Source organism: Equus asinus, chromosome 5, assembly GCF_041296235.1.
Source record: "Equus asinus isolate D_3611 breed Donkey chromosome 5, EquAss-T2T_v2, whole genome shotgun sequence".
NCBI lineage: Eukaryota > Metazoa > Chordata > Mammalia > Perissodactyla > Equidae > Equus > Equus asinus.
Genome location: NC_091794.1, coordinates 14,183,320 through 14,457,740, shown reverse-complemented (window position 1 = coordinate 14,457,740; position 274,421 = coordinate 14,183,320). Strand labels below are relative to the sequence as shown.

The following is a 274,421-nucleotide window of genomic DNA, read 5'->3' as shown; positions in this document are numbered from 1 at the left end:
TATTTTTTAAGTGAATAAAATATATCACTGCCCTTAAAAAGCTCTCAGTAGAGGAGGTAGGCATGCAAACTACTGATTACAACATCATGTAATAAGTGCTATCAAAGAGGTGTCCAGAAAATGCCACAGAATCATACAGGAGGCTGATATTAACAGCCCTCCCTTCCAAATCTTCTGCCCTGGGTCCACATTACATTATTCAAGTTCTAACCACTTTCAACACCCTACTTGCAGCTGTCCTGCAAGCTTTGCCACCCTCAGGATTCTCTTCTTTCCCCTAACTCAGAAGCTTCATTGTACATACCAGTACTTGAGAATTAAATAATATTATAATAATTCATCAGACACTACTTTGTGGCATCTCTCATGTTGTCTTCTTGGTTATTTAGCTTGTCATATGTACATCCTATCTCCAAGCTCCTTGAAGACGAGATTCTTGTATTAACCTCTTTGATGTAATAGCCTTGGGGGCTGGAGGAAATAGCATCTTCAGGAATTAGTTGGGTCTAGGATTTTGTTTCACCTTATTTACAAGCTAATAAGTTAGCCTGTTACTATTTCACGGATGGTGGCAAATGACATGAGATCATGGCTCAGCAAGCAGCCTGAGTATCAGCATGTTTGCATCGGTTCCCTTTTCCCTTAAGTCTCAAAGGGATGACTCAATATTGGTTCAGATGAATGCCATGGGTTCACGTCACAGCTGAGGAACGCCGAGCTTGGGGAACACACCACTTTTATATCAAGCAATAAGCAAGCCTGCCCATTGTCCAAGATGGACATTACCTCATCCTTCAAGGTTGCTCCCTGGAAACCCACCCCAAGAAATGGCCAAGATAGAGAGCAGTCAAGACATTGCATCCTTGGCATACACGGTATATTTGTTTCCTGGGGCTGCCATAACAAAATACCACAAACAGAGGGGCTTAAAATAACAGAAATTTATTATTTCACAGTTCTGGAGGCTAGAAGTCCAAAATCAAGGTGTCGGCAGGGCCATGCTCCCTCTGAAATTCGTAGGGTAGAATCTTTCCTTGCCTCTTCCTAGCTTCTGCTGGGGGCTGGCTCTCCTTGGCACTCCTTAGCTTTCAGCTGCAGTGCTTCAGTTTCTGCCGCCTTGTCATGTGGGACTCTCCCCTCATGTGTCTCTGTGTCTCTTCTCTTCTTATAAGGACAGCAGCCATATTGGATTAAAGGCCCATCCTATTCCAGTATGACCTCATGTTGATGCAGGGTCGGTGAGCCGAGGAGCTGAAAGAAAGATTTCTTGGACTCTCAAGATCTGGCAGTAGTGCTCTTTTATTTAGAGAATAGTGTAGCATGGGGACAGGACCCATGGGCAGTCAGAGCTTCTGCTGCTGCCCCCGCTGGCATGGGGACAGGGCCGGTGGGCAGGCAGAGCCGCTGCTGCTGCCCCCGCTGGCATGGGGACAGGACCCACGGGCAGTCAGAGCTCCTGCTGCTGCCCTGAGTTGAGGGTTAGGGCTAAATTTAAGGTATAGGTATGTGAGTCATCTCTTTATGAAGACAAAGGAAAGAACATGAAAAAAAGTTAAAATGGTATCAGTGCGGGTGGGGTCTGGTCGTTGGGTGATCCCATGACTTTTAGACAAGAATCAAATCAGATCAAGTAAAGGTCAGAAGCCACCACCCTAAATCAGTTACATGAGATTGCCAGACAGCAACCAACTTAAGTTCTTGCCTTCCCCATCAAGAGTTTCTAGGGACAAGGTCATCTCTCTTCTTCTTCCTGGTACAGAGAGGGAGGCACCTTTTACAGATAGAGATTTACCTTACAAATGTAAATGTGTCCCAACAAGGGCAAGTTCCATTCCCCAAAGCCTCCTTCCCTGTCCCAGTTTATCGAAAGCAATCAGCCCCAAACAATCCCGATGCCAAAGAGACATATCTTGGGGTGGCCAATTTCAGGTCCCTACAAGGTCATCCCCCTTCCTTCACAAATGCAAATGTCTCTCAAAAGGGCAAGCAAAATTCCAGTCCTCGGAGCCTGCTTCTCATGTGCAGTTTTAAAAGTAACCAGCCTAAAATCCTCATCAATATTAAATAACTACATCTGAAATGACTCTATTTCCAGATAAGGTCACATTCTGAGGTAGTGGGAGTTAGGATTTCCACAAATTTTGGGGGGGACTCAATTAAGCCCATAACAACTCACAAGGTCTGTGGGAGTGGGAGAGGCTATTGGAGGATTGTCACTCTCAACAGAGTAAACTTGCTTCCAACAGACAGCACTGTAAAATGTCTAGAGCCTGGTCAGAGTCTGGGGCAGCTACAGGTGGCCCTCTAATCATATGCTCTAGATGTTATCCTGAGCCCCCTCCCCATGCTCATCCAGCTCTCCATCCCTCTGAGGTCGGGGCAGGGAGGACGGTGCAGTATGACGAGTCACAGTCTAGGAGGAGCCATTAGTACGTCATCCATGCGCAGCCATATCAATATAAGGGGAGAATGTTCTGAGGATATTTTCCTGTATTAGGCCAGAAATGGGAGATTAAGGGGCTGGATAGCTAATGCCTCTTTTCCTTCTGGTTCAGTGGACCCATTCAAAAGGCCTTCTTTCCCTTTTTAAGTTCCTGATAGAAGGAGTGCTCAATTCAGTATAAGTGTGTGGTTGGGCTAAGGGGCCCTTGGGTGAACTTGTCTAGAAGCCATCCTACATCTATAACCAGATAGACACTAGAGGGCCAGCCTGGCCTAAAGTGGACATCGACCCTCTCACGGAAAGCTATCAACGTACTGAGCTGGCAAAGCATCTGACTCCCCGGAGGACCTGAATCAGCTTGATGCTTGATGAAGGAACGAATCTGCTATACGAAAACGGATTGACTTTGGAATTATGCAGAGGTCATTAGATTACAAAGAAATATTCTTTTGAAACCAACTTTAAAAATCAAATTAATCAGCTTGAAAGAATAGGATTGGGAAATAACAGAACGATGAAAAATGAGAATAATTATGATCAAATGAAATAAAACAGATGAATCAAAATAACCTTGGCACAGAGAGGTTTGCAGAAAAAGGAGGAATAAAAACAAGAGGAGGAGAAAGCAAAGGAAGAGGAGCAATTAAATCATTTTAAATCAGTATCCCATGGCTTAAAGGGGCCTGGAGAGCATCTCACGTCCTAGCAGAGTCAAGTCCTGCCCAGCTCCGCAGAGCTGGCTTCCCCACCAACTGCATCTCTGTTATGTGTTCGATGCTCTGATCTACTTTAAGTTTAGCGCCTTGTCACACCGACTTCCTCACAGGCTTTGTGCATATTCTGGAATCTGAAATAAATACCATTCAACTATTTGCTCATTATCCTAAGTCATTCCCAATGAGAGGTCCCAATAGCCTTCATGTAATTTATAAACGGCAAACAAGAAAGGTGTTAGTCTGCATTCTGGTCATTTGTGTCAAAGATCAGATGCTTGGAAGCACAGCTAAAATCCCAATAAAAACATCAGTGACGCGGTAAGACAAAATCCTACCCTCCCCAAACCCTTCACCCTCCAGAAGAGAGAAATAGTTCAGAATTGAATTAGACCCTTTCTGCTAAAAATGGTGGAGCTCTCCATTTCCTGCCCTCATTGAGGGAACTTATAGAGTGCTGAAGCAGGAATTTTTTCCTTTTTTTTCCATTACTAACCAACTGTAGGTTCAGGTTTTGTTCCAGGCAACACATACAATGTCTCTGTGGTTTCTAGAGCATTAACTGCTAAATTATTTTTCATTCATTTCCACCAGCATATTTATTTGATTAAGGCCTACCCCAGGGTATCTGAGATAGGTGTTTATTTGCCAGGAGGTCTCCTGACTGTCACAATGTTATTGATCTCATTTGAGAATTTTGAAGTATGCCTGGGAATGTTTACGGGCCTGGCATCAGGATTCAGGAGCCTCCAGCAGAATTCTATCGCCTTTCCCCAACAGGCTAAGTGCATCTGACTTATTGAGGGTGTCGCTGCCATCCTCTCCCTTTCTCATCAAGCATAAAGGGCATATGAGTGGATGCCTCTGCTAAGTAATCATTCAGTGCACCAATTTGCTCCAATGGACCAGAAAGAGTTTATCTTAATGGTATTTTTGCACTTCTTTCGCAAGTTAAATGTCACTAGAAGTCCTTGATAGTGCTGATTGACAGAGACCCACAGCTACCAAATCCCTGTTTTCAAGAGTTAGACTCTTCAGCCTCACTAATAAAATGCCTTAGTGTCTGAGCAAACCAGCGAAGGATGGAATCAGCCCACTGGGCTGGCATCAGACAGTGAGAGCCGTTGTTCTCCACAGCCATGCAGAGCCAGGAGGAAGGATTGCACAGGCCAGGGGCTCCTTCCTTTGGAGTAGCCACATCAGCTGAGGGAGTCTGTTCCTTACGAATCCCTGACTTATAGCAGGTACTCAGTAAATCTGGGATAACATATTCATTAAATATTAATGAATAACATCTACTAATTACTATGAATTAATGACTACAACATTGCCGAGGACTTGGTTCCTCCATCAGTCTTCCTTTTACCACAGAGGTAAATATTTAGACTGGTTTGCTTCTCACAATTAAATTCTGTGTCCAAGGAGAGGGCCTCTCTCTCCTTACCCTAATCCTGGCCCTAATCAAAAAATTCTAACCAAAAAGATTTACATAACATTTATCAGCTTTGCAGGAATAATTCTGCTCAAGAATCACAGGTTAAAGCTTCTGATGTAAAACAAGCTACCTTAAGTATCGGTTACTTACAAACATAAGGGTGCTCTGAACTCAGGAAGGAATCCAACGCATCCTTTGAGGTGGGTCGAGAAAATCATACATATCTGCGTTCTCCTGAATGATAGGTAGGTGACCTCTTCCCTGTGCGCTCCTATGGGGGAAAGATGAAGTGAGAGCTGAGTGCAGGGACCACGTCTTCACCTGTGTATCTCCCGGAGCCTCGCACTATGTCTGGGACGCAGAAGGCAGTGTTGCGTAATGGAATTCATGAAACTTTGGAATCATAATGTTCAGAATTCAATTCCAGTTCGTCTTCTTACTAACTATGAGACATTGGGCAATGGTTTAACCTCCCTAATCCTCACTTTCCTTCTCTGGAAAATTATGTAAATCCTCACCTTGCAGGACTGTTACAAGCAGTAGAGGAGATGGCTTATGTAGGGTGCCTGACACTTAAGAGGTGCTCAGTGAATGTCTTTCGAGGGAAACTTCCTTAGGTCCTTAGTTTTCCCTTCAACTGTTCTGCAACAGGATTTCTTCTCAGGTAGAGTTGCTCATTTCGCAATCTCCATGAGCCAAGCTCCTCCCATCATAAGACTGATGCAGTGCTCTCCCAAGGAATTATTGATCCAAGAACATGGATCCAGAATGGATCTTTAACTTTATCCAACAGAAAGCCATTCAACATCCGTTTCATTAAAATAAAGGTCAGCCGGGCAATATTCGCCCTAAACCCACTTGAACCATAGTGAGATTTATCCTCGTCCTCAAAGTAGGTCTGCATTCTCAGCTTAGGGCCATTCAAAGTTGACATATTTATTTTGAGAATATGTAATAGGCTCATAGCCACATCAGATCTTCAGTTTCGCTGAGTGACAAATCAATTAACCACATTTTCCTTTAGTTCTCTTGCCAAGACGTTCAAGTTGAATTCTCAAAATGATAATTTCTGTTCCGGTCCCACACTTGGCAATAGTTTTTTACCAGTTGACCCTTCTGTCTGTACCAACGCTGAGTACTTCAGAGTTGTTAACAAGCAACAGTTCATGGATTTAATGTGTTCTTTGGCAGAGATGAAAAATGCTGGGATTTGAGGCAAGGACCCAGCAATCATAACATCCTTTTGCAGCTGCCCAGGAAGAACACCAAGTTCCACCAACATCCTCGTATGCAGACTGTGTCTTCCAAAATATTCACAAATATATTTTTAAGTGATAATGCTGATGAGAGTGTAGAGAAATGACCACACTTACACTTTGCAAGTGAGATGGTAAACTGGTAGTATGGATGGTAATTTGACCATATGAATCAACAATGTGTATTTAGCTTCTAGGAAATTATCCTAAGGAAATTATTATAAAGATATATCTATAAGGATGTTTTATAGCGTTAATTTTAATGGTGAAATTTGGAAACATTCTAAAATTCAACAATGAAGGATTAGCTAAATGACATGTGATACATTCATTCAATGAATTCGCAATGAAAATTTATTCAGTTATTTCCATGTAGAATGGACCAGCTTCCTCTTCCTATCTTGTGGGACATCCCCCTGAGTCACATCCTTGTATTTCCTGAGACAATATCTGCCCTCCTCCTTTCTATGAAGCTTTAATGGTAGACAGGTTGTAGCTAAGAGAAATTAGTTTACTGCCAAGAGACAATAGAGATGGACACATTCTAAAAATGTTATGCTGGTTATATATATATTTTAATATTATATGATCAGGTGCACTAAATTGTGGGCCGTGGTTATCCCGGATAATAGGATGAATAAGGGTCTTTCAAGTTCCCCAAATTGTTTGAATATTTTACAAAGTTTTATCAAGGGGCAAAAAAAAAATCTATTTTGAAATATACAAAGGAGAAATATACAAAGGAGAAATTTGGCCCAAGGCACAAATACCTCGAAGCTAGAGTGAAAGTCAATAAATTAAGCATGCTAAATATTAAGATCTGTGTTATTAATAAAGCAATAGCAAGATAATAAAATAGCTACAAACTAACATCTGGAATCACTGTGGGCTTCCAAGGAGAATTGTCTGAGAGACTCATCTATTATGGATTATGTCACAATCACTTCTTACAATACAAGGTAATTTTGACTTAATCATATATTGCAGAAAGGATTATATTAGAAAATATTCAATTATCTTTGTTTTGTTTGTCGGATACACCTGATGGCAAAGGACTGTTTTGATGGTAAATTCCCATTTCTACAATTTACATCATGCCAACATCACATGGAGAAAATCTAAGCCCCAGAGGCCTAGATAAAAACTATTCAGTTGGCCCCCTAGCTAGTGGCTGTAATAGCACAGCGGTGTCCTTGAGGATTCACAGAGTTTGCATAATGACTATTTAGAGATTACTCTGCCTCAGTCACCACTGCTAGTAATTAGATAGACTACATGGCATGCTAAGTAGGTCTGTAATTTGAGAGAGGAGAAAGGTTGTTCTCTAAAAAAAATGGACTTGACTGTACTCTGGATCCAATCAAACCATTAGATTGTCTTATGGAGCTGAAATGGGTAAATAGACTATCGAGAATTGGCACCTACCATTTGAAGAGGTGCTTAAACAGTGCTTGGGAGCAGAGAGTCTTATCTCACTCAGGGGATGGAGTGGCCTTCAACATTCATCGTCTGCACAACATGAGGGCATTACCAAAGCCCAGAGAAAGATGTCCTTGGATTTACCTCATTCAAGAAGCTGCCCATGGCCTGTTTACATGGGGAAATTTAGCCTTCAAAACATGCAAGGGAAGTAGGCATACAAAACAACTTGCAAGAACGATCTACTCATTTCTGCCAGTAATACTCCCATAATTTAAACATGTTGTCTTTGTGCTTTACAGTTACCATAGTGATGAAAGAGTCAAAGTCAACAGGATTATTTCCACTTCAATGATTGATGAAATCAACAGTTTTGCTAATTTGAAATAAGAGATCTCTCTATGACTTTAGAAGAGGAAAAGGCAAGGAATGGAAATTACGTTCAAGTTTCACTCCTGGCTAGCTCTATGAGAAAGTGGGTTCCCAAGAGGCCATCCAGTTAAAAGAAAAAAAAGAATTCTCTCAAACAGAAAAAGTGGGTCATTCTAACAGATGTTTAAAATACATCGTTGGGATTGGTTAGATATTATTTTATTGGGAATTTTTCACATCTATGTTCTCAAGTGAAATCATCTATAATTTTCTCTTCTTACCCTCATTGGGTTTTGGATGTTAAATTAGCTTCATGAGTGAGTTGGGTTCAATGTTTGTTTTTTCCTAACAATTTCTTAAACTTATCAATATCTCTGTACTTCCTCCAAACAGGACATTTTCCTTAGCACATTCTCACCTATCCCTCTTTTCTGTGCTTCTCTACTCAGGCCACACATGCCATATTGATGCAGTCATTCCTCCGTTGCCGCGGAGGAGTGGTTCCAGGACCCCCTCGGATACCAAAATCAGTGGATGCTTCAGTCCCTTATATAAAATGGTGTAGTATTTGCATACAATCTACACACATCCTCCCATATACTTTAAATCATCTCTAGATTACTTATAATACCTAACACAATGTAAATGTTGTGTAAATAGCTGTTATACTGTATTGTTAACAGAAAAAATAGTCTGTTCATGTTCAGTACAGACACAGCCATTGTAGGTCTCCTGATCCATGCTTGGTTGAATCTTTGAATGCAGAACCCATGGATATGGAGGGCCGACTGTGTTGTCTAGAGTTTTAGTTTTGAACTGTTATAATTTTTCTCTATTTTTCAGTCCTTGTTTATTTAAACAAGAATGAAATTTTCTAACTTATCCTCATTGCCCATATCAAGTAGCATTTTTCTGCTCATCGATTTTTCTTACTGGGATACTTAATCTAATTGTACTTTCAAGAGGGTCTTGATGAGTATTTCTGCTTCACTTTTAACTAAAAAATTAGTTAGCTGTATGAAAAATTGTGTGTTCAATTTGTTTTTTCCTTCAGCATCTTGAAAATATTACTTTATGCATCCAAGGTTCCTGCTGACAAGTCCAATCTTAATCTGATTCTTTTTTCTTATGTGTAATGAGCTTGTACTCTTTAAAGCCTTTGAGAGTTTTCTGTTTATTTTCAGTGGGCATACATTTCCCTATAAAGCTTTCCATTAAGAGCTCTTATCATTTCTTTTTTAGCACCTTATAAGTCTTTAAAAATTCAGTTCTTGGGTCTTTTATTTAATTCTGGGAAATTCTAAAAATTATTTCTTCAAATTTTTCCTCCCCTACATTGATGTTTTTCCTTTCCTTCTGAGATTTCAATTGTATGACTTTTGACCCATATCACTTAACATTTTTTTCATATTTACCATCTATTTGTGCCTATCCTTTTTGCAGAGTGCCTTGTGTTGCTATTCCAATTTATAAATTTGTTCTTTTTATCCACTTTACTACCAGTCTTTATTTCATTTATGTTTTTCATGTTCCATATCTCCAGCTGATTTTTTCTTCATAATGGATTATTGCTTTATGTTTCTAAAATTTTCCCTTATCATTTTTAATATATTTGTTAGACTAATTTTAAATGATTCTCCTGTCTGCCTCCATGAATTCTGCTTCGTCTAGTAAGGATGGCCCAGTGCATCTTGTGGTGACAGCGGTACTGACACTCCTCAGGAGTCTTCCAGTTGCTGCCTGAGCTTACATGTCCCTGAGGTTATCTGCAACTGTGGATGCAAATGCAAAGCGGAGAAATGGGGAAGATCTCAGGCCCTAGCTTGGATCGCTTCTGGTGAGTTTTGAAAGCTGGAAATATATTGAGGCATAGAGTCTTTGGAATTACAAACTGGGCTCTCCCATTCTGTCGCCTCCTACCTCAATCCTGTCTACTCCAGGTAAATATCTGTCCCGGGGCCTCCAATTTTTCAACAACCTCATCTCCAGGTGGCCATCATCTGATGCGACTGAGGGCATGGGAGCCTGAGGGGGTGGGTGGGAAAATGTTGGGAGGAGGAAGTGCCCAGGTGCTGGCACGTGCACCAGTGTTCTTATGCCCTGCTCCTCACTGCAGCTGGCCCCTAGCGCTGGTCTAGGTTTGGCAGGCAACTTCCTTCTGACTCTGAGCTGTTTTTGTCTGTTTTTCTGCATCTTAGCATCTGGCACAGCAGTGGTAGAGCCAGGGCAACGTGGGAACAGAACGGGCGTAGCCTGAAAGTTCTCTCCCAAAACTCTCCACTCGCTGATGGAGGCCATTTCCCACGCTTTCCACTCCTAATCGCAAACAGGGACTAACCACCTCCGAGCTCTCTCCAGGAATTTCCTCCCAGTTTTATTTCACTTGTTGGGATCTGCCAACCTCCATCTCTTGCTTTCATGGCAGCTCCAAGGTAAGGTTTGAGGAAGGAATTCAGCTGCCATGTTCATGTGCCGTCTTTCCAGGACTGGATCAGTCACCAGTGGTTGTCAGAGGTTTCACTAGGACTCCTGGAGGATACATTAGGTCCTTTAGATGATGCACAGGCTAATTTCCTTTAGTGTAATTCTTTTTTCCTGTGGGTTTTTTTTTTTTTAAATATTAAAAGTCTTTTAAATCTTATGCTGAATCCTGTGTAGATAATACATAAGATGAGTGACACTCTGGTTGAAAGCAGGAGTGAGGAGCCAGGATTCTGCCCCCTCAGCGGCCCTGCCCCTCCCCGCCCTCCATGGGGATCCTAGAACTGCAAAGAACAGTCTGATAAACCACCACCCAAACATTCGCAGTGTGGCAAAGTCTATAGTAGTTTCATTCATTTTACCTTTTCTTGTTAATTAACAACTCATTACATGGATAACAGACCTTATTTCTTTTCTTACTAAAAGCATCATTTTTCTGTTGTTCTTTCTACTGGTAGAAAAGAATAAGACGAATTGTGGTCCCCAGGCTTATTTGCCTTCTTAATTTTTCTATGGATGAGAAAATCTTTTATCCCATCTTACCCAGATCTCAGTCTTAGCTGGTCTCCAAGAGTTTTAGGGGTTTAAGCCCTATAAATGACTAAGAGAGCAATCTACATTGCTTATAACTCCTGGCCGATGAAGAAACTGTATAAATGTCCGCATGAGACCCAGGGCCTGGCCTGGAGGGGGAAGATTATGGCTAGAGAAGTGAAAACTGCTCTTTCCCTCAACAATTCATCCCCATCCATTTGATAAAACCCCCCATCCATCAGACACTGCCTGGCCATCCAGATGAGAGTGCCTTAAGAAGTGGCTTTGGCTTGCTCCTTCCTGTGTCCCCTAGAGAGTAGACCTTGTTCTTGACTTCATGGCGTTAGGCTGTCAGAATGGGCAAAACTATTCCTAAACTTTCTACTGCATTGTCAATATAAGGGTTTCCTTGCAAGGGTTTCCTGAAAGCTAACCTACATTTCTACAGTTACAGCTTACGCTTAATCCCATCTTGCTGGCCTCTCAAATGAAATGAAAACCAGCCCTGCCTGCAAAGACCCTGAGACAAAGAATGAACTGTATACTTTAAGACACAAGACTAATTTGTTTATTAGGTGCGTTCTATAAGTTGAGGAGGGACATTTGTGGCAAATAAATAAATAAATAATCCGACCAACAGAGACTCTAGGGCACAGAAGGAGCTCTGGGAGAGGAAGGAAGCGGAGTCTTTGCATAGTTCTACATGAACAGAAGGTGGCAGCAGGAGGCAACGTGGATTCTCGACAGAAATGCAGCACTTGCAACAACCAGGGACGGGAGGCTTTGAGAAAGAGGAGAAGGTCAGAAGGTGACTACTTATTTCTTTATCATCGAGACCGTGGTGTGAACAGCTGTCTTCTCGACTAGGGGGCAGGATGCGGCGTCCTACATGATCTGCCTGGGCATCCCGTATCCCGTCATGCCTGCCTGGGACGCTCCCTTGTTGCTGCCCATCTGCAGGCCTATGACGTTCTGTCCCTGGCGAAGCTGCTCCTCTGAAAATCCTCTCCGATTCTGCTGGGCTTTCCTGGGCAGAGGGAGTGAGATGGAATAATGTCATTCTGACAGTTATCAAACCCTTCCCAAGATACACAGTTAGAGAGGCTCTATTAGAGGACACCAAATAGAAGAGCAGCCCTATACTGAACTAGAGTCCTGCTATGAACCTGGCCTGAGCTATGGCCCTACTCTGAGCTATGGGCCTACCCTGGGCTATGGCCCTACCCTGAGCTATGGTCCTACCCTGGCTATGGCCCTACCCTGAGCTATGGGCCTACTTTGGGCTGTGGTGCTACCCTGGGCTGTGGTCCCACCCTGAGCTATGGCCCTACCCTGGGGTATGGCCCTACCCTGAGCTATGGCCCTACCCTGGGGTATGGCCCTACCCTGAGCTATGGTCCTACCCTGGCTATGGCCCTACCCTGAGCTATGGGCCTACTTTGGGCTGTGGTGCTACCCTGGGCTGTGGTCCCACCCTGAGCTATGGCCCTACCCTGGGGTATGGCCCTACCCTGAGCTATGGCCCTACCCTGGGGTATGGCCCTACCCTGGGTTACGGTCCTACCCTGGGCTATGGCCCTATCCTGAGCTCTAGTCCTACCCTGAGCTACAGCCCTACCACAAACAGGCCCTACTGAGATACATGAGCTCTCTACTCCTTAGAAGCCCAGATGGTTTTCTAGGATTTCCAGCAAAGAATCAGTGGCTGCCTCTCTGGGGACTTCACTCTCAGACAGCTTTCCTGTCACCCTCTCTCTCACAGCTACCTCAAGCCCTTGTGAAATTAAAATCAGAACTTCTTACAAAGCATGTCGTTAATCCCATTCCATTCTTCCCTGTAGAGGGCCAAGGATTAATGCTCCATTTTAGAGCTGAGGGACCTAGGAGTTAAGGAAGGGACAATTCTAATTTGGTTGTGGGCCAAATAGATCATGGTAGGTCACTAATAATTCTGGGACTAAACTGGCCAATATCTAGGAGGTTTTCAGACCAGGTTCATTTAAAATGACAGAAGCTGGTAGATTTTTATAACTGTCAAGTAGAGGGAAAGAGATTAGGGACATGAAGAGTCAAGTATCCGCTACATATGCTCTTCTTTCTTCTCGCCCTGAGCTACTGGGTGGAGCGTAAGCACCCTTGCTGCCCCCACCCCGGGGAAGAAACAACAGCACACATCTCTTTAGGAAAGGCCCTTCACTGACATGACCATATATACTTTATTATCCAGACCAGACCACTTCTGCGAGTGAAAGGCAGTGCTATTAATACATACGCTGGGACAGCAGGCATTAACCAGGACTGTTGCAGGCAAATAGGACATACTTTCCTTTCATTAAGAGCAAAAATAAACGAATAAATAAGCAGATTCAAGGCTACTTGGATCATAAAAAAACCAAGTTCAGACATTCAGCCACCTCTGAGAAAAGCCACTCAGTCCGGTTCAGTCTCAGGAGAAACAGAATCGGGCAACAGAGCTGGAGGACCCAGGAATCTAGCAGGAAAGGCCCAAGTGTTTCTGCCGTGGGTGGGATGTTGACCTGAACAGCAGGCAGCCTCGGTCTTTCCTTGCTCTGGGGGACTGAATGTGGGGCCAGGAGTGCTTGCTCTGAGCGGCTGTGTGTGGAAATAGCCTCTGGGGAGCTACAAGGCTTCAGGTGCTCCCTCCTGTTATATTCATCCTGCTCCAGGGGGCCAGAAGGGCTTTTTACCTGTGAAACCAGGAGGGCTCTCCCCGGTAGCAGCCATCATCCTTGGTGACAGCGACACTGCCTAGAGCCATCAGGGTCCTCTGCACAGCTGCCATGTCTTTCCCTGGAAGCCAAGTAAGAGACAAAAGCAAAGCTTGCATCAGGACCAAGGAATCTGCAAGAATGGGGCTGGACCTTTGGGAAGGAAGTTCTAATGGGGGCTGTAGGAGATCACATTCAAGGGAGAGGATATCAAATACTTCTGAAAGTGGCCTGAAGATAACCACGGCCAAAAGACCGAGAAAGGAACAAAGAATCACCCGGCTATTTCTTCTCTATGTGGTACACACCAGAGATACCCAGTCTCTCATCCATTCCCAGCAGCCGTCTGAATAAAACATTCCAACACTTAGCAGCTCCGACCTACGTAGGTCCCTGCTCTGAGCAGAGGCCTGGCCTCGGGGGTTCTAGAGGCTGTGGTCAGGGGAGGCCCTGAAGGGGCACTGGCTTAGCGGTCTGCAGAGGAGGAATTCCCACAGGACGGGAAAGAGAAAAGGAAACTGGAGAGAAGCTGGCTGGATGCATTAACTGTGCCAAACCCCAGCTGGCATCTTTCTCATACTTTCTCCGGGTTAGAAGGGTCTAAAATCACCCACGTGCATCAAATTGAGTATTCACTTGGCTATTTGGGCTGGAGGCCTGGCAAATGAAGAAAAGTAAATCAACGCAGAAAGTACTCGATGTGACACAAATGGTGGGTCCCTTATTTTGTGCTGCTTGAAAGGAGCTAAATGGAGACAATAAATAACTGGCTTGCGTGTGAGAAAGAGGAGGGGGACAGAGGTGTGTGGTGCCCCTCACACACTGGGAGGGGGAGTTACCTGAGGAGCCTGGGGACCCTTAACCATGGAGAAGGCAAGTGGCCCCCACAAGCCAGCCTGCTCCTTCCAGCCTTCCTCCTGTCCTCCCTCCAGCTGGCTGAACTGTCCTGCACGGGGAAAGACCTACCAAGTGGTTAGGCCTGCAATTCAGAACCGATCGCAGGTCCAGGCAAGGCCCGAGTGTGGAGTGCAAAAGCTAAGGGCTCAGGGTTAGAAAGGAGGGCCTCATTCAGCCTAGGGGAGCTGCAACAGTTAAGGGCAAATATTAAAAGGCCATCTTCAGACTGAGTGAAGCATCTGTGGTCTCTCCAGCCTGGCTGCCGCAGCTCAGTCACTGAGGAATACAGAATTCCAGGGGGAAGACGGACACTAAATGAGAATGGAGCATGACTCTAACAACGTCAACAATTAAGGCCCACAGAGGAAGCCCAGTTCAGGTTGTCCATTTATTCAGAGAGAGAGAGAGAGACAGCAGAGCCTTCTTCCTTCACCTCTCTCCTCCACTCCATTAACCACAGGGTGATTTCCTGGATGCTGAGGCTCTGTGGGTTTGGCTGATGGATACAGGGATGAAATGCTCTCAGTGGAGAGCCCCCGAGACTCAAGAGACAGCTGGCGTGTCAATGGAGTGCCCCCCAGACTCAAGAGACAGCTGGCGTGGTGCAGAATGGAGTATCGGGGCAGCATATGGAAGGGGGCGGGCACAAGGCATACTGAGAATTAAGAGAGAGGAAGCAGAGGTGGTTGTTAGAAGGACTCTTCCCTTCCACTGGTGAGAGGCATTTCTGCAAATGTCACTCTCTAATGGGATCCTTCTCTTTTTTAATAGAACAGTAGTGATGACATTCTGAATGCTCACTCTGGAAGAGACAGGGAGAGGGTTTGCTCTTAAGCAGTGAGTCATTAGAGAGAGCCTGGAGAAATGATCAAGCACACGAGGGCTTAAGAGGTTAGGGTATATCACTCATCTCTACTCTGTACAAAGAGCACACAGGAAATCTGTTTCTAGTGGTCAGAAAGAGCAGGTCTGGTCTGTCCAGGATCTGGGGAAATCTGGAGGCTGGCACACGTGGAGTTCAGCCCCAGAAGCTACACTAGAGCCGTGGGCGCGGAAGCAGTGCTGTTAAACCATATGCGCAGCCTCCTTCCCAAGTAGCTGGCTCATGTATACACCACATGAACCCAGAAAGGATGGAGGGAACTACGTCGGGGGCAAAGGAAGATATCCAGGAATGGAGAACTATAAATACTACTTGCCCTCATCCCAGACAGAGTAAAAGGAAGCGATTACATAATTGGAGCAAAAGAAGCTGGGAAAGGAGGCACTTTTTCCCAGGAACAAATTTTTTGTTTTGACAAAATGAAAGTTTTCCTTGAGAAAGGTCCCAAGACAAGAGATTTGATACAAATTAGAGGCTAGTCACTTTATTATACATGATATCAACTCCATAAAATTAATATTATTCCTCCCAATGTATGGATGGGAAGACTAATTCAAGAAGATTAATTAATGTGCCCTAGTCACACAACGAGTAAACCAGAGTCTGGCTCTAGCCCAAATGTCTGAACACAAAGCTGGCAGAGTCCACCAGGCCACCTGCCATCTCCCATGGGTCCCCATCGCAGGTTGGTTGGGGAGGTACATTCCTCAGTGATCAGGGATGACCCAAAGCGATGGTGATGGCTGCTTTGGTGCTAGGCCAGAGGGAATCCACTAGGCAGATAAAACTGGGGCACAATTCTTGGGGCCCACAAGGTCAAGGGCACCAACCCCAAATGGCTGTAAGTCTTTGAGTGTTTTTGTCTGGAATAATTTCTCCAGGTCTCAACCCAAATAAGATTAAAGCAAGAGGGTTGGCCCACTGGTGTAGCAGTTAAGTTTGCACACTCCACTTTGGTGGCCTGGGGTTTGCAGGTTCAGATCCCAGTTGTGGACCTAGCACTGCTCGTCAAGCCAAGCCATGGTGACATGCCACATATAGTCATGGAAGATTGGCACAGACGTTAGCTCAGCAGCACTCTTCCTCAAGTAAAAAGAGGAAGATTGGCAACAGATGTTAGCTCAGTGACACTCTTCCTCAAGTAAAAAGAGGAAGATTGGCAACAGATGTTAGCTCAGGGCCAATCTTCCTCACCAAAAAAGAGAAGAAAAAAGATTAAAGCAAGAAAAAGCAGTTGGGGCCTAGAGTCCCCCATTGATGTGCAGATCATGTTAATTATCATCAAGACTCTAAACATTTTGAACAGAAATCTGTCTCTGGAGCCAGTTCACTTTTGTGGAGGCTGATTCCTGTAACTGGGGGTCAAAAATTTAAACGTCTGGAGGAGCAGTGAGGGTAAGGAAGATCTGTGAAGTGTGTCAGCTTAACACAACTTAAGTTAAACTGCTGGTATCCCACCCAAGTGTACCATCTGCCTAGAACACAGGCTGCTTCGGAGCAGGGTTTCCCAGGCTTCTTGGACTATTTATGAGATGGGGTGGGGTGTCTCTTCAAAAATATAAATTTTGAGGTCATTCTCCTGAGAGACTGATTCGGCAGGCCTGAATCAGTTTATATTGGGGCCTAGGAGTTTATATTTTTAATAGGCTCCCCAGGTGATTTATGCCACCAGGCAAGTTTGAGAAACATGGGTTTCACCTGGTGACTCCCAAACCAGACTGATCATCAGAATTACCTGAGAATCTTAAAAATTCAGATTCTGGAGCAATCTCCCGACATGAGTCTGATACAGCCGGATGGGTGGTCAAGCACTGCCCTAATACTTTGGATTTCAGTTTTTAAAAACTTCAATGTCTGGCCCCTGGAAGTACTAAATGATATGTGTTAAGCAATAACTCCTTTCTTCAGAGAGCTCTGCCACAAAGTCGATAGCAAAATCAATCATTAGAAGGGCTCCGATCCAAGTTGGGAGCCAGATCAGAGCCCTGGCAACTTGGAATCTCTTTGCTCCCTGAAAGCTACCCCTAGATGCTTTGGCAAGACAGCCTGAAAACCAGTGCTCAGGGCTGTTCTTCCAAGAAAAAAAAGAACGGTCCTAAAAGAAGTACCAACTAAATGCTGAGAAGTTTCCAGATGCCGGGAGAGCAGAAACGAGACTCAGTCCTGGTGGCAATCTAGAAACGGGACCACCGGCTATAAGAAGGGAAATGACACATGAAAGAGGAGAAGCCAGATTCACACTAACAGCTGAGAATTTCAATCCAGCTACCTGGACTCTTCCAGGCCCCTATCATGAGAGGAGGCTAATATTAGACTGGAAGTTGTAAAAAGAGGCGATGGCTCAGGAGCTGTCCTTGTCTTGCCTGGCAAAGGTTTCAGAGAGCGTCTCAGAGAGCAACTGACACTTCTGCTTGACAATACAGCATGCCCTGTTTCCTGCATTATCACGAAGTGATGTTTTCCCCAGCGTGATCTTACACTCCAAACTACTCAATGATCATCTCTGGGGAGTGGGACCAAGGGGGGCCATTGTAAGGAGCCCCTGCCCCAACCCAGAGATTCTCAATGACATAAAGTTTGAGCATCGTTCCCATAAAGATACTTGAACTGGGATATTGTTCTCTTAAATTTTTTATACTTTCGTGAGATCTTATGCACATCTTTGGGAAGAAAAAATAAAGAGAAGGATAAAGAGAAAGAAAAAAGAGCAGAGAGATGTCATCTAGGGGGGTAAAGTCAGGTTGGACTCTACTTTCAATATTAAAGATTTAGTATTTAGTTTTGACAGCCTTACAGTCAAAACTCTGTTTCAGAGCTACTTCCATTTTCTATCAGTTTTGACTCATGCTTGTAACTCTTGGAATACTGGCTTTTTCAACTTTCTGGGACTTACGGAGAAAGCAATCAGTGGATGAAGAAACCATTTCTTATTTCCCTGAGTGATATCTTAGTCATAGCTCCCAATTCTCCACTTAACGTAGAGAAAATATTGCTATAATCAAGGGAGAAATGTCAGAGGGTGGGTTGGGCTTGCTCTGTGGGTTTATGAATTTTCGTTGCTTTCCTCTCGGGATAAACTCTCCAAGGAAGTGGTTCTCAAAGTGGGGTTCCCAGACCAGCAGAAGCAGGCGATGCAAATTCCTAGGCCCTGCCTCAGACTTAACACCTCAGAAACACTGGGACTGGAGTCCGGCAATCTGTGTTCTAACAAGCCTTCCCGGTGATTCTGAGGCACACTGGTGTTTGAGAACACGGCGGAAGGAAGAAACTTCCTTCCTACTGTGAGAAGCACTTGGCGTAAAGGCTGGGAAGGCTGTTCCGACAGAAAAGGAGGCTTCAAGCGGCCGGCATTTGTGACATCTCAAGTCACTACAGTACCTCACAATATCCCAAAACGTCTCTCCACTTGGGTGAAACGTCTCTTCCTCTTGCTGTTGAGGAATGACACATACAGTGACACCTCTCCAGAGAATATGTTTGGACCTTCCAGGCACTCCAGCCCCGATGGTTTATATCTCTAACGGGTTTACCTCTCTAACTCCCAGTCATCAACGAGGGGGAACAGGGAGGCAAGACAAAACCAGGTGTCCAGGATCCTTGTCGGTAGGACTACTGAGAAGAGTAGTCAGATGTGATTGATCTTTGAGTCCGGCCTGTTCTGAGATTCTAGAATTCTACATGTCTATGCTGGCCACGTGGTCATGCAAAGGAACCAAAAGGGTTAGTTGCGGATGAGCACATATGTAACATTGATATTATGTATATAACAATATGTATAGTATTTAGGAGGGGGAAATAAGCCAACATTTATTAGGTGTCTATCTGCCAGGAATTGAGCCAGGCATTTTACATGTCTAATCCTTACAAGAACCCTCCGAGGGAGGTGCTAGACTGGTTGACAGAGAAGGGAACTGAGGCTCTGAGAAGCTAAGCAGCTTAACCAAGGTCACACAGCTAGGATGTCCTAGGGAAGAGTGTCAGCCCATCTACCTGACTCCAAAACTCATCCTCTTTCTGCTTTTCCCAGATCTTCTGAGTCTGGAATTGGCAAAGCAATATACGATGGAAAGACATCAAGAGTAATGATCACGAGGTGGAAAAAAGTCAGTAAGGTGACCCACAAAGCCAGCCCTCCGTATGGGAGAATGGCCGATGAGGTGAAGGGATCCCAGATGACAGAGAGGGCAGAGGTCATCCAGGCAACCCTATCGGCTTCTGTCCATTTGTTCCAAGACAGAATAAGTGCCTTTCCAGCCTTGCTCCTGCTGTCCTCATTTTCTATTAGTTTTAAAAAAGACAGGCCAATGACTACAGTACTTGTTACACTGCCAGCATTTATTATGCTCCACCATTGCCAGGCAGTAGGCTCAGCACTTTTAATGCATTATCTCATTGACTTCCCATATCTACCCTGTGAAATAGGTACTATTATCCCCATTTGACAGCTGAGAAAATCACAGCTTAGAAAAGCTAACTGCTAAGTGGTGGCACAGAGGTGTGACCGGGCAGTCGAATTTCTGACTCCAGAGCCCACGCTCTACTGCCTTCCAGGTTGAGCTTTCTCTGCAGTCTTTCTGACCAGCACACACAGAGGCTCTCGCGTGTTCTCTCTCTCTTACACACACTTGCACACACCCCTCCTTTTCTGGCCCTTCCTTTTCTATCCTTCCCTTTCCCTCCACAGAAATGATGCTGAAGTGTCCTCCAGCATCTCTCCTCTGAGTCACAGAGAGCTGAGATGGCCCCACCCCAGCCCTTTGCCTGCACCCATGGCAAATCCAAAAGCAACCTGCCAGGCATTCACCTTCTCTCATCCAAGAGCAAGACTTCCCCCATCGTCTTCCATCGCTGGAAGCAGCACTCACTTCTTCCCCATCACTGAAAGGACTGGTCCCTCCCAGTTTCTCTCAGGGGAACTTCAGTAGCTTTGTCTACACTGTCCCTGTGGTAGGGTTGTTTTCTGGACCGTTCAGCCCTGGGTTCCTTTTTAAACCCCTGAATCTTTTATTCTGGATGCTCCTGAGTCTACTCCAAATATTTACCTTGCATCTAAAAGGGGTTTCAGGATAGTGGGTACTTCTGAGCCTCTGCCTGTCTAACTGATTAAGGCCTAAAAGAGAAGGTGTTTTGAGAGCCAGGGATCCCTCAGCTTGATTTATCTGCGACGTAAGAGCAGCATGGAGTCACTGGGCAGCCGTGGGCAAGCAGAGCCCTACTTGGGAAGATGCCGAGCAGGAAGACAGGGGACTGAGAGCTGCCGAGCATAGAATGCCTGCAGAGGAGGAAGAGAAGCAAGGAGGGCTGGACCCACAGCAGCCACAGCCACCACAACCTCGGTGCACGGAATCGGAAATGAATGTGAGTGAATGGAAAACCGCAGTCAGGGGGTGGAACAGTAGGGAGAAGGCGGGGCTAAGCCAAGCAAATGGCTAGTCCAAAAGCTGTGTGCACAAACGTACATCCTCCCCTGCGCACAGACACACGCCAACCCCACCCTGCAGCATCCCTCTAATTGCAGCTTACTCATGCCCAAACTCAGGGGCGACAACCAGCTCTGCAGAAAGGACCCAGCCTCGCTCACTCAGTCCATGCTGCTGTTCCCAGGGTCTCACTGCTGGACTTACTCAAGGCCACCCCCCTTCCCTTTTCTCTGCTCAAAGCAACCCACCTTCCCACCTCCTGCTCCACTATATTGTAACCTGCTCTGGCCTGAGCCTCAGACAGTGATCCTGGGAGATGACAAGCATTCTCTCCAACGCTTGGAATGAATCTCCCTGAACCTCAGTCCTCAGATGCTACTCCATGGATGAGACCACCAGGCCCTGGGGCCCCTAGAGGCCATTTGGACACTCCCAAGCATCTGCTTTCCTATTGCCGGCTATCCCCACCTACTGCATGCCCTACCTATAGCAGGTCAGTCCAGCACCCTTGGAGTGAGTCTCCTTTCTTATTTCCTTTAAAGCCCCATCCTTCTTGCCCTGGGGATGAGAGCCCTCAGTGTCTGCCTTGTTCCCTTCTTTCAGGAGCATTATCCCGCCCTGGAGCCCATCTGTCCGCCACCCTCTCTCAGGCTAACACAGTCACACACATGTCCCTCAACCTCCCACTTCCCTAACAGGTGACTAACACCCAGGGCTGGGCAGGTGGTGTAGACCTCCTCCTGCTCTATCAGGGGCCATTGCTCCCTACACCCCTCCCCCCTCACTGCCAGCAGCTTCTGGGTGGAATGTTCACCTGCGTGGTCTTTGGAAAAAGGGGAAAGGCAAGTAAAACATCCTCAATAACGTAAAGACAGGAAAGCACCCTCGGGATCCCCACCTCCCACCCACCTCCAGTTCCTTCCTCCTACACACTTCCTGTACTTGAGGGGTCTCATGGGGCCCCTTCCATTCACACAAACTCCTAGTGCAGGGGCTCTAGCCCTGAGTCCTCCTCTTCCTGCCCTCCATCCTCATCAGTCACCGTTATGACTCAACAGCACATGCACCATGCAGGGGAAGGATGCAGCCTCCTGGCCAAAGCATGGATGGCAGACTAGGTGAGGCCCTTTCCTTTGGCATCAGAGAGCCTGGGTTTGAGGTTTAGCTCTGCTAATTACTGGACAGCCGTATCAGGTACACGAGTAATCACAGGCGCGCTTCACTTTCATCATCTATGAAATGGGGAAATTAAAAACACTCACCTCATAGGATTGTTAGGAGCATTGATTGGCATTATGCAGTAAAGCGCTTGTACCATGCCTAGCGTACGGGAAAATATCAATAAGCAGTAGCTGTCTTTATTAGCTGGGGAAAATCATCACAGTTTTGATCTAAAAGCAGGGAGCAAGTCTCAGCTGTGACAAGACGTGGGGATTTGGAGGTAAGTGTCCATGAAGTCCAACGGCCCAGCCTGAGGCTTTGGCTATCTGAGTTTCTAAGTAATGGCAAACACAAGGTAAACTGACTGGCATCTCAGCATTGTAACCACTCATCGGTGAACAGGAAAGGCCAGCTCTCTGCCTGCCACAGGGTAGTGGGAGGATTAAGGAGGCAACTGTTTCTCTATAAATTGTTTAGTAGAATGGTCATCTGCTAGAAATCTATTTCAGCTACCATCTGAATACCTCTTAAAATACCATTGTCTCTTGATCACAGGAAAGCTACCCCATTCCCACGGTCAGCAGAGTCATTTGGGTCACTGCCCCTAAGGGCTGGGCCACTGATGACAGCCAGTGACAATGAGCACGAGAGAGCAGACTCAACCTGGCAGTCCTGCGAGGACTGGTCTGCATCTCCCGGTGCCCAGGCAGGCTGAGTGTGGAGCAGCTGCAAGGATGGGCACGCATTTGGGCTCAGGGGTATGCTAAGTCCCAAATTCTCTGGCAGTGTCTCCGTTCACGTACTTTTCCCCAATAATAGTGGATTGTTAAATACATCCAGAAAGGTGACTTGATTATTTCGCTTTGTAAGATTTCTTAATCAAGTCAATTCATAAATGTGAACAAAAAAACAAACAAAAAAATCATTTGTCACATTCCCTGAGCAGAATACCTTTCTGGAAGGCATGGTCACCAAGCTCTCAGATAATACTTTAATAAAAGGTTGGGGTGCTATTTATTTCTCAGACTGAATGACAAAATCATACCAGGTGGTTTTGTCTATAAGCCCCACGGCTGGTGAGTCAGAAGCACACTTGCCCCCCTTCCCCCATCTTCCAGTAGCTGTCATTTGTTCCTGTGGGAGGGGTAACAGGAATGAAAGGCATCCGTGTAACCATTTTAGCTTCCTCTCCGTGGGGGCTTCTGTTTATGTGTTAGTTGGCTGAGGTCTCCACTGTGTCCCAGGGTGTGAGTACCCTTAGAGGAGGGTACTCACAGAGAGGGAGGCTAACAGTGCCCCTGGGGTGACAGCTGATGCTCCCCTGCCCCCACCACACACACACACACACACACACACACACAGAGGCACAGGGAAGGGCACTGTGAGCAGGTTTCACAAAGAGATGGGTGAAGGGGAGGGAAGAGGGGAGAACAATCGCAAAGGCACGAGCACTGTTTACCTTCCCAGAGATCCACCGTCTGAAAAATATCAGTGGTCCTGACGCCGTAGATCTCCGCAGCTTTCAGAAACTGGGAGATTTGCTCCATCTGCTTAAAAGCCATCTTTGACTCTGAGATCTTGGGAATGGGCTCTTGTCCTGGTGGGTATAAACTGTTTATCAGCTTGCACAGGACCTGAAGGGAGACAGGGGAGACAAAATCAGTGTTTCCATTTGTCTTTACCCATCACTAATGCAAAGGGAATCCTGGCTCTCAGGGGACACAGCTCACCGGTTTGGGCGTAGGAAGGCATGGGCTCAGGGCTGGGGGGCCGAGTTCCCATACTGAGCCCAAAAGACCCAGGCGACCCCATTCCCGGAGCTGCTCCTGGACCCAGTGAGTCCAGTAGCTTGAGAATGCCCTTCCCTCCTTGCTCCTCCCTTCCTTTCTCTGCGGGAAGGAAAGACGTGACAGCTAGGGAAGGATGTGTGTTTGGGAGGCCATGACTGCAGACTTCCAATGGACGCAGGAGTTAGTGGCTCTCGGAAAGGTCAAATGATAGAGTCTAATGTTATGTCTTCTATCAAAAGGCAGATCAGAATCAGGCTTCAATAACTCATCCTATATGTGCTAATAACATGTAAAAGAACAGAACTGGGTACCCTCCTCCCAGATCCCTATAACCCAAGCCCTGGGCAACCCCACAAAAGTAGGGAATAGCAGTTACGTAACAGAAAATCACAGCCTGCGGGAAAAGACCGGCTTGTTTGAATCGGCAGGGCCATCCCCAGCTCCCCAAACCACAGGACCATCTGGTCAGAAAAGCAGGTATCAAATAAGGATTCTCTTCAGTTTCATGAGAACCCATCCATCCAACAGACGCTGAGCACCCCCAGGGAGTGTGGCTCCGGGAAGGATGGAAGGTGGTTAGTTCCTTCCCCACCTCTTTCTTTGTTTTACTATGTAGTCAAACTATTCCCCTGGGCGGGGAATGGCCCCAGACAAGCTGGTGCACCAAGAGGGCTGGAGAGATCTCAAGGAAATACTTATCTTTATTCTCACTAGAAAGAGCAAAAGGGCTTCGGATTTGTCAACAACTCATTAGGAAGCGGCGATGTCTCGGATGGGTGGAGAATCCTCTAAGCTAGTTAGGCAATTGTGCGGGGAGCCCAGGTCTCCCGACTCCAAGGAAATAAGGCTTTCCCGTTCCTTCCCCGTGAGACACGGGGCTTGGCAGCAGCATCTCCTCCCGCAGCCTCACGTCCCCAGGAAAGCCCCGGAGGGCTTCCAGCCCGCCGACCCCAACGGAGACCGCTGCTGGCCTTACCGTCCCGTCCATTAACCATTTCTGAAAATGGGCCCTGCCGGGAGGAGGGTGCTCAATGTCCTCGGCGCACTGTAGGATGATCCAGTCCACCAGCTTGTTCTCCAGGTCCGCGTCGTACTTCTGCTCGATCTTCTCCTGCACCTCTCGGCTTAAGCCGTAGCTCGGGCCCCGGTTAGCCATCTCTGCAAGAGAAGAGAGGACACGCGCGGCATCCACACAATAGCGCAGCAGCGCCGGCTCCCTGCGAACGCGGCTGGGATGTGGCTGGGCCGCCTGGCCCAGCAGCGGCAAAGCGGGCAGAAAGCCGGGCGTGGTTTAAATCAAGGAGCCAATGAAGCCACTGGGGGTTCACCTACAAACGGGAAAGAAAAGCGCAGACACGCGCCGGTGACTCTAGAATAAAGCCCCTGCCGGTCCCGGGGGGCTGGAACCCCCGTCTCGGTCCCGCTTATCAATGAGACGAGATGATGTACAGGACTCACAATCAAGGCTGAACCCCCAGGCCGCAGGGGAGCTGGGTGATGGTCGTTTCTTCCCTCCTGTAGTAGCACTTTGCAAGGGCAGGACCCTTGAGATGGGAAAGAGCAGGTAATTAACAGGCAGGGAGGAAGGCCGCCTTGACGTTCAGTCGCTGATGCTGCATGGCGCCTGGGAGAAGGGTACACTGATTCGATTTTCTCCCGGCTGAGGAGGGTCAAATCAGGGCCGTTGCTAAGAGCCGTCCAAAAAGCCAGCCCTCTGGGGTGTCAGTCAAGCCCGCCCACCTCCCTCCCGCTGAGAGCCTCTTTTTCAGCTGCACAATTCTTTCCCCTCCTCTGGGGGAGACGGCCGATTGTATGCAGGGCCAGCACACAGCTGCAGGGGGGATGGGGCCTGAGGAGGGTCCATTCTGTCAGCTGTCCATCTGTCGGGAGTTGCCAAACCACTTTCCCCCTGCCCGGAGGTAACAGTTGTTTGGCGAGGCGGGAGGGGAGGGGCTGAGAGCTGCAACCATTAACTTGTTCAGCTGCCAGCCGGGTTTGTTCCGGAAACTTCCATCCTGGTGGGAAACTGTTGTGCCTCAGTTTGACCTATTCAAGGAATGTAGCTTTTTAATGCTATTTTTAATCAACAGACACTAAGATCAAGTTTCATAAATTGAACAGCTCAATGTGCTAAGAACTCTTGGAGTGAAAGGTTTTGAAAGAGTGTAAAGATTTCATCAGTTTATAATTAAGGACCACAGAGTCACGACTGACATGCTGTCAGTGGTTAACTGAAGATTTAGTATCAGCGAACTAGACCTCAGGAGAAGCCACTGGACCTAGGTCGCTCTGAAATTTTTATAAATCCCGAAGGGCTTGGCAGTGTGTCCTCCTAGCTGTTAAGCCACTTAGGGGTAAAGAGTGAGTCTCATTGGTGTTGTGTCCAACTCTTGATACTTTTCATGACACAAATACCCCAAAATTTGTCCTTTGCTTCAATCACAAGTATTTTTTGAGTGCTTAATTGTGCGAACCACTCACTGTGCTGGAGAGGAATAAAATATAATTCTTGTCCCTGGAGCGGATTGGTCAATTGATTCAGGCACGTTAGATAAAGCAATTCCAGTACGTGAGATGGTGATCTTTCTCCCAGTGGGAAACTGATTACAAGTTATGCAGGAAATGATTCCTGAAATAATACATGCATTGAGAAAAATCTCCTGCTGGCTGGGGCCTGGACTAGTGAAAATTTAATTACTTAGCAGATGTATGGGTGGTTTGCCTGAGGGAAGACTTAGTGGTCAGTAGTTGAAGGCCTAGGAAAGAGAACTCGGTGAAAAACAAAGGGTGTGAGAGAATCAGAGCCTTTGGGAGAGAGCAGTAGGTTTAGAAACCACAGGCAAAGGGCTGACTAATGCAGGTCTCCATGCTGCGTGGAATCGTCCATTGAAGAAGCTCTAAAGACAGCAGAACTGTCTCCAGAGACCTGCAGCTTAGGGGAAGAGTTTGGAGCCGGGATATTGTCAGCAGAATTTTGGAAGTCACTGAGTCGCATCTTGGGTGGTAGCAATAAGGTCAGTTCCAACGTGGGACGAAGAAAATGGAGACCCACACAGGAAGCATGTTACTTTCTCCAGGCCTGGAACGGCTCTATGGAAGGTATTGATTTGTTAGATAAAGCCAGAAACAATTCTTAAAGATGTACATTTGCATTTCTGTTTGTTTTTTTTTTTCCGTAGACTGTGTTTTGCAAATCTTTTATACCCAAAGATTTCCTTCCATTGTAATCAAACAGCTGGGGTGCTTTTAGTGAATGACTGAGTTCCCGGTTCTGGAGAGGATACTGTGGCAGAGCAGGGGCCACAGCAAGGCATAGCTCAAAGCTCTTTTCCGCCCCTCCTCCACACAGACCTTTCCATTGGCCACTCAGAGAACAGCATACTGTTTAGATTTGTGTCTGGAAATGTCTCTAAGCTCAGTAGATGCAGCAAAAGCAAACACAGAATGTGGCCTCACTGAGCCTTCCTTTCCGTTGGCATTCCCTCGTTCCTTTCCATTGCGCTGGCTGAGATTGTTTAGAGGGGGTCGTGCTGCTTTTTAAAAGAAAGCAGGAGTTCCAGAGGATAAGGCACTCAGGGGCTGCTGGCTGTCCAAGGGTTTTCCATGTCACTGAATACACGGCATGGAGTGGTTTTAGAAAAAAAGAGCTTTAGGGGAAAATAGAAAAGAACACTAAAATAACTAATGTACTAGAATATACTAAATCTCACTGATTCTAACATTTGGAATTTGTGATGTTACCCCCTGCAGAGCTAGATTAAATTTTAAAACAGCTTTTCCTGTCTTTAGATAGAGAAGTTGCCTCCTCTGCGGCTTTTTCTAACCATTGAACATTTGAAAGGATATCCCACAAGGGATCCTGAGGTTAGGAAGGTCCGACCCAGCTCAGCGTTAGAAGCCAGACCCACTTCCTTGCCTCCACTTTCCTTCCTGAACCTCCATGAATTGATTGACCATCAGTTTCTCACTGGACTGTGTGCTCTGTGCATAACAAAAATAAAAGCCAAAAGACAGTGACTCCCATGTGTCATTGTTCCAGACTCGTTGTGCTTACTTGACCCTTATGATCAACTAGGTTTATGTTATGACATTTTACAGATGAGGAAAACTCAAGGAGGTGAAGTAAATTGCTCAGTCACAAGGCTAGTAAATGGCAAGCCAGGATTTAAACACAAGCTCGAGTCTCTGTCCCCAAGCACTGTACTACAGTGCCTCTACAGGTATGCTATGAACCTCTAATGATATTTATGACATTTTATTGTAATTATGGCCAACCTTAGAAAACTCTCATGGGCAGGGGCCCTTTCCTCTTCATCTTTCTAAAGGTCATGCCTGGCAGCGTCTGGGCAGAGACTGGCCACCCTGCCATCCTCTAACAACCCTGTCTGGCACCAGGCGCCATGGTACACACAGATGATTCACATATTTTTGATCTGTGCCTTTTGTTTGGTATAAAAGGTAACTCAGAGATTGTACTTTTATTGCCCTGTATACTAACCTGTTTTATATGTCAGGGACCACTCCCAGGTTTGATGATTTGTCAGGAGGACTCACAGGACTCAGCACATAGTTCCACTCACAGCAATGATTTATTAGTGAAAGGATACAAAGCAAAATCGCAAAGGAAAATGGCCTGTGGGGTGAAGTCCGGGAAACCCAGGCACAAGCTTCCAAGATTCTCGCCCAGTGGAGTGGCATGGGTTGAGCTTGACTCCCGTGTGAGCTGTGACAGCACATGTGAAATGCTGTCCACCAAGGAGGCTTTGGGAGACTCAGCGCCCAGTTTGTACTGGGAGCTGGTCACTGAGGCAGGCCCTGCCTGGCACCTACCCAAATCCAGACTCCCAGGAGAACAGGTGTGTGGCACTGACGACACTGTTTGTACAGACAGTTGAGACAGAGTGAGCCACTTTTACTGGTTCTGGGAATGGTGGAATGCTCCTAAAATCCAAGTTTGCAGACACCAGCCAAGGGCTAACCTTGTCAGCAGGCCTCTCTGAGGATAAGCAGTCGGGCCTCCCATGCTAGCTCTTCTCAGCACAGGAATCTCATCCCAACACTCTTTCTTCGATACCTACGTTTCTTGAATTGTCCTCTGACTCAGGTTTACCATCTGTCGATTCCCTAAGAAGTTTAATAAATCTTTGACATATGTTCATTATAGATATAGATATATACATATATACGTATGTCATGTTGTCAACTTAAAGAAGTTTTACTTTGACAGACATAACTTAAGTGGGCTAAAGAAAGTTCAGCCAAAATGACAAGTTAGAAAACACCAACTCAATACTGATTATCAAGACTGATTACTGCACAGGTTCAGTTATTTAAAACCTTTATATTTGCATCTCATCTTTTCTTACTATCTCTGCACTGTAGAAAGTTCTCTGACTTGGGTGGGTAAACACTTGACTATTTGTACTGAAGGCACATATTAATAAAAAAGGAACACTTCTGCAGGTAGCTAATAATGGAGAAAGATGAATTTCCTCTATGAAATATGAAAATACCTCATTGTTTAAGAGGAAATTCCATTTAAATATATGACATATGAGCCAAAAGTTAAAAATGATACGGCTCCTTTATATCACTGTAAAGTTTGGAGCCTTTAAAAAAGGATAACCTTAATTTTAAGCTCAAATATAACATGTAGGATATAATATATAAAGTAATATCCTTATTTTCTGAACTTTATTATGCTTCAGACATTTCTCAAGTCATTTCAGATTTCAATAAACATTTTCCTATATTTTGTAAACTGCATTTTAAAATCAGAATTTTACAAATCTCCATATACAGTGATACCAAGCAAAACCCAAAAAATTCAAGCTTTATTAACAATTCTAAGTAGAAGAGAACACAAGAGCTGGCATGGTTAACATAAGCATTAGAAGGTAAACATCTTCTTAATAAAAAAATAGGAAATATTTTCATGAAAAAAAAAAATCAAGGATTGCAGGAAGGAGAAAATTTTCCTAACAGCAGCTGATACTTCCTTCACAATTTGTATCACTTGTGCAAATACATTATTAAATAAATAGGTGATATTTACCAAACAGAGAGAAGAGGAAAAAACCTTTTAAGTATCAGGGTCTTTCATTTGTTATCCTCTTGCAATCTTCTGGATCCATTAGTCTACATACCAACTAAAGATGTGCTTCTAGTTAACCACAGTTGAGAGTTTATCAATTAAGTCATCAATAGTGTAAACAAGAAGTTGAATGTCTGCTTTTTCCTTCATTCGGTGATCACTATGTTTTCGGAGGATGACATCCACGTCTGTGCTGACTACTCGGTCAGCAACCTGCAGGGACGTATGCCAGGGGACGATGTCGTCCTTCATGCCATGGAGCAATCGGATAGGGCAGTTCACAGGAATGGGGCTGTGTAACAAGCAGTGGTGCTCAGCTTCTTTAATGAAACTGTACCGAATGTGATACACTCCTTCTTCACTGTATTTTGATGGCATGGCCCACACGCCTTTCATCTCTATTTCCTTTTTTACCTATTGGGAAAAGTGAGGAAAATAAGTTTTAATGCAACATAAACACATGGAATAGTCTTAAGTGAAGGAAAACAATCCTTGAGGAAAAGAGACAACAAAAATGTAATAACAATAATTATCCATAATTAAATACTGTGTGCAAGGTACTGTGACAAGTATTTTACACGTATTATCTCATAAGATCCTGATAATAATTCTGTTATTATATCATTTTTACAAAAGAGAATATCAAAGTTGAGAGAAGGTAAGTAACATGTTCAAAGGTGAAAGGTAGTAACTGTTGTGGCTAGGATTCAAACTTAGATTGACTGAACTTTACCAGGTAACATCTTAAATCAGATGTTGCTTCATCCCAACAGAAAGGAAAAATGAAGGGAGACAAATAAATAAGGCCTTAGAATCAAGCCAGGTATCATTTTTATTATATGAAATTAAATCTTAGAAGTAAAAACTGTTTAGGTTTTAAAGTCATAAAACTAAAAGCACCTACATAAGAAGTTACTGAAGAGGATGGGGCAGGAGGAAAAGGAGAAGAGTCAAGCACAGAACTAAACATGCAAAATAAGCCAGTGGTGACTCTGGGACAATCAAACACATGCAAGTTCAGGCTCAACGCAAAAAATGTGTAGTTTGTGCCTTCCAGAATCCTATGGAATGAGAAAAAAAATGTGCTTGTTGTTTTGGATGATAAATACTTCCTGTAAACCGAACAATGTTATGTCTACTTATTTCCTTAAAATTAAACATTGGGTATCTTTTGCTTCTTGAAGAATTTTTTTTTTATGTAGATTAGAATTTATCTTAAACAATTTTTCTAATTAAAGTAACATACTCATTATAGAAAATAAGGGAGATATAAAAAGTATAAAAAGAAATAGATCACCCATAATCCTACCTCGTGGATATAACAACCATTAATATTCTGGCTTATTTTCTTCCAGTATTTTTCTATTATGTATTTGGTTTATATATACGTGTGTGTATATATATTTTATATATATAAAATATATATAAAATATTTAAAATACATATCTTTTACACATTTACCTGTCATTTCCTATGCCATGTTACTCATTTAATACACATACTTCTGGGTTTTAAAAAGTTCTATGAGAAGTTTTTAAAGGCTGCATAATAGTCCACTGTAATTGACCTAAGATAACTAACTTGACTATTCCTGCACTGCTAGATATGTCCATGAACCCCTCGGAGCATAAAGGTTTATCTGTATTTAATAAATTCTTTGGAAAGATTATCAGAACTTAAACTAATAAACCAAGATGTAAATAGTTTTAAGACTCCTGAAACCATATAACATGAAGGGCATTTCTGACTAGAAAAACAGGCGGACATCTTACCAAAAACAAAAGAAAAAAAGTCACACATAACAAGGGCTGGCCCAGTGGCACAGGGCTTAAGTTCATGGCTCTGCTTCGGCAGCCTGGGGTTCAAAGGCTGGGATCCCGAGCGCGGACCCAGCACCACTTGTCGAGTCATGCTACGGCAGTGTCCCACATAAAAAATAGGAAGACCGGCACAGATGTTAGCTCACACACACGCACCACAGATAACAGATTTGAAAATTGTGTATTTAAATTTTCAATAAAGATATTATGATTTTTTCCATGTTTAAAATTGTAATATATTGCAAATAGGAAAAGGCAAACAGAATTTAAACAGTAAAATAGCACACTATAATCTATATATATTTAGACATTTTAATGCATTTTTTAAAATTCCAAAAAGATTTACTGATTCAGTGAAAAAGCTGTATGTCTCAAAGCTATACTCCTAAATATGTCTCCAAATGATTTGAAATTAATGAAATTCTAAAAAACTAGAAAATTTATGAAATCTTAACATAGGGTTCTCTGCATTAAAACAACATGTGAACCAAATATTTAAAGCAAAAATGATATTCAGATATCCTCAAACTACTCAGGACTGCTCTTGAATTTGTAATTTCAGTAATTAAAACTTAGTTTCACTGGTTATTAGATGAAGTGGGAACTATGCTAATTACTTGGACCCAGTTCATAATTGTTGCATTTTATGCCTCCTCGCCCCCCAGGTAGCTCTGTTATCTGCCACTGAATTGAATGAATATTGTCCATTTGGAGAAAAAATTTAACTTTAAAAAATGTTATATGCCCCAAACCCTCAAAAACAAAAAGTTCATAAACAGCAAAAAAAAAAGCATTAACCAAAGAAAATATACATAAGTTCTACACTAAGAAGAACTGTATCAAGGTAACATTGTTGAAAAGCTTGGATTCCAAACAGCTGCGCATCCTGTCTGACGCCCTCTAGTGACCAAAGGAGACAATGATCAGAGTCAGGTTAGTCGAGTTCCTGCACAATGATAAATGCTGGGTCTTAACATTCCCAGGGCTAAAGAAGGCAGTAAAAAATCTCCATTTCTGCTCACTTGACACCGTCAGGGCTATCTGTCTCTGTGGAGAAGAAGAGATAGTGGTCTGAGTGTCCCTCTTTTCTTACACATGCTTTTAAGTTAACAAGGACTCAACATGTTTCTTTTAACAACCATTTGCTGGTCTGATTTAGGAATAGCAAAGATATGCCCTGATTTGCAGGCTACAGATCTTCTCAGTCACTTAGCGGGTATTTAGTGGGTATCTCCCACATCCTCCCTCTGAGTGATGTGGATACACGCACATAAAAGAAATGTTCATAGATCTTGTCATTTCCCATAACCGAAAAAAAAATTGTTTAATCAATTCCTTTCCAATCTGCCATATGTTCTTCAAATAATTTCCTACCATGAGAAGCACCTGAGTTAGAGGATGGAGCAAGGGGTCCAAGGTTTAGAGGCAGAAAGAGTCAGTGGCAGAAAAATTTAGCAGCATGAGGACACTGAGCAACTACGTATGAGAAACAAGTGAGAAAGTGAAACAAAATCAGAAATAGGAGATAAGTGCAAGGAAGACTAGCTTTGTAATTTTAGCCCTGAGAGGAAATCATATGAAGAACGTGACTATGCAGACAACGTCACTGCTGAAGGAGCCAGCAAGAAGGTGAACTAAGAATAAACATAGCACAGATACAATATATGGCACTGGTCAATGCAGAACTCGAGGCAAAAGGCAATGACATTCGGGGCTGGCCCCGTGGCCGAGTGGTTAAGTTCGCGCGCTCCGGTGCAGGCGGCCCAGTGTTTCGTCAGTTCGAATCCTGGGCGCGGACGTGACACTGCTCATCAAACCACGCTGAGGCAGCGTCCCACATGCCACAACTAGAAGGACCCACAACGAAGAATATACAACTGTGTACCTGGGGGCTTTGGGGAGAAAAAGGAAAAAATAAAATCTTTAAAAAAAAAAAAAAGGCAATGACATTCTACTATTCAACACTACACACACACTCTTCCTTCTGTTTATTGCTTTTCCTCCTCCTCCTGCTCGCCTACTCTGGAGCAGTGGTTCTCACACTTCACCTGAGGGGCTTGTTAAAACAGACTGCTGGGCCACAGTCCCAGTCTCTGAGTCAAGAATACGCATTTCAGGGGCTGGCTACGTGGCCAAGTGGTTTAAGTTCGCGTGCTCCGCTGCGGCGGCCCAGGGTTCGGATCCCGGGCACAGACATGGCACTGCTCGTCAGGCCACGTTGAGGCAGCGTCCCACATCCCACAACTAGAAGGACCTGCAACTAAGATATACAACTATGTACGGGGGGTTTGGGAAGATAAAGCAGAAAAAAAAAAAAAAAAAAAAAGAAGACTGCCAACAGTTGTTAGCTCAGGTGCCAATCTTTAAAAAAAAAAAAAAAGAATACGCATTTCGAACAAGTTCTCAGGTGATGCTGCTGCTGCCGCCTGTGAACTACACTTTTTGAACCACTGCTCTAGACTGTTTCTTTCTTTAATTTTCTGGGTCTCAGGCTTTTCAGGATCTAGTTCCACAGGTGAAATTTAGATACCTAGAAAAAGTATGCCCAAGGAGAACTCAACAGATTGCAAAACACAAAAAATAACATATACAACAATAAACAGCTATTCCTTTATGCTTTCAGACAACTGAAGTGCTTAAACATATGTCCAATAGTAAAGTATAATAAACTAATTACCTTCACAGTTATTTCAGAAACCTCATTTCCACCATGATTTGCTGAAGAACATGCTAATAATGAAAAGCACTTTTTCTTTTTTTAAAGGTTAGAATAGAAGTAGGAAAAGTGTGCCAACTAAGTGTGTGAGCCAGGAATGGCAAATCTCACCTCCTGTGTGCTAATTCTGGCTGACTGAGTGTGGGCTTGGAGGGCTTGGCTCAGGGAGGCTCTGAGGCTTTCAGACTAAAAAAAAGTTTCATAATTGCTTAGCTCAGTCTAACATGGTCCTAAGAATAGGTACTATTTCCAACATGCCACCAAATAAGAATAAGAGGTACAAAAAGAGATCATGATGTATGATCCAAATAAGGAAATGTGATCAATAAAGAAAATTTTGCTAAAAAAAGGAGACAAAGTGTGATTTCATCAATGTGGCTCAAATATTTGGCAGAATGATTTGAAGGGACTGTGAAAAAAAGGAAACCTTAAACAAGAGACCAAATAGTTAAGGCAAAGAGGTACATACGATAGTTACAAGATAGAAATAGTTACAAAAAGACACAGTTACAAAAAGGCAGCTGACGCGGAAGATGGGCCAGTATTAAGTCAAAGGGCAGATGACAAATGAACAAATGTTCAAAGAAAGGAGGAGCAGAAGACTGATAGGAGGTACACACTGAGGCTGCCTGTGACTTACCTCAACAGGAAGCTGATTAAACTGTGTCACCAGGCCATCTACAGCTGTAGCTACACCAATAAGGGCAACTACCTTCTGCGGCCGTGCAATCGCAGCATGAAGCATAAGCCATCCACCGAGGCTAGATCCAACTAGTATCTAAAAATAAAAATATGGATAGTTTTAAAGAGGAATTTCTTTTTTTTTCTCTAAGGGGAGTGAGTAATTTAATAGACTGTATGTACTTTTTTTCTTTTATACCATTGGCTCCCAGATTTTTAACATTCTGCACAAAGTGGAGTTAAAATTATGATTACTTTTTGCTAATTAGGTTTACAATAAAGAATTATAAAAATAAAATTTGTAAAATGAAAAGTAAAATGGTACATTTTATGAGAAAGTGAAAATGATAGAATAAGTTTAAATCAAATATCAAAATTGTTAAATTTAAAATATTAAATAAACTTTTGTATCCAAAGAAACAGCTCAAATATCAAGAGATTAGTCAACAATTATCATATTTAACAAAAATAGTCACCTGTGGTCCTACAGCTAAGTCATCAATTATAGAAAGAACATCTTTTCTCCATCTTCCCACTGTGCATTCTTCTAAGTTACCATCTGAATTTCCAACTCCTGAGTAATCAAACCTGGAAAAACGGAAAACACAGACCTGTATTAGGTATCTACCCATATGTTTGTTTCTCCGATTTTGAAGGAAGGTAGCACATTAATTATTACAATGCCTAAAACATATTAAAATAAAACACTGAAGTCAACATATATTTCAGCAAATCCTACTGGCTTAAGCTTCAAACATTTCCTAGAACCACTCACTTTCTCACCTCCTCCACTGCTGCCAGCCTGGTCCAAGTCACTGTCCTCTCTTGACTGCACTAATGCAACAGTCTCCTAACGGGTCTCTCTGTTTCCCCCCATAGTAGTCAGGGATCCTTTGACAACAAAAATCATGTCTTGCCACAAACCCTCCAAAGGCTTTCTGAAATCTTGAAGTAAAATCCAAAGCCCTTACCATACGCTGGCCCCTGACTACCTCTCTGACCTCATTTCTTACTGCTCTCTCTCTCCCTCCCAACTGTATCCTCACTTTCCTTCTTGAATTTACTAGAATACACCCCCCATGTTCCTGCCCCAGGAGTTTTACATCAGCTTTTCCCCCTACACAGAATACGCTACCTCCAGATATCCACTTAGATGGCTCCTCTCTTCATTCAGGCCTTCGGCTCAAATGTTACCTCCCCAGAGAAGCTTGCTCTGACCACTCAACCTAAAACTGTGCTTCTTTCATCATTCTCTATTTCCTACCCTGTTTTATTTTCTTCACAGCAAATGTTGAACTTGACGTTATATATATTAGATTATTCATTTGTGGTCTGTCTCCCACACTAGAATGGAAGCTCCATATTCACACAGACTTCGTTTTGTTTACCACTGTTTTCCCAGTGCCCAGGTCAGTACCTTGCAAATTTAACAGAAGGGAAAGAGACCAGAATCAAATCCATCATCACCAGCCCATCCACTTAAGTTTGCTTCTCCTTCCAACTTCCTAGTTCTCTATGCTCACAATCTGTCTCATCTATGAGTTTTACTTCTCCTTCAAGACTCAACTCAACAAACCATGAAGCATCATACCAGTCCTGCAGATTACCCTAAACCCCAGTCACAGGGAACTACTTCCAACTCCTGGACAAGCCCTGTCACAACTTTGAGCCTCTGCATGCCACTCCACTGCCTAGAAAACCTTCCTTCCCCACCCAAACTCCTAGTCATCCCTGAAGCCACGCCACCTCGTCTGAGTACTTGGACATAGATGCCTGTTTAGTAGCAGTCAGTCACTTTCTTTTGTATGTACTCAATTAACACTTTTCATATCGTGTATTGTAATCCAGTTTTAAATATCTGTCTCCCTCTGACTAGAAAGTCAGTTCTTCAAGGGCAGACTGTTTCATTCAAGTTTTTTCTCTAGGGTATAGCACACTGCCTGCCCTGTACCATCCTCACTCGCTCTCATTTCTTCTCATGTTCACCCCTTTCTCTTCAATTTGGTTAAGACCAGTATCTCTGTCATCTGAAACCCAGCCTATCTCCTAACCGTGTCGCCAAGACTCTGTTTTTTCTCCAAATGGGTCCACTTTATACCTGTCAGGTTTTTTCTGAAACATTATATTGATATGGCATTATGTTCAATGGCTCCCTGTGACATACAACACAAAAGTTTAGTGCTTTAGCCTGTCTTTTTACACCATTGTATTCTGGTCGTCTCACTGACCTTTTATCACTTCATCAGAGGAAACTATTGCTTTTGCCAAATTGATCAACTTGTTCCTAAAACAGGCTCTATGTTTTCTATCTCTGTTTCACACCTCATCTAATTCCTTCACCTGGAATACCTTCTCTCCTCACCTACATTTCTAATATCCTCTTTCTAGAGCTTAGTCCAAATGAACCTTTTCTTGCTGGAAAGGCTTCCCAGACAGATTGAAAAAATAAATCTCTACTTAATGAAATATCTATAGAATTCATTTTTATCAGTCACAATTAATTTATTATATCCTGCTCTCTAAGAGTCATGTGTATACATGTGTCTCATCATTCCTATGAGACTGTAAGACTCTGGAGGGGAATCTTATTGTCTTATTCTTGTGTTATTTTGTCCTTGCCTTCTTCATAGTGGCTAGGCATGTAAACCGCACACACTATTATAATACATACTAAATGCACAGAAGTGGAAAGTAAAAGTAAAAAGAATTACTTTATTCAAGTTTAAAGCTTTCATGTTTTTCTGATTCTTAAACCTGGTAAAAGCTATAAATTCCATGTTTTTCGCATAGATATGCGAAGACATATGTGATATATAGTGTATACATATTTTCTTAGAGATACGAAGTGAAATGATTTTGGATCCTTGGGAAACAGTGTAACAAGGCAGCTGCTGAAGTCTAACCCAGTTATCGTTTCTCCTCAACACAGGGATGTAGGATAGAAGATGGACTGGGGAGAAGAAGGGAGAAAGGCCCGGCTAACTCTCTTTTCCTCCCCTTTAGTGGGCAAATGGGCATCTCTACTTGCTGCATCCTTTACATTTGCCTTCCAAATACACGGTGAAGACGTAAAACACAGGTAAAGCCCCTTCAAAAAGAAAATATAAACACTCAGTGATACTAATAGGCTACAAGTAAAAAATATAGTTCATTCTTGTTGAACCCTAACCAAGAGACAAAGACAATTCAAACACATTCAGCAGTTCAGGACCTTTAAATACAGTAACACAACTCTATCCTAGCAGCCTCAATACTCTGGGATATATTCCCAAATCTAGAATTTAAAATTCTATTAGAAATAATTATGAGAGAATAGCAGCCCTAAAGCCATGTGCCATATTCCCGAGCTCTGACTCAATCTTATTTCAGGCATGGTGACAGAACATTAGGAGACCATTTTCATATAGCCATATGTACTATTTCTTGTATACAAAATTAACCATTTCCTCATTCAAGATCTAAATTTTATAGCCAAAATCACAACAAAAGTAAACTGAGAAATTGGAGTATAAACAGAAGATAAAATCTCTTATAACAAGTGAAAATGCAATCAATAGTTAATAGTGATTAGATTGCAATGAAGTTTGATAAAAGCAAATAAAGAGGAACTTGACCAAATTAAAAATTTGCAGTGAAGGGCTTTATTTTATAAGGATTTACAAGATTGACTTAGGCTACATTTTAATACAGCACTACTTAATAGTCTGTGCCTATTATAATTTCATCACGATTATTAAATACACCTTTAAAAAGAAAATGAATTTTCATATGTATCCAAGATGCAAAAAACCCATAGGTGTCTTATAGGGGGACAGGAACTGGTTATAGTTCTCATAGTCTCAATTCAAATTCAAGACCTGGTAAAACGGCAATTTCTTGAAATTCAAATTCTTTTGGGGACAAAAAAGGAGAATGCTGGCAATTTTTCTGATATTATCATGTTTTGCTCAGGCTAGTTCCCCTTCCTGGATAGCTCCTCCTTCTTAGCCAAATCCTAACTATTCTTCAGTGTTCCTTTATAAGTCTTTTCTATCCACTTCGACCCCCGGTTTTCTCTCACCATCTACAAATAAGCACACTTCTCTTTTGACACAGTCCCATTCTGATGAGTATCTTGGCCTAATTTCCCATACATATTTTATCTTGTGTTTTCCCACCCTGATTAAAAGACCCTTAAGGGCAATGACCATGTTTTATAATTCTTTGTATATTTCACAGCACCCAGTATACTGCTAGAAAGTCTACTTGCAAAAGATACCCCAGTCTTTACTGTAACGGCTCAAAACAGATTTTTAAGAGTTCTAGGCATGAAAATGAAATAATTCAGTTAATTTGAAAAAAGATATGACTAGATCCATATACGTGACATAATTTCTTCTAATATATTGAACAAATAAAGTCTAAAAGTTATTTTATTTTCACTTATATTTATTTATTATTTTATTTCTAAAGTTGTATTTTCTAGACCTAATGAGTGAATATTAGTGAAACTCCTAACAACTTAGATGAACAGACTTTCAGGCTGTTAGTGCTAGAAAAGAATTCAGATTATCTTTAGTCCCACCTCCTCCTTTTTTACGATGAAGAAAATAGGTCCAGGGTTTATTAACAGATTCATCTTGTCACAGTTATTGCCAGAATTAATTCTAGAACACATCTTTCTTGGATTCTAAGCCAGTGCTCTTTCTACTAAACCATACTATCTCTTCTGGCAAATTAAGCACTAAATAAGTGATTGTTACATGTAAACAAACCTAATAACAACAACGTAAACACGTCATTTTACTAAAATAATTTTCAACACAAAATATCAGGAATTGTGAAGTCAAATTTTAGTTAAACAACACATATCCCTATTTATGCTTATACATATTCAGATTACAGGAGTGAGAAAGAGAAAACTCAGTAGAAATGTGAATTATACAATACTGATTTTATAATACTTTTAAATACATATATTATCTTAAACTATGTATCTTAAAACTAAGAAAATAGTCAAATAAAAATCCTAAGTCCCCAATGGAAAACCACAAAACAATTACAAGAAAGCCAACTACTATATTGGTTTATTGTCATTTTAAAGAACCTTACTTATTATTTACAAGAACCTTAAATCACAAGATGAAAATTTACAAAACATTAAAATATATCAATCTATGAAAATGTTGGCATTTGCTTCAATTGGTTAGAGCAGAAGTCTTTGATATTGCCACGCTAAATGGCAGTAATATTTTCTGTGAAATGTGTTGTTCCTACCTTATATAGGCGTGACCAAGAGATTTGCAAAACTCCTCAATTGCCAATGCTTTTGTACCATTCATATTAGAAATATAGCCAGGGATGAAGATAACTCCCGGACTTTTGCCTTTTAGCCTCTTATAAGCCAGGTTTGGAAGGTCTGGTCGACTAAGGAAAGAGATTGATGTCTTTTGTCTGCAAGCTAAACAAAGTACACAAAAAATAAACTAGTTTGCAAATACGGGTTTTGGAAAACCATATATATTTTCAATCTTAACTTTCTTAACTCATCAAATTGATGTCAAATACTATTTCCATTTCATAGGAAAAACAAAAACAGATGAAGCATTAAACTTAAGTCTGTGCATGATTATCTTTTAAAATCTTGGTAAAATCTGTACCTTTTTTGAGCAAGGTCCAATCTTGATTCTTCCAAAATACACAATGAGGTGGAAGTTTCAAGGTAACAGAAGACAGAGACTTGTCACGAATGTTTTCCTGTTGCTGCTAAATCATCTGCCCTAAATAGTATCAATCAACATTCAGATTCACCTACATTAGTTTCAGCTTTCTCTTGTGAGATTTTTGTCTTGTTTTTAATTTTTTTAATGTTTGAGGAGTTTCACATCTTCTACTTTTTGGCGGGGAGGGGGAGAAACAAGTTTGATCTGCCCTTGGGAAATTGTTTCAAAGGGGGATGTGCTGTGACCCTTTTATTACTGACTCCCTCTCCACCCACAAAATCATGGCCCGTGGTAATAGCCAATCATGATTCTGTATCAGCTGAGGTGGGTTCAGTGCGCAGTTTCTTCAAAAGTAACCTTGTATAGATATATGATAGTATCATTTTTGGAAAAAGATTTCTCATAGGACTCTGCAATCACTGCGTTTTATTTGTTGGTTTGGCTTTTTGTGAATGGTACACACAAATCTCAGTACAATTTAAGTACAACAGCACAACCGGTAAACCTTAAAAGGTTACTCCATTTCATTGTTTCTAAAGTTCCTTCCCTACCATAAAATCAATACTTGCTCCTAAAAAAAGCAGAAAAATATTTTAAAAACAGTCATTTCTACTCCCACCTCCTCCTTCCAAAGAAATTAGTTTGTGTATTTCCTTACAGTCTTTTTCTGGACCACCAAAATCTCTTCTTTTATTTACAGGAAACCTCCTTCCACTTTACTGTGGCTAATGAAGGCTCCTCAGACTCCTCCATTTGAGCTGCTGAAGTTTTCCTCATTTTGGATTTGAGAAGTTGATTTTTGAAAAACTGAATTGAAGGCCTTACATCTATCCCTTTTACATGTAAGCTTGTTTCAAAGTTTCAATATATAGTGAAATATGCCATATTTAAAAACTTTCAGTGAAAAACAGGGTCAGCAGGAGCCAGTTATGTTGGTTGGCAGATTGTATCAGCAAAAATGTCCACTCCCTGTATCTTAGCTCAGCACTCAAAAAATCCTTCCTATCCTCTTCTCGATACTACTTGCAGCGCAGGAATTTCTCCCTGAGTCAATTACAATTTATTTAATTTTGGTGAGTTATAAGCGGTCAGGTTCTAAACATTATATCCATAAATGATTGTTTGTGTTATAAAGATTAGTTCAAAGCCTGGGCCATTACGTGCTTAATGAATGTTTGCTAAACAGATGAAGGAGTATTATACTCTAGTTAATGAATTGACACACTATACTTTGCCAGAGGAACATATATATAACACGCCTTTTGGTTGTGTACAATTAAACGTAAGTTAAACTGATTACATACGTTTACAATTTTTAACACAAAACAAAGGGTATCTGCAATGACAATTTCCATTCTATGCATCTGACAACCGTGTGGCAAGGGTGTGAACACAACAAAATCCCAAAATACAAGGAGGTAATTCAGAAATACTATATATATGGGAGGGTGAAGGTGGGTAGGGTGGGACGGGGAAGAATCAAACACAAGATAGAGAAAATATTCAGGTGCTCTGACATGGGGTTCAAATTCTCATTTCCTTTGTAGAGTAATGATTAACGTTTTCACTGGACCGGGAGCATCGAGAAGACAAAACTAGGCTTTAGGCTTAATGACGGCGTCTACACTTTTACAAAGAAAATGTTCATATTGTAAATTCCCTCAAGTTAAGGGAGGGTAGGTCTAAGCACCTTCACACAGAGTCACAATCTGTAAACCCCTGAGAACCCGCAGAGAAAGGAAAGCAAGAGCAACTGATAATCAACGTTGGCGCCCACTGCAGGGGCGGCGGGCAGAGCAGGCTGCTCCGGCTGCTGAGCCGAAAGCGCCGGCGGGGCGCGCCGTCCAGGACGCCCGGGCCCGCGGCACAGCCCCCCTCACCGTCCGCGCCAGAACCGCCGAGAGAGCACAGAACCGGGGTCCCGAGAAGGGGGCAGCGCATTTCTGAATGGGGCGCCAGAAACCCTAGACAGGGACGGACGGAACCCGGGGTGTTCCAAAGAACGCGTCCTACTCCCGCCTTTCGGACACTGACCTGGGAGCCCCCGTGGCGCCCACTCGGGGTTCTGGGCAAGTAACGCGCTGACACCACGGTGAAAGCCGAAGGAGATGGGCGCCCGGCCCCACCTGCAACGAGGCAGCCGAGCGGCCACAGTCGCCATGCCCACCCCCGCCATCTTCCCAGGGCTCCCCGCGCTCCACGCCGACCTACAGAGACGCGCAGAGCCTACGGGAACCGGGGCTGCGCATGCGCCGCCGCCTGGACAACGGAACTTGCTAAACAGCGCTCGGGGCGATTGGCAACACCCGCAGAGCGCGCATGCGCAAAGCGTCGTCGCGCTTGCTGGTTTTTTGCCGTGGGGCGGTTCTCGTCGCCGGAGTGTTTGCCTGTGACAGTTTGGAATGTTAAGTGGCCTGAGTACGCTACTTTCTCAGTGGGCTGGTAGATATTTCAGGGCTGGAGGCGCGGAGAGGCACTGTATCCAGCGTTCCTAGACAGGAAACCATCTGATCATCCCGAGGACATTAGGGAGCGGAAGCATAAAATACTAGACTTGCTGCCTGACTAGTCGCTCTCACCCGCTGACACTTTAAACCTGTACCGGAAATGCTTCCAAGATCTGACCTTAATCCTGCTTGTATAAATACCTGGAGTAGAGTCGAGCATTCACCGCTGCTTCGCCCCCTCTCAGTTTGCTTTTGTTCTAGCTCTTTGTATGCCTCACTATTGAATAATTGAATTATTCTGACTCCTGCCTCATGCTCTATGCAAAAATAAATCCCAGTCGATAAACGATCTCAACGGAAGAATAAAACAGAGGATTAAATACACTTGAGGAGAATATTTTATAGTCTGGGGGTAGAAGGGACTTTCTCAAGCAAGATTTGAAATCTCAAAACCGTAAAGAATAAAAATGTTTGTATCCGAATTTAAACGTTTTGAATGGCAAAAGTCACCTCGAATCAAATGAGAGTCTAGAAAAATTGATTTTACAGCATCGATAAAAGAACATTAATATTTCTATTCAGCCTGCTCCTAGAAATAAGAAAAAATATATAATTCCGATAAAATTGGCCAACAGCTGTGAAGAGGCGGTTCATATTTGTAAACATGACGTTCAACCTCACTCATTGAAAAATGGGAATTAAAAAAATAGCATGCCTTTTTCCCCACCCATCAGATTGGCAAAAATTAAAAAGAGCGACCATTGGTGAGGATGCTGGGAGATCTACCCTCAGGTAAGGTTGGCTGGAGGGTGGACTGCTAAACTCTTTTGTCTAGTAATCTCACCACAACTATTACAATTTAAAATATGCATCATTTTCAATGCCCTTTGACCCAGTGCCCCAGTTTGTGGCTATCCTATAGAAAACAATACAAGTTCATAAGGATGCATATTATCTACTACCACTTTTACAGGCAAACAGAAGGAAAAAAAATGGAATGGCCAATAATAGAGAAATGGTTGAATAAATAATAGAAAAATGGTTGAATAAAGGTACAAGGGTTTCTGGATTCCAGCTCTGACACCCTTCGAATTAATTCCTGGGGGCCTCATGCATTGACAAGTAAGGCCTTATCTAGTTTGTTTTCTACATAAAAGTTATTGTGGCCGGTATACTACTTTGAGTCAAGCCACTTCACTATCTTGGTCCATAAATTTTGGAGCAGTGATTGGTGTTGGGGTTAAAGGCAAAGGTTGGATACAGTGAATCCAGCCCATCTTTGGAGTCTTGAGAACCTGTTCTATTGCAACACACTGGAAAAGCTGGATGAATAGAAACTGAAGCGATGTCTTTCTTGAGGGGTATAATGCCAGAAACAGATAGCAAGGATGGCTGCTGGCTTTCAGGACACACTCCAGAAGATGCTGAGCTATTTGCCAGTTCTCCATTCAGCCTGTGGTAGGCTCCACAGGGACTAAATGGCTGTGATGCCGTCACTTCACCATCCCTTCTGTCTTAGCAATAAACACTTCTCCCTATGGTTTTTGGACAGTTGCAAATATTTTCAGTCATTCCCATCCCAATTCTCTCCGTTTATTTTTGCAGATCTTCTTGCATTTTATATGCAGCAAAATGAAAAAATCTGACTTGTCCTCATAGCGGGAAAAGCACTACACAAAAAGCTGGAAAACCCATGGATCGTTCTCTCTATCCACCCTTCCCAGTCTAAGAAATCAGGAAAAACTATGGCTTGTGTCACATGAGGATGTTTTTACTGATAGTGAGGGGCTTGCAGTAGACAAATTTGTGTCCATTGACCTGACATTGCTTTCATTAATAGGGGTGAAAGGATGTATTGTTGAGGGCCATTTCTCTCTCTGAAATCTGCACTAAGGTTCAGGGAGACAAATGAGGTCCCCACCAACTAAAGCCCTAGAGTGATACTTCACACCTGAGTGATGTTTTTCCCTATCAGATAGAAGGATAAGCAAACCCGGTCCTTGTAGTCCCCGGTAATATTTGTCTCTGTGCAAAAAGAGAATAAGAAGTCAGGCTTCTCAGGGGTAATTTCATTTTGTAAGCAACAGAAATGTGACCAGAGAGACTTCTAATTACTTCAGTTTATGAACTACAAATCATAATGTTAGCACACAACAACCTTTATGTAGATTCTCCTATCAAATTTTTGCTGATTAATGCATCCCGTGTCATGTTACCAACAGGTAACTTCCTAATGAGAGATGAATTTATTTTCAAATGTGAAATCTGTCAACATTTTAATCCAAACTCAACATTTTAACATACATATTTAAAAGGTTTACTACATCATGCAAGATATAAAGTTGATTAGAATATCTATAATCCTATGAAGAAAGTAAAGTTCAGTACAGAAAAGTTATATCTTTACATTAACCAACAAAATTTTAGCAATTGCATCTCTCGCTCTTAAGTCATTACAGGGTTTAGGGGTCATCTCTGAAAAAACAGATTATAAAAATGTCTTCTGCCATCATGATTTTGTCCTTCACTGTTCAAGTAAAATCATGTGTCATCCAGTTGCAAAATCTTATTCTTGGCAACACGCATACATGTATACAAACCACACTGCAAATTAAAAAAACAACTGTACCCGGTCAGGCCTGACAAAGATTTTCTAGACTCTTCTAATCTAATCATTTCACCTTGTACTAGTAAGTTACGTCATTATTTTCTACTTCTATTCATTTGCCAAGTTTTAGGAAAGAGTTCATTCATATTTACAAACACACACAATGTGACAAACCAGGATAAATGGTATTTGAAAAACCGTTATAAAAGAGACTTGCCTGAAGTCATTTCATTCAACAAAAAATTAATTTAACTCTTAAAAAAACAAAGGCTAGTTGTAAAGAAATACATAATACAATAGTACATTACAGAGAACATTAAGTTGAACTTCATTTGCCTTTTATGGAACTACACCACTTCTGTAAATAAGCATTTTAATTGGTCTGTTCTTTGGTGAAAACAGAGCTCCGACTTCAGTTATGTCATGTGAGGCTGCAACGGACAGGTGTGCTCCACCACCACGAGAAAGCAGAGAAACTAAAGGAAATCCACCACTAGATGCCTTTACTCTCAGCACTGGGAATGGAGAAATCTTCCGCAAAACAAGCTCCTAACACTAACTATTCTCTTTATTTAAAATTGCCCAAGGTGACAGAATGTCTTTCCAAGACTGCTTCTTTCTAAGACGCACAGCTTTTTGTTCTTTCTTCTTTTACAAAAAGTGGTTTGCTATATATGTACGTAGCTTATGCTGGTGGTGACTCTTCAAAGTCAACTTCCTGGGCACTTGATGGCATCAGAATATTATTTTAAAATGCAGAGTAACATTAACTGCAGTTCATCACTTGAAACTACTGTTAAACAGAAGTCATGTCAAGTCTTTGGTTTTGGTGCAGTATTTAAAAATTTAGGCAAAACTCCTCCTAAAATATACTCCCCTCCAAGCCCTTATTTGCTTATATTTATAAAATAACCTTCAGTAAAATGCCCCTTTTTAAAACAGGCAGTTGATTACCAATAATGTCAATGCCAATGATTCGGGTGCTAAAATAATTTCATATTTTCCAAGTACATATACAGACATTTTGTAAACTGTCTAGTTTATTTCACCAAAATCAACAATTGATAAAAAATAGATTATAAGAAATGTCCCTATAAGTGACGCTATTTACCAAAATAGTGGGATTTTTTCCTCATAGGTGCATCAATTCTTTTGCTATTTATGATCAAGTTTTGAATTACTTCTGGTCAAGCTTTGACTTAAAACGCCTTCTTCTTCTGTTACAAATGACTTCCGTTAACGTGAAAGGAGTTCTGAGTATATACACTTAAAAGAACGGCTCTGCTGGGCCTTTCCACCTGGGATTGCATATGGCTTCATTCTTGTAAGAGATTATTGCAGTCTGCCCTGAAGTGGACTGTTGTGCCAGTTCACTACAACAAGAAGTGAGTGTAACCTTCGGCCCCAGTAACTATCACATCCATCCAGATCCGCATGGCTTCCGGCGATGGGGCCACCATATAGTAGATTCTGTCGTGAGTCTTGACACTAAAGGTGAGTAATGGATTGGGACTCTAAAAATCAAAAAAGGAAAAGAATGTAAAACAAATATCTTGAAATTATAACATTAAATAACACAGAGGGCTTCTTCATCCTTAAAAGGAAATTTTTCTTCCAATTTATAGAAATCTATGCAGGCATTACTTTTGCTCTAGTGTAAACTGTACCCCTGCACCCAACACCTTTCTCAAGATTGACTGTCCTTCTGGCCTTGCTGCCCAAGAGACCTCACAGAGAGCTCGTCAGTCCTCTTGGCAGCTACTCTGTAAGGCTCTAGCAGGGTACCTGGCTGATTGCGGGTGCTCAATAAATAGTAGCTGTGATTCCCAGCCCTGCCAAGATCCTTCCTCATGATCCTCCTCAGAACTAGGCAGTAACTCCTTCTTAGAACCCTAGCAAAGAGTCCTGCAGGATCTCCCCAAACAATATGTCCAGAATATTTCCTCACTTCAATGTGGCTCTTTTTTCACAAAAAGATCAGTGGCACTAATTACTTCTACATTTACTTTTCCAACACCATTCGAATCATATCCATCTGTATGTCAGAACAACAAATCTACATCGCTTTGAATTCAAAAAACATCTTTTCTCCAACTTAATTATGCATTCAAATCGTAGGAATCTGAAAATCAGTGTTTACCTTGTTAGCATTCTTGAGGTGATCATAATATACTTCTTCAATGGCTTGAAAGTATATTACTCCTTTTAATTTAGCTTCATGCTTGTCTGCAATGACAGAATAGTGTTAAAATGAATACTTTATCACTACTGATGGACAGGAAAAATTACAATTTCATTGTAATTATCATCATTAAAATATTTAGTATTTAAATTATCTACAATTAGTTCAGGTAATCCAGATTAGTGCCTTAGCCTCATTCTCTATTGGAAAAAGAAAAAAAAGTTGGAATTATCAGCCCCAAACCAAAGGGACTAAATGACTTTGCCCAAGGCTCTTCAGCAAATTAGCAGTCAAAAGATAACCCAGAACTTCTGCCAGGTTAGCACACACAATATAAACACCACTGACACTGATACAAATTATTGCCCCACATCCTCCAAGGCAGTCATTGTCATGGAAATATTAATATGCAGACCTGTTGTAATGAAATTTGTAGCAAGTGTGTTTTTTGATTTATAATTTAAAATAGTATTCTATTTATATTTCTTTCCTATCAAATTTCGTCTAGTATGCTTGATTTTTTATCTTGTTCTCAGCAAGCTTCATGTCAATAATTTAATGTTCTTTCAATGCTGCATTTTCCAAACTGTTTCCAAAGATTTCATCAAAACAAAAGCAACCAACCAAACCATCAACCAAATAAACAGTATCACTCAGTGATTGAATAAGTTCTTGAACTATTTTGTAACAAACTCTGCAGGGATCATGAGGCATGTGAGTATATTAAAGAATTTCCAGAGCACGGATGAGGATGCAGAGAAAGAGACTCTCTCATCCCCTGTTGGTGGAAGTGCAAAGCTCTTTTGGAAGGCAATTTAGTAAAACAAACACAATTAAAAATGCAAAAATCCTCTTACTCAGCAAGTCCACTTCTAGAACCGTATTGTAGAAGAGCTATTCATGCATGTTGTGCACGTGGATTTGTGTTGGTTACAGCACAAGGCTGCAAAAGATGTGCTTGAGTTTTAACAGGGAACTGATTCAACCCTCCCCCAGCCATACAATGGACCCCACACAGCCACTGCAAAGACTGAGGGAGATCTGCATGTGCTCATTAGAGAAAAACGCTGAAATATTGTTAGGTGAAGAAAGGTACGAACAGAGTGAATATTTGGTCCCTACTGAGACATACTGAAACATACATAAAAATGAATAGAGAAAATCTGAAAGGATATTTCAGGCTTCACAGTGTTGGAGAAGGCCAGAACTTTTGTGATGGGTAAGAGACTTACTTTCATTCTAGACACTTGTATTTTGAATTTTTTCCTAAGTGAATGTCTCTTTTTTTCCATAACAAGAAAAAGCTAGTCTGAAAAATAATGGCCCTGAGAAGTTCAGCAGGAAATAAACCTGTTTAATTGCACTGAACCTAGCATTTCCCTAACTTATTTGACTGTGGACCATATTTGTGTTTGTTTTTGCTCTTCCTTGGGAAACACTGTTTTAACTAATATCATGTTCAGTGGGTTTTCACCACTTTCTGTGAACGAGAAGGTCAGTATCTCTCTCAAAAATTCGCTGGTAGGACCAGCCCGGTGGTGCAGTATTTAAGTTCACAGGTTCTGCCTCAGCAGCCCCGGGTTCACCCATTTGGATCCTGGGTGTGGACCTACACACTACTTATCAAGCCATGCTGTGGCAGGCGTCCCACATATAAAGTAGAGGAAGATGGACATGGATGTTACCTCAGGGCCAGTCTTCCTCAGCAAAAAAAGGAGGACTGGCAGCAAATGTTAGCTCAGGGCTGCTCTTCCTCAAAAAAAAAAAAAAAAAATTGCTGGAAAGGATTCTGTGATATTCATGGGACTACAATAATACTTTGTTTTCTGAAAAGAGATGTTAAATAAAATCTAGAGATAAAAGTAAATCTTGTCAGTGTTTCCAGCAGGCAGAAAATGGGAGAATGAATTTTGTTTGTAGGATACTTCATATATGAGCAAGAACTATGAAAACTATAGGCCTCACAAGGACATTGTGAACTAAGAGAATGAATAATGTGATTGTAAACTGACCAGATGATGCTATTCATTCTGTCTCAATAGCCTTATCCCATCAATTTACATATTTTCTGCCCCTCAGTTTTCTTTAGAGACTCTTCTAAGGTTCCCCAGTTAATATGTAGGAGGCCAAGTAAAGAGGGCAGGGTCGTGACCAACATAGAGACCTGAGAGCAGCTTTCAGCGCTGACGTTCACAGCTCCTTCATACATACCATGGCCTTTTACCTCACAGATAAGCTGAAGAGGGGTGGCGCCCATGGGATCAGGTCCAGCCTGGACTGCAGTCCTGCCTGACTGCCTGTGGGCTGATCCACTCCTGCACTTGGTGGTGTTTTGGGAAAGGGGGGGGGTGGTGGGAGCAACAAAGCTGATGATAGCTGTAAACAGAGCCGAATGGGCAGCGTTTGTCAACCTAGGTCTCACCGGTCAGTTATATAATATGTAAGTATTAAAAAGATGAATTAAATATAACCTTTGTCTGTTTTATGTATTAGGGTTCTGGGTAATTGTTCATATATCAGAAAGGTTTTGGTATTTAAACAAACATTGAAAACCGATCACCAAGAAGTTGAATTTGGAAGAAAGCATTTACATGGTCAGAAGGGGTGTTGGTTCTGACTGGGTCAGGAGGAAGGGGCAGTGGACCACTCGCCCGGCAGGCAGATGAAAGAAAGAAAGAAGGCTCCTGGAGAAGAGGAGCAGAGAAGAGGAGGGAAGCTCTTTTGTCTGAAGTTATGTTAAAATTTTATTTTTGGAAAATTCTGGGTGAGGTTGTCTGTGGAGACTAGCACACAGCAAACTTTGTTTATGGATTTTGCAGACACTAAATTGCCGTTTCTCATTAAACAGGCATCTTTTCTGTTGTACTAACTGAAGAGAATGTCTCTGGATTCTTATAAAACCCATGGTCAAAAGCCCTAGAGAGGGAAGCAGGGACCTGAGGCGGTTAGGCCATCCGCTTCAGGCCACTGGCCACTGCAGTAACTGGAGCCCCACTTTCCATGCACCCCACCCTCTCCTCACCTCAATTCTGCCACTTCATGGCCAGTGATCCTTTCTCCCACACGCTTCCTGGTTCCTCAGACCTCTCTTCATAAACATATCCTGACCTCCCACTATAGATTCAATGACTGGACTGTTACTTTTATTTATTACGTTGACACACTTTATGACAATTCCTGACAATGCTCACAAATGCTCCCACAGTCACCCCAAAGCAGTGTCTCTTCATAACCTCTGCTATAATACTACGCTTCTTCAGCAGTTGAAAAGAGGGCAGGGCTATCCTCATGCTGATAATGGACACAGTTCACATGTGATCTAAGAGTAAATAAGAGGCTTCTTAATAAGTACATCATTTATACGAATATTCTTGTATTTATATAAGATTTGGTAGGGTATGTTTCTCATAATCCATCATTTAAAGAATCCAAAAATATTTCAGTCACTTAATAAATACTTATTCACTAGTTCACCAATGAGCTTTACTCTCTGTGCTTAAATAACCATTCTAGTCTATAAACTATAGTTGAATGACTGTCAGCCAAGCCTGCCTAATTGTGTTTGACTTAACTAGGGCACATATCCCATTATAAATAAATAAATAGAAACCTTTTTTCTGGCCTTGTGGTTTAAAAGACAATATTTTGGTCTAAAAATAAATTCCATTTAGTATTTATTTGGACTTGAGCTTACTTCAGAAGTAGAATAGACTAATTAACATAGTTTTAAATAGACTAACATAATTTTTAAATAACATAATTTTTATGATTTCTAGAGAGGAAATTCATATCATGTGGTTTTATAATCTGAATATAAAGTAATATTCATCTACAAAGCTAATATTGCCATTAATTCTATTACTTCCCAATCTACCTATTTACACTGAATTTTACTGCCTTGCTCTATAACAGAGGGTTCCCAATTTGAATACACCACTTAGATTTTTTTATCACCCACCTGCATAATAAGAGAAGGTGCGCTTGTTCCGATCAAAAACAAACCAACGTTTTTTCCAAGTTTTAATTTTTCCACCCATTTTGATGAGGAATCCTCGGCAGGTCTTCTCTGTGATCGATACATGATAACAAGTATCAATATTGTGGCCAGCAGTCTCTACGTGGCTCCGCAAATCAAAGTCTTCCTTCCGGACAGGCAGATAGCGTGTCAGAGGTCGAGCCTGGAAAAGTGCAAACCCATCTCATCTATAGCTAGTTATGTGTTTCATTTTAGGTCACAGATGTTTAGGAGTAGAAATGAACTGAAGGCCTAGGTGTTAAAATGCCCATGTGATTATGAGCACCCAAGATAAACAGTATCATTTAGAGTCTAAAAAGTGGACAGTATTTTCAGACAAATGCCACTAATAGGGAGGAAGAAGGAGATAAACTCAGGCCAATAGATTCTATTCCTTGAAACAGGCAGATGAAAACATGGAAAAATGTCATTTATCTTGACTTGAAAGAGGCGCTTGCACTTAAAAACACAGGGAAATGAGGCATGAACTTATCTGGGCTGCTTCCTACAGATGAGGACTCCTCCACTGCAAAGTTTCCAGGAGTTCCCTCTGCCAGAGAACTTAACAATAGTTTTCCTTAAATAATCTCAGACCTGACGTGATTGATTGAACGTTACTTAGTAAGTCCAACCCTCACAAGATCCCCAAAGCTGTTCCCGCCGGCTTGCACACACTCTCTGATAAAAACTGAAGGCAGAGGTGTAAGTTTTCAAAAGCGAAGCTGAAATAAGGTAAGACGGGGAATCAAAGCTGTACCCAATGAACTGTCCAGGACAGACACTGAAGGGATGTTCAGACGTCTTCTATCTTACTATGGCTGGAGTAGAGGTTCATCTAATCTAGGGAGGGCAGACCACCATGGGTAACATCTCTAAAATGGTGTTTTATTTTATTCTGTTAAATTACCCTACCCCTTTGCCCTGGGGAAAATGACCTAATCATATACTTGGAGGCAAAACTTATACTTAGGATTAAAATAGAATTGTGCTTTTGGTTTTGGCTTCAGATACCAAACAGCCTGGATGACCTTCACCATGAATCAACATTTGGCAGGGGTTTGGCATAAGGAAATAAAATGAACATATTTTACTTTGTATTTTTCCTTCAGTGTTTTGCCTGATTCTGTGGTACTTTGTAGATGTCACAGACTTACTGAAACCTCAAAGCACAGAAAGTCTCAAAGACAGTCTCTCACTGCTATTCTATCAAACTGCCAGCAACTATCAAGAATAAGAGAAATAGTACCTTTTACCTTTAACTCTATTTGGTAAAACTGATTTGAAATTTAAATTACATGGTATTTAAACGAAATTTTATTTTAGTTCCTTAGAAAACATACATTATGCAAACAGCTCTAGTGATAAAAACAGCGATTCAAAGTCTTAAGATGACCAAGATAGGTAATTAAACAATATGGGTGGTTGTCTCGAGTTTTGCTTGAGTTCAGTAATCTTGTGCACAGGTGTGTGAACTGGTGTAGCAAAGGGGACATGTGTGACAACACAGTGGTTAGAAAAAAAATTTTTAAACTCTAATATGACCACCAAGAAATTGGGCTGGAGTGTTTGCTTCCAAAAGATGGCTCAATAGGACCTCTTCTCTTCCTCAACCAAAGGTTTTAGTTTGGGTGTTGTATTTGTTTTCAGTAGCGAATCCCACTGCATCTTTTGAAGCTGCTCAAAAAAGCACTCCCCTTTTCAATATACTCCAAACATGGCTAGAAGAAAAAGTGCTTCTCCTATCAAAATGTTCCAAGCATGACTAGAGAAAAGTGTCATTGGTTAGTAGGTCCCCAATGAATGTCTTTATTTTGAAATAAACATACATTTTTGGCCTACTAATGCACATCTTTCTCTTAGCCATGTCTGTCAAGGGCTAGCGCACAGAGCAGGGAAGACACCCACAGACACAGTGTGACCATCTTCTATAGAGTGACCACCAGGGGGCAGCCTACTCCAATCCATCCGGATCGACCACCAACCTGTGCTCTTTGTTTCTCCCTTATTTTTACTTCCTTTTCAATTAACTTCTGCCTCTGGCTAGTTTCTTCCTGCAATCGTTTCTCCAGGAGTTCTCGGCGTCGTTTTTCTTCTTCCAGGGCTCGTTTTTTGGCTTCCATTTCCCGTTCCTAAATTATCATTATGCAGAACAAGTTGTAAGACATATTGGTGATACTCAAATGATTCCAACTAATATCAAAAAGAAAATTCTCACTGGCTAATCCTTGGTTTTAGAGCCTAGGCTGTTACAATATATAGCCTGGACTAAAACACCTGTAATCACCACCCACGTAGCTTTCAAAATCATCCTAGGCAGAAACGCAGCCACTACATTTAATTAACAATTGCATATTAAGTGAAAATCCAGCTTGTGACTAGATCCAGTCATTTCATACTGATGACCACAACTCTCTCATTTTTAATAAAAAGCCTCACAAATTGTCACCCAGCACCAGTCATATGACATTTAGTCCTTCTTTCGATGGCCGTCCACTAACTGAAGGCCATCGGTCCTTCCAATTCCTGTTGTTGCTCTGTGGCTTCCTGGCCGAAGGTTACAGAGGAAGCACACGGGGAAGTTACAAGAGGAAAGGAGGTGCCCTTACAGCAGGATGCAAAGGCATTTTGGGGGATTCCTAAGGAAGTTCAGATTCCGGCTTGACATACAGTCACAATAATGTGGGACTTTTAATATTACAATAGTGCAGTTAACACAAGCTGGCAAGGAAGGGAGCATGCATAGAGACATGACATTCCTCCTTGTTCCTTGGCAGGCAAACAAAGCAGTCATCAAAGGGAAAATATAATGCAAAGCATTCGTTTTAGTCTATGTCAACACTATCTATATTTTAAATTACAAAAAACCGTAGTGCAGTAAAGAGCCTTAGAAACATCTCTCCTACATCCTTACTTTTCAGATAAGAAAATGAGGCCCAGAAAGGTTGAGCGATTACTCCAAGATCACATGCTTATTGAGGCCTGAGGACAGTTTCCTGACGTCAAGGACAGGGCATCTTCAACTGACACATCACTGACCTCTGGCATAAAGATATTAAGCCTACCCTGGATTCAAGCAGCCGTGTCTTCTCTGCATGAGCCTGCTTCAAAAGTCTCTCCATTTCTTCTATTCTGGCAATATTTGAAGTGCTGGCACTGAAGGAAACACAAAAGCCTTTCAAGAATATTGTTTCAGATTGATGTTTCTTCAAATACACACACACACACACACACACACACACACACACGTAAAGTGCTTTACTCATAAATAAATAAACCAAAACCAAATCTTACAAAATGCGTTCTCAAAATGCTTCCTCCAAAGTCTAAAAATTACAGCCTGTGGGAGAACTTCCTGTTAGTTTAATTATTCAGAGATGCCAGACCAACAAGACTATCACCAAAGTTCTATGTAGATGACACCTAAGGTTTGAAGTCATTTTATTGGGTTTGAGAATATGTGTCACCAGCTGCTTTTTTCTTGTGCCTTTATACATGTGGGCATTTTATTTTTTTAATGATGATGGCAATTAAAAAATGACTTCTCTCATAGGTGCAATAGAAAGGTGGTGGCCAGTTCTGTCAATAATACCATACCATACCAATATGCACCATACCAGTGAGGAAACTGCACGAAGGGATTCAAGAGTTTCAAAGGAAACACATTCTGAGAAAGACAAGTGAAGGGAAAAACCAAAGGGAGTGAAAGCTGTAAGAACAGTTAGAACAACTACAAGAGAAACGGAAGAACATGAATAAGTTGAACACTAAACAAAACATTTTATTTTTCTACATTTTATTTGACTATTATGGAAAAAAGGGACCATGGTTTATATCAAAACTTATTTACTCTGATGTTCCCGCCATGGAGAACCACTGTTATTTCCTATGCATGTATACTTGAATAGTGATTTAAATACATGTCATCTTTTCTATGCTCTCTTGGGGACAAAGAAGCTTTTGTGCCTGTATCCTCCATAGCATAGAGATGGGCACACAGTAGGGATTCATGTTTGTTAGACATATTCCTACAAAAGTGAATTCATATAAAAATGAATAAGATAATGGTTAGCACAGATTCCCAAAACTGTATTGTTGATCTCAAACCTAGGATGTTTCAAACATAAGGCTAAGCATTCTTTGGAAGAGAGAAATGACTGCAGTAACACAGGACATATTTATCTTAAGATCAGTGCCATGCACACAGATGTTTGTAGGAGCTTTATTAACAAGTGCCAAAACTTGGAAGCAACTAAGATATCTTTCGGCACATAAATGAATAAACTGTGGTGCATCCAGACAACTGAATGCTATTCAGCACTGAAAAGAAATAGGCTATGAAGCCATGAAAAGACACAGAGGAATCTTAAATGCATATTACTAAGTGAAAGAAGCCAATCTGAAAAGCCTAAATATTGTATGACTCCAATTATATGACATTCTGGAAAAGGCAAAACAATGGAGACAGCAAAAAGATTAGTGGTTGTCGGTGGTTTGAAGTGGGAGGTGGGGAGGGAGGAAGGGATGGAGAGGCGGAGCCCAGAGGATTTTTAGGACAATGAAAATACTCTGTGTACTATAGTGGTGGATACATGACACTATACACTTGTCCAAACCCATAGACCGTACCACATCAAGAGTGAACCCTAATGTAAACTATGGAGTTTAGGGGATAACGCTGTGTCAATGTAGGTTCAATAGCTCTAACAAATGTACCACTCTGGTGGGGAATGTTGATAATAGGAGAGGCTGTGCATGTGTGGGGGCAAGACGTATATGAGAACTCTATATCGTCCTCTGAATTTTGCTGTGAACCTAAAGCTGCTCCAAAAAAAATAACAATAGGCTGTACTTTGCATGGTTACCTTCGGCCGGTCGGCCGGTTTTCAGCCAGGTGTTTTCTCCCGAGAAAGACAAGAACATAGCAATTTCTTCTCATTATTTCCATGAACTGCTGGGGGAGGTACAAAAGGGTAAGGTCTGTTCTCTTCAACCAGCAAGAATGAAAGAAAAAACTCTTTAATTTTTGTGCAGGAATTTGTATTCCTCTTTATTGAGAATACCTGACTTCATGGATAGAAAAGGGGCAGATTTCATCAGCTCAGCTGAGAAATCCTAAGACAATCACACAGGCCATATAATAGCACAAAACTGTGTATATTCTACCGTGTCCTGTGACATCAGATATATATGTCTTATGTCTCCAATTAAATTGAAAATAAATAATTTGAGTTTTGTTAAGTCTCGAGTCTTAAAAACTCAACAATTTAAAAAAAAACCACTCCCCAATAGCATAACCCCCATCTGTCCCTTATCCTTGCTCCGGCATCTCCATTTTGCATCCAGCTTGCACTGGAACATTGTTAGTTACAGGAAACTCCCTGTGTCCATTCCTTCATTGTTTGGACAGCATTGTTAGAATGCTGATATTTACGCTGAATCCAAATCTTTCTTCCTAGAGCTGCCATTCACTGGCCTAAGTCTGACCCTGAAGCCTCATGAAGCCTATCCAGATGAATTGGGTGGAACTAGCTTGGGGAGAAGCAAATATTTTCTGTCCATGGTTTTTCATATATTTGTAATTTGTGCACATCCTGGGGGCAAGTTTTCACACATTTATCCATCTTTAAATATTTCTGCTCATTTTTAAAGAACTTTTCAGGGTATTTTCTATTTATTTTGTCATATTTCTAATTAATTTTATGCCAGTTACACTCAATCTGCTCATTTGGCAGTGTTTCCATAAATGTCTTAATTTTTCCTCCAAATGAACTGAATTTTCTGAAAACGTTTGATAGAAAGTACCTGTTAACATTTACCACTTCATATCTTCATCACTTTTAGGTATGAAAGTCACCTATTTTTCAAACTATACTTTATATACTTTAAAAGCTACTTTCGTTATTCTGTTTAAAAAATTAATTTTTATCCACAGACACCTACTTGTTCTCTATAGCCACACTTTTGCTATTGTTAATTTTAATATTTCTTTGATGTGTAAACCACTTTTATTCAGCAAAATTTTTGCTGCTCTATGATACTATGTTGCCACCATTTAATACTTTCTTGTCCTATCAGAACTGCACCTACAGTGAAAAACAAATGCAAACTGCAATGGGAATTCAGGCAGAAGTCTAGGCTTGTCAATATCACCGCATGTGAAAATGTCAACAAATAAAACGCCCTTTGGCCTAGCACCCCCCATGCAAAGGGAGAGTCTGAAGTCACTGCAGATAAGCTTTACAATGCATTACCTGTAGCACAAGACACTCATCATTGCTTTCTCAAGGCCACCCAGATTACTAGAGGAGTAATGCTTCCTTCCATTGCTCCAACCCCAACCTTCTTGGAAGGCAGGCACAAAATTCTGATCTTGTATGTGATTGCTCTAAGATTGCTGATGATACTGAGTCATTGGGCCATAAATGCTACAAGGATGACAAGTTTTGCTACTTTCCCTACTTAGTCATGTTCTGCTATTTTATCAACTGAAGATTGCTTTTGTATCTGACCAACTTTGGTAAAAACCACATCATGAAGAAAAACAAAACTTCCATCGAAGTTAAAGGAATCTAAATAGCAGATTTGAGGTTTTCTGTGCTGAATAACATTACCTTTCGGCAAAATTTGAACTTCTTTTTAGAATATTCACTTTAGAGGCAAAAGCAAAAAGAGAAAAAGGAAGAAAGAACAGCAAACAAGAACACTGTCATACAAGAAATATGCAAAAAACAAAACATGGAGCAAAGCAAAATTCTCTATAAAGACACATAAATTTTTCCAGACTGCCTTCAGTGCACCAAAATTGCCACTAAATGAAGAGCTAGTGTCTCAGAATATTTATTTTCAATTAATCTTCTCAAATATATTCTCAGCTTAAGCAAAATATTGCTATTTATAAAATGTCTAATCTTTCTCTATTCAGTAGTTCCTTGAGTATTAGAAGAACCAGCGCTCTCTTCTCTAATATTCTGCAATCATTTATCACCTGGTCTGACATATCTGGTCCCTTTGACAGTTGACTGCCCCTCTGAAATCACTCCAGCTTTCGATATCTCTTCTGAGAGAACTCTCTAGAATAAAATGCATACACTGGGTGTTGACCATCTAGGGTAGAAAGCAAAATACAAACCTTTGCCTAAAATGAAAGGGTTAGAAGCATCTGAAATTCTGGTCAAAGAATCTTTTAAAACTATGTTCAACCATGGATTGTCCTCAACTCCACACCCAGTCTTGTTCCCCCTCCGCAAACACATGGTTGGTAGTTAAGCTATCATGAGAAATCAACTCCCTCAACATTTTCTCAAAGTACGAGCACAAAGTGAGGGCTTAGTAAATTAATAATAGCAATAGTCATAATAAAGTATCCTTGTAGGTGGTATTCAGAACACTACCTTCTACAAGACAGTTCAGTAACTTTAGCAGAATAGAGATTTTATGCAGAATTGACTTTCAGTTGCTCTTTTCTAAGACCCAAGGCCTATTTTCTAACAGTGTGAGTTTTGATGCTGAAAAAGCAGAAACATTGTCTGACTCAAGTAACTTTCTGGTAGACACAAAAATGATGTCTCAACAAAAAGTGAAGGGCAAATGTACCCACAACTCTGAGTAATTCTGTAATTCTACAAAATTCTACTTTTTGTGACATAATAAACCACAAGACTAAGTTTATGTTGCTAGAATTTCAGCATGGAATTACCTCTTTAATATACACATAATTTCAGGGTACTTTAATACATAATCTTTAAAAACTCTTAAAAAGAAAAAAATTTTTAGTCTTTTTATTTCTCTATCTTCAAAAAGTTCCCATTAAGGATGTGTTGTCCTAATAAACATTCCAAAAATTAGTTCCTTATTATCTGCTTTCCTGATGTTTTCCATATTATTTTCCATCAAAATAATGGGTACAAACTTATTATAGGGTAGCATGGATTTTTTTAAGGTAGATGGTGGCACAGAAGAGAAAGGCTTGTTTTTCTCTTTCTCCCTATAAAAGGAGAGACCCATGCTAGACCTTTTACAGGTATCTTCCACTTTGGCTTCAACTTTTTGACATTCAGAGGATCTGACAGTACAATGAAATAAATACTACCAGTAACTCTGACCATGGTGATTGGTTACCTACAATTGCTAGCACCGCTGGATCAGATCTGTATTAAGTAACTATGGAAAATGATCATGGCCATGTATTACTAACTGCAGGAATGATCATCTTGCAATAATGATGTCCTCTTAATATGGCACATTCAGTGGAACTAGTCTCATTTTCTACCTTTGGAAATCATTCTATGAAAAAGTGTAGGGGCCGGCTCCGTGGCCAAGTGGTTAAGTTCGCGTGCTCCGCTGTGGCGGCCCAGGGTTTGGATCCTGGGCGCGGACATGGCATCGCTCATCAGGCCACGTTGAGGCGGCGTCCCACATCCCACAACTAGAAGGACCTGCAACTAAGATATACAACTATGTACAGGGTGGGGGTTTGGGGAGATAAAGCAGGAAAAAAAAAAAAAGATTGGCAGCAGTTGTTAGCCCAGGTGCCAATCTTTAAAAAAAAAAAAGAAAAAGAAAAAGTGTAGGGCTGGCCTGGTGGCATAATGATTAAGTTCAGGTGCCCCGTTTTGGCAGCCCAGGGTTCGCCAGTTCAGATCCTGGGCGTGGACCTACACACCGCTCATCGAGCCATGCTGTGGCGGCATCCCACATACAAAATAGAGGAAGATTGGCAGAGATGTTAGCTCAGGGCCAATCTTCCTCACAAAAAAACAAAAGAAAAAAGGAAAAAGTGACTAGGTGAGCAAATGAAAATAAATGAAGTTTTTGGGGTCACTGTGCTTAAGTGTTCAGATCTGAAATGCTTGGTAAACATAAAGTGGTCCCTTTTTAGGTAATTTCTTCTGCTCACTGCTGGACTGCTGCTGTGTACCACCATTAGACATGAGAGATGGAGTTTGGGGAGTGATAATTTGGAGGGACGCATATTTACTTTTAATTTTTGGAGGGGAAGAAGAAGCAGGGAGCAGAAAATTGAGGAAGAAAAAGACCAAGATAGGAAACCCTTAGAGGGTATTTATTTATTAAAGATAGCTCAAAAATAGAAAAAAAAAAACAGTCAAGCGGTCAAAGGAATACTGGTATAAAATGTTCACAACTCTTGGGGAAGAGGGGAGAGTAGTTGGATGTTTTCAAAACAACTAAGTACAGAGCACCAAAGAAACATGGGCAGTCCCTGTGAGATCACTACACTGTGAAACCAAACGGCTGCCTTGTATGCCCATTTAACATCATCTTTTATTCTTCTGATCATCATTACATAATAGTCACTGAGTTGCTGACTTTTCTTTGTGTCCTGTTACTGAAAAGGACCACATTCACTTCGTCAGTTTACTGGCATTTATGAATAATTATTCAAAGTTCTCGGCTTTCTGTCCTGAGAACACCAGCTCCCAGCACCCGCCGGCACTGCTCTGACCACCCCTCAGAGCGGTGGGTAGCAGCAGAGAACCCTCAGTGTGCGAGGTGGTGTGACGCCCAAGCGTTCCAAACACTCAACCGTCTTCCCCCAAATAGTCATATTACGTTTTTAGAAAGCGAGATATTTCATCTTCTAATATTGAATAAAGTGAAATACTAACCCTTCTAACATCAAATAATAATGGCAGCAAAAAAAAAATCATCTTTATTATCACCATAATTCCCTCCTAAATTTAGGTTATTCTCATGTGACAAGCAGCAATACAATTCTCATGGTTCCTTTATTGCTTTCCCTCAGGAATTTCTTTCCTTCTCTGATAGGCTCTATCTAGTAATATTAATATTTCACCCATTGATGCCAGGACTAAAATACACTCTATTTACCACAGAATGTAGCATCTATCCTTTTCTTCTTTCTCCCCACCCCCAAAATTCCCTGGCTATAATGTCTGGTTATATTTGGGTCTCTCGTATTCTTTTCCTTTGTGAAACACTAACTAACCCAAAGCTAATTATACCTTACTGATACTACTTTCCCTCTGTCTCTGTCACTCTGTTCTTTTTAGTGGAGAAGGGCAAATTAGCCAAAACTTTGTAAGAAGGAAATTATGTTTACATGATGGTAATTTTCCATCAAAATGTTTTAAAATCCATCATCTACTTTTGTTCAAGAAATATTCCCTCCATTTGACAGAACAGCAAATCAGGACCAAGACACTTCTGTGACCGGCTTCAAGCGGCACCAGCAGTTGTCAGGTCAAGCCCAAAAAGGACAAGTCTTCCTGCTCCCAGCCTGTGGCTTCATTCCCATATAGGGAAGTATGTTTGATGGCAATTATCCAATTAGAATTTTCATTTGAGACACACAAGTGCTCAATTAACATTTATTGAATATCGGATGTTTCTTGGGTTGAAAGCATAATGGTTCTCAGCTAGTTGAAACAGATGAAATGCAGAAAAATATCAAAATTGAAAATATGTCTATTTCACTATACCCTGAGGTATTTATTCAGCCAGCACTTAATGAGTACCTACTATATGCCAAGATCTCTGCTGGGTGTAGAAACCAAAAGATAATTAGACATCCTCCTTAACATAGAAACATTCACCAACTAATTATTGAAGAAGAAATTCTGTGCTGCAATGTGATCAGTGATATAATAGAAAAAAGTATTAAGTGACATGGAAACAGAAGAAAAATGCCCTAAAGGGAGAAATTTTCATGAGTTTCCAACTGAAGTTTGAGTTTGAAGGATGAGGAGAATTTCTCCAGACTCAGATGTGGGGGAGACGGGAGATGGTAAAGATGTTTTGCAATGCCAGACACTTCAGCGCTCAGTAAGCATAGGTTGAGTAAATTAGAAAAAGGAAAGGATGAATCGACTGTAGACAGCGACGTGCTGCTAAACCAGCTCTCTGGAGGAGAACAAAAACTCTGATAGGTAGCAAATGTTGATCTATGTGGCATAAATACTCCCATCATGGCCAGTTTCAAGCTACCAACACGACATCACCGATCACAGGGTTAGGAGGAGATGTACAGCTTGGCACTTTGCAGTAAGTATGAGCCAACTCCAGCCCATGGTTGACTGTCGAGCACTCTATAAGTATTTGTGGAGTGAACGAACCTCTACATGAATGAATGAACAAACTGCATGATTCCAGGACTAGGACCAGGATGGTCAAAGGCACAGAGATCAGAGAATTCATTACCCTCTCAATTAAATAAAAGCTCTGTGGGGTGTATTAAGAGGAGAGAATGACTAAGGAACTGGGCTGGATCTAGAATGCCAGAGTCTGGGGTCTGACTTTATTCACAAAGTGGTTGAGCATCATCCAAGCTTTGGAAGAGGAAGAGGACCATAACTAGATGGGTATTGTAGACGTGCCTTTAGCTATAATTCCATAAGACTACATATGCTTGCCTTAAAGGATGAACACAAATGTGAATGGTTAAATCCTTACAAAAATTTTAATATGTGGAACAGCTAAAGCCTTCCTTCTAACGAAACATAAGGCCAAGACATCATTCAAAGTTCTTACTCTATAGTTGGAAATTATTTCTTGATTTAATCAAAGGCAGTCCTAATGAACTTTGGAGTCAACCAACAGAGGCAAATCAATTTTGAAGCACAGTATACATGTGAACTCAAATGAAAAGAAATAGAATAAAGGAGAAAAATGGGTTATAGGGTGTCTGACTGACTAAGTCACATAGGATACTAAGAAATTACTTGCGAAGTCCGCCATGACACCCAACTCTCTTCTGCATTATAGACTCTTTAAGTCTCAAAAATTGGGACTTGTACATATACATTGCCCTAAATTGCTGGCTTTACTTTTTGAAAGCAGTAACCAACCACCTTGTCCAAACCAGAAACCTTCCCCACAAATAAATCCTACCTAGAGATGTTATCAGGTGAGCAAGCAGAGATGCTGGTCTCCATGCTATCAGAGCTGTCTAGGCTCAAAGTATCAAAGGCCTGGTCCTTGTAGCTGTGGTCTGGGTAGTGGAAACTGTTCAAGTAGACATTTGATTCAGACGCTGTGCGGTTGTAAAATTCTGACGATTTCTGCCTTTGTCCTTCACTCATCTGTTGGTGATTATACCCTAAGAAAAGAACCATAAATTTGTTAGTATGCCTCATTTTTCAGTCTTAGATCTTAACAGACTCAAACCAGCAACCCAAAACATCTACGTATGAAACTTGGGCCTTGGTTTAATTTGTTTTGAAGCCAAGATCAAAGAAACAGCATCATGCTCAGCGCACGCGAGAGTTTCAAAGTGGTCTTGGGAGTGACCTTTTTTGTCAGGGGATCACTTGACACTTTGCGATGCCATTCCTACATCTCAGCACACCTGATAATACATCAGCACACACACACACACACACACAAAACAGAAACACGTTTAAAAGCTCTGAACCCTCTCAAACTAGTTGTGTTCAAGTGAAGCAAGATGACTCCTAGAGATAAGCAACCCCAGGGTCTTAGGGCAGTCACTTCTTCAGTGGTATTCAAATGTAAGGAGTACTTGCCGTGGTCATGAAACAGCAAGTGGCTCATCAAGGGGCAGGATTTGAGAAACCTGTATCTCACTCATACTGTCACCAACACTTCGAATCTGGTTAAGACCCAAAGTGCACATTTTTCTCATGCTTTTTTTCAATTTCCATTGTCTGCCAATTACTTATTTAAAACATTCATGGTCAAAAATCCTCCCAATGGTTGTACTCTTAATTACTACATATATAGCTCTCCTTTTTTCCACCTTGGCTGTCAGCCTTCAGCTACTCGGTAATATCAACTGTATGAAAATGTAGGACTCGCATTAATAGGAGCAAAAGTGCCACTAATAAGAGGTGTTTCCTGACCCTGGTCCTTGGTCAGCTCGTGGTGAGGTACTGGCTTTCCTCCGTGTTATTGCTATGGCTGCTCTCTGGGGGCTGATTCAGGGGCATCACAAATTGAACTATTCTTCCTTTCAATTCTCTATTTACTATATACTCAGGAAGCAAGGATCACACTGATAAACACGTCTCTCAAGTCACTAAAAAGCCGTTTCTCTAGCCGGTACTGTAGTTTACAATCTCTTTCTTCCTGAGTAAATTTACTACCAGATCTATTAAGAGTTTACGATTGGAAACTCTTTTCTTTCCTTTGAACTTCCCCTCTTCCCTTGTGCTCTACCGACCTTTCAAATGAGGCTTTTAATTGATAATGAAATGGCCAAAAAGCAGGCCAGAGGGCAAAGAAGGCAATGATTGCAAACAGCTTCCTCATCTGCGGATTAAACATTCCCATTTAAAAACAGAAGCCACATCCATGATGCTTTAACAAAGCATCATACACCAACAGTTTATGTAAAATGATTTTAGGTCCATGAGAAGTTTGCATGCCATTAGTACTTGGAGCAGTTTTGGATATCTAAGTGAAAATATGTTGGTTTAGATTAAGGCATTTCTGGGAAGATAAGTTTTCCTTATATAAGCTGTAATTATAAATTATAAACACTCACACACACGTATGTCAAAACTATGTATCACTTGGCTAAGAGAAGATGCAAAACATAGCAGCACATCGTGAGCTTTTAGATAGAATATCATTCATTGTAATGGTCGATGCATAAAGCATGACATGAAGCCAGCACATTCATAAGCATAGAGGTTGTGCCTTTTTTTTTCTTAAGAAGGCAAAATAATTCATTACTCAAACATTTACCTTTGATACTCGAACTTTTGGAATTACTAATTGCTCCTTTTAAATTGTTTCCAATTATTCATTAGGAAAAGGAGGGGGACAAAAAAAAAAAGAACACCAGAGATTATTTGAAAAGGTCACACATGTATCTTTCCTTATGCTTTCAAAAAAGGCTTATTGGCAAAGAAAACTTCCACATTGGCACCAACTCCATGGAAGACACTTTCTTGTTTTAGTATGAAAAACAAATCCCTAAAAAACAGCCATGAAATTTAAAACATATAAGAACTGCCTCCTTGGCAATGACATGTACCACAACCTCCCCCACCCTTCAGAAAAGTCAGTCCCCACAATGCAATTAACACTTTGTCGGTAAAGCAGAAAAGAGGGTGAAGCGTATTTCTTCTTAAAACAACTGTATGCCCTGCTCCTCAGATCTTCCAGGAGTTTTTTTTTTTTTCAAAAGTATCATAGAATAAGAAAATGAACTTACCATCTTCAGGTGAGGTAGACAGTAAACTAAAATGACTCAAACTTTTCAGCTGCGGGCATGAGAAACAGCTGCATGACAACGTGTACTGGGCTAAGAATTGTGAATGTAAATCCCCAGATCACCTCACTATTTGTTGAGGTTTGGCTCTATGCCTGAGGGAACCTTCCATCATTCAGGTGGTAGGATAAGCACCTTAAATTTTCATGGCAACTGAAACGAAAAAGACTGCTCCTAATGAGCATATATTTCCCAATGCAGGATCTTCATTTCCTGGGGAGCTATTGTGAGTGGAAATGTTCTCCCTTATGGAGCTGCTCATTTCTCCCAACTGGCAATATTTTACCCATCACAATGAACTCAACTGTCACCTGGCTTAGCCTCCTCTCTCCTGAATAATTTCAAAAAAAAAACCAAGTTGCTCCTGCAATTACAAATAAGGGCATTCAGCTCTCCCCTGTGACCCTCCAAAGGGTTTGGTATTCAGGCTCTGGTCTGGCCATCCAAAGGTAAAGGTACTTTGATAGAGCAAACAGCAAAGGAGAGCAGGGTAGCGAAGGAGGGTGTCCTGGCAGGAGGCCCAGGAAGAAGTGCTGGTGCAGTGAAGGAGCACCCAAACAGGTGTAAGCTTGACCAGGGAGGGGGACCTGTATGTCCTGTTCACCACAGTATACCCACTTATTTAGCATATGGATGTCACAAAATAGTCACTGAATGGATTCATTTTCTCATCTATAAGTTCCAACTGAATTAGTGGCTAAATAAGGAGATGGAATGCATCTACTGTGTGGGGCGGGGCCAAGCACCCGGATTGGGAAAAATGAGACTTTCCCAACCTCAGAGACTACTTAGTTTTCGTTTTTAAATTAGCAGCAAGAAGAACATTGGGTGAGCAAGTAAAAAGGGCCTTGTAAAGCTCTAGATCCTTCCTATCCAGCCACAAACAGCTGTTTGAAGGGGTAGTTTATAAAGTGATAATATGTGAGGCTCATCACTAAGCACAGCACATACTAGGAACCCCAACCAACTCAACTCTCTTCACTGCCCGGGAGACCCAACAGATTGGATGTACAAGCCCATTTATTATGATTACTTTTTAATGCCAGTCTCTATAAATTCTGGCTAATTGGACCTGGAAAGTTCTTCATGAGTTACCCATTGAGGGATAAGTAGTCTTGCCAATATCTCCCAAATGTGTGTTATATACTTTAAAATGGTTATCTAGGCCTTAATATAGAAAATGAGATGACTTAAAATTATAACCTGGCTTTCAGAGGATAAAATTAATCAGTATTTCTGACAGTTCAGTCTTTCATAGCCCACCTGCTGAGAAATTCATTCTTCCTAACCATCACAGTCCACGGCCGGAAGATGAAGGTACGGGACAAGTCAGGAGTGAAGGAGGAGAATGATGGAGAAAGGGAAAAAGATACAAGATCAAAAAGGATAACAAGGGGACAGGAAAAACATACAGCACTTGCAACATGCAATCATTGATGGTGTGAGTAACAATACCAGGTTAACAAGGTCAGATGTTCATACTTTTAGATTCAATCTGAGTTCACAGAGAAGAACTCAAGAAGTTTAAAAATAATAAGCCTATGAAACATGCATACAGTTGAATAATTATATGCAGTTAGAATACAGGGAGAATAAAAGCAAGATTATAGCTTAAAAAACCTCTTTTTTCCAAGCAGACAGTAACAAATAGTTTTTAAGAGCTAAGGTTTGTAAAATGCCATTCAATTATTTGAAGCACCATTCATCAAACTTTATAACAAGCCATTCGGCTAACACCTTACATCTCTACCATCTAGCCACAGTAATAAGTGCCTTATTTATTCAAGCCAGTCATTTAAACTGTTCTTTACTCTCCACGAAGAATGTCTTATAAAATAGGCTCAAATGGAATAAATAAGTAGGAGCCTCCCAAATCCTTCCATCCTCCCCTGCCTTATTTTATACCTGGCCTTTATAAAGGAGAAACATCATATTTTACCCTTAGCCTATATACATCACAATGCCCACTCTTTTCTTTATCTAGATCCCCAGTCTTACAAAACAATGGTTCCAAAGCACTCATATTTCCTGCATGGTCTGACCTTGTAATAAAAAGCCAAAACAAAGAGGGTCATGCAGCTGCCTGTGAATGAACAGCAGCTGCACCCAGCATTGCATTTCTAGCAAATGTACAACAATTTCTCTCTATTGTGTAAAAGGACTAATCATTAGACTGAAAATCCATCATTGTACAGTTTTAAATCTGATCGTTTCTTATAGATGACTTGACAATGACCTTTCACTATTTGCAGAAAAACAAAAACACCACACAAGAAGGCTGTCATACCTTTCTTGGACTTCCCTGCATTTAAGAGAAGACAAAAGGACAAAGATTTCATTCATTCTAAAGCTTACAGAGGAATAGTTCACAGGTTGTACAAAAGCCAATAACCATTACAACTTTAAGAGTTGAGCTCCTGGGCTCTTTGCTTTAAACTCTGCTCTCAAAGAGCTTTGTTTGCACAATCCACGTTGTCAGTTCCATTAAGACAGTGCTGATTGAAGGAAGGCTTATACTTACACCATTGTCCTTGAGGTGTCCATTATGAATAAGCAGCAAAAAAAGAGTTCATTTAAGTTAATTGTGTAAGTCAAAAGAATTGATAAGATCTATTAAATTTGAGTTAATGAAAATGTGGAAGGTCTAATTTTTTTCAAAACCATGTAAGTTTATTGCTATTTGCTATTTTAATGAAGCCAACAAGAGCTAGTGAAACAATTCTAAATGAAATTACGATTCATCCTTCCTGGTCTTTTTGTAGGCCACCTGTACAAGCTTAGTAGAAAGTCCTGCCAATTTTATGATCTGTTGTGTCCCCAGTCCCTCCTCCCCTGGGTCAAGGAGCCAAAGGTGGCAGGCTGGCCTCACAACACACACATCAGATCTATGTGGATCAACACACACATGACGGTTCTCTATTTCCTCAGAAGCTGTCTCATCAGCACCACATGAAACTCTTTAAGAGGAACACCTCTTTAGAGCGACAGTCTTCTTGGGTGTACAAGAGACCTACCACCGAAGAAGAGCACAAAAGATAGGTCAAAGACAATAGATTTTGCAGAGGGTACGTTCCTAAGGTGACCTAAGGGAATTTGCTCAGTTTTCCTCTATGAATCTAGCATGGGGATTCCCATTATTTGAGGGGAAAACAGAAATTAAAGAAATAGACATCAAACATCTTTTCAGTTTCATCATATTCTCCCAAAAATCCTCTTACACAATAACATTAATAGCTCTTGATTTTTACAAATCTATCTGTTTAACATAAAGCTCTAGTTTTTTCTTACTCTCTATTTTAAGAAAATACTTTCAACATAAAGTGTGCTGGTGTGGCCAATTTGACCTTTGATATCTTCAGTCAATGGGAAAAATACATTTATATATCACAGAAAAATGCTTCAACAGAAAATAGACTTTGATCCACAAGCGAACAGTGGTAAATGACAGCCAAAATATAAAGACTTATTTATGAGTGTTATTTATAAATCATAAGAGATATTTTTTATCTTACTGAAATTATGGTAAAGAAAATAAAGGGGAAATTCAATCAAGTGTATTCGATTCAAACATTAACACTGTAAACCCCTCATACATTATAAACGTCTCCTATGTATACTACAGCCTCTATGAACTCTTCTTTTTTTTAATTGAGGTATAAGTGACATATTTCCTAACTCTTAAATCACTTCTAGTAATGATTTGAAAACTTCATTCAAGTGATATATATATGTCTATCACTTATACACACAAATATACACATTATATATACATACATATATATATATATATATATATATATATATATGTTTTTCTTTTTTTCTGATGGGAAACCAGTGATTATCCATTAGTAGAGAGGCTGAGCAGTCAGAATTAAACCCCAGTCTACTTGGAGACGTGGGTTTCAATCCCACTAATGCCTTAATGCATTGAGAAGCCAAATATCCACCATTCCATCAGCATCCCCATTTACATCCCGGACATACCTCCGTCACTGCATTTACCACATCTTATTGAAGTCATTTGCTACGTGTCTTTCTTCCTCACTGGACTATAAACATTTCAAGGGCAAAGATCATCTCATTCGTTTGCATTCTTGATATCTAGCACCATGACTGCTCAAAATTTAGGGCTAATATAAGTTGTTGACCTGAATTATCATGTTAGCACAATAAATCTGAGCCTCTCAATGAGAAGCTCACCTCTGGAACTGCATTATAGTAACTTCTTATAGCCCTACCAAAGACTTTTTAAGAAGTCCATTATAGAGTTTGGATGATGGTGGCATGGGAGGACTCTGAACTCTCTCCTCCCACAGACACAATAAATCTGCAACTCCCTGTGGAACAATTTCCTCTGAGAGAGATCTGGAAACTGGATAGAAAGAACCCCCACAACAAGGAACAACACTGACACAAGTGGAAGAGGTGGAAATACAGCCCTGCTGAGGAAAAAACCACATTCCACATCCTAGCCATGGCGCTTCATGGCTGGGAGCAATCTCAACAGTATGGAGCTTTTTCCAGAGGAGCAGGGCATCTGAGCTCCACGGTGGGCATCGCAGCCCTTGGATACAGCACAACCGAGGTGAGATCCCATACTCCCTGGCTTTGCTGGTTTTGAAATCCAACAAGGAATACCCTCAGAAAAACTACCGAACTTTAGAGAAAGAAAAACCTCCTCTTAAAGGGCCCACACAGATATTCACCCTTCAAGATACCAACACAAACACACCAGATAGAAAAGTGCATCGTCCATTGGTAAAAGAGTCTCACTTACTAAGCTCAGAGCACGTCTTGGAGAGGCAGGAGGCAGCTGGGCCCACACGCCCAGGGACTGAGACACTGGTGGCAGCCATTATTGTGACCTAGTTCAGTTGTGCTGACACACACACTAGCAGCCGCCATTCGATTCCTTCCTCTAGCTTGTTAGTGCAAAGAGGGATTTGTCCCACCCCTAGAGCACCCTAGCTAATCCAGTGCAGCTGGGGCAGACCCGCCCCAGGGGCTGGCTCCACCTACCAGCAAGCCCACAGCCAACTTGTGGACCTATGTGGGCAGGGAGAGTGGGTCCACCTCAGTGGGGGTTGGTGTGCACAAAGGCCTGTGTTGGCAGGGCTTGTGGGCCCTCAGGCAGTGGGGTGTGTTGGCTACAGCAGACTTGTGCTGTTGGCCATCTGAAACAGCCACAGAAGGGATCTGCTCTGACTTCCAACACCTGAAACGATTGTGCACTGCTGCACCTGGGCCTGGCCCCACCCATCTGCACTCCTGAGAGAGCTGACAACAGCAGTTGGCTGTAGGGAGCCACACTGGTGGCCTGCAACACTTGTGAGGCCCTGAGCCTAGTAAACAGTCAGACTGGGGGTCTGACTTGCTTAATAGCAAAATAGCAGTAGTTGTGTGCTATTAGACTTCACAGCCAGCCATGTCAGGGTATGTTCTGTTCAATAAAGTGACTGCAGACAGCCAGACACAGCTGAGTCTTACAGTTAGCTGGCCCGGGGGCCAGCCTAGCCTAGCTGTGCACCTGCAGCAAGAGCAACCCTGCCACAAAAGAAAGGTACACATAGCCCAGACAGGGGACACTCCTGGGACATCTGGGGTGGGTGACAAGAGGGGATCACATTGCTGTGCTCCATAATGCATCTCTTACATAAGGCCACACTTCCAAGACCAGAAGACATAGGTGATCTATCTAAGATAGATAAAAGCACAGAGAAGTAGGCAAAATAAGGAGACAAGGGAATATGTTCTAAATAAGGGAACAGAACGAACCCTCAGAAAAAGAACTAAATGAAACAGAGATAAATAAACTACCTGACAAAGAGTACAAACTAATAGTCACAAGGATGCTCATTGATCTTGGGAGAAGAAAAGATGAACACTGTGAGAACTCCAACAAAGAACTGGAAAATATAAAAAAGAACCAATCAGAACTGAAGAATACAATAAAGGAAATGTAAAATTCACTAGAAGGAATCACCAGCAGAGTAGATGACACAAAAAAACGGATCAGAGAGCTGGAAGAAAGAGTAGAGGAAACCACCTAAGTAGGACAGAAAATAGAAAAGAGAATTAAGAAGAATGAGGACAGTCTAAGGGACCTCTGGGACAACATCGAGCACACTAACATCTCTATTATAGGTGTCCTAGAAAGAGAAGAGAGAGACAAAGGGGCAGAGAATCCATTTGGAGAAATAACAGCTGAAAACTTCCCTAACCTGAGGAAGGAAACAGACATCCAGGTACAGGAAGCACAGAGAGCACCAAACAAGATAAACCCAAAGAGGCCCCACCAAGACACATTGTAATTAAAATGTCAAGAATTAAAGATAAAGAGAGAATCCTAAAAGCTGCAAGAAAAAACCAATAAGTTACATACAAAGGAAACCTCATAAAGCTATCAGCTGACTTCTCAGCAGAAACCTTTCAGGCTAGAAGGGAGTGGCACAATATATTCAAAGTGCTGATAGGAAAAAACCTGCAGCCAAGACTACTCTACCTAGCAAGGTTGTTATTCAGAATGGAAGGAGAGAGAAAGAGTCTTCCAGACAAGCAAAAAGTAAAGGAGTTTATCATCAATAAACCAGCCTTACAAGAGATGTTAAAGGAACTTGTATAAGTGGAAAGGAAAAGACCATAAATGGGAATAAGAAAATTATTAAAGAAAAAATATCACTGGTAAAGGCAAATATACAGTAAAGGTAGCCTCTACCACCTATAAAGCTAGTATGAAGGTCAAAAGACAAAAGTACTAAAATTATCTATATCAATAACAGGAGGTTAAAGGATACACAAAAATAAAAGAGGTAAAATATGATATAAAAAACATAACATGTAGCGGGAAGTAACAAGTGTAGGGCTTTTAGTAAGAGCTCAAACTTAAGAGACCATCAACTTAATATAGATTTCCATTTACATAGGTTATTACATATGAACCTCAGGACAATCACAAACCAAAACCCTATAATAAATACACAAAAAATTAAGAGAAAGGAACCCAAATATAATATAAAAAAAGCCATCAAATCACAAGGGAAGAGAGCAAGAGAAAAAGAAAGGAACAGAGAAGAACTACAAAAATATCCAGAAAAAAGTAACAAAAGCAATAGTACAATAAGTACATACTTATCAATGGTTACTTTAAATGTCAATAGGTTAAATGCTCCAATCAAAAGACACAGGGTGGCTGAATGGATAAAAAAATAAGACCCATATATATGCTGCATACAAGAGAGATTTCAGACCTAAAGATACTCATAAATTGAAACTAAAGGGATGCAAAAAGATACTCCATGCAAATGGAAATGAAAAGAAAGCTTGGGTAACAATACTTATTTCAGACAAAATAGATTTTAAAACAAAAACTGTAACAAGAGACAAAGAAATGCACTACATAATGATAAAGGGAACAATCCAACAAGAGGACATATCACTTGTAAATATCTATGCACCCAACATAGGAGCACCTAAATACACGAAGCAATGATTAACAGACATAAAAAGAGAAATTGCCAGTACCCCTATAATAGTAGGGATTTTAACACTCCACCTACATCAATGGATACATCATCCAAACAGAAGATCAATAAGGAAACATTGGCCTTAAGTGACACATTAGACCAGATGGACTTAGTAGATATACAAAACATACCAGCCCAAAACTGCAGAATACACATTCTTTTTCAAATGCACAAGAAATATGTTCCAGGATAGATCACATATTAGCCCACAAAACAAGTCTCAATAAATTTAAGAAGACTGAAACAATACCAAGCATCTTTAAGAAGACTGAAACAATACCAAGCATCTTGTTGTAAAACTAGAAATCAACTACAAGAAGAAAACTGGAAAAGCCACAAATATGTGGAGATTAAACAAAATGCTACTCAACAACTATTGGGTCAATGAAGAAATCAAAGCAGAAATCAAAAAATACCTGGAGACAAATGAAAATGAAAATAGGACATACCAAAAATTTATGGGATACAGCAAAAGTGGTACTAAGAGGGAAGTTTATAGTAATACAGGCTTACCTGAAGAAACAAGAAAATTCTCAAATAAATAATCTTATAATACACCTAAAGGAACTGGAAAAAGAGAACAAACAAAGCCCCAAATCAGTAGACAGAAGGAAATAATAAAAATCAATGCAGAAATAAATGAAATAGAGACTAAAGAAAAATAGAAAAAAAATCAATGAAACTAAGAGCTGGTTCTTTGAAAAGAAACAAAATTGACAAACTTTTAGCTAGACTCACTGAGAAAAAGAGAAGGCTCGAATATATAAAATCAGAAATGAAAGAGGAGAAATTAAAATGAACACCACAGGAATACAAAGGACTATAAGAGAATACCACAGAAAGCTATAGGCCAACAAATTGGATAATCTAGAGAAATGTATAAATTCTTAGAATCATACAACCTTCAAAACTGAATCAAGAGGAAATAGAGAATCTGAATAGATCAATCACTAGTAAGGAGATCAAAACAGTTACCAAAAAACAAAAGTCCAGGACCAGACAGCTACCCTGCTGAATTCTATCAAACATTCAAAGAAGACTTAATACCTATCCTTCTCAAATTATTCCAAAAATTTGAAGAGAAGGGGTACTTCCTAACCCATCCTATGAAGCCAACATTACCCTGATACCAAAACCAGAGAAGGACAACACAAAAAAAGAAAATTACAGGCCAATATCACTGATGAACACAGAGGCAAAAATCCTCAACAAAATACCAGCAAATAGAAAACAATACATCAAAAGGATCATACACCATGGTCAAGTGGGATTTATTCCAAGGATGCAAGGATGGTTCAACATCTGCAAATCAATCAACGTGATACACCACATTAACAAAATGAAGAAGACAAATCACATGATCCTCTCAACAGATACAGAAAAAGCACTAGACAAAATACAACACCCACTGATGATAAAAACTCTGCATAAAATGGGTATGGAAGGAAAGTACATCAACATAATAAAGGCCATATATGACAAACCCACAGCTAACATCGTACTCAATGGTGAAAATCTGAAAGTTATCCCTCTAAGAACAGGAACCAGACAAGGATGCCCACTTACATCACTCTTATTTAACATAGTATTGGAAGTCCTGGCCGGAACAGTCAGGGAAGAAAAAGAAATAAAAGGGATCCAAATTAGAAGCGAAGAAGTGAAACTGTCACTATTTGCAGATGGCATGATTTTATATACAGAAAACCCTAAAGAATCCACCAAAAAACATTTAGAAATAATAAACGAATACAGTAAAGTTGTAGGATACAAAATCAACATACAAAAATCAGTTGTGTTTCTATACACTAACAATGAAGTAGCAGAATAGAAATTAAGAATACAACTCCATATATAATTGCAACAGAAAGAATAAAACACCTAGGAATAAATTTAACCAAAGAAATGAAAGAGCTGTACTCTAAAAATTATAAGACATTGTTGAGAGAAATCGAAGACACAAAGAAATGGAAAGATATCCCATGCTCATGGATCGGAAGAATTAACACATTTAAAATGTCCAGGGGCTGGCCCGGTGGCGCAGTGGTTAAGTTCGCACCTTCCGCTTCGGCAGCCCAGGGTTCACCAGTTCAGATCCCGGGTGTGGACATGGCACTGCTTGACAAGCCATGCTGTGGCAGGTGTCCCACATATAAAGTAGAGGAAGATGGGCATGGATGTTAACTCAGGGCCAGCCTTCCTCAGCAAAAAGAGGAGGATTGGCAGCAGATGTTAGTTCAGGCCTAATCTTCCTCAAAAACATAAAATAAAATAAAAATAAAAAATAAAATGTCCATACTTCCTAAAGCAATCTACAAATTCAGTGCAATCCCTATCAAAGTTCCAATGACATTTTTCACAGAAATAGAACACCAAGTCCTAAAATTTACACAGAACAACAAAAAATGCTGAATAGCCAAAGGAATCCCAAGAAAAAAGAACAAAGCTGGAGGTGTCAGACTCCCTGATTTAAAAATATACTACAAAGCTATAGTAATCAAAACAGCATGGTACTGACACAAAAACAGACAAACAGCTCAATGGAACAGAATTGAGAGCCCAGAAATAAACCCACACATCTATGGACAGCTAATTTTCAACAAGGGAGCCAAGAACATACAACGAAGAAAGGAAAGTCTTTTCAGTAAATGGTGTTGAGGAAACTGGACAGCCACATGCAAAACAAAGAAACTGGACCATTATCTTACACCATTCAAAAAAATTAACTCAAAATGGATTAAAGACTTGAATGTAAGACCTGAAACCATAAAACTCCTAGAAGAAAACATAGGGAGCATGCTCTTGGACATCAGTCTTAGCAGTATCTTTTCAAATATCATATTTCCTCAGGCAAGGGAAACAACAGAAAAAATAAACAAATGGGACTACATCAAACTAAAAAGCTTCTGTACAGCAAAGAAAACCATCAACAAAATGAAAAAGCAACCTAACAATTGGGAAAAGACATTTGCAAATCATATATCCGATAAGGGGTTAATATCCAAACATATAAAGTCATACAGCTCAATAACAAAAAAACAAACAATCCAATTAAAAAATGGACAGAGGATCTGAACAGACATTTTTCTAAAGAAGATATATAGATGGCCAACAGGCACACAGAAAGATGTTCAACATCACTAATTATTAGGGAAATACAAATCAAAACTACAATAAGATATCACTTCATACCCAACAGAATGGCTATTATTAAAAAGACAAGAAATAAGTGTTGGAGAGGATGTGGATAAAAGGGAACCCTCATACACTGCTGGTGGGAATGTAAACTGGTGCAGACACCATGTAAAACGGTATGGAGATTTCTCAAAAAGTAAAGAATAGAACTACCATATGGTCCAGCTATTCCACTGCTGGGTATTTATCCAAAGAACATGAAAACACTAAGTCAAAAAGATACTTGCACCTCTATGTTCATTGCAGCATTATTCACAACAGCCAAGACTTGGAAACAACCAAGTGCCCACCAAGCAATGAATGGATAAAGAAGATATGGTATATATACACAAGGGAATACTACTCAGGCATAAAAAAGATGAAATCTTGCCATTTGCAATGACAAAGATGGACTTTCAGGGTATTATGCTAAGTGAAATAAGTCAGACGGAGAAACTCAAATACCGTATGATTTCACTCATAAGTGGAAGAGAAAAACAACAACAACAACAAACACTTGGACATAGAGAATAGACTGGTGGTTACCAGAGGGGAAGATGGAAGGGAGGAGGGTGAAGGGGGTAATAGGGCACATGTGTATGGTGATGGATGGTAATTAGTCTTTGGGTGGTGAACATGCTGTAATCTACACAGAAATCAAATATAATGATATACACCTGAAACTTATATAATGTTATAAACCAATGTTACCTCAATAAAAAAAGATAAAAGAACTCCATTATAAATGCAACATATTTTCACAAAAATTGAAATATGCTGAGAGTCAAAGTTTACCTGCAACCTAAAAACCACATAGAATAAAGGCTCCAACCACATTAAAAGGCCTGTGGGAATTCTGTCCTGGCCACTGGTGCTTCATTTACCACGTCAGCTCCAGGAGTCTTTGGCACACGGTTCAAGAACGGCTCAGCCACAAACTAGGTGAGTGACTTAGTTAAGTGCCCTGGTAATCTCTCTGGATCTCAGTGGTCTCTCTTTTCTTTCTACCAATCAAATGGGAAAGTTAATAATTTTCTAGGTGCCTTTCTGGTTTGAGAGATCTGTTGAATTTATAAAGTACAATGGGTATGTTTGAAGTGCACCAGCCATCTGTGCATATAGGAAAAATTACATTAGTACAACAATGAGGAGATAGATTTCCCTCCCCAAACAGGGCACATTAAGAGTAAAGTTGACAACTTTGGTTGATCCTCTAACCGTCTAAGCATCCCCAACCCTGTTCTGACCCTCTTACCCCTAGGAATTCCAAAGCTTAACAGAAGACATGACATTTGATTTCAAAGGTCCATACCTCTGAGCATCCTCCGAGATTCTGAGTCTTTGGTCATGGTTGCCAGCGAGTGGGGGAGCACGCTGCCACAGCTGTTGCTCTGTCCCAGGGGCAGATGAGCCTGTGAGAATCAGGAAGAAACACTCAGGCAAACGGCAGGCCCAGTGGTCCTTCAGGACACAGCCACATCCCTGTTTCCAAAGCTCCTATCTAAGCACGGAGGGCAGGGAAGGTAGGTCTTTGCATCCTGTTTATTGATGCTAAATGGTAAAGGCCAGTCACTGTCCCTCCCAAAGAGCTCCAAGGCAGTCTCAACTTCACAGCAATTCCTCCAGTGGCAGCAACTCCAAAACTGAAGACAGACAGGGCAAAGTGTCCGAAAGCACCTCAGAGAACAGCTCAAAGTTCTTCATGCACAAGGAGCAGAGGGCAGACGCAGGGACGAGAACGCATGCACATCATGCACAGGGACAGAGAAGAGCTACGCTTGTCACAAGGGCACCAGTTCCATCCACCCCTAGTTATCCAGTAGGCTGAGACTGGAGAAACCTATTACCTCCCCAGGGGTTTTAGCACTCTTTTAAAATAGCAAAATCCTTAGTGTAAAATATACTTGGAACGCCAGTTTATAAATAGATTAAAACAAAGTTATTCTGATTAGGGGCAAGGGAAGGGCCCAAAAGTCTGTCCCACTCAGAACCTCCTTCTCACTTCCCTCTCCCCCTCTTCCTGCAGTGACCCCTCAGGCATGTCAGCAGAACAGGAGTGAGGACTCAGGTGTCAGACCACACGGGTTCATATTCCAGCTTCACTGCTGACCAGCTGAGGGCACTTGAGCTAGTCACTTAGCTTCTTTACACCTCAGTTTATCGATATGTACACTGGGGATAATAACTAGTACCTCTACTGATGTGTGTTACTGGATTTTAAAAAGAGACAATTGACATAAAGAGCTTAACCCAGTGTCAGGCTCATAGAAATGACTCAATAAACATTTGTTGCTATTATTCCTGGAATCCAGAGCTTATATCTTCCAATTTCCAGATCGGGGATGCAGCCACGGGAGTGTGTCACATAAGTGAATGCCACCCACCACTTGCGTGTGGTGGTAGAAAGTACACTGGACCAGGTTCTTTGGTCTCAGAGCATACAATTCTAAATGTCCTCCAAATAGGATAGAAAATGCCATTTAGTTACAACGTCTGCCCAAGAAGCAAATTTAATGGTTTATTATTTAGCGTTTTCTTTAAAGACCTTTGCACGTCGGTCAACCTAAGGACAAGGAGGCTCCCTGAACATGAAGCCCCTGGTTGTTCCCATGTCCTACCTTTGGGGCGGTGCTTCTCCCCATAGTAGCACTGCTGAAATGTGGGGATATGGAGGGTGTGGTTTTCTTTCGAGGCAAAGTGTCACTCAGATAGAGGCCTTCTTTGTGCTGTTTTTTCCTTTCTTCCAGACTTCTAAAGTGCTTTAAATGCAAATGTAAAGCAGAATAGCAAAACTTGACTAATTGAAACAGGTTACTGAAGAAATTAAGAAGTATGCATTTACAAAGAAGTTTTGGAATTTTAACACGGAATTTAAAAAAATATTCAACTTATACTGATGTTCACTAACAGACTTGGGCTAGTATTTGGTATGATACATAGAACCTGGAAAAATTTAAAACTGAACGTAGAAACTTAAAAAAAAAAATCCACCTTTCACTTTCATAGTTAGTGCCTGCTGCACTGGGGCCTCAGGACAACATACAAACTATTATGATGGTCGCCACATGGATGGTGGAACAGCCAGTGGACAAAACAAGTAAGCGGTTTCTCCCCTTGTCTGTCTGGACAGTTCTGTGTGATGGCACAGATCCCAGTGTGAGGAGAACAAGAAAAGGAAGAAGGAAGAAGATGAAGAGAAAGAACGAGAAAAGAGGGAAGTTGTTTTAAAGTTGGAATAATATTTTAACCACGTAAACACAGTCCAAATCCACATACGTGTCCATATAAGGCATCCTTCTGGGTTACTCTTTTATTTAAAGAAGCTCTTGGCCAAAAAGCCCCTATACTAATCCTTCACATTTATAAATCCTCCTGTTGACTATATCATTTCTTTTGCAGATTCCTAAGGCAAAATTTTTGCCAATTTGAAATTTATCCAAATTTTTCTTGACCCCCCTCCCCAAAAATGTCTTCAATAGTAATTTCCTAATTAAAGCTTCTTTAGGTTTGATCATTTTTATACTAAGCTCAGGCTTTTGAAATATATAAAAATTAATGCAAATCTGAGTTACCAAATTTATCATCAACCTTCAAACATGCCAATCATGAAAAATACCTGCATTTTAACTTCATAATTATCTATTTATACAAGCTAATATCTGTTAATCTAAAAGTAGGAGGAGATATAGTTCTTTAACAAAGGTAATAGATAGTGAAGGCGCCTTGAAGAAATGTAAGGTCCAGGCCTTGCAAACCAGAGCTTGTCCAATTTGGGGATCTAGTGACTACGACTCCTTAGCATTTTCTGGGGCCAAATTCATACGGGGATCTGATTATAGTTGAAAGGAGTCTCGAAACAGATTTTTTTGAATACCCAAGAATGAATATGGACAGAATGCACTAAAAGGAGGGCAACATTTAGAATAATAAATTATTTATTTAAAAATCTGGTCAATAAAAATTGTTCTACGGACCAAATGCACTACTTGTGGTGTGACCTTGGACAAGCTAATTATCTACCCCGAGCCGAGTCTCAGTTCCCGGAACGTCAACATAGAGTTAACTCTTCACGAGATTGTCACAAGGAAGAAATAAGATTGTTCCTTAGAAAATGTTTAGCAAATTTTGACATATAGCAAGGGAATGATGTCTATTATGATGGTTTCAATAATGTGTCAGAAAAAGATTTTGTGTTGACCCAGCAACTTTTTACACTGTGGATTTTATGGAAATAATTATTATTACTTTGAAAAATGTCTGAGGTAAGTTGCAATATTTTGATTGAATGGGAACTGAAGCACGAGGATGTGAAACTAGCTCCAACATATCCAAAGCCAGGAAAGGACAATCAAGGTCTCAAACTTTCTAACAAGCCCAACACCCTTAGAACACAGTAAATGTCCTTTAAAAAATCCGAAACAACAAAAATCGCAAAGGAGTATGCACCCTGTCTTTGTCTTTTTTAAAAACACCTTTGGAAAAGCTGAAGAAAAGATTCCACTTAAATAACTTTGCTGTCAAGGTAAAATCCCCAAACTCTGGACACCAGTTCCTAAGTACCTGCTGCTCTTGCTGCAGCTGTCTTCTGTGCTTCTTGGCTGGTAGAGGAGGGGGCGTGTCATTTAAAGGGAAAGGATGGACAGATGGAGCCATGACTTCGGGCCAAGGGGCTGATGGAGGTTGAGTGACAGGATGAGGAGAAAGAGTGGAAGGAAACGCAGATGCAGAACAGACAGGTGGCCTTTGCTTTATAGGAGAAAGAAAAAAGTATACACGTGTCCATATGAAATGAAAGAATAAGACAAAGAAATGAAATCAATAATCTGATTCTTCCATTTTCTTATATTTTGATCAAGAAGCCATAAATCATGGGTAGTATCTTTCAGTTTAGCCTCTTATTAAAATGCACACTGCTAACAACTTGGATCACTAGAAGGTACTTCAAGTTACTGCTATTTATCCCTCCCCAGGTGTTTTAAAAAGGCATAATGTTAAAAAAAAAAAAAATCCATACTCCAAAACAAACTAGTGAAATCAAACTGGAAATGTGATTCAAAGCAATAATTTTAGAAAGGCTTTTTGGTTTCTAAGAAAACTAGATTGGGTTAGAGCGTTAAGATGTAGAGTTTATTGCTGTTTGAACTTACTTCTCCTAGCACTCTACTCTGTACCATATATTTCATGATTTCTATTATCATAATTGATAGAGCAGTATCCCCAAATTGGTATGTTTTTCAAACTCAGCATCACTCTGGCCTTCTGGTCAACCAGACATATATTTGTCACACATACCCTCATTTTCAGTTAACCATGGGTTAATTTTTGACACGAGGAAAGCAGTGAATGAATGAAATGTCATGCCAACACACCTCTTTATTTTGTGGCTGGCTCACCAGCACAGCTGTGGGAGGCCCAGTGGCAACAGCATCAGCATCAGCAGGGAACTGAGTGGAAGGGGATAGATTCGTGGAATTGCCACATGGCTCATTAATTTCATTTACACTGATATATCCCTAAAAGGAGGAATTCAGAAGTTAAACACAAAGAAAGCAAAAGCTGAGGCATGCGAGAGTATTAATGCTCCCAGTACAATGAAGTTAGCTTAGAGCGGCACGGCCAGATATCTGTGACATTATCAAATGTTTCATTAAAGGAATAATCAGCAATTAAAATGGATTTACAGTGCTTAATCTTGAAAAATGATATTCCAAATATTAAAAATAATTTTTTCTGGTGAAATCAAGATGACTATATCATAAATAACCCAATACTTCAAATTCAAAATATCCAGAGGTATCAGCATTCATTCTGTTGATTGAATCAGGTTGTCACTACACAACATTTAAAATAATCACACGCGCAAAAATCTGAGATATAAAATTGACAAGGCAATCACCTGCTCCCTAATTCAAGAACCTTTTCCACAAATCTTTATTTTTATATTTTCCCTGCTTCTTCTGTTTCCTGACAACTTAGAGTGTAAGTATAAGTGGGTTGAGAGCTTCTGGTTTTTCACTGAGGCATTTATAAAAGAGTAACGTATTTGTAACAGAATCTAGATTTCAGGCATCTCAACCAAATGAGAATAAAAAGGACACTGTCCCCTCTTGAGCCTTCTCTAGCAAAACAAATGTGTGCACACACTCGCCCACGCACGCACGCACACACACACACACACACTCACTCACCCCAAAGGTGGAGCTGCAACTCAAGAGTGTTTCAGTTCAGTGCAGCTTCCCCAACCCCCGACTCTACCCCCAGGACAGAAAATTTCCAGTTACTTGTAAGTTCAGTAATTCAGTTCTGGCTTCAGCTTAGAGCAAATATCCACAAAACAAAATCTATGAGAATCAAAACTCCTGAATTTTTATTTGAGGAAAAGGCACTTGTAAATTTTCATGGAAAGTAATTACACAGACCAATCATGATTTTTACCACACCAATAAAACAGTACGAAAAAGAGAATAAAGGGTGTAAAATAGTATCTCTCTTTTAAAAGTAAAACTGAATGAAACTCAACACTTGGGTTCTTCTACCAGCCCATCAATCTTTTCAAAACTTGGCTCCAGGAAAGGCAAGATATGGTTATGCTGATGAAGAAAAACTTCCAGACTCGAAAGCAAGGTTTTTACTGAGAATTTATAATTATGACGAAGTGGAGAAAACTAGAGTTGACTGTTTATAAATTGGAGGCATCAAAATGCTGCTGAATATAGCCTTGCACTTCAGAAAGGACCAACAGATACAACGTAAACTTTTCTAAGATTAAATTGAAGAAAGGAAGTAGACAACTGGGTTGTCAAATTTCATTTTACCTCTGCTAGTAAATGAGATTGGAGAGTAACAGCTTTGAGTTATTCTTTTGCTCAGTTGATAGAATGTTTCAAAACCAAGGTTTGATTCCTTATATGAGTCATAGACCATATAACTTAACTGCTTCAAAAATGTATACTGTTTGTCCAAAGTGGGACTTGTTTAAAAGAGGTCGATTTAATTCATCACTCTTTAAAAGAAAAGAGAAAGAGAGAAAGACAGGAAGAAAGACAAAAAGAAAGAAAATCAAAACATGTTGTGACCCAATTCTGCTTGGTACATGAAAGAGAACACATAGCTACTCAACAAAGACGAGAGTTGCAGACACACACACGAGTCAAAAAGCCAAATGAGCTTCTGATACCCAGAAGTCCCCAGACAAAAAGAACTCATTAATAGAAAAAGTAAGATTTTACTCTTCTCCTAGGAGGTAAAGAGACCTTAGAGCCTATCTAATGCATTTGGATGCCACAAGCCCTTCACGCACTGTCAGGAGGCAAACTATAGATGTTCCTTCTTAAGCCTTTTCTTTCCCCAGCCCTCCCCATCGCAGTAAAAGGTAGTCACCATCCACCTCGTTATTCAAACTAGAATAATGGCATCGTTCCTGACATCTCCCTTAATTTATTTCATCCCCACATCCAATCTATCAGCAAGAACTGTCAACTCTGCTCCAAAATATATCCTCATGAGCTAATTCTCTCCATCTCTCTGCCATTGCTCGACTCCAAGCCACCCGCATTTCCAGCCTACGCTATTGCAATCACCGCCCACTCCTTATAATCCAGGATCCAAGGAGCAGCCCAGAGTAATCTTTAACAAATGGACAACAGATAACGTCACCTCTCTGCTTAAAACCACTCAATGGTTTCCCATCCACATAAAATAAACCATATTTCTTTAACATGATCCACAAGACCTGCCCCATGTCCATCCACCTTGCTGACCTTATCTTGGTCCACTCTACTCTATTCACAACTACCCTTTGTTCACTGAATCTGCCGGTTCCCTGGTCTGAATAGCAGAGACGATGAAACTGAATGATCTAATAAAGCTTTTGCAGAAATATTTCACAAAATGCTTCTAAGGTACATATTAGTCACACTTATTATGTGAAGAGAACTTATTTCACATACCTACACACACAGAAAATACTTTCCATGGAGGAATTCCTAACTCTGCTATCTTTTAAAAAACAATTTATAAATAAAGGGTTTTTTGTTATTATGCAAATTTTTATGCAGAAGCAACCTTTTTCTTTAGCTTTTTGAAAAAAATAAATACAAAGAAAACTATTTTCTTTCTCAGTCATGGTTACAATTTTCCAAACTAGAGTGAAAATATTCTAGCATTGTAGCAGTGTAGCCCTATAACAGGATATTTGAGAAAGAGTGGTGCTGGGGACGGGGGAAAGATGGATGTTTGCGATGAAGAATGTGTATAGCTTAGTGTAGACAGGATTTTCCAATTTAAGGAGAAAAATAGCAGAAACAAGATTAGGGGAAAAAAGAGAGAGAAAAGAAAGAAACCAGACTATCTTCTCCAATATTCGAGGGCATTTTCACGTTCTATAAGATTTAGGAGAAAGAGAAGTAAAGTAAGAAAGAGGAAGAACTGAGAAAGGAAACTGTAGAACGGAAAGAAGGGAATTTAAGACTAACCTTGGTCTGGATCCTAAATTTTCTGAAACTCCAAGTTAACACACAATGTTGTTCAATGCAAAGTACACACACCACACACACACACACAGTATATCTGCATTAGACACAAACATAATCCCTGAAATCCTCAAAGCATAAATAATGAAGGCAGAAACACCATCAAAGCATTGAGTGCTTTCGTATGTCCTTTGTAACTGTTTTTCCTATTCAGCTAAGCACATAAAACGGAAGGACATCTCTTGATTTCTAAGGCGATATGAGTGGACACATAAAATCATAGCTTACCTCTTTTAGAGTATTGGGGTTGACAGGAAACCCTTTCCCCCCAGAGAGGCTGGAGTATTTCTTTTCCAAATTACAAAGATTTTCCTTTTCCTGAAGGAACACAAAATCTATTAAGCTTAGTCAACTTCGATTTCCCTAATGACTAATGATGTTGAGTATTTTTTCATGTGACATTGATTCTTCATATATCTTCTTTTGTGAAGTATTTGTATTGAAGTCTTTTGCCTATTTTTTACAAATTTATTTATTGGGTGTATATCTATTATTACTGAGTTGTAGGAGTTTTTAATATATTCTGGATACAAGTCTTTTGTCATTTCCTCTTTAAGAAACCTTTGTTTACCCCAAAGGCCATGAAGGTGCACTTGCACTCATATTTTCTTCTAGAAACTTTGTCATTTTAATTTTTATGCTTAGGTCTGTAGTCTGGCTTAAATTCATTTATATGTATGGTGTGAGAATGGATGGTGTGGAGGTTTGTTTTTGTCCATTTTTACCCAGTTGATCCAGCACCATTTGTTGGAAAGACTTTCCTTTCCCTACTAGATTGTCTTGGAGCATTTATCAAAAATCAATGGACAGTAGATGTGTGGGTCTATTTCAGGACTCTCTATTTGGTTCCATTAATCTCTATGTCTATTTGTATGCTGGCACCACACCATCTTAAATACTTTAGCTTTATAGTAAACCTTGAAATCATATAGCATAAATCCTCCAATTTTATTCTTCTTGTTCAAAGTTCTCTTGGCTATTCTATGCCCTTTGCATTTTCACATACAGTCGATTCTCATTATTTGCAGTAGTTATGTTCTGTAACATTGCTATGAACAATGAATTCAGGAATACTGAACCACTGTTCCTAGGGGAAATACAGGGTTGGGTTCCTGTGGGCTTTTGGTCACAATATTTTCGTCAACTGATCAATACATAACTTCATTTTACGTGTGTTTCTATTTAAAGACATTTTATTTAATATTATTGTTGATCCATTAACACTGAACTCACAGGCAACAGCACTATAACTCATGCGTGAATGAAGCTTATCCAACACATGTATTTTCTCCATAATGTACATCACAGCCTTCCTGCCCTTAGGAACACTAGATGGTACTTTATAACACTATGGCTTGGGAGCCATTTTAAACAGCAAAATCACCAGCAAAAAGTACAAAAGTGTGAAAATATGGCACTACATAGCCCACAAAAAGGACACTTGTTTACAGTACGAGAACTGAAACAAGAAGGCAGAGCACTGCCTTGTTCAACTTCAGCTGCAAGGGTGCACATTGAGTGACTCAGAATTTTCACAGCTCTGTGCATGTCCAACAAGGACTGCATGGTAAGTACTGATTTGGGGGTTACTAATAAATTTTGGTGAGCAGGCAAATTCACAAATATGAACTCTATGAATAATGAAGATTGACTATAAATTTTAGCATCAACTTGTCAACTTCTACAAAAAGTCTGTTGGGATTTTTACTGGGATTGAGATACCTCTACAGATCAATTTGGGAAAATAAAACTCTTAATTCTTATGTGCCACAATTTTTACAATAGAATTGTATTTTGCATATGTTTAATGAGTAAATAGTATTTCTATGATCATGCTTACCCATTTTTAAAAATCTATTACTAAGAGATTTTTTGTGCTAAAATTTCAGAAACTACTTAACTACTACATATTACACTATCTAATTTAAACTGTGTCTTTGAATATTGTGTGCAAAGGGTGGTGGGGAGGCTAACGGCATCAGAGTTCATCTCTGGAGCAGAGAATAAGGATGGAAAAGACAACTCCATTCAGAGATTTCTAGGGGCTGAAGAAGCAGGAGGAGGGGAGCTGACAGGGATCTGTGCGGGTTACAGAGGCACCTCGAGTGAACTTATAATTCTACATGAAGGACCAATTTCCTCTTTCTTCTCACCCTAAAATTAGCTAGGTAGCTAAGAGGGGAATACTCCAGCTACATTTCTTCTAGGTGGGACTATGGAACAGCCTCATCCTTTAATCCATCATTCTGGATTTGATTTTTCTCCTATACTCCATTCTGGGTCTATCTCATATTTTCAAGATCCCAAGTGTCACATTCCTAGGTAGTGGCCTGCACGCAAGGCTCAGTCCTGAACTAGACACAGCAACTTTAATTTCTGCTGTCTTATCCCTGAAATTAGACCAGGGACTATGTCAGAAAATTAGGCTGCAGGTTGGGCAAAGGAAACCCTTTACAAGTAGCCACTTTAGGTGCTGGGCAGATGCAGACATAGTTCCTTTGGTAAAGATGATCTTGCCACCCACTCGGGGAGTCTACCTAGCCAATTAAGCTAAACTAAATCCAATGTGGCATTTACCAGGAAGAATCATGTGCAAATAATTGGAGTTCAAAACACAGGAGCAGCCGAGCCAAAATGTTTGACAGCAGCAAAAAGAGCAGAATATATTTTATGTATTTGGTGAAAACTATGATTTTCTTTCAAAGAATAAAATCAGCAAACATACAGATTTTCCATAGTTTGTATTTTCACGCCGTGGACAAAGCATGAAGAAAACATCCTTGGTTATTTTCTGAATTATAGTTAATCTTTCACAGTATGAGCTTACTAATGTGGAGGATTAAATAAAAATGTGTATAAAAAAGGCTTCCTTAAATTATAATTCACTCTTCATTATTAAAATGCACTTGCTTTGAAGGAAACAACTTTCCCCAAGTTGGAACCTGTGTTTTATTGCGACCAGCACTGAAAAGAAAATACTTACTTTTTGCAGCATCATTATTAAATTATTCTTTTCTTTCACAAAATGGTCTTGTTCTCTCTGAGCCTGCTGGACAATGTGACTGGCTTGCTTTTTCAATGCAGAAATTTTTTCCTAGAGGAAAAAAGATGATCATAGAAAGACGCACATTAGACACTCAAAGCTTTGCCAGTCTGCCCTGGAAACAGGAGGTGTTTGCAAGTGGACCAGCAGGGACCCCATTTTCATTGATGGTGGCCAGTGATTACCACCCAGAGGCTATGAGGCAGTTTCTTTGACCTGCCAAGGCTGGTACCTAAGGCCAATACAGTTCAAGTGATTTAAAATCTATGTGAAGAACCCAGGAATCATCAGGAAGTCTTTAGACTATAAAGGAATTTTTGACATCATCTTGGGAGACGCCTCATGGGAAAAAACAATGGAATTTCTTATTTAAACTGAGAGCTTAAGAAGTCACCTTCTTTGTCTTCCCTTCCCTCAATTTTATTGTGTTAGTACAGAGCACTGGGGTCTGATTTTAAATTCTGGAACACAAACTGAATTCTGGACCTCTGGGTGCTGGGGGTTGGGTGGAGTGAGCAATCTGCATGGCATTCCACAGGGCGACTTGCAACGGTAACAAGCTACCAGCCAGCTTTGAGAACTACTGAGCAGTAGAAACAGAGAAAATTCCAAAGAAGACTTTGTTCATAGAATTATTCTAAATCTAGTTACTATGATTGCAAAAGGAAGTAATTTAAAACACATACATAAATTTCTTGTTTTCTCTGCCTTGGCTTTTACATGAAAGAATAATTGAATATTATTCATAAATGCATCTACAGCATCAAGTAACAATGACTCCCACATGTCGCACTTTATCTGGTTTGGAGCACCATTTGGCACATAGAGAGCAGGCTTGATACTCTGTCAAATGTGATATATGATTAAACACATAAAATTATTCAGATATAAAGATAGGCAAATAGAAAGGCAAACGTTATAGCTATATTAATGCTTATTGTCACATAACGAGGAGTATATTTTGATTTTTTACATTGAACGACATCTGGCAAAAGCACCTTTCTGGTAACAATGTTCCGTTGATATTCAGCCACTTCACGCAGGAGCTGCTGGGTCAGGTTCTCCTTTTCCTCATCTAGACGGCTCTCATGCTCTAGCTGCTGGAATTCCAGGTCTTCAAAGTGTTTGCTCTCTACGTCCAACAGGTCGGCATCCTTCGGAGAAAAAGAAGGAAAACGAGACACACCAGAATGGCTGCAGCCTTCTCAATGTGAAGAAAAAAATATTAAAAGCAAACAGTCCAAAACATCTTTTCAGTTACAACATGGATCAGGGTTAGAAACATGACAGTCCCTTCCTTTGGAGTTAAACCCCAGAGCAGGGACCATTAGAATGGAACTAAAAGGGACTGGGGTGGGTGGGGCAGCATTTATTTCACTATCGGCTTTGGACTGCTCTGTGGATGTGGGAATTCTTGCTAAAATCTAGTAGGCTTTAAAACGGATCATGAAGTATAAAGAGAATTCAGTAAATAACCTAAACATTATCTGCAGACTAAAGGTGTAATATAGTTTCTTGATAAAATTCCTATTTTCCACAAATTTTCAAATGAAATGAGACTTTAGTATAGAGATTAAAGTCAGGATTCCAAAGTTGTTGACTGCAAAAAGAAACGATTCAAGAGTTGGCCAGAGGTCTCTGAGAAGGATACGGGTCCCCAAATGGCGCACGACACAATCCACTGGTAGATGTTCTTTAGTTTTTCCTTTTTTTTTTTTTTTTTACAATTTCTCAATACATGTTCTCTAATATACATACAGGTAGAGTAGTATACGTATATTATTTTAAATAAATACATATTTTTTGTGCATGCATGCAGTATATATATATTTATAATATAATAAGACCTATATAATATATATAGTCATGCATGCTCAAATAATTATATTTAAGGGAGAAGTCATCAAAAGCATTTGAAGACTGGAGTTCTTAAACTGAACTTCTCTGAATCCCTTAAAATTGTTTACAAACCTTTTTACTGGAAAGAGTGGAACCACAGTGCTCATCAGGAACAAAGAGTGACAAAAAGGTTAAGCACGGCTACTCTAGGAATAATCTTCAGGACATTTAAGAAAGATCAGATATCCTAAGAATCAGGTGTAGAATACGCATTCCCCAACCCATGAGATGTCTGAAGACAGGAATGAGTCAGTGTCTGTGCAGAGAGTGGTGCGTGTTGTGTCAATTATTCTCCAATATACTTTTTAGAAAAAAATCCCTCCTTATTTTTGGAGCCTTTGACAGAACTATAAATGTGGTATATGGAAGATTTTTTTAAAATACAATTTATAAATAATCTTTGGTCAGAAAGAAGCGGGAGCCAGGCTCTATGGCTCGCAATTCCACACAGGTAAAAAGAGTCGGAACTTTTTTTTTCAATTAAAACATCAAAAAGAGTTGGATAAATAAATATATGATAAGTTAGATCTATATCAGCATCTAAACCTACCATCTCCTCCCCTGGTTTTTATGTAAGTGATAAAGCAGCCTTTTAATCAAATGGAATTCATAGAAGGACTATTAGCTACTATGTAATTACAACCACCACTATAGCAACAAGATTATTATGTCAACGCAGACAGTTGGATTCTCAAAGTTTAAGAGCAGGAAAAACAATTTGAAAAACATACTCAACATTTCTTAACTCTTCTTTACATTTTAACTGGCCAAACAGAAAGTGAGCTTGGTTTCAAGTTATTGGCTGACATATCAAGTTTATCAGACATTTCATGCCTATAACTTCTAAAGGAATTAATGAAGTTGGACCAAAGCTAGTCATTACTGAAGGAATTAAGAGAGAACTCAAGTGTTATGTCTTGAAACAAAATATCAGCTGATAGATTTACTCATACAGGTGTCCATATTCAAGTTTTTAAGGTTTTTCAATTAAGTGTGGTTTGTGGCTAAAGGTTATTGAGATAAAAATTTTAATAATTATTTTTTTTTAGTTTATAAAGAATCTTCGAAGTGCGATATGGCTCACAAGACATACTCTATGCTAGCCAACCTCTTACTCTACATCTGGTTAATATGCAAGAGGTGTTATTTTAATGGCATGAAGGTCACAGAGTCACTAATTTATTTGTAGTAAATATTGAAACCACTGCATGAAAATAATAGCACACTAGGTAGGAAAGTTGAAAATTAAAGCTAACCTCAGCACTCTGATTCTGCTGGGGTAGTCACCTGATCACGTTATCTAAACCATTAAAATGTGTGTATACAAACTTGCATTGTGAAAGAAAAACAGCTTGAAAGGGGAAAAAAACTTTCAAAAGATTTTAGATAAGAATAAGAATTCAGGGGACGGAATTTGGGGGCAGAAGTACCTTAATTGAGCAGAGAATAACATATACAGGAAGCTCAAAGTCAAGTGTATGACTAGTTGAATGAAAATTTTAGCTAAACTTCACTCACTAAAAGAATATTACAAATCACTCCTGGCAGGCAAGCTCCAAGGCCAGGTGTGAAAGGAAATAAACCAGCTGCACTAAAGAAAATTGAACGCAATTCATTTTTTCTTTCCAATAACTTTTTGAGAATGGATATGGCAGAAGTTTATGTGCAGATCTTTATGTTTTCTTTGCCTAGCAGAGGGACAGAAAGAAGAGAATAGATGTGGTATGGCCAGGAGAGATGACAGTAATAATCTCATGACAGCTCAAGGCCAACTCTGAAAGCAAATTCAAATGGGCCTCAGGGTTTGTTAACATTTCTCTGTCTTAGGCACTGTAGCCAAACACTTCAATTGCATACTTTTGGAATTCGGAAAAAGACAATGGAAATCATCTAGTACAATCTCCTCATTTTATATATGAGGATATTGAGGCCCACAGAGGTTGAATGACTTATCCAAGATTAAAGGATCAACTGATTGTAGAGCCAGTGAGAAAAAAAGGTCTCCTAAATTGTGGATATCACTAAATAGGATTTAAAAAAAATCAAAGAGACTGAGATCAACCATTCAGCCGAGTAAATATCAAAAGCAGAAGAAAACTGTCCCAGCCAGGTGTCTCCTCCATTTCATGCTGGAATCTACCCTGGTAAATGAAAGACTTATTTAACTTCTGCTTTCTTTTCCATACTCCTTGTATCCCAGGGAACAATTTGATTGGTGAGCCCACATCCACTACATAGAACCACAGGCCATGAAATCAACATCAGATGAAAACTGAATTCTGACTCTAAAGCAATGATTTAGAAGTAAGAAGCCCGGTCACAAATCCATAGTGCTGTATTTACAAACTCACCCTATAATTTCAGCTTACGTATTTGAGACAACATACAGTTTAAGAAGATTATTTTCTTCCTAGTCATTTATTCTCTATTTTGTATGACTTGCCACCTAATGAAGTCAGTCGTAATAAAATCAACTTTATTAAACTTAGTTTAATGCCTTGGAGAAGATTTGTAATGAAACGGTATTCCGAAGTGTTTGAAGTCTGATGGGAAATGAGTTGTGATAAAACAGGAAGTTCCTACTATGAGTGGACTTGTGAAATAAGTGAACTTTCTAGTGATTAAGTCAAGGCCTTCATGAAGAGTTACTTTGGTCATCATCGCTGGAAAACAGAATTGGTAGGTCTCTTAATATTAGGTGAACAGAAGCTACCATAAGCCAGTTCTCTCTCCTAAGGAAAGGGGCTTTATGATAAGAATTTTACACTTTGCTTGGAGAGGAAGAGGAAGGAGTCTTTGCTTTCAATTAGAGGAATAGGCTGTCTTCATCATTTCCTTTCCTCTTTTGTACTCAAAATCCTTAGAACATACACAAATTTATGAGTTATCCTATAGAATCTAGATTAAGCAAACAGCAATTATTTAACCCACCTGAGTCCAGGTTATTAATGGAATCTACCAATATTTATTTGAAGCAATGTTTATAAAGAATACAAACAAAAACTGAATAACTAAAGGAAAGGAAGAACAAGATATATAAGCATGTTTACGACTCTGAATAAAGTCTTACGACAACTGTATAAAATCTTTAGCAATAGGGAGAGTTGAAAAACAGTACACAAATAGAAAAATTAGTTTCCCAATCTCTTTTGTGAACTGGCATAAACACAAACAAATTATAAACTAAAATAATTTTACAAATATTATTCTTTTTCTAATCATTTTAATCACAAGATTTCCAGAGTTGTAACACTGAGGGACAGGAAGTTTTATGTTCTTACAGCAAATTCAGCTGTACACAATAAAATTAGTAAGGGGAAGAAACACTGTTGGAACTCACTTTGATCCAACATCATAAGAAATAAATATTAGAATTGTTATGCTGCAATTTAATCTATCTGCATTAAGTACCTATTATTAAGAGGCTTTCAACCTCCCGTAACATTGAAAAGTTTTAACTGTAATTCTTCATAACCTAGTGATCCTCAAGGTATCAAATATTTTTGTATTAAAGGTCATCTTAAACATTTTCGAGGGTGTGCTTTCTTAACTGATTTTTCAACTTGCCCATTCCCAAGAAGGTAGAGACATCATAACATGAATGAAACTAGCCTTCTTTTCTACTCACGTGGAATCATAAAGTGTTAATCACTTGGGACTGGTTATTACCATCTGACTCCTCTAGAGGTCCAGGACTGTTCACGACTGTTTCCCCAGGGTCACAGTTTATTTGGGCTGCTGTTTAGGGCAAACTACCCAGTTGCCAAGAGGCTATGAAATATTAAGTGGCCTTGCCAGTATTTATGAAACTATCCACCTGGGAAGTCCTGGTTTCAGAAGATAACCAGCGTAGCCATGGTTAGGGATCAAAGAATACCCTGATAAAGTTCAACAAGAAGGTCCACGCTGCACTACGTTTTTAAAAATTATGAGCTCCTATGAGAAGGTGTTGAAAGCATCAGGAATGCTCTGCATCCTGGGTCTTGGTGTTTGATTCCTGTGATTGTGCTAATGAGTTCAATGTCATTAAGAAGCAGAAAGAAAAAGAAAAACCAAAGGTTGAGTGATGGTGGAGAGCAAATAAGAAAAACATTATAATTTTTGGACAAGAATATAAAATCAAGCATAGAAAAAAAAAGCATTCAAGGGCAAACTACTCACGATGCAGTGCAGAACGCAGAGAAGGACGTCAGCTGATTAAAATGATACAATCTTGGCGTCGATTACATGTCTCTCTTTTATTACAAAGAACGACCCCAGAAATGTTTTTGCGTTAAAAATTAGGTAAAGGATTCTAACAAGGAATTTTTTAATTGATTAGCATGGAATAGTATATACTGTCAGCATGCATATTTCTATTTAAAAAGTACCTAATGACCAGAATGTATGCAAATTTATGCTATGTGAAGTAGGAAGTCATAGATCACTGGAATTTAATTGAAAACACAAAACACAAAGCAACTGGTGCATTCCTGTGTGCTACTGACCCTTTTCAGTTGTTGCTGTAACTGTTCCCTCATGGACTCAGGACAATTGTCCAGCTGGGTCTTCTGCTCGGAGTAAAGCTCCTGAAGCCTCTCTAGTTTTTCCCTTTCAGCATCAAGCTTTACCTTCTCCTGAAGTTCAGAAAGCAGAAAATAGAAGAACAGAAATTACCTTCACACCTCAAGCAGGCGTTAGTGAACATTTCCAAAGGATAACACAAACAAACAAATATACACAAACTCTAGTTATCCTATGAGTGTAGAAACACATCTTGTTAGTAACTAAGATGAAGGGGTATAAATGGAAATAAGGACAGGGAGGCCCCATTTCTGCATTCTCAAAACACGGTCCACTTCATTGGTTGTTGGCAATGACACCGTCCTTCCTTCCTTCCTGCTGCCATGTTACAAAAGCAGGGCAAACAACTGTAATGTTGGTTAATGGTCAACACGAAACAAAAGAAATGCCAACCGAGTGCATAAGTTAGCTTTGCAGATTCACTTGGCAGAGAACCAGACAAAGAAAAGCAGGCATTTACCCCAAGAATGGTGGTACTCCAATTTGCTGAAGGTGACTGTTAGGCAAGCTTTGGAAATTATTGAAATTCTGTTCTCAGGTCAGAGGCACCCTACGTGCACTAGTTCACATCCTGGTCATTTGAAACAGTTCTAGCTATCTGGAAAACTTCAGAGCTTAAGCAAGTAGAAAATCTGATTCCAAGCAGAGCATCTAATTCAAGGGCTGAGAGAGCTAGTAAAAATGCAAGACGGACAAAGCAGCAAGAGAAAGTGTTTCAGGCAGCTGAGATACACCGAAAGTGTGACATTTATGTGGAAATAAAGACTTCCCTACAAGCACTGACATAAAAAATAACTGAAACATAGACTGTGAAAAAAAGGAGAGGAGAACACTCAGGAGTCAGAGAATAAAAGGAAGGAAAAGAGAGCACTAAATCTCTCCCACTCACACACTCCAGCGTGACCCTGGACAGTCCCCAGAGTCAACCAGGCAAATGCTGTGGTACAGCGATTACACAGCCTTGCAATCGAGAAACAAAACTTCAGTCTGTTTCCTGTCAGTCTTCCCAACTTGTGCCCCCTTGATGGTGCTCTGAACCCTTGAAGGAATTTTAGACCTGCTTCTCTCCTGTGTAACACTCTCAGCCTAAACAAACGCACTTTATGAAGTACTACTATGATGTGACCCTCAGTAAGCAAAATCACCACCACCTTACTTTCCTGAGTTCACTCTTGTGAATTGGTAGACATAAAACTGGCTTCCAAGCACATCACAGAAGGATTTTCTAGGTTTTTCTTTTTTCTTTTTTCTTTTTTTTTGGTGAGGAAGATTGGCCCTGTGCTAAGATCTGTGCCAATCTTCCCCTATTTTGTATGTGGGATGCTGCCACAGCATGGCTTGATGAGCAGTGTATAGGTACATGCCCTGGATCCAAACCTGCAAACCTGGGCCACCAAAGTGGAGTGCAGGAACTTAACCACTACGCAACCAGGCCAGCTCCACAGAAGGATTTTTTTTTAAAGGATGAAGCCCTGAAATAGTTCTACAAAATTATACTTTAATTTCTTCATCCAAACGGCCATGACTTCCTGTATAAACATATATTTAGATTCTTTATAGAAGACGTATGGTTTAAATCAAAAACTATATGACATCAATACCTATACCAGTTCACTTGAGTCTCCATTTTTGGCTTAAATTTTAAAATTTCAAGGACATTTTAAAAACTTATATTTGGATTTAGAAATGCATATTTTTCTCAAGATGATCAAATTCAAAAGTCATAAAACTGAGAATTCTACTCCACATATCAATCTACAACTTAGCTTTTAGCCGACCATAAAGTTTCCCCAGCCATTAATGGCAAGTTTGCTCCCTGTGCACATCTGTTGTGCAGGAGTTGGAGAAAGTGACGGCCGCCTTCACAGGATAAAGGATACTCAAGTGTTAATTCATAGTAAAACCGAATATACCAGTATCAGATTTAATTTTTAGTTTCAGAATTAATATTATTTTTCCCTTAATAAAACCAGCAATACAAAACACCTATTATCTTCTGGCTAAGAAAACGCGTTATCTGCTTTGCATTTGGATCAAAAATTGACCTATTTACACAGCAAAAGAACTTTATCTCAAAAGAGCTCTGTTTCCAGTTACTATATCACTGAATTTTGCAGCAATTCCAGTCTCCAACAGAAAGTTAAACAAATAAGAAACTATTCACGCCAATGAAATACCATATGTGTAAAGCCCTAAAATTTAAATTTATACTTGATAGAAAACATTGACACAATATTTGATAATATGGAAAGGCACTGGCCTAAAACATAGGTCTCAAATATGAAGAAAGAACCAAACTACTCCTCTGATGCTCTCCATTTTTTATTGTATTAACAATATTAATAATATTAATAACCATAATAGTATGTGCTTATTATTAAACAAGCACAAATAAACAACTAATAAAAAATACCTTAGGTTTACACAGTGCCTTCCTTCTGAGGTGCTCCAAACGTTTCACAATTCCACTCAAGGAAGCAGAAGAATTATGCAAGCAGGCACCAGCAGAACCTTCTGCAGCGTCTCTGCGGTTTATCAGTAAGGCTGTGACCGCTACCTGGGTCTCGGAGCAAAAGCTCAGCTTGACAGGGGGGTCAAAGCTGGGGCAAAGGAAGTAAGGGGAGGGATGAAAGGACTAGTGGCAGGTGGGCCCGTCCATAAATCACAGAGGACCACAGAGGACTACAGAGGTGACATCACTCCTGCAAGAGCCAGAAGTAGACCAACTTTGAGCCAGAAACAAATGAATATTTAATACTCTTCTATTTATTACCCAGGAAGTTTTAATATTCCTCTCTTCTATTTATTGCAAAGGAAAATTAGCTCTAGGCAAGCAGTTAATTAGAGCTGAAAGTATCACCTTCTACAGTGAAGATAAAATAGATGGATAAGTTAGGTGGCATTCCAGGGTTTAGGGACTCTTGCTTTTTATATGTAAAATGTTAAAACTAGGTGTTGCTCCCTTCCTCTAGATTTAAATTGGTAAACTCACCTATTCTAACTAACTATGGGCACAGGGATATTTCCAAATACCAAATAGGGAGAGAGTACGACTCTTTTTTTTTTTTTAAGACTCATGTATCTACTTTCAGGAAATAAATGAATTAAAGTGTATTTTTAATAAATTTAACAAATTTAACTTTGCTGAAAAAATAAGATTACAAGGAATTGGAACATTCTAGAAAAATCCAGACGTACAAGGGGGCATTAACAAAACCAAGAACAGAATGTGGCTCCCCTAGAGACATTGCTGCTTGCATTGGTGCTGTTTTCACATCGACTTGTCCTCTCTTGATGTACTGGTAAATCCACTTGGGTCACAAATTCATTGTCAGATTCTGCCTATTTTGTATATTTAAGACAAAGTTCCTAAAGTGTATCCATGGCCAAAGGTAAATTGTTCACAGGTAATTTAAAATAGAAATCAATATATAAAATCGGGCTTATATTTGCTTTCATGGAGAGTTGTTTGTTCACTCACTCAATAAATAATTATAAGGAGACGGGAGGTAGAGGAAAGAGGGAACTTGATCACCATCCTCATGAAGTACCTATTTAGCTCTGTGGTTCTTTGCTCTAACCACACGATAGAATAAGTGGGGTGAGCTTTTAAATATACCTTTTCCCAGGCCTCCACTTAGTCAGAAATCCAGGGACATAAGGCTAGGGAATGAACATTTAAAAAATCTCTCCAGATTTTCTAATACGCAGCCAGGTTAAGAACCATGATTTAGCCACGCAGGATGATGGGAGAAGCCAAGGCAACTACTACAATTTGATTTTTCTAATGATACACAGGGACACTGATCTGGGATCCACACAAAATTGTTCTGAAAACATTTGACCTTGGCACTTTTACTTCCTAGTATAAAAGGCCTCCCTTACAAGTAACATCCCAATTGTAAAATTTTTACATTCAGATTAAATGCCTCAGGTAAACCAAATGAAAAATAATCTGTGAGAGATTCCAGTATGCAACATGTATTCAGAGAGGAACAATGCATTTCAAGTTCGGATGCAAAATGTCTCTCTTCTAATCATCAGGAGTGGTTATAAGCTTACCCTAAATAATCTGAATTTGTACCCAAGAGTTTCCAATAACCTTGAATGAATTTAATAATCCAAGGCTCATCTTGGGACCACTTATTCTGCTAGATCTGTGATTAGAAGACAATAATAGTTTTCTCTATTTTACGTTGTATTCATGAAGGAAGGAACTGAAATTTAACTTGCAGGCTCTATTTGAATTCTACCACTACATAGGAAATTCTTGAATAACAATGAAAAAATCATTTTATCCTACAAAAGTGTGCAATACCTGGTAAGCGGATGTTTCAAGGTTACCCCGAAAAGACGCTTGCTTTACTAACTTGTAAGGCTGCCAGATAAAATAGAGGATACCCAGTTAAATTTGAATTTCAGATGAACAACAGATGATCTTTATTTTCTTTTCTTTTTTTTTTTTTTTTTTTTGCTGAGGAAGATTCACCCTGAGGTAACATCTGTTGCCAATCTTCCTCTTGTTTTGCTTGAGGAAGATTAGCCCTGAGATCACATCCATGCCAATCTTCCTCTATTTTGTATGTGGGTTGCTGCCACAGCATGGCTGATGAGTGGTGTAGATCTGTGCCCGTGGTCTGAACCCACGAACCTGGGCTGCCAAAGTGGAGCTCGCCAAACTTAACCACTACACCACAGGGCAGGCCCCCAAATGATCTTTTAATATTAAGTATGTCCCAAATGATGCGTAGGACATAATTACACTAAAATAAAATTACTCTGTTTATCTGAATTTCAAATTTAACTGAGCATCCTACATCCTTTTTTGCTAAATCTGTCAACTTTATTAGCTTGCTAAAGATTTCCTTAAAAATTAAGATCCATCTTTGTAACTTCCAAACTATTTAGCACAGAACCCAGCACACACTAGGTACTCAGGCCATGTTTCATGAAACACTGGGTCAGGTTTGGAATTTGATGCAGTGATGTGTTCAAATTCATAGTCTCTGAGCCATCACTTCTAAGGGGGGGGTCCATCCAAAGTCCTCTCCATACACCCTGAGAATCTCTTTCCTTCCAGTTCCTAAACCCTGTGGGGTTGTTTGGGAGGCAGGCAACCAACTAAGTTTTGGGGCCAATCATACAAAATGACTTTTTTCCCCCACAAAACTTTTCAGACTTTGGAATTACAGAGGAAAGATTACGGACCTGTGTTGACAAATGCTGACTGTTGAGAACTCATTCTCTGCCTGCCTCTAAAGAGGTACATCCTTATATTTCCTAGGAATTCTTTTCCCTTGGCTTTGACATTTTAATTACACAATTGATGGAGGTTTAGTGTAGAAAAAACTGGAAAATCAGAACACTAAGGATTTATGTAATCAAACAACCCCCAGAAAAAATAACCCTAATCTGGAATCCCGTTGATTTAATCCCCAAATCCCACGATGTATTTCCTCTTCCTCTAACCAGGGAGTTGACTTTGAAATGTAAGAAAGAGGCTCGGGAAGGGCTGGGCCCTGCTGACCGCCAGCTGTGACTTGGCCAATGCTGGGCACTCAAGAGGCATTAACACTTTCCTGAGGAATTCAGGGCCAGGCTCTCTGTCCTCCGGGCTCCAAGGATGAGCAGGAAGTAACAGGTACTCTGGCAGCATAATAATGCAGAATAAAATTTAACCGTTTAATATACAATGATATACGCTTATTGTTGAAAAATTAGTCCAATAATTAAAGATTTTACTCAGGAACATGGTGCATGGCATAGAGCAATTTAAGATCCAGGCCACACCTTTAAGTATGTTTAGTTATAAAAGTGCACAGGTCAGGATGGCTACAAAATACCACAATTTATCTGTGTGAAGACAGATCCTTAAACAAAAGGATGGTTTGAGCTTTAGGATTACCATCTAGGTAAGGGAAAGACGCTTCAATAAGACCACAGAAGCAGAGCCTTTCCTGAACCATTTTCCTTCATTTCGGTACAACTGACTATTTTTTTTTTTTTTTTTACGTTAAAGAGCAGAAATGAGATGCAGATAATCCAAAAATTTAGAACATTTAAAAACTATTTTTAGTTTTGATTTTAATATAGCCAAAAATAGACAAAGACAGAAAGAAAACCTACATAAACAAATGCATACGTCCATACCTTCTCGGCAGTTGCCCCAAACTGGGCTTTGCCTTGAGGTGGCAGAGTGCGAGGGAGGGAAGCCAGTCCCACAAGCAGCCTTTGCTTAAACTGAGCCTCACGGTTCTGGTGGCTTCCCCGTCTCAGTCACCAAGCCCATTAAACTGAAACAGTTCACTAGAGCAGAGGTCAACTGTCCTCTCTCCTTTCACTCACCCCAAGAAAACGTGATAGGCTCTTTGCTTACTGCTTCATCAAATAAACACCCCCCCGGGTTCATGTTCATGTCAGACACTCATATTTGCTCAGGGTGTATCCACGTTCATAGAGACTCTATCTGTGATGCGGCTACTGTCTGAGACCATAACAGGCAGGTGACATTTAGCTCAGGGTCTCATGGAAACAGGCTTACTGATGCTCTTGACAGTGGTACCCATAGGGCAGTGAAAGGTCAGCCCAGGGAGCCACTGCAAGAATGTTCAATAAATATATAATTGAACATATTGTCTATATTTTATGTTGTACATATAATTATGCATATAGTTTATATTTTATATGATAACATAACAAATAGCAGTCATCTAAAATACATATTACTTTTTATATGTAAAATATATATATAAATTTATATATAACTATATATAAATATATATGTTTATATATAGCTATATATAAAATATATATTAATTTATAATACATGAAGTAGAACGATAGTTCCAAAATCAGCTAATAATACTGAAGACTGGTTTTGAGAGCCAAGGGGACAACGTCAACAATTTCACGGCAGACTTTGAGCTCTGAGGTGTTGGTGAACCTTCTTCCTATGGCGCCAGGCCCCGTCTCCAAAAACCAGGGCAAGGCCCACAGGATGAGCTATCGACATCTGAATCGGAGCTTGACCAACAGGGATATCTTTTCAGGTTTTGGTTTTCTCATTCCATGGTTTATATCTGACAGCAGCAACAGGTGTATGGAAAAGGAAACGAGATCCAAAAGGGCAAAGGCCGCTTCCTCCTTCTGTCTTACGCTCCAGCTGGCCTGGCAGTGGGATGACAAGCCCACTGGCATGTGCACTTGGCCAGACCATCCCAGACCATCCCAGCTGTCCTGAACCTTGGTCCCCGGAGCTCTTGAGCAGGTGTTTGGCTCAATGTTTCTGTTAAGGCTCAGCTTGAACTCACCGTGAGCAGGAGATCCAAAGGACAACATTCCCAAAAATTCTGGCACCTACTAGGAGCTGGATAAATGTGGATAACAGTGCTTTCCCCTATTTCACAGGCTAGAGAGGGAAATAAACATCTAACGAGACCAAAACAAATGTAAATTATAAAATGCGATTCGTAAAAGGGCTAAAAGAACAACAGGGAGAACCAAATCTGAACTGGAAAGTTCTGGAAGGCTTCTCTTTGAAAAACTAACACTAAACTTCAGCCCTGAAATACAGAACCCCCAGGGCATGGAATATGAGGCAGGGACCTCCAGGGAGCACCCAGGATCTGCAAGGGACCTTGGCCAGAGGAGGGGAGGACGGATCTTTAAACAAATAGGAGGAAGGTCAGTGCGACAGGCGTGTGAGGAAGGGGGAGAGTGGTGACAGGAAGGCTCACGCCAGGCAAGGAATTTAGATTTATATAAAATATAGTGGAACGCAAATCAGGGTGATATGATCTAATTTATATTTTTTAAAAAATCACTCTGGCTGCTTGGAAGAATGTGGACCAAAAGGAAGCAAATGAAAATGGGGCTAAAGAAGAGATGCTGATGATTTAGAAGAGAATCTGTTAGGGGAGATACAGGGAAGTTGAAGTAATTGAGAAATATTTTCGCAATCAGATGGATGTGGGAGTGACAGAGAAAGAGGCATCAAGATCTCCTGTTTGGATACACAGGGGGATAGAGGTGCCATTTCCTGGACTGGGAAGCTGCAGGAAGAACAGGACTGGAGGCGGGGAGGTGTGTGGAAGACAAGGGGAAGGATGAGCTCAAGAATTCAGTTACGGAGCGTTCCGTTGAAAATATCTGGGCAGAGATGTCAGGTAGGCTACAGGATGTGAGTCAGAAGTTCAGACAAGGGCTGTAGGCTAAAGGCATACATTCAACAGTGCCCAGCATGTAGAGGTTATTGGAAACCATGGCTATAGAAGAATGTGAGGACACAAGAGAAGAGGGTTCTCTTCTCAAGAAGAGTTGACGAATGTTAACTGAATTATTGTAGTGATCATTTCACAACGTGTACAAATGTCAAATCGTTATGCTGTACATCTGAAACTAACATATGTTATATGTCAACTATACCTCAATTTAAAAAAAGAGTGAATGATTCAAGACACATATCTTAAGTCAGACCAATGAGAGCAAGCAGAATTTTTCTGTGCACTTCTGGGAAAGTTTGAGTATGCCAAAAAAAAAAAAGAGAATTCAGATCAGAGACAAGCAGTCCAACGACTGATTGGATAGAAGCAGAGGAATAAGCAAGCAAAGGACACTCTTTGATGGAAAGTCAGAGAGAGAAGTAAGACGAAGAGAAGGAAAGCCGGAAGAGTGTGGTACATGAGGCAAAGGGGCCAGCGAGAGGGGAATGCCAAGAAAAAGAGTTGTTCCCTGTCTTGAATGCTGCTCAGGGGTCTGATCACAAGAGGACTGAAAAGCAGCCATGGGGTTAGGTGGCACTCAGGTCTTCAGGAATCTTAACAGGAGCGAATCTGAGGGGCAGTGGGGGCCTATGCCATCTGGAATGGCAAGAACAGTTAACTGGGAACTGAAGAAGAGGACACAGAGTGCACTAAGAACACTGTTCGAAAAGTTTGGCTGGGATGAAGAGAAGCAAGATAAGGCGGTAGCTAGAAGGAAGTTTATTTTTAAATAATAACATTTTTCAAGAATAATAATGTTGGCATGCTGACAGTAAGGGTCCAGTAGAGGGAGAAGTTGGGGGGATTGAGGTACAGAAGGACTGAAGACCTCGAGACGGTGGGATGGGATGACAGCCAGAGCACATCCAGAGGGACGGGTCTTTGAGGGGAAGAGAGAACCTTCCTTAGTTGTCAAGAGATGGGATGCTTCTAATTTCTCACTGAAGTAGGTGGTGAGATCATCTCAGAGTCAGTGGGAGAAAAGGGGACCAGAGGTTTGAATAGAGTGAAGGTATGAAAGAGCCACATCATAAAATGGTAGAAGAGGTTTATTTGAGAAACATCATAGTGTCGCCAAGCAGTACCGAGTCTCTATTTGAGTTTGGTTGTCAAGAATATGTAGTAACGTCTTTCTATTTCCCTCATCCTCCTCAGGAATCCCTCACCCAAAGCCAGTTTCTGCCATTTTTCACGCCATGTGATGACAGACAATAATCCCATGTTCCAAGACCAACTAATTCCCTAACAGCTGCAGGAGCTCGTCCTATATTTCAACCCCCACCATACCCTCTCTTATGCAGAGCCTCTGTCAAGCCACAAAAACAATTATAAAAGGATGGAGGAGGCCTCCTTGCTTGCTTCTGCCCATGTTCCTGGAGTTCCACCTCTATTTTAGGTCTGGAGAATAGAACACAGTTTTCCCTGGGAAGTGAGATTCAGCATTGACTCGACTTGCTTCACTTTTGTGTGGAATCTGATGCTAACGGGCAGATGACACATAGGCCATGTCATATGTGGGCTACACGCAGATAAACAATTCTATGGATGAGAAAGGCAGAAAGGCTCACAGGGAACATGACATTCCATTCCCATGTCGCACAAGTCTTCCAGTAGGACATAAATAGTAAAATACTAATAAGTACCAAAACAAAGCTTCTACAAAAGCTTCTTGCAGTATCAGTACAGAATCTTGGAAAAGCGTAATGTTCCTGTGCTGCAGAACTAGACAATCAATCCTTTGATGTGGTTTTGAGCATTTAAGAAGAATATACCTACTACCCAAATGGATTCTTTACTATTTCACAGTCTGGAGCTAGAAGGAACATACATAAAATTTAATATGGAAAAGCTGTGCAGTTTAATCTTGATAAGCAGGCAACGAAGAAATTGATGTGTAGCTTTTAATCTGACTTCCATTTCTGACAATATCTTTCTGAGCTCATTCTCTGGCACCGAGATCAAATGCCCTTATTTATAGGTCTCAAACAAAGAAGAGCCTAAAAAGGAAGCCACATTCAGCAGAAATCCTTTCCACATATTGCCATGAGAACATACTCACACTAAAATTGTTTTCTTTTTCTCAGATTAGTGGAGAGCAAGGAAGAATGTGTTAAAGCTTGTTTGCTTTTCCTTTCCCAAACTGGAATTTTATTTTTTATTTTAGGCTTCATTCAGTTGCAACTAACTCCGAATGTGAGATGAGAGTAAGTAAATATTTCCCAGAGAAAGTAAACAAATAAACAGACAAACAAAAAACCCAACTACTGCCCTGAATTCTAAGAACCACAAGTAATTTTTCATACTTTCCCTAGTAATATCAGCTAACATTCAGGTGTGGTCTGAACTGAATAAGTCAGACCTTTTCCAAGATAAGTGTCAACTGTGTGTCATGGACAGTTTGCAGCTGGCAGTGTGAGAGGATCCCCTGAAAACTTCAGTGCATTTTCAGAGAGCAGTGCACTTGCATTGAAGACAATGGCAAGGCAAGAGAGATGAGATGAATGGTTCTCATTCATCTTTTTAATAAACAGAAAAATGAAAAGAAATGAGGCAACCATATTTGAATATGCTTAAGCCATCCCTACAAGGCACCAGTGTAAAGAAATTCAGTATACTAAAATAACTCTTTAAGAAACCCAGTGGAATCAGAAGAGCAGAAAGGCCGATGGAAAAAGGCAAATTCACTCATGTCCAGTAGCATAAGCTACCATGAATATCAGCTTGAAAATTTTATAGGCTCTACTCTCTCAGCATCAGCTGCTCAGTACCTGATAATCCTTAGTTTGTGACAATGTACCTCATCTTAAGACGTTTCTCTAGTGCGTCTGTCTCCAGAAACATGACACAAAAATCCAAACCCATGGTAATCCATACATTTAAGTTGAATCAAACAGGACCACCATTTTGCCCATAAAAATGGCATGCAAACATAATTTTCTTTTACCTTGGTCTTTTCACCAACAATGTTCTTTTCCAGTTCTGCTATCTTCCGGTTTAGATGATCCAAAATCTCCTTCTCTTTCATAAGTTCAGTTGTTTCCGATTTCTGTTCTCCATCCAAAAGAGCACATTCCATATCCAACTGAGGACACAAAACAAAGCTCAGAGTTGCTTCATCTTTGGGGAGATTCTCAGCTACCCACTTTATAGGTGCATTTTCAATAGCTACAAATTTCAAAAAGTAACTACCGTATCAGCCAGATTGTGGAGTCTACAGAACGCTCCAGAAAGTCCATGTGAGACTCAGGATTCCTATATAAGAAAGCAGAGAACCCAGGACATATTTCCTAAGAAAACTAGTTATCATTTAATTTTTCTATAATAATCCCTTTTCAGCTTACTTCTTAAGGACAGTTGCCTATTGGCTTAGATTCAGGCTCAAGCATGAGCCATCTTGGGCGCAGCCACGTCTTTGTTTGTCGCTGGACCACAGGAAGTGAAAATTACACTCAGCCAGCAGGCAAGCCCTGCATTCCTCACAAGGCCATCAGGAGGGGCTTCCAGGGACTGTGTGTAAGAGACAGGTGGGCAGTCCCCTTCCACTTACCAAGCTATCTGCACCTGTGTCTGTGAGCACAGACACACAGACCCTTTCTAGGCAGAATTAGTTGCTCCTCTCACTCCGTGGAGGTAATATAAAAAATGCCCCTTTTTTCAATTATGTTATAGAATACGTCTGCCTCTTCCCTGGTTTGCAAACCTGTAGAAAGTAGGTCTGTGCTTGATTTATATGTAAATCCCTCATAGTGCCAAGGTGATACCTAACTCGTAGTCAACATGCTCAGAAAATGATTGTTGGATTTGAACTTGAACACCTAAATACATGGTACTTCAGCTGACAGATCTTGTAGCAGGTCAGAAAGTATACACTAGTCAAGACAAAGTCAGTTATACATAAAGTACATTAAACATTGCATACACTTATCTCATCTAATTTAAAAAAAAAAAGAACCAGAAGGAAGAAAGAAATGTAAAAAAAGGCATTTTTACCCTACACCTGCACCCACTGAACAAATGTTTGCTCACATAGACTTGTACGCATTCCACCTCCAAGGCTTGTGCCCTAATGGGCATCAATATTTCCAAGTTAAAGGAAAGAAAGAAGAAAGGGAGAGGGTAACAAGTGGATTTGTGGTGTCTACCTCTCTGGAGGATTCGTCCATCTGGTCATTTATATCTTTGATTTTTTGTTCAAGTTCCTCAAGGTTGTTCAGAATTGCTATCCGGGTCTCTTCCATTGCAGCCAACTCCTGAATCTTCTGTTCTTCACTTATGCCCTCTGGGGTCTGTGATTAATCAACACAGAAAAGGGCTGTTCACACTTCAATTCCAGAATTTCTCAATTAATAAACCAGTCGTAAGTCTAGGGTTTCACAGTCTCTGTGTCTACTTGGATTCTAACAGCATCCTTGTGATTGTTTCTTTGGATTGTTTCTCTGTCTTTTCCCCATAGATCCTCAGCAGGCAGGTTCTTAAGGTTAGCTCATACAAACTAACTTAAATGTACAAATTCATATCCTTTCAAAGCTGAAATAACTTAGAGGTTACACAGATGAGGAAGCTGTTGTCCACAGACTGCAGTGACTTCTCTAAGGCAATAAAGAAAGTTTGGCACAGCACAGACTAGAATGTAGACTTTCGACATCTTCCTCAGGGATCTCTTGGGGTCACTGCACCTTCATTACAAGCTCCTTATTCTCTCCCATCCCCAAGTGAGTACATCTCCTACAACAGCCTCTTGAATCTCTAGCCATACTATTGGGTCTCACTGCTAGTTATCTTGGATATCACCTGGTGGAGACCAGTCTTTCTGCATGTCAAAGGATGCTGGTATTGGCATATTATTCATTTTATCTTTATCTCTCTTTGAAAAAGAAGTAACTTCTTTGCATCAGTAAGTCAATAATTATACAATTTCACAACTATAAATTGAAAATAGCAGTGCAGTTACGTAAATTATTGAAGATTACTCACTAATCACTGAAAAGAATATCTAAATTAACCAAAGAAACCATTAAAAGTTTTGTGTACCTCACTAAGCTCATTTAATTTATTTAACAATCCTAAAATTTACTGTAAGAAGATAGGCATCATGTATTCTTTATTCTTTAGTCATATTCTCTATTCTTTACCTCACTTTGCTGCTGCTTAAGGAGATTAAATGATTGAGAAGTTATTTTGTATCTCGTGTTGATTAGAACAAAGGTGTGCAGGCCTTCCAGGCTTTGACATTTAGCTTTTTAATTGTCACCTTAAATCCAGTGTCTTATCGACTAATAAAACAACGGCCGACCTTTTCATCGCAGACAATGAATCTCACTGTGCTAATACCTAGGTGCCTGTTTTAGGGCACGAGGAATGCCTGTCCCAGTGAACGGCATTCCAAAATCACTGACGAGTAATCCCAGCAGGAAGGCCTCAACAAGGCCAGTATCCTGTTGGTCAACATTTCTTCTTAGGTTTCAACTTCCAACATGGTTTAAAAATATCTCTTCCACTGGTGGAAGCAAAGCATTAAGAGAAGATAAAAACTGGACAATCTGCAAAACTACAAAGATAGGCATTAATGGTGATTATAAGTATCTGTAAAACTCAAAGTTTCTAGAAAACCTAGCCAAACAGGTGTATTTAATAATTGAAACCTCGAGAGGCTGTTTCTAGCAATAAATGCTATCTAGGAAATGACTGTTTTTACCATTGAGTTATTTACAAAAAGCAAAATCTTCAAAAGGCACTCTAAAATCCTAGTTTGTGACAGAATAGGGTAAGGATATTGTAACTTCATTTATATCCAAATAAAGAAAACCAATAGAGAGCCCAGGGTGTGGTAGCCACTAACAGCTTTAGTTTTATGGTGACAGAAAGTTGCAATTTTAATCTACCTGGGATTTTTTTATAGTAATGGATAGGATTCCACTGAGAGTGACATGTTTTCATAAGCCCACAACACACGTATGTGCATCCCCAAACATGTCACCTTTGAGGTAACTTGATCCACACAGAGGAGGAGAGAGAATAGGGACACAACACTGTATCTGCCCTTTTGTTTGCAAGTCTTTTCTTAGAAACCTCTTGCAACCAGAGGACGGTGCAGACACGAGGGCTACCCAGTGTAGACAGAACGATTACTTGAAAAGAGAAGTGTGAAAAAGTTCTCATCATAAGGAAAAATAACCTTTTTTTGGTAACTATATGAGGTAATGGATGTTAACTAAATTTATTGTGGTAATCATTTCACAGTATATGTCAATCAAGTCATTATGCCTCACACAAACTTAAATAGTACTGCATGTCAATTACATCTCAATAAAACTGCAAGAAAAAAAAAGAGAAGAGTGAGCTACTCTCAGTTTTCATCTCAAGGGGCAGTAGACAGGTTCATAAAAGCCAATTAAAATTAGCATATTTCCAAGGTCACCTGCCTTTTTCAGTGTTAGGTAAAGCAAGTTCCAGAATGGTAAATCTCAGGTTTCCTAAATATCATTAAAACCTTTGTTTCCTTAAATCAGCTTAGAAGGTTTTTCATATTCCTCTCTTCTCCATTAATCCTTAGATCGATTAATTATAAACACTGTACTCTGTTAAGTAAATAATTCAGTGTGCAGAGTACCCAAAGAGAAAGGACATCTAAAACAAATGGTCAGGACTTTTTTTTTGGTGAGGAAGAGTCACTCTGAGCTAACATCTGTTGCCAGTCTTCCTCTTTTTTGGCTTGAGGAAGATTAGCCCTGAGCTAACATCTGTGCCAATCTTCCTCTATTTTGTATGCGGGTCACCACCACGGCGTGGCTTGATGAGTGGTGTAGGTCTATGCCCAGGGTGCAAACCTGCAAACCTGGGCTGCTGAAGTGCAGCACGCTGGAATTAACCACTACACAATGGGGGGCTGGCCCCGGGACCTTTTTTTTTAAAAAAAGGATTCTTTTATCTCCTGTCTCAGATAACAGTTATTTGTCTTCAAAAAGTGATGAATAAAAAACTGGTTCCCTGGAACCCATCTCCCCCTCACTTGCCCTCATCTAGGTGCTATGTGGTACCCAGAGGTGCACTGATGTTTCCTCTCTCTAAAGGAGGCACCGTCTTATACCTCCTGCCACAAGGTAAGCTGCTCCAAGCTTCAGAGGCCTCCTGTTCTACAAATGCATATGTGAGCAATGAAAACATCTGTTATGATCTGCTCCTTTACACAGCAACAGCTTTCTTGTCACAGCCCTCCTCGGGAGGAAACCTGTCTCCCAAAAGTTAGTCTTTAGAGAGGCACGCAGCTCACCATTTTCACAAAAATCTGCAGAGCTCCATGAAGGAAGGAATGTGAAAGAATTTAAGATGTAAAGGCAGCAAAAGACTTCTAAGGAAGCCCAGTGGCTGATGCCAACAGCTCAAATTTTCAAATGATGGGTTATCCACTTTCCCGGAACATCAACAACTTTTGATTTTTCCCCCCAGATCCTAGTTTGTAACAGTCACAACTTTCTGGCAATAGAGACAGATGTCCTATTCAGAATTATTCTTCACGGAGAATTAGTAAGGTAAATGTGGTCATCAGAAGAAAGAAGAGATAGAACAGTCCGGAGTCCTGATGTTTATGATGGGACAACTCAAAAGGTAGGTAAGAGAGCTGGCCCCGTGGTTGAGTGGTTAAGTTCACACGCTCCACTTCGGTGGCCAGGGTTTTGCAGGTTCGGATCCTGGGTGTGGACATGGCACTGCTCATCAGGCCATGCTGAGGCGGCATCCCACATGCCACAACTAGAAGGACCCACAACTAAAATATGCAAATTGTACCGGGGGGCTTTGGGGAGAAAAAGGAAAAATAAAATCTTTTAAAAAAAAAGGTAGGTAAGGACTTCTGACTAGGAACACTCAGTGAAAAAGTCTTGTTGCAGCCAAACAACTGAAAATAAAAACAAACACACAAACTCCTCTGAATAATACTCCACACGATAAATTACTTCCAGAATTTAGCACCATGATAACATCTTTCTCTTAGAGAATCTGTACATGTCCTTCTCTTGCAACAAAAATTTAACTAATGTATCTTTTTCATCTTTTGGTTCTTTGTCCAAGAATCTCTGAGTTGAACTTAATGGTCAGAGTCATTTAGATAAATTAATTAATTAATCCTATTTGTCCTTAAATAAATAAATTCTTGTGACTATGGTACCTGCTTTTCCCTCCTATTTACTATTTTTGGTGTTCTAATTGTATCCTAATAAAATTTATATCTTTTATTGTAAGCTTTCTTAAATTTGAAGTTAAATTTTAAATCCTGAAATCGTTAAAATTAAATCCTTTCTAGAAAACAGGTAGGGGAATAATTTTTTTTTTTACTTTCATAGGAAAAAAGAACTGAACCTGTGTAAAAAAAAAACACCAAAACATTTTCCTCAATTTCCATTTAAGAAATCCTCAAATTTGGAAGACACTTTTAAATCAGCAAAGGACCAGAAGACTAAGTAATATTTATGACTACATACAAATCAAACTCTTATACGTGCAAAAAGTATCATAAATAAAGTCAAAGGGAAGACTGCTCACAATAAAAGACTAATTTCCTTGCCACAAAGAGCTGCTACCACCCAGTAAAAACAAGATAAAACACTTTTTAAAAAATGGGTGAAAAACATGAATAAGTGGGTCAAAATAGAAATTAACATCTAAAAATATGAAAAGATGCCCAACTTTATGCATAATTAAAGACAAGTAAATTAAAATACCTATTAACTTAGCAAATTGAAAAGTTTTCATAACATACAGCCTTGGCAAGTGTATGGAGAATGAGGTGCGCCCAGAAACTGTTAGTGAAAGTGTCACCTGGAAATATACAGTCTTTTGAGACTATAATTTGGAAATACTGGTTAAAATGAATAATATACAAACTCTTTGACCTAGCAATTCCACTTTCAGTAAGTGATCCTACAGATACATTTGCACAATTGTGCAAATATGTATATTCTAGAATATTTGCTACATATAGATTTTATCAGTAAAAAACTGGGAACAATTTAAATTGTATTTCCAAATAATAAGATACTAGTCAGCCATTAAAAAGACATTTATTGAAGGAAAAAGAACTGCAGAGCACAAGGTGTGTGTTTATGTGTGTCTATACCTATAATATACCCAGTATATGCACAGAAATATTAGGAAGGCACGTAGACACTTTGTGTTTCTCTCTCAGGTGTACAACTGGAAGGGGCAGGGAGAAAAGAAACATTTCTTTCTTTCTACTTTCTGTACTGCTACAATTTTTACAGGGCAAATTTGTTACTTTGTAGTAAACACTCCAATTTACTGCACGCTGTTTAGCTAATCACCTCTTAAATTGAAGCTTCACAGAAAACATTTTGGAAAACAAGCATGATAACCCCTCTAATCTCTAGGCCAATGCAGACACAGAGTCCTAAGCCCTGGGTCCACGTCGGCTTTACCTTTGGTATGATGCTTAGGTAAGCGGACTCGCTGGATGCCTTCAGAAAGGCAGAGGAGGCTGGTGGCGGAGTCCTGGTGAGGTCCCTGAGCAGGTCCTCGTTCCTGACGCTCCTGGGGGAAAGGAAGCTGGCAGTGCTCTGACCGAGGCTCCCGAAGACTGCCAAGTCCACATCGTGGACAGAGCCTTTCCGGTGGCACCTGTATCTGGTGTCAGGGCTCACCAGGGCTTCTTCAAACACAGACTCCTCATCCGAGAGCTGCAGCCTCTCCAGCTCCTTATTGATCTTCTGCACATCTGCCACGGTGGTGCCAGTGGATGAGCCACTGTCGGGCTTGGCGTACTCAGCACAGAGACTGAGGATCGTCTCCAGACGCTGTCTCTCCTGGAACAGGGAGGAGGGGCAGGTCGGTGAGTTTGCAGGAACAGAGACTCCAAATGCAAAGACTAAGAGGCTGGGACCACTGGTGACTTCATCCCACACATAAACCCACAGACACTCGGCTGATGACTTTCCATCATCTTTTGATGGATGGATTTAAAGATCCAGATGAAACCCGGGTTAACAATGCCTGATTTTCCTCCCAAACTCCGTTCTGGCTGCCCCCTTTTTTTTTTTTTAAAGATTGGCACCTGAGCTAACAACTGTTGTCAATCTTCTCTCTTTTTGTTTTTTTCCTGCTTTATCTCCCCAAATCCCCCTGGTACATAGTTGTATATCTTAGTTGTGGGTCTTTCTAGTTGTGGCATGTGGGACCCCGCCTCAACGTGGCCTGACGAGCAGTGCCATGTCCGCGCCCAGGATCCCAACCGGGGAAACCCTGGGCCACCGCAGGGGAGCACACGAACTTAACCACTCGGCCACGGGGTCGGCCCCTGGTTGCCCCTTTCTTTATGTATCCCAGTGCTGACCTAGCACACAGCAGGGCTCAGTCAGCCATTTCTTGATTTATCAATTCTCCAAACACTTCAAAGGTTTTTTTTTTAATCTCCATTTTTAAAATCTTCATCCCCCTTCCTTCCCTCTACCCATCTACCTTCAACAATGTCTAGCTTTTCCATCAATATAGACTTAATATTTGTGCTTAAAATTAATTCTCTTTCTATACAAATATTATTCTACCGTTAGACGCACAAAAGGAAAAGTGCTACTTAAAGGATATTTTAATTTAGAAGACATAACTAGATCTTTAATTTTTTTCTTGAAATGCTTTAAAATTTTCAAAACTTTTTATGTCTCATCACCAGGTGAAGGTCTTTTCTACCAATTTCTCACATGAGTAATTAAAATTATAAAAAAGTAGGAACATTGCATGAAAAGGAAGAACACTTCACATCATGTCCAGATAAAAAGACATTAGTATATTTCAAATTCTGACATAATTAAATCTTTGATTCATTTAGTGGAAAATAAATCGATAATTCATTTGTTTACGAAAATCAATATATAGGCCATTGATGTAGATAATGGTGCCGCTTACTGATGCTTCACCAAGCTTCCCATGCAAAACAGGTAGATATTTATCATTTTTGACTTTAAGTAAATTTATTACATATTTGTGAACAACAGGATATAATTTACAAAATACTTATCATAAGTCTAGACAGCACTGTTTTGGGTGGGAAACCTCAACGTCTTCACCTCCCACATTAATTCCAATGCGAAAGTGAAAAGAAAAATAATAAAATAACATAAAATATCTGTTGTGATTACATCTACCACACTGAAAAGAGAATTCAAAAGCCTTCCATAGAAAAATATTTTCCAAACCAGTTATCAGTAACAAAATCGAAAATTTTTAAGCAGCACTGGGCTGCCGTTTTCAATTTCTAATGGCAGCTAATTTGTAAACAGAAAATTCTGAAGGCAGTTAGCTCTTTATTAACTGAAGGAGTATCAAATAGAAACATTAAATAGCAACAGACCAACATAATTTCCTGGTTTCCCTTAAATTCATTAATTAAGATAGAAATCATTTAAATTGTATTTGACTTTTATCTGTCCTCTAGGTATCTGCCCCCCAAAAAAATTCAATAGCTTGATCAAAAGGACTGTTCAACTGGTTCCTACAGGCCCCACCTCCCTTTCACTGCCCGCGCCTCTGGACTCCAGCTGCAGCTCGGTCCTCATGGCTCTTCCCACGGCAGCCACTCATCCCAAGAGCTTCTGCACCCCTGTCCATCCAGGAGCCCTGCTGCTTATTTATCTCTGCGGCTGCCACCAGCTGCCAAGCCCGACCCACCTCAGCTTGACGGGAAGAGCATGGGGGGGGACAAAGCATTCACCGCCTTATCTTAAACTTCTCCAACAATCTAGAAAAATCTACATGGGAAAATGCATAAACAGCCTGCAAGGGCATATATGAAGAGGGGGACAGGAACAAGATGTTATATTTTACCTTTCTCTACAGTCTCTGCATTACAGGCTCATCTCCCCCCAAAACGTTCTCTTCCTGCCATTTAGATAAATTAACTGGAAGCATCCAAACTCAGTCTTTACTAATTTTTACAGACCACAGTGTGTATGCATTAGCCTTGACATTAATTACATTTGGGATTATCTGAAAGTAGTCAATGTCCAATTCCGAGGGCTCCAATGAACGGTGCAGTCTTCAAAAGCATGACAGGGACTTCTGCCTAGCCTGCAATACATAGCAAAATCCCTCCCACATCTCCTTCCCAAAATAGTTCCTTTTGCTGCCAGCACTATTGCTTAATTCCAGAGGGAATAAATGATCCCAGCCTTAAGATGAATGCTATTTCAGACAGTGAAACGCAGTAGTCAAAGGCTTGTGCACAGGAAGTTTGGTCTACTGGTATGCGTTTCTCTCTATTCTTATCAACCCATTCACAGCCAATCTGTCCAGGCTTGAATCACACACATGCAGCACTGCTGCCCACGAGTCTAGAAGAAATCCATGCCACCCCGAGCCACGCTGGCCCCGTAAAAGCTGCACCAAAGAAAAATAAACTGATGACGAGAAGTGCGTCAGAAGAAAGTCTGCAAGGCATTTCAGAACACACAAGCAGCCTTTTAAGGAAAACCCTGAACAGAATTCACCCTCATAAAATAATTCTCCCGTGAGCCGTCTTCACTCTGGAGTCTTGTTCCTTCCCATTCATCTACCATATTCCCCATTCTGTGTGACCCAAAATCAGGGTGACTGCTGCACGCCAGGATACTTTTGCGAATCAAACAGGACACTATTAATAATTACGCTGGAACCTCACGCGCCAATTGGGATTGGCAAACTGCGATGTACAGCTCCATAACTAACCCTCGATTTCCTTTGATGATTCACCTGGCAATCTGCTGAGTTGCCAAGCTACCCTCTTTGAGATCTCCAATTCCTACCCACCTTTCCAAACCAGCATCCTACTGTGCATTCTCTTGAAAAGCCACCAGTACAGAGTCTAAGTACCTAAATGGTCCAAAACATTGCTGTTAGGGATTTAGAAAGTAGGTCACTTTGAATCAAATTATTTTAAATACATTTTTATTTGTTTCTCCCTCTCCATTTTCCCTTTCTTCCATCTCTATATACCACATATAGCAAAGAAAGTTTTGAAGGGGATGCAACATCTTAAAAAACATACCTGAAGAAAAAGGTATGCAATTCTTTCCCTCAGTGGTTAAAAAAAAAAGTTGTGGGCCGAGTGCATGTTTTTGCCCTCAGAGCTTTCTTCCTTTTTCAGAGGAATGTGTTTGGCATTGCCCCACTACAGTTTACAGCACTCGTCAGGGACCTCACTCGTCTCCTAAACCCACCCAGTCCCCTTGTAATCAAGAGCAGCCAGTCTAGGCCACAGGACGGTAAATAGGATACAGAAATAAATTATGCAGAACACCAGTAGCTGATACTTAAGCACCGGTGAAATTTTTGTTAAAATCCTTCCACTTATAATGAAATACATTGGATCATTTATTACATAAAACAAAGGGTCAACCTTTAACGGTTAGAGATAATTTAGTTGAAAGGAGGGTTTTTTTTTAAGATTTTATTTTTTCTTCGTCTCCCCAAAGGCCCCCGGTACATAGTTGTATTTATTTTTAGCTGTGGGTCCTTCTAGTTGTGGCATGTGGGACGTGCCTCAGCATGGCTGGATGAGCAGTGCTAGGTGTGTGCCCAGGATTCGAACCTGCGAAATCCTGGACCGCCGAAGCAGAGCACATGAACTTAACCACTCGGCCACGGGGCTGGCTCTGAGAGTTTTCTTTTTAAGAGGACCTGTTGTAACTGATAAGTTTGACTTTACTTCCCTCTTCTGCCAATCCTAAGGGTTCAATTATGTCTCCATAAGATATGTCTCCATAATATGTTCAATATATTCAATTATGTCTCCATAATAATGTCTCCATAATCTTTGATTCAATAAAGCCCTATTAAGTTACTCTCTGCCCAGTAACGTGCTGGGGGTACAAAGATGAAAAGAGAGAGCATTTCTACCCTCAAGTCTTTAACAAGAGGCACAAATAGGCAATCAATTAAAAACATAGTGATACCGGAAGTTTACAGAAAACCCATGGATTCACATACGGGGAAGCAATAGAGAAAAATTACAGAGAAAGAAATTTGATTTGAGTACTCATAGATAACTTTCAGTCTGTCTGGTCTGTTGGACAGGTGGGCAGGGCATTTCTGTAAAGGAACCATAGAAGCAAAGACACAGAGTGGTGGATTATCATAGTATGCTTGAGACCAGCAACTACTATGTGGCTAGAGAGATGGGGTTCTTTGTTAAGAGGGATAAGGTACATGCAGAGAAATGGGTCAACTTTCTTTCTCTTTATATCAGGACTCAAAGAGATCTTGTTAGCCCTAAAGAAACTTTTAGAATAAATTCATAGGATGTACCAGTGAGAGTCAGAGACTCTGGTCTAAAAGTGGATGGCAGAACGAGATGAGCTGGAGCTGACAGCAAGAAAGCAGAATTTCCAGGATTCCACAAACTCTGATGTCTCAATTAGGTAGGTCAAACAGGAGGAAAACAGAAGCAACAGCTACAAGTCTTTTATATGGGTCTATTTGTTTTTAGAGATAAATCCCTTGGGTAGTAACTGGAGCTATTATGATCAGTTCTCTTCTGGGCACAGAATAAAATGGTTCTTCTCTTCCAACCCCTAAACTAGATATGACTGTCAGACCTGCATTGGGCAATGAAATGTGAGAAGCAATGTGTGTCACTTCTGCCTGAATGGCCAGTCCATGATTCATTACATGCCTTGCTTTGCCAAGGCAGAGTGATGCTCCAGATAGTGTTGGATCCACCAGCCTGGGCCCTGAGTGAGGAAGTATGGAGCAGAGGCCCAAGTCAACCCATGCTGGCCAGGGACTATGAAGGAGAAGTAGACCTATATTGTTTTAAGCCTCTGAAATAACTTTTTTTTCTTTCCTTTCCTTTTTGTTCCCCCCAGAGAAGCCATTATGAAACCTTTCTTAATTCAAGCAGGTAGCTGGCCCAAAACCTAAAGATGAGGGACTCAGGGATTCTACTAAAGGAAGCTCATTTACTTACTGTGTAATCAAGAACTTGGTCTTGCCCAAAGAGAAATCTTTGCTGTTGGCTCCTGGAAGGTAATCTATTTCATACACAATAGAAGTGTTTTTGTTTAGGGCAAGGTTGGCCACAGCTGATAATCTTAGGGTGGGGGCTGACCACTCCAGAAAGACCAACCATGTGACTTAGTGTGGAGGCTTGGTGTCACATGGTATCACTCACCCTGGAGACAGAGATTAACCATGTGGACAATCAATCAATCACGCCTAGGTGATGAAGTTCCAACAAAAACTCTGGACACTGGAGCATGGGGAAGCTACCCTAGCTGCCAGCACTCCATGTGTATTGTCACACACCCATGCGGTAGGGTAATACACCCTGACTCCACAGGGAGAGGACAGTGGAAGATTTACATCTGGAACCTCCTGACTCTGCCCTATGTGTCTCTTCCTTGGCTGATCTTTAGCTGTAGCCTTTCCCCATAATAAATGATAATTGTGACTATAATAGCTTTCGGTGAGTTCTGTTAGTCTTTCTACCGAATCATGGAAACTGAGAGTGGTTTTGGGAACTCCCTGAACTTGCAGTTGGTGTCAGACGTGAGGGTCGACAGCACTCTTTAACCTTGTAATTGGCCTTCACACTTACCCCATCACTGCCTCCTCTATCTATCTTTATCTATCTAGTCCTCCTTTCTTCAATGTACCATAGTGGCTAAGAGCTTGAACTATGGAGCCAGACTGCTTGGGTTTGAATGCTGGTTCCATAGCCACTTGTATGGGCCTGAACAACTCATTTAGCTTCTCTGAGTCTTAGTTCCTCATGTATAAAACAGAGGATTACTGAAGTATAGACCTTATAGGGTGGTCATGAGGATTAAAAAAAAAAAAAACAGAACATATATATACATATGTACGTATGTATTTAGCACTTATGATGGTGTCTGAGACACAGTAGACACAATATAGGCATTAGCCCAATTATCTAGGGAGAGTCCCTTGGTCTTTCCAAAGCAAAGGCCTCTGCACCATTGCACCCATATTCCCTCCCACCATTCTGTGGCTTTGATTTATCAATTATCTCTTCTCTTACACTCTTATTTCCTCTCTATTGACTCCTTCCCCTCTGTCTGAAAATGTACTCAAATCCCATCCCTCCCCTCAAAAAAACTAAACAATAAATTATCCTTATCGGATTACGCAGCAGATCTGCTCCCCCACTTCCCCATTTTCCTTCACACCCCCACCACCCCCACGCTCCCAATCTCAAAGGAGTTGCCAATGCTCAACACTTCATTTGCCCTCCTTCCCAGCCCCTTGCAATCTGAGGCAGTGTTCCTGCCTTTGTGCACACTGAACACCCTGTAAGAGAAAGGGTACCTCCCACTTACCCAGGAAGATCAGGGGTAAAGTGAGCAGGAACAGGAGAAGCACTTTGAAATAAAGATATCAGGACTCTTCATGAAGGAAGCATTGTGCCTCTGTCTGTAATCTCATGTAAATAATTTGTGGAGTAAATCGACTTCTCTCTCTCACAGAAACACTGGACTTTGGGAGCAGAATCTGTGTCTATGTTCGATTAAGTGGAAAGAACACAGGTTTAGATCTGAAGTTTTGGCACCCGCCAGACCTATAACACAGAGGTTCTTATCAAGTTCAACCTTGTGAGTCTCTATTACCTGGTCTGTAAAACAGAGATGATAAGATTAGCGCCTACCTTGGGTTCTTGAGAGAAATCAATAGGGGAGTATGTGTGAGAATATTTTATATACTTTATACTATAAAGTCTAAAATTGGTGCCTGTCACAGAGTAGGTGCTTAGTGTTTGTTAACCATGACTAGAGATGGTTTCCATCAAAAATTGGAAGTGAAATAGATAATTGTCTTATGGGTCCTGGGTAACCATCTCTAATACTGGTTAACAACCAAACCTAAAAACCACATCCAATTGTTTTCAGCAAAGGAAATATAGGAAAAACATGGAATATAACCAAATGTCTCCTTGAAAATTCACAAATCTATGGGCCTCCTTTGCCAGTCTGGAAGGAGAGAGAATTCCCTCACTGCCCCAAATTCCCTCCCTAGTGGATCATGTGCCTGAGCCCCTGGCAACAGTGCTCTGCCCAGTCACCACAGTAACCGAAAGAGGAAGGAATCTTTTCTGTCTCTCACTGCCATTTGGTCCCTCTATCCCCACAAATACAGATCAACATGCATTTCCTACAGCATATGAAATCCAGTGGAGTCGCTTCTAGAAAGAACTGCCTTCCAAAAAGTCCATTCTATCCAGTGCACACACTCCACTCTGGATGTAAAATCTAGGTTTCTATTTGACATGGCTCCTGGCTCCACCTTCATCTCCAGAGACCATGAATGTCCCCGCCCCTTGAGTGCAGGCATCATTCAAATACCTCAGCAGCTTATCACATCCTGCCTCACTCATACTCAGACAAAGAAACCTAGTTCTTTAATCTCACTTCATAAATCAATTCCTCACATTCCTGTTCGTTCTTTTAAAAATTACTATAACTCACTGGTGTGTCAACGTCTCCCTTAAACCCACTTGCCTCTACTACTACTGTTTCTAGCTGTGTCCCTATTCCGGAAGGAGCTTGTGCTCTAAAAAAATATATATATATAACATAAGTATATAACATTTAATTATTAACACATTTGTTAAATATACTGTTATTAATATATTTAATAATATATGTTATAATATATAATTATATAGATTATATATAATACATATATATACTGAGATAATGTTTATTTTTATTTTCATTTGCAGCAAACATGTCCTAAAATACCATCACTTGACTGAATTAATCCTCTTATTTTGTACCCCAAGAATGTTTTCTCAACTTGCTTTTCCACCTCTAGTTATTACTGGTATTTGTCAGGCAGACTCAAGTTAATCTCTGATCACAATGACCTACCAAAGACTTGAGCAAGATATAAATAGGATCTTCTGTAATGTAGTCCTTTTCCTGATGCCTTTTTGCATCATTTTGCCATTTAAAATCAACTGGCAGATGTGCAAGTTGTGAAAAGTTTTACTTTTATAAAATATTAGGGTTGAGGTGAACTATTCTTAAAATACTAAAAGATATCATTTGCAAAAATATGCCCAATACGAATGACTCCATAACATTATTTCCTCAACTCAGATAATTTAAGGGGAAAATAATGCACTTCTCCCTATAGACTGAAAAACACTGGCTATAAAGAAAGGAAATTCATGTGATCAATATAATCATAATTTCCACATAGTGTCTAAGAAAAATATATGCCAGATATTTTTCCTTTTATGTGCACAGTGTTTCAGAAGGAATTCTGCAGGGTGCCTGAACTCTCTGTTAAAGGAATTATGCTACTGCTCAACACAGTTAAAGAAAAGACAGCAAAACAAAAATCCAACAGTGCTGTCATTCGTTTACATTTTCACCTCGGCTTAACTAAGTTCCAGAGGATCTTTTGGTTTGTTTGTTTCCTCTGAAAGACCATAGTCTACAAAACACAATCCATTGAAATAATTTTAGAATTTTGTGTAATATTTTATTTTGTTCAATCAAAACCAGTCCATGAGAGGTATCAAGACCTCAAACTAAATTGTCACATTTGAAAATCTGTCCCCCAAAATATAAGGAACTCTTTTTTTGTACATAAAAAGGTTGGTAGAGTAAAAAAGTAGGAAAGTCGACATGTGAGAAAAGGAGGGGGGACATCACATATCAACGGAAAGTGTTGTAATGCGACTACCTACGAGAGAGACATCACATGGGAAACACCACGTGTTAAAATTTTAAAAGCATGCCAGTAATCTTAGTTACAGAAACGCAAACTAAGCAATGACATGTCTTCTTTCTATATTTGAGATGTTAAGAAAGTAACTACATTTTCCCTTCTCCCAGGACAACTTTCAAAATTGAAATCTGTCTAACCTGACTTAGGTCTTGGTCTTCGTGATCCGCTAGAAAAGACGACCTTTCAAAGATCCAGTTCTGGGGGCCGGGGCCGGCCCCGTGGCCGAGTGGTTAAGTTCGCGCGCTCCGCTGCAGGCGGCCCAGTGTTTCGTTGGTTCGAATCCCGGGCGCGGACATGGCACCGTTCATCAAACCACGCTGAGGCAGCGTCCCACATCCCACAACTAGAAGGACCCACACGAAGAGTATACAACTATGTACTGGGAGGCTTTGGGGAGAAAAAGGAAAAAAATAAAATCTTTAAAAAAAAAAAAGTTCCAGTTCTGTCATTCTACAATCAAAATGAAAGAATAAGAAATGTCTGAGAAACTTGTTCCTTTTAATTCTACTTAGCATTTTCTTAAAATCGTCTTTTCTTAAAATCTAAATTACAATGGGTATGGTCTTAGTAATTTTGAGCGAGAAACATCAATTTTTCCAAGCCAAAATTCTTCAACAGCACATGCCCCCCACAGAAAGATTTTCCCCTTGCAGTCAATTAGACTTCACCAGAGCAAAGTTGTTGGCCGTTCTAAACTTTGGGAAACTAACGTCCCTAACTTCTGCTTCTGGGAAGACGGTGGAAGAGGTATTTTTCCCTGGTCCTCCCACTAAGTCTACCTAAGAATCCTGGACATTTTACATATAAGACAAACATAAGAAATTTCTGGAAGATGGTAAGGAGAGAGCAGATCAGCTAGGAACCCTAAGGACCCAAGGAAAAACACAGAAATGAGTCCCCTAGGATATCCTTTTGCCTTGATATCCCAGACTTGGAGTTGAACAAGAGGCAGCAATCTGGCTCAATCTCCATAGAATTATGCAGAGTGAAAAAAGCCAAATGCAAAAGGTTACCTGGTATATGATTACATTTCTATAACATTCTTGAAATGACAACATTATAGAAATAAAGAAGAGATGAGAGGTTGCCAGGGTAACGGAGGAGATAAGGATGGAAGGAAAGTGGGAGCAGCTATAAAAGGGCAACACGAAGAACCCTTGAGGTGTTAGAACTGTTCTGTACCTTGACCGTATTAATGTCGATACCCTGGCTGTGATATTGCACTATAGTTTACAAGGTGTTACCACTGGAGAAAACAGGGTAAAGGGGACACAGGAGCTCTCTGAATTGTTTCTTATAATTGCATGTGGATCTACAATTACCTCAAAATAAAGAGATTAACTTTTTTAAAAAGTGCCTTCTGCACACTGAGATGGCTGAATCAAAATTCTTCCACTGAAAAAGCGATGAATATGTTTGCATTCTAATACTTATTTTGGACTTTTTTTTTTTTGAAAAATCAATCTTAAGCTTTAAAAATATTCTTCATAGCAAATATTCCCATAAACTTTTCTAGAACTGAAGAAGAAAAATTCACATTATAAGAATTTGCCAGCACAGTCACCAAACCTATTATTTGATGAGAAATTTATAAAGGTAGATCAATAAATGGCTTTTAATGTAGATACACCAAGTAATTTGACAATAAATTTGGGGATCATAGGAAAAATGACCCCATTTCCATGTAGCTGTTGGTATTGATATACTATATTTTCAATTTCCATCTAGTTTGCATGTTTTCCTATGAATTTTACTTGTGAGTTTTATTTCTTATTTAAATGAGACTTCATGTATTGATTTATCATTTTAAAGAAAAGATGAGACTTTTTCTATAAGTGACATGGTGGCATACAGGGCCTCCCTTTAGCCTGAGTTACCTTCTCTATTTCAGCATTTAGCCCAAGAACACTCAACTATGCTAAGTAAGATTCAAAGCATACATCCCTCAATTCTGAGCAGGAATTTTTAAATGTGTGGCACCATCAAGAGGCAATAGCTTGTACTGCCACTGTCATAAGAACCTAGGGTTTGCTCTCAGGTAGAGAGGAGCCTGCTTTTCATAGCAACTGTCACAGACTATTGTCACACAGAATTACGCTAAGACTTCGGCTCTGTGTTTTCCAGTTTGGAGTCACTGGATTATTGCTAAATGCTATGTCTTCCCTTCCCATTCGTTGTCTACCCCGCTAGCCCTCCAACCGAAGAAGAAAAAAACGATGTGACAACTGTTTTTATTCTCAGTTAACTGGGGACAGTTGGCAATCTTAATTTGCTAATGATTAATTCCCTCAATGTTTATGCCAGCAATTTGCTGTTTAAAAGATATAAAGTCTTTTTTCTCTAATGACACAAGGTGATCCGACCATAGATAACAGTCTGCTTTATATTACCCACTAGTTAGAGATTTTCTCTTATTTTATTAGAAATGAAAGAAGTCAGCTTAGACAATGATAGTTTATTTAGGCAGTAGACAGCATCACCAATCTAATGCTGTGCTGTCCAATGTATTATAATGAATTTCACCTTTTTTTTAGTTTTTCTAACATAAGAAAATGTAAAATTACGTGGCTCACATTTATGGCTCGCATTGTATTTCCAAGCCAGACTCTATAAACCATTCAAACGAGGCATGGCAGTGAAAGAAGGGAGAGAATGGCAGAAAATGACTGGCTGTTTTAAACACCAGAGCTAAGAAAAACAAGGCTCCACAGAAAGAAATCAGTTTAAGGCTTATGCTAAATCTGAGGATTAAATCAATTAACGCAACAATGGACATTCTGACTCTGAATATAGGAAGAGAGTCATAATTTCTAAATAGCCCTTTAAAAAATCTGAGCCACCAAGTTTATTTGGTTAGTAAACCAACCTCTAACCCCATTTGCAGTTTAACTGGCTCACTTCCCACTAGTGCAATCTTTTTTTTTAAACTAAAACTACAGTCAGGATGTAGCAAGAGGAAGGGCCACGTCAGGAAGGAGATGCCTTTCAAATCAAACTGGAAGACAAAATAGTTTTCAATACTTAAGCTTGCCTTCACATTTCAAACACATTCTTCTTGGGGGGAAAAAAAGGATTAATATTACGGCTAGCCAACAACTGGCATTCTTTCAACATTGTCCATTCTGCTCCCAACCAAGAAGTGCTGTAAAATTTACAATATATAAAGGTCTGAAGGCCCAAATTGTCTTTTGGGGTCAGGAGTCAACAGAAAGTGGAGACAGTAAGAAACAGAACACATCCAGAGGTAGAGTAACTTTCACCTGACCACGCCCACTCTTCTTGGGTTCCCAGACAATTTTTCCTAATTATAAAACTAAATTATAAAACCTGTTTACTCTCTGGTGCTTAAAATAGTCTCTGTATCTTAGCACCTTAAGGAGATTAGAGAACATATACATTTGTTTTATAAAATTCCATAACTCTTTAAATATGTTCCTTTATACTTCTACTTAATTTTAGAAAAATGAGATCTATGGTCTACTCAACAGACACAAGCCTTGGTTTCTGTACGATCCTGGAAAGCACCAATTCTCACAAAGAATGCTACAGAATTTTCAAAAAAAGAAAAAATAACTCATTTTCACCTTTTCATTTTTAATTTAAAATTGGAAGGGAACTTCTGCCTTTCTGAAAGTAAAAAGAATGCGTTTATGCTGAGATATTTGGTTCTTTTGTAGAGAGCATCCCTGTACCCTGGAACTAAGTGCACAGACTTAAGTTTGAGATGTCTGGGAACTAGCGGTGAGCCTATAGTCACAGAAGAAGGAAAGCCAGAATGAACGTCATGAATGAGTATCATTTACTCTTTTTAAAAACATATATGCAATGCTTCCCACACTCTAGTCATCTGGGTAGGAGCTGGATGCACAGCAGTGAGCAAGACAGACCTGCTCCCAGTCTCATGCAACTTAAACTTTTTCAGTTGTAAAACACTTTCAGAGAAGAGATTAAAACAAAACACCTTCCAAACAGTAGAAAATTGCTGACCCAGACATTTCACCTATTCAGATAATAACTACCATAGAAATATTAATATGTGCCTTGAAAGAAAGCCAATCTTATCTTCAGGGTAGTAGAGTATGTGAACAGTTAGAAAGCCTTATTCCTTGGTGCCTGATGAGAGCTGGCATCATATTACAATATGTTTGAGAAATGAATACCAAGTGTGGCCCTACATCATTCTAAATGGCGACAATGCTGTTTATCAAGGCACCGCAGATGACAGTCATCAGCCAGAAAGAAAATATCGGATTGCTACAAAGCAATTTGTGGGAATCCACTGCTTCTCCACAATAGCACACAGATGCTTTTGGCCATGTCACCAAATGAATACTCTTAACAGCAGTAGGGTTTGCTTTAAATTTTTTATTTTCCCCTTTTCTTTTTAAAATGACTTTAACTGCCCTGGATCAAAAGATGAACTAGATGGCTATCACTACCTCTGTATTACTAGGAGGGAACAGCTATCAAGTGATATGAATAAAAGAATATCCTGCCTACTTTATAATGACTTCTCTAGCCTCTTGAACATCTGGTTTATCAAAGGATCAGCACCTCAGCCCACTAGAGAAATCTTATCTATTACCCCTACCTGGAAAACAGCTCAGAATTAGGGAGCTTAAATGACCACTGACCAGCCCACAGAATGTCACAAGATCTATGGACTGAAGTGAACACACTTCATGCACACAGGAGCCTCTCCAGCCCTCACTTGCGCCTAGTAACTCTTAGTTTGGAATATTTTTAAACAAAGCTTGGTATCTGTTTCTAAAATCATAAAAAAAAAAGGCTGGCATAATGACAAAAGCAAGAATTGGGAGGAGTGATGTCAGCAACATGGCAGAGTGAGCTGTTCCCTTTGTCTCTCCCTCTTTGAACTACAACTAATTGGACATTTATTGATCAGTGGAGGATACCCACACAGCACACCAGGATGCCTGAGAGAGTCATGAAGCTACACATCTGAAGGTGGATGGACACCTCCCAGGGAGGTGGTGGAGACAAGTGAGCACTCTCTGGACCTTTAGCAGCCCTGTGCACACATGCCACTGCTCTCCTGGCTGGAGCACCCATAGGCCCACTGCAGCCCTAAAGTGGAGAGCATGTCTCGATGGGACTGTGGGAGGAGGCAGCAGCTGCCCTGAGCCCCTGCATGATGGCTTTCTTGTCTGGCAGGAGAGCCCACAGTGCCACTATGGTTCCAGGAAGTGGTTCAGGCTTGGACCCAGTTGGGAGGCTCCTGCCCACCAAGCAGAACAGCCGATATGACCTAGGAGAAGATGGCAGCAGATCTGTGCACCCAGGCAAACAAGTTCCCAGCTGATGCAAATGCCCATAGTACCACTGCAGCCCTAAAGGGGGAAGCACCTGTTGGCAGGACTGTGGGAGTAGGCAGCAGCAGCTCCAAGCCCCTGCAAGATTGCGTTCTCATTTGGTGGGAGAGCCCACAGGGCCCCTGCAGTCACAAGGAGTGGCCCAGGCTCTGACAGGCACAATTGACAGGGATCACAGTGGGCTCAGAACACAGCTCCTGCCCCATCCCAAGTAGTGGTAGGTGGAATCTGCAAGCACGTACTATCACTATGTGAAGATAAAAATCCACTCTTTCAAATAATATGAAGAAGTATATTAATACCCCAGACCAGATAGAAAAAGACAAAAACCCAGAAATTAATTCTGAAGGCACAGAAATCTACAACCTAAATGACAGAGAATTCAAAATAGCTATCATAAAAAAATTCAATGAGTTAGAAGAGAACTCAGAAAGACAATTCAATGAAATCAGGAACAAAATTAATGAACAGAGGGAATTCTTCACAAATGAGATAGAAACTATAAACAAAAATTAATCAGAAATGTTGGAGATGAAAAACACAATGACAAAGATAAAGAAAAATCTGGACTCCTTAAATAACAGAGCTGATATTATGGAGGACGGAACTAGCAATAAAGAGGATAGGAATACAGAAATGCTTCAGATGGAGGAGGACAGAGAACTAAGACTAAAAAGAAATTAAGAAATTCTCCAAGAAATATCCAATTCAATTAGGAAATGCAACATAAAGATCATAGGTATTCAAGAGGGAGAAGAGTGGGAGAAAGGAGCAGAGAGGTTGTTCAAAGAAATAATAGCTGAGAACTTCCCAAACCTGGAGAAGGAGCTGGAATTACAATTAAAAGAAGAAAATATAACTCCTAATTACATCAGTGTAAAAAGACCTTCTACAAGGTATATATTAGTAAAACTGGGAAAAGTCAATGACAAAGAAAAAAAAATTAAGGGCAGCAAGGAAGAAGAAAATAACCTACAAAGGAATCCCTATTAGGCTTTCAGTGGATTTCTCAGCAGAAACCTTACAGGGTAGGAGAGAGTGGAATGATATTTTCAAAACTCTGAAAGACAAAAACTTTTAGCCAAGAATACTCTACCCAGCAAAAATATCCTTCAGATATGATGGAGAAATAAAAACTTTCCCAGATAAACAAAAGCTGAGGGAGTTCATTGCCACAAGACTGCCACCTATAAGATATGATCAAGAAGGCCCTCATACCTGAAAAAAAAAGAAAGAAAGGGTTCACAAAACCTTGAGCAAGGAGATAAATAGGCAGATGGAATCAGAAAATTGTAACTCTCTATCCGAATGGATTAGCAAACACTTAATTATAATATTAAAGATAAAGGGAAGGGTTGGAGAGGGTGTGGAGAGAAGGGAACTTCTCACTGCTGGTGGCAGTGCAAACTGGTGCAGCCACTATGGAAAGCAGTTTGGAGTATCCTCAGAAAATTAAGGATAGATCTACGATATGATCCAGCTATTCCACTGCTGGGTATTTATCCAAAGAACTTGAAAACACAAAGGCATAAAGATACTTGCACCCCTATGTTCACTGCGGCATTATACACAATAGCCAAGACTTGGAAGCAACCTAGGTGCCCATCAAGGGACGAATGGATAAAGAAGATGTGGCATTTATACATGATGGAATGCTACTCAGCCATAAGAAATGGTGAAATCCAGCCATTCGTGACAACATGGAGGGACCTTGAGGGTATTATGCTGAGTGAAATAAGTCAGAGGGAGAAAGTCAAATACCATATGATCTCACTCATAAGTAGAAGATAAAAACAACAACAAAAAAAACAACATAGCATTGGAGATTGGACTGGTGGTTACCACTGGGGAAGGGGGGAGGGGGGAGGGCAAAAGGGGTGATTAGGGTCACATGTGAGGGGATGCACTATAATTAGTGTTCCAGTGGTGAACATGATGTAATGTATCCAGAATTTGAAATATGATGTACATCCGAAAAAAATAAAAATGTAAAAAAAAAAAGATAAAGGGAAGGAAAATTAAGAATAAATATAATCACTTCATTTTGACCACAAACTCACAACACAAAATGGAATAAGTTGTGACAACAATAACTTAGAAGGGGAAGCGGAAAGAGATGGAAATTGCTTAGACGAAGGAAATAAGAGGCTATCAGAAAATGGACTATCTCATCTCCAAGATCTTTTACACAAACTTCACGGTAACCACTAAACAAAAAATCAAAATAGAGACACAGATGATAAAGAGAAAACTAAGAAAACCATCATAGAGAGCCACTAAACTGAATTGGCAGTCTGAAATACACAGGATAAGAAACAAGGGACATACAGAACAACTGGAAAACAAGTGATAAAAATGGCAGCGTTAAGCCCTCATATATCAATAATCATTCTAAATGTAAATGGATGGAATTCTCCAATCAAAAGACACAGTGGCTGAACTATTAAAAAACAAGACCCAACAATATGCTGCCTCCAGGGAACACATCTCAGGTCTGAAGATAAACACATGCTTAGAGTGAAAGAATGGAAGATGATAGACCAAGCTAATGGCAAACAAAAGAAAGCAGGTGTTGCCATGCTTATATCAGACAAAGTAGACTTCCTGATAAAAAAGGCAATGAGAGACAGAGGGACAGTATATAAGGATAAAAGGGACACTCCACCAAGAGGACATAACACTTATAAATATATATGCACCTAACACAGGAGCACCAAAGTACATACAGCTACTATTAACTGACCTACAAGGAGATACTAACAGCAACACAATAATAACAGGGGAGCTTAACACCCCACTTTCATTAATGGATAGATCAACCAGACAGAAAGTCAAAAAGGAAATAGTGGAACTAAACAAAAAACTAGACCAGACAGACTTAATAGATATTTACAGAACACTCCATCCAAAATCAGCAGAATACACAATCTTCTCAAGTGCACAGGGAACATGAGAAGATAAACAAAATTGACAAACCTTTGGCCAGACTCACTAAGAAAAAAAGAGAGAAGGCTCTAATAAATAAAATTAGAAATGAAAGAGGAGAAATTACAATGGATACCACAGAAATGCAAAGGATTATAAGAGAATACTATGAAAAACTATATACCGAAAAATTGGACAATCTAGAAGAAATAGATAAATTCTTAGACTCATACAACCTCCCAAAACGGAACTAAGAAGAAATAGAGAATCTGAATGGACCAATCACAACTAAAGAGATTGAAACAGGAATCAAAAACCTCCCCAAAAATAAGTTTGGGACCAGATGGCTTCTCTGGAGAATTCTACCAAAGAGCCAAAGAACAGATAGTACCTATCCTTCTCAAACTATTCCAAAAAACTGAAGAAGATGGAATATTTCCTAACACATTTTACAAGGCCAACATCACCCTGATCCCAAAGCCAGACAAGGACAACACAGGAAAGGAAAATTATAAGCCAATATCACTGATGAAATAGAGGTAAAAATCCTCAACAAAATACTGGCAAACCAAATATAGCAATACATTAAAAGGACCATACACCATGATCAAGTGAGATTTATTCCAGGGATGCAGGGATGGTTCAACATCCACAAATCAATCAATGTGATACAACATATTAACAAAACAAGGAATAAAAATCACATGATCATCTCAATAGATGCAGAGAATGCATTTGACATGATCCAACATCAATTGATGATAAAAACTCTCAAAAGGGTATAGAAGGAAAGTACCTCAACATAATAAAGGCCACATATGACAAACCCATATATAACATCATACTCAATGGGGAAAAACTGAAAGCCAACCCTCTGAGAACAGTAACAAGACAAGGATGCCCACTCTCACCACTCTTATTCAACATAGTACTGGAGTTTTGGGCCAGAGCAATCAGGCAAGAAAAAGACATAAAATGTGTCCAAATTGGCAAGGAAGAAGTGCAACTCTCACTGTTTGCAGACGACATGATTTTATATATAGAATACCCTAAAGAGTCCATCGGGAAATTTTAGAAATAACCAAGAACTGTAGCAAAGTTGCAGGGTACAAAATCAGCTTACAAAAATCAGTTGCATTTCTATACTCTAATAACAGACTCACAGAAAGAGAACTCAAGAATACTATTCCATTTACAATCACAACAAAGAGAATAAAATATATAGGAATAAATTTAACCAAGGATGTGAAAGACCTATACAATGAAAACTATAAGACATCATTGAAAGAAATCAATGATGATATAAAGAAATGGAAAGCTATTCCCTGTACACAATTGGAAGAATAAACATAGCTAAAATGTCCATACTATTTAAAGCAATCTACAGATTCAATGCAATCCTAATCAGAATCCCAATGACATTCTTCACAGAAACATAACAAAGAATCCTAAAATTCATATGGAACAAGAAAAGACCACAAACAGCTAAAGGAAACCTGACAAAAAAAGAACAAAGCTTCAGGCATCACAATCCCTGACTTCAAAATATACTACAAAGCTATAGTAACCAAAACAGCATGCATGGTACTGGTACAAAAACAGACATACAGATCAATGGAACAGAACTGAAAGCTCAGAAATAAAACCACACGTATATGGACAGCTAATCTTTGATAAAGGAGCTAAGAAGATAAATGGAGAAAGGAAAGCCTCTTCAATAAATGGTCTTGGCAAAACTGGACAGCTACATGTGAAAGACTGAAAGTACACCATTATTTTTCGCCATACACAAAAATTAACTCAAAATGGATCAAAGACTTGAAGGTAAGACATGACACCGTAAAACTCCTAGAAGAAAACAGAGGCAGTACATTCTTTCACATCAGTCTTAGAAGGATCTTTTTCAATACGTGTCTACTTGGGTAAGGGAAACAAAAGAAAAAATAAACAAATGGGACTTCATCAGACTAAAGAGCTTCTGCAAGCCAAAGGAAACCAGGAACAAAACGAAAAGACAACCCAACAACTGGGAGAAAATATTTGCAAATCATATATCTGACAAGGGGTTAATATCAAAAATATATAAACAACTCATACAATGCAACAAGAACAAAACAAACAACCCGATCAAAAAATAGGCAGAGGATATGACCAGACATTTTTCCAAAGAAGATATAGAGATGGCCAACAGGCACATGAAAAGATGTTCAACATCACTAATCATCAGGGAAATGCAAATCAAAACTACAATGAGATATCACCTTATACCTGTTAAAATGGCTATAATTACCAAGACAAACAAAACAAATATTGGAGAGGATGTGGAGAAAAGGGAACCCTCATACACTGCTGGTGGGAATGCAAACTAGTGCAGCCACTATGGAAAACAGTATGGAGATTTCTCAAAAAATTAAAAATAGAAATACCATACGACCCAGCTATTCCACTACTGTGTAGTTATCCAAAGAATTTGAAATCAACAATTCAAAGAGACTTATGTACCCCTATGTTTATTACAGCATTTTCCCATTAGCCAAGACATGGAAACAACCCACGTGCCTATGGACTGATGAATGGATAAAGAAGATGTGGTGTATACATACAATGGAATACTACTTAGCCGTAATACAAGACAAAATCATCCCATTTGCAACAACATGGATAGAATTTGAGGGTATTATGTTAAGCGAAACAAGCCAGACAGAGAAAGACAAATACTATATGATTTCACTCATATGTAGAAGATCAACAGACACATGGACAAAGAGAACAGATTAGTGGTTACCAGAGGGGAAAGGAGTTGGGGGTAGGAATAATGGGCAACAGGGCACATATATATGGTGACAAATAATAACGTACAACTGAAATTTCACAATGTTATAAACTATCATGACCTCAATAAAATTTTTAAAAATAAGAAAAAAAGCAAGACTTGGCAGCTGAGAGGAAGACAAACGATAAAAAACTATACATCTCAAATAGCACAGCAGTTGGAAGCTATTCAATGTAGGCTCAAAGTGAATTATTATACCTCATTAATAGGTCCTTGGAGGTTGATAATTAGAGTTCACTCTTTAACACTCAATATAATTACCTTGAGTTTTCAAATAAAGATTGAACAAAAAAAAACATCCAGATGAAACACTGGTATAATCACAAGCTAAGCTAAAACTTAGTGCAGGAATTATGCTTAGTGAACCAGCTTTATCTTGCTTGGTTTCCTAATTAATGAATTCAATAAATCCTTGGCATCTATTCATTCCACATAAGTATTAGAGTTGCGTTTATTTTTTGAAAATTATGCTTTGACAATTTGGAGGTCCCAGTGGACCCAGCCTGTAGAGTCAATTAGGCTGCATGGCTCATGAAGTGTTCTCAGGGGCTGGAAGTCCAGGCACAGCTTTCCTTGGCTCCTGGACTGCATCCCAAATGGGAGGAGAATTTCACCCTCACTGACTCGCCATCCTCTGGAGTTTTTGTTTTCCTACTCTCTGCTCACACTTTTGTTTCTGATCCTTGGCCACGTTTGGTCAGGGTTTTGGTCTGCACACAATCAACAGTTACCCCCACTGGTGGCAGCAATGACTGGGAATCTGGTTTTATGGTCCAACACTTGGTGACCTGTCAGGTAGAACTGGAATCTAGCCATGATCAGGCGACAGATGACTGAGCATTTGTTTGTTGTTGTTTTGTTTGTTTATTGTTTTTCTATTTGTAAGCCCAAATCAGGACCATATTTTGGGCCCAGGGGAAATGCAACCAGTCTTTTGAGATCCGGAACGGTGAGATTTTGCGTTCCAGTGTTTGCTCTCGATCTGCAGCTGAAGCTGTAGAACTTGTCCTCTAAGTTCTTTATCTGTCTGTCTCTGCACCTGAGAAAAAATTCCCTGCGTGTAGGTGAAATATTTTCCTTACTCCTGAGGATAATAATAAATTAAAATAAAGGACCTCTGTTCTGGCCTATAGAGACTAATAAGCAGCTAAATAAATCTAACATACCCAAAATTCCAAGAAAATAAAATGAAATTTTAATAATTTAAATGTGTTCTTGTTTTAAGAAAAAGACCTTTCTTAGAAAAACCACTGACTTTAGAAGCACTTTTTTACCTTAGAAAACAAGTTCACACGATTAAAGTGAAGCCTTACACAAATCAGACTGATTTGACAATTTAGTTTAAAAGCTGTATCTCTTGGCCTTCTTTTGTCAGTGTACAGTATAATATAAGTGCAATTTCATTTTTTAAATAAGTTTGGATTTGCTTTATCCCTAAAGAGATTAGCTTACCTGAACTTCTTAAATGCTTTATATTAGTCTACTGAAAAGATAAGCTAAGATTACTTCCACACAATATTTAAGACTCAGAAAAATATAAAATTTGTGCTCAACTAAACTGAATTATAATTGTGACAAACCTTTTTATAGCAGTAGTAATTATATTCTGTGATGTGTCAGCTTAAACATAATTTCCAATATCTGTAAGTATTTTTGTCTTAAAATGTCTGGTTGTTCCAGAATGTGAAGGAAGACCATGAAGAACAAAAGTTGATAGAAACTTTAAAAATTGTAGGTTTGTAGAAAGGGAGCTTTATTTGACTTGGTTTATAGTACTTGCAAATAAAGTCTATAAAGATGTAATAAAATGTTAAAATTTTTGCAAAGTTTGCAAAACTTTGATGGGTTTATTTATGAAGTATTTTTTTAATGTAATGCATGACAAGTACCCTATTAATGTAAAACTAAAATGCAATTATCTCTATTGAAACGACAGACTGATCCTGGAGAAATCAGCCTGTGGTTACAAGAGGTAGTAAAAGGTGGGTTTTCGATATAATCTGCCCAGAGAGCAGCATTTTAGTATCTCACAAGAGTAAATTTCTGTGCCTTGTGCTAACTGGGATATATCCTTGCACACTCAAAGTGACAGAAAAAAGTTCCTCACTTCTGAATGATTTAAGATTTCTTGTTTATTATAAAATAATCTATTGTCACTTTATTAGGTAACCAAACTGCAAACATTCATTGCTCTCAGGCATCCACAATCCCATCTTACTCAAGAGATGAAATCTCTGATTAATATTTGATTTTGCCTTCCCAGGATTAGACCCTAAATTCAGGGAAAAAAAAAAAATTCCAAGATCTCTTTTATACCTGAACTATCTTAAGCTTTCCCAGAGGACCCCTGGGCAAGCACAAGGATTTGTTCATTAACCTTACAAACAGAAAGATGATAGAATAACTAGGTTTTTTTTGCCATGCCCCTTATTTATAAATAGCTCAACACTATCAAGAATTGCATAGGAAGATTTGTCAAATCAAATGAGAGGTTCAGCCTTCCCTAGGCTAATTTTGAACATGTAAAATATTATAACATAAATAAAGTTCAGAGATTGCCTACTTTAGAGAAAGGCCCTGGGTATACGCCAATGTCGTCACTCTGTAACACGTTCTTACCCTCAGGGGAAACTCTGATCAAATAAGACCGATGTCTCTGGTCCTGATAGAAGATTTTAACTCTCCTTCTTGCTGATACTGTTTGTCAAATTAACTACAGATTAACCACAGACACTTACTCTTATCCTCACCAAGCAGTCTCTGCTTTCCTCTCATGCCTACTACCGAAAGACTCTACTCAAGTTTATATAGACTAGAATGTGCCCTTAACAAAGGAAGACAGTCTCAGAGCCTGGAGGATAGAACTTCACCAGGCACTCTTCAAAGAACAGACTTGCGGGGAGAGGCTTCGTAGCTGCCATTATGTAGACAAGCATGAGACCATCTCAGGCAGCTAAATCAGATTTTCAGGATTTCTTTTATTCCAGACACAGATGACTTCATGAAATCAAATTAATGATCCAAGATGCAGAGGACTAAGAATTAATTACATAGAAACTGATACCAGAAATGTACTTTCTAAATGAAGATATGTGTTTTGGAAAACTATTGGCATTATTTTTAATGTCCTATTTTCCGATGGGAAAAACCTTTTAGTGTTCACCTTGATCTATCTCTAACTCTCACTTTAGTTAACTCTGATTTTGCAAACTAAATGGAACATTTTTTTAATGGTAACTTGTTCTGCTTGGTCCCTCAGAATTCAGAAAGAAATATTTTTCCTGTGACTTTACTTTTTAATGGCAATAACATTATTTGCACAGGCTCAATAAGAATCTGTCCTCCCTTTTACTGGGATGTAATCAGACAAACAGACTACAGAACAGAGGCCAAACCTAGAGTATCATATTTAAAAATAAGCCTTATTTCATCAGCTATGACAAACCTATTACTAAGGTAAAAGGGTTATAACTTCATATTTGGAGCCAGCACTCACAAAGTTCTCCCAAGAAGTTGAACTAGGACCTGTCTGTGGCTTTTGGAGCACTGACCTTACGAGCAGTAAGGTAGGTCACTTTTTGGATTGCCAGGAAGCTTAGCAGATTTGGGGAAACTAGAGGAAAGAGAAAGTCACCAACACTTATAGGTGCTGGTGTTGAAAGATGAAACCCGGTAGAGATGAATTTCTTGAGTTTGGTTTCCTATCCTTGGAACAGAAGAGTAAATAAGAGCATTTAAGGAAGATCTCTGGGGTAATAGAAGCCACTGAAAATGCTCTCCTAGATTTCTTACTAAGTCATCACATAGAAGTTAATTCTCTGACTTTATTTAACAATAGTTCAGCACAGTATAGTGCTAGATGCGCTACCCACACTCAAAAAGGCTTTTATATGCTAATTCAAACTTCTCCACCTATGTCAGTGAATCAAGCCCAAATACAATGGGTTTCTGTGACCATGAAAAATCTTCGGAGATTATTTATGATAACAAAGGGAGCTGCCATACTGGAGCACTGTCTAACAGACCCATCCAAGGAATTTCCAGTTCTCTAGGGGTATGCACATTAATTCACTATTACTGATTAGGATATTTGGAAACTCTGTAAGGATAGGCATTAACTTATCAAAACCTATGAGTCATGCAAATGATTCTTTTTCCAAAATTTCAAACAAATTTTGTCCTGTATAAATGCAAATGACTTCTGTTCATTATGATCCAAAGGTTACAATTTTGTTGTCCTGTAGGGCATTAACTCTTTGGGTATGTAACTCAGAAATCTTACTCTAGCATACTTTCTTTTACTAACTAAAATACTTTTGATACTCCTATAGTTTGGTAAATCAGCTTTACTCTCCTGCTGATTCCCTCATTAAAGAAAGCATTAATCATTAATCATTAATGAATTCAAACAATCTCTGACATGAATTCATCCTAAAAAAAACCCCTAAGCTTAAAAGAGAATAGAAAAATGTGGCATCCATTAGTGGCCCTCTCATGTTTCCTCCTTTCTTATTATTGTCAATATTTTCCACAATAACCATAAATCCATTTTAATTAGAAAAAGATAACTCAATAAATTTTGTGAGTATATGTGGTTTGGAGTCACTGTATGTACTAAGACATGGCTGAAGGGAATGTGGCATGGGTATAAAGTGCAGAAAAAAGGTTGAGCACCATTGAAGCAACCTTTCCACTTTCTAGACAACTTGGTGTACAGAAAGATTCGCTGCCTAATTCCTGAAGAGCAGTGATTTCACTGATTCTTTCCATCAGACTATGCAAATTTGATGATATAAATAATACAAATCAGTGCTTCCTCATAGTCTTAAAGAAAAAGTCTGTAAGACATAAGAAATTCAGTAAAATTCACAACTACCTTTGTTAGGTTTATTAAGAATTTACACTTGTGAGAAATCACAAGTATAAAGTTGCAGAGCAACTTAACATAACATTAGGCACATGTTGGCCTTCAAAATCCCCACTCGTAACTAATAATAGTGATCTGGCAAGAGGAAGGACAGCAAGACAAAACCTAGGAAGGGACACTAGTGGCTGGTGCACATGGAAATTCTACACGCCCACATATATCCTTGGAGTTAAGTCTCCAAGAAGCTGTTCAATAAAACAGAGAGGTCAAGTTGGATGAAGAAGATTACCAGTCGCTCCATCTCCTGCTCCCTGAGTCTCTCCTCCCTCTGTCGCCGGTGATAATCCATCAGGTCCTCGCGTCCTGAAATGGAGCTAATGCTGCTTTTCCGTTCGCGAAGGACAGGCTGGGGAGTTCCTGAGGCCTGTCTGAGGCTGTCCAAATCTGCATCATCAAACTCGACAGATCCACAAGAGAAGTTCCTCCTGGCTGCAAACATTCTGTCCGGCTCTCCAGGAGGAAGTGAATGACCTGAGCTGGTCCCTGAGTAGGGAGCCCTATCAAGGTCATCAGAGGTACAGGAGGAGGTGGAGGCCAGAAGCATCTTCCGAGCCACTCGAGGACTGGCAGGGACGCTGAGGGTGGAACTTACATAAGGACTGCCCTCAGACGCAGAGGTTTTATAGGGTAAAGCCCCTGAGCTCAAAGAAGAAAAAGTCAGGTAATTGTCGTTGTCTATTACGCTATGAGGTAGATCCTTTTCGCCTAGTTTTGTTCGTTTGGAACTGCCCAGAGAGTTTCTGGGAGGCAAGCTGAGAGGCGTCAGCTGGTTCTCCGTGGCCCTGTGCAACCTGGGGAGAGATCGGCTATAGGCTCCCATGTGACTCAGGCTGCTGCCCGAATACTTCCTGGTTCTGACACCGATGTTTTCAGGTGCCAGCTCCTTGTGTCTGGTCAACTTGGGCTGAAGCATCAGGTTGTCCTGGATGCTCATCTTCCTGGCTTGCTTTGGGCTTGAAGGCATGCTTGCGGCCCCTGACCTGCTGCTGGGAGAGGGGCCAGTGTCACTCAGGGAGCTGCCATTCCACATGGCCAGGAGCGAGCCAGACACTTTTCGGCCTTCCAGCCCTCCGAGAAAGTAGACATTGTCGTGGGATTTATTCCTTGAGCTGTATTTGGAATAGGGGGGCTTCTCTGAGAGCCTCAAGGGCCTTTCACTGTCCCGGCCAGTATAAGGATCAAAGTCTGCTCTCCCGAGTGGATATCCACTGAGGGAGGGTGAAGTGCTGAGTAAAGGAGTGGGAGGTTTCATGGAAATATTTTTGTCAGTTCCATCACAAGAGAACTGCTTGTTTCCCTGGATTTTGGCCAAGGAGGGGCTACTTCTGACACTGGTTCCCAAAGGAGAAGGGCTTCTCTTAGCAGGCACGGGTTGTGAGAGAGTTAAATAGGAGCCAGAATAGTCTCCGTTGGCTTTAAATCTCAGACTGGAAGAATATTTCTTTGGGCTCAGGCTCTCCATCATGTTTTCGGAATCGTTCTCCAGGGAATTCGCCACAAAGTCTGCCTCTAAGCTACCATTCTGTAAATCCAGCTGCTTTTGCATGTGGCTATGCTCTGCCATAATCTTGTTGGAATCTGTAAAGGAAAATAAAGAGAAAGTTTTACTTAACAAAGAAAACTTTAAAAAACCAATCACTTGTCAGCCTACATGTGAACAAATAGCCTTGCAGCAGGGCCTAATGTAATTAACAAATGCAAACTCTGTTTTAGTCATAAACCTGGTAAAATTGTACTGCAAAATGAAGAAGAATAAAGATCACTTGTTTGGGATTTTTTTTGTACAAAAGAAAAATAACCCAAGAGGACATCAATGATATTTGAAAGGAACAAATCTCTACCCAAGTACAGGTGCAGGATTAAGCTGGTACACAAAAAAGACAATTTCCCTTTAGTGTTCTAGTCCTGGCAAACCACCTGCTTCCTGAGTACCTTGCAAACACCCAAAGGGGGAATGTAATGCCTATTCCTTTAGATGTCTCTGCTAGAATCATTAACTAAAGTCCTGAGGAAACAAAATTCACATTCTGACAGAGAAAGAAAATTTTATGTTAGACAATGATCAATAACATGAGGGTTAGAATATGGATCTTTAAAAGGGGAATTCCCTATGAGAGTTACATTCTCAACAAAAAGACTTAAAGCTCCTGCGACCATCAGAAAAAGGCAGGTAATCATAGAGGAAAGAATGTTCCCCAAATTGCTGCCATATCAGGGTCAGAGTGCAGTATTTAAAAACCTGAAACCGACGTATCCTTCAAATTCCCGGGTATCCCAAATACATCATGTTCACCCTTGATCTCAAACTCTCTGGTCTCGTGGAAACCCCTTTCTCCCTCTTTTGTACTCATCTGAACCCACCCAACCTTCATGGCTCAGATTAGGACTCTATCTTCCATGATGAAAACATTTTTAAAAATGTATGCACCCATAAGAATATGTTTTGGACCCTGGTTTGAACATTAACTTAAAGAACTAAAGTTTCAGTCGATGAAAATGTCTTTTAATTACAAATTATCACAGCAAATGAGAAGGTTTATATTTATAACTGATAAAAACGTTTTCTTTAGATTATCATTAAAGCGAAAACACACTTCAAACATTCTCACTGAACTCATGCACTGCTAAGACTGTCCTCCACCTCCTCAGGCTCCTCAGGCACTAGTGATTACATCTCTGGTCTGTGCATAAGCAGCGTCACTTATGGTTAGGAATCAGTTTCATAACATGCCTGTATCTGTAACTAGGGCACAAGTTTATGGAAGAAGGTTATGTCCAGTATTTCTATTTTATCTCCATCCTCTCCTGACTCCCACTGTCCTACAGGTGAGACATTCAAAGGACACAAGTTTTCAATCACAGCCTTCCCCACTCCCTCCCAGCCACAGATTAAGGATCTTCACCTTGTTTGCTCAGCCTCACAGACTTCCTGGGAAAATTCAGGCAGCCTTCTTATCCACAGCGTGGGGCCAAGAAACAGTCTGGCTGCTCAAATCCTACGGATTGGGCTGAGTAGCTATCAACCCGTAAAGCTGCAGCTTCCTCAGATCAGCTCTGCCCTGGGGAACCCTCCATTGCAGAGCCCTGCCCTGATGGATAAAAGCAGCATTTATCTTCTGAAGTGGACCTCAAAAAAAATTAAGGCTCTCCGTTGAAATTGGCCCCCAGCTGGGATCTGTCCTGCCATTTGGCTCTTGCCAGGTCTTTCATTCCTCAAGGATGATGCCCTGAGGAATCTTATCTCTACCCTCTCTTATCCCTCTCGGCATTGGTCTACCACCACCAATTCTGACTTTGACAGCAACAAAGCCCAGTTTGAGACATATCTCGCCATGCTCCCTTGGAGGACTGAAACCAAGATAACCTCTAGTCTTGGTCCATTCTATTCTCAGCTAACTTCATCTCGGGTTGATTTCCCATACTGAAATTCCAGCAAACCTGGGCCAATTCCCTCAAGTAAAATATTTCTGAATTGAGGAAACAAGGAAAGAGGTGGATCCTGAGGACATTACAATGTTATTCATTATAGAGGAGAGAACACCCTAAATGCCCCAACAATTGGGAAAAATTAAGCTACTTCATAGGAATGAACATTACACAACCATTCGAAATCACATTTTGCAGTATGTTTTATAGCAGAAAAAGTACAATCATACAATGTTAAGTAAATTGTAAAAACCATGTATACATTGTAGTTTTCTTATACAGTCATGCATCGCTTAATGACGGGGACACAAGTTCTGAGAAATGCATCGTTTGGCGATTTCGTCAGTGTGGGAACATCATAGAGTGTACTTACACAAACCTAGATGGTACAGCCTGCCACACACCTAGGCTATACGGTACTATTCTTATGGGACCACCTTCGTATACGAGGTCCGTCATTTACCAAAATGTCAGCACACAGCACAGGACTGTATACACACGACGCATACACAGATTACACACTGACGCTCAGGCCAAAATCCTGCAAGCTATCCTTGATCTCCTCTATCACTATCACCTCTATCCTACCATCTCCATCACTCCTCTATCACCTCTTTCCTCATTTTATCCATCAACAAATCCTATCAACACTGTCCTTTAAACACATCGTCAATATGATCATTGGTTACCATTTCCACTGCTACCTCCTTATTACAAGCCAATATCTTCTCTTGCCTTGTCTGTCTATATGTCTTTTCTACAATAAGAACAATAACAATGGGCAGGGGGTCCTGTTATAAACACAGGCTACCCACCGGGCATGACCTGGCGTCCTTTCCTTATGGCAACCAGTTCTCTTGGTGGAAATCTGGCCCCATTTCCAAGGAAGCCACCTCCTTTCCCAACTTTATCAGGGTCATTTGGTTCAAATTCATCACCCCTCCTTGCCGGTGCTTGTGACACAAGCATGGCTTCTTTTCCAAGAGGGATGAATCCCATTGGCACAGGTGCACTTTTTGGGTTTTTTTGTTTTTTTTAAACAAGAGAAAAACAGTTTATTAGCACCTTCAGTGCACATCACATGGGAAAAACCTAAACGAGAAGTAACTCAAAACGGCTCAGAATTCCACCTTCTACGGCATCTTCAACAAGGATAGTAAAGTTGTAGAGAAACGACAGGACCAAGGAGAGCAGTTTTAGGCTTCCAAGGTTGGCAAATTGCGGGAACGGAAATATATGAGAGGAAAGTAATGGAGTAAGATTTGTTTGCAGATTAAAGAAGAATAGAATAGAATGATAAGAAATGACATCAAAAAAGTTAGCAGTGGTTTTATCTGGGTGGTATCACCAGGGATTTTTAACTCACATCTTCCTTACTAGTTTGTATTTTCCACATTTTATACAACGTATTTGGGTTGCTTTGACAATTAGGGAAAAACAAAACACTCGGCGTAAAATATTATAATACAATCTGTAGCAATACTTCATTTTTAAGTGGATTAGACTCTCATTTTTCCTTGGATCTTGCCCAATTTTCATGCCAGATATTAACTCTTCCAAAAACGATTATTTTAAAGAACTTCTTGGTCAGACTCACTTAATATGTAATCATTTGAAGACTGCAGCATTTTTCCAACTCTTCTAAATGACTCAGGCAAAAATGTTAATTATGCAAATGTACCCATTCCATACTTTATGCATCTGAAAAACCACAAAATCAAACATAACACCTTCCCTAATATGAATAAAGTGAACAGGGTGATTACAATGAGTCTCCAGATGTTTGCTGAACATAACTTAGACAATAATATCAGTATTCTCATTTTTTAAAAAATGTAGTTACTAGAATATTTCATTATTTGAAGTAGTTCGGCTTATTGTATAGAAAAAGAAAATTAAAATCCCAACTGGTAGTTTTAAGTACTTCATTCATTAACTAGGTCTTAAGTGCCCAGCACGTATCAGACATTGACTCAGCAGGCATGTGTTGTTCGCTAATATTCCTGTTCTCTTCCTTTCAGAATCATAGCAGTGTTGTTCTTCCCCTATGACATTAGGTGTGGCTGTGTCTCTTGCTTTGATCAGTGAAATACGAGAGAAAGTGAAATGTCAGTTCCAAGCTGAAACACGAAGAGCCGGAGCATGTTCACCACTTCCATGCCCCGCTAAGGTGACCAGCGCACATCCAAGTTTTTGGAGACTTCACGAGCCTGCACCCCCTCAATGAGGGCACCATGGAACAGGGCCCTTGCCAACCCAAAGCTGTCTGAAGCCACTGAGATTTAGGAGTTGTCTATTACCATGAAGATGTTAATCTTCATTAAGTACCCAGCATAAACCAGGCTTTGAGCTGGGCAGTGGGCAGCGTGTGGTCAAAGGCACTATTTCCTGCCTTTACACAGCTTACAGGGGAAAGAGAAAGATGCACATATGAACAAATGCTACACAGGGAGACACATGCCTTCCTAGAGGACTGATTGACGGATTGGTAAAGGAGCATGGAAGGGGACTAACCCAGTGAGAGTGGTAGCCTGAGGAAGTTGTGGTAGAAACAAATGACAATGAAATTAAGTTTCATTGAAGGAAAGGGAATTTGATGGATATTATCCAATGGTACCATAAAGCCACTTCTACAGCTAAAATGCTGTGATTTTAAGGGTATGGACAAAATCCCAAGCCCATCTGAAGTCTCCCTACTGGTATATCCAGCGAACATGCCGTCTCATACAGAACAATTAACCAAAATTGTGCAGGAAAAAGCAACGGTTATTTTCTGTGTCACGGTCCTTAAAAATCTAAGATGTAACTCTCCTTGGATGAACTGTATTTAATCATCACATATTTCTCACTCATAGTTATCTAAACCCTTTCCTATCTCCACGACCATGTAAGATACGCCCTCTGGGCCCAAGCCCTATGCCAACCCTGAAAGTGGTTTAAATTGGACAGCGATCGTCCAACCATTTAGGATATTTTAGACCAGGATACAAAAGGACATCCATAAGTGAGATGCTAGAACAGAAAAGAAAAGAATTAAAGCCAGTTAGTGGGGAAGTCTTTGGTTTTACGATAATGTATACAAAATCAAAAACAGAACTCAAGTTAGATAGAACAGGCATTCCCACAATGCAGAGGCAGCAACCCAGAAAGCAAGCCCGAGCAGATGCGACTACACAGAAGCCAAAGCTAAGCACTAAGCCCAAACCCCACATGTTAAATATTTACTCTAACGGTACAGAACTAAAGCTTAACATCTGATGTCAGAGGATACCTAAAAGTTTAATTTTTGACTCAGCAGTATAAGATATTGATGTCCTCTTAAAGGATAAAATGTATTAATATATTTGAACCTGTTTGCAGCTGCAAAAGCTATTTAATCATCCAAGTGAAATATCACCAAACTCAGGTCCCTCTTTATTTGGGCAAATAAAACAAGAATATCAAACTGCTACGGGTTTCTTACTACTCTACAGGGTGGCAACACACACTTTTCTGAAAAATCAAAAAGCCTAATGACTGAAGCAGTTTGGTTGGCCAAACAAAATACAACACCAAAATATTCCAAAGAATCATTGGCTGAAAGAAGATCAGCTTTACATACTCCAGGGGACGGACAAGCAGGACATTTGCAAACAATAAACCACATCTAAGAAACAGCCATGCAACATTTCTTCACCACACATATTTGTAGAGGAAATAGGGTTTACAGATGATTTGAATGGAAGGGCAGTCCAGAGAATATTTAAAGGGATATTCACGTCTGGTACCCCAATTTTTCAGTTCAATCTTATTAGGTCTGTTAAGGATGTGTAAAAGGTTATATATTTAAAGATTCATCATCAAGTACAAATGTGGAATTCACTCATTTTCCTGAAGCTTAGTTACCTGCCGTTAACTGAATGCATATGTGTACCTGTCTCAACTTGATATCTCGTAATCCCACGAATCAATTCAACTCAAAAGATAGAGAATAAGGGGGCCAGCCCCGTCGCCAAGTGGTTAAGTTCGCACGCTCCGCTTCAGCAGCCCAGGGTTTCACCTGTTCAGATCCTGGGCATGGACATGACACTGCTCATCAAGCCATGCTGAGGTGGTGTCCCACGTAGCAGAACTAGAAGGACCTGGACCTACAATATACAACTAAGTACTGGGGTGCTTTGGGAAGAAGAAGAAGAAGGAAAAAAAAAGATTGGCAACAGATGTTAGCTCAGGTGCCAATCTTTAAAAAAAAAAAAAGATGGAGAATCAGCCACACAGGTGGACTTTCTCACCACAGGAGTGACAGTAATGGCTGTTGGTACCTCCCTCCTTCCAGAGTATTCTTTTCATTGCAGGTGAGCTTACAAGAGTGGAGGCCTCCAAACGGGAAAAGCATAGGGAAATGCAGAACAGTGAGTAAGCAGCAATGTACGGTGAATGAGGATGAGAGTGTAGGCAAGGCGAGCAGAGGCGGGAGGGTAGAGAAGACAATGGAAGAGTCTGGGTTTAATTCCCCAGCAACCAGGCAGGGAGTGATGTGATGGAGCACTGCAGACAGAACGCATCAGAGACCACAGCTGTGTTTAGGAAAAGAAAGCAGAAGAGCTAGGCTGGTGGGAGGTGACAGCAACACCACAAGAGGTGTTGCCAAAGTGACAAACAAGAGCAAGGGCAGTGGGGAGAGAGATCTGTGTTCACATGTGTAAGAGAGGAGGCGAGGAAGACTCCAGGGTTTCCAGCCTGGCTTCTCGGTCTACACTGTTGTGTTTATTTTGAGTTTCCTGTACATTTTATGTAAACAAAAAAGAAGTCTCAGTGAAATTATAAAATCACTGCATTATGTTATTGTGAAAGCAAAACAGTCCCAGGGGCTTTAATGGCTCCATATATTACACACGTAGCTCCGGAACGGGTCTGGAGAAGGGAAGACGGCATCTGGTGCCCATCTGAGAGAAAAGACAACAGCGGGAAGTCCAAACAGGAAAGAAGTTAATGTGTGTTGAAATGCAGGGGCTTACTCTCCAATCCATAAATTTAATCCCCCCAGAGCTCTTGTTATTTTATCACCTGAAATGTACATCATCTTATTGTTAATTAGAAAATGCCAGAAGTCATGAAGAGATCTCCAAAGGACACCATGGAAAGGCACAGTACTTTTTCCCTAGAGAAGAAAATTACTTAAAAAACTAATCTCAAGGATCATGTTTAAAAGTTTCTTTGTAGATTCTTTTCTCTTTGGCACAATACTGGCATCTGTTTTAAAACATAATTCTCCAGCTCCGTTTATACCAAATAACACAGTGAAGCTGGTCCCATTCAAACTATGTCACCAACAGTGAATTTACAGCACTGTGACTGTCACAGCTGCAGTGATCTTGGTTTCAAGACAATGAAAACATACCCAGGCAGTAAAGTTTTAAAAAACAAACAAATTAAAATGAAGTGTTTGCTGTGTTGTGTTGTGTTGGAGGAGAAGGGCCTAAAATCTGGCTTATACAAACGCAGTCTTCCAGGTAATTTATACCAACAGAGTTTGGAGGAGTCCTAAATTATACAGCACATTACTTCTTGTTTGACATTGCCATGCACAGACCGTTCCTTGGATCACCCAATACAGCAGGAATTAATCAGAGGGGACTGCAAGAGCAAGGGATAGGAAAGTAGAAATCATTTCATATTGCTGGGGAAAGGCGAGGGACGTAGATTATAGAAGCAAATTCAGGAAAAATGTTCTCAGAAAAAAAAAAATCAGGAGAGTATAGGTTTAAATTTCCGCTTTATAATAAAGTCTGAGTCTCAACCCTCTCCCGCAAGGGCCCTTAGAGATGAGCTGCTGGCTCTGGGAGCATATTTCCTCGCAGACAGTGGTGGACGCCTGGAGTTCAAAGCTCTCCCAGAACACTGGTGGTCCACGGGCCGGTCTCTTTCAGCACTGATGTTTACGCTACGGCAGTGTTGGAAATAAAGCATGTACTGACGACATGTAATTGAATTCAGACACCAGCTTAGAGTGGTCCCTCAGAAGCAGGGCCATCATGGGAGGGCATTTCTGCAGCGACCAATAGCAGCAGAAGGGGCCTGAGGGGAAGCTTTTAGAGGACGGAAAGGGAAAAACTAAAAAATCTATTTCAGCCCCAAATTCCAAGCTTCAGAATGGAGAACAATGGACACAAAACCTCCCTCTTTTCCCACGAACCCCAACATGAAAACATGATGAAGAGGGGGGCTAATTAGAAGCTTCAGGAACAACCACATCCTTCTCTAGCAATATTCTCATTTCAGAAATCCAAAAGCAGCCTATTTTCCCCCTCCTCCATCATCCAAACACCATCCTTAGTAAACCCTCAGTGTTCTCAACTCTCCCTCTGCAAACATACTCTCCTTTTTCACCAATGTTTTGTTTCATCACTAAATCCTCCTCGGCCTCCTCCATCTCTGCAAACAAGCCTCACCTCTCCACACGGCCCCACGCCCATCAGCAAACACCTCCTCCTAGCAGATATTCCCAGATCCTCTCTCCTTCAAACATCACCTGCCACACACAGTTTCTGCAAGTATCCCCAAACCTGGACCTTCCCATTGTCTCAACGCCCATCTCCCTAGAAGCTTCCTGTCTCTCCCTCACTCATCCCGGCTTTCTAAACTCTGTTTCTTGAAACTCTTCCACCACACTCAGGATTTTATATCCCAGTATAGAGAAGGAAAAAAACCTCTGTTAGTAGACATAGTAACCCTATTGTTCTTTTTGCAAATAAACGGCAGCAAAGGGATTCCCACTCCTCCTGCCTTGCACCATGTTTTTCGTCATTTAAAGGTCTGCCTGTTTGAACAAAATAATTATTATCCACTAGCTACACGCAGGTAAGTTGATAATCTCCAAGGACTATATTTTCATCTCTCCAAAAGATCCAAAAAGAGCAGTTCCACAGGAATAAATGTATTTTCATGGCAGAATCAGGAGGCTGTTTTATTCTTGCAGATTGAGTCTATTACAACAGGTGGCTGAAATCTACCGTGTGAGGCAAGCGCACACACACATACTCACAGAAGGACGCATGCTGCCCACACGCCCACAGCAGTCTAACATGCACGCAGGCTTACTGTGACTGCCAGAGGAGGCGCTTCAGAACCCAGGCAACTTGAGGCGTCCTCAGAATTTGTTAGGTGTTGGGTGACGTGTGGCGGAGCTGCGGGGGAAGGAGAGGACCACTGGAAGGTTGAAACGATGTCTCAGGACACTGATTTCACAGTTTCTCTCTTGGTTGTCTTCTGTTTTCTCTTTTAAATTCTTACTTTACTACATTCTGAAAATATCTAAAAGAAGAGGCAAGGGAGCCCATTAAGGAAAGAACAAAGGTAGCAGACAATGCTGCAGGGAGGAAAGGAGCACAGAACGGAGGGAGGAGCGATGGCAGATAATGAGAACTTTTAATGCAGATGGAAGAAGTGGGGACAAAAAGCAAAAAAAAGTGTCAGCTTCTTCCTACCACTAGAAGGCAACTAGCCCCCGCCCTCCACCTTCCCCTCTGTCATCTCTAGCAGCACTGAAGTCTAAGTTCTGTCAAAAAAAGAAGTCCAGATGGTAGCCAAAGTTTCCATAAGTAATCGAAATCAACAGAAAGAACCATACTTCAAATGAGGATCTTTACCTCCAAATGAGTGATGAGAGACTACTTTTAAATAAGTTTGGAGTGTTTTATATTAAGAATTTTTAAGAATTTTAGAAGACTCAGTGAAGAGAGTAAGACATCAGTTATAGGGATTTTTAAAAGTTTTGTGCTAGTCCCTTGAATAGGACTTGTCTGTAGGAACTTTAAAACATTCTTTAGACTATCCAAGGAACTCAGCTGCACGTTTCCTATGATAACTCTCGTCAGCCAGTGAGGAGGGCAGGGGAGGGAGGAGAGACAGCAGAAGCAACCTCAAAAAACAAGTGAGTCATTAAAATTCCCTTCCCATGGGCAAAATTCCTGACTTTTACCTAAATAATCAAGATACGACTTTTATCAATTGGACTCACATTTGTGTTTATACCATTATTAAAGCAGCTTTAGCAAAATTTTAAAAAGAGACTATATTAATTCAGTAAGTATTTACATATATAAATTGAGTTCAACACAATGATGTGGTAGGAAAGCTCTCAAATTAAAAGCATGCTGTCTCTGATTACGGAAAATACAAGGGACAGAGGAATATATTAAACGACACGCTGGAGATGCTATCACTAATTCCAGAATATGGGAAAGTTTACAGAAAAAATGACCAATGTCTTCAACAAGCAAATGGCAAGGAAAAAACAAAACAAGACAAAGAGGGAATTGTTCGAGATTAAAAGAGACTCAGGAGCACAGCAATGAAATACAATGTATAGCCCTCGTTTAGATCCTGTTTTGAACAATCCAACTATTAAAAAAATCTTTTTGAGACAATCAAAGAATTTGAACACTGGAAAGTAGATGATACCATAATTATTGCTATTTTTTTAGGTATGATAATGATACTTTTTTTTTTTTTGAGGAAGATTAGCCCTGAGCTAACATCCATGGCCAATCTTCCTCTTTTTGCTGAGGAAGATTGGCTCTGAGCTAACATCTGTGCCCATCTTCCTCTATTTTATATGGGGGATGCCTGCCACAGCATGGCTTGATAAGCAGTGCATAGGTCCGTGCCCAGGATCCGAACCACCAAACCCCGGGCCGTCAAAGTGGAGCACACGAACTTAACCGCTACACCACCAGGCCAGCCCCTGTGGTTATATTTTTTTTTTAAATCCTAATCACTTAGAGTTACATTTTAAATTATTTATGAATGAAATACTATAGTGTTTGGAATTTGCTTTATAACAATTCATGTTTTGGGGGGAAGTAATGTCTATTGATGAAAAAAGATTAGTACATGTAGATAATTGTTGAAGCTGAGGGATGGGTACATGGAATTTCATTGTATCAATCTTTTAACTTTTGTGTATGTTGAATTTCTCCATAGTAAAATATTAAAAAAAGATGTATGCATTCTGCAAATCAATATGAATAAAAATATATTAATATATCTTGACATAAAAATTATAGTAGCTCACTTTACAAAGAAGTATGGGGTCATATTACTGGCTCCTAGATGACTTTTTTAAAGCACGAAATATTAACCCTTTATCATATTGAATTAAGTGCCTAAAATCTGATACTATTTTTAAGTGCCTGGGAAAAACGTGAAATCCACTGTCCAGATTACAAGTATCAGGCCATTAAATTATATACTTTCAAGATAACGCTAGATGGGGTAACTAAATTTCTGTGAGCCCAAATAAGAAACCATGTCTTCAGAAAGCTGAAATGTAAAAGTATTCACACAGCCTGACAAATCTTCCATATCCTGAAGAATTGGAGCCTCAAAAAACATTAAAACACACACACCCCTAACATATTTATGCTAAGGGAGACACTGATACACTTTGTAGATTCTTAAAGTATGTTACTGCTCATCTAAAAGTGGGAGAGTTCTTTAGGTAGGAAATTATAGATCCCTATCTTCAGGGTTCTTTATAGAATCCTAAATTAGTTGTAGTTCAAGATAACATTTTCCCAAATAAATCAAATGTATCAAGATGTTTCTTATTCCTGACCATTGGTGTAATTTATCTCTGGGTTTAGGTCTTTCTGACCAGTCCCCTGTAAACCTGGAGGAATCTTCCTTTATCATGTGATCACCACAAGGAAGATAAAGCCAGAGAAGCGGAGAGTTGCAAAGAACTAAATTGGAGGTCTTGAGTAGCATCTGTGTGTACCAGTACTTCAGATTCACTTCCTGAAGCAAAGGCTACTCCAGGAAAGAGCACCCTTCAAGCTCAAAGCCAATTTCAAGCTAGGAAAACACTGACCCTGGGATCACATGGGAACAAAGATGCTCTCTTGACCCTGAAAACACTGCTATGGGCTTGAATTGGAAGCTGAGAGTCTATGGCAGCAAAACCCTCATCTTTCTACCACCTTGTCCCCTTTTCACACTACAGATCAAAACACACTCTCTTAAGAGACATCTTTTATTTTTCCAAAGTAACATTACCCAAACCCAAACACACTACGTTACCCACTCTCTTCCCCAATATTTACGAACTGGAAATAGTCAGAGTATAAGTAGGCTCAGGAGAGATGCAAAAAAAACACAAGTTGACTACATCTTCCACGGTCATAATGGCTTCACCTTTAACTCTAAAACTGAGTGGATAGGTTTTAAAAATACTATAAACAAAACAAAACAATAACGATACCATCTCTTCATTACTTAATGGTTGATTATGCAGAGAGAGCGTTATAAGACAATGTTTCCCTTTCCAGCTACATTTTGACCGCTTATTGCTTGGAAGGAATAGGGAAAAAACTGGAACCAACAGAGATTAATAAACAACTAACTAAATTAAATTTAATCAATGCTGTTTTTTATAACTCTGGCCAAAAGACCTAATAAAGGAAATGGTTACATGAGGATGTTATTTTTATTGTAATGGCCAATCTAGTACAAAGAACACTGGACAGGCTGCCAGGAACATGAGTCAGGAGACGCGTCCTGGTCCTGGTTCTGCCAAAATAACCAACAGAAGTAAGAGCTGGGGCAAGACACTTTGCCTGTCTTCACCTTGTTTTAGCAGAGATTTCCCCATATTTAAAATGGTGAGAGTGAACTAGATGTTCTTTCTGCTCCAACTTTCTAGACTCCCAAAGATAGTGGTTAAATAACACAGGCGTGCCAGTTATACAATGCAGGAAATGGAAATGACCACAGAACAGAAACATGTTTTAGTGATAAGGTGGCAGCTACCTAATTGGGAAAAGGCTTCACCGGCACTGTTACCCATGACATTCCAAGGGCATAATAAATTGTTGCAGCATAGCACAGTGGGAAAAAGTCCTGGTCAGAGTTATGGTAATGCAATATAATACGGGCATTTGATTCAGCATGATGTATACGAAATATTTTGTCTGCATTCCCATGGCTTGCAATTTCCTTAATAAATCTTAAGCTGTTTTTGAAAACCTACTTCTGAGATGACGTAAGCAGTGTGGCAGCCAGACATGACTTCCCAGTCCCCTCTGAATATCTCTTGGCTATGAAGCACTGTTCAGGCTGGGTCTGAACCGGTCAAAAGAATGCAGGAGCCGGCTTTCCTGTGCTTTTACCTGCCCTTGTTTTAGCAGTACAGTGGTCAAGAAACAAATCTAGGACAAATCTTGTAACCTTTAGCTTTTTTGCCATTCCACATGCTAATTCCACAAGCATATTGCCATCTGGAGAAGTCACATGCAATGTGCAAACAAAATATTCTAAGATGATCAACACCGAATTTCCATGGAACTCTAGTTTTAGCAGCAAGTCTTGGAAAAGGCTGACCCTGCTTGAGGTAACAATATTAAACACTGGCATGCACAATCTTTTTCTTCCCCTTAATTTGTAAAAGAAGGAAAAGCAGGGCATCTAATAAATCAACCTTCACACACAAAACAAAACAAATATCTCCTGTGAAAACTTCTCAAAAACTTTGCATATAACTTAGCCCATTACTCTACATCTTATGCATCTGTTTCTTTGTATAGCAAGCTTCTGCACCCCCAGCTTTCCCACTGCATCCCAGTAAAATGATTTTTATACTTGGGATTCTCTTATTGATCACTAGTGCCTACAGATTGCCATCTTGCCCTTAAAGCAGATACAGCACAAAGCTTCTTTTCAACATGTAAGAAACATCCCTAAATATCATGAACACAACTGTGTGGAAATTAACCCCTGGAAGATTCACCTTCCTGAGTGACAGAGACAAGTTCTGCTTACGAAATGCTTATTTTGAAGGGATCTGAAAACGTGAGCTGCCCTTTTTGGTTTTATTTACTTTAAAAGGCGAAAGTCATATTAATCAAGTGCCAATAAATATTTCCAGCCGACAGTTATTAAAAAAAAAAAAGTCAACTCACATCTCCTCTCCTATCATCTGAAAAAAAAACTAAGGGGAATGACTCACCAAAAGGTGATACTGACAAGGCTGCAACATCTCTTTCCTGAAGCACCTACAGGGAGCAGCCCCCTTAAAAAAGGCATCACTTTTGAATCATTTCTAAATACGCTACTCTGCTCAGCTTTGAGGTGCACCCTTTGGCTAGACAGCAAAATGATAAAAACCTACCTCAGCAGGGTTCAGAGCTCTGACCTCTCCCAAAAAATTCTCCTACATTACCAGAACCTCCCAGACTTGAGGACTGTAATACTGTGGCAGTACTACTGAGCACACAGAACTAGAATCCCTAGTCACAGGCCTAATGGCTAATTGTAGTAATGTAAATGTGAGAGTACATATGTTTGTAATTGATCGGGCCATATGTGCACAACTTTTCTGATAATCAAAAACTCATTGAGATGACTCCTTTCTATAAACAGAGCCATTCACAAATGCCATGCTTTTTAAACTCTCCTGGGAAATTAACAAAGACTTTCTACCACTATCATTTTCTTCCCCAATAGGTAAACAGATGGAATGGCAGAGACTGTGGGGTGCAAGAGAGAGTGTGGTGGAACACGAGTTAGGAGATCCGGCTTGCAGGTTCTGCGCTGTCTAGCCAAGCAAGTGGACTGTGGGCAAAGGATTCAGACAAGAGGATTTCTGAGGTTCCTTTGACCCCCAGACTTATCTTGTCCCACTCGCCCAAAGAACAGCCAAGCTTGAACAGTCTTCAGATTCCTCACCCGAGTTCCGTGCAATCACATTTACCTCAGATAGCCACTCATCAGCTTATGAATTTCCCCCACAACTGCCCCAATGCATGCTCATTTCCTCATATGCCAAGTGCTTTTTTTAGCTCCATACTCAGGAGGCCTCTCTCATTCCCTCTTCTGTCCAAGACAACCCTATCCATTCATGCACCCTACTCTTAACCCATAAGGCAGGGAGGGACAGAAATATCTCAAATGTTCTGTTTTGTACCTGGATTCAAAAGCAGCATCTGCTACGTCTGTGCAACCATCTGTTGCCCACTTTGCCACGGGAAAGATGGTACAGGCATCAGACGTGGAGTGTCACAGGTCACACAATGGAATTATCCCTTTCTTGGGTCTGACACACCCAGGCATATGCTCCACAGTCACCATAGCTAATGCCACCCTTCCCCCATCAGAGTTTATTTATTTCCTTACGGAGAATGGGACCTCTAAACTCTCACAAAAGGTCAGGTCCACTTTAAAAACAATTACATTTGCCCAAATATCAGTTTCTAAATTCTCTAACCCTAAACTGTATCTAGAACTATGTCTGTCACTGAGACCTTATGAGTTACTCATCTCTGGGTGTCTCAGTTTTTACACCTATAGAATGAAAAGGTTGAACTGGGTGATCCCTGGGGCCCCCTTGCACTCTCACACTCCAAAATTGTGTGATTTTCAGCCAACTCAAAGCCGTCAGTGAACAGAAGAAGTTCCTTCACATCTATGGTACATTAAGACTCTTAACGCCAAGGGCAAAAGAATCTGCTGCAGACAAAAAGCCTTCTGTGACACGCTTCTTTGTGTTGAGCAAGAACACAGTTGATTTCTTGAGGATCCAAATTAGATTAAGATCCCTAATCTTGTTAACATACGCCCACAAGGAAGTAGTCTAGCGAGCATCTAGAGTTTGGGGCTGGATAATTCTTTTCCTGTGTGTCCTGCGCATTGTAGGATGTTACACAGCATCTGCGGCATCTACCCACTAGATGCGAGCTTTAATTGGCATGTGGGGTTGTCCCCTACCCCCAGTTGGGACAACCAAAAATGACTCCAGACATTGGCCCAATATTCCCTAGCGGGGGTGGTGGGGAATCACTCCCCCCCTCATTGAGAACCACTGCTGTAATGTATTTTAAAGAGCTTTAGAAAAGCATATCACTTAAAAGTTGTTTTTGGTTCAAATGGGTGACACTTACACAGTTAATAAGTACACCAAGACCTAACAGACACTCAGATTGATAAAGCACATGTATTCCACTTGGAAGATGGAGGAAACCACTGTCTTTCCAAGTCCTTCACAGCACCACCTCCCTAAGGACTGAGAACTTGCACAGAAAGCCATCATCTCAAGGGCTCTTTAAAAGTATTTAAAAGGAGTAACGTTTTTCACAGTAACTTCTCTACTGTACTCCAGAATCAACCCTTCCTTACAGATGTCAAAACAGGGCTTTGAAGAAAATAATGAAAACCAGTGGTTGTTTTAATCACTTGGCTTTTTCTTCTCTCTCTCTTGTGCAAAAGCCAGTAAATAAAACGTTTCTGATAAGGTTGCTAGAGTTCCGGCTTTGGTCCAGGTTCTTTAAGATAGGAGTTAGGAAGCTCTTAGCCCAACTTCCCAAATATCTTTTCCTCCCCCACTTCAAACATGGCTAAGAGTCACCCCCCAGAGTGGGTCCTCAGCCCAAAAGAACAGCAGCTGCCAGCTGCCAGAAACAGATTGAAGCCTGCAAACTGACTGAAATGATGACTACTTAACCAAACATCTCATTTTTCCATCTGTGAGAAAGGCTGGGATGTGCAAACCTCTGGGTCTTGGGAGGTGAAGGCCACACTAGTCAACTAAGAGCAAAAATGCAACTCCCCCTTGCTTTGAAAGGAAATGCCAGTTATAAACGCTTTAGGGACTTTACAGAGTTTCTTAAGTACATATGTTTAAATTTCCACATTAAATATGTAAGGCAAAAAAAAAAAAAAACCCTCAAATAACTAAGTCCAGGATATGAAAAGCGAATCCTGAATAGACACAACTGTTACTTTTCAAAGAACCTTAGCTCTTTATTCAAACAAATATTTACACAATTGAGGGCAATGGTACCAGGAATATAGCCATTCTGTTAAAATAGTGGACAACTCGAAAGGTTTATTTATCCCAAATCCAACGCCTCTGTTGCTATCCTACCAGGCACCAAGAATTCAAGTGCTCTCGGGGCAGAAGTTTAACCCTCTGAAGCTGTGAACTCCCTTTAGACCTACCTCCCTCTCCCAGCTGAATCCAGATAATGGTAGGATCTCAGAGACCTATCTCAAACCCTAAGTTAAACCAAACTGGAAGCTTCAAGTTACAAGTCCAATACTTGAAAATAAATACCTGTAACTTACGCATTCATATAATGAGGGGAAATGTGCCTGACAAATGTTTATAGTAAAAGGACCCCACATTTTTCTGCCTCTTCTCTTAGTTCCACTCCCAGCTGCGTCTGGCTGTGAGACTAGATGTGCATTCTAGAACTCCTGAGAGCTACTTCAGAGCAGCACAAGGAACACCTCAAGGGATGAGGGCAGGGCCAGCCAGAGGATTTCCAGCCCCGGGCAAGTGAACCAGCATAAAAGGCTGTGGGCGCAGTTCCCTCTCTTACAGAAGAAAGGTAGATAGATGGGTAGACGCTGGAAGCGGGTTCGGCTTCCGAAGCTCTTTCAAACAGGAAACCCCAACCCTGGAAGGGAGAGCCTGTCAGCCTTTTAATTTCCTGGCGGTGGCGGGAGTCAGCCAGGTTCTCGGCGCTTTGCTAAGTGATGACTGCTAGAGCTAAGTTATTAAATGTACCAGCGACCGTTTCAGTAGCGCCTCCCCCGTGCCGGGCGCGGTGAAACAAGGGTTCAAGACACTCCCCCACGCTCTAGCCGCTATCTTTAAGGGTGCAGAGATCGCCAGAACATAAACTTCTGGGGGGATCCAAGGTCAAATCGGAATCCGGGTGTCTGGACAGTTCAAACGTGCGAGCCCCACTCTTGAAACAAAGTGGAACCAAAACCGCAGTAGCTAGATATTTGGGGCGGGGGGGGTCTTCTCTGAGCCCCGCGCCCCACACCACCCAGCAGCGGATCTCCTTCCTCCGCCACAGCGACAAAGCAGCTCTATCCTGAAGTCGCCGACCCCTCTCTCCTTGGGAATTCCAGAGTTCTCCGCAAAAGTTGCCCCGGTCCCCCCCCCAATCCCGCCCGCCCCCCACAATCGCTCTAAGAGCGCCTCCAGTACCCCGATACTCCCTCCCCAGATCCCCCTCCCCCGGAGATCCACCCATCCCCCGGGGTTCGGGGCCCCCAAAGCTGCGCAGCCCGGGCTCCGCTCACCCCAGCCCGGGCTTTTGTCCCCGCAGCCTGCAAGGGCAGCAAAGCAACTCCGCGTCCCCGGCGCCACTCACCGTCTCATCTTTCCTCCGCGCCGCCGCTCGCCGCCGGCCCCGCCGCCCTCTGGCCCGGCCCTGGCCCCGGCCCGGCCCGCGCCCTTCCTCCCCCCTCCCTCCCTCCCTCGGCCCGGGCCCGGCCCCGGCGCAGCTCCCCCGCAGCCGCCCGGCCCCTCGGACTCGCCGCGCGCGCTCAGCGCGCCCTCCTCGGCCCCGGCGGCCACTGCCTCCTCTCCGCCCCCCCCCCCCCCCCGGCTCGGCCGCGCAACCGGCGGCGACCAATTCGGCGGCGGGGGAGGCAGCGCCCCCGGGGAGTGACCCGAACGCGCGGAGCCGGCGCGGCCCCCTCCTCCCGGCCGGCCGCCGCCCCCTCCTCACCTGGCGCCGCGGTGCGGCCGGCTCCGCGCGCCCCGGGAGGGAAGGCGCGCTCGGTGCGCCCGGGCGCTCGGGGCCGTCCCCCTCGGGCCGCGGTGGTGGGCTCCGCGCCGCTCGGTCCCGTGCCCCGGGCCCCCTTCGTAAGCACCGCGGCGGGCACCGAGGGACTTGGAGCAGCGCCGTCGGCGACCCACCCAGCCGCGGGCAGTTTGCGCTTGGGGCTTTTACTGGGGCTGGAGGGGCCTGGCTGTTCGCCCCATCACTGGGCGCCAGCTTCTCAAAGCCGCGTTCACGGTCGCGCCGTAGAGACTTTGGTGGCAGGCTTGTCTTCTGAGCTAGAAGAAGGGTGGGAGGGTACACATCCTGGGGTGATGATTTCCTCCCCCGACGATGAAGTTTCTACTGGGAAACTCCAGGTGACCGCACCTCCTCCCGACCGTTCGCCCGCGGGCAGGTACCTGATGCGTCAGAAAAGCAGCTTTGCCAGATCGTTGGGGAACGGCCAAGGGCTGAGGACTTTAAAATAACTTGTATACTGATTTCCTTCCAGTTATTTCTCTTAAAAGTTTCTATATTTTCCAAAGTGCTTTTCTGAGTTGCTGTAACCAATCAATGAAAACAATGTTGATTTGAACGTCCTCCAACGGTGCTTCCGTGGAAGTCAACCCAGGGGACCCCGGGGCCGCTCGCAGACCATCTCGGCGCGCGGGAGTGGGAACCTCTGCCAGGTTTTGAGCGACAATGCGGGGTTACAAAGATGAAGGCCATCGGCCCTCGAGGAGCTCAAAACAGCAAGAAAAAGCACAATGAAGTGCAAACTAACTTAGGATCAGTATGGCTTTGGGCAAAGTGTTTTAGTTCCCGGCACCAATTTCTCCATCTATACGTAGTTGCGGGATGATTAATAAGCTTCCGGATAACATATGCAAAGTTCCAGACACCAGGAGTGGCACTCAGTAGGCACTCAACAAATGGCTTCTTTAATGCACTTTTCATTTCTGCAAGTAAAAGTCTTGACTTTTCATTTTTGGGAGAGGCTCACCTATGAGCTGTTGGTGTTTTATAGGAATTTTTTTTTCCCCGTCCTGGCCCTTTGCCCCACAGAAACATGCAGGGATCAATCCAGCAGCTCTCTCTTCTCTCCCACATCATCAATTTCCCCACTTATTGGATCACGTCCATCATCATAAAATCATGTTACTTTTCCCATCTTAAAAACAAAAAACTCCCTCTTGAATCCACTTCCCCCTCCAACCACTTGCCCTTTTTTCTGCTCAGCCACGGCAAAGCGCCTCTAGAGAGTTGTGAGGAAAAGCTGTCACCAAGTTCTCTCCTCCCATTTGCCCCAGTCAGGCTTTGGCTTCTACCCTGTCCCTGGAACTCTTTTTACTGACAGCAAACTACTAAATGGGAAGGTTTCTCAGTCCTCATCTCACTTGAACGATCAGCAGCAATTAACGGTTGACCACTTTCTCCTCCTGGAAACCTTTTTATTTGACTTCTCTCACATTTTCCTGCTTCCCACCCTGCTGGTTGCTCCTTCTCAGTCTTCTTTGCTGGTCCCTTCTCTTCTCCAGGCCTCTGAGCAGTGGAATGCTGAGAGTTGAGACTTTGGACATCTGTCTTATGTATCGACACTCGCTGCCTGGGAGAGCTCATCCTGTCTCATGGCGCTAAATATCTTCTATGTGGTGATGACTCCCAGATTTTACCTCCGGCCTGGCCATCTCCCCTGAACTGCAGGCTCCAGGCAGCTGTGCACTGGGGGTGGGGGTGGGGGGGGGCGGGGGGAGGGGGTGTCTGCTAGGCTTCTCCCACTTAACATCTACCCTGAAATTCCTCCCTCTGCCTCCCAACCACCCTTCCCAGTTGAAGTCTTCCTCACAGCAAGCTTAAAACCTTGGTGGCATCCTTTTTTATTTTGCACTGAGGAAGATTTGCCCTAAGCTGACATCCATTATCAATGTTTTTTCCTTGAGGAGGATTAGTCCTGTGCTAACATCTGTGCCACTCTTCCTCTCTTTTATATGTAGGATGCTGCCACAGCATGGCGATGAGTGGTGTAGGTCCACTGCACAGATCTGAACCCACCAACCCTGGCCGCCAAAGCAGAGCACACGGAACCTAACCACTACACCACCAGGCTGGCCCTGGTGTCATCCTTGACTTTTCTGTTTCTCTCACACTTCAAATCCAATCCATCAGGAAATGCTTTCAGCTCTACTCTCAAAATAAGTCCAAAATTCAACTACTTCCCAGCTCCACTGTTATTACCACCCAGGGCTAATCTACCATCATGTCTTTACTTTGATTACCCTTGTTTCTGCTTTTGCCCTTCTCAACACAGCAGAAACAAGACACAGAGAGAATAAATGTTTAAGAGTAAACATTACGGCAGCTCCTATCACTCCTTTGCTCCAAACCCTGGAATGGTCCCCATCTCAATCAATAAAAGCCAAAGTGCATAGAATGGCCCAGAAGGACAATACAGAATCTGTCATTCTCTGGCCTTAGCTCCTGCTTCACTCACTCAGTTCCTGCCACAATGGCCTCCTTAGTATTCCTGGAGTAGATTCCTAGACGGGCATGCTTCCATCTCAGGGCCTTTGTGTTACCTGTCCTCTCAGCCTGGAATTCCTCCCCACCCCCCACCCTACCCCACCGAGGTATCCACATGGCTTGCTCCCTCACTTCCTTCAGACACTGGTCAGATGTCACCACGTTCCTCAGGCCTACCCTGACCACTCTATTTAAAGTAAAAAATGCATTCTCCATACCAGTGGAGCTGGCTTTATTTTTTTGTTGACAGAATTATCACTGTCTACCATATTAGGAAATGTACTTTTTATATCATGTTTATTATCTCACTCTCCTCACCAGAATGTAAGTTCTCTGCAGGCAGGGATTTTTATCTGCTCTCTCCCGTGATAGATCCCCATTGCTCCTGGCATGTAGTTGGTGCTCAAGAATGAATGATGCCTTTGACCCAAAGCACTACAGTTGCAAACATTTCCTTGCCCAGAACAACGTCAGCAATACTCTAGACTAGACAGACGTCTTAAAGACAGTTGTTCTCCCTCAGATGGTCTGAGGAGTATGTCCACCAACACAACACACCTAGAATGATCGTCATTAAGGTGATGATATTCATGTCTAAGAAAATACAGCTAACATTTATTGAGAGCAACAGTTACTTTAGGTACCAGGCACTCTTCCAGATATATTACAGAATTAATTAGTTTAGTCCTTATAACAACTCTGTGTGGTAGGTACTGTTACCACCCCCATTTTATAAGTGAAAAGAGTAAGGCACAGAGAAGTGAATGGTCACTCAGCTAATAGGTTGGTAGAGGCAGAATTTGAACACAGGCAGCTGGATTCTAGAGTTCATGCTCTTCAATGCTTCTCTCCACCTCTTCTCTAAGCAGGAATGATATCAGGGAAAATTTCTGTATAATGTATAATTCCTAATCACCAGGAAAAATTGATCCTCATTGGCCTCCTCTCACAGCCTTGATATCTGTTGACATCTCTGTCTTTTTCACTGTAGTCAAGCTCCTTGAAGGCTAAGGATCATTTGATTCATATTTGTGGGAGCTATACTCCAAGACTTGATAAATGGAAAGGGCTCAAAGAGCATTCATTTAATGTGACTTTTTTAAGTGACTAAACCCAGCAAAGCGTTTCAGCGTTGATGAGTTAGTATGGTTTTCAACAGCTTTCATAATGCCATAGCCACCTGGAGACAGGAGAGTGACAAGGTGCAAGGGTTACATTAAATGTGAAATGCAGACCCCAACATCTTAACATGTGTAGCAGGCACTCAAAATTTAACACTTATTATTATTGTAATAGTTATTTTTACCAGACTTTATTTTAGTTATGACATTTTAAAAAATAGAAAGAAGAAAAGAAATGAGCTCTTTCCTTCTATTTTTTCCATTTCCTGGGTTCTTTAAAACAAGGTCCCCTATTGAATCACAGACCCAAGCCCCACCTCCCTCTCTCTGCCATCCCCTACTAGGGAGGTTGTCTTGTGAACTACACAGCAGAACGTCCTTCCTTGTTCCCTTCTCCAGGATCTGTAGTGGTCGCAGTACCTGAGCTTACTTTTCTATATCCTTCTCCCTCCCAGGTGGGGGAGGTGAAGTGTTACACAGTGATATGGATTATTTGTGGATTACTTCCTTTGGAATTAATTTTGCTATTGTGCCCTTTCATTAACAAAGACTGGTTGATCTTGACTAACTCTTATGTTTGGAATCTGTACATCTCTTCTTCTCTCTGCAGTGATAGCCTAACAAATCTTTGAAGCTATTAACTTGGTCCATTCAGTCCAACTCGTGGAACAACTGTTTGTACTGAAGTTCTCTTTAATATTATACCTGTGTAAAGAATTGAGAAGTTATTATTCGCAGAGTGCAGTGGAAAGATCATTGATTTTGGAGTCAGGCAGACCTAGGTTTAAACCCTGACTCAGCCTCTTTATGAGCCGAGTAATTTGAGTGCATCATTTACCTTCACTGAGAAACAAAATTCTATTCTGGAAAGTGGGACTGATAACACCCAGCTCACATTTTTATGAATTAATGTGATAATGTAGGCACCGTTCTTTGCACTGGGGATAGATAGCACAGGGAGCACTCAAAAGTGTAGTTTCTTTTCTTTTCTTTTTTTTTTTAAATAAAAATTGTATATATTTAAGATGTGCAACTGGATGATTTGATGAACATACACATAGTGAAATGATTACTACAGTCAAGCCAATTCACATATCTTCTCACGTAGTCACCTTTTGTGTATGTGTGACCTACTCTCTTATCAAATTTCCAGTATTCAATACAGTATTATTTACCATAGCCATCATGCTGTCACATTCGATCTCTGCACTTATTTATCCTTTAACTGTACTTTTGTACCCTTTGACCAACATCTCCCCATTTCCCAACCTCCTTGCCCCCGGTAAGCGTCTTTCTACTCTCGGCTTTTTTGTAATTAACTTTTTTTAGATTCCACATATAAGTGAGATTATACAGTTTTTTACTTTCTGTACGTGGCTTATTTCACTTAGCGTAATGTCCTCATCAAAAGAGTAGCTTCCAGGGGACTGCCCAGCGGCATAGTGGTTAAGTTCGTGCGCTCCACTTTGACAGCCCAGGGTTCGCCAGCCTGGATCCCGGGCGTGGACCTACATACTACTTGTCAAGCCATGCCGTGGTAGGTGTCTCACATATAAAATAGAGGAAGATGGGCACAGATGTTAGCTCAGGGCCAATCTTCCTCCAAAAAAAAAAAAAAAGAGTAGCTTCCAACCATTCTTGCTTTCTCCTGTGGAACTCTTATCAATGACATCAACCATTCTTTTGTACTGCCCTATCCAAGTTGAGTTCCTCGTCATGAACTCCTTTTAGAATTTAGCTACTAGGATAAATTTTCTCTCTCTTAAAACTCAACATACTTTCACTTCTTAGAAAAGGTACCTTCATCTATTTTCACACTGGATTTGTAGTTGTTATTAAGGAAAACTAAATAACCCAATACTTCCCTTTGTATCCTGGTTACTGGAAGCTCGAAGTGAAATGTACTATTAAGTTATTGTGCTATGGAAATAAAGATTTTGCTTCCTACTCCTTCTTTTCTTTTTAGGTCTTTGATGTATTTTTATTCCAATAACCTTACTGGATATTTGGATTTTACTCTACATTCTCAAATATATATTTAAATATATGGAGTATACATAACACATTAGCTCTTCAAATTAAACCAGAAAAACAACCAAAATTAAAGTGGAGATTTATCTCCATCTACTGCTTTATGGTAAAACTATTAAAAGGTTGGTTCTCTAATTATGAGAATAATCTGAATACACTTGGAACAGCTGATTAATTTCTGCATCAAAATGTTCTCTTTCTGCCTTGCCTCCAGTCTTTTCTGTGAGTTTGTACTGGAATCAGGCAGGAAAAGGATGCTGTGTGTGTGTGTGTGTCTGTGTGTGTGTGTGTCCCCTTTAGATTAACCTTTCCCAGCTGGGTTTATCTGGCCCACTTTTCTAATCACTTGAAGACCCTGAACTGGTCTACTTTTCCTGCATGGCAGACTTAAAACAAGTTTTCTTTGTAGTTTATCTGCTCATCACAGAAAAAAACAATACTCTATCAAAAATATTGCAGTGAACTCAGCTTCTATTCTCTGTTGCTCCTCTTCATTTTTCCTTTCATCTGACTTTCACCTTCCTCCCAGTTATTTCAAATATTATTTCAAATTCCCTCAGAATAGAATACAAATTTCTTTGGAGCCACTTTGGAGAGGGATACGTGTCCTAACTGATGTGTCAGATATATACAGACCTCACTGCACTCGAGACTTCTGACAACTCAGAGCAGGGGCCAGGATTGAGAACATGAGGAATGTTAAACACAGAGGCAAGTGTACTAAGCATCTACTCTATTCCACACAATGTGCCTAGATGAGTGGAAGATGGCGATAAAATAGACGTTTGTTATGTCTCTCTATATAAGGAGTTTACTGCCAGCATAAAACTGGAATGTGAGAATGTAATATAAAACACACTGTGAAAAAGTGATCAAATGAGTTCAGAGAAAGGGGTCTCTCTGCCCAATGAGTCTATCAGGGAAGACAACATATGTGACCTTCATATCGGAAAAAAGAGCCTTGTAGGCAGGGGCGATAGTGTGAACAAAGCAGGAGGGCAGTAAAGCCAAGGTGAGTGAGAGAAGTGGGAACGAATGCAGCCTGCCTGAGCCCACAGTACGTGGAGGGAGTGGGGGAAATGAGACAGAGGGAGTTGGGGCCAGATTGCGGGGGAGGGGAGAATGGGGTTTTGAATTTTAGATTTCATATCTAATACCATTTTAATTATGTCATTTCCTTGCTCTAAACTTGCACTGGCTTCTCCTTGCCTGACAAATACAGGAAGAGACAGCGGCTGTGTAGGAAGTAGAAACTGATTATATAGAGCTAGGATGAAAGAGAAGATGAGCTCCAGCCACAGAATTTAAAGACCCCAATAAAGTGGTACTGGTTCTGCTTCCTAATATCTTAAACAAAGCTATCAGTCCAAGTCAAGGCTGTTCTGCTGAATATTCATTAAGGGCCCAGTTAAGATCCTGAATCCGTCTGCCCACTCCTGGCTGCCATCCTTTTTGTTCATGTTATGATGAGTCCATAGTCATAGATCCTAAGATTCTTACAGAAATAAGTATGAAACAGGTTCCTTTTGGCTGTTGGGTCAAGTGTTGAATTGGAAATTCGGTGACTTAGTATTCCAGTGAACCAGTTGTGTCACTAGTGGCTTGGGGCTACTTGCTTGGCCTTATGGGGATAATTGCATTGTTTCTCTTAAGGGAGTTGTTAAGAGAGCTAATAAAAACATTATTATATAGCACCCAGCTGTGACTACAGAGTTAGTGTCAGTGCTCAAAAGTTCTAAGTGGTTGTTTGAAGCATTTATTTCTGAGATACAGACAATGATATTCATGACTAGGACGGTTCTTTTAGACTCATTTGAATTTCTGACTGTTCTCAAGAACCAGGAGTTTCTATGCGTTACAAATATGCCTAAAGAAGATGATTGAAATTCATTGATTGTGTTTCTCAAATGGGAACAAAATGAAATTCTATTTAAACGTCCTTCTCTTATTGCTCATTTCAAGAGCTTGATTCTCAAGGTATTAGTATTCTATTTATAAGATTGACATAAGAATCTCCAGAGCTTTAACATGAACACCTTTAATAATGATATTAAAGTTAGCTTTATAAAAAGTTTATCAACCCAACAATGCAAGAGGAAAGTTACAGATATTGGCATGGATTTGCTGTCAAGAAGGCAAATACGGGTATGTTTAAAGGGTGCATTTCCTCCCCATCCCACGCTTGCTGGCAGAGTTGTCTGTGGCTCTCCCTCTGGTTCCTCTCCAAAAAACCCAGATAAGGTCTGAGGACCCCCAACAGCTGGAGTGGGGGTGGGGGGAAATCAGTCAAGTAGTTTTCAGTCTTCTAGTCTGTGAGCATTGATAGGCAATGAAATCAAGACAAGCCCTGATGTGGTTTGTTGTTTTCCTGTTGCACAAGCTGGTTTTGCCCCTCATCCTTTCTGGTTCCAGAAGTTAATCAAAGTGACTATCCAGGTGGAAAATTCCTTACACAGGCAATTTTGAAGGATCCATATGGGTGGAGAGCAACATTACCCCAATGAATAATTCATTGGTAATTAGTCTTCGAAAGAAAGTTTTCTCTCATGGGCTATTAGCATTTTGTGTTAAATTCCCTGTGACTTTGCAAATAGTTGAATGCTTTGATCCTACTGGAAATATCAATCTCTTATTTTCCATTCCAACTGCTGCCATCTTTAGTACCAGAGGAAAAAAAAAAAGAGGGTTGAGGGGTGCACATGGAGGAAGATGATGATTCCATACTGTACACCTTTAGAGGGCTCAGTAGACATGTCCAAATCATTATCTCTTTCCCTATGTGTACCTGTCAACCCTCCTTTTTTGTTATAGTCTGTAATTAAATAAAAGTCATCCCCTATATTCAGTTGTCCAACCCCCCAATTTGGAAAATTTCTTCAGTCTCTCATACTTTCTTAAACCTATTATCAATCTATTGCCAACCATACCATTTTTACCTCTTACATATCTGTCAATAGTACTCTTCTCTCCATCCTCTTTGCCTTCAGTTGTCAGGTATTCTTAACTCACTCCGAGAGAGAACCAGGAATAGGCCCAGGGGTCAGGGGAGATGAAGTTGCCTTGGGCCCAGGGCTGGAGGGACGTAGGGTGTGTGGCAGGCAAGGCTCACCCACAGCAATGGAAGATGGAAGAACCTGGAGGGGAAGCTAAGATCCACACTTTGGAGAGAGAGTCAGGAAGTATCAAATCCGAGTGCTGTGTACTTGGCCAGAGGAAGGGATGGGGTTTAAGGCAGTTCCTGGATGATTGCTCAGTATTCGAAGCTTGCACTTAATGCAGGGAGGTGATGGCTGGTTGAGACAGGAGTAGGCAGACATTGGAATTATAAGCTTGTGAATCAAGCCTCCGTGCTCAATAGCACTAATTAAAATGTATAATTATTTTGTCTTTTTTTCCTTATCGTCCCACTAAATTCTAAGCTTTGTGAGGTTGAGATCCTTCTCTGTTGTTCACCATTATATCCCCAGTGTCGTCCACAGTACTTCATGCCTGACAGACACTATGAAATATTTGCTGAATAATTACATGTATTGGTCTTGAATACTGAGAATCTAATCTCATCATTGCAATGCTTAAGAATTCTTCAGTGACTCCTCCAGGACTTCAGGACAAAGTAAATCCAGAATACTCAGTTTAGCATTAAACAAATAAACTCCAGGTTATTTTCCCACTTAGTAGCTTACCATTTCGTCCCTCTTCTCCCTGCAAGGAGTGGAATTTCAATCCTGATAAACTACTTGCAGTCATTCCCATGTGTCATGTTCATTCACCTCTTCCCTCAAAATCAGCAACAGTCAATTCAGGAATCACACTCTCCAGAAAACTTTTCCCAGCTCTGTTCCCAGTCTTGGTCAGGTGCCAAAGGACTTCATATTATTGGATAGCAAATTTTCTGTTTTATTTTCCGTGTCTGGTCTAGACATAAAATCCCTAAGGTAAGAGGGCTATGATGGTTAATTTTGTGTCAACTTAGCTAGGCTGTGGTTCCCAGTTGTTTGGTCAAACACCAGTGTAGATGTTGCTGAGAAGGTATTTTCTTAGATATGTTAAACATTTAAATCAGTGGACTTTGAGTAAAGCAAATTACTCTCCATAATGTGAGTGGGCCTCATCCAATAGTAGAGACCTTAAGAGCAAAGACTGAGGCTTCCCAAAGAAGGAATTCTCCTCGAGACTGCAACATAGAAACCCTGCTTGAATTTCCAGCCTGTTGTCCCTTGGAATCTGGATTCAAGAGTACAGCATCCACTGTTGCCTCAACTTCCAACCTGTGGGTCTGACCTACAGATTTCAGACTTGCCAGTCCCAAAAACCATGTGAGATAATTCTTTAAAATAAATGTATATGCAAAGAGACAGAGACAGAGAGAGAGGGGGAGAGAGAGAGAGAGAGAAAGAGAGATGGAGATTTATTATATATATACTTCCTATTGATTCTGTTTCTTTGGAGAATCTTGACTAATACAGGGGATTTCTATTTTAACTCCTGTGTCTAGAACTTAGAGCAATGAGTAAATGAAAAATTAAATCTAGTTTGACATCACCCTTCTGTAATAGAAGAGGACTTTGCAGTGAGGAGAGGATCAGCCGATCGCAGAGAAACACTGACGAGGTTAACTGACACCTGGTTCCCAGCATTTCCCTGAGCACCCATTTTCCTGCCTCTGGTTATTTATTCATCTGAGGTGCAATAAAAAATAAGGAGGAAAATATACACTTTATGAGTCCATTTATTCTGTTTTGAATGCCAGGGAACACATTACAAAGATTTACCCAGCACCACAAGCCCTGTGAATAGAATAGCTGGGTTAGAGTCTTGTCCCAAGATTGGCTGTTCTTCTAGAGAGACTCTTTTAGAGAGACTATAAACTTGATGCCTTTCTCTATGTGGCCCATCCTACCTCTTTTTGTGTAGGCTTTGATTTTTGAATAACTGATGAATCACTAGAAAAGACCTCTCCACGCCAGCTGTTTTGGCCTGCCTGTCACCTAGTGTCTGGTCTAAACAAAACCTGAACATGTCTTCAATGTAAGTAAGCACATGACCAAAGCTCCAGGCAAGGATTGCTGGACTCTTGGGTTTATGCTGGAAAACGCCAAGTCATTCCCAGTATGCGTGGTGGAGAGTAGGTACTCGGAAACCTTTACTGAAAATTTTTGCAAATGAAGTTCTTACCGAGAGAGTTCTCACGGAAATGTTGCACGTCACCAACTGCCTCCTCCTGGGGCTCCTCCCTCTGGGTATTATCCTCCTCCATCAGGATCTTCTGCTGAATCTCAGAGGAGAAACTGCGATGGTTCCCAGCCTGTAATCAGCAAGAAAAGAGATGTTCTATGATTGAGAAGTTGAAAGCTGAAGTGACCTCTGAAAACCAAAGATCAATAGAGCTAACATCTGGGCAACACTAACTGCTGTTGAGTTTGAAACACAGACATCCTTGATCATCCTGTAATCCCACTGTTAACTGTCCATTAGCATGATGAAACTTGAACATCAGCACCATCAATTACCATCAACAAAAGCACACTTTTGGATAAGAACATCTACAGATTTTTGAAAAACAGAGGCCAGCAAACAAGCAATGGGCAATACTTAGACGGAAAGAAAAATCAGTTTCTTGGCATAGTTGTTTCTGCTTGTGGTTTCTTGTTTCTTATTTTCTATTTTTCATGTCATGCTTATCATTTACCAGCCATCCTATTAGGCACTTTGCCTTTATTATTTCTTTCAATTTTTACAAAATCTCATATTATAGAAAAGGAAACCAATGTCCTCATTCTTAAGAGCTCCCCCTCCTGACGTTAAGTCAGGCCTCCCACGGCTCTCATATATCTGGTTTTCACTGCAGACTCGGGGTGCCCCAGGAGACATGCTGAATGCATCAGATAAGGGCTCCCATTTGTTGTGTACCTACTCTACCAAATATTTCTCATTTGATTTTCATAATGACTCTAAGACTAAGTACTATCATTCCCATTTTACAGATGAGAAGCCTGAGGCTCAGAAAGAATAAGAGACTTACCAAATTCACATACCAGTAACATATGTTACTGCGTAAGATAAAAACCCTCATCTCCTATCCAAATGCTGAAAAACTCACCAGTTTTGTTTAAATTGCTCTTGATATGTTTAGAAGGATGGATTTTAATGGTGGTAGAACTGGAGGCAGAAAGACCAATTAGAGGCCTATACAATATTTCAGGGGAGAGATGCTAAGAAGCTAAACTAGGGCATTTGTTTAAGATAACAAGGTTCAGACTGGTATGTGTATACATATATGTGTATATATATATCATCATCAGGCCAAGATGATTTATTGGTACTGGGAGGTGGGTGTCGGGGAGAGACTGGTGTGATTTGGGTAGGTGGTGGATCACGATTCTAACAATGGAAATACGAGAAGTAGAGGAGATGTGGAGTGAGGAGGGGAATTCACTTTTGGACATATTGAGTTGGAATATATCTATAGAGCCTCCAAGTCAAGTGCAGGACAGAGATCAAAGCTGGAGTTGTATATTTGGAGGATGCAGATCATGAGAAATTTTGCTTTTCCTCAAAATGGGAGGGAGGAGCTAAGCTGGTTCATAAGCTGAGGGAAGATGGAGAGGAAAATAGTAAAGATCTAGGAGAAAAGAGGATTAAGTGATGGAGTAAGGGCCTGAGAGAGGAGAGAGAATGAGATCAAGAGCCCACTTGGAGGGTTGGCCTTGAATAGAAGAAGTGCTCCTCATTTCAAAAGAATGGATGGAAGAAAGGAGATGAGGATGGATGCCCATGTAGCTATGTGGCAGGAAGGGTAAAGAGTAGGGGATTTTTACATATTGAGGGCCTCACTTTTGTCAATGAAGTACAAGGCCAACTCTTCCATTGAAAGGTTACCAGCCTGAACAATTTGTAGTCTATAAATGCTGAAATGTAGACTTCCATAAGTTGCAATAAAAAGACACTTGAAAAACTTTCGTGCTACAAATAATACCGTCAAGAAAGTATCCAATAAGGGACTTGTATCTGTAATATAAAAAGGTATAGAATTTTATATAGGCTATAAAAACACAAAATGGCCACAGGGTCTAAATAGATGTTTCTCTGAAGATATACAAATGGCCAGTAAGCACATGAAAAGGTGCTGCACATCGTTAATCATTAGGGAAAAGCGCAGTGATACCGCAGTGTAATACCACCTCATACCTGCTGGGATGGCTATAATCAAAAAGACAGATAATAACAAGTGTGGGAAAGGACACTCAAAGTGTGCTGTGGGAATGTAAAACGCCACTTTAGAGAACAATTTGGCAGTTCCTCAAAAGGCTAAAAATAGAGCTTCCATAAGACCCAGCAATTCTACTCATAGGTATATACCCAAAAGAAATGAAAACATACATTCACGCATAACTTGAATACAAATGTTTATGTTATCATTATTCATAATAGCCAAAAAGTGGACACGACTCAGATACCCTTCAACAGGTGAATGCATAAATAAAATGTGGTATCTCTGTACAATGTAATGTTATTTGGCCATAAAAAGGAATGAAGTATTGACACATGCTCCAACGTAGAGGAACCTTGAAAACATTATGCTAAATGAAAGAAGTCAGTCACAAAACATCACATGTCATATGACTCTATTTACATGAAATCTCCAGAATCAGCACATCTATAGAGACAGAAAGTAGATTGGCGGTTGCCTCGAGCTAGTTCTAGAGGAATGGTGGAGGAGAGACAAGTGACTGCTAATGGGTATAGGGTTCCTTTTTGGGGTTGATGAAAATGCTCTAAAATTAGATTGTGGACAACTCTGAATGTATTAAAAACCATTGAATTCTATACTTTAAATGAATGAATTGTATAGTATGGGAATTATATCACAGGTACTTTATAAAAAGAAACTTGAGTTCTGAGGAAAGGAGTACTGACAGAGGCAAGAACTGAAGAAGACTGCTGAGGACCAGATAATAACAATAATAGCCAGTATCCTTGAGGAGTCTCATGTCCAGCATTGTGCTAAGTGTTTACATACATTGTTTCCTTTAATCTTTACCACAAACCCATATATATGAGGTAATTTTTCCTCTTTTTACAGGTGATACAATTAAAGCTCAGAAAACATAAGGAGCTTGTCCAAGACCAACAGCAAGAAAGAGACAAAATGTAGACCTACTCTGTGTCAGTCCGGAACCTGTTTCTCAATACCTGCTTTTTTATTTAGCTCCAACTTTCTGGGCACAGCAGAAATACCAACGTCTTTAAGCCAATCTCTTTTCCCCCCGGCACTCCCACAACATTCTGTGTCTAACAGTCTCAGAGTGGTAGATGGAGCTTTCGTTTCTGTGGTCTTAATAAAGAGCTGTAGCATACATGCATCCATCATAAAAAGTTGGAGAACAAATGCTTGAGTAAGTGAGCCCTCTCCTTACCTCCTCCATGCTCAGGAGTCCTAGAAGCACGACCACTGACTATACAGAGTGATTTCCTGATGTTCAGAACACTGACTAAGAGGTGAAGTAGCCAAGAGCCCAACCCAGAGAGAGTGCATCTACTCCATTCTCCTCTGTTTGAAGAGATTATGGGCGAGAAGAAAAGAACAAACGCTGATCTCAGCTCTTCGATAAAGAGAAATGCTATACCCACCCTGCTATCCAGACGGTTCACTCAGGTTTTGAGATCTTGATGTTACCTTCCAGCTTTCCTCACCTCTTAACTGCAGACATTCCTAAATGAGCTCCTGGCAGGTAGTAGAGGGTCAAGAAATTGGATCTTTCCTTCCCAGTCCCTCCTCTTGCCCCCACTTGGCACTCCTTAAGAGCTCACTGTTTACATTTAAACCGCTCTCCTACAAGGGAGTAACTGTAAAAGACGAGACAAAATACAAACCTGGTTCACTAAACTGGTCTGTTCAATCTTCTCTGTGCTCAGTAATCATAGCAAAATGCTGGGGACCATTTAAACTGAGACACCAAGTGCCTCCTGAGGAAACTATGGTATCTGTTCACATATATCCTAACACTACTTTTTTAATATGAGAAGCAGCAAAAGAAATGTGCTTCTTTATAATACAATGTCCTAATGTTTGTGTGGGCTTACATTGTGGCAGACATCGTACTGAAGTCTTTGCAGACTTCTTATCATTTAATCCTCGTACAACCTATTGTGGTAGGTTCTCCTACCTGACAGACGAGAATACAGGAGGTAGAAGAGGGGAATAACTTCTCCAAGGTCACCCAGCCAGTAAGGGGAGGGAGCCAGCAACCTTCCCAAAGTCTAAGTGACTCTGAAGTCGAGTCTCTCCATGTCTCCACTACACGGCCTCCCACGTCCTTTCTGTTATTACTATGTCCCCTTTCATGGTGGGTGTTCTCCTAAAAAGTGTGGAGGAACATGATTCTAATGTGTAAATAAATATCTTTACAAGCAATCATCCAATAGAAATGCAAAAATACTAGGTCAAATATTAGAAAACAGAACCCAACCCCATGTTAAGAAAACAGATCATGACCAAGTGAGATTTATTTCTGGAATGCAAGGATGATTATTAGAAAATCGGTTAATATGAAGACCATATTAGTAGATGTAAAAGTAATAATCATATGATTATTCCCCAGATGCCAAAAAAAAAAGCTTTTGACAAAAGCTTCTAAAAAAGACACTCAAGGTAACAGGAATGGATGCATATTTCCTAAAGCCAGCATTGTGCTTAATGGGGGAACACTAGATGCATTTCTACTAAGGTTAGGAAAGAGTCAGGAATGCTCATTCTCTGCTACTGTTGAACATTGTTCTAGAGGGATCAGCCAGTACCATTTAAAATGACAAAACAGTTAAGAGGCGTAGGAATTGGAAAAGAAGAAGTAAAACTATTTTCAGGTGATCTGATAGTTTACTTAGGGAACCTGAGAAAATCAACAATACACTAACACAAACAATAAAATAAATGTATTCTTTTTTCAGTGCTAAAGATAATGCTAACTAAAAAATAATTTCAAACTTCAGAAAAACTGCAAGGATAGCACAAAGCACATTTTTTCTGGAAACATTTGGGAGTAAGTTTTCAACATGGGGCCCATCACTCCTGAATAGTTTAGCGTGTAACCCATCAAGCAAGGACATTCTCCAGATAACCGCAAGATAAGGATCAAAATCAGGAAATTAGCACTGACGCTTACTGATGTTGAACTCACAAACTCCACTCAAGTTTAACCAATTGTCCCAGTAATCTCCTTTATAGGATCTGATCTAGGATGATGTGTTGCATTCAGTTGTCACTCTCTTTAGTCTTTTTTCAGTCTGGAAGAGCGCAGCCTGGGTGGCCTCTTCTAGACTAATTTACCCTCCCTCCAGCCCTCTCTGCGCCAGGGGGAGGGAAAAGGCAGAGATTGACTGGCAACCCAAACCAGTCCTGCCAGACATATAAAAGGAATAATTGCTCCAGTGTGTAGAGAGAAGCCTGGAAGTGATGTCATGCTTTTATCTTTTATTTTTACCATCAAAATTTTAAAGCAGACTGTAAAAATAGAAAAATGTTAAACTGTTACTCTTTGATGAATTCCTCCTAGATAGAATGTTCACAAGAAAAATTTGCCTCCTTCCCAAAATGGTTCTAAGACAATCTCTCTTCGGTTAGATTTAATGGTATATCTCTTAGATCAGCATATTCTCAGGTCTGGTTGGTCTCCAAGTAAATCTCAGTTAAGGAGCCTGTTCTTAGATTAAATTTTAAACAGGCACACAGAGAACATAACCATCCCCATCGGTTTAGATACACATTCTACCTAGAATTACCTAAGTTAAAAAAATTCTAATCTAACTCTGCCTCAAAATTCTGTTGGGAATTCTTGGAAATCTGTCAGATTGCCACTAACTCCATGGGGCGATAGTTTGAATTTCTTTAGATATAAAGCCTACAACTACTTTTCCCTAATTATATTTTTTGTGGTAATCAAATTATTAGCTTTCATCGACAGTGACTGAAGGTTTCTGAAAGCATGATAGGTACTTAGGTAGCCGACAGGCTGGGCTTGTTTGATGAATCTTTGTCTTCATTATGTTTTCTGGATAACCTACCCGGATACGTTATTGGATAGTCCTTATTCCTTTAGCCCAGATAGCTTCCTTGAGCCAGTGTAAATACAGTCATGTGCTGCATAATGACGTTTTGGTCAACAACAGAAGTGTATACAATGGCGGTCCCATAAGATCAGTACTATGTCGTCTCAGTGTATAGTAGGCTATACCATCTAGGTTTGGGTAAGTACATTCTATGATGTTCACATGTTGACAAAATTACCTAATGACGAATTTCTCAGAACATATCGCTGTCATTAAGCAACACATGACTGTAATCATATTGAGAGTTCCGTTGTTGTTTTTCTTTTCTTTTTTACAGAAACTTCCAGATTTCCTTAGTGCTTGGGGTCCATGCTTCTTGAACTTGACTCAATGGAAGCGTTTATGAATATTGACATGCCATTTGCTAGTCATCTCCTTGGTGGTAGAATACCACTCCCCTCCCCCCCTTTTTTGGCTACCTTTCTTTGCAGGAGCCATTTTTCTTAGAACAGTTTGGAGAGAAACAGAGATTATGGGAGGGCTCAATTGCTCTTTCCTGTTGCCTGGAGGCAAGGTAACACCAGGGAGCTTTTTAAAACTATAGGTTCCTTAACCCTACTCCAGACTTTCTAAGCAGAATCTGTGGAAGTGGATCCAGTAACACACATTTTTAAGAAGTTTTCCAAGAGATTCTTTCTTGACTAGCATTGAGAAGTTGTGTTCTACACATTGGTTTAGCAGAAAGATCCCTAAAAGTTTAAAAGTGTTTGGGAAATGATGCTCTCTCTATCTCCTTCTTAGCAAGCTGTGGCTCATATTAGCATAAACATTTAAGGAAATGTCTGTCTAATTTTGTTGAATCCAGCATTTCCCAAATTTATTTGAGTATAGAACATACTTTTTTTTGACACAGCACATATTACCATGGCACACCTAAAAGCGCAGACTTTGTAGAAGTATTGGTGTAGAAAATATGACTCACCATGACACCCTGTCTTTATTAACAGAGTCAGCAACTCTTTCATGTTGGCTACTCAGTAATGAATGCCCCCGCAGCTATTCATCAGGACTGTTAGACAAGATTTCATAAGGCCTTCACGTCCAATATTATCCTCTGGCTTTTCCTCTGCCCATTCCTAAACTTTAGATATTAAAAAAACTGACAGTAGTTATGGTAATTAGCATGCACTGATTGGTTACTATGTGCCAGGCTCTAAGTACTTTGCAGGTATTATGCCATTTAATCTGCAACCCCACGAGCAGTTTTTATTATTATAACAATGTTATAACAGGATACTGAGGAACAGAGAGATTAAACAGATAAACCTAAGAAAACACACAGTAAGTGGTGAAGCAGGTATATTGGACATTAAATCCCGGTGTTCAGACTCAGAGCCTGTAGGATTAACCACTCACTGTTTTGTTTGAGCTTTAGTCCTTGATCTTCCTCTCCAAGCTCCTCCTTGGCAGTTCCATCCAGCCAAAGCTTCACCTTGTCCATGGCTTCCTAAGCCACTTCCCTAACTCCTGCTCTCTCTTCTGAGCCACAGACACACCTCACTAACTGCTTGTTAGACGTCTCAGTGAAGAGCTATCACTGGAACCTTAGACTCAAGGTATTTCTAATAGAATCTATCTTTCCCCCTCCAGAATTCCCCCTCCTTTTCTTCCCTCTTTCCAGTCATTCGTGTATTTCTTCACAGGACATACAGGAGCACCTACCGTGCGTTTAGTACTGTGCTCTGTTGAGGATATATATAAAAGTGAATGGGACTTGGGTTCTTACTCCTAGTTTCTACGGCCCCAGAACTTCAGGGAATACACGATTCATTGTGCCTTCCTCCATTTCTTCATTGTGTCCTTCCAGATTGATCCCCAGCAGGTTTTCAATTCTCTAAATTGTTCTTAAATTATACTGAGTTGAAAAGGCATTTGATTGTCCTGGATTATCTCCCTATGACAGATCACTGGCACATCTATAGGTGGCAGATTGTATTCTAAGGATGGCCACACCATCTCACTTCTTTTTCAGATGGACATTGACAGCCCTCCCTCATGAGCTGGGGTCTACATGTCTTCCCCTTGCTTCTGGGTGGGCCTGTATCTGCAGTGGAAAGGATACTTTCAAAGGCTAAGTCCTAACAGGCAAATCAGCGTCTGCCTGGCCCTTCGAGGATGCTTTTGCTTGGAACCCAGGTGAAGCCCCCACTGAGGACCCAGTTGACAGTCAGCACCAACTTCCAGACTAGTGAGTGAGCAAGATTTCAGATGATTCCCAGTCCTGGCCTTTAAGCCACCCTAGCTGATGATGAGGGGAGCAGAGACAAGATGTCCCCTCTGAGCCTTACCTAAACTACATACTTGTGAGGAACATAAACGTTGTCATTGTTTTAAGTGATTAAGTTTTGGAGTGGCTTCTTAAGCAGCAGTGGATAACCGGAACAGGTGCCTGCATTTGTTTCAACCATCTATTGATGGGGCAAGGTCACATAGCACAAAGCGTGCTGCCAGGGAGGCAGGCACCATGATTAAATGTCAATTATGTGCCATTCTTTTAAAATTTCTAATCCTCTATAACACATAATAAAGTGTTTTGCATGGATGTTGAATACATATTTATCGAGTTGAATTTAAGTATGGTGTGATAGTAAGAACATGCATTTTGCTGTGAGATATACTAAATTTCAAACCACAGCTCTAGATGCGACAGCTTTGTGGTAGAGAGTAAATTGCCTCCCCTATCTATTACTTTCCCCTCTTCTGAAATGGATGTGAGGATTAAAATATTTTTAAGACATGTGAAAGTGGTTCACAGTAGATCTCTCCCCCTCCTCACTCTTTCTCTAATTTTTAAATAGGAGAAATAAGGATAAAATGAGAAAGATTGAAGCCTGATTGTGAAGGCTCTCAAATGCATGAGTAAGGTTCATTTTTTAGTCACTGGGGACTCACGGAAGATTACGGAGATGTGACAAGCATAAGGCAGTTTTTGAGAAGAGTGATATGGCTGTAATGGGTGGAATAAGAGACAAGATATACAAAAGCCAGTTAGGAAACTGAAGTCAGTGTCTAAGCATGTGAAGCTCTAAAGGGTATCTGAAAAGTGTAGTCGAGAGATGCCAGGTCGAGATTAAACAGCAGGTTGATATTCCAAAGGGTTTGCATAGACTTTGAGTTGGAGTCTGCAAAGGAGAAGGTCGGTATAAAGGAAAAGGGAAATATAAAATTGATCCCAATGATTTGACAGCATTTATTAAAAACTGTCAACTGGGTCCTCAGTGGGGGCTTCACCTGGGTTCCAAGCTCATTTCTAAAAATTTGCCTTGGAAAGAAATGATAGCAAAAATCATACCTGCAAAGATATTTACTGCAGCCTGTTTGTGAGGCACAGTATTAAAAAACCAGAATAACTATAAGTAAGGTAATGGTTAAAGAAACTATGGTATGTCTCTACAATGGAATCATACAAAAGTGAGGTAAATCTAAATAAACTGACCTGAATAGGTTTTAAGTGAAAAAAGCATGTTGTAAACCAACATATACAACGTCATCTGATTTTTGCTAAAAGCAGAAAAAAAGCCCAAGTCTAAGAAAGGAGAGACACTAAAGTTTATGCCGTTTCCCTCTGGAGACTGGGAATGGACAGGGGTGAGGCTGGGGTTGGGGGGGTCTTAAAATATTTACTTTGAATAATTTGTATAATTTTACCTGTCATTCTTTTTTTTGCTTTAGTAAAAATATTTTAAGTTCACAAATTTTGTACCATTGCAAGCAAGCTGTACGCATTATAGAACCAGTAAAGTCTGAAAAGATTGTTGGATTTGGGGAAATAAGATGATTTGATGTAGATGAATGAGTATTTAGTGGAAAGGGTTGAAGTGCGGTTGGAGTTGTTGGCAGCGGTTGAAGGTGTGCCTGGGCCGGCGTTGGAGGTTCTGGTTCTGGTGGGGCTCAGACAAGAGAGGGGGCCCATCTGGTAGAGTTTGCAGGTAAGCCTGCAGAGTCAAAGGGAAGACTCCTGAGCCACGTGGTGGGGAGCAGCAGCAGATATTTTCTACTTCTGTCTGGTCCCAGGATTGCGGGAATAATTCTCTCTGACACAGCTTGTTGACCCTAAAGGGTAGCTGCCATCAATGAGATTCCCTAGTAAATAACCCTGGGCCTTCCAACCTAATATGCATGTTGGTAGGTAGAACAGGATCCTACTGGTGAAACTAGTCTTCACGAATTTACTTAGCCCCACCTTGAACTTATCTATATTTTTAACCTGGGATATATGTACATCTGCATCCATATCTGTATTCATGTCATCTGTATATCTGTCTGTATAGGTGGATAGATAGATATAGATAGATATCCCTACCTGCATATTCTCATATGAAACAATAAGTATTTATTCATATTTAGCCTTGAACAATATTGGGCATGGGACATATTAACTATAGGGTAAACATACTGTAAAGACGGACCCCACGTGGGGCATTACATTGGTGTGTTGTAGAGCCAGGGTTTCATCACAGGATTACTCATTGCTTCCCCAGATGGATTTATTTATTTTGATTTTGATTTTTTTCTTCTTCTCCCCAAAGCCCCCCAGTATGTAGTTGTATATTCTAGTTGTGAGTGCCTCTGATTGTGCTCCAGATGGATTTAAATTGATGGCTCTAAGAAAATTTTTGCAAAAAGGCCCCTTCTAGCTTATTGACCCTAGAAATGTGCTCATCACTGCTCCTGGGAGGCTCCCTTTTCCCTTCATGGCTTCAAATGCTTTGGGCAAAAGAAACACTGTGCATTTTACTCAGTGAATACTATTTCCAAAGCCCAATAATATTTTTTTTTTAGTACATGAAAGCCTTTTAAAAATCTGTTCAATATTTAATACACATTGCATTGGATAAGTACTAAAACATTTGAAATTAAAACAATGCACATGCAGAGCGAGTTGCAGAAGTGCTTACAATATTCGTGACTCTACTGTCTATAATTTCCTTTTATTTATCTTATCTCCTGTAGATTCTGAACAGATACAGGGATAACAAAACACCACGTCATGATGCCTGTCTTTTCTTTTCCTTTTTTATTTTCAAATGTAGGGAAAAGGCGTGGAAGTATAGTTAGTTGTTAAGATCCCACAGCCCTTCATGCTGACAACAATATTCTCAGATCTGGGATGTGTCACCTTTTTTGCAATTTTCCTTATTCATAACATTTAGAAATAAAATATTTATACACACCCAAGAAGTTATATATATTCATTTTTTATCACTGCTACGAGTCCTTAAGCTATTTGCTAACACAATAGAAAAAGTGCTACATTTCAGGTAAAGAATCTTCAGTCGCTTTAACTTTGACAGTCTCTTTTTTTCCGAGCAGAAACTCTGGCCCCAGGTTCCTTGCTGTCCTCATACCGTCTACGCTGCTGAGCTATTCCAAAGGGAAAATGGCAAGTGCTGTTAGAAATTACTTCTTGATCCTGCTATTTGTCTAATACAAGCATAGAAGCGGGAGGAAGGAGAGAAGCTGCTTTTCTGGTACTCAAGAATGATGCTGAGACCGTGGAGTCCTGTTCCAAATTTTAGTAGCTTTATGCACGTCACTTAGTGCAGCTGAGGGGAGCGAAATTACCAATTTCTCCATAATGGTTTGGCTAAAAAGTTGAAGTTGGGAGTAGACCCTGCATCTGAATCTCTTAGGAATTCAAACCGCATCTAATCCCTGTTTCTTTGGATAGTCCTGTCTGTTTTGTGATGAGAAGATATAAGGCAAAATGAAGTCAAAACAAAATAAGTTAAAAATCTAGTGAAATCATGTGGGTAGTCTTCCAGAATCTAGTTAAGTAAAAGACAAATAGAACTCTTAAACATAAGATGTCAAGGTTTTTTTTTTTTTTTTGCAAAAGAATAATGGCAGATCCAGGAAGCCAGGATAGGAGAGGAGTATGTATGATGCCTTCGTTCAGGGAGGTGAAACAAGCCATCCACTAGTGAGTTGTTTTCCAGTTGTGGTGATGGATTGGCATAATCTATCTGAACCCTTTCACCCAGTTCCCCCATTTACCAATTGCAGACCTTGTGAGATGGTGCAATATGGGCAATGAGAGTAGATAAATGGCTCCCTAGTGGTTTCCGTGACCTTTATCATTAGTATCTTGGCTCTAATTAATGTTGATGATAGGAGAAGAGAAATGGCTTAAATTCTGGATGAACAGTCATTTAACTACTCAGAAAAACATTTGGAAATTAGGAAAAAAGTTGTAAATATTTGTCTCTGTTCATTTTGATCTCATAAGTGACCGAGTTCCCTTCTTTGTACCCAGGAGAAAAGATCCAGCAGATGCTGAGTGGTTTGTAAACTCCAGAGGACCACTATGATGAGTTCATCTTTGTATTCTACTGTGTTTGGCTCTTGGCAGAGTCTCAAGAACTATTTGTTGGGTTTCATTGAATTAATTGAGTAAAAGAGGAGGTATAATCTTTTAGAAGCCAAAACAATTTTAAAATCTTGATAAGAAGTTGATCTAAGTACGCAATTCAACTTATGTTCATAGATCAACTGAAGAGTGGGAATTAGAGAGGGGATGTCAAAAGATAATCCATTGACTGATATATAATTTAGGGGTATCTTTGTGGTCCACTCTTCCTGTCACTTGTGGGAATTATCACCAGCATCTAAATTAATCAGTGCACATAAAAATATTGGGGAGCAGAGTGACTCCCCCTGGCTCCATGTTTGCAAGTCCGAGTTACAACAGTTGCTGTAACCCTCTTGACCTCTCTCCCCGACTTGACTCACTCTGCCCTAGAGAAGAGGCAACTCTCTCATTGGTGCATTTGGGAAATAAACTGGCTCTGTGTAGTTGGGAGCCAGCTGACCTTAGGAACTGTACATTCTGCTCTGCTCTTTCACGCCCCAAGTTGTGCAGAGAAGTCCTCTAGCGGGGAGCTGTGCAGTGACTGGTGGGCAAGTCTACCTAATTCTGGAGTGCAGTTTTAGGAAGTCTGCTGTTGTCATGCACCTAAGCCATGCCCTCCTTTACCAGCTTTATCGGTAATGAAGATGACATCTTTATCTCCTTCTGCCAGACTTCCATGTCTACTTTTTCATTGTTTTCAAACTTGATTGGGAAAAGAATATTATCTTTTGGTCTCCTTCAAGCCCTGCAAGGGTACCTGGCTCGAGCAACTCTACAAATCTATATACTTTGCATCTGATTTTTGATGTGTATTCATTCATTTATTCATTCAGCCATTCATCTGGAAATAGTTATTGAGAACCTAAAATGTGCCACGTGCTGTGGTAAGCCCCGGTACCCTCCCCATAAAGAGCTCACAGCCTAGTGTATTTATAAAGCAATTTGAGGAGTGAGCATGTCGCTTCCCAGGAGGTAACAGTCTGAGCTGAGTTGCTCAGTTTTTTGGTGTTTTCTTAACTGAGTCATAGCCGAGTAGGATTTGGCCAGGAGACAGCGAGGTCTACCAGATTTCCCTGGTCTGCTCTGGTCCACCAGATCAGAGCTGAGCCTGGAGGGACAGACAGGAGCTCGGCTCTCAAAGACCCTCCCTAAAATCCAGAGAAAGGCCCTGGACTCTGCCCAGTAGATAACAGGCAACTGTGTAAGAATGAGAAGAGGGATGGGGCAGGTTTCTGCCCTAACAGGTCTCTTTGGTGGCTTGGAAGGTCGATCTGAGGAGGACAAGCCTGAAGAGACCAGTGTACAGATTGTTCTAGGTGAGAGATTATAAGAATGTGAGGTAGCAGCGCCTCTGCTTCTTTTTCTTTTTCCTTTCCTTTTTTCCTCTCGGGAGTCTTGACATTTTGTAGGATGAGCAGTAGGGAGAAATTGCCACCTCTGGTGGTAAGGATGATGATGAAGAAAAAGAAGATGATGACGGCTGACAGTGAGCTCTTGCTCTGAACTGCTACTAGGCTAAAATGTTTTTGTGCGTCGGCTCACTTCACATCACTGAAAATGCGTGAGGTAGATAGTATTATTCTTTTCCATTTTATGTATGAGCAAACTAAGGTTTACAGACGTAAAATAACTTGTGTATAGTCAGCAAGCAGCAGACCTGGGACTTCAGCTCCAGCCTGTCTGATTTCAGCTTCCATTCTGATAACTCCGTGCTTTATAAACAGCTTCACAGCACTTTACAAAGTGCTTTCTTGCACAAAGGCTCACTAGAGCTTTGACAGGGTTCTTAGGTCAACCTGAAATTCCCTCCAGACAGAGTTGCTTAGTCTCATTTAATAGAATCCTATGCTCATGAAAATAGTCTATGTATTTTGAAATCACAAAATATATTGCTCATTATTTGAACATAGATTATCAATTTAGTGCCTTCTATGCCAAATTTGAATCGTCAAATGTATTCACCTTACCATCAAATAGATACTACAAAATGAATTTTTTTTTTTTTTTGAGGAAGATTAGCCCTGAGCTAACATCCACACCCATCTTCCTCTACTTTATATGTGGGACTCCTGCCACAGCATAGCTTGACAAGTGGCGCGTATGTCCACGCCCGGGATCTGAACTGGCAAACCCTGAGCCACCGAAGCGTAATGTGCGAACTTAACCGCTGCACCACCAGGCCGGCCGCCAGAATGAATTTTAATGTTAACTTTAAATAAAAAAGCAAATATTCCATAAAACTCAGAAGTGATTTCTGGTTTATCTTTTGCTATGGATTATTCATTCAATATTCAACAAATAGCGTGTGTTATGCACTGTTTCTTTTAAAAGTTTGGAAGATAATGACCAATACCTTGTTTAGGTTTGCTCTATCACGCAGAGCCTCGCTCAGAGCCATCATTGAGAGGTCCTCAGCATCTGCTTTCAGAACAAATAACTCCAGTGAAAGAAAGCAAAGGAAGGACATTGCACAGGCCCAAGCATCAAACTGATTAAATTAGGTTAAATCATTGTACTACCTTAAATTTCCTAGTCTTATTCCTTGGAAATCTTCAGATTAGGTTTCTTTCCCCATCCGTGTTAATAAGGTAAAGGTGATCGTGTTGCTTTACATTCACTGAGCATTAGCTTAGGTAAATAAGATAGACATCTATTTATCCAGAATTATGAGTGTTTCAACATTCGTGTTAGAGTTACTTCTTGCAAATCTCCCAGTTTTGAATAGAAATCCCAAAGTACTATAATGAACAACTTGTCATTCTCAGTGAATGGACCTGTATGTGTTACAAGTAAAGGAATTAATGACGAAGGAAGTCCTGGCTGCAATTAGTGCTACAGTGAGAAATTACAGATAGGTGGTCCTGCCTGGCTCCCAGGTCCCTCCTGTCTCTCCCAGAAGGCTCTGGTTCATCTGATCTTCACCCTCTGCCCCACTTCCACCCTCTCACCACATGACCACACCTCCCTGGGCAGAATTGCCTAAGAAGTGTGGGATGGCAGAGTTCCTGCATTTCTTCCTTGACCACAGAGCAAAATTACAGCATTACTACTGGCCCTTAAGGACTTCCTCTTGTTCTACTATTATGCTTTCTTGTGTCCTGACTCTACCTATTGGAGAGTAAATGTAGGGTCCAATTATCATTTTAGCTCCAAAGAGTCCTTGGTGCTTAGGCAAAGGAAGGAAAAATGGCACAAGTGTTTAAAGTTACCCATATGCCTCAGAAAATGACACTTTCTAGACATGAATAAAGAGTATGTGGGTGAACTTATTCCTGGCGTGCCAGGTTTATCCCTTTGAATAATGGAATAATTCCAGCAATTACCATGTAGAAAGAGTTTTACCTGACTAGCATATTTTTAAGGCTTTATTTAAAAGACTGTTTGATAAGACAATCAAACACTTAGCTTTATATTGCATTAATATTAATAATAATAAACATACTAAGGAGAGATGACAAAGATGATTTAAAGATAACCCAGGTTTTATTCCAGAAAACTCTTACCTAAATTAAGCTTCTTAAAACAATCAAAGAGAAGCTAATTGATTATATTATTTGAACCTTCCTTTCCTTTTCCAGCTCTCTTATAGGCTAATGATTTAAGTGGGCCAAAAATTGAGAACATTCAAGTGAAAAAACCTTCATAATAATGTAGCACTTACAACGTCATTTAAAAGGAAGTATGGTTTGCATGTCCTTCAATGGAAAACGCCTATTTATCTTACTCTGCTCCAAGCATTTCCCACCACACCTGGCTTCATTACGAGTTCAAAAAAGTTGAGACTCTTTTCACACTAATATCTTGATGTCTCCCTGCAGATCTCTCCTTCTGATACTGTAAGAATCTTCATATATCACCAACATAGAAATGTGCTGAGAGTTAAGAATCTGGATCCAGCTTATCAGAAAAAATCTCAGCCTTTTGTATGTTGTTGAATTATTCTCCACTGATTTGTGTTTGTGACATTTATTTAAATACCTCTAAAATGTCTAATAAAGTTTGTATCCATTAGGATACTCTTAATCACAAGTCCATCAAATTAGTTTAAATTGTATCGAAAGTCATTGGTTCATATAACCAGACATCATGGATTCACTGGGCTTCAGTTTTCATCTCTGAGCTCTGCTGAACACAGGCTTCATCCCAAGGAGAGTTTTCCTCATAATTGCAACATAGCTGCCAGCTGCAGTCAGGGCCTCAAGCTTTTTTCTCCCACTTCCAGTGTAAAGCAGGCTTGCTTCCTGAAGTGTCCCTTAAGGACAAGGAAGCTTTTTCCCTGGAATTCTCTAGCAAAAGCTCTTTGAGCCCTGTCTGTCTGATGTGGGTCATATGCCCATTCCAGAACTGATCATGGGAAAAAGTTACGGGGTAATGCTTTGACCTGGCAGGCCACTGAGGGGCATGGGCTGTGTCATAAAGGAGTGGATATCTGAACAATATCACAGTTCTGTTGGAAAGGAAGAAAGGACAATGAATGCTGTAGACCAGCAGTAATGTCCACTCCAGAGTTCTTGGGAGGAACATGGCTATACAGTAAGTAGAAAAACCATCATGACCATTAACACACAGTAAAACTGGGCAGTCGAAGCCACCAAATGAGTCAGATGAAAGATCTATTTGTAAGGAGAAGTACTGACCCTGATTCCTGGGGACACCAGTAGCTAACAGTGTGCCTGTCAGGCTGTTTCTGGTCCAGACTGCCAGAAGGAAATGTGCACACCAGCTAATGGGTTGGAGGATGAGAGGGTATAGCTAAGGGTTTCATCCCTCAAGGAAAGGAGAGATGAAGTTGCAAGTCACAAGTTGTCTGCAGATGGAGACGTAACAGAGCAATGAGTCTGTGACTGACCGTTCTGCCGTCAAGTATTGTTCACGTCCGAGCTTCTTGCATCACAGCTACACGTGATGATCCTTTGATGTGCCTGAGATTTAGAATTGTAAAGGTGATGAAACAGTCAATAGCCAGCTTCTGGCATCTCAAATGGGATACTTGAGTCTGCAGCAAAGCAAGAGACTCAAAAGCCAGACTTTTTGGAGAGAAAAATTGAAATTTCTTTCTTTCTTTTCTTGTTTCCTTTAATGCATCAAGAGGTAAGGCCTAGTGGATTTGATCATAGGGTTTTAGAAAGGGGTGTCTGGTGCCAGCCCCAGTTGCCTGTGGTTAAGTTCAGCGCACTCTGCTTCAGCAGCCCAGGTTCAGTTCCTGGGCACCGACCTCCATCACTCATCTGTCAGTGGCCTTGCTGTGGCAGTGGCTCACATACAAAACAAAAAAGATTGGCAGCAGATGTTAGCTCAGGGTAAAGCTTCTTAAGGAAAAAAAAGGGGGGGGATATCTGAGTCAGATAGGAAAAGGAAGTTAAGAAAGCTTGACCCTTTGGGTCCTGTTGGACAGCTGGGAGAAGAGGGAGAGAAATGTATACAGAGCAGGCAGTCAGCCATGTGCCCTGACCTCCAGGGGTGAAAGGTGGTGGGCGTGGGGTAGGGCAGGGCACTTTTAGACTGAGGAGAACCCACAGGGTCTGTCTGCTTCCTGTTGTGTTTGGGATGCTGGAAGGAGGTCCCCTCACAGCACCCAAGAGATCCCAACTCAATCCCGGGGTAGTGTATCAGTTTCCTGGGGCTGCTGTGACAAAGTACTACAAACTGGGGGGCTTAACAGAAATTTATTGTCTCACGGTTCTGGAGGCTACAAGTTCAAAACCAAGGTGTCAGCAGGACCATGCTCTCTGTGACACCTGCAGACGAGAATCTTTTGTTTCTTCCCAGCTTCTGGGGGTTTGCTGGCAATCCTTGGCATTCTCTGGCTTGCAGCTGCAGCTCTTCCGTCTCTGCCCCTGTCGTCACAGGGCATTCTCCCCTCGTGCGTTTGTGTCTCTTCTTATAAGGACACCAGGCATATTGGATGAAGCGCCCACCTTATTCCTGTATGACCTCATCTTAGTTAATTACATCTGCAATGACTCTTTTTCCAAATAAGGTCACATTCCGAGGTACTGGGGATTAGGACTTCAAATATCTCTTGGGGGGACACAATTCAACCCTTAATAATCACATGAAAGTAAAAGCAATGTGGATCAGACAGAGACAGACCTGAGTTTAGCTTTGTTCCCAAGTGGCATAGACAGACTCAAAAATTCCCACTTGCCCCAGGAAGGGAGGCGAAAGTTTGCTGAAAGTCACCAAGTAAGGGCAAAGCGCCTCTGGAGTTGGGGGTTGCAGAATCAAGCAGTTGACCCGGGAACCACAGGGGACCAGGCAGACCTCAGGTGGGATGCACAGCACCATTGAGGACTGAGGGAGGATTGAGTCCTCAGGAGAAATTCCTGGGCCCAAATGAGCTGAGAGAACAGACCATAAATTACAAATTATGCCAGCTGCGGTCTTCAGCAGCGGATGCCAACAGAATCATCAGTCCAGGGAGCAGCTAGGATCAGCCACTCTACAGAAGAGACCAGCAAGATCCAGACAACACAGTATAGATCCTTGAACCAGGCCTCCTCTCAACTACCTCGAGCTACACATCTACACTCAGGTGCCATCGTGGAGATTAATAGGGGGAGGGAATGAAGCTCTGAAAGACCAAGCATTTTTGTGAGTAATCCAGCTGAGACCAAGGTACCTAAAGAGACAGATAAGACTACCCGATTGAACCAAATCTCCACCCCTACTTCTCCCACGTGTACACACGCACACACAAACGCGCGCACGTGTACTGCTACCCAGAGGCAAGAGGGCTGGTGAGGGACATCAGACCAGTCACAGAGAAATCAAGAACACATATTTTCTTTTCACCCTTTAGTGGTATGTGGACTAGCATACCTTTATTTCTCCATTATGTAATGACCAGGTCGTTCTAAAGATCTAAAGGATGTTGATGCGTATGATTGTGATTTGACATTTGTCTCCGATTTAAGTTTGCTGTGAGTATGTCCATCTAGATGTAGGTGTAAATGGACAGCCTTTGCTAGGTCTACGAAAGCCCGGAGCACTGCTTGGTCACTGTGGACCTGACGGCTAGCCAGAAAACTTTTGCAGAGTCTACTCCACGGTTCTAGGGGGCAGAGCCATTGGCTGCTCCACAGAGGGCTCTTGAGATCAGCAATTAGGGGCATTATTCGCCTTAAAGCTTTATCATCTGCAGACACACGATTCTACAATTCATTTAATGATAAATACCCTTTCCGCGAGCATTGCGATATGGCACTGCTTTATTTGAAATTTCTGAGTTGAGTTGATGCAAGTGAAATATTATCTGAAAATATCTAAAAACTTCAGAATAAGCATTTTCTCAGGCATACCAACACAAAGTACAAATGGGGTAGAAATTTGAGAACATCTCTTTCATCTCTCAGTTCTCATTCGTGGGAACTGTTAGAATTCCACCTCTTTAAATCAAGAACTCTGGTCTGAAGTGAAAGGGGTGATCAGGGTCTTTCACAACTCACATCTTCTTCCTGGTCCCTGAGGCCACCTGGCTCACAGGCTCCTCTGGAAGTTGCCCTGGTTGAGCATCCCAGCATCACCTGGTGATCCCTTGGACAACTAATACTACTGCTGCTCCTTCGACCACCTGGCAGCACCATCATCTTTGAGGCTCCTCCCAGGAAAGTAAATTGCTTGGTGCTTTGAAGCCCTTTCTTTGCTCCCACACTATCTGTTGCATAAATCTACTTTTTTACTTAACCAGATATATTATAATTGTGTCTATATTTGTTTTTCTCCAGGGCTAAACAGCAAATTCTACAAGGGCAGGGACTGTGTCTTTTACTTCTTTGTTTATACAGTCACGCATCACTTAACAACGGGGACACATTCTGAGAAATGTGTCCTTAGGCACTTTGGTCATGTGACCATCATAGACGGTACCGAAGGGAAATACAATTTGCCACCCCAAAATGTGTCTGTTTAACATGAGGATTATTTCAGGCTGATTATTTTTAAGAAAGAAAAGACTCAGAAAGTATTTCTTGTTACCTCCCCCTTAACTGCCTAAAAAATTTAAAAACCCTGTCTCAGGAAGTGAGCTTTCACCTTAGCATGGCATGAAACAGGTGGTAGATAGGGAAGAACCTGGAAAAGCCTGTTTGCTGGGCTCCCCTCTGTGTTCTTCTGTTTTTGTGTGGCCAAACACTCGTTTTCCAAACATTTGCTCCTTTTCACCTACCTACGAACTGCCTTCCTTCCCTTTGAAGTGCCTGACTCTCCCCACCCCCAACATCTACTTTTGTCTTCAGCTGAGGATGGTGCTTAAGGTGAGGGCTTTGGCTGTTTTGGTGAGTTACTTGGTTTCCCTGGGTTTCTCCTATGTACACATGTTATTAAACTTTTGTGTGTTTTTTTCCTGTCAATTTTCATGTCAATTTAATTCTTAGACCAGACAGAAGAACCTAGAAGGGTAGAGGAAACTTCCTCCCCTGCAGTACTTACACAAACCTAGATAGTATAGTCTGCTATACACCTAGGCTACGTGGTACTAATCTTATGGGACCACCATCGTGTGTGTGGTCCATTGTTGACCGAGGTGTCATAATGCAGCACATGACTGTAGTGCTATGTTGGGTATGGAGTATGTGATCAACAAAATGAAGGAAAGAATAAATGAAGGAAGAAAAGTTTTGGCGATTTTTGGCAGTGGTCCTTGTCACCAACTGACACAAAGGAGGGGAGATAAGAGTGAAAAAAGAGCTTAAATCATCAACTTAATCCCTCAGGCTTCCTCTTCTGCAACTTGCCGGTCTTTCCTAGAGCTCATAGGAAAAGATTCTCTACCTTGGCTTTGGTCTTTCTTACTGGATTTTCACTGCAATGGATAAAGTCCTACTTTTTAAGATGGCGTGAGTAAATTCCAGAAACTTGAGGTGGCCTGGAGACTGCCCAGTGAGATTTTCAGTTCTGGGAGACGAGAATACTTTATATGCCTGGTGAAACTTCCTGAGTTTCCTTACACTCCTGGAACCGAGAGGAATCTGAGAGGTGTCTCTTCTGTACCTGCCTTTCATTTTTGAAAAGAAACAGCTGCTTGAGTCCTGGCAGAACAAGTTGTTTTCAGTGTTCGGTAGGTCGTTCAAATTTTCTGAGTCTTAATCTTACCTTTAAGTGGGAGAAATGACACTTACTGTCTTGTATTTAGAACTAGAAGTTGTGTATACAAAGGTGCCTGCTGGTGTTTGCCGTATACAGTTTGCTTTTAATCCATGATATTATCATTATAGTTAATATTCCCACTTTGCATCCTATAAATTTCTGTCTCTTTTCTTCTTTGCTTAGTTTATATTGAACAGATGACACAGACCCTGTGACTTCTAATTTGAGTGTCTACAAAGTATCGTAAATTTTATTTGGATTCTTAGAATCCTTAGTGAATTCAGATTATTTATATAGATAGAAAAAAGGTATCTCTCTCACTTTATATATATAAATAAATTTATATTTAAGTAAATTATATATATATATATAAAATAAAGAAGATACTTTTTCTTTCTCTGATGCACACTGCAAAAGAAATAGAGAAAAGCAGCAGGAGAGAAGCTAATACTTAACTTTACTACCAAAGGTTCTGGCTTCCAAAAGTAGACTGGAAAGATAATCAGTATAGTTGTAAGTAACCTGGCCTGCTTTTATTTATGGGGCTTGACATATCACCCCAATTTGCCAAATATAGGATTTCCTGACAACTGAAATTCAAACTCTTCCTGGGGAAATTTGGTCATGCCTAGTAAAGCTGTTACCCTGTGGAAGCTGTATGTCTTTTCAGTACTGACATTTTTGCCTGCCAGCAGTCTGGAATGGAAATAAAACCTAGAGTTTCTGACCGCTAGACAGCCTAATGGGCCACCCCCAGGTTACTGAAATTTTACTGGGTACAGTAATAAGATGGACATGTTCAAATGCAACTTTAGAAAATGTAGTAGCACTTGGCAAACAAGGTCTTATTTTTAGTGTCATTACTGGTGTTGTACCTGGGGACAGATTTACTGTCATGCAGGCTGTGATGGTGAATTTACTTTGTGTCAACTTGTCCAGGCCATGGTATCCCGTTATTTGGTCTGATGTTGATGTGAAGGTGTTTTTTAGAAGAGATTCACATTTAAGTGAGTAGACAAGTAAAGCAGCTTACCCTCCGTAATGTGGGTGGGCCCCATCCCATCAATTGGAGGCCTTAAGAGAAAAAAGACAGACTTCTCCTGAAGAAGAGGGAATTCTGCCAGCGGACTGCCTTGGAATTGAGACACAACATCAGTTCTTCCCTGGTCTCTAGCCCGCTGGCTTACTCTGCAAATTTTGAACTTGCCAGACTCCATAATCACGTAAGTCAATTCCTTAGAGTAAATCATATACATTTATTTATTTTTTGATAAAATAAATCATGTATATTTACACTGAGCCCCTCCTTGAGGAACCATCAACCAGCCCTGAGCTGGAGGCCTGGCCACTGCTCCTTTGAAACCAGGGCCACTCCTTTGTGGTACTCCACCCGCCTATTTGGTGACATGGCCATTGGTCCCACTGATGCTAAACTCTACCTCCTGCCCATGGTTCCCCTCCCTGGGCTTGTGACACCCTTCACTCTATGTTTCTTCACAGCATATGTTTCCCGAGAAGGCCCTGCGGTGGGTGTTCCCCAGGGCAGCCCCATGCCTGCTGTTCTGGGAGGGGAGGAGAGGAGAAGGCTGTGGCACATAATATTATATATTATAATATTATTACATATATATTATATTTTATTAGAATAGTATTATAATAGTATAATATTGTGTATATTATTATATGTTATAGTCGTATGTATTATAGATTATATGTACTATATTATGGTATGTATTATATGTAGTACAATATATAATAACATACATAATATATAATACAATATAAAACTATATAATACTATATATAATATATAATTGTGTATATTATATATTGTATGTATTATATTATTTTATGTATTGTATATACATATATATATATTCCAAATGTTCTATTTCTCTGGAGAACCCTAATACAGAGCCTTTACAATTCTTCCCTTGGAAACATGGAGGAGCTAATCTCTTGGGCTCGGCTCCCTGGCCCAGTGTCTTGAGCCTCAGAAGAACTACGAGTCTTGTCTGGCCCAGAAAAGAGATGTGAAATCCATCAAGGTGTAAGACATCTGTTTCTTTGGATCCTATCTTGGGAGAGTTGCTGAAGGCAGACCTGATTCAGCTCAGACTCACACTGGAAGCTCAGAATAACTTGGGATCCTAAAGAGGAACCCACGTAAGACCTAAAAGACCATGTAAGACTTTTCCTGAAGTCTCCAGGGAAGGATCACTTTTGCGAAACAGATCTTCTGTAAAGATCTGTTCTCTCGAAGATACATACATCCAGGTGTGACAGGTGGCCATGCGGCAACTGCTTGTGGGTGATGTGCATTAATTTATAGGTGTGGGCTAGAATGAGGCACAACACAGTGTTAAATGGATCTGAGATTGAAAAGAGAAGGGTTTGAGGCTGGCCCACGGCTAGCTTTCCCTGCATTTCTCTGTTCTAGAATGCAAATCCGAGGGGTCTGACAATTCTCAATCAAATCTCATTTTCCAGGTAGCTATGAAGGTATTTTTATCAAGACTGGGAGATAGAACGTATTTACTTAACCATTTTTTAATCTTTATTTTTAACTTTTAAATATTTAGACGTAGGGTATTCATTTTTACTCTTAAGCATCTGTGTCAATCATTACAACAGTGAAGGAATTTGTGACTCGATAAAGGTTTACACTTGCTGATCACTAAGTCTCCTGCCAATTCTGTAATTCCACATGTAGTAGCTAGAAGCAGAAGACTATGCTCGACTCTCTCTAGAGAGCTCAAGAGAAGCAAAGGAACAACCTCAAGCCACTAGGTCGAGGATGGTTTGACATTAGTCCAGGTTTCCTTTTGGTTAGACTTTCTGCTTGGACACTACTCTTCTTCAAAGCTTGGTGACCACTAAAGCCTGAGAGACATTTCATATCGTGCCAGATGTGGTTGCTAAATGAGGCCTGACAGACGTCACCAACTTTGCTTGGTTTCCAGCTCAATAATTTATGTGATAAATATGGATGCATCTTGAGAATTAAATTTTCAGACCCCATTGAGTTTTGTTTATCTATGGGGTAGACAGATAAAACAAAATCAGAATGATCAGAATGAGCCATGGTATGATAATGGGTGTCTTCTAAAGGATAAATAACATCAGGGTTGAGAAAATAGTGGGTTTGTTTGCTGGGAGGAAGTACAGTATATCCATAGAGAATGTACTAATTATATTTCTAGGACACCCACTTTGGTTTTTTTTTTTTTTTTTGACATTTTAGGCAGCCTCTCAAAATTTCTTGTTATAGAAATTCTTCAAAAAAGAAAAAACAAACAAACAAATAAACTAGAATTTGAGATGCAGATCTCCTGTACCCAGTGTCCCCCAGGTGGGAAGCAGTCAGTGTCTTTGACTATGCCATGCATTAAAGATGTAGACAGGCCTTCCACTTCAGATGATCAGACGTGAAAGAGGCTAAGGGACCTTGAATTCAGATGGGTTATCTACTCTGCTTTTTTCAGATTCTCATGCAGAAGAATTGGTTAGAATTCCTCATCTCTGAAGTTAAGATTTATCATTGTGAACTGGGATGGACATGAACATTGGAAGGTCATTTGGAAGGGAAAAGCAACAAGATCTGTGAAATAAAACTAACTTTGAGGAAAGGAACATTTACTATAGTGACCAGAGCCCAAGATGTATTGGAATGATTGTGGCACAGTGTGTAGCTGATGTCAGAATTTCCTCTGGATTCAGTCTGGACTGGTATCAGCCTTGTGGGGAAAGATTAAGAGAGCTGCAACTTTGGAGCCTTACTGTTAGGCATCACTGTAGTGCTATCAAGGGCATAACTACAAAGAGATATTAGACTTTGTAGGACCCATCTTTAATAGTGATAGTGTGTGATGTGGAGGATGTATGGCAATCGTGGTCCCATCTGACTCTTCCCTTAGAGGGTGGATGCAGGACTAGCCCACTTGTGGTAAAGTCAATCCCTAGAGTTCTTGGCTAGTGGGGTTAAGTAGGAGATATGAAAGTTGATCCCAGTAGGAGAAACTAACCCAGTACTAATAACCCGTGTTGGGGGAGAGGGTAAAGTGAGCAACAAAAGAAAAACTATGTGACCATATTTTGTGAAAGTATTTTTTTCCCCTGCTTTTTTCTCCCCAAATCCACCCCCTCCCAGTACATAGTTGCACATCCCAGTTGTGAGTCCTTCTAGTTGTGACATGTGGGACGCCGCCTCAATGCGGCCCAACGAGTGGTGCCATGTTCGCTCCCAGGATCTGAACCCTGGGCCTCTGAAGCAGAGCACACAGACTTAACCACTCAGCCACAGGGCCGGCCCCTGTGAAAGTATTTTGTGAACATGTCATTTATTCAACATATGGCCTCCAAGAGGATCTCACTCTCCTGGTTTCAAACAAGGGCCACCACATCTCCAATTGCAAGGCCACTGCATCTTTCTCTCATACTTTATTGAGTGGAAACACAAACACACATGCAGTTATTTTTTATTTCTTTTCAAGCAAGAGTGGCTTTCCAAAACTCATTTCCATGAGTCAGCTTATATTTAACAGGAACCACAACATTCTGTGAAAGCCTTTCACAAAAGAGATCGATCTCAGAAAGGGCATAACTGTATTTTTTAAAAAATCAGAAGACATCACTGAAAAAAATAAGGCACCATAGCTCATCAAAGAAGAAATAAAGGCCTAATGGGCTAGAAAATTTAGTTTAGTACTTAATAACTTAAATAATCTATTGCCAGCCTATCTTCTCTCCTAAGAGACATATTACTAGTAAAGTGGACATAATTCACTCTCCTTTCTACTCTTTCTGAATCAGTTCTTATAACTTAGTCAGCTAAGCAGTGTTACTGTTAGTGGTTCTATAAAAGCTGAGAAGCCCTGGTCCCCAGCAGTCCAGAGATTCTGAGCCTAGTTTTATATTCTGGGCTACCTCCACCTGGGGAACCATGGTCCTAAATCTAATTGGCTATGAGATGAGAGTTTGGCAAGGTACAATATAAATGCTGGAAAATATGGGAAAATAATTTTGGTCAAGGGATTCAAGTTGTGCTTCAGCCTAATTTGAAGAGTAAAGAATACAAGGTGGGAGTGATGAAGGGTTTAAATGTAGCGTCCTCAGCACGTGACCTTTCTAATGATTCATTTCTATTAATGAGAACCAATAAAAAGTGGCAGCTGTGCTGATTTAAAATAGCAATGGAATAATAAGCCTGTATTAAGTACTTTCTATGTGTTGGGCACTGTACTTAGTTTACAAATATATATATTTACATGTGTACCTATGGATGTATGTATTAGATATATAATTGTCCCAAACTAATAAGCAGTAAACCCATGCCCTTGACCAATAAAAAACTCTTGGGTTTTGCTATTTTGTATATGGTCCATAAGAAGAGAAAGAGGTTTTTACTTCCCCTTATACCTATAAGACAACTGGTGTGGAACCTTGTTCATATTCTGTATCCAAGAAATGTTAAATGAACTGCCCCTGTTGTGCATAAAATAACGAGAGAGATGAATGTAAAACTTAACATCATGGAGTACGACACAAAAATCCGTTTTCTAATTTTATTCTAAAGACTCCTTTAACCTGCTCATACTTCTTTATCTACTAGACAGTTTTTTCCAAAACTTTAGTTGTTCATTTTTACCCTTCATGATTTTTGCCATACCATATACTACCAGGACCATTATTTTTTTAATTAACTCACTATTTAATATTTAAATTAATAAAAGCAAATTTTATATCACTACTAAAAAAATAGAGGGAAACAATAAAAATAAATACATAGAAAATCATACAATTTTTTTCCATTCTAGTTAAATATTGTTGCTTGAGAAAGTTGTAACCTGAAACCTACTCTCTTTTTGTTAAAAAAGGCAGATTGGGAAGTGTTAGTGATATGGTGGAAGACACACAGAACTTCTCTGAGACTTACTCCTTGTGTAATCAGATAGAAAGAGAATTGAAAAGAACCTCACTTTGTGACTCATTCTTATTTCATGCCAAGTGAGTGTGCCATTTAAAATCGGCTCTCCCACTGTCAACAGCCAGTACCTTACCGTTCGGGAATCATTAATGTGAGCTTTCACCTATTAACTTGGGGTGTTGGTTTTTAAAGCTATAAAGTCATCATGAATAGTGCAGTTGGACTTTTCTCTGCCCACATAAACGCTGCCCCTGCTTTAAGGCCGGGATTCTCAAGCTTCATGTACCTAAGACTCGTTCAAGGAGCTTGTTGAAATGTGAGTTCCCAACTTCACTCCCACAGAGTCTGATTTGGAATGTCTGGAGCGAGGTGTCTAGTGTTTCCGTTGTATGTGGTAGAAGAACGACACCCTGAAAAACCCAGGAGAAGGGAAAGTAGGTTTCAGTTCGGGAGTTGGTGGCAGGAGGGAGTCAGATGGCTGGGATGGAGCTGATGCTCTGGATACAGGTCAATAGGATGCCCCAGGGAAGAAAGAAGCAGGAAGTGAGAGGTGGAATCTGGTACAGACATGGCCTCGCCTCTTAAGTGGGTTTCAAAAGCTTCCTCCTACTCAAATGAGAAGAAATAAGGCTAAAAAGAAGCATCTCTGGGGACTTGTGTACCAATGTATACCAATTTGTAAGGCTTCTAGGACTCAAAGAATTTTCAGGATAAAAGAATAGGTTCTATTCTCCTGAGATCTGAAGGGAAAGAGTTTAGACTGATGTTTGGAATAAAAGAGTTAATGTTTAGTGAGAGGGTTATCACATTATGCTAAAGTATTTGTATTTCCTTAAAGTTTACCATCAACTGCTATGAATGATGACGAGTTCTGCGTTTGGTACTTTAGGCATTAGAGCCTCTCATCGCCCTGTACAGTCAGTGGTGTGGTTCCAGCTTTACAGAGAAGGGAACTGAAGTTCTGAGAGGTTAAGTAACTTGTCCTAAGTTACATAGCTGCCTCTCTTTCTGATTATTTTAGAAAATGTTTTCCTAGTGATAAACTTATATTTAGGGAGCTGTTTGAATAAATAGTTCTGTTTTTAATAGAAGCAGCTGATTGGGCAGGGAAAGCAGGCTTAGCTAGGCTCCCTCCCCTCTCGGTTATATGAGCTGTACTCCTCCCAGACCAATGGGATGTGGTAGTCTCTCCATGGGGTGGATGCTCATTCAAACAGAAGGAGATAAAAAAGCACATATGTTGATGAGATCATTCTCATAAAGAAAATGAGTGGTCGTCCTATGCTGTAATGTCCTCTTCAGCAGCAGTGTCTCCAAACTTTAGGCCAGTCTCTCCCACTTCCTAAGCCAGTTATGACTAAGCCCAACCCATATTAGGGGCCCCTTTGGGTAGATGAGCTGAGCTTCACCCCTCTCTCCCACATGTTCTTTGAGGCGCTCAACTCTCCTGTGCTATTCTCCTGGTCTGAGCCACAGCTGGTTTGACATTCTCACTCTCCTCACAAGGTCTCACCTCTCCTCTCCACCTGTCCAAAGCCCAGGTCAATGTGTTTCTTGTCACTCCCTTGTTCACTTATTCATTCATTTATTGACTGCTGGCTGTGAACTAGACTAGATCAGAGGGTGGGGATATTACGGTAAACCCCACTCCTGCCCTTAGGGAGTTTAGAGTCTAATAGGGAATATTACATAAGTAATAACAGCAGTGTTAGGGGAGCTGTGAAAGAGTGGGCTATGAGAACTCACACCAAGGGCACAGGTGGAGATAGAGGGGAGTTTAAGCTGAACACTGAACAATGAATAGTAAAAGTTAGGAAGATTGTAGAAGGAAAACATTCCTTGCTGACAATAGCATGGGTAAGCTGTCTTGGAGGGATGCATAGAGTGCAATTTTATCCACTGTCATGATGTCAATAACCACCAATATGCCGACAAGTTCCAAAAACCCATTTCCAGCTCATATGTCACTCATCACATTTAAATGTTCAAAGATTCCATAGGAAGTTTTGCTTATACATTAATTTTTCTCTAAAATAGGAGTAGAGATAGGATACTTGGTGGTTGTGAGTTGGGTGGGGAACATCTGGGTGGAAAGGGAAGTGGCAAAGGCTTTTATCCCATTTTCCCCAGTCAACCTTGTTGAACGGGGTTTCATAGCAGGTATATCAAGACACATTTCATTTCCTGAGCCATCCATTCTCCCCTCTTAAGCACCTCCTTCTGTTATATTATTCATTTCTCACATAGACTTTGCAGTACTTCCTCTGTTGATTTCTTTTCTTCCCCTCTGCTTCATATATGGTCTAACCATGTATGGTTGCACTGAGGGTCTCAGGCTCCCTTGGTTTTTAACCCCTGCTTTTTCCTGACCAAGTTTTCATCTCTTCTCCTTGTTCTGGTGCATTCAGACAACCTTCCCCATTGTAGCAGGTTCTCGGGCTTTTCCCTTTTCATTTAGACATCGTGAAGCTCTCTCCCTAGCTCTTATTTTTGGCTTTCAGGGAAAACCTAAATATGGACGAAGTTTTGTACCACCCTTGCCTCCCATGATTCCTTGGATCAAGAATGAACATGTGTTGGGTCAGAACTTCTAATTCTTTTATCATTTTGGCCAGCAATTCTGTCTTGAAGATTTATGTTTTTTTAAGATTTCTTTTGTTTATATTGACATATCACCTATAATATTATTTAGTTGGCTGTCTGTTATACTTAAATTCATTTTTAAAGAAAATAGTGTCATTACAATTAAAAAACTAGTATCACTCACATTAAATAGATCATCTAAAAGTAAATACAATGAAAACAAAACAATACTGTTAATTTTAGCGACATAAAAAACTGTGAGCTAGACATATGTTATGTGTTACAGTGAGAGATTAATACCTGTCAGAGAGGTGATTAAGATAATTTAGCATCTAAATCCAGCTTTCTCCTTGTTGTGATGAGATGTTACTTTGTGCAGCGTCCTTTGTGCTTTGTGACCCCAAATCAGATTCTCACCTGGTCGTGTATTCCATCTTTTGGGAAACACTGGTCTGCGTCATGTCCTCATAACTGGACTGTGATCGGGTGTGTTTGAAGCAAACTGATGTTCACTTCAGGCTGGCACACTGTGGGAGTCTAATTAAGCTCTCTCTTTGAGCACAGTGTGGAATATTTTGAAGAAAACATACAGAATAAAAATGTAACCACAGGCCCTCTAGAACCAGTGCAGTTGACCTCATCTTATCAACAGAGTAATTAAGAGTTGTCTTTCAGGAACTGAGAGTCCCACTGTTGTCCAATTCAGGTCAGTTGAGCCCACCAACCCATCAACTGGACCTGTGCAAATGCTCCATAAGTGACCTTTTTGATGTCAGGGAGCTAAAAACTCCACCTTCAGATCGTGGTAACGCTGCCATTTTGGGAACACGCATCCTGTGAAGAGCCATGAAGCTTGACTATGCTTGTGCAGGTCATCAGTTACCTTAATTCTCCTTACCTCCAATCACCTGTCTCTACTCTTCAGACCGCCCTGCCCTTCACCCTGTAAATTTTGTCCTAAGCCCTGGATCAGGGAGACAGATCTGAGAGCACATCTCTCCTATCTCCTTAAAGATTAATCTTGCAAATAAAGCTATATTTCTTTTCCCAAAAGCTGATGCCATAATAATTGTCTTTTTTAATGTGCATTGGGCAAAAGAACCCCAATTTTGCATGGTGATAAAAAGAAGCCCTTTAGTAGATGGAGAGTAGAGCAGGCATATGTGTTGGGTTTTCTGAGACAGACCTGGCTTAGTGCCCCCTTTCATTGGCAACAGTGTCCTAGCTTGAAAGACAAATTAGGTATTCACCCTAATTAAGTGGCTTAAATATCACACTCACATAATGAATCATAGGCTTCAGAATATGTTACCTCTTTATTCAGTTCAAAAGCTAATGGCAAAGAAGAGAAAGTCCAAACCAGGTTGAAGCCTCAAATATACTTTATAGTTTTTCCAATTGGTTTATAGTTATTAGCAATTCCTGGCACTCTTCCACTTTCCTTTCCTTTAGCCATTCTTTCCACATCGTTGTACAATTTCCAATTTTGAGTACCATACTATGTTTTGGACTTCCGGTCAAAACATATACATTCAAGTAGAAGGAAAAATGTCATAAAAACACCAGGCCTGATAGGTTTGCTTGAATCTTAAACCACGATTTTTTCTTCTCATTTAATTATTTTATATTTGTTAAAGATGAACCAAAGACCAAAAGGAGAGCAAACCCAAATATATCAAAAATGTCATTTCCTTTTTCAAAAATTTCTGAGCTACTAAGACACCAAAGAAAGTATTGTACATTGTTTTTTACACTTGAATAGAAATTTTCCATTCAACAGGAGTGCTTTTACTCAAATCTGCTACCAACTACCGTGATACACTAGAGCACTTTGCTGGATTCAAGAGGACTGAGGACTTGGCCTCTCCTTTAGAGAAGCTCCCAGTCTAATGAGGGATAGTTACGTAAAGAAGCATCACAAGGCAACGTGATAAGGCTGTTGGAGAAGCATCCTGCCCATCTTTGTAATGTCTTCCCCTGCCTTTTTAGGGCCACATTACTTCACTCCTGGACTATGGCTGTGAAGGCTGCCCAACTGTCCTCCTGCCCTCTAAGCTTTTGGAACAAGATTTAAAAATAAACAGAAAATGTAAAAAATTAACTTGTCTGACTCCAAGCTATAGTCATTAACTTTCTCTCCAGAAAGTCCAAGGCAAGTAGTATTTGATGGAGCCCCAATCTGAATCCTTCCCTCAGCGACCTGTCTCCATGAAGTTACTTGGAACAGTGGGGAAGAAACCAGGCAGCAAGCGACTGTCCTAGGATGACCCATAGTAAGTGAACTTACAGAGTTGAAGAGGCCAACTGAGAATGTCCTGATGATGTCATTACTCCTCCCTCCTTCATTGATTCCTTCCAAAGTTGAGCAGCTACATCATTAAACATTGGATTATGAAAAAATCTGTTCCCTGATCCTTCCACTGGATCATTGAATTAATTTGGGGTTCATTAGACAACTCAGGCACCATGTGTTTATACTGTCCTGCCCCATTGCCCTTCCAGGGTGCTGTTCTTACAAAGTAATAGCTTTTGTGTTCATTGTAACTTTTCTAAAGATGCAATCCATGTAAGGCATCCCTCCCTTCGAGGAAACTGTCTTAAGTTCCATTCATATCAACTGAAAATAAAGACTGATTACAGAAAGATCCCCTGAACATACAGGTGAGGTTCTAAATGACTGGGAACATCCTCAAAGAGAATACAGTGTTTAAAAAAATCTGTCTGGCCTGAAACACATTAGTGACCTTGGAAATGGAATTGGACGTGACAGACAGCAGGGAAGCCCTAGTTTCTTATCTGAGTATTGGAATTCAGGCTCTGAGATTTCACAGGGACATGGTTGGTAGCAAGGTAAGAAGGAAGAGAGTGGGGTGCTAAAGGAATATTCCAGATCTCTTACCTTGGGGCATCATTTTAAACATACAAAATGGAAGCGGAAAATCACCAGCCTACACAGCATAAAGGTCACAAAAATGAATATTGCTCAGGCATCATTATTTCCTCCTTTTCCTGGACTTTATCACAATAGCAATGGTGCTTAGAGGGAGTAAAAACCAATATGCTTAGAGTGAGCAAAAGATGTTTGTTTTGAGTAATTCTGCTGCAGATAGAAGGTCAGGAATGCAGAACTAATATCACACTGCTTGGACGAAACTGAGAAACATAGATTTATAGTATCTGAAAGGCAGGAGGACTTTAAAGACCATCAGTGCTTCTTAAAGTGTGTGTGTGTGTGTGTGTGTGTGTGTGAGTGTAGGGAGGAATCTGTTGACTGCCTATATCACAATCAACAGACCGCCAGTAAATACAGAAAATACCTGGCTCTTGCCACAGAACAACTAAATCAAAATTTTGGAGGAGCTACAGATCAGAAAACCTACATTTTAAATAAACTTTCCAGTTAATTCTTATATAGATTAAGAATCAATGTATATAATGTATTAATCACTGGCCTTATCAACCCTTTCATTTACTAATGAGGAAACCGGGCCATTTCTCCAACAATGCAAACCAGTGGCAAAATATGGATGAGACCAGAGTTCCCCTGACCCTAGTCCATTTCTTTATGATTTGATGAAGAGACTTTGACTCTCCTATAAAGATGATTACATCCTGTTTGCAAAGCTCCCAGTTTTGCAGGTACCTTGATTTTATCAGTTAGACGCTAAAGGGTGTACATTCTTTTCAGGAGCTTTAACTTGCAAGACCAGTTGTTTCCATTCCCTGAGAAATACCCTGATGACTCAGGATGAGACACTCTGGCTGAGTCTCTTCATGCAGCCACGGTCGTGTTTGGCTCCACTCTGTTCCATGGTAATCACAAGGTACAGATTCTCTACAGATTCTCCTGTGTGATAGCAAAGAAGACGTTTCCCCTGGGGGTTTCATGGGGCATGTACTGAGCCATTGGCCCAAGATGACACCTCCTCGAAATCTCGTGGGTGTTTTCTCCCAGAGCTGATCTGGTGCAGAAGCAACTGTCCTACTCCTACACAGACAGGACACATTTTCCAACTTCATCTCCCAGCCTGTTTATCTATTTAGTCTCTCATTTATTTTATACTGTATACTAGACATCTTTGTAAAATTTATTTTGGACAAAGGATTCTGTTGTCAAAAATAAGGCATTTGTAAAATGTTGTTTTAAAGAGTAAAACTGACTCGTGCATTTGAGGATTTTCTATGGGTTGCTGGGTTAGTGCTGTGACTGAATTGTGTCCCACAACACTCATATGTTGAAGCCTTAACCTCCACTGAGGCTGTATTTGGAGATGGGGCTGTTAGAGGTATTTAAGGTTGAATGAGGTCATACTGGGGGAGTCCTAACCTGATAGGACTTGTAAGAAGAGGACGAGAGCATGCTCTCTCTCTCCATGCGTACACACTGAGGAAAGGCCGGTGGACACACAGCAAGAAGGTGGACTCTCTGCAAGGCAGGAACAGGGCTCTCACCAGAAACTGGGCATGTTGGCACCCTGAACTCAGACCTCCAGCTTCCAGAATGGTGATAAATAAATTTCTGTTGTGTAAGCCACCCAGGCTATGGGTTTTGTTATGGCAGCTCAAGCAGACTAAGACAGTCATGAAGAGAAGAAGGCCTGATTTCAGAAATGCGCATGGAAAAACCCAGTAGTCCAGCCCCAGATAGATCCCCTCTCCTGGAACATGTATTTCCTGTCTCAGACACTCTCTGTGGTTGGTATGTATGGCCTCTGTTTGACTAATCTTTCATTTGACCTGTTAGTCTCCAGCTTCTCTTACACAGCTCCATGGCAGTGTGACAGTGACACTCCACTCAGGTTTCCTTGGGATTGTCAGCATTGACGTAACGCAATGGGTCCTGCTTTACTATATGCTTTTTTTTTTCTTAACCTTCTTAACAAATTTTTTAAGTGTACAATACAATATTGTTAACTATAGGCGCAGCGTTTTACAACAGATCTCTAGAATTTATCCATCTTGCATAACTAAAACTTTAGACCTTATTATATTCTTAAGGCAGTTTCTAACCTCTTAGTTTGACACTCTCTGATTATGTCGTGGTTATTATCCTCAAACCTCTACAAATGAGTAGACCAATGAACTTAATTTAAGGGGATTCTTACTTCAGGTAAGTTAATTCATTGACCCACCTTTCTTCCAACCTTAACACCACCAGAAAGCAAGCTTCTATATGACTGGTCAACCTGCCAGGCTGTGTCTTAGAAACGAGGAAGGGGAAACTTATTAAGGAAAAATCAGGGACAAAGACTTGAAGAAATTGGCATTAAAGAAAGAGAATCTATCTTGAGAAATGAGGGAGCTAGTGAGTATATAGGTCTTTGTGGAGAAAAGAGGAGGAAATCAGGTTTGTGTGGCTGGGAAGTGGCCCATTGCCAGACTATGCATAGGCTCTTGAGAATTACTGACATGCCACAAAACCACAGGCTTGGAAACAGCCTTCTCATAAGGGAAGAGGTTGAGCATAAGGTCACCCAAAGGCAGAGGAAAATATTTATTTTGCTATTTAGAGTTGTTTTCCTTTCTTTAAACAATCTCTCCTTCAATTCCGTAGCAAGAGCTTTCTTCTGGCACTTCTGGTTTATGTGGATTTATTAGTGATTTTCCCAGGAAGCCCAGCATCGCACAGAGGCTCCTAAGCATTTCACCGTAGGGATTAATGTTACGTCACAACTTCGCAAGCCCGTAGTTGACCAATTAGTACATCAGTTAGGGTTCTGTCATTACCCTATCTGTAAAGCATAATAATTTATTAATGTGGCTTTTCCTCGATTATGGCTGTCCGTTCTTCATGGAAATTAGAGACTGAGCCACTCTTGGGAAATGTAATTTAAATATACTGTTCAAAGATGAAATATACCATTTATGTGTATGTGCTAATGATGTTCACAGAGATCTAAACTTTCATTTTGGAGTTGTTTAGCACTAGTAATAGACTTGTAAATGAGACCCTACATAAAGAGTTTGCCCATTATTATGTTAGTCATGAGAATTACAGCCATCGAATTATAGTAACTGGAAAAGACCTTTGAGTTCATAAAATAAACTCTACTAATTTTACAAATTAAATATTTGAAGACCAGAGAGGGTAGAAAACTTATCCAGCCCTCCTGACTCCTTAGAACTTCTAAGTTGGAGCAATAGTCTATGCAGATTTTATTTGTCTTCTTGAAATTGTTACTCATGTGAGATGCACTTATTGCTCAAAAATACATGTTTGAACACCCATTTCTGCCTGAAGAGTGAAAAGAAAAGCAGCAGCATAGGGTGTGGAGGTGGAGGGCGGCCCCCTCCTTGCAGGCAGAAACAGCTAATGTCATTTATACAAAGCCTTCATGCTTGATTGTACAAACATCCCACACTGTTCAGAAAAATGAGAGAAGATCATCTGCGGACAGAAGAGCTGGGCGGGGACAGACAGGCTCTGTGGTTTACCACTTGCTAAGGTGTCAGAAGTGGTACACCGTAAAGACAGTTTAATCCATGATTTTGAACCCATTCCCTAAAACTCAGGAAACAAATCAATTTCTCAGTTTGGCCACATTTTTTCCACAATGGCTATACGTTAACATTGCCAGGGGAAACTTCAGGATCCCCAGTGCCCAGACAGCGCCTCAGACCAAGGAAAGCAGAATTCCTGGGCTGGGGTCCAGGCATTGGTAATTTTTAACACTCCCCAGGTGACAAATTTGCAGCCAAGACCGAGAACAATTGAGTTAGGCATAAAATCAGGCAAAAGAAAAAAAGATTGTTCATAAAATGCTCTTCTTACCAAAGAAATAAAGCAACACTTCAATTAACTACATTTAGGCAATTCTTCCCAATTTTTCTGACACTGCCTTTGGTCTGTAGGATTCATTTTTCTTTGAACATTTCAATGTCAATGTTTAAACCTTAATCTTCAATTGCCAGCATGTATTATTTTCCCTCCTTATGTCCTTTGTCTCAAGATGGACTGTGCTTTGGGTGATTTTCCAGTCGACAATAACTGTCATGTATTAAGCTCCTCATGTTTGCCTAGCCCTATCTTACACATCTTGTACCCTTAATTTATTCCTCACAACAGAGCTATGCGTTAGATATTGCTATTTTCATTTGTATAAAGAAGAATTTAGCCTCAGAGAAGTTGAGCTAGTTGCCTAGACTACACAGCTAGAGGTGACAGCAGATCTGATGTCCTGAGCCATGTTTTTGTCTGTTGTGGCATGTTGCATCCTGACAACAGCGTGGTGTCATGGAAAAGTCCTGGACTGAGAATTGGCAAATGGAGGCTCTTGTCCTGGACCTGCTACTAACATGTGACCTCAGATGAGTCCCACACTCACTCTGGACTTGAATTTCTTCATCTTAAGAAAAGAAAAGGAGAAAACAAAACAAAACAATAAAAGAATGTGAAAAAGAAGCCAGTCACAGAAGACTACATCTTGTATTAGATAAAATTCCATTTATATGAAATTTCTAGAAAAGGCGAAAGTGTAGAGACAGAGAGTAGTTTGCTGGTCACCTGAGCCTGAGGCTGGGAGGGGGGACTGATGGAAAGAGGCATGCGGGAACTGTTTGGGTGATGGGAGTGTTCTTAACTGAATCGTGGTGACAGTTGCATAACTGTATAAATGATTTTATAAATACTATTTGTGGCATTTTCACAATAGATAACTTTCATTGTTGCGTTTTTAACATTTTTGCCTACTTTTTTATGCACATATTGACTTGGTAACTCTTTTTTGTTCTGTTTTTTTTGTGAGGAAGATTGGCCCTGAGTTAACCTCTGTTGACAATCTTTCTCTTTTTTTCTTTTCCTCCTCAAAGCCCCAGTACACAGTTGTATATTCTAGTTGTAGATCATTCTAGTTCTTCTATGTGGGGTGCCGCCACAGCATAGCTTGATGAATGGTATGTAGGTCTGTGCCCAGGATCTGAACTGGCGAACCCTGGGCTACTGAAGCCCAGTGCACAAACTTGACCACTTGGCCATGGGCCGGCCCCAAGTTGGTAACTCTTGACAACTGTATACATCTAAGTAACCATCACTACAATCAAGAGATAGAAGATTTGCATCACCCTAAAAGTTCTGCGTGTCCTTCCCAGTTAAGCCCCTACTCTCCATCCCTGGCCCCTGGCACCACAGACCTACCTTCTGTCACTATAGATTCGATTTGTCTTTACCAGAGTTTGATAAAAATGGAATCAGATAATATGTACTCTTTTGTGTCTGGCTTCTTTCACTAAGCGTGTTGTTTCTGAGATTCATCTATGTCACTGCTTTTATCCATAATTGGTTCTTTTTATTGCTGAGTAGTATTACATTGTATGGATATATCATCATTTGTTCTTGGCTATTTTGAATGAAGTTGCTATAAATATTTGTGTACAAATCTTTTGTGAACTTATGTTTTCATTTCTCTTGGGCAAATACCTATACCTAGGAATGAATTTGCTGGATAATGTGGTAAGTATATATTTAACTCGTTAAGAAAACGCCAAACTGTTCTCCAGTGGTTGTACTATTTTAATTTCCTCCAGCAGTGTGTGAGAGTTTCAACCGCTCCACGTCATCCCCAACACTTAGCATTGTTCTGTTATTACTATCTTCTATATTATTTCCTTTAACTGGGCCCAAAGTTGATATTGTTCTATTATTTATATTAACAAAATTTTTTCTCAATGAAATTTGTTATTACAAAATTTTGAGGTTTTCTCAAAATAATATGAAATGTGGCCTACTTTTTAGAAGCTCAGTGTGCAAAAAAAGTCCCACTGATTGTTATCAGGTATTTAAAAATCCAAATACATGCTGCAGTTTAGCAAAATTCTCTTACAAAGATTTCAATTGTAGGCCTTAAGATGAAAGTGGCATCAGCTGTAATTTTAAGTGAGGAATAAAAGTTTAATTGGGCAAAATCAGGACATCTTCATAGAGTAGAGTAGAAAGCAACTGGTCAGTTGATGTGGGACCGGTTTTTGAAGGTTTAGCCCCATTATCTGTGTGCTCATGCTGCGGATGGTATGTCATAATGTCCTCTGAGTTGGGAAAGATACATCAGAGGGTTGGGACCTGCCAGTCATTTAATTTCTTGCACCCCAGGCTCCTTCCTTTATTTCTGACGTGTTGATCTGGACCTTGGTGGCTACTCATAGGAGACAGATAATTTGTTAGAACTTGGCTAACTCTCTTCTACCTCTAATAGTTATGAGACGATAGGAAGAGTGTTCTGAAATAGGATCCAACAACATCTTTCTCCACAGGCTTTTAAAAAATGTCTCCTCATAAATTCTCCCCACAGTTTTATAGAAGAGACCATGCATTCTCAAATGGAGGCAAGACTACCCCCAAGGGGTAAAAATTAGTTCTCGGCCAGTGCTGAAAGAAGTTTGCTCTTTTTGTGTATAAAGCACAGATATACAGTGCATAATCAGATACAGTAGTATATCTTTGCTATTAAATTTCATGAGGGAGAGGACGATTAGAAACAAGTGTCTAAAAAGGCTCTTTAGGGGTATGATGATGAACAAAAGTTTAGAGACAATGGAATAGACCAAGGGCAAGAGAGACCATGTAAAGAGTTTCAGGGGCTAATGAAGTCCAATGTCTTCTAACGACCACGTGCATTTGGCCTGGGTTGATCCTTCAGAACGTCCCTGCCCTGAAGATTCTGCTTGGCCTGAAGTCATTCATTAGCTTTGAAACAGAAAGGAAGAAACCCAAGATTTTTAAAGAAATACTTGTAAATTGAAATTTTCCATTCTTTATCTCTTTTTCATTTAAAACAACACTTGCAAAGAAAGATATGGACACCTCCATTTTTTATGAATGACAGAACTAAGGCTCAATGGGATGAACACTTTCAAGTTCTACAAAGAATTCAAGGCAGAGTCGAGATAAGATTCTGGGTTTGTTTGGTTTCAAAACCCATGATTTCCGTGCCCTGTGTGATAGCCACTGCTTGCTGGTTGGTGGGATGGTGTCCCATTCAATTAGCCTGAGTTCACTGAAAACCAGTCCAAGTGCCTGAGTCAGGAGTTGACGTGTTCTCACAGTTCAAATTCCAGGGTTGACTAACAAGTGCGGGTGGGACTGTCACTGAGGTATGTGTGGGGGAAGTGGCACGGTGGGGAGGGGGGCGTCCTCAGCGAGGCTTAACCGGACTGGAGCTAACAGGAATACAAAAGGTTTGGCTAGAACAGAACCGGTCTCAGGATCGCAGCAAACCCATTAGTCACAAGCTTACATTCCATTCCATATTGGTCGGTGAGGGAGAGGCACTCTGATCCCAAGCAAAAGTTGAAGAATGACACAAGTTTTGGCTAGTTGCCTATTCTCTCTGCTTCACAGCAAAAGGTGAACCTTTTGTCCTCCGCGTTCTCCCATTTTCCACTCCCAAGAAGCACGTGCATCAAGGAATGGCTGCTGAGTTCAAAATTAGAGGGATGGCCGTATGATGATGAACATGTAGACATTTCTGATGTTACTTTTGTGCCTAGAGATTAGTATAAAACTTTTGGTATAAAATCTCCTACACATATTTAGAGTTAAATCTTTAATCTCCTTGGTGCTGCCTGATAAGACCTATCTGCTTTATTTTACATTTCTGCTTTTCCGTTCCTTTGCCAGTAACAGGTTGCCATTTTAACTGTGATGAATTGTCTATCTTTGGGAGCAGTACCTTAAACTTTAACGTTTCCTAGGAGGACAAAAACCACATGTCCCCATCACCCACCTCCCTTACACTTCACCCCAACCTCTGGGCAAAAGAAATTCAGTGTAAGAAAGACTGCTTGGTTCCTTTGGTAGGAAAGAAGAGAAAATAACGAACCCGGGGTCAGAAGATGGAGGTTTTAGTGCCATCTTCACTTCCTCTTCTTTAGAAGGGAGGTGATGCCTGCTGTTCGCCTCACTGCTGTAACCATTAAACGCATGTTCAGTATAAAAGAAACCTTAGGAAACATTCACATATCACTCACAAGCAAGGACAAGCTGTGATTGCTGTTATTTTATAATTTGCCAAATTAATAGGGCTAACATCTGTCCTGAAGGACAAATACCAACCATTTCACACGTGGTTATGGGTCATCTTGCTCTAGCTAGCCTGGAAATAAATTAGATTTGAGAAAACAGGAAATAAATATTCTAAGGTATTGTGGGATACAGCAGAGGCACAATAGGGGTATTGCTAGTTATTTTGGATTCTTGAGCAAGACCTGAGGTGCAAGGGCTGCTTGGGTGGCATCTAGGACAACAGAAAGGAAGTGGGGAACCTCTTGGAAGGAGCTCTGCCCTTGCTCTTTCTCTCCTCTGCTTTATACAGCCACGCGTCACTTAAGGATGGGGATACATTCTGAGAAATACGTTGTTAGGCAATTTTGTCGTTGTGTGAACATCATAGAATGGACTTACATAAACCTAGATGGTATAGCCCACTCCACACCCAGACTATATGGTACTAATCTTATGGGACCACTGTCCTCCATGTGGTCCGTTGTTGACCGAAATCTCATTATGCAGCACATGATTGCATTACACCCCTCTGGGGCCAGAGCCTCAGGAGTCAGAGTGCAGCATTGGCTGGGTTAACATGTTGGCCCAGGTGGTTTGCTATGTGTAAGTACAGAGCTCTAGAGCCTTCGAGAGAGCTGGTGTGCTCTGCAGATCTCGGGGTGGCAGCTGAACAGACTGGGAAAAGCCCCTGCTAGGAGCCAAAAGTTCTGGTTAGTCATAGAACTCCACTTCCTGGGTATTTGATCTCTAACAAGTTACTTAAATCCCTCAGTCTTGGTTTATTTATTTTAAAAAGATTTTTAAATTGGGGTACAATTCATATACTGTAATACCCACCCTTTTTAAAGTATACAATTCCATGTTTTTTAGTATACTCACAAGCTGTGCAACCATCAACGCTTTCTAATTCTAGAATTTTTTAATCACCGTAAAAACACCAAAACACTGTTCTGGACATTTCATATACGTACTGTCGCCCCTCAGGATCCATGGGAGATTGGTTCCAGGACGCCCGCAGATACCAAAATTAGGACATGCTCAATTCCCTAATATAAAATGGTGCAGGATTTGCATATAATCTACGCATAATCTCTCATATATTTTCAATCATCTCTAGATTACTTGTAATACCTAATAAAATGTAAATGCTATGTAAATAGTTGTTACACTATATTGTTTAGGGAATGATGACAAGAAAAAATGCCTGTTCCTGTTCAGTACAGACATAACCATTGTAGGCCTTTCCATCTGTGGTTGGTTGAATCTGCGGTGAAGAACCCTCGGATATGGAGGGACGACTGTAAATGGAGTCAGACAATATGTAGCTTTCTGTTTCTGGCTTCTTGCTCTTAGCATGCATACTGTTTTCAAGGGTCATCCATGTTGTAACATGTATCAAAATTTCATTCCTTTTTGTGGCCAAATAATATTCCATTGTATGGATGTATCACATTTATTTATCCATTCACCTGTTGAAGGACATCTGAGTGGTTTCTACTTTTTGGCTATTATGAATAACGATGATATGAACATTTGTATTCAAATTATAAATATTCCACTGTGGTTCTTTTAGTCACTCATTCATTCAGTCATTCATTGTCACTCATCTTTCACTGAACACCTGCTGTGAACCAGCCTTGTCTTAGGTTCTTGGGACACATCGACTCATATTTGTTACATCAATAAATGGAGGCATACATTTATTAATGAATATATACAAATAATTATGAGACCTTCAGTTAAAAAAAATTTAGGTTAATGGATCATTTATGGGTTTTTAAGTTTTAAAGATTTTTTAAAAATTTTTTTCCTTTTTCTCCCCAAAGCCCCCCGGTACATAGTTGTATATTCTTTGTTGTGGGTCCTTCTAGTTGTGGCATGTGGGACGCTGCCTTAGCATGGTTTGATGATCAGTGCCATGTCCCCGCCCAGGATTCGAACCACCAAAACACTGGGCCACCTGCAGCAGAGCGCGCGAACTTAACCACTTGGCCACGGGGCCAGTCCCATGGGTTTTTAACTTTTGAGCTGTCTTTGTCCACATGGGTAAAAGAAGAGCAGAGATTAGCCTTGTAGGAAGCATGCTTTTCTGTATCCTGTAGGGCTTTTTCTTACTGTAATCTTTTTTTTAAAAAATGGCATTATAAACTCATCTGTTTCTTATGATATGCAAAAATAGAAAAGAGAAAGACAGAATTCATGATCCCTCCATTGCTTAAACGCCTAGGTTATTTAGCTGTTTGAGCAACCAGCATGATGTGATTTTGTATGTTTCTCAACCCAATTGTACAATTGTGCACAGGAAAAATTTAAAAAGATTCGCCGTCATACATGGTTTTGGCATTGCCAATTATCATTGGGTTTTTGTTCTAAATCTGAATAGCACAGGGCATGAGACAGGGCCCAAGGAGACCAGGGGTCTTGTTTAGATTCTGCCTCTAGGGACCGAGGTAAGAGGAGGGTGGAGGCCTCATGTTTCCTGGGCCTGAGAACTGTGTGGCAGTGCACGGGGCCCCGAGCTCAGAGGGCCCTCACCTGACGCTTTGTTGTAGCTCTCTTGAAATTCTCAATAATTTGTGAGCAAGAGGCCCTGTAAATTATGTAGCTGGTCCTGGAGGGAGCTAATGTTTGTTAAGTGTCTACTCTTTTCTGGTCACTTAATCTGGCCCCACAACCCTTTAAAAAGTAATTTAAAAAGTAATGTTTCTTTATCTTTAAAATGAGAGGATTAGACTTCATATTCTTTAGTCACTTCGACAGATAAAATTCTCTACTTCTAGGTCATGTAAAATGCAGCATGATTGTACCAACTATTTCTTCTTTTTCAAGATTCATCTTAATTGTTATGTTTTCCTGGAAATCTTCCTTGATCCAGTGTAATTTAGTAAGCTTTCATCTGCTCCCCCATACTCCTGTGTTATAAGAGCTTTTTTGGAACTGGATTGTATAGAGCAAAACTGGTTCTTTTCTCTCCCACGACATTTTATGCTCCTTAGAATCAGGTACTTTGTCTTCATCAACCTGTACCTTGGAGAATGCTGTGTACGCGATACTCCTTAAAGGTAGGTAAAATGAATGAATAGTTGAAAGACCAAGGATCACGTAAAATTTTAAAGTTTGAACTTAAACTTAGCAGGAGCTTTAATATGCACTATTTTAACAGAGTTCTGTGAAGAACCTGTGAGGTGCTTTTTACAGAAAGTAGGATTAAATAGTTTAGTGGCTGAAATGAAAATTCAGATTTGCCAGTAAGTGATGTTCTTAGAGATGGGACAAGCTAAGGCGATGCATCGTCCACAGCAGAGTCCCTGGGATGGAGAAACTGAAGACATACAAAGAGAAAAGAAGTTAAGACATTTCCCCCAGTAGCTTCAATTTAAAAGCACTGTAGCTTTAAAGTGATATATGTGTAATAGTGTAAGAATCTAATAAACAGGAAGTAATACCTATCCATGATTTAAAAACAATCAAACGGTAGAGAAGGGTGTAAAATTGAATAGTAGAAGTTCTCTTCACCCAAAGCCACACTCTTATTTCCCAAAGATATACCCCAATAAGAGTTTCTTGAGTATCCTTCCAGAAATGCTTTCTGAATAGTATATTTATACTATCTTGTTTTTGCACATGTTGGGTACGATATATACATAGTTTGTTCTTTGCCTTTTCATTTAGTAACATCTTATACCTTCCCCCGTGTGGGTGCCTGTAGATCCCCCTTATTCTTTTTTGGGAGTGTATAGTATTCTACTAAACAGATTGAACACTGTTAATGAAATCACTCTCTTTTGATGAACATTTATGTTGTTTTAAATTTTTGAAAATTACATAAAAGCATGTTGAGGCTCTTCCCATAGGAATATATCCACAAGATAAATTCTTAGCAGTGAAACTGTTTGAAGTCTCTATGATCTGATATGAAGGAAAAACTAATCAGCACTCAACATGATAACTTAGAGACAAGTTCACATTGTTTATTCTTGTCCCCCAAATGATTTTAGAAATATTTTCCAATTGGTATGAGTTTTTTCTTTCCCAGAGTCATTCCTAGCTTTAAAAAAACTTTCTAAACAGCCAATCTGTACTTTAAAGATCAACTGAAAGCTTCTGCTTCCCCAATGTGAAGAATTGAAGTGAGACAATTTTCTTTTCTAATACTTCTTTCCAAAGATAAATTCAGAGACTACTCTGATTTTATATTTATACAAGTCCTTTTTCAAATCGTGCTGATGCCATGGTAGATTTTGGGGTGAATTTTTGGCTCCTCGGTTGTCTCCCCCCATAACACAGCGTGAGTTCCCTCAGTCCCGACCTGGCTCTGGTTCACCTTCCTGGACCTCATGGGGCCTCGTCAACTCTCCTTTGCATAAAAGGAGTTCAGTAAATGTTTTATAATTGATCGTTTATATCGAAACATGAAAGGTGCCAGGAACTAGAATTGTTCAGATTAAAAAGAAGATAACATTTTAAATAAATGCTTTAATAATTTCATGGCAGATTTGTTGTCCAGCTAATTTTCACTTAATCTTACTTGATTCCAGAAAGCAATATGAAAAGTAAATGCTAACAAGCCAGGACAACGTGAAGATTTTCCTACACAGAATGACTTGATTTTTAGATATTTTTAGGCCTTACTTCGTTGGTTGCTTTAGCTTGATAGTTACAATTAACTTTTAAAAAATCCTTTGAAAAAATTAGAACACTCTCAGGCTTAGAATGTTCCTTGCTTCTTTTTTTTACAATAGAAAATTTGGGAGCCAATTATTGGGGCCATGCTTTTAAAAGCTCACCTTGTTACCCTTTCTTTTTCTTTACAATTTGTAATCACAGCTGAGTGGCCTTGGGCAATCACTTCATCTTTCTGAGACTTGGTTCTGTCATCTGTAAAGCTAAGGGGATCTAGAATGTTCATTCCAGGTCTAACATTGTACGACTCTAAGGTGGGGGCGGGGTGGCGAGGTGTGGTGGAGGCGGTGTGGTGAAAGAGAACAACGACGGGATGGGGCTCAGGAGGCTGATGCTTCTTGAAGCTGATTGAAAGCAAGGATAAATATTTCTCAGTTTGTGCTTGGAAGTAAGTATTCACTTCTGACATATCTTTCTATTATTTCAGCCTGTAAACATGCTTGGTAGACTTACAGAAGTCTCCTGAGCATTAAAAAATGCCACGAAAAGGGTGGATTTAAAAAGGCACACATTGTAGCAAATATAGAACAAGGCATCTTTTTGTCTCATGACAGACTGTCTCATGGAATCCTTACACATGGATTGAATTGCTTTCAAGTATGGCGGTCAACAATAATATGAAACAGAAATGCTGTGGCAATGGCTGGGTCTCTAGTTACCAAGTATCTGAGCCAAGAATTAGAAAAGGGTGGGGCAGTTCAATAATCCACAACAACTACTCTGTGTGTGTGTGTGAATGCATATCTGCCTAAATAGTAGCCATTCAAGCTTCCATATCTTTCTCTTCGTTCTATAATTTCTTGAGTGTCTACTGTTTGCTAGGCACTGGTGATATGCGGTCAGTGAGGGAAACAGATATTGAACAAATAATCACACCAACAATTGGATAATGATGAATTGTGATAATGCTAAGAAGGACAATAAAGGGTACAATGAGAAACTGAAACAGGGTTACTCATTTAGATGATGGAATCAATGAAAAACCTCTCTGAAGAAGCAGCATTTAGCTAAGACATGAGGGATGAGCAGGAGGTGGTCAGGAAAAGATTTCACACAGAGGAATAGACCAAGCCTGAGGTAGTGAACAGCTAGGGAGCATTTAAAAACCAACCAACAAACAAACCTAGTTGCATCAAACACCTAGAGAAAAGCAGCAGGAATAAGGCTGGGAGGCCCGTAGGCCTTGTAGACCTTGACGAGGATTTTTAATTTGATTGTATTATTATTTTTAGTATTTTATGTAATACTAATTAGGGATGTAACACAACCAGATTTGTGTTTTTAAAATCTCCCACTGGCTGCTTTGTGGAGAATTCATTAGAAGTGAGAAAGTGCGGATCCAGGGAGATTTGTTTGTATTTATTATTATATAACAGTCCATATAAGGACGATGACGGCTTGAATTAGTTGACAACAAAGGGGGTGTTGAGAAGTGGTTAGATTGTTGACGTATTTTGAGGGTAGAATCAACAGGACAATGTCTTAACACCTCTGGAATTTTTTTTAAGATATTAGTTTGTCTTCACTACTCTAGAAGACTCTGGAAAGATGGAGAGGTGTTTTTCCATTTCCCCTCAGGAAAATAGGCCTTTATTTATGAAGTGCGCTGAAGGATTCCCCAAGAGGAGGGGGAAATGCAAGAATTGGAGGAGCCAGTGTGGGTGGGAAAGAAAGTGGGGTTTCCGAAGACTTGAAGATGTGTGTATGTGGGTGGTTTTCTCAAATGCATATTTACATTTACACAAACGTGGTAGGGGCCTAGTTCTGCTCCCATGTGGCTCACTGGAGATGGATAGGTTTTTGAGGGAGGCCATCATGGAGGCCAGGGTAGAGAGCCTTAAGGAAGGGTCCCCATCTCCAGCTTTCCACAGAAAGAATAGAGGCAGCTACATTCAAATGGACACAGGGCTTGGGCAATATGCACTTCAGTGATGAACTGAATTTCCCAGGTAAGGTACCATCCTCTTTTCAGCCATTTCTATTCTCGTATCATCTTTGGAAGGGAAAGGCGCACTTACGAGTTGCTGAGGTGCAATTTCCCTTGGTTGGAGGGTGGAGGCCTAAGGATATTTTTCTGATTTTAAAAAATAAATAAATACAAGTATATCTGAGGATTGAGGAGCTACTTTTATTTATATACCTGACACTCATGGCATCTTAAACAAAAACCAGACATGTTGTTACTGTTAAGGATGATAGTGGGGGAGAACAGGCAGTTTTTAGAATAGTGTTGACAAATAAAATTTGAGAAAATGTTACTGAAAAGAGGTCTGTGGCTGGAGTAAACATGGGAACAGCTGGAGAGCATGTGGTTCTCTTCACATCTGGGAGCCATCGAAAGCAATGGTAATAGAGGCATTCCATATGGTTCACCCCTCAGCCAAATGCCACAGCCCCTGCTTCATATCCCATCTTCCAGCACCAGACCAAAGTGGGCAGACCTTCAGCAGAGAAGAGAATGGTAAAGGTTGATTCAGTCATGGATCAGGGTCCAAGTGTCCAGTTTCATTCTGTATATTATGGCCAGGTGGATCTCATCCAATCGCTTTAGCTTTACAGAATAATTCAGGATGCAGTGAAATAGGCACTCATACATTTTGGTGGGAATATAAATTGTTTAATCTTTCTTGAGTGTGGATCTGGTGATATCTATACATGACCTTAAAATGTACATTTCCTTCCCTCTCCTCACTGGAAATGAATTAATCATAATCTTGATTTATTACATACACACAGTTTTATTTTGTTTACTTGCTTGCTCATATATTTGTGATAAATCCTTAGAAAACAGCACCCAAAACAATTGCTCAGATCTTGATGACAATCGACACTGACCATAAGGTCTCTGCGTGTCATCCTGTTTCCTTCCCAGCTGAGGTAACCTGCATCTCATATTCATCATCCCATGCTTTCCCTTTTATATAGATTTTTTTGCAGCATTGGCATTTCTAAAATTTTATTTTTATATACATATATATATAATAGATGTGTGTGCAAAAAATAAAATAAAATGAACAAATTAAAAATAAACAAAAAATCTTTATGGACTTATTTTTTCATTTAATAGTATATTTTAATATATCCATAGTGTTGTGTGTTACTGTGATTCACTCATTTTGGCTGCCAAATAATATAACATTTTGTATAACCCAACTCATTCATGCCCTCTGCTTTTGATGGGACTTGGGCTGTGTTCAGTTTTTACTGGCTAAAATCAAACATAACAATAGAAAATAGTCAAAAGGGATGAACACGCATTTCAAAGGAGAGGAAACATATATGGCTAACAAAAATATGAAATGCCATTTAACATCAACAGAAATCAGGAAGTATAAATCACGATTATAACAAAATAGGATTTTATAAGCATTTGCTCGATAAACACGAAAAAGTCCAATACCAAGTGTCAGGGAGGCTGGAGATTCCCGGCATCATTTATACGTTGTTTGGGAGTGTGAGTGGGTGCAACAATTTTGGAAACCAGTTTGGCATTATCTCTTAAAGGTGAGCATTCATTTACCCTCTCACTAGGACGCCTGTACATTGCCTAAACCAAGACGCTTTCGAGAATAAAAAGGGGCACTAATAGGATGAGTCCCTGTGTCAGCGGGAATTAACTGGATGGACCTGAGAAAACTGAGCCGAGTGGTCATTTATCTACGACCTGAAAGTCCACGCCCAGGAGAAAAGCATCACATCTGCTCGAAAGGAGTCCTATTTGAGAATCTTCAGAGCAGCCTTCTTCGCGTGAATGAAATCCTGCTCAGAGCCTTTCACTCGACAAAGGCTACATCTACGAATTTATTGTAAGGAAATGATACTAGTTAAGAATAAACATTTATCTACAGTGTTATTCATCAAACATTTTTATAATACTGAAAACCTGGAAACGATCCAAATATTGACAGTTCAAGTTTGGTAAAACGATTGTGGTACACTCATAAAATGGATTGTTAGGCACTCAGTTAAGATTATATTAAGGAGGAATATTTATGGGAAATGTTTATAATATAATAAGGGAAAAGCAGATAACAAATCAGTATGCTCACCATACCATTTTAAAAAATGAATATGTACATTAAAAAGAGACTAGGAGGATGCATTTTATAGCATTAATAGTAGGTATTGGTGGATTTCTGGGAAATGTTTAATTTTTTAATTTGCTTCTCTATCTTATTATGCTTCCTTGCAATAATCATGCATTTTTTTTAATAAGTAAAAAGAAGCAAACTAATGAAAAATAAATCCTTTCATACCAGAGCATGGTTTGGTCTGGAAGCTGTTCTGTTATTGTCATCCTCATTATACGTCTTTTTATGTCCAGAGCACCCAGATAGGCAGCTTTCCTCACACTATGCTCACCTCGCCAAACAAAAGACCCTACTGCATCCAAGACAGGTCATGTTCCTCTGTCAAAACACTGCTTGGGTGGCCACAAACATCAATCAGTTCCCTGTCATAGTCCGGCTCCTTAATTGCAATCACTCAGCAATCTGCTGAGAGAGTCCTACTGCCCTAAGTGCTGTGAAGAGAGTGTGGAGAGACTACTAATTATGTGGCTTAGAAAGTTCTGGAAGATAAAGACTCAACTTTTCAAGGACTTTGGAGCTTTCTTCCTTCTCAGAAGAGAGACATTTACCTGAGGAGTTTGAGTAACTCTGCTTTAGTGGTCAGAAAGGAGGCAGCTGGAGCCTGCCTAGAGTCAAAGGGCAACAGATTGAGTCCCCGTATTGCTACAACAGCAGGGGTCTCTCTCTTGGCAAGTCTCTGAGTGGAAAATGGACTTTATTTCTTTTTTTAAAGATTTTATTTTTTCCTTTTTCTCCCCAAAGCCCCCCAGTACATAGTTGTATATTCTTCGTTGTGGGTCCTTCTAGTTGTAGCATGTGGGACGCTGCCTCAGCGTGGTTTGATGAGCAGTGCCATGTCCGTGCCCAGGATTCGAACCAACGAAACACTGGGCCGCCTGCAGCGGAGTGCACAGACTTAACCACTCGGCCACGGGGCCAGCCCTGAAAATGGACTTTATTTCTGATAGGAGAAGCTGAATATTTAGGGGTATGCTATGAGGTCTTCAGAATTATGAAAACTCGGGATCTACCTATTTCTGAGTAGGAATAAACATTAAGAGGCTAGACTTCCACCTTACAGTAGAAACACCTCTGAGGTGATGGCAAGATCCAGGGCAGTTTGAAGCCTCCTGTCCCCCACCCCACCTCTACCCCTACCCCAGTAAGCTCCTCAAGCTCATGGAGACACTAAGGCAGCTATTCCGGTGATGGAACTCCATTCCAAAGTTATGAGGTGACTTTGGCTAGATACACTCTGACTGACCAGATCATGGACTTCACAATTTGGTGGTGGTGAGAGTCAAAGAGGTCATTGTTTCCAAGATTTTTCAGGAACTCAGTCTTGCATTATTCACTTGGCTCAAGATAAGGGTCCAACAAAAATGCTCAAGGCACATAACCCCAGTGACAGTAGCTTGGCCAATCCTGGAAAAGTGAGTAGTCATTGTCACTATGTTAACCACTGTTTATTGAGCCATTCCCTATAGGACCAGACACTGTGTGAACCAAGTCCATAATACACATCATCTCATGTAATTCTTCACAACCCTAAAATGTAAGCTATTATCATTACCATTTTACATATGAGAAAACCACATCTCAGAAAGGTTAAATAACTTTCCCAAGTCCACAAGCCTAGAAAGAAACTTGAAGTCAGGACCATCTGAACCCAAAGCTGTACTCTCATTCATTATAATACAAGGCTTCGCATTTGTATATGGCACAGCATTTAATTCTTTCTCTTTTTTTATGTAGAATGTACTTATATGTACTTATAGCAAAAATATTTTGTTCTTATAGCCTCTAAAATCATCCAGACAGGAAGATACATGCTAATTTTGTCACCAAATAAGAATGATGTTTCCTTAATTGTTGGTTGACCCAATGACTACCTAGTTTCCAAAGAAAGTATATTATTACACCTCCTAAGAAAGAGGGCTAATAAGAGGCTCTATTGAAGACAACAATCTTTTCTTCAAAGGAACTCCTAATCTGATGCCAGGAATCTGATAGGACCTTGAACTACAGGCATAATTCATTGTTGAGCAAACCCTTGTGGTTGTGAGGAGCATTGCTTTCTCCAGCCACCTGCAGTGATGGTTGGGAAAGATAAAGCTCAGGCTGCAAAAGAGTCACAAAGGGATCCAGTGTGTGAACCCTGGTGCTCCTTCCACACCAATTTGACTCCAAGAAGGGAAGAACCTACCATAGCTCTTGTAACAACCCTTCTCTGCCCACAGTTTTGTAATGCTTTCCCTCTGCCAACAAGGGAAGAAGTAGGAGATATTCCTTTATTGAGTGTCTACTATGTCTGCTGGGTGCTTTTCATAAGTTATCTTCTTCTTCTTCTTTTTTTAGTGAGGAAGATTGGCACTGAGCTAACATCTGTGCCAATCCTCTTCTACTTTGTATGTGAGACACTGACACAGCATGGCTTGATGAGCAGTTTGTAGGTCCGTGCCCAGGATCCGAACCAATGAACCCCAGGCCACCAAGGTGGAGAGTGCGAACTTAACCACTGTGCAACTGGGCCAGCCCCGCATAAGTTATCTTTTTAATCTTTAAACCATCCCTATGTGGTAGGTTTATCCATCCCAATTCTACCACCTCCCTCAGTCTCTTTTCAGAGAGAAAGAATAAAGGGTAGATAGATTAGAGAAGCAAACAAAAGAAGAGTCAAAGACATGTTCCACCAGGGCCTTTTCCCTTAGGGAGTTGAATTAATGTCATTTAAAACAACATTGACATATCCTTTTTCTTCCTGGACTTTTCTACATTTAGAGGAGGAAGGCCTTGACATTAAATAGCAGGCCTGACACCCATGAGTTCCGGGTCTGCTTCTGATCAGGACTGAGTCGATCACTGCGTCAGTCTTAGTCTTCTGTCAGAGGAGGGTGAGCACGCAGATCTACCCCCCAGCATTCATAAGACACCAAATAACATCTATCCAAAATGCTGCTTTGAAATATCATTAAAAAGAGAAAAGCATCATTCTCTCCACCCGCTAGTTCCTTTGCTTGAGTTCCCTTCTCTTGTTTTTTAACCACATTTAAGGCTGAATTATCCTACCATTTCTTTTCCTGGAAACTAGTGATGTGCTGGGGCCAGAAGGCATGAGGTGATCATATTGGTTCAAGTGAGGAACCCATTTATGACCAGGAGTCTTGGCCCATTTCTCAGTCATGCTCCCATTACAGTCTTGGTCAGATCACAGGATTCCTTACCATCTATTTCTAACACATTTACTGAAAAATTTACTACTTTATTCTCAAAGTTTATTTTGGGGGCTTACAAAGTCTGTATTTGTTTAAAAACTGTAGAAAAAAAGTATTTGTTGTATCTTCAGCTTGATGTTTTATTTTAGAGAAATATGCGACAGGGTTGGATCAACCCCAGAAGAGCCTGGGTGGGCTGCCAGGGGCTCTGCCCTGGGGTGGTCCTTTCTTCTCGGCTATGGCTGTGGAATGCCTCCCCCTTCTCTCAGGGGGACCTATGGCTTCTTTAAGGTGAGGTGGACCAGAAGGGAAATGGCAGGGTCAGAAGCAGAGCCCTAGACAAGAAGGGAGAGAAAGTCCAGAGTCAGCCACACCACCAGCCATGTCTTTGGAAATGGATAGAAGCAAATTGAGTACTAGGATTCTAGCTTGAGAGTGCTCTGCTCTGTGGCAGGTGCCTGGGCCAGTCACAAACCATGGAAAGTCAGGGAAACAGTCTGTGGATGACACGGTGGAGCGAACCCTCACTTTCAGCTTTTGAAACCCAAGTACAGAAAAGTATACAAAGAGAAAGGAGAATCTTTCACTTATAAGGACCATTTGATTTTAAATTAACTGCTCTTTAAAGAAATTCTGATAGCCTTGCATGCTATGGAGAATACAATAAATACCCACAAATGGTGAATTGCTGAACTGTTTAAACAGAGAATGCATTCACCTTGAGCAGCTGGAAGTCACGAGGCTAAGAATCGTAAGCTAGGGTTTTTTGGTTACATATGGAGTCATGTACCTAAAGGTCAATAGCTCAGCTCCAGTAGACACTATACAAGGAAAACAGGAGAATTAAGCTATTCCTGAGGAATGGGGGAAGCCGCTGTAGTGTGAAGGATGACACCCTGATGGATGCTGTCCTCGTCTTCCTCGTGCTGAGTCACGTCAGATCACTGGTTCCACCTACTGTGGACGCTCTCCACTTATACTATACATCCAAGGTCATTGTTCTATTCGTAGCTTTTTTCTGGCCTCAGAAGAACTCTTAATGATATTTACTTCTAGTCTTTATTCCATTTCTGAAAGAACTCTCTAGAGAGACCCTTAGCGGATAGAGAAGGCTGGCTTGGCTTGGGAAGTTCTTTGAGATGGGAAAGCATTTGTTAAGTATCAGCTAACTATCTTCGAGCACAGTGGTTCTCAAAGTTTGGTCCCTATACCAACACCATCAGCAACACCTGGGAACTTGCTAGAAATACAAATTTATTTGTTTCTTTTGGTGCGGAGGCTTGGCCTTGAGCTAACATCTGTTGCCAATCTTCTTTTTCGCTTGAGGAAGACTGTCGCTGAGCTAACATCTGTGCCAATCTTCCCCTATTTTGTATGTGGGATGCCAGCTCAGCCTGGTTTCATGAGCGATGTGTAGGTCTGCACCTGGGATCCAAAGACATGAACCCCGGGCCACTGAAGCACGGCATGCAGAACTTAACCACTATGCCACCAGGCCAGCTCTTAGACATACAAATTTTTTAAGTACTGCCCCAGATCTACATGAATCACTAACTCTGGTGTCAGCACTCCACATTTTTTTGTTTTGGTTTGGTGTGGGTTTTTTTTGCTGAGGAAGATTCACCCTAAGCTAACATCTGTTGCCAATCTTCCTCTTTTTGTGTGTGAGCTGCCACCACAGCCTGGCCATTGATACGGTGTAGGCCCATACCCGGGAACCAAACCTGGGCTGTTGAAGCGGAGTGCATCAAACTTAACCACTGGGCCACGGGGGCTGGCCCAGCACTCTCTGTTTTAACAAGCCCTCCAGGTGATTCTGAGACCACTATTCTAGGACATGTTTTTCTCCCTTGCATTCCTGGGGATGTGTTCTTATTGGAAATCTAGTAGCGGGAGAAACAATCACATGCGTCAGGGGCTGTTCTGTCAGCTAGTGTATTTTCTTTTTCTCTGTTTCTGATCAGGTACTGATAGGTCCCTGAAACAAATGTTGGAGTTTCATAATGTGGGAGAATCTGAGGGCTTAGTCTGTACAAAATATAATGTGAAAATCCTGCCCCAAGAGTTTACAGGCTCTAAGAGGCAGACCATATAACTATCTCTGCAAAGGCCAACTTTAGATACGAGATGAAAACTTGCCAGCCTCACTGAATCTGTATATTTTGCCATTACAGTCACACACCAAAATGTAGTCACTTGTTAACGGTACAGATGTCATTGGACCCTTTTCTAAAATAAATGTGACTTTACTGAGCAGGATCCTAAAGCACGGATAGGGTTTCTCCTTGGGTTTTATTTATACTGTACTAGGAACTCTCAAATGAGCCAGCACCATGGAAAATGCTTACAGAAGGTAATTGTCACGAGGGATTTATGGAGGTTGCGGTTTGCTTGATTGAGGCTCTAGAGGTGTCTTGAATCTTAAACAGGCAGTTGTGATTGAGTCTCCGCCTTGAGCCTTGGGGACATGGCTCAACATGTGTCTTTATACAACTACTGGTTTGCCCTGGTGAAGTGGGTATGGTGGACCCGTCTTCTGATTTAGAAGCATATGCCAGATGTAGAGCTGGAAGAGTCTTTAGATATCATCCAGACCTACTGTTTAGAGACTTGGATAAGAGACGAATGTCTCTGAACCTACAGCGGTTAAAGACAATTATCACATTGTATTGTAATTGTTAGTCTACTAGGCTGTCATCACTACTAAGCTGTGAGATCTTTCAGCGTGCAGACTTCATTTGATCGTCTTTGAATCTCTGGCACTTAGCATAGTTCCTGGTACAAAAAGGGTTCTTAAAATCTTTTGGTGAATAATGAATGTACGAACCTTAGATGTCACCTATGGATTTGATTCTAGAGGCTATCAATAAGCTAAGGCATTGAAATGACCAGGGTTTACTAGAACAGCCATATGGGTTTTTATTTTGAAACCTGATTATGTAGTTTGTTCCATCTAATTATTAAATGTAGAATTATAGTATCTTAGACCTTGATGGGACCCTTAGGTCATCTAGTAATGATATTTTAGTTCGCTTCTCTCATTTTAGAATGACAGTTGTAGCCTAGGCAAGATAAGTGATTTGCCTAAGGTTCCACTGCTAATTACTGTGTGGTAGGAACCAGCTATGGCACCAGTGCCCTAAGTTAGTGCTCCTGCCCTCGACTGATGCTCTGTCTTATCCTCTCAGTGTAAGCTGTTCTCAGAACTCAGGCCTCAATTTTTGAAAGGAACAAGGGTTATCTATTAGGCCATTTTCTTCAGGCAGGTCAACGTAGTTCAGAATCACAAAGTCTTAGATTTCAGAAGGGTCCTCAGAAATCATTGGTCCAACATCCCTTCCCAAGGCAAGGATCTCCTCTACGGACTTCCTGATAGAATGACACTGAGTCATTGTTTGAACTCCTTCAGTAGTGGGGGTATCGATATGTTATTTTTGAGCAGATCTGATTGACACAAAATTCTTCCCTTTATTTAAGTGAAATAAGCATTGCTTTACATTGTAATGCACCACATGCCAACATCTAGAACTACACAGAAGGGATCTGGTGCACCTTCATGGCAGTCTTTCCTGAATCTGAATATAATTTTCATCGTCAACATTAATCTCTTCCCCAAGCAAAACATTCCTTGAATTGTTCCTCCAAAGACAAGGTTTCCAGAACCACCACTACTGTTTAGCCCTTCTTTGACTCCAATTAGCCAATGTCCCAATTTAGACGTAAAATATAGATCCAAATATCTCAGATACGGTCTAATAAATAGAGAATGCAATAGAATCCACTTTTTCTGTGTATCTAGATTTTTGTTAAGGAAGTTTAAAATTGCATTAATTTGTTTGTCTGCCTCACTGCTGCTTTTTGTGTTTTAGGTCGGTTAAAAAACTCTTTTTTTTGAGGGGGAGGAGAAAAGATTCCTATTATATTCAACAGTCATAGATAAATTCCAGATGAATTAAAAATGTACACATAAATGCAAAAAAAGTACATGCACAATGTAAAAAGAAATAACGAGTACTAGAGGGAAATGTGGTATTTTATTTGGAGATTTGAGAAGACATTCTAAGCATGACTCCCAAAGACAAGTCACACAGGAAAGACTGCTATATTGCAGCTAAAATAAAGCTTCAATGTGGAAAAAAGTCATAAACAATATTAAAAAGATAGAAAACTGAGAAATATGTTTGCAAAATATATGACAGGGGCTAATAGAATTAATATCTCAAGAGCCGATGTGAATCAACTAAAATAGAAAAAAGAAAAAGGCCGCAAACTGCTGAGTAACAAACAGAGAAATAAAATGGCCCACAGACATGGGATGAAATGTTCAAACAAAGCAGCTGCCAAAGGTGCTGGCAAAATTAGATGGGTGAAAGTCAAAATAGCCAGAAGCCTATGTAGAAAAGTATCTGGCTAAACAGGCTTTCTCACATGCAGGTATTGGGACTATATATTTGTATTACTTATTCTAGGATAATTTAGAAGTAGATGATAAAAGCTCAATAAGCCAATAAGCTTTCTTCCTATTATACCACTTTTCTAAATTTATCCTAAGGAAAACAGTAAAGATGTGCGCCAAGAGTGTCATCATAGCATTAATTATAATATAATAGGAAAAAGAAAGGTCTAAAAATAGGATTGATTGAGTAATGTATGCAATGTCGAAATGATGGACTGTCATTATTATGCAGTTATAAAACTGATGTTGTAGAAATATGTTTACTTCACAATATAATGAAGTGAACCTGTACGTTACAAGATAGAGTGGTGCCATTTTTATAATTTATGTGTATAGGATACATATATACTAAAAATCTGGGAATTAACACAACACAAACATATTCCTTCTTATCTCTGTGTTCAGAAATTCTAATCTTATCAGCCAAAATAAGTTGGGTTTTGCTGCAGTAACAAGTGAGCCCCAAATCTCAGTGACTTAATACAACAAAAGATTAGTTCTTGCTCAGGCTACACACCAACCTTCTCATCATACCCACTCAGAGACACAGACAGATGGAGGCTCCAGAAGCTTCCATCATCACTGAGGCAGGAATAAAGGATGGGACAACTTGAGCACAGTGCCTGACACCTCTGCTGTTTTGTTGTTAAAAGAGAATCACAAGGCCATGTCTCGCGTCAAAGGGGGTCAGGAAGTGCAAGCTTACAACATGCTTGGAAAGGGAGCTCAACTTTTGCAGCCAGTTCTAATGACTGCCACATTGACAGTTTCCCCCTCTATTTGCGTGTTTGTATTTTCTGATTTTTCTAAATCAACATATAGAATTCTCGATCTATAAAATTACTATTGAGACATGTGTCCTTAATCATAAGTTTGTGGAATGTTAGCTATTATATTTATTGCCTCTTAAAATATTTCTCGGGCTGGCCCCGTGGCCAAGTGGTTAAATTCACTCACTCCACTTCCGTGGCCCAGGGTTTCGCTGGTTCGGATCCTGGATGCAGACATGGCACCACTCATCAAGCCACACTGAGGTGGCGACCCACATGCCACAACTAGAAGAACCCACAAGTAAAATATACAACTATTTACTGGGGGGATTTGGGAAGAAAAAGCAGAAAAAAAAAAAAACCATTGGCAACAGTTGTTAGCTCAGGTGCCAATCTTAAACAACAAACGAACAAATTTCTCCATCTTCATCTTGATTCTGTTAACCAATGTATTCTCCCTCCCAGTTTGGTGCTTTTGGCAGTTTTGAAATATGTTATCTAAATCCTCATCTGTGTGATGCCAGGCAGGGCGAGCACTATGACATGCCCGGGAGACTTCCAAAGGACGTAGATCTACTAACGGATTCTCTTTAATATGTTTGTTCAATTGACCCTGAATCCACCCCACTGTGTTTTCATATAGTCCTCAGTTTACCCTCTGGTTCTTAATAATATGATAATAGACTTTGTCAAGAGCTTTAGTGAAATGAGAATTGAATTCCTCTCTGGTATTCATCTGATGTAGCGTTTTAAGTTTGACAAAAGCTCTTTTGGGACAAAAGCAAGATATTCTGACCCAACTGGCCACAAATTGGCTATTCAATGTTCAGTTCTAGAATCTCGCTAAGGATCAACAGCAAGCTTGTTGATCTCTAAGTCAGAAGGCTACTTCCTGTCTCTGGAGTGCAGGCACGTTCATAGTTATGTCTACTTCTCTCCAACATGTTTCTCTTCCTGGGTGTTCACTGATTGATCTGCAAGTTTATTCTGAATAATCTGCACCTGGAGACTTGAACACACCTAAGGGAGACGTTTGTCTTATCTCCTAACCTTGCTCATGCTTCAGTTCATTCCTAACAATGCTTGTTCTTTTAAAGAACTTATCACTAGTAAGAAAAAGAGAAGAAAATTCCAAAGCAAAGTGGACGTTGTAGACACAATTGTTTGTTTAGGCTACCCGACTCAGAGAGAAGAATTCTAAGCAAAGGTAATCAGGAGCTGGCTCTTCTCCTCTTACCCAATAGAGGATTTGCATATATTCATTAGAGGACTCCAGGAATCTCCTTCTGAACAGTAAGGATTTTCCCATGACCTCGGTGCTGAAGCCACAGACCTCAGAACTCCCGCAAGCACAGTTTCTAGAAATAAACATGTAAAGCAAGAATTTGAAGCACAGAGAGCTTTGGAATTTCAGAAAGTGCTATCCTGGAATAGCCACTGGGGACAGAGGAGGGGGAAGCAGACAGGAACTAAGAAGAAAAACAAAAAACAAAACTGGAAGTAAGACAAATTTATATATCACATAAGGTTAGGCTGTAAAGGCTAATTCAAACTATGCAAAAATAGGCAAATGTGTATATAGACAACTGTAAAAAAGAGGGCACTATAGAAATATTTCAAAATTTCTCTTCTTTCTGAATAGGCTGAGAACAAAAAGCTCTGTGTATCACCTCATATGTGCTAAGCACTTGTTCAAAATGGTGCCGAAAGTAGAGAGGGTCATTGCCTTCATGCATTTCCCATTGATCAGAAAGACACACAGTCACTAGGCAGAAACAGAAGATCTGCCAGGATCAGTACTTGGTGCTGCAGAAGCTCTAGTAGGAATTCACCTAGTCTAAAGGGGAGTAGAGATGGCCAGGGAAGGCTGTCTGGCACAAATGATGTTTAAACTGGTGCCAAAAGATAAGCAAGAATTTGCCATGGTGGAGAGGAGGGTGGTGAGCATTCCAGATTGAGGAATAATAAAAACAAAATCAATTCACTATAAAAACTTGAACTTGAGCTCTTGAGCTCAGAGTGGCCAATATTCCTGGAGGCTCATGCAGGCACAGAGCAGATCTCACTCTCATTTTACATTTGAAAGTGGGGACCCTGAGCTTCAAGACTAGCTCAAGCGTTGACACAGTTGCTGGGAACCTAGCATCCTTTCCAACTTTGACCATTTAACTTGGAATAGGAGATTCCACATTTAACTAAAGTCATTTTCAGTTGAAATTCGGACATTTGCTATCAAGGGCAAGGGCAGTCATTGCCTATCTCCACATTCTGTTATTATTGTCATTTAGATGCTAAAGGTGACTTTGAGCTTTATACTTTGTCTCTCTCCTTCAAATCCTCTCATGGTTTCTTGGCCCTGGACTTGGATCCTGTCCAATTCCTGAGATCCTAAATAAATAAACATAATTTTTGCCTCAGGGAGGTAGAACTAAGTCATTCTCTCCTTGTTTGATAAATTCAAAATAGCCAGGCTGCACCATGGCCCTTTGACTGGGTTCGTTTGGTGCCAGAGCACTACTGCCTCTGTTTACAGCTGCCACCTCATACCTCAAATACAGAGGACTGTATTTCATCTGCACTAAAGGGAGTATTTGAACCACTTGAGAGAAGCTTGCAAAGTTCTCTGGATTCTTTTCCAGATAAAGAAAAAAACAACCCTCAAAATTTCTGTGCTTAAGAATTTGAGAGTTGAGAGTGTGGGGAGCAAGGAATGCATGTGCATAGCAGAAAGCTGGAGAAAATTCTTGTTTTTAAATTGAATCATATTTGGAAAACTAATGGTCATTAGTTTTTTGTCATCTTTTTGTAAATGTCCACAAAGGAGAGATTTAATTGTGATTTGATAAAAATAGTTAGAAGTAGAAGCAAAGAATCCTAGAAGAATGGGCTTTCCAATGAGGCCATTGCTATTGGAGAGATGCTGCTAAAAATCCTAATTAAGTTCTGTACCGGGGCAAAACTTGAGTATTCCAAACTCTCCTGGCAACCCTGCCTTATGAGTACCTTTGATACAGAGCTTGTTAAAAACTTGGAGGAAAGGGAGAAGGATAGAGAGGGATGAGAGGCATATGGGCTAGAGGTGTCGGGAAGGAGTTTTCTTGGAAGTGTCAAAATAGGTTTGGGTACGAGGAAAGCAAGTGGAGGGAGATAAGGAAATTTTAAAGAAGGGATCACCATGCTCAATAGATCTCCTTTCATAGTTTTTCAGAAATAAGTAAAGAAGTTATATTTTGAAATTTTGTTAGCAATTAGACTTTTCTTTAATTGTCTTTAATTGATATTACTCAGTCACCAGGCCACAAAGATGACAGCTTGAATCATAAAAGCTGAAAAATGACTTCAGAGCAAATTCCATACATTATGATTGTGACATGGAATGGAAAATTTTAAGTAACTGCAAAAATATAAAGGATGATGACCATTCATTCATTGATCAAATACTTACAAAGCATCTACTATGTATATAGTTCTGTGCTTGACCCAGGGGGAAAACAGAGATTTAGTGTGCCATAAATAATCTACTTGTAAAGACACACAGATAATCCTTGATTAACACTCAATTAATATACCCACATATAAAAACATCTGTCAGCATCCCTTACAGATTTTGTCTCTACTTCTGATGCTATTGCCACAATTGGGTCCATGCCCTTGCAATCAAAGCTGCAAGTCTGCCACAGCCCATCATGGTTTTACCTGAAGAATTTCTACGAGTTCCAGGCAACCCGAGTTAAAACTATGAATGTGCTTTCCCCTTAGCATGATACTCTTCAGCATGATTCTGAGATGCTGTACTTATTAATAATGTATAAGATGAAGCCAACAAATATCTGATTTATAAACAAATTTTTGACAAATATCTGACTTATAAATAAACTTTTGGCCCACATTTTGTAAACTAAACACACGTCAGAGTCCTTGATGCATGGCTCCACCTATAAAATCTAAGTAGCTAAATGTAGGGCTACATAACCCAATCTTTCATTGGCCACAGCTAATTGGGCTACTTATCCCGGGTATTCCAATACATAGGATGGCCAGGCACCCATGTAGCTAAGGCAAAAAGAGGATCTGGGTCAGAGCCTTTTTAAGAACATAGATTTTGGGAACCTGAAATGTTGTAGATAAGTAATCAGTGAAAACTGAAGGAGAAATGTCATATTCTAGAACAATGGTTCTCCAAGTGTGGTCCCTAGACTCGCAGGGTCAGCATCACCTAAAAACTTGTTAGTGCCTCCCCAGACTTAGTGAATCAGAAACACTGGGAGGAGGCTCAGCAATCTGAGTTTTGCAAGCCCTCTGGGTGCTTGTCATGCTGCTAAAGTTTGAGAACCAGTCTCGTAAAAGTAGCCAAAGAAAGGCTACATGAACGGTCATGGACAACATGGAAGCCAAAGGGAGTCACTAAGAAACTCAGTGTGAGCAAAAGAAAATTGTAGGTGGAAGAGAATGGATCAGATGACAAAAGAGGACAGGAGAGAAAGCATGGTCTCCACAGATCCCACAGTTCCAGTTTTTGCCCAGGTCTGACTGCACAGTTGTCATGGTTTCCTTAGGGATTCAGAATGGATCTTGGGTTTCTTAAGACCAAATTGGACTATCTTGAGCCCTAGGTAGTAAGCTTTCTACTCTACTTACTATCTAAGGCCATGGACACCATAACAAGAGCTGAAGCACATTTCACATGAGAGCAGGAGTTGTCTTCCAATTTCACTGAAACTGTAGTCAAGTGCAGTGTTCTAGGAAAGGCAGTTTCAGCCCTAAAGCTGGGTTGAACACGACATATTTTCTGTAATCCTTAATACATCCCAATGAGGTGGATCTAGAATAGTATGTATATTAGTTTGCTAAGGCTCCCATAACAAAGTACACAAATTGGACAGCTTAAACAACAGAAATGCGCTGTTTCACAGTTTTGAAGCCTGTAAGTCTGAAATAAGTTGTTGGCAAAGTCGGTTCCTTCTTAGGGCTGTGACGGAAGAACCTGTTCCACGCTTCTCTCCTTGACTTAGATGGCCGTCTTCAGGTTCATGTGGTGTTTTCGCTGTATGTGTGTCGTTGTCTAAATTTCCCCATTCTATAAGGCGATCAGTCATATTGGCTTGGGACCTCCCTAATGACCTCATTTTAACTTGATTACCTTGGTTCAGACCCTGTCTCCAAATAAGATCACATTCAGAGGTGTTGTGAGTTAGGACTTCAATATATGAACTGGAGGGGGCAGGCAGAATTCAACCCATAACAGTGGGTTCAAAATGAGAGGTTATATACTCCCTCAAAAAAGTAGGTTTTTTGTGTGATGCATGCAAACCCAGGGCTCTGCACAAGATTCTGCTGACTCTTGTGCTTAGAAAATATGTTTTCTAGGGCTTGTCATGTGATCTTAATTTGCCAAAAGCCAGTCCATTTGCCTGGAAAAAAGGAGACCAGTAATGTAGAAGAAGATGCAACATCTATACTGGGATAAAACCTGTGTTTCATACCTGACACTAGCTGAAGGATTTAGCACACATGAATTTTTTTGCCCAGTAGAATAGTGCCATATATTTCTTTGAAGGAGGATCAGATGAATTCAACTGTCGTGATAGGAGTCCTAATTCTTTTCTATTGTGTTAAACAGATGGCATCAAACAGCAAATTGAGAACATGATGCATATGGAGGTTGCCACAAGCCAGCATCCTTTTGAAGAAAATAAATATGGCATGTAATTGAAGGAAATCACATAAAGATGAACAGAGAATGAAAGAGCTCTTTTTAGTAAACTGGAATCGAAGTGTCTTTGCCCTTTTTGTTCTTCTAAATATTCATATTTGAGAGAGGACTAGTCTGATTTATGATACTGTACTAAGTGTCCTTGGTTAGAAAACAAGAGAAAAGAAATACCATAAATTCTAAGCCTAAATTTTAGAGCTGAACATTAACTTCACAGTATATTCTGCATGTTTTGGATTGTCTTATAGGAAGAAAAAGAAGGAAAAGCAAGCAAGCAAGCAAGAAAGAGGAAGGGAGGGAGGGAGGGAAGGAGGAAGGAAGGAAAAAAAGAAAGGAAGGAAGGAAGGAAGAAGGAAAGAAAGAAAAGGAAAGAAAGAAAAAGCATAAAAACTTATTTAGGAAATCATAATGGCTCCATTTTAATTAATTCCCTATTACTGTTGTATAGCTGAGATATCTTTCACTAGCAAGAACCACTACCTTCATAAAGGACTCATTTTCTCATAACTTCCTGTGGCAAATGATGCTGCCTTCACATCAAAACCCTTCTGTCTGGGCTTCCCGTGTCCTTGCATGTGACTGCCTCTTGGCTTACCTTTTTATCTTCTCTTCTTTATGCTGGTTAGTGGCTTTTCTTCCTTTGGCTCCTAAACTGTACACACTTTCCAAATTTTCTTAGCTTGACCATAAGCTCCTTAAGGCTGAGAATCAATCTTCTATTTCCTTAGCAATATACTTAAATGTCTTTAGCCTAAGCATCTTGGGACGGAATGTATCTGTATCTTCTCTAACTGAGAAAGAATCAAAAGGAACAAGTATAATAGTTATCATTGGCTCCAGGGCTGGTTGCCAAATCTAAAGGAAATGTTGTTGTTAAGCCTCCCCATGACTAGGAAAGGTGAAGGTTACATGCAACATCAAGGGGGAACTGTGATTACTTTGTACTCGTATGCTGGCCTAGATTCGAGTTCTACATCCAGGTGTATGAATCATTACAAATCCCTTCCTTCACGTTTCCCAGTTTTCTAAGATAAGGTGCAGTTGCTGCAGTGTTTTGGCAGGAAAAGGTTTACCCCCAGCAAGCTGGACTTTCCAGGATGCTGACGGGAGAGCCCAACTGGATCAACCTGGAGGGTGAGGCATAATTGTAGGAATGTGTACTCAGATAGCAAATTAATATTTAGTTTATAAAATAGATATCAAAGCCTATAAATCATAAATACATTGGAAATATGTTACAAGAGTAAAAAGGGACTTTCCATAAATTGAAATGTTGCCCTATGCAGTATACTAAAGAAAGGTTTTGCTTTTCTAACTTCCTCCATTTCCTGCTCCCTTTCCTTCCCGCTAGTCCTGCTTCATTGACAGACGCTTAGAATAGGACTCAGGAAAGTTTACATAATTAAGGAGATTCTTGCCCAGATCCATTTATACTCCATCTATATAGGTAATTCTGCAGTCTACATTTAAATAAGGCCTATTCTTCAAGAGTGCCTTCTCAAATAGCGGTTATCAAGGTTCCTCATTCTAATTATTCAGAAGCATCAGCTCAGGAGCTTGCTCTCTGCTGTTACACTATGCTTAAGGATCTCCTGCCTTTAGCATTGCTGTGGGGAACTCAATATCTCTGAAAAAGAGCTAAATATGTTCCAAAGCTTGCACTGACTCTCAGAATTCTTCAGGGCTAATTTTATGGCAAAGCACTGAGGCATACTTAAACACCTCATTTGAGAAAAGAGTGCCATTTCCATAAACTCAGTGCAAATTCTGGGCTCTCACTAATTTAGCAACAAGACATAAACGGGTTCCCAAACATAAAATTATAGACACATATAAGAATTCTGCTAATTTATTTACTAGAGAAAAACATACCTAAAATAATTATTCTCTGGGTCAAATTTCAAGCCAAAATTTCATTACATTCAGTTTTATAATTGCATTTCTTACTCATTCTATGTGACTTTCCTTTCTGTTTAACCTTCTAAATAAACTGGATTCCATGCACATGAATTACGAGACATGAAAAAAATGTACAATTAGAAGATAGTCTGGGAGAGGCTGCCAAAAATCTGGATTAGCAATGATTTAAGAGTTTCCAAGGCCCTGTCTAACGCTTTTTCTGTTATCAGAGTGCTTAGGGCTATTTCAAGTTCAGATCACACCTTGGATACGCATACTCTGCGTCTTCCCACTCTTACTTTTTGACTCACTAGTCTTTCTAAACTATCATTTACATGCCCTTTTATTTTCTTCCATGTTTACTCACCTTTTTAATCTATGGGGGAAACTGTCTTGACTAAGTTGATTAGACCTAGGTTCTTGGGGTTTGTTTTCTAAGGGTGTGGACCAACCATGGATCTGGCAAAATGATAGGCCAAATCATCTTCCTTTGATCTGTCTGTTCCTTGGTTTCGTTTATGAATGGTGATGATGATGATGATGATGATCATGATGATGATGATAGTACCTACTCATAAGGTTGTTGAAAGGATGATATATCTATAAAGCCACCAGAGCAACAGAGTCAGTGCTCAATAATTAATAGCTATGATTATCATCATTATTAGAAATTCTTATGATAAAGCCCCATATTTTCTTTATGTTGCACATAACGCTATTAAATACCAATCTTAATTTGGCGCCCCTGTTTCTGCAACTCATTCCCTCGGGCATGTCTCTCCCATCAGATGCTGCTGGAAGCCAAGCCATTGAGAGAGTATTTTCACTTTTCACAGCCATCGTGTTTGGTTACTCAGCAGCACAGGGGGATGCTGAACTGGGGAGAGAAACCACACCCAGGCTGCGGAGTCGATAAAAGAGCTGGATAATGAAAATATTTCTCCTGAGGCTGGGTTTGGCAAAACCCTCTGTTTAAATTAAAAACATCATGAAGTTTGGGCCTAGTAAACTGTTCTTTGAAATAAAAAGAAGTTAACACGACAAAAAGTGTGCCAGAGTTAGGATATACACGTGATTAAAATTATTTCAAGTCAGCTTTTTTCCCTTTCTTTTAAAGATGAAAACAGAAAAAAAAAAAAAAAAAAAACCATGAAAACCACCCCAAGACCTGGCAGCAGTGCCCTTTCTCAGGGCCCTGTATTTCTTCTCCCATTTCTGGTCCTAGCACTTCTTCAGTCAGCGCATCTCAGACCAGATGTGCCAAGCCACTCAGCAGTTTCATCCCAGCATTTTCCTGCTGATCTCCACCAACTTCCTGGAGGTAGAGCGGCCATTAGCATCAGGGCTTATGATCAAATTTGTTTGTTTCTTTCTGACTTTATTAGTTTCCTAAACCACTAAAAACTCTCCCTCAAGGGCCACTCGTCGGAGTGTACCTGTAGCCTAAGAGCAAGCTCAGAGAAGTACCTGCTGTGAGCTGCCTTCCTGCAGCAGGTCACCGAGATGCCTCAGCCTCTCAAAGACCCCAGGCGAGAGCTCCCAGAGCCCTCCGCAGAAGCGGGGCCGGGCAACAAGGACGGGCTCTCCCCGGCTCCGGCTTTCTCTTCTGGGCTGAGTCTGCAGTCCCTGTGTGCTCAGAGCAGCACTATGCAAAGTGCTGCCCCCTCACAGCACGACTGACAGGTGTTGCTAGACCCTGGCGAAACGGAGAGGTCACTTTTGTCCTGAATATACACCAACTAAGCATCACTTGCAACTTTCTGATTCGGCCAGTTGGGCTTCTTTCTTCCTGCTACCTGCTCTCAGCATAGCTTTCCAGTGAGGAGTGAGAAGGCCGTACATAAACAAGCGTCCAACGCAAGAGATGACGCGGCAGCATTTGCGATGAAACGCTGCTCTTTGGGGATATTAGGAATAAGGTAAACCTCCAACCAGGCCTTGTATTAAACCTGTGTTGTACTGAGTCTTAATAGTTCACTGAGACCAAGCGTAAACCCTTTGCTAAGTTCCTGATGGGTAAAGCAGCTATGTTTAATTATTTAATCAACGAAAGTTTACTAAGCAGGCTCTCTGCCAGACAAGGGATATATAGACACATAAAGATAATAAGCCATTGTCTCTGCCTAAAAGAGAAATTCAGGTAAACTGATCCTGATAATCCAACGGTGTGGATGACATGTGAGGTGCTGCAGAGAGCACAAAGGTGTGGAAACACACTTTGCAGGAATCTCTGGAGTCAAGGAAGGCCCGATCTAGAATCCGACTTTCTCTAAAGCTGGTGAGAGTAATCACTGACTTTACGGCTCCGGAAGGGACTCCCAGGGACATGTTGGGATCCATGTCCATGTAACCCTCGGCTGCCCTCACGTACATTTGGGTTATGCAGCGGCTCTCGTACCTTAAAGGGCGTTGAGGGCACCTGGGAAACTTGACAAACCTGAGATTCCTGAGTCCCACTCCAAGAATTCCTGATTTTGCTGGTTTGGAGCAGAACCTGGGAAACTGTGTTCATTTTTATGAACAAGCTTTTCAGGTGATTCTGCTAAAAGTGGTTCTCAGACTGCACTTTGAGTAACGCTGTCAGAGTGTTGAATTTCCTGCTTGTCTCCTCCACCAACAGCTTGTCTCTGATCTTTATAAGTTCAACCTTGGTAGCAAAAAAGTAGTTACTTATCTACGTACTGGGGTTGTTTGCTTATGTGCTTAAACCCAGGAAAGATATGCTGGGAATCAGAAGCGTCTGATTTGCATGTGAGTGGGAGAGGATACAGGAGGGGTTCTCGGCCTCAAATAAGAGTTCTCATCTCTCTCTGCAAAAAACCAGACCACATTCTTCTTACACCCCGGCTCTCCTCCAGGGTTGCAGGCCTGTGGGGCTCTGAAGAGAGCGTGCCGGGAGGGGCTCTGAGACGCGCTTCCCTTATGAAATCCTGTCTTTCCCTGAGGTGTGTGGACATACACGACAAACAGACAAGCTCTCAGGTGCGGGCAAACCCTCTGATGAAGAAAGCCACCTGGGGTGTTCTCTTACGGGAACTTTTCCCTGTGAATTTGAACCGAGAAATACGCTAACGCAAATCAAAAACAGTTTAGACTTGGCTGGGTCCCCGGCACAAATTGCTTCCCAAAAGCGTGTCATTCTTAGTGTCCAGCTAGGCCAGGGTTGAGCCACTGACTTATCAGCCCAGAGACCAGACAGCAGGCAGAGCTTTAAAAAGCGCTCCAGGATGGAGGGGAAGCCACAGTCACAGAAACCTGTTGCCTTCCTCCCTTTGACATGCTGCACACTTTCGTGGGTTTACTCTGCTTCCTCTTCTCTCCCTTCTTCTTACTCCTCCCCTCACTTTTGAAAATCTTTCTCTTATTATAGAAAGTATAAAAATAATTTATTTTTTAAAATAAATCAGATGTATAAAATTAAATCTTTTTGAAAGTAAAACCTGTAGAACTTTTCCAATATTGTATTGGAAAAGACTTTCCTCTGAAGAGAGTTTCCTTTTGAACAATAGTAATAATATCATAGATTTTGAGCCATTTTAAGTATATTACTTGTTCTCAATAATGTGAATAGATGGAAGTTCATAGTTTAGGTAAGAGAGAAGTAATAATTTCTCCTAATAGCCTTCTATTTTAAAAAAGCATTTATCTTTTTTTGAGGGGGGTATCTATACCAAATTCAAGAGGTCATTTGTTAAAAATGCACAAAGTAAAGAAAAAGCCTAACAGGAAAAAATTTATCTTTATAACAAAGACAGTTAATCATTATGTTTGAGGTAGGTGAAACCAAAACAGACATGTCAAGGACATGACTGTTTTTGGATTAGGAGATGCTTTTTAAGAAGAAACATTTTGTTACTGTTATATATTGAATTATGTCCCCCAAAACAGGTTGAAGTCCTAACGCCTGGTACCTGTGGAAACAGGTCATTATAGTCATGTGCTGAATAATGACATTTCGGTCAACAATGGACCGCATATACCACAGTGGTCCCATAAGATTAGTACCATACAGCCCAGGCACGTAGCAGGCTATACCATCTAGGTTTGTGTAAGCACACTCTATGACGTTCGCACAACAACAAAACCACCTAACGGTGAATTTCTTAGAACGTACCCTGTCCTTAAGTGATGCGTGACTGTTTTTGGAAATAGGTTCTTTGCAGATGGTCAAGTTAAGATGAGGTCATTAGGATGGACACTAATCCAATATGACTTGTGTTTTTATAAAAAGGGGAAACTTGGACACAGAGGCAGACACTCAGGGAACACACCGTGTGAAGATGCAGGCAGAGATCGGGCGATGCACTGTACGCCAAGGAACGCCAAAGCTTACCAGCAGACCACCAGAAGCCAAGGAGAGAGGCACGGAAAAGATTCTCCCTCGTAGCCCTCAGAAGGAACCGACCTGCCTGTATCATGAGCTCAAAATCCTAGCCTCCAACTGTGAAACAATAAATTTCTGCCATTTAAGCCACCTCGTTTGTGGTGTTTTGTTACAGAAGCCCTAGGACACCAACATCTTCACCTAGACACAGCATCTTCTTTCTCAAGGCCCAGGATTGCTGAGGTGCCAATCTGAGTGGGTTGAGTCAACCAGAACTGCCATCAAAAAAGGCACCGCTGCACACTGGCATGTGAAGAGCCTTGGGGAGGAGGTCCTGGGCGCCATGAAGCTGTTTGGCTCCATGTCTTCTCTCACCTCCACTAAAGCCGCCCCACCAGCCTCTGCTCTGGTTACTGGATTTGCAACAATGGCTGTATTGTTCTGGGGTCACTCTTCTCTGCAGGTGATCAGATCCTTGACTAGCCCATTGGCACTAGGATTTTTCTCATTGCCAACCTTTGCTCATCTTCCGAGAGGAGTCTTACAGCATGTACTGGCAAGTTCCTGGGTTGAAAAGCCAGATTTTCACTTTTGGTTCCCAGTTCCATCTCTGTGATGTAGGAATCATGTATATGGCAAGTCACTCCTTATCTCTGAATAAGCTTTCCATTTGTGAAATGGGTACAGTAATATGAGCTCTCTCATTGTATTCCCGTAATAACAGAAGTTAAAGTATTTTAGTATTCTGTACAGCATTTTCCCAATTGTGTTTCTGTAGTCTTATAACCTGGTATTTTGCATGTGTGTGTGCGTGCCTGAGCCAAGAGAATTGTTTCTGGAAAAAAAAAATATAGCATGAAAGCCACAGATTCTCAGAGGACAGCCACTTAACATTTGCATTAAAAATAGTAACAAATAAATGTCAAACTAAATTCTCAAAGTCTTACTAATTGGTAATCTCTAAGGGAAAGGGTAGGCACACATGTACACACCCCCAAGGAAATCAGGAGAAAAAGTAATGAGCAAAGATCTAAATACTCGCTTACGGATGATAAATGTTTCCCCCAATGGGGTTTCTACACCCCAGGGGAGCCTGGCACCTGGACAAATACATTGATGATGTAATGAGAGCCTTTCCCAGAGGAAGCACCTTCCACAGAGGGAAACCTGGGCCTCTGGATGCAGCCAATGACCTTCAGCTGTGGGGCTCTGGCCGGTCTTTCTCATTACCTCAGTCTTCCGTTTATGAATTGATGATTCTGCTCCTTTCTCTAAAATACTGTATAGGAATACTGGGAAGCAAAGTAAATTTTGTGAAATTATATGAGAGGCTAAAAAGTAAAGCAACTAAAATCAACAATAGAGTCTATGGGTTAATTTATCTTTATCTTCTAAACTGTAAGATACTGTGGCAAGCACTAGTCAAGCATATCCAACCCGGCGGGCGTGTGACTCTCTGTCCACCTAAACCATATGTGTTTCATCACTTTGCGTCCATCTGCCCAAACACTTACTGAACAAACCAGCTGAAGATCATACAGTTCAGAGATGGAACAGAGCACAGGGCGTTGGCAGAAAAACATTCTAAAGCAGCAGGTTGTAGACAGCATTGCACATTCAGACACTAAGAGGGCAGCTACAGTTTTGTCTAGTGCATTTTTCGGCCTAGGAAACCTCAGAGATGAGACAACCCAATTCTCCAACATCCCTGCCCCCTGAGGTTGAACACGCTTAAGCATGCCATCAACACTTTAGTCCTAGGTCCTATTATTTAGGAATCTATTGATGAGACTCCAATAAAATCTTGATCTAGAGCTACAAAATGTCAGACTGGGGACAGAGAGATGGTGAAATAATTGGTTGGCAGAGGCGTGTGAGACAAAAGAGCTTTCCATTACAATCTCTGGGATGTTGGAACATGGGGAGAGGATGGTGTCTGCCAGCGCTGCTGAGCAAGGGTTCGGACCTAGGTGAAGATGTTTATCTGGACATTGGGCTGCTTCCCAGACCATGAGGCCCCAATAATTTGGACTGGCTTTCCCATCCTCCTTTTGGCTGTGGTGCTTGGTAAGGAACCTGGAAGGAACAAATTCTTCTCTCTTCCCTAGACCAGGCCACATCTAAACACACGAGGTTTCACACACAAGATTGAGGTCACTTATATACTAAACACAACTCAAGCCCACAGGATAACTGATGAGTGCTGCTCTTAGGTCATAAATAAAAGTCCTGTTAAATGTGGATCTTCACTAACAGTTTCCATCTGGCAACATTCACAGCCACGTGTCTGACCAGGGGCAGAGGGGAAAGGAGGCAGCAGTTCACTAAATGCATTGCTTTCATTGGCCCATAATTCAAGACTCAAGGAAGCGCTCATTGGTGGCCAGAGGGCTCCTTGGGCACTTGTGGATCTCTTCTGCAGGCAAAAATGAGCGTGGGAGAGGGTCTGACGGTATGTTGCAGCATTCCAGACATGAATCAAAGTATTGTCTCTGAGGACCTCTGCACGTAGGCCCAACTAGACAATGCCAAATAAGCTGGCAAGGCAGAGCAGACTCTCGGAATGTGGGTGGATTTGGGCGAGGAGGGTGCGCAGAAAGACATTTAAATCTCTGGTAGTTTATAGACCTTTATTCAGCCCGGGTCCATTAACATTGCTGTGGTGGTGACTCATGTGCTTGTGGCCAGATGACAGGGTGAGGGTGAGGGACTGGTGGCTAGCTGACGGGTGGACATACGGCTCTCCAGATCTCCCCCACAGTCCCTGAGTTCTTGTGGCTGATCACTTCCATTGTTTTCATTCACGGGTTAGGGCTTGGTCTAAGAGAGAAAGGGGTCCTCTTTAGCACCATAGCTCTCGCCAATTGTCCTCTTACATTTTCTTCCCCGACAAATGCACCATAATATTAGTCTGCTGTTTACATAGAATGATAACTTTACTCCAACGTGAAAAACATTTGTTACAAACTGTATATACATAGGTAAGTCAGCCAGTGAATGCAGGTTGACTCAACAGGATTTTACGTTAAAATCTTTTAGTCCTCCTCTACATACATCACTACTTCCCAATTCTCCCCCAGGCAGAAATTCTATTTTATTCCTGCAATCTAGTTTTCAGTCAAAATCGCCCAAAACTAAATGAGATAATTTCTGTGGACATTACTCAGTTTATTAACACAATTTATTTCCCTAAGCTCTTCCTAATAGGAGAAATGCACCCATTTGCCACTGTCTCCTCTTGCCTTCTTCTAATTTTCTTTTGGGCACTTCCAATCAGGATTGACCATCTCTCTTTCTGATTCTCTTTTTCTAATTTAGCTTCCAAGCCTCACTCTTCAGCACATCCCACCAGCTCTTGCCAAATTCCACCTGCTTTCCCTATACAACCTAACTCATACACTGCTCAATCTGGAGCTTAGAAAGTCAAGCCTAAGTCATTACAAAAATGAACATCTCTACAGACAAATTTAGTAGCCATATTTAAAAAATGATATTTTGGAAAATAGCAGCTACAACTAAACATATTGCCCATTGCTGGTAAAATCAATGGGCCTCTGACAATAGTGAAGGATATAGCCATTGAGAAGGGGCTCCATGATAGTCATAAGGATCACCATTGTTGAGATTTCTCTAAGTGTCAGGCACAGTTCTGAGCACTTCATAGGAATTATTTCATTCAATCTCACAACTAGATGTGGAAGGCATGATTATTATCCTCATTTTCAGACAAGAAAATTATGTTTTTTATGCTTCTCCAAACTAGAAAGTGGTAGAGTGATTTAAACCCTGGATTGCAGGAATTTAAAAAAACACCATCACCTTTGCTCACATAAAAATGCCTGGCTCCGATTCTGAGTTATGTCACCAGAAATCTTGGATTTGCTAGTTTGGCAGCAACAGTCTATGAGGGGCACACTTAGCAGAATGTGGAAGAATGACAGAGGTTTACAGAAGCCCTTTCACTAGCAGGAGAGGTTCAGACCAGGAGGCTCCAGGACTGCGAGCAGTTGTGCTTCACCCAAAGCTGAGCACAGCTTCTTTCTGCCTGTCTGCCACCAAATCCTTTGGAGCATCAAGTCCTGGGGAAAAGAACAGCTTCATAGACCCGGAAAGGTCCCTTGACCTTTTTGTACACAAGTTCCCTGTCTCAAATCAGAGGTGACCACATTGCCTTCTACCTGACCTGAGTAGCCAGACAGGGGCTTTGAGCCAGACGCCACAGTGAGGTGACTTTCTTAGTTGACATGAAGGTCATCCTTTGCTTTAATACACATTTTGGCTTGTTAACCCCTAAAGGATAACGATGTCTGTGCTCCTGTAGCCCCGAGAACCTAGTGAGGGCCCAGTGAGGGTTTATCAAGTAAATGAATCCCTCATCCTAGTTTATGCTAAATTGGGAAAACACTACGCTTGTCCAGGCTGGAATATTCCACATTTGCTAAGTGCTGTTAGAGCAGGTGTTAAGTTGGAGTCTTCAGCGTGTCTGTGAACCCTCTGAAATTATGTGCAAAACTTCATTATCTACATGTGGGAATTTTAGTGAAAGTCTTTAGCCATTCATCAAATTTTTAAGAAAGTTCTTGAACCAAATTCTTTAAGAATCTCTCCTTCATGGTTTACAAAGCAGTTAGGCTTTATTATTTTGTGTGGTCTGTTGAACAGTGCTATGAGAAAGACATTATAATGATTCCTAATTTACAGAAGGAAAAATGTGAAAGAGAGAGAGACGACACAGGTGTTAAAAAAGCCTGGTGTTCTAACTCCAGACTTCTGTTCTTCCCATTTACAATATGTGTGTGTGTGTGTGTGTGTGTGCATGTGTGAGTGTTTGCAGAGGAAGAAATGACGACAATGAAATGTTAAAGTGGATTCTACATTACAGATAGGAGGTTGGCTTTTTTCCCACCTCAAGGTTAAAGAATGGGACCATGTCTTCCCACCCACCTATCCGCTTCAGTTCTCAGGGCGTGCTTCATACAAGCTGGCTCTGGTCTCCCGCTCAGGCCCTGATGCCTCCATGGGTTGTCCAACCCAGCGGAGTAGTTTAAGAGCCAAGAAAGACGATGCGTCACCCTTTACCTTCTTGCCTCAGCCTCTTTATCTATATAACGGAGTTGAAAACACCACTTACTCTGACCTGAATACATTCCTCTCGCCTTTCAAAGGCCGCTGAAAGCCTAAGTGATTTCTGGATCGATCATCTTTCTGGACGCTTTGTACTGCCTGACATCTGGGACTCATTTCCTCATCTGAAAGCTGAGGGCCTTAGGACAAGATAATTTCATGGTTGGCTTTTAGCTCTAAAGTGCTCTATGATACTATTGTGGAAGAAGCAAGTGGGGACGGGAGAAGGGAAAGTGTAAGAGCAAAAGAACAGCTGCCTGGTTAGGGGTCCTGGAGTCATTAGGTTCCCTTGTCTCCCTCCGCTGCTGTTTGGGTTCGTCCATTTTTTTCTCACTGTGACTTGAGGGCCAACATCACGACTTTCTCCCACATCTTCGGGAAACCAGTAAGTCACACAAGGCGCTTCAAACACAGGTGCTGGCAGAGCAAGCCCAGGGTGAAGGGTGCGTCTGCCCGCTTCCCCCACCCTCCTTCCGTGAGAACGAGAACACTCCTTGGAAGCCAGTGCCTGACACTGTTCTTTTCCTATCGACAAAAGGCAAATCGGAACTGCACTGACATGCTCCCTGGGGCACTGGTGAGGGTTGCCCTGATGACTTGGGTAGGACTTTCATGTCTCAGCATCGGTGACTCTGTAGTTCCTCCTCATGATTATGTCACCAGAGGCTCAGCACGTGCTCACTCAGCAAGAATAAATTAAGTCCTGGAAGACAGAGTCTGACTCACGAGACAAGTAGGGTTAGAGCCCAGGTCTGAGAAAGTGGGCGTTGTTTCCTGGGCCCTGGGATCAGAGCTGTTCTGTTGCACAGTTCCAGGAGGCGCCCATTCTGTTGGACTCCCCGTTAAAGGCCCCCCTTTGGAGCACACTTTTGATACAATGTGAGCAACCAGCGCCACCAGAATTGAGCGATGCTGCTGCCCTGCTTGTGATGCCTCAAGTACCTTCATTTCATCACACAAAATTTATATCCTCTGGGGCTTGAAATGGGAAGGTCCAGGGCGTACTTTCCTCATAGCTCCCTTATGAAACCCGGCAACACCCCATATCAACATGCACACGCTAGGACAAAAAGTGATTGATAGAGAAGAAAGCCTAGGTTGGGGTAGGGGTGATGAGTGATCTATAAATTCAGACAGCAAACCAAGTTTCCCATGAGAGACGGGAAGATGTACCACAGACTATGCTATTTGACCCTGCACTCACTGACGATGTATATATTTTTATAAGAATCTTAGATTTTGGAATTATTTTAGTCAGTTGTATCAAGTAGAGTGGTTGTAGTGCTTTCAGAAGTTAATGGAATCTTCGTTCATGTGACTAGTTTGCCATAAAATAACTACCATTCCCTGGCTGCTGACTAATGTCCAAGTACTTCCCGAACATTACTTCACTGGATCTTCCAAGCAACGCTATGAGCTAGGTATTATTATCTCTATTTTATAAACAGAAAACTGGATTTCAAAGAGGTCCATAACTTGCCCAAGGTCACACAACTTAAGTAGCAGTGTCAGAGGTCAAACTCAGGTCTGTCTGACTCCAAAGTCATGCCATTACCGGAACACCAAACTGCTTTCTCTCTGTGTAGGCATGATATTTTCTTCAGCAAATACAGCCTTGACTGTTCCCTTACTTGAAGTGGGGCAGAAGTGGTAATAATAATAGCAGCACACGTGGAGTTAATTCAGTGCCAGGAACTGTCCTAGACACTTCATAATTTATTAAATAACTTACTTATGGTAAACTCTGACAGTGTAGGGTGGAGCCCCATTTATGGATGAGAGACTGAGACATGGAGAGGTTGAGAAACTGGCCCAAAGTCACACAGTCAGCTAGGAAGGGGCGGAGCCGTGAGTCAAAGTTAGACGCTTGGGCTCCAGGGCCTGTGCAGCCCCCTACGAGGCTAGAGTAGCTGTCAGAGAGATATGTCACTCAGTGAAAACCCAGTGTACTGTTCAGACTGGTCCAGGCTCGCGTTAGACACAGTTTGTGAAAAGGCGATGCTCTAGGAGAGAAGAATGCCAGTGAGTCAATCAGTCGAACCTCTAAGTCCTTGGTTTCTGTTGCCTGCTTAGCCAACACACCCAGTTTCAGGCAAGGTCATAAGCTAAGGGCAGCTATGCTTCCCTGTCTTTTTAGGGGGTTCCTGTGGGAGTGCTGGGAATGGTGCTTTGCTGGGCGAGGGGTGCAGGGGGAGAAGAGAAGGGGCTCTCAGAATAGTATATCCTGCATCAAACGGGCGGGTAGTTTTAATTTTTGCATTTCTCCTCTCACTTCTTCATCATTGCTCTCCTTTTTCAGAAAAGTGAAATTAATTCCTTAGAATTCTTAGGAAGCAGAGGGCTTTGAATCTGCTGAGAGCACTGGGAAATGAGGCTTCTTTTTGCACATGAAGTCATATTTTAGCCCAAACCAAAAAAAAAAAAACCTTGAGAGTCTGTGGGGATCAGAGCTGGGTATTGTGTTACAGAAATTTTCCATTTCAGACACAAACTACATTCAGCAGTATGTGGGCCAAAAAAGGCAGAGAGAGACTCCAGGAGAGCCTGAAGAAATAATACCTCCTCCTGTAATCCTGAGGAGGGCGGCCAGGGTCTCCCGGCGGGCTGCGCAGAAGGTCTGGATCAGATCACACTTGGACGTCTGGGATTAGAATCACGACAATAGCGGCAGCCTGGGGCATAACTTCAGAGAGCTCCCTAGGATGCCCTTGGGTGAAATACTTAACCTCTTCGTGCCTCAGTTCCCAATATGTGGAGATGAGACAAACCCCTCAAAATCTGAGAGTCATAAAAATGTTATACGTATGGGCTATGTCATAATGGTATGATAATGCTAGTTATATCATTATTAAACAATACCTACAGCTAGCATTTCCGGAAGCCCTATTATGCATGAGCCATTGTGTTAAAGCTTTCTAAACACGATCACATTTAATCCTAATAACCAATGAGATCAGTGGTATTACTTTTCTGGTTCTAGAGGCGAGGAAACTGCAATTTAGAAAAGCAAAGTGACTGACTCCAACTGGTTCCTAACCTTGAGTGATGGACTTGGGTCTCAAATCCGGGTCTAGCCTGGCACCCAGAACTGATACCTTATTCTGCATCCCCAAGGACAGGGCAGCCTTGGCCCACACAGCTCTGGTCCTGAGCTGAATCTGGTGAACAGGAGAGGGGACAACACTTATTTGAAGGTCTGTTCCTTTGACCCCTCATCCTGTCTTTTAGCAGTGTCCTTTTCAGGTTGACACGCAAGCACATATTTTTAAGAAATGCTGGGCTGGTCTTCTAGGTAAGTAAACTGTCCCTTGGGCTTAATTCTGAAACCGCTATTGCTAGAGCAGTGGTTCTTATAGTTCGGTATCCTGGACCAGCAGCATCAACACCACCAGGAAACTTGCGAGAAATGCAGATTTTCTAGCTCCACCCAGATCTACTGAATGAGGAACTCTGAGAATGGGGCAATCCGTGTTTTGACAAGCCCTCAGCTGATTCTGATGCAGCTCAAGTTTGAGAACCACCGGCCTCTGGGGTAGATAAAGGAGAGAGTTAAATCAGGAATAGAGGTCTGGGATTCTTAACAGCTGCTAGTGACTCATTCTCCCCAGTCATTCCCTTCTGGGTTTCTGTCCTTTTTAGGATGAAGGATTTGCTCGCATCCCATCTTGTGTGATAAATTTCATCAACAGTGTACTTTCCTTTCTGAATTGATGCTCATGAGGAGACTGAGCTTTCTCCACTCCTGTGTGGATGCATAGCCCACTTCTGTTTTTGGAACCACTTGCCCATTTCCTAAACTGGGTGATTAGCTCCAAGTTACCCTTCATGCCAGAAGAGAAAAATAAGGTTTAATAAAACTGTGGTTCTAGGTTGCACTAAACAATTGCGGAATTGGGGTGAGCTCTCTGAATGTGCTTGGTTTTAAAGGTTCTGAACCATGCTATGCATGGACAAGCAGCACCCTGTCCCCCCTCTCCTCCTCACCCTGCCTAAAATTTATGACAGAGGGTGAAGCAACTAAAGCTGAAAATGGGGAAAATCACTACTTCAGTTTGTAATGGAAGCTCTGAGTCAAGCTTCGCCTGCCTCCAGGCCCATCGATCCCGCATCTCTCTCAGGGAAAACTAAAACCGAATGCATGTTGCACAAACAAGAAAATGGAGAAAGTTTTCTTCCCTCCAGTTCCTTCTCCAGAGACCAGTGCAAAATGGGTTGCCGGTCCAACACAAATCTGCCTTTTAATAACCGTGTAAACATAACTTTCAATAAAAATTACTCCAAGTTCACTGCTTCGTTACAAAAGCCTTTCTTGTTATCTGAGATGCTGCTTTTCCTAATTGAAAAATAGTGGGAAATTTTATTCAGTTTTGCCAGAAAATGTAAACCGTGCTTGTCAGTGCAACCCATATTTAGCATCTTTGGGGTAGAAGGACATTTTCTTTTATCTCAACAAACATTCACTAACATTAAGTTCTGGTTTGAGGGGTCTCTTGAGTTCATCTTACATCTCCAAATAAGGTAAAATAAGAATTTAAAAAATGTAAACGTGGTTTCTGTTGCCAGGAACTGTTTTTGAGTTTCAAAAGAGTTTTGCTCAGCACTTCTTCTTGTTATCTGGTCTCACTCTAATTCACTGCACATGGACTGGAAGACAGTAAGCCCTGAGCATGGGTTAGCAACACGAAAATGAAGGCAAGATGTGTTACGAGTATCAACCCTGAGCTAGTGGAAGTGGAGGCCGCCAGCAGGCCTTTCCTGAGCTGCTTCTGCAGGAGTGCTGTGGCTACAGCCTAAATCCAATAAAGGAGCATAGAGAAAGCAGGACTTCACGTGGCCTCCAACTGGACAGATACTCCAAGTTCTCTGCCCCTAAAGACTCTTGTCTTACAAATTGCATGTTGTTGCCATTATGAGCCAATGATAAATGTTTCATCTCAACATAACATTTTGAGTAAAAGCTTTGCAGAGAGATAAACCCAAGTCCAAAATCTGGCTTTATGTCTTACTAGCTGTATGCCCTTGGACAAGTTACTTAAACTTTCTGAGACCTATTTCCTCACCTATAAATTGGGGAGAAAAATGATCACCTAACATGGTTGCTATGAAGACTAGTTTGGGCAATGTCCAGTGTTGGCATTTAGTATGTGTTATTTTTTTTGCCATCTTAAACTCAGTTGGTGCAAACAGTAAACGTACATGCTGAAACAAATATTCGCTCCTGCCTATATATATTACATATAATGGGAAACATATATGTAAAATTACATTTTTATTCTGAAGATGGCCGTGGCCTTACATTGATAAAACTCGTTAACAAAGTACAGCTCGCCGCATCTGCCTCTCCCATGTCTAGTAGATTGTAAAACCACTTTCATGGTTTCATGGTGGCTGTGGACCACGCTCCTCCCATGGATCCAATCTTATGAAAAATGTCAAGCCGTGGATTCTTCAAGCTATACCCACAGCAAAAAATACATTTGGAATATTTGGTTAGAAAAGAATTTAATGGCAACTTGGTGTTTCCGGTAAACTCTGAGTGTGGCATTTAAAATATATGTACTCAAAAAGTCAAGAAATCAACAATGTCAAAACATTATTGTTTCTAGTTGTTTTGTCAATCAACTATTAAGATGCTTCACAAATTCAGTGCTAAAAAGGTGGGGAGTCTGTGAGAAAAGACAATGGTAGAACTTGAGAATGTATTAGGATATGGGTTCAGAAATTTCTTTTGTAAAAAAGATGCACATAGATACACGCACACTGAAATTTAGAAGCTCCCACTGACTGGAGGAATGCAAGAGAACCAGAGGATGGATGGCAGGGGCTGGGAGGGGCACATTAGGTCATCCACCCCCACCCCCTCCCCCAGTGAGATTATCCCCCATGTGGTAGTTTATGTTTCTGTGGTTTGCAGAGGGCTTGGGCTAGTTTTAAGTAATTTTCTTCAAGGTCCTCTAAGCCAGTTTAAAATGATTTTGTGAACTAATCATTCTATCACATGCTTTAGCAAAATCTTCCACAATCTAATAAGCATCTGGATATGTTCTCTGAGAGGCAGCTTTTACAGTCTCCTTTTCTTAAATTTCAACTTTCTACCTCAAATCTCTTTACCTCCTTGGTGTTTAAATTTTTCCCAGGCACTGAGCATTTGACTCAGTCTTGCTCCATAATCCGCCAGAGACTCTTTAAGATTCATGATCTGTGTCTCCAACGAGAGGTTTTACAAAATGAATTGAACATAAGGTGGTAATAAATAGGTCATCAAATGCTCGAGGGTTCCAGCTTGCCTTGTTCTTTGTTTTTAATTCAGTCCATACAAGGTATCTTTTGAGGGTCCATTACGTGAAAGACACTGGGCCGCAGCTCTTCGCATGAGTTTCTCTCTCTGCTCTGCCCTGGGATGATTAATATTGTCTTACACACACACCCTCACACTCGCATAAACATCTTTGTCTCCATCTGCGTTTTTTTTTTTTTACAGTTAATACTTGTTTAATGTTTTATTTTCTGAAATTACAAGGTTGATTAAGAATAGTTTTCCCCAAACTTCCCATTAAAAATAATCACCTGGGCATTTAAAAGAAATATAGTTTTTTAGACCCCCTACGCCAATTTAAAATTGTTTAAATATAAATAAGAGAAGGCCTATATGTTCCTGGGCATATATGATTCAACTGGACTGAGGAAGGGAGCGGACGTTTTGTTTTTAGGAGGTTTTCCGTATGATCCTTCTCAAGAGATAAGTTTAGGAAGCACTGGAGTAGGAGATGATCCCCTGGTCACTTCCAACTTTAACACATGATGCTCCAGACGATCTGGGTGGCTTTCTCAGAGGTCTGAATTGATAAATCACATCCAGCCTCTTAACCTCTGGCCCTGACGTGTGCCTGCCTCCTGAATCTCCATCGCAGCTCTCTCTATTATTCAGCAGGTCGTCATGCATTAACTTGCAGAATTTCTTCAACGCCTCAAACTTTTATTTAAACTTTTAATTTTACTTAACGTTTTGAATTTTTTCTTCGCTCCTACTGAGACACGGAGACTCCTCGAGAGGAGGGGCAACGTTTTTGATATTTCTTTTTAATTTTCCTTTGTGTTCGCACAGTGCTTTACATTCAAATGAATGAGATTTTATTTCTAATTTCATTTTCCCTTTAAATAATATTATTTTGCTGCATGGGTAAAGAATATATCATTTCATTCCATATATCAGGAGGCGTACGATTTAAGACCCCTAGTTTTATCCTAGCTGGTGCAGCTGTTAAATACTCATATAACTGCCTAATCCTTTATGAAAACTTACTCGGACAGCTGCCTTGATAATATGCAGTTTCAGTAACAGCCTCTGTTGAGGAAAATAATATCCCATTGTAGTAAGTCTCACAGATTAATGATGTTTCTCTGCAAAGAAATGTCTAATGGACAGGAGTTCTCTAAAGTGGGAATCCAGCTATGTGCTAAAAAAAAGTCACCCTTAATTTCTACCATGAGATGGGAGTGTATTCTTTGGCGTTAGCAACTATTGGTATCTTTGTTGTACTAATGGTTTAATTAGACTGTTTCAATGTAGTGGAGCAGCTCTTGAAAGCACTTTGAACAACGATACTATTGTGAAAGAAAAACAGCTCTTTCATTGAGCCATTAAAATTATGGGGTGGGGGGAATGGAAAAATACCCCTGGCAGCATATTTTTTCATTCAGCTGTGACTTCTCCAGCCTGATCACCAGAAAGCCTCAAGGTTTAGCCAGCAGTTCTATCTGGATTCTTGTAAAATTAACGTAGGTTGACAAACTAATTAACACCGCCCCCCCCGCCCCCCGCAGGAAGTTGTAAATGTCAGGGAGACTAAAACAAACATGGGAAATGTGTTGTAATAGGGCAGTGTACAATTGAATCCAATAAAACATAAAAATCTTGCTTACAAATATCATTTAGTGCAAAGAGTATCAACCAACAGTTGATATTATTTTTTTATAGGTACCTGCGTCATCTTTCACACACCGCTAAAACGGATGTCTTTGTTTCCCGACAGATCTTTTTTTTACCAGAATTTACCAGACATCTGTTTGGTTCTCGAGTTAAGTAGTTGAGTGGTTTTGCACTATCACAGTTTAAAATCTCTTTCAAGAATTCATGAAATAAGCATCTTACATTGCTGTTGGTTAATTACGTTAGAACATTCCGTCTCCTTGAACTTATCCTCAAAATGGATTTATTTTTCGAATGAAAAAGTCTCACAGGTAATCTGAAACTTACGTCCCAATAGAATTTAACAGAAAAGACTCCTCAGCCTTGTCCAAGTTTATTTAGAAGTTCAAATAAAAACACTCTAAAATTTTAAATGAGAAAATGAGAAACCCGTTTAAAGTCTGACTTTGAAAGAAGTAGGAAATATATATTATGTAAATATAATTAATCTAACAAGTATTCTCATTTGCAAACTGCTCAATTTAACAAGAAAAATGAAGTGACTATAAAGAGGGAGAGGAGTCTGCTGTTCTGGTGGGGCCTCACAAGGTCACCAAGTGAAATAGACTTGCGTCATTTTTGCCTGCCCTGCCTTCCTATGTTGGGGAAGCTCAATAAGAGGACCAAAGTCCAAAGGGCCAGATGTTTCCTTCCCCAGCTCCTAGACCACTCAGGCCACCAGCGACATTTGCCTGAGATTTTGAGCCTTCGCTGAGGAATGCAAATGTCCAGGGGGCCTTTAGAGATTAAGGTTGGAGCCACTGAGGGAGGGTAGAGTCCAGGTATGGTCCTTGGAACAGTAGCTGGTGTGTGGGGTGACAATACCAATGGCAGCATCTTAAACAGACTGTCCTGGGTGCCATCTGGGCTCTGTTTTGCCCCAGGTGTTTTCTTCCTGTGCTTCTGTCCAGCCTTCTCAGCCACTCTGTGAACTATCTGACATCCTTCCGATCAGTTCCTTTTCTGCTTAAAGCTCTAGAGTCGGTGTCTGTTTGTGGAACCAACAACCCTGACTACAACACCAAGGTTTAAATCTAGCTCTTTTGGACCAGAATCTCCAGTGTGTCCACGCGCCCGCAGGTGATTAGGCCCTGGGGGCAGCGTATCTCACAAGAGGTTAGTGTCACTGATGTTATTTAACTAAACTCTTCCTCACTCCAAATAAGACTTGAGATTACACAGAAAGACATAATCCAACAAGATTAAAAAAAAAGAGAGGGAAATAGGAGAAAGTGAATATAAAGGTACTGGTGCATGAGTCAGATTGCCAAAGCTATTACTGTGGAATGAGAAATGGAACTTGCAGGCAAATGACAAGAGTCAGCTCAACTGGTCCTCACCTTCTCTTCCCTGGGAAGCCAAAACAGTCAGAGGCTTCCATGGGGAGGATGATGCATATGGAGTCTGAGCAAGGGAAACCGGGCTCCCTTCTGGGGTGGGTCACCAAGTAACAGCCCCTGGGCTCCTCCGCCCTCGCTTTGCCGCAGCTGATGAGCTCCAGCTTCTGGCTCTGCAGTGCGCTTTTAGTCTCTTCTTTCAAAATGTAAATATATTTGGAAGAGAGACGACATTAAGTCATTTACTTTAGCAAAGTGTTTGCCCAACTTCAGTTATTCATGTATAATCTTCACGATTTTGCCATATTCATAAACTATCTGTCTTATTATATTGCTTTTTTTATACCTAAATACCTCCAATACCTTTGTTCTAAATAATATGCATGAATGTGAAAGTTTGCTATGCTATGTACTTTTTAATACTCACGGAAATAAACCCATATATTAAAATGATTATACATCATCATCTTGCATTCTGCAGAAAGTTTATCAAGTGAACTAGGATTTTATCCTTGTTTAAAAAAATCATTCGAAGAAGTTAAGGTTTTGGAGTCCTTACCTACCAGAAAATGTCCGTATTTTGCTCTAAGCTTTGAGTTAGTCTGGCTGAATATACAACTCTAGGTTGAAGTCATGTCCTCTCTGATCTCTAAAGGCATTTCCCAACATCTTCTAACATCCTACAGTGATGCTGCTGAGAAGTCAGAAGGCAGTGTAATTTATATTCCTTGTAGGTTACTTTTTTTCCTCTCTGAAAGTTCTTATGTTCTCCTAATGTTTGACATTGTAAAACATTATAAGATTGCCTAGTTGTTTGTTTTCCTTTTTAATTGATTTCGTTGGACATGAGCCCTTTTATTATAAGCATTGTGACTTTTGAGTGCTAAGATTCTTTTTTGATAATTTCTCCCCTTCAATTTGCTGCGCTATTTCTGAGACACCTGTAAATTAGAAGTGGGACTTCCTAAATGAGCTCTCAGTGTTTGGAGCCTATATCAGTCAGAGTTTTGTCAGGAAAACAAGAGCCATTCTGTGTGTTCCCAGTAGAAAGTGTTTTTTTGTTTGTTTGTTTGTTTTTTTTTACAGCACAGAGGTCTTTTATTTTCTTTCGCCTATCATGCCATGAATTCATAGGGAATGGGTTCCAGCAGCTCAGGCTCCTTTCCATTGGTTCTCACAAAGTGTGCTTCTCTGGGTGGAGCAGGCTGGCGCTTCAGTTGAACCCAAGTACCCTTCTCTTTGGCTTCCTTCTTTTTCTGATCATTTTCCTTCACACGTTTCAGGAAGCTATCCCGGCTCTTAGAGTGCTTAATATGCTCAATACGTACATTAATTCTTTTGGCAAGAATCTTGCCCTTTACTTGTTTGTTTACAACAATGCCAACAGCATGCTGGGTAACATTGTAGACTCTTCCAGTTTTGCCATGGTAACATTTGTGAGGCATTCCTTTTTGAACAGTGCCCATTCCCTTGATGTCTACAATATCACCTTTCTTGTAGATTCGCATGTATGTGGCCAAAGGAACAACTCCATGTTTTCTAAACAGCCTAGAGAACATATAGCGGGTGCCTCTCCTCTTGCCCTTTGTGTTGGTCATTTTGGCGAATTACTGGAAGATGGCGGCGCCGGCCAAAAAGAAGTAGAAAGTGTTTTAATACAAGAATAAGCAGTGGAAGGGCTCGAGGAATGAAAGCTTCTTGAACTGTCACTGGTGAGTTCCGTCTGCCGTCCCAATGTGCATGGTTCTCTAGATGGGCGCCTGGAAGCTGCTGCAGACCTCACATGCACCTTCTGCCTGTATGTCTGCCTGCAACAGTCTTGGTGATTCTGCAGAATAATGGCTTCTCTTCTGCCTTCCAAATCACAGATGCCCACTCCAGGCTCTAACCTGAACCATGTGGGAGGGCACTCTGGGAAATGTAGTTCCTGTTTCTTTGCGATGCACAGAAGTCCTCAGTAGGGGTGGCAGAGATGCCAAGGTGACAGAGACAATCCAGCACAGAGCCACATTGGCTGCGTGCATGCCCTAAAACCACCACATACGAGCCATGTGGCCTGGGCCAAATTTCTTAGTTTCTTAATGCCTTAATCTCTCCAACTGTAAAGAGGTAATAGTATTACTAGCTACATCACAGGTTTGCTGGGAGACTGATGGAAATCATGCATGTAATGGATGTATTCAAGTGCTTTTAGTATATGCTGACTACTCTAATTTTTATTATTACTATTTAATTATCTTTTTTTATTACTTTTCTACCAATATCCTATTCTTTCTTTTTTTGAGGAAGATTAGCCCTGTGCTAACATCCACCACTAATCCTCCTCTTTTTGCTGAGGAAGATTGGCCCGGAGCTAACATCCGTGCCCATCTTTCTCTACTTTATATGTGGGACACCTGCCACAGCATGGCTTGACAGAAGTACATAGGTCCACGCCTGGGATCCAAACCGGCAAACCCTGGCCTGCCAAAGTGGGGCGCACAAAGTTAACTGCTATGCTACCTGCCAGCCCCAGTTTTGCTCTAAATTTTGAAAAGTTTCTTCATTATTTTCTAGTCTATCGATGTTTTTATGACAATAATAATTTTAATCACTAAGAGAACTTTTTTTATTCTGGCTGTTCTTTTTTAATAGTGTGTTCTTCTCTGTCATAAGTTTATTCTTTTTTTTTTAAAAAAAATACTTTTATTTTGATAAGGTCTTGGGAAGATCAAGAGGCAAAGTCTTGGGTCTAGTTTGCCATTTTGCACAGAAGCTGACAGTATTGAACCAACAGTCAGCAACTCTGCCTTCGTTGTGAGTCAGGCAGTGTGCTAAGAACTCTGCTTTCACCCTCCCAGCTAATCCACCCCAATCTCAAGACATAGGTACTAGTTTTCTCCCCATTTTCAAAGATGAGATAACTGAAGCTCAGGGAAGTCACTTGCTGAAAGTCACACAGCTAGTAACTGGCAGAGCTAAAATTTAAACACAGGTCTGTTGGTGACAGAGTTCAAGCTCTGAACCACTGTTGCTAGATGGATCTCATCATTTTAAATGGCTGCATAGGATCCTCGTGTGTGTGTACATACAATCCCTCTCTGATGAACACTTATGCTGTTTTCAAAGTTTGCTGCTCTGAACAAGCCTTGCATACATATCCATGTACTATGTGTACTACACAAAAATTTTAACGCACTCTTCCTTTATTGTCTAAAAGTAAGTCCTAAAAGTGGATTTGCGAAATTAAAAGTTACCCACATTAAAACAGTTTTATGTGGTTTGACAAACTGCCCTTAAGAAAGAGGTGGCAGCAGCCAGCCTGGTGGCGAAGTGATTGGGTTTGCACACTCTGCCTTGGTGGCCCAGGGTTCGCAGGTTCAAATCCTGGGCACGGACATACACACTGCTCATCAAGCCATGCTGTGGCAGTGACCCACACACAAAATATAGAAGAAGATTGGCATGGATGTTAGCTCGGGACCAATCTTCATCACCAAAAGAAAGAAAAGAGAAAAAAAGTTTGCAGCAATTCACACTTCCCTCATGGCAGTGTGTGAAAATGTCTGTTCCCTACATGCTTACCAATACCTGATGTTACCCAGTTTTTACCAATCTCATAAAAAGGAAATGCTATCTCACTGTTTAAAGTTGCTATTATTTCTTTGTTAGTGTGGCTAAACAGCTTTTCATTTGATTATAGGTCATTTACCTTTCTTCTTTTGTGAATTACCAGTTTGTTTTCTCCCCACCTTTCTGCTGGGGTGTTGCCTCTAACAGGTACAGATTTGTAAATACTCTTTAGCAATAGTAACATTTAGCTTGTTATTTATGTTGCAAATATACTTTTCCAGCTTACTGTTTCTATTTTTTACTTTTGCTTATGGTATTTGTAAAAGAAGTTTTGAGCATTTATGTAGTCAAATCTTTCCTAATTAACGTTTACATATATTCTTTCTTTCTGTGGGTGAAAGAGTGAAACCAACGTGAAAATTGGACCATTATGAGTTTGATTTATGATCTGAGTTTCTAAGAGAATCAAACAACTCAACAATCTCTTGGCCCAGCTGCAGGAAACAGGCGAATTGTTTAAGATGGTGAAAGTTTTCACTTACACACTAAATATTTACCTAAGCCAATTTAAGAAGGATTTCCAACCAGGCTAGGTTGAAAGCTAATAAGCTTGTCCTTCCGGCTGTGTCCTGCTTAAAATGTGAGGAACTAAAGTCAGAGTTGGGTTTGGCCGTTAGTGGAGGCTGCTGGGATGGGCACTGGCGAGGTCATTCCTGTCCTTCAACACTGAGCTTCCTAACTGGTGCCAGCAGCTGACGTCAGAGGCCCTCACTCCTGTTTCTCCAGTGTTTTGTTCTTTGTTCTTCATTTATGTTTAAAGTTGCTCCCAGAATAAATTGAAACTCAAGTCATAACTGAGTAGAGATTTATAACAAGACTGTTCACCAGGCAAAAGCCCTCAGGGTTTGGGAGAGCATGAGGCTGGGCTGCAGAGAATGATTCTAAATTAAGGCTCCAGGTTTAAGGGCTGCGAATTAGGCACAGGCTCTGATTCAGGTGAAGTTCTAGTTCTTTCTCTTCTTACTTTTTAATTAGGAGGGTCTCTCTGGACCTTCCTCTTAGGCAATCAAAACTTCTTCAGCGATGCCTACCACAACTGTCTCTACTTTTGTCCTTTCTCCTCAGGATATTCAGACAAATTGCTGAAAGAAAGTAGCTTTCTCTTCAGAGTCTGAATTCTTAAAAAGGAAGGTTGCAAAACCAAATTTCCTTTTCTTCAAAACACCACTTGGATCTCAACTCCTCTGAAAATCTTCCTGAGCATCCATCTAGAACTTTCCTAGAGGGCAGTTACCACGGCCCTCCCAGCCTCACACCATGCTGCCTTGGCTCCTTCATCGGTTCATCTGCTCCATGAGATGTTGGTCTTCCTCTGGGCACAACTGTGAGCTACTCCTCTCTGTATCTATAGCACTTAGCACAGTGTCAAACATATGTTAGGCTCTCCATCAGTGTCTTCTTATTGGATCTATGTTAAAACAATGGAAAATATTTGATTCCAACCTGCTGTTATGACCTTGGCTTGGAGCAAGTGGGAATTAATAGCTTCTGATATAAATGCATGTGAAAAATAATAGTATCCCAGTTGGAGGCATATCAGATAGTGCAAAGAAGAAAAATGGTGACCCTCAGAAAATCCCCTTAGAGGAACAGCCAAAGATTAAGCATAACCAGCCACGGCCAGAGTGCATGTCTGCAGACTCGGAGAAAAAAATATGTTTGGAGAGTGGGCACAGTGCATGATGTAACCAAATAGTGCTCAGGCCGCTGTATCCAGTGATCACTTTACTCGAGTTTCATTGGCTAATCTTACTTATAAGATCGTGTAAAATAAGATGGTAATGGGATATAAAATTTAGCCTGCCAAGAGTTACTTGAAGACATCTGAAGTTCAGTATAATTAACTGACCCTGAGATTCATTTAAACGTCTCAAAAGAATTTTTTACATGCCAAAGGTTCTTGTAACTTGCCTTTTCTAAAAATGATCGAAATATGTTGTAGCAATTTTAGAGAAAGCGGTATGCTATCAATAGAAGTATTTAAGGCCGGGGAGTTGGACAGACATTTGCTAATTAATTCCAGAAATTAAATGAGTATATAGATTTTGTATAACCCACACCCAGGAATAGTCTAGACAAGAGATTTTTCTTTTTACAAAATTGATCAAATGCCTTTCTCATATTAAAATTCTTTGCATGCATTGTACACACACACACACACACCCCCTTGTAAATTATTTTAGTTCCACCACGATTACAGCAGAACCCTTGGTGCCACCAAATGCCTGAAAATTTATGGCGTGAAAGTCTCCTGTGTTCAAAATGCTGCCTCTTCTCTTTCAGCCTAGTAGACAGTGAAAAATGGGATTGTCAGGAACAGTCCCTACATCTTCTGGAAAGCTCTACTGGATCCACGCCTCCTCACTTTCATTATCCGGCAGACTCTCAGCACAGATGGGTTACTGTGGACTCCACCTCCCTTGGCCTTCAGAAGGCACAGCGAGGACTGTGGTGGGTGCATGTGCCGCCAGATAGTGTTTTAAAAGTAGGAAAACTGGGTTCCGTGTTGCCTCGTGCTCTGAAACGCTGTTTCTCCTGGTAGAAAACTGGCGGGGCTGGAGAATCCAGTCCAACGTTAGGAATTCAGTTCCATTCAAGAAGTGAGGGTGTGCTCATGCACCCTGCAGAAAGCGCTGTGAAGGTGCCAACCGGTGCTTGTTCACCTGGCCATTAGCGTTAGAGAATGTATGAGACTGTCCCATAGTTCAGCACCTTGCTTGCTTGGTTTTTATTTTACTCAGTGGAAGCACATTGAGGTCTGTATCTGAGCTGAGTTTCACATTGACAATGGTTGTTGGAATCATGGGCCTGTGGTTCTCCAGCTTCATTCCAAGGTAGGACATGGTTGAACCATAAGCCAATCCTCTTCCTCTCCTGCCTTAACTAAGTTTGTATGGTGGTCACCCCAGGGGTGACTTGTCCTGGTTGTTTGTTTTGTGGTTTCTAAAAAGTGAGTGTAGCCAATATGGTTGAGGCGGTGTCAGTTAAGCATGATTTATCGTATTACCCATCCCTCTCCCCAATAGACTACCTAAGAAGAAGTCAACTAGGTATTAGGAATAGAGTCAAAACTGCAAAGTGCAGCTCTCTCAACAAGATGGCCACACCGACGGTACCGGCGAGTGCTCCTCCTGCAGCTCCAGCCCCAGCCACGGCTGCTGCTCCAGCCTCGGCCTCAGCCCCAGCCCCGGCCTCACCCACAGCTCCGGCCCCAGGCTCAGCGCCGGCTCCAGCGCCGGTTCTGGCCCCGACGGCGGCTCCAGCCTCATCCTCAGACCCGGCGGCAGCGGCGACTGCGACCGCGGCTCCCGGCCAGCCCCCGACCTCGGCGCCAGCCCCAGCGCAGACCCTGGCACAGTCTCTGCCGGGTCCTGCTCTCCCGGGCCCCTTCCCCTGCGGCCGCGTGGTCCGCCTGCACCCGGTCATTTTGGCCTCCATCGTGGACAGCTACGAGTGACGCAACGAGGGCGCTGCCCGCGTTATCGGGACCCTGCTGGGAACCGTTGACAAGCACTCTGTGGAAGTCACCAATTGCTTTTCAGTGCCACACAACGAGTCAGAAGATGAGATGGCTGTTGACATGGAATTTGCTAAGAACATGTATGAATTGCACAAGAAGGTCTCTCCAAATGAGCTCATCCAGGGCTGGTACGCTACAGGCCATGACATCACAGAGCACTCTGTGCTGATCCATGAGTACTACAGCTGGGAAGCCCCCAACCTCATTCACCTCACTGTGGACACGAGCCTCCAGAACGGCCGCATGAGCATCAAGGCGTATGTCAGCACTTTAATGGGTGTCCCTGGGAGGACCATGGGGGTGATGTTCACACCTCTGACAGTGAAATATGCATATTATGACACAGAACGCATCGGAGTTGACCTGATCATGAAGACCTGTTTTAGCCCCAACCGGGTGATCCGACTCTCAAGTGACCTGCAGCAAGTAGGAGGGGCGTCGGCTCGCATCCAGGATGCCCTAAGCACAGTGTTGCAGTACACCGAGGATGTACTGTCTGGAAAGGTGTCAGCTGACAATACAGTGGGCCGCTTCTTGATGAGTCTGATTAACCAAGTACCCAAGATAGTTCCTGATGACTTCGAGACCATGCTCAACAGCAGCATCAATGACCTGCTGATGGTGACCTACTTGGCCAATCTCACACAGTCACAAATTGCCCTCAATGAGAAACTCGTAAACCTGTGAATGGGCCCCAATCCTAGGACTCAGAATGGAGTGAAATAGCTGGTTTCTTTGTGGTTTGAGTCACACTGAGTCAGTCAACTGCTTGTGAGTCTAAATAAACATAGCCTACCTTTTGTAAATGGAAAAAAAAAAACAAAAAAAACTGAGAAGTGCAAAAACTCAGGGAGATTTCTATTGAGTACTACAGAGAGACACTTGAGGACCCTGCCAGGAAACCAGTGTATTCTTGCCGAATTCATGGCATTGCCCCGTCACCCAAAAAATACCAGATATCCCTTGGTGATAATAAGTAATGTTGTCTTTCCCGCTCTCATCTTTAAAAAGGGACAAAATGGGCAGCAAAGCAATGCAGTCTCTGAATGGTGCTGAGACATAAGACCATTGATGCCCAATTTCTTTCAGGGCTTTACTTGTTGGACCAGAGGTTCTTTCCATTATTTGTGAGTGGCTCTTCAGGGCCTTAGAGCTCCCTGGGCATGGGTCTGGGGTGACGAGTAAGTGTGTGAATGAAGGGCCATGCACACTTCACCAGATCTCTCAGTCATGCCTCAGAGCTTCGTGCAATTAGTGGTTCCTTTGAACAGTACCACCCGGGGCTGCTTTCTCTCATACAATGTCACAGTGAGCAAGCATTATTCTGTCCTTTTTATGGGAGAAGTAGAGCAGAGAGGAGTGAAATAACCATAGAGGTGAAAAATAAAAACTATCAAAGCTTGGAATGGAATGTCATAATTCTGTCAATCACCCTGATGACCACTCATTTCTGCAGAAAATTAGAAGGAAATCAGAGTCTCTCCAAAGAAAACTGCCCTTTCAGTTCGGGGCCTCGGGGAAGAGCTTTGATGCATCCTTCTTCCTTCTTGTGCCTTCTCTTCATTACACATAGCCTTTCATGAGGCTTACAAGAAGGGACATGAGCACAGGCACCCAGTTCGCAATAACCCGGGTGAGCAACCCTGGGCAGGGCTGCTGAGGCAGGGTGGGGCCGAGGACAGGGATGCTCGCAGGATCCAAAGCAAACTTAAAGCTCCGCTGCAGCCTTTGACCATTGTTTTGTGAACTTCAGAGGAGGCACGGATCTGTCCCTCACTCTTCCGCCTTTTGCTTATAATGTCACCCCTCCCCCTGCAAACAGACACAGTTCCCTCTGACTCTCGGCTATGTTCGGTAACCTCGGGCAAGTCACGTCACCTCTAAGGGCCTCTGTTTATTTATAGAGGGATGATAGTAGTCATGCCTGCCTGCTGGCTGGAGCTTGCATAAGTGACACACAGGGCGGCAAAGCTGAGTTTCGGGCCAGCATTGCAGCTGGACGAGAGAGCTCTGCATTTTCCCAGCTGAGTGGGCTTTTCTCTAGAAAATACTGCTGCCCAGCCTCTCCAGTTTATAACAATCATCTCAAAATTACATTCCGGAGATCTCTTTAGCAGTTTTGTATTCCCCCCAGTGCATAAGAGACAGGAATGATGGCTCCAGAGTGAAAAACCCTTTCTGTGTTTACTCTTTTAAAGAACTTTCTGATCTTAATTTTTCCGGTTTTTCAGAGAAAAATTGAAACCGAGTCACCACCAAGAAGTTTAAAAGTTGGCACCAACCCACAGAACGACACACTGGTGGCCTCAGGATGAGGACCCTATGCTGGACCGCAAGTTACAACACAACTGCATTCTGTAACAATACCTCTCATCAGGGACATTTCCATTTTGCAAAGAGAAACAAAATGAGATGTATTTTGGTAGAGAACAGTAGGTTTTGGGACGTCTACATGGATTCTTGCTTATATTCAGGATCCCATCTAGGAAGCAGAGCGAAATTCTGTGGAATCCATATGCTTGACCTTGAAGGTACATCTCTAGAACTGGGAGAATCAGAGTGAGGTACTGGTGTTCCTTGGGGCGTAGAGAAGTCTGCCACCTGTTTATTCACTGCAACATCTCTGCTTGGCCTCTGGGTTTTCTCTTCTCTTGCAACCTGCTCACGTACTAACCACAAGTTTTCAGCTGCTTACCTTGTGAAATCGAATGAGATCACCACAAAGCAGGCTCCATGGATGAAAGCCATTATTAACAAGAAATACACAACAGCTCCAGCTAAATGCACCATAAAAGGCTAGTCTTAAATAAATCCTTGAAAACATCAGCCCAGTGATGACAAAAAAAGAATTCTGCCTAGTTAGAGTTCTCTGCAGAAAGTATTTTCATATTGTTTTGGCTTCAGAAAAAAAAATACTGGGCTTTGTGGGGGTTACCTAAGTGCACAGTGAAACGGCAAATTCAAACTCTCTGAAGCCTGTCCTCCAGATACAGGGTCTTGTGTGAAAACAATCTCATTTCCATTTTTGCTTTCTGGGAACCCCTCCAAGTCACGGTGATTTGCCAGCTTTTTGTGACCTTCAGTTCCTTAACTGCTCCCAAGGGAAACTTGACCTTGGAACTGTAGAGAAGAGGGGAACCGTTTTCAAGTTGGTGTGAGGCAAGAGAAGTTCCATTCTCTCTGTTTGCTCACCGCCTGAAGCTTGTGGGTTCTCCTGTACCAAGATCTTTAGAGCCTCAGAGGTCCCAGAAAAGCGGACAAAAGGTGCGATAAAGATGCACATTAACCCAAGTAAGGACATGGACAACGAGAATGTCACATGGGATGGAGATTCAGGTGGCCAGCCTGGAGCAGTTCCCAGTGAAGCATTAAGAATAAGAAAATACTTAGTCCCCTCCTGATGCACGGTGGATGTAGGGCTCCCTCACTGCTCAGAGCATTTTAAGACTGAAATGGAATTCACGGGGCACAGGAATTCCTCCTGTAACTTTAGTTGGTTTCTACAGGGGTTGGGACTACACCCATGATGGACGCTCAACCTGTGGGAGGACTTCCTTAGTTTCCTACCACTTGGCAACTGCTCAACCCATGAGACATCCATCTGGTTATAGAGTCAACCAACAGAGGATTTGTGTGTAGCAAGAGACACCATGGGGGCTCTGTAACCCAACCTATGTACACTGTTCCCCAGGCATGCAACACATTCGAGGACAGTGGTTTCTCACCTTTCTCCTAGCAAGAATCCCTTTGATATCTTACTCTGCTCATGGGCACAAGGATTTGAAAGATTTTTACTTCAAAGTAGATTTTATTAAGTAACAATTACTGTCTTCATTTCCATTACTTAATGAAAATCTAGTTAGAGTAAGAACATTACCACTCTGACCTGATAGAATCCCAGCCAAATGCAAAGCAATCGATACGTGAGTGGGTCTCCACAGCCCAGGAACAGGCTGGGTAGTCATTTGGCATTTTCAATTTCTGAGAACAGCTTGGATGTCCCATCCCTACTATTTGCAAGCTTTAGAAATCCAGAAAGCTACTTGTGCATTAGAGAAAAAGAGCAAAGGATTTGGAGCCCCAAGACCTGTTGGACTTGTCAGCTGAGTGCTGTTGAGGACACTTGCCTTTATTGGGTCTCAAGTTTCTTATCTGAAAGGGTGTCAGCTGAACGTGATACTCCCTTACAGGGCTGTCATGAAGACTCTATAAAACCACCCTGAGAAGTTTTGATGTATTTAGTTTTCTCAAAGACAGAAATTTGACTGCAGAAATAAACTTTAAAAACTCCTGGTATAATATATGAAAAATTTGTTTCCATGTTACATTAAAATCAAATAAACAAACAAAACAATGTTTGTGAACCAGGATAAGAAAAATTTTCTCTCACAGTTTCAGAAAGAGATCAAAATGCTGACCTGTAGGCACTCGTTAGGGGGGGTGTGTGTGTGTGTGTGAGCATATGTGTGCATGTGTGTATGTGTGTTCCTGGAGGAGAGGAAAATCACTGTGATATTGAGGTTTCTGTCTGTACAGGTTCAAGAACACCTGGGGGGTGGTGTCATAAATATATGCTCTGAGGAGCCAGGCAAATAATTTAGAAAGAACTCCTTCCTTACTCTTTTACACTCAGAATGCAAGCAATGTCGATACTGTTGGTTGGTAGTTTTCCCAGAATGAAGTGCTGACAAATGTGGGCTTTGGAGTCAGACAGACCCCAACTCATATTTCACTTCATCTTTCTGGCTCTGTGACTTGGGTGAGTTGCCTAAGTTTGTTATAGGAATTCAACGAAAAAATGCAGATAAAAAGGGAGTACTTCATTTCCTGGTCATAAGACGCCCCGGATAAAGGTGAAATGTTATTATGAGTCCTTGTGTTTCAGCTTTAACTTTTTATCCTCATGTTTTAGTTAACAAAAATGACAGCATGTGAGTAAAGGTCACGCAGGATCAGCTGTGTGAGGAAAGGTACTGAGTGGACTTGGTGGTGCAATCTCTGCTTATAATGCCTTTGCTATCACACTCTTAGGTATGTATGAGGCGGGTCAGGGAAAAAAAGAAACTCTTTGTTCAAAGATTTTTAGTCTACCACATTTCATGATGGTATTTCCTTATCTTGATCTTGTAAATGCTCAGGAAGTGTGGCTGCTTTGGAATTTAGGCCAGACAGCTAATGGCATTTTTAGGATGTATCTGAACAAAAGTGAAACAGGGTTGGGGCAAAGGAAGGCTTGCTCCTGCTCATGACTCGTCTACTGCCTAAATGGCACCAACAAGCCATTTGGACTCAAGCTCATAGGGGCCTCTTTCGGTTGCAGGTACTGGGAGCCTTGATATGTTAGAATTTTGCTGGTTCCTCTCGCTTTACTCCTCTTTTTGCCTAAATCCCTTGGATGTAGATGAGTGGATATTAGCTGAGGTGAAATGAGATAGTAATTAGATTCTTGAGTTCCCAGAGAAGGATTGGGATGGTGTCATTTCTTTCCCTGGAAATAGTTCAGACATTATACTTTAGTTGAGGCTCATGAATTTGAGCCTCTGAGATAGAAAGGGGTAGATATCTAGCTTGAGAATTGCCTGAGTTTACTTAGGAAATATCCAGGCCTAGAAAGACTCCAGTGACTGCCACCACCGGGCACTTCCCTTTGCTCCCCACCTGATTCTCTCCTTACCTCCCCTCAAAGAAGGTCCAGCCTAGTCAATGCTGGCCTTTTGGTTATAGTGGTACCCAACTGGCCTCATCATGACACATCCAAGTGCCGGTGGAGAACCTCTGACTATGTTAGGCAGCCTTGCTTTCCTCAGTGACTCCTCCCCACCCCACAACTGATGCTTCTGCATGTGCTTACCTCCATGATCACATGGGAAAAGCAACAGGTTGGAAATGAGGCAGAGCTGAGTAGAATCCTGGCTCACCCTCTGACTGCGTGGATTTCAGCAAATTAAGTTCTGGGGTCTAACTTTCTAACACACAAAAGGAGTAATGTCTATCTAGTCTGGTCAATGTTATGAATAACCTCTCCCCTCTTAATATCCAATATACATGAAATGGGGAGGGAAGCTGGGTATACTCAGGGGCCACCAGTGTGTTTTTGGCCTTGAGCCAGATGCTGCACAGAAAGAATAGGTGAGACCTGAGTGTCTGCCCTGAAGGGGGCCTGCAGTATTGTGGGTAAATCTGGTCAATGCATCTGGATGCCTGACTCCCTCTCCCCTCTTCAAAGCCAGCTCCATCACTTGCATTCTCTACAAATATATTCTGGAAACCGGCCAGGCACACTTAATATTTTACAGGGCCTAATATCCTCACCGAAATCTATCCATTTTTCATAATTTTCCACCACATTCCTGGGAGGTAGCCACAGACTAACCCAAAATCACACACAGGATTTGTGTCTGGGCCACACTCGGCAATGGCCTCAATTGCTACATCTAGGTAACTGCCTGAGCTGTGAAAAATTCTGGCCACAAACCTCACCTAAGGGAATTCACTTCAGTTCCATAAATGATTGACAAAAATACTGTCAAACATTACCTTGTTTAATACATGGCCCAACCCCTTCCCTAAAGGGAGTGTAGAAAAATAGGGCCTCCCTATCACCAGGCTTCTAATAATTATAAGAGCCGGGAACCATTGCATAGACTTGACAAGTGTATGTGGTGACAAAATGACAACTGTCCTGCGATTAGAGGAGTTATTTTCAGACCTAAAGAAGAGTGGATCCTGTTCATTAAAAATAACATTTTCAGAATGTGTAGACTTGAAGGGGAAAAAATTCCATGTTTTTCGGTGATTACTTAATCTCATTCTCCCTCAAGAATCACTTAATAAGGTGTTCTATAGTTATTCTGTTTCTTCCCTGTGGACCTCCAGCTGTAGGGGAAGCTCCTTGAAAGCCACAGCTCTTATGCCTGAGGTGATATCGGGTTTCCAGTTTGTGCATGAGTCTTGTTCAGGTGTGTCTGTTATTGAGGTGGGAAGGCTCCTGGGGCACGTACTACTCTGAGCAGAATAAAAACATACTCTAGTTGGAAGACAATATGGGCTATAGCTTCAGAGCAGGGTTGTTCCACGTTGCCCTGTGTCTGTTCTGCAGAGAGACTCAGTTGGCAAGGGCTTTCCTTAGCGGTCCTCTGTCAAAGGTAGCAAACAGCCTCGCCTCAGTAAATGATTGACCTGGCTGCCCGCGGTGATAAGCTTAGGTAAATAGGCTTGATTCTGCTCCAGCGATTTCAAGACTTTTAACTCCCTAGGTCCCAAAGCAGAAAAATGCACTTTGCTCCCTGGGAGATCCTATCATTTAAGGTTGACAGCTCTCCACATTGACAGTGTGTCTGAGGAACTCAGAATTATATGCAATATGTCCTCTCTGGTCTATCTTGAAAGCAGAAAGATTTTATACAAGCCAAATTCTGGGACAAAGTCGCATTTGCAGAGCCATGACCGATGGAAGAATTTCAACAAATCACAGTGTGATTTTTTACAATGAAAGATAAAAAATTTTACAAACTTTTGAAATATGTAGAGGAACAACGATTTTTGAAGGAGAGAGAAGATGGAAGAAAAATACAGCCCGCTTTTCAGAATACCTTGGGGACAAGAGATTGAATTCTCCCAACACACAGCCACGGCTACCAGCTCTCCCTCAGTGGACCATCATGAGAGATGCTCTGGCTACAAGGATGTGCAAAGAGCTTGTTTCATGATCTTGAGAGAGGGGCCTGTGACCAGACAGATCACCTACCTTGATTGCTGCTTTCAATCTGGATTCTTCTCTCAGCTCCCTGCCCGACTCAGCAGTGATGGCCCACGACTGTTCCAATCCTTGCTGAAGAGTTTGAGATGTTGGGAAGAAGCGTCAACACAGGCTTCTACTTTTCCCTAAGCACGGAATCGAGGTGTTCCCTTCGGTTTCCTTTCCTGCTCTCTCTGGCCCCTACAGATAGTGGTCACGGCAGCAACTTGCCTGCAGCCGGGTATGTTGACAGATGTGAGGGAGGGAGGCTGCCCTGGTCTCAGCTGCCTGGTCTGACCAATCATTACCCACCAGGCCAGGCTCTTACTCCTGCTCAAACCTGACCAGAGGTCTAGGTGACAAGATCAGATAGCAGTACCGTGAGGGGCAAAAAGCAGAGTCTGTTAGCTATTGGCTATCCAGAAAAGCAATTACTTTGTAACTGGATCTGTGAAGTAGACAAGACAAGCATATGTGGAAGGAAATCTCTTTTTATCTTACTCCCTTTTATTTTAGCAATCTCAGAAGGGGATCTCAGAGGTCACTTTATTAAACCTTCCATTTAATGATGGAGTTTCTTTTAGTGAATTCCTGTCTGGTAATAATCATCTGGAAGTTCCTTGAATAAATATGGCTGTCACTTATAGAGCGTGCACTATCTGTTAGGCATTTTATATCTATTACCACAAATCTTTGTAAAAATCTTGAGATTTTACTCCTATTTTATGGATGAGGGAACAGAGGCTCAGAGGGGTAATGGTCATGCAACTAGTAGGCACTGAAGCCAGGCTCTGAATTCAGGTCTGCTCAAAAGCCAGTTCCAGTGTCAATGCACTTTCCATGATACACTCTGGGGTAGGCTGAACAAGAGCCTCCAAAGATGTCCGTGTCCTCATCCCCAGAACCTGTGAATATGTCACCTTACACGGTAAAAGAGACTTTGCAGTTGTGATAAGGATGCTGAGATGGGAGATGATCCTGGATTATCCAGGTGGGTCCAGTGTACCACAACGGCCCTCATAAGAGGTCAGAATCAAAGAAAGAGATGTGATGATAGACGCAGAGTCAGAGATTGAAGATGTTATGCTGCTGGCTTTGAAGATGGAGGAAGGGGCCAGGAGCCGAGGAAGGTGGCTTCTAGAAACTGAAAAGACAAGGAAATGGATTCTCTGCTAGAGCCCAGAAGGAACACTGTCCTGCAAGCCCATTTGAGACTTCTGACTCTACATCTGGAAGGTAATTGATTTGTGTTTTGTAAGCCACAACGTTTGTGGTAATTCGTTACAGCAGCAATAGGAAACTCATACACTCTCCCAGAAATTCTCTTTGTGATGGTGAGTTCGTAACCTCGTTTAGCATCCCATTCCACTTAGGAATGCTCTTTATTAAGTCAAGCTCTACCTTCTTGAAATGATAACTCATGGCTCCTAGTTCTTCCCATCACACTGGCACTCAGGGAGGATGTTGGTAATGATGGGAAAGGACACTTGGAAGGGACTCCGAGCCCAGATTCTAGTGCCAGCACTGCCTTAGGCCAGTCAGTTCTCTCTGGCTTTCAGTTTTCCCTCCTGTAACGTTAGCACCTGGACAAATGTTCTTTGGTCCCTTCCATGTCTAAAGTCCTAAGATTCTACAATGTCAGTTATGTAACAACTTGAAAATATTTGACGATATCCCTGTCCCCTTCCTCTCAATCTTTTTTCCAAACTCAGCATCCCCAGTGTCTCATGTGACATGACTTCTGGACCCTTCACTCTCCTATTGCCCTTCTCTGGGAAGGATCCAACGTACCCACTTCCCCCTGAAATGCGGTGCTCAGATCTGTGCCTAGTGCCCAGCTCTCTCTATGCCTGCCAGCATGCTTGGCTTCTCTGGCTTGCCCACCACCCTCTCTTGCTAGAGCCCATCTAACTATCCCTTAGGATCCTCTGGACTTGGCATAGTCTGTTCCTTTCTATCTTGTTTTACCCAACCTTACTTCTTGAAAGAGAGCGCTCAGAATGAACAAACTCATGAGTCTTAATTTAGGGTTTTTTTTAAACAGAAAGGACCAAAGCTTTCTAGTGCTAGCCTAAATTAGCCATCTTTGCTTGCTTACCAACATTTAAACGATCATTCATTATCACAGGCACTTGAAAGGCGGTGGTATATAAATTTTTAGGATCATAAATTCTTTTGAGAATCCAATGAAAGCTATGGATCCTCAAGCAGAAGAAGTGCACATGTATCTAAAATTTTGTGTGACATTTCAGGGCCTTCTGGCCCCACTGAAGTAGTCATCCCTGCCCCGACACATGGCAAGCTAGTTCTACATGCACAAGGGTGTTGGTGGGGAAGCTTTTGCAAATGCAATCTACTGTCTTCTTCTAGATCCCCTACTTCACGGAGGCCCTAGAAACGAGACTCCTTGGGCCTGGATGGAGCAAACACCCAACGAGAATCAATGCAGTTAAGTCTTTAGGCCAAAAGGCAACAAAGTTCTCAGGTTAAACAAAGAACAGCTTTTAGGGCCTCCTTTTGCACCAAGAGCTCTGCTTCGTAGGCCCTTTCTCCACAGGACAAATCCTATTCAGACACCAGGCCCCTTAGATTAAAGCCATCTGCTTGCCTGAAGCTTCTCTCAATTGCATGATGCTACTGGACAGAGGCTGACACTTCTGCGTCCTGCTTCCCACCCATGCTATCCCCAAACACTGCCCAGCTGTGCAAACACCCTGGTCTGACTAGCACTTTTGTTTTACTGACACTCGTCCAGGCCATCCAGGGTGAGGTTTGAGGCACATGGGCTTTGGCCACTGTCCCTCCCTTGACACCGCCCACCCTCCCTGAGAAGAAAGGTTCCAAGTCTTAAAAATAATAACACTCCTTAGTCATAGCGAGCAGACTTGTAGAGGAGTAAACAAAGAAACATACTGCTGATGAAGAAGAATTCCTTTGGAGAAAAAACACAACAAAAATCCAGGACATTCAGGCATCCTAACCTCAGGGGTTCACAGAAAAGGAATCACTTTCCAAGTGGAAGAAAAGCTTGCTCTCTACATTCCATGTCAACCCGGCTCAGCCATCTGTGGGACGGAGCCACGCCAGCACCTTTCTGCCTCCAGTTTCAACTGCTCTGGAGGACGATGTGGAGAGAGGATGACCCGAGCATGACATTCTACAGGAACCATGAAGAAAGTTCTCTCATGAAAAAAGAGGCGATTTTCTATCTCGAATAGCAGTTCATTTATATGCTTATTTAGTTAGGGAAGGATGTTTAAAAGAGCCCAGCCAAACCCAATAATCAGCAAAAGTGTGTGGTAGACTCAATTGCATTTTTTCAACCTGGAAAGGATCAGAAACTTGGGTCATTCCCATAGTCTGCACGTGGACTCTTTAAAAGACCTAAATAAATTTGTTTAGAAAGGAAATTTTACATCACTATTGAAAAACCCAGGGTCACTTGCTACAAAGAGGAGGTAACCACAAAATAAACACAATACAAACAAAATGGTATTAAATGTTAGCTGGATACTATAGTCTTTCTTGGTTTCGCTAGGTAAATAAGGGTTAGAGAGGTATGACCACTAAGCAGAGAATTTCAACTAATGAGAATGATTAAGTGATTAATGATATTAATGCTATTCAAGGATGTGGCATCTTCCACCCCACATCATCCTGCATACCACTAGTGGCATGAGTCCCATGCTCTGAGCAATGCATATTTTGTCCAGTGATTGTGCAACTTCCCCTTTCGCTGTCTGAATTTATCTGCTTTCTCTCTCATTAATTAGTTTCTGCTAAATCGTTCACCAATAAACACAATAGTTAGCAGTCAACCATGTTGAAGGCATTGTGCTGGATGCTATTTGGAGGAAGTGGGTACAGAGTCCCTACCTCTGGTACTAAGACTGACAGCTACTTTTGAGAATTTACTATGTGCCAGGCTCTGTGTTAAAATGCTTTCCATATGTTTTCTTATGTGGACTTCTCAATAATCCCTCATAGTAGGTATGATTAGTCCCATATCCTATATATTTAGAGCTATCAGTTTGCCTAACGTCACCCAGCCAGGACGTGATAGAGTTGAAACAGAAACCCAGGTGTGTGCATCTCTGAAATGCCTGTTCTTAGCTTCTGTGCTAAATAGAATGTTGTAATATGATAAATTAATATGTGTTTAGATATTAAAGAATTCATACATAATGCAACAGCCCCATTGTCGTAGAGGCAATGTCTCAAAGCAAGTGCACGTTCAGAAATGGAGGCAGGGCAGTAGTAACCTTGCAATTACACTATGTGGGTTATACCTGCTTTGCTTATGTTTGGACCCAGCTCTATCTACATCATGTCACTTTTTATTAAAACCAAATAGGAATGACTGACAGTGGTGCTTATCAAAGCAAACCAGAGGACATAATGTAGATTTACTACACAAAACCTAAAAATACAGGCAGAACATTCTGACCATGACTATGTTCTTCAATTACTATGGTAACTTGAACAGAAATATAATTATCCCTAATTACCTGTTCTAACATTGAACTATGTCAAATGAATGATTACTCAGAATTAATTTGATCTCTGCTAAATTCATACACAAGACTTTCACCTCAACCCATTATTTTTGTAGGGGGTAGGGCAAAAAAGAGAAATTTACTGAAATTAAGTGGCCTTAGATATTGTATTAAAAAGAATTAGGAATGAGGAAAATACTGGAATCTTCATTGCCAACAGAAACTGCAGGCTCACTCTTATTTAACCTTTGTATGCACAAACACTTAACCTCTGCATTGTTCTATTTCTGGACATTTGGTGATCACGCAGTAATGTGGGCTGGAGATGGTGGTCAGGCGAGAATATGGATGCCAGCAGGACCTGGGCCAAGCCTAGTAGAAATAGCTCAAGTGCTGAGGATGAAGCTTGGAAAACTGGGTGACTAGGCTGTGTGCACATTCACGCACAGCTCACCCTGGGAACCACAGGCATGTGCAGCTCACTCCAATAGGTGCTGGATGTGGCTGCAAGGGTCTTCATCCAGTATCGTATAATGAGGAATTTCATTGATGCTGAGTCTATAACTTTTCAAGACAAAATTAGAAGTGGGCCAATAACAAAACGTGCATACGAGCAAAGGAAAAGTACCTGCTGAAGGTTTCTATTTATTATTAGGCTTAAGCCTCCTTAGGTAGTTCAAATCAAATACAAGAAAAGACACCATATTATCATATCTATTGAACTTTTTTCAGAGTTAAAATGAGGTAATCTGGCTTTACAATGTTTCAGGTTGAATTAAACAATTTAATCCAGGTTACAAGAAAGGAGAGAGAGAGATTTGAACAATTATTTCCTAGGGGGAAAAAATCCAAGTGAAATGTGCATGAAAAAGATAATTAAGCCACAAGATACATTTCAGAGTACCAAGCGGCATATATGCAAAATTTTAATTCTAACTTTTAAGTTGGCATCGTTTATTATTATTTTACTTAACTTAGCAAATAGCATGCACTGTAATATAAAACAAGCATAGAGGACAAAACATAATATTAATAGAGCATTTATCAGATTCACGTATCATTTGAATTGACCAAGACTTATTTTCACTATGACAATGTTTGTATTTCCTGATTCTGATCAGTGAGGTCAAGTATTACAGTTGGCATATACACAACACAAATAATGCATACACAATCTGTATGTAATACGTATTAATATTGGGGTATAAATTAGTAAGTATAATAGCGGCAGGGTACCACTGTCTCTAGAATATCTTCTAAGATTTATCATATTGACACTATAGGTTCATGACTACAGTGTTATTAGTGCTATAAACTAATAACAAATGTAAAACTGCAAACGTACAAAGCTACCGAAGGCCTATTTGACTTTTAAAAGTGCTGTGCTTCTCATTAGGCTCAAAGCTTGTGAGCATGCCCCTGTTCTTTGGATGAAACACTAGCCCCAAGTTCTGGGTTCCTCTCAGGTGTAGCTTTAGTCTTTGGGTGGTAGTGGTGGGGGTCAGAATAATGCATCTGAGAAGAGTAAGGAGCAAAAACTACAGTGATAGGAGTGCGTTTGGACATCAGTGAACGTATGTGCCTTTTACTGTAAGTTTTGCCAGCTTCCTGTGATTAACAGTAATCAGCAGACGACAGAGGATGGCCAAGAGACAAGAGAAAAGCAGAAAGTGGTCTTCTGTGAAGGAGATGAGAAGAAATGAGATGGAAAATGCCTTACACTATTCATGGGGTTGCCTTAATAGACTGTGGGATTGAATTTCCAGAAGAGAGAGGGAAAATATTTCATCCAAACGATGTGGCTTAGAAACAAGTTTGAAAAGTCCTAAGAACAAGTTTTGTTGGAGAAAATACTAGAACACTCTACCTCAGGACAGAAAAAGTTATCTTAGAATATTTTTACAGCCTCTAAGAATGCTATTTCAACATCAACAGGGTTTTGTACTGCATTCTTCTGGGTTAGGGTTAATTCAATGATATAGTGCCATCAGTGTCACTATTTCTAGAAGGAAGCTGGGGGAGCCAGAGGACCAGGATCAGTGTGTCTCTGGG

General features: G+C 41.0%; 4 protein-coding genes and 1 pseudogene across 51 annotated transcripts; 1 reads left to right on the top strand and 4 right to left on the bottom strand.

Moving 5' to 3' along the window:
• Window positions 1-11,198: 11,198 nt before the first annotated feature.
• Window positions 11,199-25,468, bottom strand: TAGLN3 (transgelin 3). Of its 2 annotated transcripts, XM_014862321.3 has the most exons (5): window positions 24,992-25,468; window positions 24,510-24,691; window positions 23,203-23,377; window positions 13,362-13,464; window positions 11,199-11,680 (listed from the first exon to the last, which is right to left on the bottom strand). In XM_014862321.3, exons 2-5 carry the CDS (start codon window positions 24,687-24,689, stop codon window positions 11,539-11,541), a joined length of 600 nt encoding a protein of 199 aa, XP_014717807.1. In that variant the 5' UTR covers window positions 24,690-24,691; window positions 24,992-25,468; the 3' UTR covers window positions 11,199-11,538. The 2 variants fall into 2 exon arrangements, with proteins under 2 accessions (XP_014717807.1, XP_070364867.1); XM_070508766.1 differs by lacking the exon at window positions 24,992-25,468 and having other exon boundaries at window positions 24,510-24,861.
• Window positions 25,469-28,103: 2,635 nt separating this feature from the next.
• On the bottom strand, window positions 28,104-42,845 carry ABHD10 (abhydrolase domain containing 10, depalmitoylase). The gene is made up of 5 exons (XM_014862319.3): window positions 42,581-42,845; window positions 40,101-40,284; window positions 35,321-35,432; window positions 34,804-34,941; window positions 28,104-30,041 (listed from the first exon to the last, which is right to left on the bottom strand). The coding sequence occupies exons 1-5, from the start codon at window positions 42,720-42,722 to the stop codon at window positions 29,697-29,699; spliced, it is 921 nt and encodes a 306-aa protein (XP_014717805.2). The 5' UTR covers window positions 42,723-42,845; the 3' UTR covers window positions 28,104-29,696.
• A 2,253-nt stretch (window positions 42,846-45,098) lies between these two features.
• Window positions 45,099-268,172, bottom strand: PHLDB2 (pleckstrin homology like domain family B member 2). 47 transcript variants are annotated; one of them, XM_070508775.1, is made up of 23 exons: window positions 267,883-268,106; window positions 168,569-168,698; window positions 148,264-148,476; window positions 137,987-139,335; window positions 112,436-112,819; window positions 107,147-107,290; window positions 105,949-106,086; window positions 94,668-94,796; window positions 89,280-89,435; window positions 88,222-88,332; window positions 85,467-85,556; window positions 82,077-82,220; window positions 81,268-81,453; window positions 79,326-79,466; window positions 78,020-78,119; window positions 67,277-67,297; window positions 65,485-65,520; window positions 63,667-63,874; window positions 54,861-54,951; window positions 53,781-53,927; window positions 51,742-51,961; window positions 47,742-47,827; window positions 45,099-47,115 (listed from the first exon to the last, which is right to left on the bottom strand). In XM_070508775.1, the coding sequence occupies exons 4-23, from the start codon at window positions 139,319-139,321 to the stop codon at window positions 46,975-46,977; spliced, it is 4,008 nt and encodes a 1,335-aa protein (XP_070364876.1). In that variant the 5' UTR covers window positions 139,322-139,335; window positions 148,264-148,476; window positions 168,569-168,698; window positions 267,883-268,106; the 3' UTR covers window positions 45,099-46,974. The 47 variants fall into 47 exon arrangements, with proteins under 47 accessions (XP_070364876.1, XP_070364869.1, XP_044627541.2 ...); XM_070508768.1 differs by lacking the exon at window positions 148,264-148,476 and adding an exon at window positions 183,205-183,269 and having other exon boundaries at window positions 267,883-268,075; XM_044771606.2 differs by lacking the exon at window positions 148,264-148,476 and having other exon boundaries at window positions 267,883-268,159.
• On the bottom strand, window positions 254,074-254,651 carry LOC106844708 (large ribosomal subunit protein eL21-like). Its single transcript, XM_044771625.2, has one exon. It carries the CDS (start codon window positions 254,599-254,601, stop codon window positions 254,119-254,121), a length of 483 nt encoding a protein of 160 aa, XP_044627560.1. The 5' UTR covers window positions 254,602-254,651; the 3' UTR covers window positions 254,074-254,118.
• On the top strand, window positions 259,514-260,940 carry LOC106844706 (eukaryotic translation initiation factor 3 subunit F pseudogene; annotated as a pseudogene).
• Window positions 268,173-274,421: the final 6,249 nt, after the last annotated feature.

Excerpts from the sequence above, each read along its gene's own strand:
- TAGLN3 (XM_014862321.3), bottom strand. The coding sequence starts at position 24,689 with ATGGCTAACCGGGGCCCGAGCTACGGCTTAAGCCGAGAGGTGCAGGAG. Across the intron at positions 23,378-24,509 it reads AATGGTTAATGGACGGGACG|GTCCTGTGCAAGCTGATAAA; the intron begins GTAAGGCCAGCA and ends GTCTCCCTTCAG. Across the intron at positions 13,465-23,202 it reads GACGGTGGATCTCTGGGAAG|GGAAAGACATGGCAGCTGTG; the intron begins GTAAACAGTGCT and ends CTTGGCTTCCAG.
- ABHD10 (XM_014862319.3), bottom strand. The coding sequence starts at position 42,722 with ATGGCGGGGGTGGGCATGGCGACTGTGGCCGCTCGGCTGCCTCGTTGC. Across the intron at positions 35,433-40,100 it reads CTTGGTCACGCCTATATAAG|GTTTGATTACTCAGGAGTTG; the intron begins GTAGGAACAACA and ends CCGTTTTTCCAG. Across the intron at positions 34,942-35,320 it reads ACTTAGCTGTAGGACCACAG|ATACTAGTTGGATCTAGCCT; the intron begins GTGACTATTTTT and ends TTTTATTTTTAG.
- PHLDB2 (XM_070508768.1), bottom strand. The coding sequence starts at position 183,252 with ATGATGGCTCTGAGCGAGGCTCTGCGTGATAGAGCAAACCTAAACAAG. Across the intron at positions 94,797-105,948 it reads TTGTTGGTGAAAAGACCAAG|GAGAAGGTAAAGCTTGATGC; the intron begins GTAAAAGAAAAT and ends TCTGAACTTCAG. Across the intron at positions 81,454-82,076 it reads GCCAGCCACAAAATAAAGAG|CAAAGGCCACCTGTCTGTTC; the intron begins GTGTGTTGGCAT and ends TCTCCTATAAAG.
- LOC106844708 (XM_044771625.2), bottom strand. The coding sequence starts at position 254,601 with ATGACCAACACAAAGGGCAAGAGGAGAGGCACCCGCTATATGTTCTCT.